At 37.3% G+C, this 224,633-nt stretch overlaps 2 protein-coding genes and 4 long non-coding RNA genes across 10 annotated transcripts; 4 read left to right on the top strand and 2 right to left on the bottom strand.

Annotated features, from left to right (window-relative positions):
• Positions 1–28,919: 28,919 nt before the first annotated feature.
• LOC139970319 (uncharacterized) lies at positions 28,920–34,401 on the top strand. Its single transcript, XR_011794113.1, has 3 exons — positions 28,920–29,385; positions 30,977–31,089; positions 32,022–34,401. It is a non-coding gene; the product is annotated as an uncharacterized lncRNA (long non-coding RNA).
• Positions 34,402–41,211: 6,810 nt separating this feature from the next.
• Positions 41,212–45,489, top strand: LOC139970317 (uncharacterized). The gene is made up of 4 exons (XR_011794112.1): positions 41,212–41,623; positions 43,080–43,189; positions 44,003–44,118; positions 45,316–45,489. It is a non-coding gene; the product is annotated as an uncharacterized lncRNA (long non-coding RNA).
• A 23,461-nt stretch (positions 45,490–68,950) lies between these two features.
• LOC139969975 (myotubularin-related protein 5-like) lies at positions 68,951–96,060 on the top strand. 3 transcript variants are annotated; one of them, XM_071975463.1, is made up of 14 exons: positions 68,951–68,958; positions 77,454–77,725; positions 80,142–80,318; positions 81,468–81,572; positions 82,774–82,959; positions 83,779–83,905; positions 84,430–84,590; positions 85,363–85,581; positions 86,224–86,400; positions 87,000–87,135; positions 87,842–88,015; positions 88,737–88,864; positions 89,163–89,285; positions 90,229–96,060. In XM_071975463.1, the coding sequence occupies exons 2-14, from the start codon at positions 77,471–77,473 to the stop codon at positions 90,319–90,321; spliced, it is 2,061 nt and encodes a 686-aa protein (XP_071831564.1). In that variant the 5' UTR covers positions 68,951–68,958; positions 77,454–77,470; the 3' UTR covers positions 90,322–96,060. The 3 variants fall into 3 exon arrangements, with proteins under 3 accessions (XP_071831564.1, XP_071831565.1, XP_071831563.1); XM_071975462.1 differs by lacking the exon at positions 68,951–68,958 and having other exon boundaries at positions 77,195–77,725; positions 88,740–88,864; XM_071975464.1 differs by lacking the exons at positions 68,951–68,958; positions 88,737–88,864; positions 89,163–89,285; positions 90,229–96,060 and adding an exon at positions 88,527–88,693 and having other exon boundaries at positions 77,193–77,725.
• Positions 96,061–110,289: 14,229 nt separating this feature from the next.
• On the top strand, positions 110,290–202,570 carry LOC139969974 (uncharacterized). 3 transcript variants are annotated; one of them, XM_071975460.1, is made up of 9 exons: positions 110,291–110,488; positions 115,994–116,147; positions 116,510–118,032; positions 152,467–152,672; positions 161,338–161,417; positions 175,490–175,551; positions 193,529–193,564; positions 196,406–196,470; positions 196,963–202,570. In XM_071975460.1, the coding sequence occupies exons 2-8, from the start codon at positions 116,105–116,107 to the stop codon at positions 196,466–196,468; spliced, it is 2,013 nt and encodes a 670-aa protein (XP_071831561.1). In that variant the 5' UTR covers positions 110,291–110,488; positions 115,994–116,104; the 3' UTR covers positions 196,469–196,470; positions 196,963–202,570. The 3 variants fall into 3 exon arrangements, with proteins under 3 accessions (XP_071831559.1, XP_071831561.1, XP_071831562.1); XM_071975458.1 differs by lacking the exons at positions 193,529–193,564; positions 196,406–196,470; positions 196,963–202,570 and adding an exon at positions 185,325–185,637 and having other exon boundaries at positions 110,290–110,488; XM_071975461.1 differs by lacking the exons at positions 175,490–175,551; positions 196,406–196,470; positions 196,963–202,570 and having other exon boundaries at positions 110,293–110,488; positions 193,529–193,551.
• LOC139970140 (uncharacterized) lies at positions 169,414–175,028 on the bottom strand. Its single transcript, XR_011794041.1, has 3 exons — positions 174,428–175,028; positions 173,550–173,614; positions 169,414–171,632 (listed from the first exon to the last, which is right to left on the bottom strand). It is a non-coding gene; the product is annotated as an uncharacterized lncRNA (long non-coding RNA).
• On the bottom strand, positions 176,554–180,183 carry LOC139970316 (uncharacterized). The gene is made up of 2 exons (XR_011794111.1): positions 178,525–180,183; positions 176,554–176,890 (listed from the first exon to the last, which is right to left on the bottom strand). It is a non-coding gene; the product is annotated as an uncharacterized lncRNA (long non-coding RNA).
• Positions 202,571–224,633: the final 22,063 nt, after the last annotated feature.

The following is a 224,633-nucleotide window of genomic DNA, read 5'->3' as shown; positions in this document are numbered from 1 at the left end:
CACTCTTATAACAGAAAAACTGAATTACACAATAACTTTATGAACAGAAAAATAATACAAATGCATTAAAGATTTCAGATGACATAACATGCTGAATCCTAAAAGAACTTGTCATATTGTGTTGTATGATCTTCTGTGATAGAATCGTAAACTGTTGCTAGACATAGTGCAATAGTCAATACCTAGCATTATCCATGGCATATTTAATATGATGGGATATGTGGAACCTGTCATAAATTACATAATATCCACTCAACCTGGAGGCTGTGATAATTGAAAGCCTTCATTAGCATTATATGCTCACACAGTGACAGGAATAAAAGTGCTGCATCATGAAAAAATGGATGCTAATGACCATTAAAAATTGGTCAGATTTGAGAGATTAGAGATGTACTTGGCATCAGAATTTCATCCTCTTGAAACCTACAATTATGATACAATTTGTAGAGATGATGCTACAATTAGAGAAATACTGAACAAAAGAGGTCTCACAGAATCCCTGAGTCTAAGACACAAACTTTAGCAGTATTCTAACTAGATTGTTTATATGTTATGTCTTGTTTTAACAGTGATTTGAATTGAAGGGAGTTGGGGGGGGGGGGGTACTGGATGATAGACTTTCCGGTGGGGAAATTTCCCTTGAGGGATCATCTGATACGTCATGGAGTAAAAATATTAAAATACCACTTTCATTTTCATGGAGGAGGGGAGGAGGGGGGAGGGGTGGGTGGGTAAGAATCAGTTGGTGGACCATACAATCATTACCCTGCTCATGTTAACTGTACACATTTCTTCCAAGAGCTGTAATCCGGATATGGTAAAGCCCTAAAAAGGCTGGTCTCAGGACTGAATAATTCCAGTTTACCTGATGATGAGAAAAAAAAAACTGCATTTGGTGATCAATTATAATGTTATTATTCAGGTAAATTTTCATCATCGGGTCTGCAAGTAGCAGCATTCTACCATGTAGCATTGTCAAACACAGAACACAGCTGATATAAACATATGGTATGCAGCAAAATGCTACTGCAGTTTCAAAATAAATCACTCAGTTATAATTATAATAACAATGTAAAGAAACTAATGCAACTAAAATACAAATCTATAGACTGTACAAGATGAGTTCAAGGTCTCATAATGCTTCCCAAAGTGTGTATACAGCTCACCTAATACCAAGCTAATTGAAATATAAAGAAACATTAACTTGAAATTGAGACAAGCATGGAATCTTCAATACAAACTTTAGGCAATAACACTGGACTGTCTATAGGTTGATGAATTTGTAGGATTTCTGAAATGATGACATTGTACTCTAATTGATTGAGTTAAAGTACATATTTTTCTATCTGCAGACTTTGACATATACTGTTATTTCATAACATGTTGTTCGGTGCAGTCCTGTTGTGAGAGGGTGAGGGTTGGGTGGAGGCTACAGTTGTACGTCAGCTAAGTGCCCAGTGAAATATGTGATAAAGATTGATATACTTTAAACTTTGGATAAACAAAGACTTAAAAAAAGTGGATCTGGTGACACAACTGTGCATGGAACTGTGCCTGGCTCTCAATATCACCGGTTTTGTGTACATCTTACTTGAATAATGCTTCTTTAGCCTCACAAGATGTGATTGTGAATCTAAGAACTGGTGTGTGACAGTTTATCAGGAGTTTGGAGAAAAATATCAAAGAAGTCAATTAGATACAAACCCAACCATAATCTTCAGCTGATATGATAGACATCTTTGAGATGAATATCAAAAGTGGAGGTGATTTGCATTTTACTGTCCAATTACATTTCAAATCATATTTCCAATATGTAAGCAAATGCTTAAAACAGTCATCTCTACTGTACTACAGTAAATAAACATCATAACAAACAAGTACATTAAAGTTCAAGATTATATCCATAGTTGTGTAACCTTTGTATGACCTACCTAAATTAATCAAGGTTTCTTGTTTTTGTTTGATGGAGTGTTCATTACAAATACCTCTAACTCAAAGCTCAGCGATACAGACTGAGTTGACTTCTTTAATGTTTCTACAGCATTATGAAATATCTAAAATGGTATTTCAAGTGTTTGGTTTTAATCTGAAGAAAATAAATATCTAAACAGAAGACTTATATTTGGGTATCCCAAACTAGTTTCATACAAACCAACAAGTTGTCTTCCAGTCTTACCATTCTGGGAGTGTCAGGAGTTCTAGAGGCCTTTATTCATTTGAGTCTGGGAGGCAATTTTATTTCAGTTTGACATATTAAAATGTACCAGAGGGTGTTTAGGCAGTTAATTGTGTAATGGCAAGCTCAGTACAACCATACCAAGTACTGGATTAATCCAGCAAGAATCCGATCATGTTGTTGTCCTTACTAGGGATTAATTCTGTCAGTTGTATTTTGAGTGGATGAGTTAAAACTTTATATAAAATTCTTTTAGTGAGAGTGAATGGAGATTAAAGAGTATTCCTTGATCTGCGAGGCTATTCAAAAAGTCTACCACACATATTTGAAACATTATCATTACTGTTCTACACTTATTATTAATGTGATTACCATCACAAGCAGGAAATATCAGCTGATGAACCATTCATCGTCCTTGTCAGCACAGTATGAACACTTCCATCAAAAACTGGTAACTACAGGTGGAATAGGTGATCCTCTAATAGCTCGCTTCATAATTAACCTAATGAAGAGAAAAGAAAGTGATGTGAATGAGATTTAAGTCCTAATTATAGGAGAAATTGAGAATGTCAGTAAGAAAAAGATGTGTGTATGTCTCTGGCCTGTATACATGGACATTCACAGAAAAAATCCAGAGGTAGGAAAGTACACTTCAGTTGCCAGTAACCAGGTATTAAGTGTAAAAACAATGAACCAGTAAACCATCAAACTTGAACCGGATTGTCCGTTGTTAGTGGAAGTGGCATATAAAGGTGTGGTGCAGTGATATAAATGAGCTCCCAAAGGAGAGTCCAACCTCACACGAACCCAACCATGCATGGTTTTGGCTTGACTAGTAATATGTGAGATTTCGCACCTCTCTTTCCTATTGAGGACAAAATCTCTTTTGAATTTCCACTCATAAGGAGATAATAATATCTAAGTTAGTGTGTAGATGTGGTGGATGGGTGTTTTATATTATTTTTCTTCATTTAATGGCACCAGGCCCCTGGAGACTGCATTGCCTACACTGACCTAGTTACACCACTCTCTGGGGGTCTCTTTCTATAATTTTTGATCACCAAAGGTTTATAAAGTACCCTGTTCAGCTGGTCAATAGCCATACAATATGGCCAGTTCTACAAATTTGGCAGATGAAGACACTTGTAACCTTAAAATATTGAGTTAAGAAAGTTTTGAGATGATGAAGTTAAAATTTTGACTAATGAGGTAATACAAAAATGTCAGAATTTTAACTTTTAAGTCATATCTTGAGATATAAAAGTCAAACTGTTGATATTTGGGACACTTATTTAGTTTTCCTATGTCCCTATTAAGCCACTGTACCAAGTTGGTGAAGTTAGATCAGTTTGAGACCAATTAGATTTTTTTAAAACCAACTGCAGTGTCTGGCAAAGCAATGTTTATAAATTAAACAAGCACAAGTGACAATTATGTATTCACAGCTACATATACTCAGATTAGTAGGAAGTATTTCCAATTGTGTTCTCTGTTTATAGTGGCTAGACTTACAAGGGTACTGTACTGCAAAGCTCTACAAATCTTCAGTATTTTCACATAGTTTCTGGAATCTGCTGGCAATTTTGAGCACTTGAGGACATGTCAGTAATAGAAGTACTTAATCTGATTTTACTCTGTGAAATATATATATCTGAGCCCTAGCCGGGTGCGTCAGAAGAACTCTGTAACATCTCTGAGACTTCTTGTTCTCTTCTACTAAGTTTAAAACATGTAAATACAAGTGACAATTCTTTATTCACAGCTGTACATTCTCAGATTAGTAGGAAGTATTTCCAATTGTGTTTATAGTGTTTATAGTGGCTGGACTTACAAGGGTAATGCAAAGCTCTCCAAATCTTCAGTACAGTGTTTTCACATAGTTTTCTGGAATCTGCATTTTGAGCACATGAGGACATGTCAGTAATAGAAATACTTAATCTGATTTTACTCTGTGGAATATATAGCTGAGCCCTGGCCGGGTGCTGGGGGCTTCAGAAGAGCTCTGTTACATCTCTTCTACTTCATGTCCTCTTGTACTAAGTATGAAGCATGTAAATACATGTTAGAGAGAACAATGTAATTTCTATAAAGTATAAATATAAGCCCTAGTGGGAGTCCCAGGGACTTCAGCTGAGGCATTTTCACTATTCAGATATTTAATGTTCTCTGAAAGAGATTTTGCAGCCCAAGTGAAGCCAATGGGGGGGGGGGGGCGAGGGGGCAAGTTATAACCACCCTTATGGATGCCAGTGCATACATGTTTAAATGCCCTCTAAATGTGTTTATGTTCAACAGTATTTAGCTCTCAAATATGCAAGGAAGACATGTTATCATGACATGATAAATTGACAAATAGTGACAGGGGAATTAAACTTCCTTAACCATGCTTGCTAGCCATCAGTTTGGTGAATCAAGTCACAACAAACCAGATTACTTCATTCTTACCATTCCTATGGAACTATGTGTGTCAAAAAGTGTAGAAAACTGAAAGAAGCTTGATAGGTTCATAGGTCCTGATCTCTTCTATCCAGTACAGTCTCTGTCTTCATATTCACTAGAGGCTTTCTTCCTAAGGTTGAAGTATTACAACATGGAGCTGTTAGAGCCTCAGTGACTTCTAAATCAAAAGTAAAACACTAAAATGAATTCAAATTAGTTTTTCAGATATTTCAGAAGACTTTTGGAAAAAAAGGATACTCGCAACAAAGAAAAACCCATGGTGGCAGTTCATTGATCTTTTTAATTTAGCGGTTATACATTGTTACAGTGTTTGGTTTTCTGAAGCTTCTTGCAAGTTCTTAGGAACTTTTGCATTCAGATAGCAACGTGACACTACAGCAGTCTTTGTGGCAATCAACTCCACAGGCTAGCTATAAAGACCCCTACACTTTTAGTAAGTAAATTTTTTTAAGTGCATATTTGTTTTGTGCTATTGAAGCTGAAGATACAGTACGTCAATAGGAACTGAGCATTACCAGCACAAACCCTTGAAATTCTGGATATGTTCCAAGAGTGGGTTGTCTTGGACCAGTATGGGTGGTGTAAAGTACTGCAGTATTTTGGGTGACACAAACTACAATAATGCTTGCATATGATATTGAATTTCAATCTCTGGAAAACCTTGCGCTTCATTTGACCTTTACTCACTGGCAGGTTATCACGTAAATCCACAATATCCCAGGAGAGGAAAACAACTCCAGAGTACTTTGAGAGTAGGTTTTTATGACTAAATTTGACTAAAACGTTCCAGACAGTTGGATGATCTTGCAAATGTAGAACACATCTTCAATGAAATAATATTATGATCAAATTATTTGAAAAGGAAAACCTCCCCTTCAACTTGTAACCAACTAGTATAACAGGCAAGCATCACCATACTTCAGCTAGTCCTACATTGTGCTGAGCATAGGTCACGCTTTATGCTCTCATTGCGGACTATTGAAAATTGTAACTAAAATCATTAGACTAGGCCTAAATTAGGCTGCACTTAGGTTATATGACTTGAGAAGACCTACTGTAAGCCATAAAGTTGAACGTTATGATGGCCTGTGAGCCTGTCCTTGTACGTGCACAGCCTAACGCTATGAAAGGAACTCAACTGATAGTGATACGTGGGATATCTTCTTTGACAATTGTAATATACTCCGTCTGTTTCTTTCGGTATCATGTCCACCATCTGGAATGTGTTGCATTATCTTCATATTTCGTAAGCCAGTACTGTAGCTTCGGGGATTCACGTCAAACAAACATGGAATTACAACCATACAACCATTCTTCAAACGCTGTTTACACTGTGGCGTTGGTTTGTTTAGATTTTGAAAATGAGACTTGTTCAAGTCGTTTTCCATGCCTACGAGGGAAATTCCCCTATTTTTCGGATAAATGGTCAATCTTTCAATTGAAATAATAGCAATTTACCACAAAATGGCAAATTCCTTAGATCTAATAAGTGAGGACTTCAACAATATGCTGGAAAATGTCATTTTATCATTTGCACCTTGACAGTTTCATGCTAATGTTGCGTTCATAGAATCCTGTGCAGCAGCTTGAAAGTGCCATCAAGACAGCAAGATAAACATGTCTTAGACATTTTTTTTCAGCCCGGATAGGCTATTGATTAACTACCAGCTTGGAAAAAAGGTCAATACTTTATTATTTCTAAAAATTTGAAATGACGGGATGAAAGCATTTGGGTATTTCAACATTAATCAGAAAAGTTATAAGTTGTACACTAGGATATGGAATTCGGAGGGGGAGGGGGGGGGGGGGGCGATGTTACATTCAGCTGAGAAGAAGGCCACTGTTACGGGTGTTCACCCGTCCCAGTCCCCGCCCCCCCCCCCCCGCTCTGACTTTAAAAAAAAAATCTATTGGCAAAAATGGAGCCAATTTAAGACCCTAACTGGTAGTCTAATTATGCCTCAGAGTGCACCATTTAACGTCAGTTTTCAAAACAATTTCAGTGGGCGGATCTACATGGGATTTGCTTACAACAAACCAACCAACACACCGCCACCTTCTTTACATTCTTTCTTTCCATTCTAGCCTTTCCATAACAGTGAAGGCCCTATACCCAAGTCAATTGGGAGGAATTTGGGATTTGCTGCTCCACCCCCCCCCCCACCCTTGAAATCATATATGTATGTATGTATGTATATTAGATCCTCCTGCAAGCAGGAACTCGCGAAGAAGCCTAATTGGCTTATCAAAGCCGCAAGCTGACCGAAGTCAGTCTCTCACATTCATATTTAACGTCCATGATTATGAATTGTTAATTGTCAACAACTCTGTAACTGGACGACATACATTAATCTGGGAGTGACTCGAACCGGGGACCTTATGATTGAAAGGCACCGGTGTTAACCACTGAGCTAACACTCCACTAACACTCCTATATTACAAGTGGGGGTCGAGAAGGGGTCCCATTGTTCGAGTCCTTCGATTCGATTTCATCTAAAGGCCTTATAGGTAGCCTCTCATCAGGTTATGAATGCCCTGTTATATGTAAAGTAGTATATAGCCTATACATCTGCTAATAAGGTACATGGCTACATGTAGGTAACATGCTATAATGTGTACCTCTTTGTCAGGCATTATCGTATATAGGAATAATAACTGGTTGGACAACATGCCCATCCAATGGTTATTTACGGAATAACTGGACGGGCAAGACTGTACTTTCTGATTTTCTATGCAATTTTACGGTTCCCGGACAACTCCCCCCTGGACGATTGCCCCCCGGACGATTACCCCCCGGACGATTCCCCCTCGGACAATTCCCACCCGGATAATTCCCAACCTTGACAATTGCTCCCCGGACAATTCCCACCCGGACAATAGCCAACCCTGAAAATTGCCCCCGGACAATTCCCACTCCGGACAATTCCCACCCATGACAATTTCCCACCGGACAATTCCCCCCCCCCCACGGACAATTTTCCCCGGACAATCCCCCTCCTTGGAAATTTCGACGATTGATTGATAGCCGATGTAGGCGGGGTTTAGGCTATTATTCCAGTAAAAATTGGGGTGTGCAACAAGAGATTTCAGTTTGGGTTTCGATAACAATCATAACCTATGCATTCATGCAGGCTGAGAGTGTGCGTGTGTATGTGTGTATGTGTGTATGTGGTGGGGGGGGGGGTTGACGCCTCGCTTGTAAACACGATATCTCAAGAAGGGAAGCTTGAACCAATCTCATATATTGTGAGTAGGGGGACCACATTTAGGAGCAAACGCCTTTAGTTTATTGTGGAGGTCAAAAGTCATTTGGGGTCACCAGGGGTCAAATTATGTAAACCTTGTAAGCACGATAACTCAAGAAGGGAATGTTGGACGAATCTCATATTTAGTATGTACTTGTTACACGTTCAGTACAACATTTTATTGAGGTCAAAGGTCATTTTGAGTCGCCAGACGCCAAATCGTGGAAACCGTGTTTTATAAGCTACCGTATCTCCCACCGACCAGCCTATCAGGTATCATTTGCGTTACGCCTCATACGAATAGGGGGCTATTGGCAATTGGAAATGAGCTTATGGGCATCCGCAGAAAAACCGAAATTCTCAACATTAAACTAATTTTGCTAAAATTTAAAACCTCTTCAATCGATGTCGACCTCTTTAATTCCCTTCATGTAAACTGTCGTTTTCTTTTTGTTTTAAATTTAAACTTTTAAAATGTCAACTTTTCAACTAAAAATATTAGCGTTTCATCTCAAACTCGTACGTTTCTCTCGAAATTGCCATTGCATTTCTCGAAATCAAGATTTCAACTGTGTTATCTCAAAAAAAATAAACTTTTCTTGATGAGGATGGTAATAAGTAAAAAGAGAGAAAGGGGGGGGGGGCTACATGAAATGACTATTACAATTATTGAGGAAATGTCGACATAGTATTTTGATTTGAGCAATTACGAGGTACGTGAAAAGACAAAACATCGTTTGATTGCCTTAAACTCTCTTTGCTGGTGCAAAGATTTAGCTGCATAATCCAGCACTGACATGGAATTTATTACAAAGGTGGTTTGGTGGGGAGGAATGAAAAAAAGTTGTGTATTTACATTTATTCCAGTAAGTTCATTATGATCAAGTGATTATTTGTAAAAACAAAAATGTAACTTGACACAGACACATTTTTTTCTGCACGATTTGTCTGCAAGATGTGTATGACTGAACAAGGATGTTCAATTTATGTTATTCCATGTAAGTTTTAATATTCATTAAACATGTACTCTTTAAATCATTTGAAACAGACGGTATTCAAACTGTTGTGTGAATTGTTTGTTTATGCATCCACTAGCAAGATAATAAGGTGGGTGAATGAGTACATAAAATGCTTTTTTGCCCAAATTTGAACCGGTGGTGGGGGAGGGGGGTGCACGGGGACTAACACCCTACCGCTTAGGGAGAAATATCAATGATAGCTTGATCTACTTGATATAGGTTGCGTTGTATTATTTACTTCCTCGACCCCTTTTTTACTACATAAGGAATCGACGTCAGTTTACGAACTGTCTGTTTCCACAGGGCATGTATAACGTTACGTACATTTATTTCTATATTGGCGCCAAAACGTCTGTTACAAATCTCGAACATCACCCGCGAACAGCTGGGAAACACCTGTATATGACTATCGGTGACTCGTGCTATTGAATACCTGTTCACATCTAGCTGCAGTATCACCGACAATGAATGGTTTAGTGTTATATCAGTGGAGTTGCAGAGTACGTAGTATGTTCGTGGAGGTTGTTTCTTACCATTGACTTGTTGAGTGGTTATTAAGATGGATTGTTTAATGGAGAGGAACCGCTGTGAATAATTAAGACAGTAATTATTGATCAGAGAAATAATTTGACGGTATGGTATAGAGGCATAGGCTAGGATGTGTACAAAAGCCAGGCCAGACTTAGGTAGGCAATAGGTTAGACTAGTAATGTTAAAAGTCTCAAACATTACCCGCGAAAAGCTAGAATTACTACTTTTAGCAAGAAGACATGCTTACCAAATCTAACTAATAAATAGTATAAATCTTAGCCTATAGTTGTTGACTGATTATCAACAATTTCCAAGTTAAAGCATATCTTAAATATAAAGGAATTGAATAATATACAATCGAGACACTGAGTTTTCTTTAGGGATCTTAAATTAAGCGAAGAATAAAACCAGCGATTAACATTCTAGGTGAGCCGATGCCTATCCTTTACTTCGAAAACAATTACTTAATTCTAGCTGACAAAAAAATATCCATAGACAAACTTTGGAACTTTGTTATCCCTTCAAAAAAATTAAATCACAGAAAATGGTTCAACTCGATTTTACTCGTACATAATATAGCCTTATAGGCGTGAATACAAGTCAATCTATAACATTCCACAATTATTATTGTAATCACCTAACTTACTGAATCTACCAGGTCGGACATATGAGCCACTTGTGTGAGAAACCTGCAGCTTCTTACCGAGCAGGCTAACTGAAATACTGTTATTTAATAACTGATTATTAGTTGAATAACCTAACTCCTGCCAATATACCTGACACTTATTGTGATATATAGTTTTGTCAAATACTGTTTAGGGCCTAGAGCTTTGAGCCTATATAAAACAGTTTTCCAATTAAGTCTAATCATAACCAAATGCAATACATAGTTATTAAACAGGAATCTTCCGTCCATGTCTTTCCAGCAACAACTAGATCGTGATGTTCTACTCACAGCTGGTTTTGTCTTAAATTTGCCCACATAATTATAAGAACTGTGCGTCATTTCCAAGCCAACAGACTTATGGCCACATGATATTTAAAAAGTAAAATGGTTTTGAAATTGAAAGTGCGCCACTTATTTTACCCTGCTGCAACACTCAATAGCAGAAGTTCGCCAGAGCCGTAGCTCTAACGTTAAATGTTCCGCTAACTGTTCACACCCGCTGAACTCCATAGTAAGAGAAGATATTCCAATGAAGACCCATTCAACCCAATTAAACTTAAAAGTAATAATTAATTAGTATGATTAAACCCTCAATGATATGAAGTGTTTCCAGATAACAATATTATTTGTAAAAAAAAGTGTAAAAAGCGGATGGTACTATTTAATTGGAAGAAACGATGCAGTTTAGAAAGTTAAGATCATAAGCAATACCCAATTTAGGGTTATCTACAAACACAAAGAAAGAACAAAGCTACATTTCGAAAAAAATCCACTACAAGTTATGTTACACTCAAACCGTAACTTAGGAATGAATTTAATAACTAAACACAGATGGACATTATCATTTAAACAAATCTTATTAATTAGAAAGATTTATAATTCAAGCAGAATAGTCGGATTTGGATCAATAATTAAATAATTTGTGTATTAAATGTTGAGTTTAAGCCTCATCAATCTTTACCCTTTTAAACTTGACTTTGATCTACATATGCTTCTCTAAATTGCACTTTAATTATAAGAAACAACCTATTGATTTAAATATAATTCTTCCAAATCTCCTTAAGCTTTATAAAAACCTGATATTAGTTAGAGTAGAAGTTTCCTTTTCATGATTCCTATAACATTAAATTACATTTTCCTTCTGAAAATTCTAAATAAAAATACAAATAAATTTGATCAATATTTTTCTTCAAAAGATAGATAATCTCAATTATTATTTACCCATTTCTTATAAAATTCTCAACCCGTCATTGAGATTTGTTTCCTATTAACTAATAAATAAAAATATGCAGCCTCACATTCTTATTTTATTAAACCTTAATAGCTATCAAACTTTAATTAATAATTTAATTGTAAAACAATCAAACTAACCCTTTATTCCTACATCACCACTTTATTTTTCTTTAATCTAATCTAATTATTCCTGTTTATATTTGTCTTCCCTTAAAATCAGCCTCTTTTTTCCGTTCCAATAACTGATTCCTTCTTACAAATAAACACGACCTAAATGTCTTAGTTTATCGCTTTAACTTTCCTTTATTTTTATTTCGTTATTTGTATTATTTATAATATCATAATAATTATTCTAATCCTAACCAAATCCAATATATTTATCTCTATCTAATCTATTATCAGTAACTATATTCTTTCATTCTAGATTCCTATCTCCCGTGTGAATCTAGTTCACTGTTCTCCTAGAGTTGATGAGTCTGGTCTGAACCTTATCCTTCAGTCTGGTCTCTCTCTCTCTATCCTGAGTTCTCTCCAGGAGCTGAATATCTATGACAGCTACAGGAGACTAACTAATGAAGAGTTGGCGGCCATCTTGTCTTACTCCTCACAGTGTACAAGCTTGAAGGAGCTGGAGTAAGTATTCCGGTGTAGATGTTAGAATCATCATAACAGTTAAACAGGGAATTAATTTAATTAATAAAAGTTATCAATATTAAACTAACAATAGAGAATGTAAAGTTTGCTGTATTTTATTGTCAAGGATTGGATTTAACTAGTTTAGTTGGATTTATTTAAATAATTAGGTCATCGTGAAAGGAATTCTGTAGGATGTAATGATAAATAAAACAACTATAAAGGATTTATAGGGAATATTTTAAGAGGATGTTGGTAAGAAAGAGGTAGAATGTGGGTGCAGGGGATGTTTAAAATGTTCTTTGTTTAGTTTATTGTTAACATTTAACTTAGAAATAGGTTTTAAAATAACAGAAATTTTTATTTTGATAAAATAAGAGATATATAGACAAGGTCGTTTAAATTTAATAATTCTAATGAGTTTTAAAATAGGATTTTTGAGTTTATAAATAATAAATGTGACTTCTCAAGCTGAAACCTCCAAAATATTTGTTTTTCAATTATGTTCAGTCTATTTAAGATTTGTTAAGATCGTTATTAATATAAAAGAAGAAAAATGATGGCAAAAAAATAGCAAATACCTATAAATCTATACTTAAAAACCCATAATACTCTACTCTCTAGTAAAACTGAAATTCATACTAAACAAGCAACCAATAAAACATTTTAAGTTGTCGCAGTTTAAAAAATAATTACTCAAAATAAGTTAATAAATGAAAGTTATCAAAAAGGGAAATAAATAATTGTAATGGAGTTAATTCTGAAGTTAAAATTGTATTTTTTACTACCATAAAATCATTAAAGGCAATATGTATCTAACAAATTGCAGAGGTTAAGATTTAATCCATTTAATACATTAATTTCTTCTTTATAGTTTGACATTTGACACCAAATAAGCTAAAGTTATATTTATGCTCATAATTTTAACATGATTATAAACAATACTTTTTAAAGGTCATTGTGAGTTTCAGCTTTTTTATAATTCATAACTTTGAACAAAAACTGTTTAATATTTTAATATTAGTATAGTTATAGTTATAGTATAATTATTACTTCATACTTGATTAGATAATGACATCCCTGGTTTGCCCTTTACAATTTAGTGTAATTGAATCCCCCCCCCCCCTCCACACACCAACCCCTAACTTATAACCCATTCGAACACCGGTTTCACTCATACATTTCCGACACCTCCAATTTACCAATCCATCGTTATCCTACCAAACCCATTCAGCTAAACGTGATTACACTCTATGTTCTTCGCAGTTTCCCTTTTCAAAGTATGTTCACCCCCTCCCACCCTAACCCTATCATCATCCTCTTTGTGAATGTCACGGAGTGGTTTGTTATTACTATCTCCTGCTCCATTATCAATTACTTGTGGAGTTTTTTGTTCATTGTTTTCTTTACATAGGCCTGTTAAGAATATATTGTAGTTTATAGACAGAGACGTAAACCTCGCTAATACTGTACTTTAATATATATCTTTTCTCAGAGTCAATTGGTTACACAACGAATATATTCAGTTTAATATACCGATACTCCTCTCACCTTCATTAGTTCCTCAGATCGACCTTATAACAAGTTTCCCATTTCCATCCTCACACATTCACGTTAATGTTATTCCTTGATATGTTTCACAGTGTATGACGTGTTACTAAAGCAATGACAGAAATATTTTAGTCGCCCAATTCCGCCTCACCCGACACTCCCAAGAAAAAGGGAAAAACTATTGAGAAATACCATAAAAAAATACCATATAAATGAACATTATTCAGCATGTCATATTCTACATGCCATTCCAGGAATAACTGTAACCACGGAAAATGTATCACTGAAACATCTTATACATTAACAGTAATGTTTGGTCGATTTATAAAAATAAATTGTAATACAGATGTATGATTATTCATTTTCTAGACTATCAATGCTCTATCACAATCCCCATGTTCAGTATCGTCTTCAGTAAATTTAGTCTTACCTCCTGCACCCTTCAGACAACCCTAAACCTGTTCCCGCCACTGGCCCTCCCCTTCTCCCTCCCCTTCAGATTGATTCATTTGTATGCCTTTCAGAGACCTCATAAAATCCATTCCATGTTTCTACCCGATAACATCATCACCGTTTTAGTACACACAGTCGTACGGAATGCCAAATGTATCAAAAAGGTCCAAAACTATATAAGCATGTCCAAAATAATATAAGCATGTCCAAAAAAATATAAGCATGTCCAAAAAAATATAAGCATGTCCAAATTTATATAAACATATCGAAACTAATATAAGTATGTCCAAAAATAATATGATCATGCCCAAAATAATATGAGAGTGTCGAAAAATTATATGAACATGTCGAATGTAACTGCTAACTTCAACTTTTTAGTGAACATTTTGGCATCTGAATTCACGCCATCTGTTGCAAAATATCCCAAAAAATATAAGCATGTCCAAATTTATATAAACATGTCGAAACCAATATGAGTATGTCCAAAAATAATGAGAGCATGTCCAAAATAATATAAGAGTGTCGAAAGACTATAAGAGCATGTCCAAAATATAAAAAAGTGTCGAAAAATAATACAAAAGTCTCGAGCGTAACTGCTCGAATCAACTTTGTAATGAACAGTCAGGCGTTTGAATTTTACGCCATATGTTCCAAATATCAAACTTTTTATTTTGGTATGCTGAAAACAAAAACACCATATCCAGCGTAACTTAAGACGATATACAGTTCATCCATTACCGTATTAGTGTGTGTGTTAATATTTTAATGATATTTCGATCAAGAACGATTTTATTTTCGAGGAAATATTAGTTGAGTTGTTTCGTAGCGCGAGTGATCAACCTGGCCCCAAGGTGCTGTAACTATCAGTGAGTTTAATACGAAGAACCACTGTGTCCAACATTCCACGCGGTTTAATCAATAATATGTAGTTGGCGAGTTCTTCCCACGTTTCCATCTTGAAATTAAGTTAAAAGTTGAGAGTGAAGATTAAACGTTGAATACCCCTAACCTAGGCTTATTTTTTTTAAATTCTGGGCTAGTGTCCGACTTCGCCTGGTAACCGTAATTAAGTGTCACAATTTTCCGTTAAAAAAGTAACACAGTATAGTAGTTCATTTTCACTGTCAACGTACGCATGTGTGATAACTACTGTACGTTGTTAGCGCCTGTGCATGTTGTACGTACTTTCGCACGTGAACTTCTTTGCCTTCGCAACAATATATGAATAATCTCAGCACCTCTAGGCAGGGCGAAACCACTCACATTACGTAGGGATGTAAAAAGGAAAAATGTTAGGTGATGGTCTTGTTTTTACATATTTTGAATTATTTGCGTCACAAAAACAGAAGAATGTTTCAATAATATATTGTCATAATGATAACCATTGTGTCAGTTGATACAAATTACCTGTAAAGAAGGTATTGTAAGCTAATTTTTTTTCGACATACCAATATAAAAGTTCGATATTTGAAACATTTGGCGTGACTTCAAACGCCAAAATGTTCATAACAAAGTTGAAGTTAGCAGTTACACTCGAGACTTCTATATTATTATTCGACACTCTCATATAATTTTGGGCGTGCTCATATTATATTTTGACATACTTATATGTGTTTGGACATGCGCGTATTATTTTGGACATGCTCATATAGTTTTGACATGTCTATATAAATTTGGACATGCTCATATAAGTTTGGACATGCTTATATTTTTTGGGATATTTTGCAACATATGGCGTAACTTAAAACGCCAAAATGTTCAATACAAAATTGAATTAGGCAGTTACATTTGTCCCTCTTGTATTATTTTTCGACATTCTTTTAATATGTTGGACATGCTCATATAGTCTTTCGACACTCTCATATTATTTTGGACATGCTCTTATTATTTTTGGACATACTCATATTAGTTTCGACATGTTTATATAAATTTGGACATGCTTATATTATTTTGGACATGCTTATATTGTTTTGGACATTTTTGAAACGTATGGCATGCCGTACAGTCGGCCTATTCTATTCTACTTCTACAATAGTTTTCTGTACAAATATATGCAGCACTTTCATTATACAGACGATTGATTCAAACAATTTATGTTCTAAAGCAAGTCAATGGTAAGAATGCCACAATTGGAACTCCCGTAAATATCTCATTAGCATAATAATAGGTGACAAGAACCAGTTTAACCTAATGAATAGAAATAGGTAAACGAGCCACGTGCCCATTGTACCCCTCAAACATTGTCAGTGAACGTGTCAAAGTAACCATGGAAACATACATTAAGTAGGTCAGTAGGTGTACAGCAGTGACTACGAATCATCCTTTGTGGGAAATAACATATTTTTATTAGATCATACGCCTTGTAATTGTATACGTTGCGTTCTTATTTTTTGGTTATTCTTTGTAAGTTTTACTTTAAATGAGCAAAATTGCTGGCCAGGTCGATAATGCGGAAACCGCGGGAACAGCGGAAATCGATAAACCGAGTTCGGTAATCGAAATACCAGGTACGATATCAGCGGTTTCCGCGTTATCGACCTTGCTATATAGCAAGGTCGAAAACGCGGGAAACGAGAGGAATTTTTCAAGGGCGGGTGACGAAGTCTTTTGGGGGGGGGGGGGATTTCAGCCTATATGCGCCATGAAAGGGTGCGGGTTAAAGCTACTTCACTAAATGTAGGTCGAAAACGCGGAAATCTTTTAAGTTTACAATGGATGAGTTAGATTATTTTGTCAAGGGAGGATGAAGACGTTTTTTGAGCGCATTTCAGCCAATATGCACCAGGAGGGTTGGGAAAGGGCTCAGGTTTTTGTTATTACTAAATGCAGCTCGAAAACGCGGAAATGTGTGTTTAAACAATGAAAAGCGGAGTGTATAGCCTAGTGGTTAACGCCGGCATCTCCCAGTCATGAGATCCCCGGTTCGATTCCCCGCCGACAGCAATGTTTGTCGTCTGGCAAGGGTGTTGTTCAATAACAACTTCCCGACATGGACGTTAAATGGATGTTTGCCGAGATATTGGCTTCGGTCAGCTTAGCGAGTCTATAAGCCTCCATGGCTTCTTTCGCGAGTTCCTGCTTGCGGGAAGATCACATATACATACATACATACACATACATGGCGAAACTAGAGGATTTGTCAAGGGAGGGTGAAAAATTGTTTTCGGCGCATTTCAGCTGTATGTAAAACGCGAAAATGTTTCACAATAGTAAAACTAGCGGATTTTGTCCATTGGGGGTTAAATATTTTCTGAGCGCATTTCAGCCAATATGCGCCAGGAGGGTGTGCGGGAGGGTGAAGGCTCCTTTTTTCTAAATGTTTTTAACGAAGGCGGAACTAGAAGAGTTTAAATAGGGAGAGAAATAAGTGTTTTTGGCTGGCGCATTTCAGCCAATATGCGCCAGCAAAGGTGTGGGTAGATGGGTTGGAGCATTGTGCTAATAAAGTGTTTGCCAATATGCTCAAGTATGCAGTGGGGGTATGAGACTTTTTTTCAGTAAGTGCAGGTCAAAAAGGCTGAAATATATTTTTTACAATGGCGAAACCAGATGATTTTGTCAAGAGAGGGTCAAAAAGTGTTTTGGGCGCATTTCAGCTGAATCCAACCAAAGTAAACTAACGTGTTTCAACTAGGTTTAGCGTTGTTCCCAGTTGAACCTGATATTGTTATCAAACGTCATGAAGGCCAATAAACACTAAGTTAAAGTAGCTAAAGTTTGTTTTAAGAAATATTTCAAAGAAATAATTTTGTTTAATTTTTGAATAGCTAGCATATTTGCAAGAAATATTATTCTACTCGGATTATATCGCAATTTGTTGAACTAGCTATTCCATGTCACAGACTTACAGTATTATATGAAATTACCACGACGACGCAATATTTTCGGAATAAATATGTTATGATTTAAAAACTCATCAATGGGATAGTTTAGTTACAGGTCTAGTTTTAGTCGACATACATAAGTACACCATAACGTTGGCTACTGAGGAATGTTGCCATGAAACTGAAAATACTGTTATGGATGCGTTTGAACTAAAAACCAAGAATTCCTTTAATACCGTACTTATTTCCAATATGTCCAGGGGCGTTTACAGGAATTTCCGCAGGGAGGGGTCCAACAGTCGATGAAACGTAGTGATCGCCGTCCTGTTGGAGGGGTCTAAGGGGAGGGGTTTCCCCATGTATACGCGCCTGATGTCACCATGAAATTAACTTGGTGTTTCAAACGAACCTCTAAAAATGCCAAACGAGATGTTGTGATGTCGAAATTAATTATTCACCATTGCAACAAAAGCAGGCGAAATATTATATCAACTGACGGCATCCTGTTAATAGAAATGGTCATGTAGAGATAAATTATCACAACATCGTTTCCTAAGTAAGATGATTTAACGAGTTAAAATCATATCTTCTTGTTGACCTAAATAAATAAGCATAGTATCACGTTTGCCCTGGTACCTTCAGCCAAATAATTTTGCCTAATAATTGTCAGGTGAAATACGGACACAACGTTGAGCAAACTGGTCATTTTTTCCCAACTGTTTTTAGAGTGTGCCTTGAGTTTAAGAATAAAATTGATTTCTGTACGTCGGGAAAGTGGAAAATAGAGGCTAGTAGAGTAAACTTTAGATTTTGAAGGGAGTGTTGGGGGAGATTGGAATGTCCTGCTACCGAAAACCCACTTAAATAATCCCGAATTGATTTGTTGTGATCGTAAAATTTTAGGCGAAATTTTGTGCCGGTTCCTCCTACGTTATTCCTATTAAATTAGAACAAATATTACAATTATGCATATATATTTATATATATATATATATATATATATATATATATATATATATGTATATATATATATATATATATAATATTAATATATATATATATATATATATATATATATATATATATATATATATATATATATATGATCTGTGTGTATTTTTATATCCGTTTGTGTACTCTTTCTTTTAGTTTTTTATACACCTAGATTCGTTGTGTATGATTTTATCAAGCTCTACTAGTTCTAGCTTAAGAACCGGTATGCTGAGACTTATGCCATGGTGAAATACTTAAGCTCTGATATGAATAGCCTACGTCACATTTTCTTTGATTAATGTCTGGAATAACCACCCCAAAATCCTCTAGTTTCGCCATTGTAAAAAAACATATCTGCGTTTGCGACCTGCACCTAGTGAAAACATCCCTCTCCCACCCCCCCCTTCTCCCACTTCACTGTGCTCTATCCCTTGCTGGCGCAAATTGGCTGAAATGTGCCTAAAACTCTTTTTTATCTCCCTTGATAAAATCCTCTATGGTTTTGCCATTGTAAAAATATATATTTCCGCGTTTTCCGCCTTAAGTAAAAGAAATAAAACCCTTAACCCCCGCCCCTTACTTTCCTGGTACATATTGGCTGAAATGCGCCCAAAACACTTTTTCACCCTCCCTAGACAAAATTCTCCAGTTCCGCCGTTGTAAATGAAAACATTCCCGCGTTTTCGACCTGCATTAGGTGAAAAAAATTCCCAACCCCTTCTTGGCGAATATTGGCTGAAATGCGCCCAAAACCCATCTTCACTTTTCCTCCATAATAGTATTTCCTCCATTGTAAAAAAAAAAACATTTGCGCGTTTTCGACCTACATTTAGTGAACAAATCCCAACACTTCCAGGCTCATATTGGCTGAAATGGGCCCAAAAAAACTTCACCCTCGCTTGACAAATACCTACAGCTTCTCTATTATATAATAAACAACCTTCCGTGTTTTTGGCCTGCATTTAGTGAGAAAAAAAACAACTTCAAACCCAACCAATTATTGTCTAATATTGGCTGAAATGGGCCTAAAACATTTTTTTCATCTTCCCTGCGTTTAGAGAATTTGCGTCATTATAACAAAAAATCTTTCCTTGTTATGACCTGCTTTTAGTGAAAAAAAATCAAACCCAACCACTTATTGGCACATTTTTGTTTAAATGCGTCCAAAACATTCACTTTTCCTGTTTAGATACTATTGCCGCAGTTGACAAAAATATTTCCGCGTTTTCGACATGCATTTAGTGAAAACAGCTTCAACCACCACCCCTTCCTGGCGCATATTAGCTGAAATTCGCCCAAACCCCATCTTCAACTTCTTTTGACAAAATCACCTATAGTTTCGCCATTGTAAAACAAAACAATTCCGCGTTTTCGACCTGCATTTAGTGCAAAAAGTCTCAACCCATCTCCTCACACCTTTGCTGGCGCATATTGGCTGAAATGCGCGTGCTAGAAACACTTTTTCCCCTCCCTTAGCAAAATCCTCTAGTTCCGCCTTTGTTGAAAACTCCTATCCGCGTTTTCGACCTGCATTTAATAAAAACAAAAGCCTACAACCCCTAACCTTCCTGGCGCATATTGACTGAAATGCGCCGAAACTCTCCCCCCCCCCCCCTTGGACAAGGTCTTCTAGTTTCGCCATTGTAAAACACATATTTCCGCGTTTTCGAGCGGCATTTAGTGAAAAAAAAAACCTAAGCCTTTCCCCACCCCTCCTGGCGCCCTTTGGCTGAAATGCGCTCGAAAAAGCTGCTTCACCCTCTTGACAAAATCATCTAACTCATCCATTGTAAACTTTAAGATTTCCGCGTTTTCGACCTACATTTAGTGAAATAGCTTTAAACCCGCACCACTTCCTGGCGCATATAGGCTGAAATTCGCCCAAAAGACTTTGTCACCCTTCTCTTGACAATTTCCTCTCGTTTCCACGGTTTCCGCGTTATCGACCTTGCTACATATAGCAAGGTCAATAACGCGGAAACCGTTGAACCCGGTATCTCGATTACCGAACTCGGTTTATCGATTTCCGCGTTTTCCAAATTCCCGCGTTTTCGACCTGGCTCAAAATTGCTCTCATTGGTTGTTTAATATATCCCCACATGTTCCCATGCAAACCGATCGAAGGAAACTTGAATAGAGAGGGTTTATAGACAACACAAAGTTATGAATACAAATTAAAGAAGGACTGATTCTAGTTATGTTCAGGTTATCTTCTTGAATTTAAGTTGTACTTCTCGTTGATAGGAGTCTGACTAGATAACACATTACTGTGTAGCTCTCAAATTAATTATAGGTAGTAGGGAGTGAATGTAAATTATTTACAAAAATTAAATTATTTACAAAAATGTGTTTTATGATTCCGATTGTTTAGCTCCAGACTTGACAATTACGGTATGTAACACCTTGCATAAACGGACACTGCTGGATCGTCACCATCATGTGTTTCACTGTTGAATTTTATTAAATTTGTTTGACTGTTTAGCAGGAACACAAATGACAGGGTGATAAATTCGTATTGAGAAGAATATTATGCGTGTCAAACAATGAGCTAAACAATAATAACAGGATGGTTAAAAGCCGTATTGATTATTTAATTTGAGTATAAAACATTGTGCGAGCTTGGTAGAAAACTCTACAAATGAAAGATAAATAGCATTTAATCAAATCTGCGATATTAGATATAGTTCCCGAAATCAACATAATACAATAAGCTATTATTGTTATCGCCCTGGGTTTGTCTCCTTCCGAGCCCGAATCGAAATAAAAGAGACTGTACCAAATATGTGTAGCTCGGAAATATCGTAGAACAGCAAGTAACACAAGTATTTGAAAGGCATTATTTAAATATGTACTGTTTGCCACCACAAAGTAATAAATCATTTTATTGTCGGTCATAATGTCCTTATTATTTATAAATTATATTCATTTGATAAGTATTGTTTTTGAAGAACGAAACTAAAATCCTGCAAAGTATCGCAGAACTACTGAACGGAATTGCGCGAAAGCATTCGAAATCCATACCCCATACAAAACTTGTAGGCCTATTGTAAACAGAACATGTTTCGAAGGGATTGTACCATCATTCAAACAATAGTGTTATCAATTTCTACTTTCAAACTTGAAAATATCAAACAAAGATTTTTTTCTGAGCCCCCCCCCCCACCCTCCCCTCATATTTTTTTTAGAAATTTGTTTGTACTCAAATTGTTTGGGACCAAAATCGTTTTGGGCCAAATCATTTTTCGAATAAAATGTCTTTAGATTAAGACAAAAATATGTTGTAGGCCTACCATTTGGGGGTGGGGTGGGGGAGTGGCCTGCGAAAATGGGGGGGGGGGGTGCAATAGTCATGCCCCGCTCAACCTCAATTGGATACTTGGCCCCACCGACCATTAAATCGTACAAACGCCACTGGGCGGAAACCTGAAAATTGTTAGGGCCCTTATTTGTTTCGGACCATCATTTGTAGGGATGTGTTTTTGGTTTATAGTATTGTATCATGGTCGTCGATGTATGTACCTTTTGATTTTCCTTTATATACCTTCTTTGAAAAATTTTACTGGCTTTTTCTCCTACCGTGTGTGTGTACCTTTTGATTTTCAGGTTTATATCTTGTTCGTTCAAATGGGGGGAATGGGGAGGTGGGCGGTGGGCTCTGAATATGACTTGCGTCCGCTGGGAGGGGTCTAAACGGGGAGTCCCCTTTTCTTAAATATAACCTTAAATAAATAGTTTTCAATGCTGTAGCAATATAAATTATTAAAAGTTCAGCAATACTTCCGTTATATTACCTACGCGTGTACATTGAGTTGTTATGACCGCTATAGCCCTTACATTATATAAAATATTAATGAAATGTTCTAAAGCGCATCTTTCAACCAGTCAATTAATAGATACAGAAAACAAACGATTGTAAATTAAAACCATTAACATGAAAGTAAATATTGCAACAGTTTGGTTAATGTACGTGTATTATGCTAATTAGATAAAAGGTACGTAACATATATATTTTCTTTCCATTGGCCGAAGTGGTGTCTTACATAGAGATGTGCAATGCAGGTATATGGTAGGACGATACTGAGCTAGACTTGAACATATTAATTGGTTATTATGCACTATCTGTTACCGGTTAATCCAGATAATTTCATTTCACGCTCGCCAAACTCAAATTGTAGTAAGGAATTTTACAGACAATAGGTTTGTATATTCACATGATCCTTCTCTTATATTTGAAGTGAACAACATATTAGGAGCAGTGGCGTAGCCAAGGGGGTGGGGGTGGGGGAAGACAGCCCCCTTCCCATGAAAGCTTGTCGCCCCTCAGTCGCCCTCCCACTGGGATTTTGGGTCTCGAAGAAAAAGTTAGTTGCGAAAAATATATCATTGGTCTGAATGGTCTCGAATCTCTCATTTGATCTTGAATACTCGTCAGCTCCGTTAACTCGATTATAATCGTAGTAACATTCAGGCCTACAGATGCAGCTACTTACTTAGTTTGGCAGATGCAAGTAGCTAAATTTAGCCTATAGCCTATTACAAGCCTACAGTTGGCCACTGCGTAATAAAATACATATTGCCTACCTAACTGCACTCGATTGAGGGTCACGAACCGTTCGTTCTCATCCTTTATATGATTCGTCCTAAGTTGTTGCACGAACAGCATGTTATGAAGCTAAGCAAGCAATCGTACGTGATACGCGCTTCCTATAAATATTAATTACACTGCTAATACACTGCGATAAAGAGATGTTTTTAGGCCACTGCACTGGCTGTCTTACAAAATATGAAAGTTTATATTGTCCATCAGCTAAGTTCGTCAAATGTATGAAGAAATCCAGACATTGGACAATAAACAAGAATCATCCTACTGGAAACATTGTAAAAGAGCACTATGTTTGTCTTTCTGATATATTATGTAAAAGAACATGAAAAAGAATTCAAACAGGAAGCAAAATCTGCTGATAATATGATATCACATGATAATGATGAAACTGGCAAAACATTGCACCAGATCGCATCTAAGGACCTTCAATTGTTCGAAAAATCTCAAATATGAGGGGACACCCCTCCCCATAAACCCCTCCCCCATATCAATCGCAAAATGTGCTCCCCCTTTCAAATTCCTGGCTACGTCGCTGGCTATAGTTGCTGACATAGTACATAGGCCGGGTTTTTACTTCTGGTGCGTACCCTGGTGCTCTTAAAACCGCTAAAAAAATGCAAGAAAGGAGACAATACTATCGCTGAGAACTACCGGCCAATCAGTCTAGCACCGTAATAATATTTCAGACGCAATCTTTGATGTCAGTTTGACATATAGTTTGGTCATTTCAGTATGTTACTTGGCTGAAAGCCCAGTCGATCATTCCGTATTTTCCACGCGCAATTTGCAGATTTGTCGAAAAATGTCAATGCTGGACAAAAGATATGTCATGATATTTCAAAGTAACTTACCAAACTGGGTTTTTTTTCTATTTGATGACCATATCAAGACATGGGATCTCAAAATAATGGATATTGAGAAAACTTTAGAGCAGCTTATAAGGCCTGGGAAGTGTCATTTCCAACGATCTAGGAGGCCTTTTTAGCTTCGCTTAGATAGTAACAAGACGCCCTCCCAGGATATGGTCAAGCCCCCCAGCGCCCCCACTGAAAAAAATCCTGGCTACGCCACTGATTAGGAGGGCTTTAAAATACTCTTTTCACATAATAAATACTGATTTTAGTATAAAGGTCTCTGCATATGGTTTATTTGAGACGGACTGAAATACTGCTTGGCTTGATGAGTCGCCATATTGTAAGGGGAGGGTGATACTATAACGAATTTCTGCTTAACATCATATATGTATTTCAACAAACTCATAGCAATCATAATAATCATAATAAATAATCTTATGCTACCACAAAGGTTCAAGGTTTCACACCCTCCCTCTACCCCTACCACCAGGCCGGTTATTTCATATCGGCCCATGCAAGATCTGTTTGTGTTCGCTATTTGATGGTTTTGCCAGAAAATAATAACATTTAGGAAGGTATGACAAACAAACCCAACTAGATTGTTGAAAAAGAGGTAAAACCAGAATTGTAAACATCCACATGTCAAAACACGATATATATTTTGGTGTATTTACTTGTAGGTCAAGTTACCAGTATTAAGGCACTATGTGTAGACTTCACTCCAACCGTTTGCGATGAAACCGTCCGTTAACCGTGTCAGGGGCGACGGAGCCGTGAAAGAGGATGGGCGTGGGGTGGTGGGAGGGAGGGGGGGCTGATTGAGCACATGCTCCTCCCATCTTCTGGTTACCCTGAAAAGTGGCTTACATTTGTTAATGGAACGTACCAGTTACTTTGTTATTTAAAGATTGCACAGAGTATTCATTTTGAGAGGTTTCAGATAATTTAACAGTATATTGGTTTCTTGCGTACAATCAAAGTCACATTCTCCCCTGCCTCTCAGTGTTTTTGCACCCATATTCCAATAAAACTTTTCTTTTGCGAATCAACGAAAATCGTATTAGTACACGATGTCTTGTGATGCAATGACCGATGCATGCCTATATGATATGCATATTAACACGTTGAACGCGCGCGAAGCGCAAAGCGTGAACAATATGGTTATATTTTTCGGGCAAGTCGTTACAGCCCCCCGCCCCCCCCCCCCCCCACAAATCAAATTGAGCTCCTACGCCTATGACTATCCATCACATACAATTTACATACAGCAGTTCCAACTATCATCATTATTATCTACATTACTATATCCATTCTAATTTATTTTCTTGGAATCGTTGAAACACAAGACTTGTGATTAGAATTAGTTCTGATCAGATTGATCAATCGGATGTGATTTATTTCCTTGTTAATTGTTGTTTACTTTTTTATCTTCATTGATTTAGTAAACAATAATCCTGACTAGGAGGACATTCCTCTACGTCTTCTACATCTCACACGATGATTACTCTGCTTCTCTCCATAGGTTTGGTTTGTACGTTCTGCCAGACACTTTTCCGGTTGGATCCATTCCATCATCCTTGAAATCAAGAAATGTGAAAGGTATTGTCACAATGACGTCATAATGGACACATTTAACATTTCTTACATTTAATTAAAGGCTTTACAAACTATGTGAATTTCTTTTGACTTGTTGATTTATATGAAGGAGACACCCAGAACAGAGTCTTGTGATAGAAACAACAAACTGAATAATATAAATATAATAACACTTAATATTGCTAAGCTTGGTTGATTTAAGAGGTAAATTATGTTCCTTTCATTTCGCTCCTTCGAGATCACTGCACTATATATAAGATATTTTGTGAGCTGACATAACATCAATTGATGCTTTAAATCTCTTTCCAAAAAGGAGTGGTATCATACACTTTGGGCAACTTAATTACACAATGATTGTGTAAAGTTTTGAAGTCATGTTGTGCCCCTCGGGGTCTGTCAACCCATGCCCCCCCCCTGTTAAACACACACATCCACCTCCTTTTGAACCATTCTTTCAATCTGAATTGTAGAATTAAGCCGCGAAGTTTAACTTAATTATTTTCCAAGTTTTGCAAACGAAGTTTTTGTTTCTCTGAAATTGCTGCATAGTGTATTAAAAAATAAACGAAAACAAAACAGAGACCAAAAATGTATGGGAACTGTAGGTGCTAGATGTATCGTACTTGAAATGTACGAATAGTTAAAATTAGCATAAAGACTTTATAAAGGCAAAGATAAGACACTCGTTCTGCAGTTTTGTACAGGAACAGAGGGTCGTCAAAGCCGACATCATGTATAGGAAGGAGGGAGGGGGGGGGGGGGTCTGTGGTCTTTCCCCAGAAAAGGGGGAAGATTAGACTTCAAATGATACATTCTGAGTCATGGTTTGACTAATATGACTTGACTTATGTCCAATATCTTAATCTAAACGCAAAATTGTGTTTTAACTATTCTAAGTTAGTTTGGTGGTAGGGTTAGGGTTGTGGGGAGGCACCCCATCACCCCCTTGATCGACGCTTGAAAAGCGTACAATCTACACGTATTGGCGAACATAAACATCCATGCACGATTTGTCTTGAAATAAAATATTGTAGAAATAAAATGTGGGTAATGAAATGAGAGAAAGTATGAGAACTATATGTTAATTTAATCAATTTTTTTTTATTTATACACTTACGAAAGTATAAGAGTTATCATACAAAAAACGAAGAAAAAAAGCAGAATCGGTCTGTCTTTTACTCCCTTACGTCTACATTTCCCCAGATTTGGATAATATTTGGCTAATAAAATGAAGCAGCTTCCAGAGGCTTCGCCCCCTGACCCCCCCCCCCCCACCCACCCACCGGTGCCTAACACTACCATTCGCAGAAAATTGAGTTCTTCTCCTAAATAAATTTCTGTGTTTCAAAATTTCTTCAAGAGAACGAAAAACATCTTCAAAGGGTGCAGCTTAGGTCCAGCGGATCCCCTTCAGCCTGCATGGAATACATTATAGATAATTATAATTTATTAATTACATCTGTTCGAATTTTAGTGCTTTAATCTCGCTACGAGAGAACAAGGGATATCACCAAATGCAAAAACTTCAGGTAGCTTCCCCTCCTGGAATTAACCATGCGCTTGAAATATATTCCAGAGAAAGCCCCCGCTTGAGCTCAGGAAACGTTCTGTACAATTTTCTTATCTTTTCTTATCTAAAATTTCTGCAGCTTCCTGGGACTTCGCATCACACTCTTTAATAACATTAAACTATCAAAGAAAAATATATAATTTACAGTTTTGGTCTGTAAATCTGCATACAAAGCGAAATGTGCATAAAACAGGCTTAATGCATATTAGATGAGTACTAGTTTAATTTTCAAGTCATCAATATACATATTGTGTATCGATTCGGTACAGTTTTACATCGATATTATATAATTAATGAGGTAACGATGTATACTTTATTCCATTTAACGCGTGTTATCTGTCGAATTTTTAACTTAATATGTTTGTTTGATTTTCACTGAGATGCTAAACTGTCATAAAGAAAAATTAAATATTAGAGTAACCACTAATCTTGCAAGTAGTAGTTAAGAGAGGGATTCAGATACAATTCAAGTAGTTTTATTCAAAACGCGTAAACAACGCGTAAATACGGTCAACGCGTAAATACAAGAAAAGATATATTGTATGTTTTCAACTGTATGGTCCACCACCTTGTCTACAGACGTCTAAAATTCGTTTGTTAACGTTATTGGATTCATTGTAGTCGTTTAAGCAGGCAGTTGTTCCATAACAACTCCCTGGTTTAAGTGAGTTAAAACAGGGAGTTGTTATGGAATAACAACTCCCTGGTTAAAACTAACTAAATGCATTACTTGGAAGAAACGAATACAGCCGAATGTTCGGGTACAGGAGGGGGGTATACATATTTCACGCCGCGCTTCTTGATCATGTGATATTTACTAGTTGGTTGTTATGGTATCTCTTTTTTATTATGGGAGGAGGGGGGGGGGGGGCATATGGCGGGTCATCAGTCTCAAATCATTGATGATCGACTTATACCGATTTAAATCGACATTTACCAGTTTCATTCTACATATCATCGATTTAAATCGACATATACCAGTTTAATTCGACATATCATCGATTTAAATCGATGATAAGTAAAATAAATCGGTATATGTCAATTTAAATCGGTATAAGTCGATCTTCCATGATTTGAGACTGATGGCCCGCCAGCGAATATTTTTTTTCCCAAACTGAACTGACACTGAAATTATTTCCTCGATTCTGATTGGTTATCAGCGAGCACGTGATATACTTTAATTTTCAACATGGATCCTCCATAATCTGTCGATATCAGTATGATCAACACGAACAAATTCAAGATATTCACATTAGCAACTTTCCAGAACTTTTGGTAGGTATATATGAACGAAAGTATATGGTCAATTCCACGGTGACTCGCGTGACATTTTTACTAAAATTCCTCTCTATTTAATATCATTAAACAAATAAAGAAATTACCTGGGAGAAAAGCAGTCATGTAGTCAGTAAGGTAAGCCTTAATGCTTACAACAGTAGACAAAAAATATTTATACCTCAAGTATTGGGGGTGAAATTGGCGAAAAACTAAACGTGACTCGCGTGACAGTTACTACACTGCAAAAACAAATTGGTTAATTTCATAACCAATTCCATTGTTTGGAATGTAATTGGTCAAGCCAACCATTATATTGTTTACTTGTAACCAACGTACACCAATTTAGTAGGTAGTCCTGAACATTAGCAATAGGTTAACTACACCAACAATAATTGGTTCTAAGTACGTCATTATATGAGTCATATCCGTGACTTTGTTCTCTGCATGCTTTGGCTCGCCACGCGCGGGAAACCGCTCTCCGTTTAATTGTGTGCGTCCACCACTAGCACTGCACTGCAATTTATTGTGTTAACCACCCAGTTACGTACGTACACAACACTGATGAGTGCACTCCAGGCACAACGGCAAGGTGTACCAGGTAAACTAAGCTAATTCCGCTCATTTTAATCGACATGGACCATTACGTGAAGAACATTCTAACAGAATGGAACCTAGAAATGCTTCACGAAGTCTTTGAAGGTAAGAAGATTATGTAAATTGTGCAGTAATAATCAATGTATTGGCATTACTGTAGGCTAAGGTTATACGGCCTAGCCTACCAATGCAACTTTAGTGACATGACAAGCGACGTTCGCCTAGTGTTACCACTAAATGTTAAGCCTAACATTATGATATAATAGCGCTGTAGGCCTAGGCCTCCTACAGTGCTGCGTACACTACTGTACCTGCAGGCTGAGGTCTGTCCTAAGCTAGCACTGGACTAGTGTTATACTTGCTTAGTGCTAGACCTAGGTCCCAGGCTACTTTTTTTTAAATTTTGTTTCTCTGGAACTTGGAGGGTAGCTATCCAGTCAAAATGTCCCCAGACCAAAACATCCCTGCACTTTTAGCAACCAAAATGTCCCCGCTTTTTACCAAAATGTACATGGTATTGTAATGGCCTATTGCCAGTATTGGGTACAAAAATGTCCCAGCAGCTAGGAAATGTGAGAGGAATTTGAAAACTGAGTGTAAGGACGGAATTAGGAATGCTGAATTTTTTTCATCAACACGTTTTTATAATGTTAGGCCTGGGCTACTTGCTCAAGAAGAGGGATCGAATAATGAAGAAAAGTATACTTAGGGCCGTCAACCACTTCAATCCTTCGCATATGGGCTGTATGGTAGTACATTGCACCACGTACTAGCCTATATACTAGCCTAGTCACTCATTGTAGCCTATACTAGATGCACGTAACCCAAGCACTCATTGTGTTGCAAGTACTGCAGTAGGCTAGCACTCTTCAATTTTCCAGAAAACTACTGTGCCTTATCAGTCACACCATCAACTGTGTTTTATTTTAGTTATTTTGCATTAACAAGACTCAGAGATTAAGTAGCATGCTAAATCATGTTTCAAGAGTGGAGTATATCACACAATTTTAGAAAGGAATAGATGAGACAGTTCTTAAAGGGCTGTTTGCTCGGTGAGGGTGGGTTTAGTGGCATGTCACATGTCCCCCTAAAAATTATCGCTGCCCCCAAGTACCCCCAACGTCCACCATATGAGATTGACAGCCCACTTTTGTAAATTGATGTGTGTTATATTGCTGTAATGTACCCTCCTGTAGAACACTGAGTTTACTACTGTTTTTGAGGGTTCGTGGAGTGCCACTATGTAGGCACACAGTGCAAGCTACTCTATTAATATCAACTGTACACTTCAATATTCTCCCTATTAAATTGTGTGATTAACGGTATCAGCTACAGAACAGTATATCCCATATTTAATCGGCAATTGCAAAATGATACAAAAGGCCATAGGTGGAAAGAGTTGGGAAGCTGGGAGGCTCCTCCCTGGGATATTTGTTTACTTGAAGGGAAATTTTAGCAATTGGAGGGAAAGTTTTGTTTTTTACATGAAAACATGGAAGAAATTGTGGACAATTTTAGTTCAACTCCCTTCCTAGGAGATAAACATTTTTTATCCAGCTCCGCAAAAGGATTACAGTTGGCATACTGTACTGTAGCTTTACTTGCTACACTCCGCTGTTCTGTAAATGTTTATTCTATTTGGGGTTAACTACAGATTAGACCAACTTATATACTTGTCTTTTTGCCTTCTGAACAGAAAATGAAATCGACAAAGAAGCATTATTCTTGCTTGGAGAAGAGGATGTAAGGGCATGGATCCCAAAAACTGGCCCTCGCTTGAAATTTTTGAAGCGTCTAGCAGACCTCAAGGTGAGCCTCCTCTTCGTACTGTAGTTTTGATTCTGTGACTAGGGCTGGGCTCATGGGGTACACATGTTATGTATGTAAGAGGGATTTGCCCCTTTCAAGTTTACGGTGGCATCTAAAAGTGTTACATGGTATTAATAGTGATTCCTCAACATACATGTGTTACCAGGATGGATGTATGCGAACTTTCACAAGATACTGTTCCTACAGAAAACATTTGGTTAATGTACATTCTGATAAAATGTCTGAAGAGGAACCACATAGGCCTACCGATGGACCCTGTGAAAACCGTGGGATTGTACCAGCAAATGTAAACCAACAGCAGGACAATGATAGCAAGTCTACATCTGATTATGAACCTGTTTGTGAAGTTTCACCTGAAATATTAGACTTTGATGAACATGGTGTTTGTACAGAAGCTGCTCTTTTTGTTTCAAAATTGAGATCATGTAGTTCTATGACCATGTCAAGCACTTCATTTGTTATTGAAAGTGTGTCCAGTATGGTGAAGAACATTGTAGGAAACTTGAAAGCTTCAACAATTGAAAGTTTTAAGAGGTACGCAGACTCACCAGAGGAACCGTCTGTCATACTTGAGAAACTTGAAGAAAACTTTGATTCACTGAGTGAACCATTTCAAGGTTTAAACTCAGAATATCTGGAGAAGAAGTACTTTTTAGCGACTGGTACACTCGTGCAACCTGAAGATTTGAATCGAGGATGCATGCTGAAACTGGAATTTCTCACCAAGTTCAAATTAAAGATACTTGTTATTACATCCCTCTTAAAGCTATGATGAGGAATTTTCTGCAAGCGCCAGGTGTATGGCAGGCCATGCAGAGTTATAAATCTTACTGTGGAGGGTTTTTAAAAGCTTACTTTATTCTGTTATGGCATGAGAATAACTCTGTGTTTGTTTATGTATTCTTTATCAGGATTACAAGAACTGACTGATGATGAAGTAGGGGAAAGAAAGGCCTGGCTTCGTCATAATCTTGCTCCGTCTGACACTGTACAGCAATATATGAGGGAGACACAAACAGCACGGCTCTCATGGATACACGGGGATGAGCAACCTTCGCTGAATAAAATTTTGGAGGAATATCCAAGATTCAAGGACCCCAGCGGCCACCACTGGGTATGGAATACTGTACTGTAGTCCTATTGTTTCTCTGATTGTGATGACTTTTGCAGGAATGCTCATGACAATTGTATTTAGTTTGCACAAGTTAGTTATTATCATGCATTAAATTGTCAAATTCATTAAAGTGGGTATGACACGGCCAAAGTAAGTTTCTCAGTAAATGATCTTTGGGTACAACTTGAAATAAAGCGAATGTTTTCCCGACTAAACTAGTACGTCCATAAACACAGGAATACGACCTTGTGAATTCCCAATTACAGGCCAGACTCAGCCCGTCTGCAATCTGAAAGCGAAAAAACGTATGTGCGCGTATCAAGCTTGTGACGTCATTGGAGGCACGGTTAGTGACCAGCCTAGTAACACTGTACCAGGCAACTCACCCATCGTTCGACATGTCGAATCATGTGCATGCTAACGCGTGTTAGCGCAGTGAGTACATCATTGCAAACACCTGTGCAAGTCTTTGTATTTTTGAACAACATTGTCTATTCAGTGCCCTCAGTTGTTAAAGGCATAGATGTCTGCTTTAAAACTTTTCAGGTCTTCAATATTGAATATCCATTGGAGTGTAAGTCTCCGTGGACCTTTCTGCAGAGAGGCATTTATAATATTGAAACACAGTATGATTCTGTAACACCACGGGTAAGAGAACTGCTGTCGATCCTGAGACTGGACTCTGACTAAACTATGGTGGACATGTGCAAGGCTTCTGCTTGGCCATTAAAGGGGCTTATTGAGTTGATATTGATTATTTTTTGACAAGTCTGAAAAGAGATCATTGCATGACAATATTTGTAATTAGCCTCCTTATTCATGTATCACTTCCTGTAGTTACTGAAAATGTTGGAAATTGGTGTTTTTGTGGACGGGTTGCATAAGATTAATACTTGCAATACCAGGGAGGGGGGTGTTACATGTCCCTTTTTGTAAATTTTATAAATTTTTATGGAATAAAAAACAGGCAAAGTTAACATGTTACAATGTGACTGAATTTAAGTCTGATGTAATGCATACCATGAAAGTATGTCACCCAACTTTTTATGGCATGCAGTTTTAGAGTATGAATTTCTGACCCTTGATATCTGTTTATTATAACCATGTTTGTACTCCTTAAGTATCATTTGTTTTATTACTTGAAGATACTAAACATCCACCTGAGTTATATGATAAGGTTTCAGTGGAGTAAGGGTTAAATTCTTTCATTCATTTGTCCGTCCACTAATTTTGGTTATGTTGTTACTCAAACTGATGAAGTTTTCTGAATATTAAAGCTTGGGAACGTTTGTTTTTGAAGCTTTTCTTCAAATTGAACAGCTATAGTTTTCCTTATATTTAGCAACATGAATTTTTGGGGAATGTTTTATCTATCCGTCCTATCCAACTTTTATGATACTGTTTTTATGATTTCAAGTGTAAACATTCAACTAAGTGTGCTATAAAACTAAAGCCATTTTACCAAGTGGTTTCTCTGATCAGTATTATGAATTCTACCATTAAAATTGTCTTGACAGCAGTTTCCCTTTTCTGATAGGCTATTGTGCTCATTATAAAACTATGCACAATATTGCTGTTTACTTTCTTCAGAAAGGTTGGAATGGCAAATGTTTTAACAATGCAGATTCCGTCCATAGTGCTTGCCTGCCCTTTATTTAATAAAAGCTCCATTTCCTGTTGTTTTTTCTTTATTTGCACACGCACAGTCGGCACAGAAAATTGTAAAATCTTATATGCATTGTTGCATCGATATTGTTTCTTTGCAAATGAACTAACCTTGACTGTATACCTCATATCATCCTTGCCATATCATTTTATGTAAATTGCATGCTGTTGTAGAGTTCCAAGAGCAATACATGATTGTGTTAAAGCTATAATACCATAAAAAAATGTTGTTCGATTCATTTTTGGCCTACACTGGAGAGCTGCAGTGCTGGACGCTGGAACAGATGAGGGAGAGCTGACTGAAGTCAACAACCAATAACCAATTAATTGGTTAAGGAACAGGATTGGTTATGTCAACCACATAAATTGGTTGCATAATTGGTGGACTTAACCAATTTTATTGGTTAATGTAACCAATTTTCATTGTTTAATGACTTAACCAATTGATGTTGGTTATGGTAGCCAATTTATTGGTGGGACTCACAACAAGTGATCAAATTGGTTGAAATTAACCATTTTTTGGGTTGCATTCAACCAATTTGTTTTTGCAGTGTATTAGCAAAAATCAGAATGCACACACAAATGTTCGATTTCTTATGTCTTATTAAAATATTTCCAATCACTTTTTGTAATCATACTGAAGTTGAAAAACACCTCTACCTCAATTGCTATGCAACTTTGAAAAAAAATGTTGTAACGCATGGAAATAACGATGAAGATGTATTGTGACTCGCGTGACAAGAAAACGTGACTCGCGTGACTAGTTCACTTTTCGGATAGTTCTAGACCAAATGCAGTAGTGAATCAAAGGTATAGATCTTGCATAGTGAAATATAACATTCATTGGTCTAGAAAGTGTCCAAAAGGTACTTCCCTTGGGAATGTCCAGATGATATTATGTCCCCGAGTTACCTTCATGACTGCAGACAGTAGGTAATATACTGTACGGGTAGTACAGTTGTTCAGGCAATATATCTTGTCAATTAATATTTGTAACAACATTTAGTCTGTTGAAGTCATTCATTTGAGAGTTATAGAAGAAAGAGATCTATCAAAATGTGATTCAAATTACCATTCTCATTTGTCATATTTGAATACACCAAAAGTGTAATATTTGAGAAGATACATTCGCTCATAGGATTTTGGGAATGATTGAGCAGTTAAAACCTTAAGGTTGTCAAGTCATAGCACATGGAATTGCCAGATACAAATATAGATTATGTTTTTGTATATTACTTAAAAATCAATGACAAGTGCTAACTTTCCAAATGTGGTGATAAAATAGGCATTATATTGCGAATAAATATTCATGATTTTAAATTCTGATACTTCAAATGAAATTATCATAATTAGTTGCATTATGTGTGCCCATATTGTTCAAGTTGCCTAAGTAAAGGGGAATGCATATATGATATCTTTAATCAGTGATTCAGTCATCAAACTATAACATCCCTGCAAATTTCACACAGTAAATAGGTAGAAACACTATCTTGATTTGACGTGACTCGCGTGACGTGACTCGCGTGACATTCGTAAAGGGTGATTTTCCGCAAAATTTGAATATCTTCTGGGAAGGAAAATTCAGTAATCCTTTTGGTATCTATGTGAAGACTTGATATTCATTATTTGGAGTAAAACTATTGTGCAGGCAAGGAGAAAAAAAACAAAAACAGTAAATTTTGTGACTCGCGTGACAGTAAATCGAGGGTGTTTTCAATTCACCACTATTGTCTAATGCCTTGATGTAGAAAAAAATTGAAGCTATTAAGTGAGCACTATGCTATAGCAAATATAATTAGTCCAAAACACTGATGATACCTATGATTAATATGTACAAATCTGCACAAAATGAAATTTCACTGTATTTTTCATAATTTAGTTACTACGGGAACCATTTGTTATTACCGACCCCATAATCAAACAAATGATGTTTCTGGGGTGAAAAAATTATTTTTAGTAACTACAAGTATTCTATTTATTGGAAACTTATACAATTTTAATGTACAATGATTTTAAATTTTTTGGTATGATGTTGACCTTATCATGGAATTGACCATATAGTGAAGCAACTATTCCCACTGCGCCCATTATAGGCAGTCCTCGATCGTTTGTTTACTCGCTTGACTCCGCTCTACACAGTACATACATGAAGCCTATTGTACTGTGTATAGTATACAAAACAATAAAACACAGTGCATTTGTAATTGTATACATGTAGTAGGCATATATATGTACCGTGGTGTTTGTGTACATTCGGGGTTGCGATACTTTTAGTTTTATAATCATAAATTCAAAATGTATTCAGTAAATGAATCTAGATAGGCCTAGTCGAATATGCATTGGCCATGAAGACGCGCGAGTGAGTGTGTGTCAGCCATTGAGTGTACACAAACATGGCATTCGACGATATGTCTTTGTCGTTTGACTTGTTAACTAGTTGTATATCAGGTGCGTATCCAGGGGGGGCGTTGGGGGCGCGCGCCCCCCGGGTAAGGAAAAGAGGAGAGAAAAAAAAGAGAAGAAAAAAGGGAAAAAAGAGGGGAAAAAAAGAAAAGGAGGAGAGAAAGGAAGGGAAAAGAAAAAGAAAAAAGAGAGAAAAAGGAGAAAAGGAGGGAGTAAAAGAGAGCCAAGACCTCGGGAAGAGAAAGAGGAACAGTCAGAGTTAAAGCGCTGATCCTTATTATATACACAGGGTAGCCAGTGACAGATCAAGGATTACGGAGGGGGTGTGCGCCTCACCCTACCCCTTACACCGACAACTCCATTTTTGACGTTTCCATTTTTCCTCTCTCACTAATGTATCTATATAAATACTATATATGGTCTATCATAACGCGTGTGTGTGTATGGACGCCTTAAACAATTGTATAAATTGTAGTACAATTGTGCTATATGGAACCAACTGTGGCTGGTCTTGAACTCGACCGCGTCGTCGGGGAACATGACGCATTTCGGGAAGGGGGCGACCGCCCCCCCCCCGTGCAAATTTTCTTTATGACATCGCTAGTAATTTCAAAATAGACAATGCTTAGATGCAACTAACAAGGCCTGGGAAGTGTCATTTCCAGCGATCTGGGAGGCTTTTTCGGCCAAAATTTTTCTTGTACGCTTCGCGCCAACCCATGGTGGCGCTTCGCTTAGATAGTTTGCCTACAGGCTTCGCCCCTCCCTTGGCAATTACTCGCTACACGCCTGTTCGAATTTGTAAAGCAAAGAGCAGATATAAGATCATATCAGTGAGCATTGAAATGCATGTTCCACGATGAACAGCCTCAAAAAACTGTTTATGTGTGTAGTCAAAGGCGTAGGAGCCAAATTGGATTTGGGGCTGTAACGACTTGCCCGAAAAAAAACCGAAATTTTTCGCGCGCCTCGCGCGCGTTCAACATATCGATGCCAATATCAGCCCCCGCCTCCTACGGGACCTACGCCTATGTGTGTAGTGTTCGCTTTCGATATACATGATATCGGAAATATCTGTTATTTTTCATTTCCTTCAACCAAGTTTTATAATAGCCATTATAAGAGGTTGCAATATTTCTACACCAAGAAATTAACTGTGTCGGAATTTTCGAAAATTTCCTCACCAACATTCTTCATCATACTTTCTTCTACTCGTGCAATTTTGACCTGTCTATTAGGGGTTCAAGGAGGTTTTTCTATATTGGTTGTCCATAGATTGAATTTTGTGCAACATCATGGGTATGTTTTGAAGTGATTTTTATTCACGAGAAATGGGAATTTTCAGATTCTCAACAAATAATCGGCTTAAAACCTTGAAAAGTGGGGCTTTCGGATATTGTGGGCGGTGACGTAGAATCACCTACAAAAGCAATGATCCATAGGACATGCAATGAGGTCGAACATGATGTGTGACTGGTTACAATCTTCAAAAAGGTTATGGATGGAAAAAAACTTTTGGGATATACTTGGTTCTCAGGCAAAAGTGTACATCTGGTTGCTCATTTTCAAGCCCGAGAAGTGCCATTTCCGGTGATCTGGGGGTATCAAAACCAGAAATTTTCTTGTACGCTCCGCGCCAACCGATGGTGGCGCTCCGCTTAGATGGTAATTCGCGCCCCCCGGGTTAGAAAATCCTGGATACGCGCCTGTATATAGCCTTATAACCTATACGTACTGAAACACATATGTTTACCTGTACAATTAGAAGTTCTTATACATGGTGACATAGTAGGCCTGCATTAACCGTATATATACGTATTCGTACTAGTTCGAGATCTCAAATTCACTAATATAGGGCCTACCGCCCTTACAGTAGCTCTTGATAACTGGAAGCCCCACATTGTATCTACACTTAGGCACACTTAGGCCTACAGACTCTAACTTAATTTTTGACATAATGCGGCACATGAGGATTGGTATGATCAACACTAACAGTGTCACATACATTCATTGATAAACGCAGACTACCATTCCGGTTTTGATCAGCCAATCAGAATCGAGGAAATCATTTCAGTGTCAGTTCAGTTTGGGAAAAAAATATTCGCGGCCCGCCATAGGGGCAGGGGTGATTTGACTAAGGAGCTGCGGCATATGTGCGTCTTTACTGTAATGTTGTATACGTCATTAGCAAAATACAGTGTAACATGTACATAAATGGGGGTCTGCCCGAGATTCATAAGGTCCGCTATTCATAAGGGTCATTGTTCATAAGGTTCGTTATTCATAACGTGCATTTTTTTCGATAAAAAGGTTCGCTATTCATAATGGAATACAGGTTCGTTATTCATAATAAAAAGGGATCATAATTTATAAGGTCCGGTATTCATAATGGAAACAAAGGTTTGATATTCATAAAGGGCAAAACGGTTCGATATCCATAATGGACAAAAAGGTTCGTTATTCAAATGGGACAAAGGGTTCGAAATTCAAAATAGAACAATGGGTTCGTAATCCATAATAGACAAAAAGGTTCATTATTCATAATAGGAAGAAAGATCTGATATTCATAATCGATCAAAGCATTCGTAATCCATAATGTGAAACAAAGGTTCGTTATTCATCATAGGAGAGGAGTGCGTCATACAAGTGCAAAAGACATCCTCCATTTTCCTACCGACTTGTACGGAATCGGCATAAACTTGTACGTTTCCTAAAGGGGGTCCTTTTCCTCATTGTGAATGATACCGAACCTTTTTGGCTAGGCCTATTATGAATAACGGACCCTTTGTTCCATTATGAATATCGAACCTTTCCTCCTATGATGAATAACGAACCTTTTTGTCTATTATGGATTACGAACCCTTCGTCCTATTATGAATAACGAGCCTTCATTCACCATCATGATTATCGAACCCTTTTACCAATTATGAACAACGAACCTTTTTTTTTTAATTGTGAATAACGAACCTTATCAACAATGAACCTTTTGCTCATTATGATAAGCGAACCTTATTAACAATAAACCTTATGGATGATGACCCTTATGAACAATGAACCTTATAAATATAGAACCTTATTAATATCGGGCTGTCACCCATAAATGGAACATCACTATGCCACCTTACATTACATCTCCGAAATATACGTTTTCAATCGATACTCCTGTTGTCATGTACAAATGATTTTCATGTTTTGATGTATAATAAATTATAATGCAAATGCACATAAATAGAGAAACACCTTGCATGAAATTGCGACTGTTTCTTTTGTTACGATCAAGGGTTGCATTAGCCGCGGGATTGCGCGATTCCCACAATTTGATTTCAAATCCCGCATGTCAAAAGTTGCCAAGACGGGATTTCCCGTAAAAAAAGATCTGCTTTCAACTTGAATTAAACAAACATTACGGCTCTGACCGTGTAGCGATACATCGCTAAACTATCGCACTTGGAATAAACGTTTAGTAAAAAGCCAGGATCATTTTTGTTTTGTTATCCCGTCTTTAATCCATCTTAACATCCCATACATTTCCTTGCCGTCTTTCCTTCTATTAACAAATGAATGAAGAACAGGTGCGTATCCAGGGGGGGGGGCGTTGGGGGCGCGCGCCCCCGGGTAAGAGAAAGAGGAGAGAAAAAAAAGAAGAAAAAAGGGAAAAAAGAGGGGAAAAATGGGGAAGAGGAGAGGAAGAAAGGGAAAAGAAAAAGAAGAAAGAGAGAAAAAGGAGAAAAGGAGGGAGTAAAAGAAACACGCCAAGACACCGGGAAGAGAACGAGGAACAGTGACATCATTATAGCGCTGATCCCTATTATATACACAGGGTAGCCAGTGACGAATCGAGGGTTTCGGGAGGGGCGTGCGCCTCACCCTACCCCTTACACCGACAACTCCATTTTTGACGTTTCCATTTTTCCTCTCTCACTAATGTATCTATATATATACGATATATATCATCACGCGTGTGTGTGTATGGACGCCTTAAACAATTGTAGAATTGTGCTTTGAAACCAACTGTGGCTGGTCTCGAACTCGACCGAGTCGTCGGGGAACATGACGCATTTCGGGAAGGGGGCGACCACATGAGCATATTTTTTATGATATCGCTAGTAATTTCAAAATAGAAAATGCTTAGATACAACTAACAAGGCCTGGGAAGTGTCATTTCCAGCGATCTGGGCGGCCTTTTCGGCCAAAATTTTCTTGTACGCTTCGCGCCAACTCATGGTGGCGCTACGCTTAGATAGTTTGCCTACAGACTTCGCCCCTCCCTTGGCAAATTTGTCAAGCAAACAGCAGATACAAAATCATATCAGTGAGCATGAAAATGGCGTTCCAGGATGAACAGCTTCAAAACTGTCTGTGTATGTAGTCAAAGGCGAAGCAGCCCAATTTGATTTGGGAAGCTGAAACGTCTTGCCCGAAAAATATAACCAAAATTTTTCGCGCGCGAAGCGCGCGTTCAACATGTTAATGTCATTATCATGTAAGCAAGCATCGGTTATTACATCGCATGCCATCGTGTACCGTACGATCCGTGAAAGTTGCGCAGTACACCGCGGGATGCTAATGTAAACAACAAAATGTCTTATGCAGATGGAGAAAAAGCATGGAGGTCCAATTATGTCAAAACTCTCTCTTACATTAGTAATGGCTAAGGAGATGATTTTTAATTCATTTCCTTTAGATGTAGCTATGTATTGCAATTTATTTTTCTTTCAGTAGGTGCCCGAAAAATTCTCAGCATATTGCCCGAAATTTCAGAAAAAAATATTGGGGGGGGGGGGTTGCAGCCCCCCGCCTCCTACGCCTATGTGTGTAGTGTTCGGTTTCGGAAATATCTGGCATTTGTTTCATTTCCTCAACGAAGTTTTATAATAGTCGTTATACACTCTTAAAACGTTGGGCAAAAATTTGTTGGGTAGAGATGTTTTACGAAAATGTTGGTTAATTCTTTAACCATTATGGGTAAAGTGGTGTTGGAAACATTTATCCAACGTTTATCCTGTATATATACGAGTCCATTTGCCCAACGTCTGGGCAATGTTCCCGCCAAAATATTGTCGTACAATTCGCACTGCAATGTGATCATTGCGTACGTACATCCGTATACTAACTACGCTGGAGGACTAGTGAAGGCATGTTGCGCGCTGCGACGTGATAACAGCACACTTCTACTAGATACGGCACATACGATAGAATTGCAATAGAATATTCTTGAGTATATTCATGAGTAAATTTTGAATTATGTCTTTCTCGTCGCTGGTTGATGATGGTGATGTGTCGACACTTTAACGAATTTGGAGGGTAGAAGACTTGAAGGAATCATTGAAGGTATAGTATAATGTATTCATACCCCCAAAGGATTGGCTAGTATTACTTGGCCTAGCCTAACGTTAGGCTATGTCCGTCTACAGACTTGGCAATTTCCAAACGTTAGGTTAACAGTATATATTGTGTTCGTAGCCCAGACTAGCCCGTGCGTAGGCTAGGCCTAACTCTGCTGCACAAGATAGAGCGCGCTTTGCGTGTGCGTTAGGCTACGGAGGTATAACGTTATGCTTGTGTTTGGCGTGGGATAAGTAATGTTGATGACACTTGACCAGTCCTAGTCTCACATTTGTCAGTTTTCTGAACAAAGTTAAGAAAACTATTAAGATGTCACTAAGGATAGGCCTAACTTAGTCCACTTCATACTAGCTTGCAGAAAATTGTTTTGGAAAACTTAGTTTGAGTGTCATATATTACTTACTATTACAAATATATTTGTGTCATATATTACAAATATAACTTAAATAAATGCTAGTATTGCCTGGGCCATATTGATCACATTTGTATAAATAAAATAGTTTCTTGTCCTAACTGTTCAGAAAAAGTGAGGGTGCAGAAAATTAACCTACGGAGAGTGCGACCAGAAGGGGAATTTCTGTGGTAAAAATTTGCTTAAATTGGTTGTTCAAATTTGAAAATTAAAAAAGGGAAGGAAATTGACCCAGTGGGCAAAAGGATGCAGGCAGGACAAGAAACTATATACCTCGCCTTAGTATTACAAATGTTGATTTTTATTGGGGCTCACAATATTCATAAATTTGTGGTTTAAGTGTAGATCCTACGTCTGCAAAATTTCCACAAAACTGGTACAGTAGGCGTATCTGTAGGCCCGAGACTGTGATCAGAAAGACAAGATTTTGACATGTAAAAATATGTCTCCTCCTATCATTTTCTTTTTCAGGTATATATAAATTGAGTGATAAAACTTAAAGGGGCCTATGCTAAGGCTAGGTGTATGCATTTATCCAAAATATTAAAACCATAATGAACTTTCGATGACCCTTTGGTTTGGTTAACCAAGTTGTTTGGCATAATAAAAAAAAAATTGGGAAATTTTGCATTGATATATTTTATATATTTCATCACTTTGTTGGCTCACAGCCAAATATCTGACCCGTGGTAATCATGTATCATTGTCAGAAAATGAAAAAAAACATTTCCATTTAGAATGGTGTTATGGAGGGTAATGTAGTTCTTTGAAAAAACATTTTTGGCCCAAACTGTGTCATTTGGGTATCAAAAACGGTTGTAACTTCCTTCGCAATAACCACATACAACCATGTAGATTTTAAGACTCTATCTGCTTACACTGAAAAACATAAAAAATCACTACTTGATGAAGGTACAACAATTTTTTTAATGAATTCTCCCCTCCCTTTATTGCTTTTTGGCACTGTTTTGATTTTAAAGCTTTATGCTATTTTCTTTAAATGTTAGTTTTTTGTTGTTGTTATTTCAGAGAATGAGATAGACAATGCTGCATTGTCCTTGTTGGATGAAGGTACTATAAAGGAGCTCATACCAAAGATTGGCACTAGGATGAAATTTTTGAAGGGTTGGTGACAGAAGGTACTTTAAAGAAACTAAATGGGATATACATTTTCAAGTGTCTCAGGGTTGTAGATGGCAACATTAGGACTTATTTCTTTCACTTGAAACATGTCCATGGCATTAATGCTCAACATAGGTCAAATATTATATGTAGCAAGGAAAACTGTAAATTAAAATTTGACACATGCTATGGTTACAAAAGGCATCTGCTCACAAAACATAGTTTGCCATCTGAACTAACAGTAAATGAAAACAATGTTCATGGAAGAAACTGAGAGTGGCGATGATGCATATTCATGCGGTGACATAGAAGATAGAGATCTTGAAATTGACCAAAGTAATGACCCTGCTGCAATTTTCATTGAGAGATTGAAAGCCTCAAATATACCATCATAACTTGTACAAACCATTATTTGTGACACAAAAGTATCGATAGGCAATTTTGTTGATGATGTGGAGAAACATATATCAGACATTTTATAGTGATGAATGTTCTTACCTAAAAAAAGAGAGTAAATAACCCATTTTATGTGCCAAGGAATTACAAAATTCTAGGTTTTATATTTAATTTTGGCCTCGTTCCCATTACAGGTACTGTGCTCCAATTTATGTACATGCAATGCTCTTTTGAGAAATGTTACATGTTCTTACGTAATACATACTAACTGGAACAGGGAAAAGGAGATAAGTAACAGGGAAACTTATTTTACCACTCCAAAATTGGATGAAAAGCTGTGGATGGCATTATTAAACCTTTGTTCAGAAAATTGACCCATAAAACTTAAGTACCTACATACAAACACTGGTAATGTGATATGCTCTAATTCACAGATCAAAAGAAGAACTTTGCATTCTTCATGCTACCAATAATACTACGAGGTGTGAAGGGTAAAAGGGGCCATAGCTCGGCACAGCAATCCATGAAAAGCTTCATCACTGTTCAGCCGGTAAGTAGTTTATTCAAAAAGGTAAAATTTGTTGGAATCATGCATGAATCAATGGATTTTGTGATCTTAATTTGGAATTGCTTCATGATCTGAATCACATTGCAAATTAGGTATATATAATTTGACAGAGATCATTTAGTCAACTAGTAATAAACTTTATGTTATTTGTGTTTCCCTTTCATGACCAACTTTTAAGAAACTTCTCCAGTTAGAGGGTCTAAAATCTGTACACATCATCCTTTCTTGAGAGGGGAATAAACAGACACAACAATTAAATCATAGTTTCTCAACACTGGGGTCATTGAGACTGATTTTCCTGGGTGTGGGGGGGGGGGTCTGTGAGGGCAGATTGGTTAGCAGGGTTGCCAGCCATCCTGGAAAATGGGAGCAGAACCTTGAAAATTAGTTTCCCTTTTTCCAGTCAGGGAAAGTTAGGGAATTTGAGAAAAATGCCTCAAAAATAAGGGAAAAGCTAGGGAATTTGATTGACCCAAGAGAGCAGTCAGTCTTATATATTGGCTCATGTCCAAACAGTGTGAAGACATATCACACTAGAAATAGGTTGAACTAATCGTCAGGGAATATTGAAAATTCATCAGGGAACTTTGTTGTCATGAAATGCTGGGAAACCTTCCCCTCCCACCCCCACCCCCACCAAAATATTTATCATGTCCCACGCTCACCCAGCAGTGTCATACCAAAACTGTTAGGCATGTTGATGTCTCGCTTGACCTTCACTGCGTGATCACTGCAGAGTCTAAGTATTTGGTTGAGGTAAAACTAGTAAGATTACTGTAATGTATGAATGTTCAAAGTTGCTACATGAAATTACTACTAAAATGGCATCATGACCAAAAGGTTATTCTGAATCTGTTTAAAGTTGCAAGTTCACTTATTTTATGAATGTTAATTTACGGCTATTATGAGAGAAAATATCTCGTGCTTCATGTGACGGAAATTCCACGTTCACATAATTTGTCTATTCTGGAATCTGGTCAGAGGTGCTGTTAGCTGTGTGTGCTCAGCAGTTACATTCTTTCTTGTCCTGTCTAACTAAGGTTAGTACTACTTAGTGAAAAGGTGTCACGGTCAGATTCTGCATTGCATTTTCTTTGATTTGAAATGTCCCTGTCACAGATAGGAATAAATTACAGTCACAATCAGGAATAAATGGTACCTTTTCTTTTATACCTGTAGGAGGAGGTTGACATAGAAGTATACGCAAAGGACTATCGATGTGGACATGACGCCACAGCCCTTTGTAGTGTGCAGAGGCACCCACCTAACACCATCCCAGGCCTATGTTATTCTCGAGAGACATGCTCTGCCACAACCATCCCTACTGAAAGCAATACGTGTTTGCTTTAAAGGGTGTGAAGACTCGCGCAAAAAGAAATGTCTAATGACGGTAATCTGACCTAGTTTCGAATGAGGTGTAACAGAAGTGTTAGACACCACCATCGATCCCAGAAAATACATACACAGCTTGCTACCGGCGGTAATTAGACACTAGTATACAGTCAGTGCATACAGCTGCGGTCAATACCCACAGCAGTGTATAAACGATACGGCGATGGACATCTCAGGTCCAGCTAAAGATAAAAACGTATCACGTTTTATTACTGTACTGTCTGCATTTTGTAGCGACACGAACAACACGTCACTTGCAAGCAACAAAAAGTTAATTTTTCAGATGGCCGCACGCGGTTTGGGGTGAGTCTTCAATGCATAAGGCGGTGTATATTTTCGATATTGAATTCCAGCAACATTGCAAGCTGACATGGAAGTTTCTTCAAACCTTCATATACGAATTCTTGGGCGCAAACATTTCAAGCAGCATCAGAGATCTTATGGCATTTATCTCTTCCAAGCAATGACTTTTTAGTGAACTGGATAGTTTAATCTGTTTGTTACAGGTTTTCTTCAAACAAAAAGTTATGACTTACTTCTTAAATCCGAACCTTGCTGCTTTTACTCATTTCATTGGTTCAATAATTAAGTTGGTTTTTGTAACTTAAAATTCTTTCACTTCTTTGCATGTTATCATTTTTCATAAACATGCACTGACTGTATGTGTCTTTATGTGAAACTTTATTTAAATATGACTTGAAATGTTTGTATACGTTTGCTTATAAAATTCATCTTATCATTTTTTCGATAACATGTACACATTGATGTTGTTTGATTCTACTTATGACAGAGTTGAGGGTCTTTTTTAAGACAAATGTACAGATCTGACTATTCTTGAGAAGGGAAACAGGCAATCAAAAATTTACACTTTAACTACTAGAGCTAGATTTCAAACAGTTTTGTGATTGTCATGCTTTTTCATGCTGTATGCAATGTTTAACATTAAAATACGTTTTATAAAGAGAACTGGTTAGGGATTCATATTTGATATGTGTGAAAATTCCTAGGTGCCTGTGAAATTTACAATCTTTGATATGTTTACTATGTGCATTGGCTTGAAGATTTAGGTAAACCTGCACCATCATTGACCTTTCCTTTTATTTCTGTAAATTTCATATCATTATACTTACAAATTGTGTTCAAATTACAAACAATTGAGACATTAAAGACATATGAGAGGTTTGTATGTGTGATACCATGTGTGTTCCATTCAAGTCAGCTTGCATTGTATAGGTAATCTGTTGAACTTCTTGTTTCTGTGCTCAAATTTCTTAGCACTTAATGGAGTGTCTAGTGAAAACAATCACCTATAACTGCAAAAAAGGCTCAGCTGTAAACAACACTTGTTACAAATTGGTCAGTGGGCAAGAACCAAACAATGTTGTGTATGTTAAGGTTAATTTTATCCATGAAGAGAAAAGATTGTAGTTTAATGATTAACTTGTATGTCAATATTCATGTTCCAAGTCCTAAAGCAAATTTGCAAAGCATACATTGATACATTTTCATGATGAACATATTGACACAATATGATATAAAGTAAGTTAATAGATTACTGCAACCAGCAATACCATGTTGCTAAATTCTGTGAAACCATTTTATGTGTTGTTAGTTCTAGTGAAGCTCTTTGAAGCTGTTTTCATCAATAAAATGAGAATTTAATACTATTTTATGTGTTAATATTTTTAAACCCTAGTGTACATATCATTTCATTCATCGACCAATATTGGGTAACAAATTGCCCAATTTAACTGTATCAATCAACCAACATTGGGTAAAATCACTCAAATATAACTAGATTCATTAACCAATATTGGGTATCAAATTACCCAACTAATTGTAACAATCAACCAACATTGAGTAAAACAATCCAATACAATTTCATTCATTAACCAATCTTGGGCACAAATTGACCAACTAACTTTATGGATTAAACCAATAATGGGTAAAATAATTTACCCAACTACGTGGTAAATGCATTACCCAACTGCTGTTGGGCAAACTTTGCCCATTTTTTGAGCGGTTACATATGTACCCAGTGTTGGTTAAAAGTTGGTCAATATTTTTACCCAACTTTTTAAGAGTGTAAGAGGTTTTAATATTTCTACACCAATAAATTAACTGTGTCTGAATTTTCGAAAATTTCCTCACCAACACTCTTCATCATACTTCCCTCTACTCGTGCAATTTTTGCCGGTCTGTTAGGGGTTCAAGGAGGTTTTTCTATATTGGTTGTCCATAGATGAATTTTTTTGCAACATTATTGGTATGTTTTGAAGTGAGTTTATTCACGAGAAATGTGAATTTTCAAATTCTGAACAAATAATGGGCTTAAAACCTTGAAAAGTGGGGCTGTCGGGTATTGTGGGCCGCGACGTAGAATCACCTACAAAAGCAATGATCCACAGGACGATGAGGTCGAACATGATGTGTGACTAGTGACAATCTTCAAAAAGGTTATGGATGGAGAAAAAAAACTATTGGGAAATACTTGGTTCTCAGGCAAAAAGTGTACATCTGGTTGCTCATTTTCAAGCCCGAAAAGTGCCATTTCCGGTGATCTGGGGGGTATCAAAACCAGACATTTTCTTGTACGCTGCGCGCCAACCGATGGTGGCGCTCCGCTTAGATAGTAATTCGCGCCCCCCGGGTTAGAAAATCCTGGATACGCGCCTGAAGAATTATAGCTATTTTGAGAATTCCAATATTTACGCATGAACGAACATATACCGTAGCTAAAACTATGAGAGGAAATCACTTGCTATGGACTACCGGAGTTAGCTGCTTGATGACAAAGACACGTGCATTCTTCAAACTATGTTTGCGTAAAATCCCCACAAATCTCCGACCACATGGTAGCCTAAAATCATAAAGAGACAACATGAAAATCTAGCCTAACCATCTGCTTTTTCGCTCAAATTGTAAGGCAGTTAGCTGGAACTAAAATATCCATGGAATACTTTCACTACTGCTATCTTCGACCACAAACTAGCCTAACACCACATTAATTCAATGGGAAAAATCTTGCCTTAACCATCGGCTTTTTACACACACACCCACACACAAAAGCGTAGCTTTGTTTGCAACTTTCAATTACCTGGAAATCGGCTATTGCTTGGAATGTATGTGCTATGTTTTGAAGAGTTAGTATAGTATTTTACGTGCAGTACACAGTTGATGTTGTGATGGATTAAATATTTCAGTTTAATTAGTTTTCACCAGTATTTTTTTTTTCTTTCGTTGTTAAGTGATGTTATCCACACAAGGAAAAGAACCATTACAATTGGCTAAAACTAGAAATATTAAGTAATTAAAACAGCCATCTACACTAAAAGAAAGTATAACTAAATTAATCTTCCGTATTCGCGTGTCGTGATTAATGAAATCATGAAAGCACTCGCGTAGCAGTTACGCGACCCCCTGCCTCCTCTCTCACTCCCAGAAAATGGGTACCCGTCTTGTGTGCGTTCGATTCGGGTACCCGGGTATTCGGGTACCCGACTCAGGCCTAGAATGTTCTAACTCATTAATAAAAATAATGCTCAAGAGAAAGGTTTAATCTTTCGCTTGGATGAAGTAAATTATCATGGATGTAACTATGCTGTAGGCTGCAGATACGTATTTCTTGAGTTTAATGGGAATGAGTATTTGTAATATCGTCACCAGTATTGTTACTGAATCATAGGGACGCGCAGTTAGTTGTAGCAGGTGGGTAGATCTGAACCGGTAAAACGGCCGATTATTTAATAGGGTGCGCACTGCAACTATGATATCTTTGAAAGATCGGCTGCAATAGTCTAGGCTCGCATTCAAATTCCGGAATCAGAAAATGAAAACAAACAGCAACAAAGAGATGTTGCAATGGTCTGTTCTATTTGAATTCAAAAAGTATTGTATAATAACTGTAAACAATTGCTGCTGATATTTCTGTTTAGTTCGTGTTGTAGTTTTGTCACGGCCTTATTGATGTTCTAAAAGACAAACCACGACACAAAACATAATTTATATTGAAATTATATCTTCATTCATATTTGCTAACATGTAAGTGTTTTTGTTTTTGTATCCATCAACACTTCTGTCGATAATGTACTTTAATGTAGGTTTCTTGAAACTTCTTCGAAATTTGGACAGTGTTATACAATTGTTCAATGGTAGAATTATGCATGTGAAGTCATAATAACACGATGTTAGATTATTCAAACCTTCCTCCTCCATATTAGGGACAAGCAGAGAAATTAATATATTTAGTCTTAATACAGTTGTAAAGAAAGGGGCTGAAACAAGACATATAAACCTTAGTTTACACAATTGACATACTCTCAGGACATCGGAAATGGGATCACGTGATAATGACGATGATTTGTCTAGTCCTGTAGCGCGATAACTTAACTCAATAAAGTAATTCCAAATACATTTATTTTTTCTATCATCAATATTTAAATTATTAGTTTTCATGGTATTTGACGACGTCACTAATGCGTTGTAATATAAAGCTAAATATCTTGAAACCGGGATAGCTTTACAAACATCACGAGCAATCAAATGTTTCATTTCTCTGTACAATAACACATCTATACTACGATTCTACCTAAATTTATTATTTCAATTAATTAATAGTAATGTATAAATACATGCAAACCCCTCTATCTCCACCCCTCAACATTATTTCTTGGACTCGTACACATTGTACGCTCTTTAATTGTTCTGTGTTTAAAGGACACATCGAGATTCCCATTGTTAATGGTGGAGTGACGTCACTGCTGATGATGTCATCATTCCTCAATCTCATAAACATACGTAATTAACTGTTTAAAAAACACGTTTGCCAAGTTTAGACAGAGGTTTGTTTAATAGCTACTAAATTATCTCGTGATAACAGCTTAGAGAGAGATTCAGAGACGATGTAGTCAAAGTCAGTTTGTGCATTATTTAGAATATTCTAAACCGACGATATTTGAACTTCATTTTCTGACAAGTATGCACTTATCATTAACATATCTCTCTTTTATGTTTTTCATCAGTTTGGAATAGTATCGACTGGAACAAGTATCGTCGTCTGAATCTACAAACTGGTCAATGGCAGGTAAAGAATTTGATCACCTTTCATTCAGCTTTTGCTCATAACGCAAGTCTGGTCAGCTTATTTGCGGTATGCTGCCCTAGCACTGTTTCAGTTCTCAGTAAGTGTAAACAAATCAATGTGGTGATACATTATCTGTAAAGTTTACGTGTTGCTGGTAATATAGGAAGTTCTGACGTAAAGAAAGAACTTTAAGACATCTTCCCGCTCCTACTTCCAAGGGGGGGGGGGCAGGGGGGCAGGGGGGTTATTGGTTGTGGAGAGAGCGGATGGAATCTTGGGTGTGAACATTGTCCTAATGAATCTCATTCAGCGTTCACAACGCTTCAGGTACGTATCCAGGGGGGGGCGTTGGGGGCGCCCCCCCCCGGGTAAGGAAAAGAGGAGATAAAAAAAAAAGAGAAGAAAAAAGGGAAAAGGAGGGAAAAAAGAAAAGGAGGAGAGAAAGGAAGGGAAAAGAAAAAGAAAAAAGAGAGAAAAAGGAGAAAAGGAGGGAGTAGAAGATAGCCAAGACCTCGGGAAGAGAAAGATCCCTATTATATACACAGGGTAGCCAGTGACAGATCAAGGATTACGGAGGGGGTGTGCGCCTCACCTTACACCGACAACTCCATTTTTGACGTTACCATTTTTCCTCCCTGACTAATGTATCTATATAAATACTATATATGGTCTATCATAACGCGTGTGTGTTTATGGACGCCTTAAACAATTGTACAATTGTGCTATATGGAACCAACTGTGGCTTATCTTGAACTCGACCGAGTCATCGGGGAACATGACGCATTTCCCACCCCCGAGCAAATTTTCTTTATGACATTGCTAGTAAATTCAAAATAGACAATGCTTAGATGCAACTTACAAGACCTGGGAAGTGTCATTTCCAGCGATCTGGGAGGCATTTTCGGCCAAAAATTTTCTTGTACGCTTCGCGCCAACTTATGGTGGCGCTTCGCTTAGATAGTTTGCCTACAGGCTTCTCCCCTCTCTTGGCAATAACTCGCTACACGCCTGTTCGAATTTGTAAAGCAAATAACAGATATAACATCATATCAGTGAGCATTGAAATGCATGTTCCACGATGAACAGCCTCAAAAACTATCTATCTGTGTAGTCAAAGACGTAGGAGCCCAATTGGATTTGGGGCTGTAACGACCTGCCCGAAAAAAAGCCAAAATTTTTCGCGCGCGAAGCGCGCGTTCATCATACCGGTGCCAATATCATATAAGCAAGCATCGGCCATTACATTGCATCGTATACCTTACGGTCCGTGAAAGTTCCACAGTATACCGCTGGATGTTAATGTAAACAACCAAATGTCTTATGTAGATGGAGAAAAACCATACAGATCCATTTATGTCAAAACTCTCTTTTACAGTAGTAATGTCGGCCAAGCTTACAACTTTATTTTAATTACCAAGGAGATCATTTTTAAGCTATTCATTGCTATTTATTTTTCTTTCAGTAGGTGCCCGAAAAAATGGGAAAACATTTGGTTTCAGGGGGGGGGGGGCTGCAGCCCCCGCCTCCTACGGGACCTACGCCTATGTGTGTAGTGTTCGCTTTCGATATACATGATATCGGAAATATTTGCTATTTTTCATTTCCTTCAACCAAGTTTTATAATAGCCATTACAAGAGGTTGCAATATTTCTACACCAAGAAATTAACTGTGTCGGAATTTTCGAAAATTTCCTCACCAACATTCTTCATCATACTTTCCTCTACTCGTGCAATTTTGACCTGTCTGTTAGGGGTTCCAGGGGGTTTTTCTATATTGGTTGTCCATAGATTGAATTTTGTGCAACATTATGGGTATGTTTAAAAGTGATTTTATTCACAAGAAATGGGAATTTTCAAATTCTCAACAAATAATGGGCTTAAAACCTTGAAAAGTGGGGCTGTCGGGTATTGTGGGCCGCGACGTAGAATAACCTACAAAAGCAATGATCCATAAGACATGCAATGAGGTCGAACATGATGTGTAACTGGTGACAATCTTCAAAAAGGTTATGGATGGAAAAAAACTTTTGGGAAATACTTGATTCTCAGGCAAAAGTGCACATCTGGTTGCTCATTTTCAAGCCCGAGAAGTGCCATTTCCGGTGATCTGGGGGGTATCAAAACCAGAAATTTTCTTGTACGCTCCGCGCCAACCGATGGTGGCGCTCCGCTTAGATAGTAATTCGCGCCCCCCCCCCGGGTTAGAAAATCCTGGATAGTTCTGTATTGACACACTCGTACAATTTCCATGTCAGTTTGATATTGTAAACATATAGTTATATAGCTAAAAAATTGACTTTTGGACAGGTTTGCTATATATTGTACAATCGTTTTTGACACATGCCGTTTTATTAATATTCGAGGTTGTGAATTTGCATCCAATAAACCTCACGTTTATTCTGAGATGAAACCGGAGAATGTTTTACATCATATTGAACGGGTATGTTTTTGTAATTTATGTCTAACTGTTCATTATAGCACATACCAACAGTCGTAACAGTCCGTTTAACTGACCCTGTATCTTACTGTACCAGCTCCCTGGTTTTAACTGGTCACGTTTAGGTGCTTAGCTGTTTCTGTTGGTGTGAGACGTGGGTCTTCCATGCAACATTATAACACTAAGAGATACATTACTTTAAATTGTTGGTCTTGATGCAAGTAATATCTAATCAAATTAAATTTAACCACTTCTATAGTTCTTTGCGAATTGGTCAAATGCACAGGATGGTGATGGATAAAATTTGGAAGGTAGTAATAGGAACAGATGTATGTGGAATTTGACCCTAAAAACTTATTTTAAGTTGATTTCTATACTGTCTTGGTGTTTAACTCAAATAATGTTGAGAATTAATTCAATGCGTAAAGGTTTTAATACATTTAAATTAAACTGCATGCTACGTAATAGATTATAACGTTGACCAGTCCATATAATATTCACACACAACTGGATACTCCTGCAACTAATTAAGATATCTAGGTATGTTGTTACAACCACATGACTGCTACTTATACTAGTGAGGTATTTATCGTTTCATCAGATTCAGACAATACTGTGTCCCACAAATTAATTGCAATGTTTAATTTGTATGTTTTCAAACCTTTAATATATCTGCCTACTCTCATTTTTCCTGGTTTGATTTTGGTGAAATAAAGTAAAATTATGTTTTTAAGGTCCTTGTCTTTCATTTAACGGCTAAGTTTGTTACCAGCAGATTGTAGCAAAAACAACACAAAATACAGAAGCTAGGAATATCCATATTGGCATTCTTCCATTGTATTAAATCTTGCTAATAAACCAACTATGTTGCTTAAAAAGCTTCAGGGGATTTGCAGGACCACTTGCTTAAATTATTAGTTATCCAGATTAGTGTATACGTGACTGACATAAGTGTGTGGGTCCAAGCAGGCTTAGATATAATGAAAGGACGGGTCTGGTTATGGTAATGCTTGCTATGGTCTTGGTCATTTGTATATATGAAGGGAAGAGGAGCTTTTTTAATTTCTGACATTTCAAGGGTTCCGATCTAATACTCTTTTTTCTTGTGAGGAGGGGAGGGGGGGGTAGGATTATTGAATTCGTGTAAAATTGCAAGAAATTAGAGAACAGAGAGAAACTCTGTAGTATATATGTCTGGCTCTACTAACCCGCTTTGTTGTTATCTTGTACGGATACCATGGTAACCAAAACATTTACAATAACTTGATTAAATATGAAAATGAGACAAATAATCTCATTATTTCCCGCATGTTTGAAACAGAAACAAATTTATATACATTAGACGATTTTGAAGGAGTCAGGATCCGGGGTGGGGTAGGGCTTTGAAGTGGAGTTGTTCCAATTACGTTATAGTCGGTAACTGATAATCTGATTTAAATATTCATAATTTGTCATCCACTAATTGTTTATATTATCTTGATAATTATCTTAAAGTGTATAGGATAGTTTATTGCCACATCCATACCTTCCAGCCTCATTCATTACTCATCATTAGTGTCTAGGATTGGGTGGAAAGTTGAGGGCGCCAAATAATAGAGAACAACTCACGTAAACTTTTGTATAACGTTTATTCTAAACGTAGAAACAAAATTATAAAACTCTGGAAGTGAACAGAAATAAATATCTTTAAAATATATTTTTAAGACAAAAGCCTGTAAGTTAATCACGAGCATGTGTATGGTAATTAACAACTAAGCATATCATTTCAACATTTAGTACACTAGTAGCGTGTATGACTTTAAACAACATAACTGACATAACCGACGCTTCTTAACGTTTCCAACATACCACTATAAATCCTCGTGAAACATTGGTATTATTCTTCTGAACCAAAAGTTAGCTGTAGTAAAAATCAATGGAATAAAAAAATACCTCAATCAAATAATTTCTTCACCTGAATGAATGTACTGAAAATATCCCGCTTTTACGTCACCATCTCGATACATTAAACATGAAACCGTAGAATGTTGTCAATCATGTTGCACCGTTCTTGTTTATGTTCATTTAATTTCGGGGCAAATGCTTATCATAGCACAACAGTCGTAACAGCAGTCCGTTTAGCCGACCTTGTAGCTTACTGTAGCTGCCCTTGCATATTTGTCTTTGTAGCAGGCTCCTTGGATTTCACTGGTTATGTTCATTTTATTCGTTTTCTCTGGTGTTAGGAGAAGTTGGTCTTCCATTAAATAAATGGGGGGGGGGGGGGGCTAGGTCCCCATACTGAAGTAACGAAAATTATATTTAAAGATAAATTTGCAATTGTCCAACGACGAGGAGTCATTTCTCCAGGTTATATAGTACAATATACAATATACGTTAGAAACCTTGTGACGAGTCTGTTACAAATAAATGAAAATAAATGTAGTCTCCCTTCCACGCTCGTACTCCAGCACTTTCGTGCTGTATTTCATAATTATTATTGTCCTTCTTTCTCTGCATGTAGACCCCTATGTGCTCTCCTTAAAGAACTAATTGTCTTGTGAATCAATGGACATTCTCAATTTTAAAATAGAGAATATTCAGACAGATTAAACATATAAAGCGATAATGAATCTATCGTGCCTCTAGTGTCTCTCTTTCACACCGTCTCTGTCAAAAATGTTTTATTGGTAAAAATATCGATGGATAATTTTCATCTCTATAATATTTACGTCTGACGTCACTGCACGCAGCAATACAACAATCATTTAATGTTACTCGGTTCTAGTAGTTTGAGTTGTAATGGGACTTGAGGGATCCCTATTGATTATATTTCATTATTGATTTAGATTAATGTATATATACGTGACTGATATGAATATGTGGGTCCAATCAGGCTTATATATAAAAGGACGTATCTGGGTTTAACTTGATACTAAGAAACAAATGAATTGTTTAGGTAGGTTTCTTCAACTTGATGTACTTTAATATACTAAAAGGAAAATTAAAGGAGAGGTAAATAGTTTAACTATTACAAAGTTTAACTGAAAGATTAAATTGAAGGTTTTTAATTCATTTTCAGGAAACGTCTTTTTATACCATCCTCCTTAAAATATTTGTCTTTTTCCTATCGTCTTTTGAATAACTGCTAAATAAAAGTTAAAAAAAAAGGCAGTATCTCGAAGGAGTTCAGGCCCGAGTGGGAGGAGATGGGGAGGGGGGTGTTCAAAGTACCTAGTAATGTGGTTGATTTTGTAAAATTTACCACCGGGCAAATTGACTTTTGTATCTTCATAATTATATTCAAGTGCTGACGATAATATAATGTTACTTCCGGGCCTTGTATCCTCACATGGTTAATTCCTATTGTTCTTAGTACTTAATTTCTAACAGAACCATTCAATATATATTGGTATGTTATAGTATAAGAAACACTCTGATGTGGTAGAGTCCAAATATTCTTTATTCAGAGCCAAGTTTGAGACCACTTGGTTCGAATATGGCACTCTCGAGTCCGAACAGAGTTCTATAAAGTATATGAGCAATCCAAACCAAGTCCAGCACGTGGTTTCTGCTGATACTAGTCTAATAGACACACATGGCGCATCGGTTACACAAACCCAATTTATTCCTTAATTTACAGACCGTCGCTTCCTGGTCTAAGTTTTCCTTGCCTAACGTTGAACAGAGAGAGTCAACTATTGGAAAATTGATTATGTGCGCATGTAAAAAATACCAATTAAACATACATACACCCAGGGTAAATTTAGAAAGAAAAAATCTGTGCAGGGATTATAAATTTTATGATATTTTTAAAGGTTAACAGATCTACAGTAGTCTATTTAATTCCACCCTTGTGTCTCTTATTTTATGTGTTCATCATACAACTGAATTTCCAAACTGTCATGGATATTACTACACGATCAACAATACGATAGAAACAGAATATCTAAGACGAACGGGGAGGGGGGGGGGTGGCGGGTAGCTAATATGATGCTTTGTGGGCTAACCAATATTTTGCTCTTCTTTTTGTCCATTACATCGATTCAACCACGATGTTCTGGGGTTTATTTTTGAATACTGCTCTCTTTTCCCTTCTCGTGAGAAGTTCATTATGATGACGTCACTCAGTGTTTAATGACGTCGCTCAGTGTATGATGACGTCACTGTCGTCACTCAGTGTTTGATGACGGGTTTAAAAATAACTATGTCTTTCCTGTAAAGCTGATGTTTATACTCATGTTAATAAGTCCGTGCATTTTACAGTGACGAGTCTATCTCCTTTATTGACTTTAGTGTGTTCAATGCAGATGTGCGTTTATCTGTCAGGAATAGTTTACTGTGATATTTGTGAAGATATATCATTCTAACTTATATATTTTTTGCTTCGCAATGCTATATTTTCCCGAAATTCCATTTCAAAATCTCATGAAGTATAATATTTCTCTTCCTTTCAGACCTGTGACAATAAGGGCAATCTACCAGGAGAAGAGGTAAGAGAGACATAGATTCATGTTCCTGTTAATTAGTAACGGTAATTTTAATAACAGACAAAAGGGTATTATTTAACATGGAACAAAGAAATTAAACGAAAGAGTATTAGACTTTGTTTCTCATCAGGGGGGAAAGATTTATAATTGTCGTGTATCGAACATGGCAGCTACAAGTTTATATCTCGTAATGATAATAGCACTGTTCTCAATGTCAAGTTTGGGTGCGGCCTAAATAATCTTCCTTCTGCGCACAGTCAGAGAAATTGTAAACAAAGAAACGGATAGACATTTAAATACTAGAAGGGTGGGTCAGATGTTGTGGTGTGTTACAATCTAAAAACATAATTATTAAAAATTCAGCTGCCAACCACCCCCCCCCCCCACACTGGTTGCTTAGTGATTATTTTCATTTAACTCTGCTGATGTGCATATCATAATTCGTTACTATGTTGAAAACGTACCAAAGAAGCGATTTTTAAATTTCTTATTGTAAATCCTTTGTTTGTTCATTTCTTCGCGATGTTACTCAATTTTTTTTTAAATATTTGATGTTAACATAAACATAACTTGAAATTAACAACATAACACCTCTGAATTGCATACAGTACAATTTGTCATTGTTATGTTTCACACTGAGTTTTGGTTGCATCCAATGAACTAAACTAATGGTCTGTATATTAGACCAGTAGTACAGTCACTTATATTGATGAGCCTCAGCTATTTACTCAGCGCTCGTATTATACGAAGGATGAGATATTATGTTGAGCATTTGAAGTTCATTATGTTATCTCAGTTGACATAACTGTCATAAAATGTGCAATAGAGTTTAATCGATCAATTCATCTTGAGAATGAGATGCATTGCTACCTGAACCTCTGGCGGGAGTCTGTTACAAGTTATGGCCATCACTATTTTTCTGCTAGAGCACTTGTAATAAATTGCATACCCAATAATTGAATATCAAATTAAAAGCACACTTAACAAAATGCTTTTGCTGTGAACGTTTTACATCGACAAGTGTATTGAAATATAACAAAGGTAAAGAACTCCTTACGAACTCTTGTAAGTAAGAAGAAGATCAGACATGAGTTTGATGAAGGAAATGAAGGTAATCAGAAGCTGTCTCTCCAATCATCCTGTTAGAATGGATAAATGGGAATTTCTTTCCTTTTTTTATTGGTCAGGATGCAGCACAGAACCGGACAAGGTCTAGAAAGAAATGCACAGTATCGTGAGGTTAGTAAGATATATCAACCGTTATCAACTTGATTTCTCAACTAAAACCAACACGTAACTAAATGAAGTTTGATGCAAGAATGGGGGAGGCAGGGGAGGGAGTTATTTTCTCACAAAGTAATTTACACTGAGTTCTGAATAATCTGACAGGACTGAAACGTTAGGATGCATCATTGGTAAACTTATAAACATCTTCTATAAGCAGTGCTGACATACATATCACTCAAGACAACTATCTCACGGATAAGGTCTGAACAGGAATATGGAAAGAAAAAGAGAAATATCTCTCCGGGATAAAACTTGTATTAAACCTTAATTGGTTAGTTGGTTTTAAATAATATGACAGCTGATGACTCATATCAGTCTGTGTAGCAAATGATCCCAAATATTTTGTGTAGCAGGGATCTCTGTCAGTATGTTTAGCAGGTGATGCCTGTTATTATGTGTAGCAGGGATATCCAAAAGTGGGAAGAAGGTGATTCTTGTTATTCTGTATAGCATGGATCTCCGTCAGTATGTGTAGCAGTTGATGCCTGTTATTCTGTGTAGCAGGGATCTCGGTAACTGTATGTAGCAGGTGATGCCTGTTATTATGTGTATCAGGGATCTCTGTTAGTATGTGTAGCAGGTGATGCCTGTTATTATGTTTAGCAGGGATCTATGTCAGTATGTGTAGCAGTTGATGCCTGTGATTCTGTGTAGCAGGGATCTTGGTCACTGTATATAGCATTTGATGTCTGTTATTATGTGTATCAGGGATCTCTGTCAGTATGTGTAGTAGGTGATACCTGTTATTATGTGTAGCAGGGATCTATGTCAGTATGTGTAGCAGGTGATGCCTGTTATTATGTGTAGCAGGGATCTATGTCAGTATGTGTAGCAGGTAATGCCTGTCATTCCATGTAGCAGGGATCTATGTCAGTATGTGTAGCAGGTTATGCCTGTTATTCTGTATAGCAGGGATCTCCGTCGCTCTGTGTAGCAGGTGATGCCTGTTCTTCTGTGTAGCAGGGATCTCCGTCAGTGTGTGTAGGTGATGCCTGTGATTCTTTGCAGCAGGGATCTCCGTCAGTATGTGTAGCAGGTGATGCCTTTTATTTCATGTAGCAGGGATCTATGTCAGTATGTGTAGCAGGTAATGCCTGTTATTCTATGTAGCAGGGATCTCCGTCAGTATGTGTATCAGGTGATGCATCTTATTCTGTTTAGCATGCATCTCTGTCAGTATGTGAAGCAGTTTATGCCTGTTATTCTGTATAGCAGGGATCTTCGTCGCTCTGTGTAGCAGGTGATGCCTGTTCTTCTGTGTAGCAGGGATCTCCGTCAGTGTGTGTAGGTGATGCATGTGATTCTGTACAGCAGGGATCTCCGTCAGTATGTGTAGCAGGTGATGCCTGTTGTTCTGTGTAGCAGGGATCTCCGTCAGTGTGTGTAGGTGATGCCTGTTATTATGTGTAGCAGGGAAATCAGTAAGTATATGCAACAAGTTATGCATGTTATTCTGTGTAGCAGGGATCTCTGTCAGTATGTGTAGCAGGTGATGCTGTTGTTCTGTGTAGCAGGGATCTCCGTCAGTGTGTGTAGCAGGTGATGCCTGTTATTCTGTGTAGCAGGGATCTCCGTCAGTCTGTGTATCAGGTGATAGCTGTTATACTGTGTCACAGGTGATACCTGTTATTCTATGTAGCAGGGATCTCTGTCAGTATGTGTAGCAGAGGATGCCTCTTATTGTGTGTAGCAGGCATCTCCGCGATGTGTGTAGCAGGTGATGCATGTTATTCTGTCTAGCATGGCTCCCGTTAGTAGTTGTTGTTTTCTTTCATCCCATCATTAACTATAGCAGTTCGTGGAGGTGATAACACTTTTTAATAGTAATACATTTCTGTCTTTCTAGGTTACACATTTGAACTAGAGTTATCACAACGAGGAACAGCAGATTGTCTAACGTGTACTAGTCCAGAGACACAGACAAAGAGGTGGCGAGAGAGAGCGAGACAACTGGGGTGGGGTTCCAGTGGGGGGTGCCGAGCGAGGCAACTGGACGGAGAGGGTGGGGTGGATAGAGAGCTGGACAGAGATAGAGGGGGGAGTGGAGAGAGCTGAGTGGAGAGAGAGGGAGGGGGTGGAGAAAGAGAGAGAGCAGATAGTCTGACATTCTTCTCAGTAACGTCTCTGGAGATGTCAATGCAGACTATTTGTATTCAGTTAACAGTCTTTTCCTTTCTGTTTAATGATCATATTTTGCGAATAGATATTAATGATCAACGTTGCTCTTCTGTTAGCTTTGAATAAAAACTTTTAAAAATCTTGAGAGAACCTTGCTTTTCCAATTCTACTGAACTTATTATTTTCTATAGACACATGACGTATAGCACGCATTAACTGCGACTTCTTCATGTAGGGATTGTTCAATCACGTGACATATTGAACGGATTTGCTACTGTTTGATAACAAAGAGAATACGTAATCTTGTTCATGATCATATAGATTAAATGTCATTGCGTAAAATCATAGTGAATGTAGGTTATGATCAGGTTATGAATTTGCAATGATTAACTAAAGCGTAATTACATATGGAGTATGTTATTCCTTGTTACATTAACGGATTAACTACTGATACTTAATGTAATGAATGTGTAATTCCTTGTTACATTAAACGGATCAAATACTGATATCTAATATAGTGAATGTATAATTCCTTGTAACATTAAACGGATTAACTAATGATAATTAATGTAGTGAATGTGTAATTGTATTCACATGCTGTACTAAAATGACTATCGGTTGTCACATTGTAATGTATTTTATGATATTTTTACTGCATTTACTCAAAATAAAGTTCAACTGATGTTACGTAATAATAATACCATACTGATGTTACGTAATAGTAACACTAAACAGTTGTGAAATCAGAGACAATGAGTGTTATTCTTGTCTCAGTTCTTTAATGTCTTTTTACGATGAATGTATAGCCAATCGTTAAACCACTCTTTACGCTACCACCAGATAATAGAAATGCCAAGTTGACCCAACATTCAGGAAAGTACAAGATGACCCAAAATAAACAAATGTGTGGTCAAAGCAAATAAAATGACAATTTGTTTATGTATTAGTATTATTAATTATTCATTCTTATATCTTTATTTAATCAAAATCTATTACAAGCTTTTTTTCAGTTTTGAAATGCGTGACTTTCCTTCTATGTCGTTCATTTCTGATATTATGTGAATAAAATTGTGGGAGGAACTAGAAATAAATAAAAGTGGAAAAATTTAATACGGTAGGCATCAGTACAGACAATTTTCTTCAACATTTGGAAGCAGAAAAATCAGAGCCAAGGTCTCCTCCCAGCTAATAAAGTCAAGCTTGTCAAGAGACACTTTGAATTTAAATATCCCAATCGATGGATCCACCTAACTAACTTAAAGTTAGGAAACCCATTTGTCATTCTTTTAAGTTTTCAGCGTCCAAGACGGATCAGAATAATCACGCTGCACTTTGTGAAACTTGGGGTGGGAGGGGGTGAGGGAGGGGTGAGGATTGATGTGTCTTCAGATTAATGTGATATCAATTGTATATCTTTTAGAGAGAATAAGCCAAATGTGAAGATGGTTGTATAATCTACCAATGTAACTTCTCAGTGAAATTATTTCACCTCCTATGCTTACTTCTGTCATTTCGACAATTAAAATGAAACTTATACGTATTTTTGTATTAACTTCGAAACCATTTAAAAATATCTAGTTTTTTACTCTTCGCGTTTTTTCATAAAGTGATCTTATTGGAAATAAATCTTATGTCTTGGAGACACGATGACCTCTATCATAGGTCAGCCATTGCCTATTAATCTATGTGTTATCTGTTATATCGAAGTTGTCTTCCTGAAGAAAACAAAATCGAGGACGATTCGGTGTGTATCGAACTCCAAGACGTTTCCAGTTAACATGACGTCATTTGTTTTCTTTTCTTGTTTTGCTTAAACATTTCCTGTAGCTGTTTGTTGTTACAAATAATACCATTTATGCATCATTTACATTTACTTAGAGCTACTAGTTTTATTTTTTATATTTGTTTTATGTTGGAGTGCTTTGTCCTTTTGTTTTTTGCTTTTGCCTTTGTTCATTGGTCATGGTTAATTCTGTAATCTATGGAATTTAAAGCCCATACTGTAAACAAAATCTTTGAAGTGGCTTATGGTGACGGGTATATTACGTAATATAATGATCATTGCATAACACTAAGATTTTGGGCTAAATCAGTTAATTTAAAGGTAATGATCGGCTTTCTATTGTATTCTCCTGTATCTTATTACTACGCAAGCTAGGCGTTTAGATTCATGTATACTTTAGTTATGTATCTTACCTTAAGTTTCATTTCAGCCGATAAAAGGCAACACAGTGACGTGTCTGTGACGTCATTCGATAATCCTTCCAACAAGGTAATGACAATCTTACCATTTTGCGTACTGAAGCTTGAAATCAATGATCGTATTTCTATATATGATAGGTCTTGTAGTTTACTCATGGCTGAGACCAATAGTAGGTCAGCAATTCAATGGAAACATTTGATCATAGGTTTTAAAATGGCAAACTATTTCAGAATATTTTGAATATTGTAAGAATATCATGAAAATATCGTTATTTTGTTAATTCCATTGTCATTGAGGTTTCTTATGTTTGGCTTTATTTGTCCAAGCTTTAAGACTTTTGCAAGCAAACGAACAGGTCCTATCATTTTATCACCTTATTGTGCACATATTGTTGTAATCATTTCTGGGGTAATCTTCCACTTGCAAATTGCTAAAAAAAGAACATTTTAAATTAACTCTAAATCGCCTTCATGAATATTTGTTTTCTTTGTATATATTATACCCGATATAACACATTGTTTATAAATGTTTCCTTAAATTTCGATTTTTATATTGTTTTTCCTTCTTTTTTTTGTCTTTTCCTTTTTTTTGCTTCTAATATCGTTTTTACCATTCATGTCATTAAACAAAGGTAATTAGAGATATGTTTGTTTAATGAACATAGGTCATGAGAGATAAGTTTGTTTAATGAACAAAGTTAATGAGAGATTTGTTTGTTTAATGAACATATGTAATATAAAAGAATATAGTTGGTCAGCCATTCAGCTCGTATTCGATTATCTGTTTCACGTGATTGACTTGGAAAAGTCAATATTTGCTAATCGTTCCGTCATCTTACTAGGGAGTATTAACACGGACCTACCACTATGTTTTGTTGTTTTCTTTGCAAAACACCTTACATTGTAACAGCCATGCATTACAACTTGTCTTCGTTTTTTCAAAAAATAAATAAACCCATATCTAGTTGTTGCAGTTGGTATCTTATAGTTGTACCAAATTCTTACGTAATTTGCGACTACAATGACCATCAGAGATACATTTGATTTGATCATTTTGTATTACTGTGTGTGTGTTATGAATTGTATTGTAGTTTGAAAGGTACAACCGACATGTAGACCTACTGTGTCAGTACAGCACGACATCAGATTAAATACTGTATATATGTTTGTCGAGTTTCAGACTTTCAGGAAGTTGTCGAGTTGTTGCTTTGTAATAATCTTGAAAGAACGTCAAACATATATGACTTGTCGAGTTGATAAGTCAGGCCAACATGTAAAATCTTGAAAAAAAAGAATGTCAAATTGTCGTGTTGTTTTGTATAGTGTGACAATACTTCAAACACGTAATATTTGTCGCGATGTCAACTAATACGATAACATTATATCTTGACAAAAATGGATAAATTGTCGAGTTGCTGTGTTACCCACATGGAGCTAGGTAACACACGACTTGGAAATATGTCAAAATAATAACATTTGTTGATACGTCAAGTAACAAAACAATTACAACAATATTAAATGATCAAGATGCCGTGCTGTATCTTAACTTTCATAGCACATCAAAACTACGTTAATTTAAGACTTAAACTAATGACACATTGACAATAAATATCAAATATGTTTGAATGTCGTGTAATATACTAAAGCAGCAAGTCTAAAAATCAATAAACACTTCAAATCAAAGATTTTGTGATCCGTTTCCTTTCTTCGTCTGCTTTCTATATTCTACTGCAGTGTTGGTGTTAGCACCAACAATGTATATTTGTTATCTTCATTTGGAGGTTAATGACGACAAGAACGAAATGAAAATATTTGAAATGAAGGTGAATCTAGCGACATGTAGTTTAGTCAGCTATCTTTGAAGAAAAAGTAAAGATTTTGAAACAAGTTCGTCCTACCCCAGGGCCGTATACGATGCCAAACAACGATTGAATTAATAAGTAGCATATTTGAGATCAGGGCCAACTTTGAGAGACATTTAACCACTGATAAATAGCATTTTGCTCGACAGATCTTCCCTCTTCTGGTCACCCCTACATTTTGTTTTTAACATATTTTGGATTTTAGCTGGCTTTTCACAAACAAAGATCAACTTTATTTTAATGCATTCATAGGCGTAGGAGGCGGGTGGGGGGGGGGGGCTGAGGGGCAGCTCCCCCAACCAAAATTCTTGGTGAAAATTCGGGCAATATGCTGAGAATTTTTCGGGCACCTATCTGAAAGCAGAATAATTTGCAATGTGTTTTTCAATTTTTCTTAGTGAAAATTCGGGCAATATGCTGAGAATTTTTCGGGCACCTACTGAAAGAAGAAAAATCTGCAATGTGTTTTCCAATTTTTTGTGAAAATTCGGCCAATATGCTGAGAATTTGTCGGGCACCTACTGAAAGAAGAATAATTTGCAATGTGTTTTTTAATGGTTAAACTGATATTATTATCGTTATTATTGTAACGACTTCCCCAATAATTATAACCATTATGGAAGGGTAAAAACACGGAAAATATTACCAAAGTTTTTCGCGCGCTACGCGCGCGTTCAACATCTTAATGTGCATATCATATAGGCAGTTATCGGTTATTTGCATGTGATGTGATAACCGATGAATGCATATGATATGCACATTATGATGTTGAGCGCTTCTGAAAAAAAATTGTTATATTTTTTGGTTATATTTTTCGGGCAAGTCGTTACAGCCCCCCCCCCCCTCAAATCAAATTAAGCTCATACGCCTATGGATGCATTAAAGGTTTTTTCAGAAGTGGTCTTGTGTATAAAATGCATTTTTTACCAATTTCCGCTGACCTCATATGACCTTCGACAGAAATATCGAAAATCTGGTGGATATTCCGCTGTCACCGAATATGATTCTGGCCAAAGCTATGTAAGTTCAAAATATAGCTTGATGTCATTCAAATCCGCAACATTTTGTTTATGATCTGGATAGTTTCTTCTTTGACTTAGTGAATGGCTTATTTCATCCTTCATGGTGTGATTTTGTGGTCAGCAGTAAAAGAGATATATCTTTGTCGTTAACAGCGCAGTTTATGGTACAGCTGAAATATTGTGGAAATTCATCCTTGGCAAGCGATATTATCAGATTGATACAAAGTTCAATGATGGAGTAATGATTGTTCCTTGTTTCACGTGTTTTATTAGTCAACGTTTTGATAACTAAAACCAATAAACAATTAAACAGAACAATTATTAAAGAGGGGGTGGCTGGAAATCTGGACACACTAGCACATATGATGCTGTGATCAATTGTTGGTGCGTAAGATTTGCATCATCATATATTTCATGGCCAGACTGGACTGGAGGGAGAGGGGAGAGGGGGGGGGGGGGTGCTGAGTTTGGCGCAGATAAGTTACATTATTTAGGTTGCACTGAGTTAACATGTGGTTCAATATCTTACCATGAACATTGCCTTGCCAAAGTCAAATACAAATGAAGCAATTCTGACTTTTATTTTGGCGGAAGTCATTGTTTTCCAAGATGAATATATTACGGAAAACAACAGTCGATCCACTTCAAGAGTGAGCCAAGAACGGGGTAGGTGTGGATGGCTAATGTTACCGGAACGATGTTAAAACCTCAGCATGTTTGTTTAACGTACGTATGATAATAATTTAACATATAACGACACTTTAAGTAGCATTTTTGTGTGCAATATTGTAACTGTTCATCTCCCCGACCAAGCCAGGTAATGTTAACTGATGTTATAATATTATCAATATATCTAACCATGTGAATATGGCCGTACAACTGCCGATAAGAAATAAACTGATTGGACCAATAAAACACGATAAAATACATGCAAGTTATGTAACACACAAATTCAGTTTTATTTTGTCCTTCTTCATTTACAAGGTTTCTATCTACATACATTATTACATCATTGATGAACTCTTAATTTACCTGAACTTACTCTTAAGCAAACATTACTTTACACATCTGTGATGACAAGAAAAATTTTCTCTCTTTGTTAATCTTAAAACAGCCATATTTAAACTTATCAAGAATGTTACCAACACCTTTAGACTATTCAAAATGAGATTGCAATTAATAAAATTAATGCATTTTGTGTTAAGTCGGTTAATGAGAGTAATTAATAAATTACATACAGCTTACAAATTGTAGTCACCCAGATAAGTTTGTATTTAGATCTAGATGTAGAACATCCAAACTTTTACTTACTGTTTATTTGCTTCAATTAAGCCTTACAATATTAACGAACAGTTTTAATACGGTATTCCTGAAGCAAATAACAGATTCATCAAGACCAATCTAAAAATTTGTTTTAAATATACAAATAATAATCTAGTTTTCCTTAAACGAAATAGTACAACTTTACAGACTAGCATCCAATCTAAAAAATACACTTAACAAAACGTTGCATTCAAATTGGCCCATTTCTCTGTACTGACCTTAACGATATCAGCATTGAATGCCGCACAGTTCTCATTTCTCTTTAAATAAAGCGTACGAGCGCCCTCTAAAATAAAAAAAGTTTGCATCAAACGGAGAACACAACTACTGTATCTTCTGATGTTAACAAAGTTACCGTAAGATGAAGACTGGGGAGTACGGTCAGGATAGTCAGAGTGAGGTTGTAGGATTATTTAGATCATCAATGTTTATTTGAGATTGAAAGGGCCGCCCTGACGTTAGTTAGTTGTTGATGTATACAAGAATGAATATTCAAGGAACACAATGATATAGATATAAACATCAGTAAACTGCGTATCCTAGAAAGCCTGTGTAATAGAATGTGTAAAAGTAATTTGGCCTGACGTTCTTCAGAGGCTAAATGACAAGTAACAGTAACAGAAGGGACAAAAACACGCACAGAATACAAACAGGTTAATGAGCACGGTGAACACAATGAGATAGATGAAAGGGGATTATAAGTAGACAAGGAATGGAGAGAAGAAAGCAACAGGGGAAGAGGAGAGGTAGGAGATAAACAGTGGAGGGACACAGAGAGGATTACAGGAACAGGGTGGGGAATAAACTGGAGAGGGACAGAGACAGAAAGGTGCGTAGAAAAAAGGAGAGGAAGAGAGCTATCAGAAGATCAGGTCTTTCACTCAAAATTTCATCCCCACTCTCATCTTGCATTTACTCGCTTTTTTATTAAACAAAGGCAACATTTATGCTGATTGATTTGTTTCAATTGATAAATGATTATGAATTCTTCACTAATAGTTGTTGCATGGTAGGGGGTACTAATGCTTCAGAGATATATATTGATAGTTATTTAGTCACCCTGGCACTATTTAACATGTTTTAAGTGACACATTCTTAGGATTAACATATTAACAGACAGCCCAAACCTTCCACTCAATAGTAGTTAAATGAAAACCTTTGGTTCGATTCTGTTTGACTTTATACCCTGAAATTAAAACAAAATGACCAAATTCAAACAAACCGTTCTAGACATCTGCTAGTTTCGATTGATATAATATGCCTCTGTGTAGGATGCAACTTACACCAACAATAAATTATCAAATTGACTTTTATGGATAACTGAAAGCTAGTTTCATCAGGAGAGTGGAAAGAATTTTGACAGTATTTCCATTTTATAAATATTTCAATGTTCAAAATGTTGACCTTATGTTGTTTAAAGTCGTTGTACTGTACGCTAACTGCCCATTTCCGCACCGCTAAATGACTTGCATATCCTGCCGGTCAACCCCTGGACTCCTAGATCACGCTAAAACATGCGGCTGATTAAACTGATACAGTATCATGTAATCAATTTATCACTTAACGCAATAGCAGTCAGTCTTACACTGAGCTTTTTACTTCAAACCAACAAAACCTCATATTCCAGGTAATACAAAATCATGTTTAACATCAATAGCTTCCTGGAGGATCTGATACATTCATGGGCAACTATGGTAACAACATTTCCATGTGGTGATAACATCATTTCAAGCTTTTAAAGTTTACTATATATCGCAATAACTACTACTTAAAGTAAGGTCCTATTTAGTAACATTGTGTACTAGCATTGAATGTATGTATATCTCAGGCACACAGTACACCTAGAATATTTGATACATTGTAAAATGTAAGAGTTTTTAATTATACAGCTTGTTTCATTGTAATCAGTGTGGAGCAGTATTAGTGGCACACAACACTACACCATGAAAGTTCTTGCATTGTGAAGACTCAATCTTCAACATCCATACCACGTTTGAGAAACCATATCTGAAATATTACATTGTTAAGTTTCCATAGTTCCTTCACCCAATTTATAGTTAACGAAAAAAGTTGAAGAATTTGCTTCAAAGCTACTCTAGCAATAACCACACTCAGTTATATCAGTGCTATAACATGTCCACCGTGTTACGTTTCCATAGTTCTATCACCAAATTCGTAGTTAACCAAACAGTTGAAGAAACTACTTCAAAGCTATTCTAGCAAGAGCCACGCTCAGTTATATCAGTGCTATTACAGTATAACATGAGCATGTTAGATAAATGAACCATAATAAACTATTAAAACTATACAAGTAACAATACAAATCATCAATGCATTGTCATGTTAGAATGGTACAGGACTTGGCTGAGAGTACAAAATAATATCCAAACTGAGCTTACTGTAGCCAATTGACATGATCTAAACCAGTACAGAACAATATTTGCAAGCAAAACCATGGTTATGATATATTGTACTAGCCAAATACAAACCAACATTCCACGACAAAATATGACACTGGTTTGGACAAACATTTCAGACAAGGGTCCAACAATGACAAAGCCATGGCTGAAAACAAAAGTTTAATTTAAAACCATGGTTTTGGTTTTGTGTTAGCATCATACAAAGTACCACTGAAGAACCATGCTAAAAGGGTAAAATAATAACAACGGTGAAACATTTGAAAACGAAACCACGGTTATGCTATAGCATTAGTTTAGTGTAAAGTACAATATCCATACAATATCAATGATACATTTCAAAATGAAACCATGGTTTTCTTAAATATCTCAAATCATGGTTAGTTCACCATATGGACGTATACACTTGCATTCCATGCTTCTTAAAATTAAATTTGGTCAGTTCAGGTTTCTAGATAGTGTGGACTCCCACATGCTTCTAGCACTATAAAGAGAGCAGTATTGTAGTAATGTATTATATGAACTTTAACAAGAAGAAGCATGCAAATAAAATCCATATAGAAGCATATCATATAAAATGCTGATTACAACAATGCTTTTGTTTTATAAAAGAAACCACAAGTCTTATATTTATGCTCCGACAGATCAGTGTGTTCTAATGGCAGCTTTTTATAAAGGGAAGTAAATGCTATGTAGAGAAGGGGAAAGTAAGCACAAAAAGTGAAATGTTGATAATATTATTGAGAAATGAATTGATAATCACAAAGCTATTTGAAATCATTCTCATGTATGTCCATGGGCGTCAACAGGTGGGGGAAGGGGGGGGGGACATGTCCCCCCCACTTTCAAAAGTGGAGGGGAAATCATATCATTTGTCCCCCCCACTTTTCAGAGCAGTTATTAAAAAAATCACATGCATATGCGCGATTTTCTATCACAATTGCTGAGCTGATTCAAGTAGAATCTAACTTAAGAATCATTATCAATAAATTGCACTGGAAATTAGAACAGTGCTTGGCCCTTTATCCCCCTTCCTCTGATATTCACCCTCCCCGCTTCGTCCGAAACCTCTGATAAAAGTTTGTGCGATGTTTGAACGATGTTTTAGAGTGTTTTGTGGAAGCACCCCTTCTCGCCAGAAATGGAATTCCCCTTGCCCTACACTGTGAATCAGAGAAAACGACGCATTTCAACTTGAAAACAAGTCGAAGACCCCACCAGGAAGGTAATATCATATATTTTAGGCCCTACAGACAGTATTCTGCCTGTATGCAGGGTATTATATGATACCAAACTACCGAAAATATTTCGTTTGAGATGGACGCTGTGTAATTCGTCTCCCTTGGTGTCAGAACGGCATTTTTCTACCAGTACTTTCTGTCGGAATTTAGTTTTGTGAGACAAAATTTCTCCTCACAGATCTGGTTCTGATGTAACTAAAAACGACTCAGGAAGGCCGTCTCCTGCGATCTAGGGGGTCTTATGCAGGTGCGTATCCAGGGGGGGGGGGCGTTGGGGGCGCGCGCCCCCCGGGTAAGAAAAAGAGGAGAGAAAAAAAAGAGAAGAAAAAAGGAAAAAAGAGGGGAAAAAGGAAGAAAAAGGGGGAAAAAGAGGAGGAAGAGAGGAAGGAAGGGAAAAGAAAAAGGAGAGAAAAAGGAGGAAGCAGAAGATAAACGCCAAGACACCGCCAGTGACAGCGCTGCGCTGAACCTAGTATTACATACACATGGTCGGGTAGCCAGTGACGGATCGAGGATTTCGGAAGGGCGTACGCCTCACCCTACCCCTTACACCGACAACTCCATTTTGACGTTTCCATCTTGTCTCTCTCACTAATGTATCTATATATGTACTATATATGGTCTACCATAACGCGCGTGTGTGTATGGACGCCTTAAACAATTGTGCTATGAAACCAACTGTGGCTGGTCTCGAACTCGACCGAGGCGTCGGGGAACATGACGCATTTCGGGAATGGGGCGACCGCCGCCCCCCCCCCCCGAGCATATTTTTATTATGATATCGCTAGTCAATTCGAAATAGAAAATGCTTAGATGCAACTTACAAGGCATGGGAAGTGTCATTTCCAGCGATCTGTGAGGCATTTTCGAGTAAAATTTTCTTGTACGCTTCGCGCCAACCATCGTGGCGCTACGCTTAGATAGTTTGCCAACAGGCTTCGCCCCTCCCTTGGCAAATTATTCGCTACGCACCAGTTCGAATTTGTAAAGCAAACAGCAGATATCACATCATATTAGTGAGCATGAAAATGGCTTTCCAGGATGAAGAGCCTCAAAACTGTTTGTGTGTAGTGAAAGGCGAAGGAGCCCAATTTGATTTGGGGAGCTGTAACGACTTCCCCGAAAAATATAACCAACATTTCAACATAATCAACATTGTTAATGTCAATATCATATAAGCAAGCATCGGTTATTACTTCGCATGCCATCATGTACCGTACGGTCACTGAAAGTTGCGCAGTATACCGCTGGATGCTCATATAAACAACGTTTTGTCCTATGTAGATTGAGAAAAAGCATGGAGGTCCAATTATGTCAAAACTCTTTTACATTAGTAATGGCGAATTAGTCGGCCAAGCTTAGAACTTTATTTTAATTACCAAGGAGAAAAAATATATATATGAATATATAAATATGCAGTAGCTTGCCCGAATCTTTTTCAAATTTTGCCCGAAAATTCTGTGGAGAGCGTTTTATGTTATTTGTTTTGTGACATTAATATTAGTATAGGCCTAACGATTTTCTTAATTAGCATCATGTTGCCCGGATATTTCCGTGTAACACCACCGTAAGCGCAGCTCATCTGGGCTACCACGCTTTTTGCACTATCATCCAAAACTTTTTCTAAGTAGTCAACTGTATACCTGGACATCCCCGACATGAGTGTATATAAGAAACGTTTTCTTGTTCATGGATGGTGGGGGGGGGGGGGGTAGTGCCTACAAGCCTAGAAGTACAGGTTTATCATATTCTTTGTTATTTTTTATATTTTTTTTTGTGAGACAAATTGCAGTCTCACCCGACACAGCGATATTATCCCGCCTACAATTGAACAACGTATGTTTTTCTGGAAGTGGCTGAGTACTGTGTTAAAATAATAAATATCGGTAACTAAATAGGAGCCTAAAAAATATACTGTCCTATTTTTCCCCTTCAAAGTGATGTTACCATTTTTTCTTCTTCTAATTTACTAAATTTTTGGGGGAATGTCAATTTCTAAGATGTGAGATTATAAAATAAAGAATGTTTAGATGCAACTTGCAAGGCCTCAGAAGTGCCATTTCCGGCAATCTGAGAGGCATCTTTAGCCCAAAAAATTCTTGTACGCTACGCGCCAACCGATGGTGGCGCTCCGCTTAGATAGTGTCACGGGAACTTTCGGGCACAAAAGTTTCTGACCCACCCCCCACCCAAACTGAAATGGTCCCGTACGCCTATGATCATATTTTCCTCTACTCGTGCCATTTTGACCAGTCTGTTAGGGGTTCAAGGAGGTTTTTCTATATTGGTTGTCCATAGATGAAATTTTTTGCAACAATATGGGTATGTTTTGAAGTGAGTTTAATCACGAGAAATGTGAATTTTGAAATTCTGAACAAAAATTGGGCTTATAACCTGAGGCTGTCGGGTATTGTGGGCCGCGACGTAGAATCATCTACAAAAAGCAATGATCCACAGGAGACGCGATGAGGTCGAACATGATGTGTGACTGGTGAAAATCTTCAAAAAGGTTATGGATGGGAAAAAAAACTATTGGGAAATACTTGGTTCTCAGGCAAAAGTGTACATCTGGATGGTCATTTTCAAGCCCGACAAGTGTCATTTCCGGTGATCTTGGGGGTATCAAAACCAGAAATTTTCTTGTACGCTGCACGCCAACCGATGGTGGCGCTCCGCTTAGATAGTAATTCGCGCCCCCCGGGTTAGAAAATCCTGGATACGCGCCTGTTATGTACCCAAAATTTTCTGGTACGCTACGCGCCAACCAATGGTGGCGCTCCGCTTAGATAGTATAGTGTCCCCCTCACTTTCTGAAACCTGCTGACGCCCATGTGTATGTCAGCAGCAATACTTGAAGAAGCTTGTTTGCCTAAGCACAAAAAAAAAACATAAAACACTGCTATATATCTCACAACATGCAATGTTTCACAGTGTTGTGGACATGAACCCTGAAAGCATTGCCTGCATCTATGAAATATTGCTTCAATGCTTCTACACAACAACATCAGAATTTAAATGTGTTGTACACAAAAATCATTATATCATCATTGGTTTCTTTTTCTTATGTTGTTTAAAACGAATATACCATGGTCAGTATTTGACGAAGCATATATATAGCAGCAATCATAAACATATCAATTGTATCATTGTTTCATGGCAAGAGTATTACACAATGCCTTAGTTTGTATACATGTTTGAATATACAATTCATAGCATCAAATGTTACAAGTGTTACACTGTATACATGTTTTACATAGCAACATGTTATCTATGTCTTTACATTAATTACACCAGTTCACTGTTTTACAATATCTATAGATTGGTAATGGTATAATGTCATAATAAGGATGTCAATGGTATTATGTACTGTATATTTCATGTCACATTGGCAGTTACAAACTCTTTATCATGGACAAGTCAAACTTTAATAGCTCTTAGATTGGAAAAAGCTGGTCAAAGCTGTAGCCATTGAGATCTTTCGCCTACAAAAGATCTAACAGTTATTCTGAAGGTGTTATTGAGATTTTTGATGTGAGTCATAATAATGTTCAAAGTTGAAATGTTTTAGATGTCTTTGTTAGTCCCAACAAGAACTACAGTAGTTGAGAAACTGTTTCAAATTATCCTTTATGGTAATATCTACATATTCTTGGTAGTGCCTTGTTGCAATGAGGAAACATGATATATCCCTGTATGTTGTCTTGAAAGCATGACCTCTGACCTGCCCCTGCTTGAACCCATTGTTGTCATCCCTGCCAACCTTCCAGCTAAAACTAAAGAGGACCACTTTGATAGGCTTGAGATGATCCTAGCACACTCCAGTAGTCTTAACTCATTCATTATTGATGCATCTGTAGATTTGTTTTTTCTTCATCTCGCCTTAATAATAATAATAATAATCAATGCATTGATGCCACAGATCCCTGTAACTGTTGTAATCCTCACTTTGTTCTAAGATCCAACAGGTGAAATCTTTCTACAGGTCAATCTCTTGTGTGGTTTAGTTACCTTTTTACAGGTCAATTTCTTTGATCGTTTAGTGACCTTTTCTTTGTCATTAAAGGTATTACCCTTGGTAATTCGTTGCAGTATTTTTGTACACAAATTTGATGTTTATAGTGTCAACTTTCCTCAGGTTCACTAGTAGACTACCTATTTAAAACCTTGGGCCATCATGTCACGGCTAATTCTTTTACTAAGGAATTTGAATTCCACAGAAATGGCAGGACTGTCTTTAAATTTTGTAGTTAAAAGAGCTCTTCAAAAAGATGTAAATTTCATAGGTTTTAAATACCACTAAAATTAGTAGGACTATCGTTAACTGTGGAAAGCAAAATTTGGAGAACAGAACTCATATATTTGGTAAAAACAAAAAGCGAACCATGTTAACCATAAAATGTGGTCAAAACACATAGGTTCTGGGCTGTGTGGTAGCGAAAACACATACTTCTGTTCTTGGTTCTGGCTGTGTTGTAGCTTAAACACATAATGTTGTCCTTGGTTCTGGGCTGTGTCATAGCTGAAACACATAATTCTGTACTAGGCTTTGGGCTGTGTCGTAGCTACAACACATAATTCTGTTTTAGGTTGTGGGCTGTGTTGAAGCTGAAATGTGGTAATTCTGTTCTAGGTTATGGGCTGTGTTGTAACTAAAACACATCATTCTGTTCTATGTTCTGGGTTGTTTTGTACCTAAAACACATAATTCTGTTCTAGGTTGTGGGCTGTGTCATAGCTAAAACACATTAAATTCTGTTCTAGAATGTGGGCTGTGTCGTTCCTGAAACACATAATTCTGTTCTAGGTTGTAGGCTGTGTCATTCCTGAAACACATAATTCTGTTCTTGGTTCTGGGCTGTGTCGTAGCTAAAACACATAAGTCTGTTCTGGGTTCTGGGCGGTGTTGTTCCTGAAACACATCATTCTGTGCTAGGTTGTGGGATGTGTTGAAGCTGAAATGTTAATTCTGTTCTACAGTAGTTATGGGCTGTGTCGTAGCTAAAACACATAGTTCTGTTCTGGGTACTGGGTTGTGTCATTCCTGAAAGACATAATTCTGTTCCAGGTTGTGGGCTGTTGAAGCTGAAATGTTAATTTTGTTCTAGGCAATGGGCTGTGTCGTAGCTGAAACACTTAATTCTGTTCTAGGTTGTAGGCTGTGTCGTTCCTTAAACACATAATTCTGTTCTAGTTTGTAGGCTGTGTTGAAGCTGAAATGTTAATTCTGTTACCTTCCAGCTCCCCCGTGTTAAGAACATAGTAAATATATTAATCCTAATTCCACCTTGAAAACAGGATATCTTATAATATATTCCATCAGTGTATGCGCACAAGTTCTTACACTGTAGTTCTGACATTTTCTACATGCCATTCGCTATGTGGCTACTTCTAACATTCTTCATTGTCACAAATCATGCAAATGAGAGTCCATAAACTATATGTTAACGTCCCTCACCTCCATCCCCCCTTCCCCTCTCCCCCTCTTCCTCTTCCACTGGCACACATGATATTACCATCAATCCTATTGTACAGTACATAAATATTTAAAAAAAAACATGAATGTGCAATGCAACCTAATCAGGCGAAATTCAGGCAAAGATTCAACATTATTTCAAATGTTGCAAAATATAGCACCATACATTTTTCCAAAATGTCCACCCTGCCTTAGACCCCTCCCCCCATGATATAACACCTTGACCCACCGGTCCAAACATGGTCACTGCACCCCTGGTATAGTCTTGAACTATTTCCAAGATACATGAGCAACTTGATCATTGTATGCCTTTGCAACAATGTGGGCAGTGAGGCCACAAGATCAACTACTGATACATGAGCCAAATCCCACTATTTGAATGTTCATATTGATAGACACATTTAAAGATCTGTAGAAATGGATTTTGACCATCACCATTAGAGGGCCACCTGAACTAATGCCAGTTTCTAATCTAAGGATCCCATTCACTGTAATTACAAGACTCCAAGTACTACATTGTAAGTTTTATTAAACTGGAAATTGCCTATTTAGCTTTTATTATAACTACTTCGGGTCATATTACACTGTAAACCATACTAACTGCAAGGGTTTAATCACACAACTTTGTATTCTTCAATTTAATACTGATCAATGGTATCTGTAAATATAAAGGATGATGAAATGTGCAGTAACATTACAATACTATACAGGTATTTCACATAATTACAAAGGGCAGGACATTATTATATAACCATTTACAATATTGTACACAGTATTCCATATACAGAGCATTTATGGGGCCTCAGTTTATACTGCAGATTTAATCTATATAACCTTCCATGTATGCACATCACTTCTCTCTTGTTAATATTGTATATACTGCACTGATACCATCACTGACAGTAGTAGTCACATCACCACAAACATGCTAACAACATGAGCTTACTTTGATATATGTGACATATGCAAACCCACACATATTACTCCCCAGGCGCTTTTGCTACAAAAATGGGCAGTTTGCGTGCACCAAGGACTTCTGGCCGCTCCCGGGCCGACTTTCTGGATTCGTATGAGGAACCACACGGCCGGAGTGGCCGTGTCGGGGTCCTAAAGACGGCAACTTTAGATAACCGTAGGTTGTCACCTTCATATGCAGCTCACGGAAGGAATGGATCTGTGACAGAGCAGGATCTAGCAGTTACCACAGCCCAGGATCCAAGGAAGGCTGCCCTCTATGTGTTTGGAGAAAAGTCACAACTGAGGGTAAGTGGGGAAGCCATCGATCAATTTCAATTGATATTCTCAAGTATTGGTCTCCAGATGAAAATTAAAACAACCAGTTTAGTCTGCAAAGACTAAGGTGAAGGGTTAGAAGTATCATATTAATATATGTTGAAAGGGTATGTTTCCAACTTTTGTTGTTAAATTTTACAATAACAGCCATGCAGCAGTGCAAGGTTAAAATATAGCATGAGGGATCCTCTTAACATAAAACTATTTATCTTTAAAACAATCAAGATTTTATACAAGATGCCGCAGGCCTCGACAAATACGGTCGCCAACTCGCCAATGGCGAGTAGAATTTTGCGACTGGCGAGAAAAAAATGCATTACGCTCGACATTTTGGCGAGTGGCTCATTCGGTCACTGCCTTTATACGATATGCTTACTATTAACCTGTGAGCCAATCAACTAAAGCCTATTGCCTAATGTTACATATTACAGTAGTATTATCAAGTGCACTGTTACAAGTATGTCCTAATCAACAGCTCTGTTCACCAGCTCGAAACTAAGTTGATACTAATCGCTCAAACCATGGAGGTAACACAGATGATGCACGATAGGTGTAACCAAAATGGAAAACAACAAAATGCGTAACGACAACTCAAACATGGGTACATTGTGTGTACGATCGGTACAAATAAAAACAGTGTTGTCAGTAGGTTAATCGCAATTGCGCGATAAAGCCTACCTGACATATCAATAAGTAAAACATTGTATCCCAAATTCACAAGTCAGTAATATGAGGCATAGCTTCGGCTTGTGTCGACAAACTTTCAGTTATGTTACCAAATTGTTAACCCTTATTATGGCTAGCAACAAAAGACGAAACTTTGAATTCATCGGGGTGTTGATGAACTTGGGAGGATGGCTGACCATTAATAAAAAAAACCCCAGATGGCTTGAAGAAATAAAGGAGGAAATTCAAAATGAGTGGTCTCAACTCAAGTCTCGGGTCAGTGGCAACAATATATCATTTGTTCCCCTTCCCCCAGCTTGTAACCCAGAAAGACTGCAACGAACTATCCTCTGTTGTCTGAATTATTTAAAGTAATGGTGGTTCTGCCAGTGAGTTCTGGATCTTGTGAAAGGTGATTCTCAACCGTCGATAGAAGCAAAAGTTCCCACAGAGCACTTCTCTTGCCCCAGACTCTAAACGATTTAACGCAAATTTCTGAGAATGGCACATCCATGACATTTCAACCCTATCACATCAATTGACCAGAGGTAATTTTCCAGCAAAGGGCGACGTCACACCGACGGGTATCGATCCCCAAAACGCAAATCACCGCCAACGAGCGACTCATCATATGAAGATCTAGATTGCCAATCCACCCCCCCCCCCATCCATATCTTCAAACGATTCAACTTCATTCAATACCATAATTTATTCATTTTCCCAAAGATAAGTAAGCAAGCAGTATTCGCGGAAACCTTAGCAGAAACAGAATGTGTGCTCAAAAAGAAGAAAAAAATCCCGCGTATTTTCACAAAAGTTTTTAAAGTAACACAATGTAACTGCTGTCTGAGCTTTGTGGTTTCTTCCTTCATCAGCAGCAGAAATGTATATATTCCTATGAGAAAGTTTATTGCAGTGAACTTGAAGCAAGTCCAAATCACATTTTTGTTCAACGACCAATGTCAATGGGAGATAACTGTGTGACATCACTCACTATTTTTACGTGAATTATGTACGGAGATTTTTCAGGTGCGGTGACTTTTTACGAAGTGTAGTGATACGAACTGAACTTTCAAAGGAACAAACGTAGAATAATCATTTTGCCGAAATAACATTACATATCTCGAAATGAGTAACAGGAAGTTTATTGGATTAATTTTTAGTAAAAAAAATGATAATTCTCGAAAACTGACCAACGAATGCTGCAAGTCGGACACTCGGTCATCGATCGATCATAATAATAATTGTCAGTACCAAGTGTTATCTTAACTTGTTAACGATACTAACACACGTATACACTGATATAGTAGTCTGGTGTCATATGTCAAGTGAAAATTAAAGCTGGTCAGCCATGCCATTGCTTATTTTTGTGGTCACTTTTACAAAACAAGTCCTAAACACTTGTGACAATATTTCACCTTTTTATATTTTCATATATATCATGTTTTAAACATTTTTGACGAACCGCAATTTAAGTAGATCGCTTTGGCTGAAAACAACTAACAGTTACACTAAACGGCGACATCCTAAGTTAGGCCATGTACTACCTAGGCTTATATTACACAAACAATTAGCGTAAAAAAAGTGAAGGCGAGTAAATTTAACGTTTTGGCGAGTAGAATTTTAGACTGGGTCGCCAGTTGCCGAGTAGTTTTTAAAGCATTTGTCGAGGCCTGCTAGATGGTATCATTTACTTGAAACGACTCTGATTTCTCCTCAGGCATGTAAGACTGATCCATTCAATAAATGGGATTTCATTCCGTATGACTTCCTGGAGACGAGGCACGTCAAGGCGAGCTTCAAGAAACTAGTCAAGGCTTGCCAGCCTAGTGTTAAACATGTGGAACCAGAGTATGGCTTTAGGAGACAAGTGGAAGAATCTGAATGGTTATCACAGGTGAGGAGGAGGAATCACTACTTTTAATAGAAAACATGGAGGCAATCCATGGAGTTACAGATCTCATCACCTACATGACAGAAGTCATTGTTGAGTTACTTCTGAATGCATCAGGTTGCCGTTTTTGTTAATATGCTGGAATTCAAGTTTTAACTTTTAGTTTAGTTTAACATTTAGTAGAAAACAATATGACCTAACCATCAAGTTTGTACCAAATTCACCGCTGACCTACATTGTCCTTTCAGCCTAACCTTCCACATCCAAAACGGAATATTCTAGTATTTGTCTCATCATTCTAGTTTAATGGCATTTTCCTACATGTTGACAAACAGAAAATGGCAAAAACGAATTTAGTTATTTAGAAATTAGTTATTTACCTTTGACCTCTGAATTTGTACTTATGAAGCCTACATTCAAGCAGGTACAAGTTTACATGGTCAGGCAACTACCATGTTTGAACTTGATGGGAAATACGGTCTAGGAGGAGTTTGCGACAAAATGTAATAACATACTGAGATTGCCCTAGCTGAATGAGAGAATCTCTTTACATTTTAGGTTCCATAAACAAGCTTCAACACCCCCCATAGGTTGTGACTTCCAGCTGATGCCTGCCTCAGAGAAATTTTTGATTCAAGAGGCACTGGATTGACTACATTCTTCTGTGCATGTCATATGTTGAAGTCAATGGTGTTCGGCCATACGTATTGAATGGGCATAGTCTAGTCAGCTTTATCACAATTCTAGATATGAAGATTTGATATGCTTAATGCTCAGCCGTTTCTATTCATAAGTTTGAATGTGTTTGATTCTGCTAAAGGATGAAAGTGGTTTGCCCTCTTACTAATTGCATACAGCTACCTACTGTACATAGCTTACACACCATGTGTGTATGTAACAGCTCTGCCTTTCTCATTCTGCACTTGATTTAGTAACGGAGAGAGGTCAGTTAATGTATTTTAATTTGTGGCGCAGTAAATACTTCTATCATAGCGTAATGTTTGGTTTGATCATTCATTCTTCAATATTTAAGGTGTCAGGTCATCATGGCATTCCAACATTATAACCACAGGATAGGCAAACCACCAAAGTAACAAATGTTGGAGGAAATAAATCTTTCAATTAAGATGATGTAACATTTTGATCTCATAGATTCAGAACATCCTCCAATTAGCAGGTGCTGTAGTGGATCTGATGGATCTACAGGGATCATCTGTCATGGTCAGCTTTGAAGAGGGATGGGACTTCACCACTCAGGTAGGTAGATGATACTTAGAGGGGGAGGGGAGGGAGGAGGGGGGCCTTCAACAATCAGGTATTAAGGTGATACTTAGAGGATTGGTGGGACTTCACCACTCAGGTAGGAAGGTGATACTAAGAGGGCGAGAGGGAGGGAGGAGAGGGTCTTCAACAATCAGGTATTAAGGTGATACTTAGATGATTGGTGGGACTTCACCACTCAGGTAGGAAGGTGATACTAAGAGGGGGAGGGGAGGGAGGAGGAGGCCTTCAACAATCATGGATTAAGGTGATACTTAGAGTATGGGTGCGACTTCACCACTCAGGTAGGAAGGTGATACTGTACTTAGAGGGTGGAGGGAGGAGGGGGGCATTCAACAAAGAGGTATTAAGGAGATACTTAGAGGATGGGTTGGACTTCACCACTCAGGTGATACTTAGAGGATGGGTTGGACTTCACCAGTGCTAGGTAGGACGGTGATACTTAGAGAATGGGTGCGACTTCACCACTCAGGTAGGAAGGTGATACTGTACTTAGAGGGTGGAGGGAGGAGGGGGGCATTCAACAAAGAGGTATTAAGGTGATACTTTGAGGATGGGTTGGACTTCACCAGTGCTAAGGTAGGAAGGTGATACTTAGAGAATGGGTGCGACTTCACCACTCAGGTAGGAAGGTGATACTGTACTTAGAGGGTGGAGGGAGGAGGGGGGCATTCAACAAAGAGGTATTAAGGTGATACTTAGAGGATGGGTTGGACTTTACCAGTGCTAAGGTTGGAAGCTGATACTTAGAGGATGGGTGGGACTTCACCACTCAGGTGATACTTAGAGGATGGGTCGAACTTGAACACTCAGGTATTAAGGTGATACTTAGAGGATGGGTGTGACTTCACCACTCAGGTAGGAAGGGTGATGCTTAGAGGATTGGTGGGACTTCACCACTCGGGTCATACATATTCATGGTGTATACTTGATTAGTAATATTCCTGTTATATACTTGATTAGTAATATTCCTGTTATATACTTGATTAGTAATATTCCTGTTATATACTTGATTAGTAATACTCCTGCTATATACTTCATTAATAATATTCATGAGACATATATATGTGCTTAGTAATATTCCTGTTATATACTTGATTAATTGAGTGTTGTGCCTGACTAATGACAGAAGAATTACATTTCTGAATTCTTATTTGTATGTTCTGTCCATGTTCAGGTTGTTTCTCTTGCCCAGCTGTTGATGGATCCTCATTACCGGACTATTGAAGGATTTAAGGTCCTAATAGAGAAGGAGTGGCTTGCTTTTGGACATCGTTTTTCACACAGAAGTAACCATACTGTAACCCACCAAGCTAGTGGATTTGCCCCTGTATTTTTGCAATTCTTAGACTGTGTTTTTCAGGTAATGACAATACATAGCAATGATAAACTGGTTATTAATTGCATTCTGTCTTTCACAGAGTGTATGTACCTACCTGTAGCTGTACAGCCAAGCAGTCACCTATATTAGGAAATCATTCATATTTAGAAGAGTGAACATAGTTTATTATTAACATAAAATTAACAGAAGCAAGCAGGATGTACCTAGCTGTAGTGTACAGCCAAGCAGTCACCTATACCAGGAAATCATTCATATTTAGTACAATAAAGGTAGTTTATTTTTAACATAAAATGAACAGAAGCATACAGCCCAACAGCCACCCATTTCAGTAACACAATTTTCTTATTAGGGGTAGGGTACTAATTATTCAACCTTACTAAATAAGGACTTGTCGTGTCTGTTTTGTTAATGGAGGTTGTAATGGGATAACCTATTAGGTGAAACAGTTGTTGTTTATTTATGGAAGAACACACAAGTAATTATATGACTTGCTCGAGAGGGACAATGATTTACAAATGGGTTCTGAAAACCTAAAACCTAGGGCAATACCAAAGTGAAGTTAACGTTTACAGCTTTGCACTGCAAAGTGTTACTATTTATAAAGCACATTAAATATAAAATGAAAATTGATGGAGTAACAAACAGTCCAGTACAGTGTATTTGTGTAAACATTTGTTTATTGCAGTCAGTATTGTAGAATGAGGTTCATTAGATTACATTCAGGTAAGCTGTTATGTCAGCATATCTGTAAATATGAAGATTCAGTAACCATCATTGTGGAGGTTAACTGTATGTAAAGTATGTAAAGAATGGAATATCTTCTTTCTTTCCTTATGACAGGTTCATGAACAGTTTCCAATGTCTTTTGAGTTTAATCAGTATTATCTGAAAATGCTGGCTTACCACTACATATCCAGCAGGTTCCAGACGTTTATGTTAGACTCAGAATGCGAGAGATTTGAAACAAGTGAGTTATTAACCACTTCTGATCACTTCTAACCAAGCAGGAGAATGTCACATTTGATGAGTTCGTAGGTTCTAAGTTGTACATAAATAAATAGTCTGTGAGCTGCATTCTCACATGTATAATGATGTAAGTAATCAATGGTATGCTGGCCTCTGTTCAAGGCTTGTACCTGCTGAAACTGTTTGCTAAGTTGGTAAATTGTTAGTTAGTCAATTGGTGTCTAATTTGTTAGACTGTTTGGTGCAAATCTTGTTCCCACATGTAATGCTACCAAGACGAACCCTTTTCTCATAAGACATTTGTTGTGAATGAGGGTGTGAGAGGCGGGCTGTACATGAGGATGGGAGAGGGGGCTGCTGTACATGAGGGTGCGAGAGGGGCATCTGCTCTGTCAACTACAATGGGGTGGGGATAGAAGACTTATGTCTTTTGTTTTCCAGTTATATTTATTATATTCTAGTTGGTGTCCAGTGAACAGAACTACTTGCAGAAAGTCAGGTTTACTTAGGCCACTTATTTTGCAGGTATGACGGTGCTAGAGAGGGGTCAGGCCAGAGGGGTTGATTCAGGGGATAGTGACACAGAGCAGGCTCGTATCCCAGTCAGGTCCATTTGGGATTATATGGAGAAGATTCACAAGAAGAGTCAAGTCTTTTTCAACCTCATGTGGACTCCACACTCTACGGTAGGTCAGACACAGAACCTTGTGTTGATTGGTCGTTTTAAAGCTTTTAAATGATTCAGACCAATCCCTTAACCATTCATTGTATCTAATAGGTGTAAGTTCAGATGATAATGAGTAAACCAGTTCGGCTCCAGTTGTGAGATCTATTTGATGTTCTAACATATAATACTTGAACATTCTAAGCTGTGTATGTGTCCCAAACTGATATAGTAGTGTGATATATTGGATGTTCTAACATATAATACTTGAACATTCTCAGCTGTGTATGTGGCCCAAACTGATATAGTTGTGAGATCTATCTGATGTTCCTACATATAATACTTGAACATTCTCAGCTGTGTATGTGTCCCTAACTGATAAAGATCTCATTTAGTGGCGTATGTAAATCATTATAATAGCTTCTTCAAATACAGACTTTTTCATTAGCGTGAATTTTTTTCAATTTAATTACATTTGCATGACATTTTGGGTGTCTTTTATTCTGACTTTTGAAGCCAGAAACAATAACTGATTTACCCATTTCTGTTACCAGCCCTTCGGTGAACTGCATGCTTGTGGGAATTAAAGATCGAATTGCAAAGACAGCCAAAAAATTGCTTTAATGTTTATGTTTTTATGTATATTTAAATATGCTAAGCATTTAGCTATGTCGTAATGTAAAGAAGAAAAATATAGACAAATATGTTTTACTGTCACAATTGAAGTAGTTGTTTTAGTATTTTGTGTTCCTTTGTCTGCTGCTGCTTCACTCTTCTGTTTGTTTCTTATTCAGATATTGAGGCCGTACACCAACTTGTCTAAGTTGAAGATCTGGGATTACTACTTCTCTGATCAGTTATTTGGAGGTCCATCATATGATAGAGAACTCTATGAGAAGTCCATAGCTGAAGATGATGAATCACCCTTGACCCCAGCTGATAGAAGAACAGTTAATGCATGCTATGACAATGTGTTGGAATCACAGCCAGATATGCAGCGATGGCTGCTAGAGGTTAGTGTAACACATCCATGGTGAAGCACAAGACCACCATATGTGTGGTTAGTGAAGGAGAAGCCCGCCATATGTGTGGTTTGTGTAACACATCCATGGTCAAACAGAATACCACCATATGTGTGGTTAGTGAAGCACAAGACCACCATATGTGTGGTTAGTGTAACACATCCAATGTGAAACAGAAGCCCACCATATGTGTGGTTAGTGAAGCAGAAGCCGGCCATACGTTGTGGTTAGTGTAACACATCCATGGTGAAACACAAGACCACCATATGTGTGGTTAGTGTAACTTATCAATGGTGAAACACAACCCCACCATATATGTGGTTAGTGTAACACATCCATGGTGAAACAAGCCCACCATTACAGTGAATGTGGTTAGTGTAACATTTACATGGTGGAACAGAAGCCCACCATGTGTGTTAAGGGTTTTCTTTTACTAGTAAATAAAGTTAAATGCAAACTGAATAAATGTTTGATGCAAAACTTTGCCATAACTATTCTGGCTCTATGTCTACTAACCCATCTTGTCATAAGTTGTTGTCTTTTCAAAAAAAAAATGATCAAATGTTTGTTGTCAAGAATCCTTGATACTGTTCTTTTCAGAAACTGATGTAACATTTTGTTTCCATATTTTAGGAGAAAAGAACCCTGGAGGCAGAACTTGATAAAAGAATGGTTGAATGGAAGAAGTTGCTGGAGAAACTAGACAATCAGTTTCAGACTAAGAGGCGGAATATCTCATCTGATTTAGAGGAGGCCAGAGCCCAGGGGATGTCAGCACACAAGAAGACCACCATTGACATCCTTATTAAGGTACATTGATACATATATATATATATATATATATATATATATATATATATATATATATATATATATATATATATATATATATATATATATATATATATATATATATATATATATATATAACTAGGGCAATCACAATACTGACGTTACTTAGACTTGTGGTAGTGCTTACGCCCCAATAATCTCAAAAAGAACAAGAACACGCTCTAACTCTAACAAGAACACGCTCTAATGTGCCACGAAGCGCTGTAAACACTAAAACCAAAGGAAAAGTTGACAAGGCGACTTTTGGTACATTAGATTTTGCAGAATATGTTTGGTATATTCATAGTATGTGGATGCTCGCTAGTGAGTAGTACATGTTGTGATTAGAGGCCGTCTCTGATAGGTCATCAGCAGTGGTTAGATACGTAAGCATTAATACATGTTCATTATCAATATTATTATTATTTATATCCTTCTACCGGCCAGTTGACCAGGGTGTTAATACGATATGTTAAATATAATGTTTCTTTTCCTTTGTCAACACCCTGGCCCTTCCCTCCCCACCTTTCCCCGGCATTCCTACAATCCACTTATTCTTCTCATTTTACTCTCCATAGGGCAAAAACACAGGAGACATTCAACCCAAAGGATTTACCTACCAACATCGATTTGAACCGCACAACTTCATCAATCCACAAAACTGTGATTACTGCCAGCAATTGCTGTATGGAGTAGTCAAGCAAGGGGTCAAAGGTCAGACTATCCATCTATGTAATAGGGTGTCATTTATATGGGTGTACAATTATTGAAGAAGCTATGAAACATTGTGTAATGGAAACACAGAATCATAGCTATGTAATAGGGTGTAATATATGGGTGTAAGATTATTGAATAAGCTATGAAACATTGTGTAATGGAAACACAGAATCATAGCTATGTAATAGGGTGTAATATATGGGTTTAAGATTATTGATTTAGCTATGAAACATTGTGTAATGGGAACACAGAATCATAGCTATGTAATATGGTGTAATATATGTGGGTGTTACATTATTGAATAAGCTATGAAACATTGTGTTATGGAAACACAGAATCACAGCTATGTAAAAGGGTGTAATATATATGGGTGTAAGATTATTGATTAAGCTATGAAACATTGTGTAATGGGAACACAGAATCATAGCTATGTAATAGGGTGTAATATATATGGGTGTAAGATTATTGATTAAGCTATGAAACATTGTGTAATGGAAACACAGAATCATAACTACGTTCAGGTGGTTTAATATGCCAGGTAATGCAAATTGAGTTTAACAGTCTGGTTGATGAGAATACTGTGTTCTATCATAATACTATGTGTCTCTGGCTGATGAGGATTTGTAATGCTTTATTTAGTGTGACTTATATAACGTCATACAATTCAAGAATATTAATTCTGCTAAAACTTACTTCAACACAGGAATGAAGTGCTCGGATTGCGGCTACAATGCTCATGACACATGCGTTCCCAGTATTCCAAAGCAGTGTCGCCGACAAGGATCAGGTCGTGACCAGGTCAACTCACCTCCATCGAACCACGCTACAGCTGACAAAGAAGAGGAGGAAACACCAGTGGAAAACCTCGAACAAGGAGGTCTGTAAATAATGGGGAGAGGGGGAGCAAGGGGAGGAGGTTTGGGTGACAAAACTTGTGAAAATGTAAAACAAAGTGTAATAAACATTTTTAAGTCAATGTAATTATCAGCAATTGATTGTTGTTCACATCAAGTACACACTACCCAAGTAATCTTTTATGCAAATCAACCTAATGTTGCTCCATGTTATATTTATATCATGAATTCAAAGTGCTTGAAGTAAAGTACAAACTACAAAAGTTTGTGTGGAAGGTTAAGAAGAAAACAGAAAGCAATAAAAATTTCCCGGTGGTTATAGAGAACACACTGTGTATAAGCAAGATGTTCATATTTGTTGCTTAACGTTGATTATTGCCTGTTATTTTCAGACTATGAAGAGTTCCGTGGTTAAGATGTTCATATTTGTTGTTTAACATTGATTATTGCCTGTTATTTTCAGACTTTGAAGAGTTTCGTGGTTAAGATGTTCATATTTGTTGTTTAACATAGATTATTGCCTGTTATTTTCAGATTATGAAGAGTTCCATGGTTAAGATGTTCATATTTGTTGTTAAACATCGATTATTGCCTGTTATTTTCAGACTATAAAGAGTTCCATGGTTGCGATGTTGGTATTTGTTGTTAAACATTGATTATTGCCTGTTATTTTTAGACTATGAAGAGTTCCGTGGTTAAGATGTTCATATTTGTTCTTTAACATTGATTATTGCCTGTTATTAGCAGATTATGAAGAGTTCCATGCAAATATCCCGGACACCATCAGTCATCAAGGTTACCTCTCCAAGAGAGGAGCAAGATTAAAAGGATGGAAGCAACGATGGTTTGTCCTTGACTCACAAAAACACCAGGTGAGAAAATTATGTTATGTTATATTCAGGTGATTCAAAGATATATTTGAAAGGAAATATGTTTTCATCTAGTAGGTACTTCATCAGAGCCCCCCACACAGCTGATTTCTTGTCCAAGCACAATCCATCAAACTGAAAGTCAGAAATATCTCAATTAGATTAAGGAAATATAAAATAGGATGCTGCTCAAGATTCCACTTTTGTTTTGTGCACATGTGGGTTCTTATCATAGCAATATTCAAAGTTCTCTCTGGAATTCTTGAATAAACCCGGTTGAATGTTTATGTTCTTTTTTTAGTTGAGGTATTATGAAACAGAAAACGATTCTCAGATGAAGGGCTACATCGACCTGAAGGAAGTGGAGTCTGTTCAAACAGTGTTTATACTACCCGGCAACTCTAAGGAAATGGGAGCCTTTGATGTAAGTAAATTGAGTACACGTTATTGTGTGTCACAGGGAAGGAGGAGATTGGAGGGGGTTGGTTAGAATTAGGGGATGAGGGGGTAGGGTTGCACTAACAGGAAAGAATGAAGTCAGTAAATGGTGACTCTAAAGCCCGGGTCACATCTGCGCTATTCAACACGCGATTCAACTCGCAACTAAATCGCACGAATCAGAAAAGTTGTTTCTGAGAAGTTGCGCTGATTAGGACATTGCTCTATTGCAAATCAACCCAAATCGACGGCGCAACTTTTATTGCGCAACAAGTTGATACCCGTGTCTAACTACGCGATTCAACTTTCAATTGTATTGCGAGTTGAATCGCGTGTTGAATCGCGCAGATGTGACCCGGGTCACTTAAACCATGTATGTATTTGAGACGGAGAGGCACAAGTAGGTGATAGGGTTTATAAGCTGTTATGGTAATATCTTTAACTCTTGTTAGATGAATATGCACTGCTACTAATCCTTTAAGGATAAACATATAACAAGTCCCAATTCATCTGAATGCTAATTAGCTTTGGATTACAAGGCAAAGAAGGGTTGTTGCAACTGTGGATGATTCCACGCAAGTTGGTATTAGATGTGCTGTTTCATGACTATGTGTTCCAAGTCTGTTTACAGGACATGTTACACATTTTCTTATGTAGGAATTGGACAGATACATCTGCAATTTATACTTAAGATCTTGCTAGTAGCTCACAGATTGTTAACACCATACATTTCCACAGACAATGCGGATATCTTCTAGGAAACTCAAAGATTGACACCATAAACTTCCACAGAAATGTGGATATCAGGGAACTCAAAGATTGTAAACGCCATATATCCACATAAATATCTTCTAGGGAAATCTTAAGCTGGTTACAAAGTTTCTGAGAGTCATTTGATCCTTGTAATGTGATTATATCTCTATATATAGATGAAGACAACCAAGCGAGTCTACAATTTTGCAGCTGACACCAAGAGTGCATCAGAGGAGTGGATGAGCAAGATACAGGATTGCCTCTCGTAGTAACTGGTGGATGAAACACCAATACATCTCAGGGATTGACTGATGATGAGAGAATCGTTAACAGAAGGGATAGTTAAGCTGCAGTAAACATGGCTGGCAACGTGTACTCAATGTCCCATGGACCAGAAACTGATAGGACACCCATATCAATCATTGGCTATCCCTCTATTCAACTAAGGGGACAACCATATGGACTATAATACCAGTGATTGACTGATAGGACACCCATATCAACCACTGGCTATCCCTCTATTCAACTAGGGGCACAACCATATGGACTATAATACAAGTGATTGGCTGATAGGACACCCATATCAACCATTGACTATCCCTCTATTCAACCAAGGGCACAACCATATGGACTATAATACCAGTGATTGGCTGATTGGACACCCATATCAACCACTGGCTATCCCTCTATTCAACTAAGGGCACAACCATATGGACTATAATACAAGTGATTGGCTGATAGGACACCCATATCAACCATTGGCTATCCCTCTATTCAACCAAGGGCACAACCATATGGACTATAATACCAGTGATTGGCTGATTGGACACCATATGAATCATTGGCTATCCCTCTATTCAACCAAGGGCACAACCATATGGACTACAATACCAGTGATTGGCTGATTGGACACCCATATGAATCATTGGCTATCCCTCTATCCAACTAAGGGCACAACCATATGGACTATAATACCAGTGATTGGACACCCATATGAATCATTGGCTATCCCTCTATCCAACTAAGGGCACAACCATATGGACTATAATACCAGTGATTGGCTGATTGGACACCCATATGAATCATTGGCTATCCCTCTATCCAACTAAGGGCACAACCATATGGACTATAATACTAGTGATTGGTTCCAGGATACACAACTGTTCAACAGTAGAAACAGCCATACCAGTCATTGGGAGATAAGAGTACTCCTGTTAGTCCTGTAGAGGTAGAGATAATGATATCACTCTAGGGGGCTGGCCGACATCTATATCAGTCATTGAGAACCACACCTATCTTGGGCAAAGAGAGTTTACCTGTGAGATTGAGAAGGATGACCTGAAGGTGTAGCTCTGATGGTAAAGCCCTGATGACCTTATGGTAAAGCCCTGATTACCTCATGGTGTAGCCCTTGATGGTGATGACCTCATGGTGTAGCCCGATGACCTCATTGTGTAGAGCTGATGGTGAAGCCCTGATGACCTCATGGTGCAGCCCTGATGACCTGATAGTGTAGCCCTGATGACCTTATGGTGTAGCTCTAATGGTGTAGACATGATGGTGTAGCCCTGATGACCTGATGGTGTATTCCTGATGACCTTATGGTGTTGCTCTGATGGTCTTTTTGGCAGACAGACATGTAGGGTTCAGTAGGAGACATTAAAACCATTAGGCCTATTGTAGAAGCTATGATTGATAATTATTGTGATCAACAAGTATGGGCTTTCAAATCAATGTAAAACATTGTAGTCATTATTATAGATTAGATAGTATTGTTAAGTTTGTTAGCATGCTCTTGTACCAGTAAGTGACTTTGATATATTTTATGGGTCATGTAACCATGACAATGATGCTTACTACATTTTCTTCTTGTAAAGTGTTCTTCAAACTTCTCCTAGATAATTTATTGGTTTTTATTGATTCTTCTCTAAGCTATGACTCTTTGTATGAAGTGTGATACTGTTAGTAGTGATTTTAAAGGTGATGTGTGTTTGTATCCTAGTTTATAAAGGAAATAATACATCACCAAAACTATGAGGGATAAATTGTAATTGCTAAAATTGAATATGCTCCATCTTGAAATAAGAAAGTGATTTCTAGAGATCTGTTTCCCGTTTGCTGCTTTTATCCATCTGGCAAAATCAGAGATGGATATTTCCAGAAGGAAAGATTGATAAAACTATCAAAACCTTGATCTTGATAGTTATTCAGAGATAAAGACTCAAGAAGTTATGAAATGTTGTAAGAGTGCGGAAAGGCTTGTTGTTGACAGGTTATGAATGTATGACAGACGTACAATATATTGGAACCATGAAGCAGTGGTAGTAAGTCATTTCCTGATTGCCTGTAAAGATGACTGCTAAATGTGTGATAGCCGTTGACGATGAGGCTACACAAGATAAATATTTGATGTATGTAACCCGTGATGTAGGCATGGAGTTGACATACGGCATTCCCATCAATATTTCACATCTCCTTAAAAGGGTGTACAGTGCAGCTACTCAGAATTTCAAGTTGAAACACGTCCCATTTTGCCCTAAAGTATCCAGCAGTATACTGTAAAGTCATCTTACAAGACTAATATATTGCTTATTCTTGCTTGGTAGTCATGTTGGAAAATGGTTGACTTTGTGTGATGTGATCCTGTAATGCTAGATGTGTTGTATGCTTTCCTACCTTGAACCATGTATTGGACAGTCCATTCCAGCTATAATCTGCACAATGTCATGTAATAGGAATAGAGTAGCAGAAAACAGAGACTACTCACTAGTAACCCAATGCCATGTAGTAAACCTGTACAGCATTACAAATCTTAAAATCAAAATTGTTCTGTTTCTAGAAATAAGGACAAATGTTGGTATTTAAAGTGCAAAATTGTTTGTTGTTTTGAATCATTTAGAGGGAAATATTAGTTGGATGTGATTTATAATTAAAAGATATGCTTCACTTGCCTGTTGTATAGAATAAAGAGGTTTAAGACATGATATATATTTACAGGGTACCTATATTATCCACTAATAACTAATCACCATTGTGGAATCAATTTCTTAAACTATCAATATATTTTAGTACTTGGCTGAAAATATGTACTTTTAGCTTCACCATCAAGCTCTAGTTTTAGCTTGACACATCAAGCTCTAGCTTTAGCTTGACCATCAACTCTAGCTTTAGCTTGACCATCAAGCTCTAGATTTTAGGAATTTGCCTAAAATGTTTCTTTTTTTTTTCTTTTATGATTGTTGGTTGCCCTCACAGACTACTGAATAATATAAACTGGTAACAGCAGATCCAGCATAACTAATAAGATCACAAATTGCAGAAACCTAGCATATGTGTTCTGTAAGTGGACAAGGGGGGGGGGGGAATGAAGAAACGAGTCACTATTGTTAACATGATAACATGTACAGCTGCTACTAGCATAGACCTGTTTATTTCTTAAGCTAGGTATTGCTTATGTATAGTTTATATTTCTTGGGTTAAATAAAGTACTTCATGCAATCAGGTATTTACTGTATTACAAGCTCCCCCTAATTATGTGGTTGACATAGTAATATTTAATATATATTTTCAAGCACCAATCTTCATAAGTCTTGGATTCAATCTGCGTATTGTTACTGTTTGTATTCTGTTGTCAGAATACAAACAATGAAGTCACTCTATGTGAGGTAGTAGTTACAAAATGCTGGTCAAATTACTTAAGATTGTGTTTTTAAGCTTTATCTAGGTCAATAGGAATTAAAGCTATCCATATGCTTGACCTCCTGCAATAACTTTTGGAACAAAATGTTGCTTGCAACCTTGCACATACTGCTCAACGTGAGTACTTTCTTAACTGAGTGGTGAAATTAACATGCAAAACATATAATTAGTTATGCAATCAATATTTTGTGCTATCTAACACAGCAGAATTTGCATATGTGTAAATATAAGTATTACTCAAATTTAAATTGGGATTGCATTATTTTCTCATTTGTGGGTGTTAGACCATTTGAGAAAGTCTAATACTTACTAAAGATTAGATTTCAGTCAAGTTGAAACAGGTGATTTGAAGTGGAGATAAGTAAGTTTTGATAACAGCTGATTTATTTGGGTATGTAGACAGGTTATATTATAGAGTGTATAACCAATGTAAAGCTGTGAGTCTTGTAACTTGGTATTTAAAAAGATTGACTTGTTTTTGGCTTTCTATGATCCTAAGTTAGTGTATTTTTCTTTATTTGTATCTCAAGCAGTCTTGTAAAGCAATAATAAGGGTAATTCTAGATTTGGCCATGATTAGCAGATTCAAATCTGCCTGTACTATTTAGTAAAACTTTTGATAAAACAAAGAGGATTGATGCTTGGAGTCGCAGCAGATGTAGATTTGGGAAGCAAAGCTAGTTTTATTAAGTTAGTAAAGTGGTGGAAAATTAACATTTAGAAGGTGTGATTTTACAATTTCTGTAGAAGATCAAGTTTGGTTGCTGCCTTAGCTTTAAGCCGACCTATAATGTTAAGTTTGGTGGTTGGTTCAGATTTTTGCGAGATGGGTGGATAATTTAATTCATCCTTTTGTGCCTAACATTGTAGTTTACAACAGATTGGTAATATTAAAACAAATGTTGGCTCCATGTAACATGTTTTTCTGACCCTCCCTACACCATATTATCTGAATTTCATTGTAGATTCCAGTTTGTGATTTATCTTAGCATGCTATTGGGAAACAGTAAACCATACAGTAATATGATGTAAACAATGCTTGTTGGGTGGACCTTACTCTGTAAATAATTGGATAAATGCTGTTACGTTTACTAGTCAGTATAAAGTATACTCTTGTTATTTTATTGTTGATGTAGCTCTTGGAGAAGTCTGTAAATATTATGAATAACTCCAAACCCAATGGGAAGATTATGCATGGAGATGTATAGCTGTACATAGATATGTGTGTAATAATTACCTGCTACCAACAAACTCTTGGAGAATCAATAATTTCTGGAAAAATTAAAAGGTGCTACAACAATTTGATTTAGCAAACAGAAAACACGGTCAAGGCTTTGGGTTTCTGGTTTCTGGTAAGACATTTTGTCCCGTTTCATATTTCTTAGAAAGGAAGTAGGCAGCACCATACTTCAAATATTACTTTGTAACTGAAATTTGCTGTTGTTCACTGAGAGACTTCGCAATTTGGACATTTTCCCTAGACTTTGATAAAAAAAAAAGCTATTTATTAAACTGTGTCTGAAGGAAACATTTATGAGGTCACAAACAGGGAAGGTCAGGGAAGCTAATTTGAGCTTTCATATAATGTTGTTTTTTTATGAATTGATTATAAGTGCTTTCGTTAGATTTGATTGTCGGTGAGGGCTTGTATATTAGTTCCTTTGGGTGGGTTGTTGGTACACTCCTGGTTGTGGCTGTTTGGTAAACACCCCAGCAGCTGCAGTGGTTTACTAAACTGCTGTCATAAAGTTCATTAATATCTCAAATGTTGAAGTTGATATTGAAATTAATTAAAAATACAACAAGTGTCACATTTGCAACTCACAGCCCCACATAAGTCATTCAGTATATTTTGAAGGGATTGCAAAGTACATAAGAGATATGCCAAAGTGAGCTTTTGAATCTAGAAACATTGCATTCGTAATAAATTGAAAACCACATGGTATAATTGCTAATGGAAAGACTAAGCTATGGAGTCAAGTTATTGTCAGCTTCACAGATTAACTAACATTTTTATACCAGATATTATTCTTCCCTATTTAAAATTCCACCTAATGTGTAAGAATAGTGTTTCTTTCATGAATATTCATATTCTAACTGAGTACTTTTTTTAAGTCTAGAAATGCTAATGTTAAGCCTTTTTTTTCAGTCATGTGCAATGCTTGCTCTTTTCTATAATGTCTTGCTCAATTGTTTTTGTTTTTGGCGTACATCAATTTTTCATTGTTGTCAAATAAAATTTATCTAACCATGTATACAAATATCAGGATGTGTTATTATTCAAAATAAAAGGAAGTATGACATTTCAATCATTATCATTCTACATTCTCTATAATCTTCATGTTTGAAGAAATGGATCGCTTTTCGGCCTTTTGGCTAAGATCATGTGTAGTATATGTTCCTCTTCTTGAGGAATCGTGAATGTATCAACCCATTTGATCCAAGCTTAAGTTCAGGACAGTTGTACAATCTCAGCTCTGGAACACCTGTCAAGAAAGATCCAGCAGATGAAATCTGGATGTTATGTCAGTTGAAAAGGTGCACATGAAAGATTTGTGAAAGACAGACTTGAGTCTACTGAAACCAAGTTCCTATGATCATATTAAACGCAACAAACTTTCCCCTAACAACGGTAAGAAGATTTAAATTAAGGCGAAGTGAAAAGTGACGGTATTAGAAGCTAATCGAGATGTCTTATAGGGCCGCTTCTAGCTACATCAACAAACCATGGTAGAATCATTGATTTCAAGAAAGCCCTACATTACCCTTTAACTCGTGTTCCGTTGAGCTTGGCAAATGCAGATGGTACAATAAGAAAAAAATGAGAAAAGTGCCCTGATGAAAATTCTATTCGAAAACAGTACACTGGATCCTACCAACACATTAGACTCTACCAGCAGACTAGCAGCAAATGAAAGTGTTGCTGCTCATGTGATTGACTTGATGGCGTTGATTGGAACATTTAAAACGTATCCCGACACATTTGAGGCTCTTGCCTTAAAGGTGTATGCAAGCATCCCTAAAGGCTACAGGAGACGTGATATTGTTGCTGATGCTTACCTACTACAGAGCATCAAATCAGTTGAGAGAGAGATAGACGTGGAACGGCACCAAAAATAATAGTGCGGTCAGCCCAATCAAAGTTTCCCCGTGACTTCACAGCTTTCCTCTCCAATGATGAGAACAAAACGAGACTGATTGACCTGATCATGAGTGTCCAAGAGAGAAAGTATCCTGGGAAGTCTTTAGAGTGAAGTGGTTTACTTCTCTTCAAACCAGAAATGCACACTCGTAACCAAAGAGGATACTACAGAGGTCCCAGAAATTAATACAAAACAAGAGGAAGCTGATACAAAGGTCATATTGCCCGCACACCACGCCTTGAGAAATAATGACAGTGGTACAACCATAATTCGCTCTCATTCTGGTGACATAGATATTATAGTCCTATGTGTAACACGCTTCATTGGCGATGGTGCAAGAGTTGTACTAGATAAAACACATGCACATATCGCAAGGTCTTCAAAATGAGCGATATTGACCTAACACCATCACAGAAAACATCACTTATTGGCTCTCACGCCTTCACAGGTATCGACTACAACTCTTCCTTCTTTTGCAAAGGAAATCAAACCTGCTAGAAGCTGCTGGAATGTTAGCCCAAATTCATCGATACTTTTTTCCAATATTGGGGTATCTTCTGCTGAAGAACGTGAGTCAGATCTTGAGGAATATGTGGCATTGCTATATAGCATAAAGGGGAAAAAAGGTCAATGAAACCAGATATACAATCTTTGATCGCAAATTTACCAAGCAGAACAAGACCATTGATATGTCATTGCCAACACCATGCCAGCAGACTCTAAAGCTTCACATTCTTAGATCAAACTTCATTGCTAGAGAATGGCCCTTAGCGATCGTAAGTAGTCATGAGCTGGAATCATTGTTGACAATGGATAGACAGAATCACTAGAGCTGAGATGGCCCGAGAAGGTTATGCCTGACGTTGTGCAAGAACTGTTTCTAGGTAAAGTTTGTGAAGACTCTCTAGGCGACAGTGATGATAGCAATTCAGAAAATTAGGTAAGCATAATTGTTATGTACTTAGAGTATTTGTATCTTATTTAAATTAACGTTTTTGCACATAAGTCAATGTAAAACTTGAAAACATGTCTGTGACGTCATCACAAATTGGTACATAACTCACCCTACAGGGGTCCTATATGGACTGGGGTTAAGAGCAGATCAGCCCTTTCTAGGGGAATCGTGATATACACCTGACGATGATCACTCAGTCAAAGTATCGATGCAAGGGGACTGGGGTTTAGAGCGTAACAGCTCTTTCTAGGGGAATCTTTATATACATCTGACGATGATCACACAGTCACAGTATCGTTGCAAGGGGACTGGGGTTGAGAGCGGATCAGCCCTTTCTAGGGGAATCGTTATATAAATCTGACGATGTTCACACAGTCACAGTGTCGATGCAAAGGCAATGGGTTAAGCGCTGATCTAGGGGACTGGGGGGTGTGTGCGCCAACAACGGCGGATTACACTCTCGAATAGGATCCATTGTTCACTGCATTCCACAGGCGTCAAACTAGACAGCTCCTCATTCGACCAGCTGCAGATTTTGGGCTCCTACTGGATATTTCGAGCTGGCATGCGAAGCGGAAGGTAGGTAGATCCGAATCGAATCCCTCGCGAATTAAAGGGTTGAAGTGTCACAACACTACACATTTCATGTGATAAACTGGTGCCGATGATTTATTATGAATTCTTCATTTTGTGTAATTGCAGGTGTTGGATCTACTCTTCGACTAGACAACTGAATGAACGGATCTTAGAAATGTTTAAACAGAAGGGGAAGTCGCTCAACAGGACGATCTTTGATTTTTAAAGAAAAACCTAGCCATAGTAGCAAGGATACAACACCTTCAGATTCTACAGATAACACTGCTGCGTCATCTTCCATGACTCTGGACGATGCAGGTGAAAACCAAAATCCAAGTAGAGGTGATATTCCTATAGTGACAGAACCTCCGGTTCCTCCTACGGTTTCGGATACACCTTCAACTTATATAGATAACACTGCTATCCCATCTTCTACGATTTTGGACGATATAGGTGAAAAACAAAATCCAAGTAGTGATGATGCTCTAATAGTGACAAAACCTCCGGTTAGACCTACCGTTTCCGATGCCAGCGAAGATGTTTCAGGAAAGGTAATGCCAGCTTTTCCATAACCAGGGACAGATCAGCCTTATCAACCAAGTGATTTGACTTTAATGCTCACACACACCGCAAAAATGGGCAGCAAAGCTGGTAACAGGACCAAGACTTTAACTTTCCAGTGCGACTGGTTTACCGACTTTCCATGGATCCACTGTGACTCTAACGTGAACAAGGTACTATGTTTTATATGTTGCAAAGCAGTCCAGGACAAGCTAGTGGATGCAAATTATCATCGCAGTGAAGTGCATTCCTCATTGAGGGATTTTCAACCTGGACGCGAGCCCGAGACGCTTTCAAGTCCCATGAAAAAAAAGTGGTTTACATCGCTCAACTAAAGAAAAATAAGTGAACTTACGAAAAAAGGAAATTATTACACAGTTGGATGATCAACGTCTTAGTGACCAAGAAAAGGTAAGGGGTGCTCTAATGAAGATTGTTACATTGATCAGATACTTGGCGTCAGGGAGCTCTGCTTTGCAAGGGAAAGAAAATGACAACGGAATGTTCAAGAAACTGGTGCGTTTGCATAGTGAAGAAGATAGAAACCTAGCTACTTGGTTGGCAAGAAACACTAATTATACAATCAGCGAAATTTTCAACGAGATTCTTGAGATCATAGGCCGTGATATAGTGCGGGGTATTGTTAGACAAGTCAATGAAGAATCTGTTTAGTGTGGTATTATTTGTGATGGGAAAAGAACAAGAGGCAATATGCATTCGTTATGTCAAATCGAACTATGAGATAAAAGAGGATTTATTGGGTTATACTATAAGAAGGTAACAACGGGTGCAGCACTCGCTGCCATGTTACATGATGTAATGATTCGAGTTCAGATATCGATAGCAAATTTAAGCGCACAAACATTCAACGGAGCCGGTAATATGGCCGGGGAATACAAAGGCTGTCAAGCCAATATTAAGAACCTCTTTGCCTGTACATACATTATGGTGCTCATGTTTCACACTTGGTCATATTAAAGTTCATCCAAGTGTCTGTCGTCATGCTCGATGCTCTAGATTGCGTGCAAGAACTCTGAGAGTTCTCTGATCAGTCGGGTAAATTCAAAGAATTATATTTGAACTTGCACTCGGATGAAACCACTATGCAATCTCCCACTTCACTGAAGCCTATGTGCCCTACAAGATGGCTCACTCGCACGCCGGCCGTCACATGTGTGTTGGCAAATTACGAAGCGGCACTAAGTGCGTTGACAAAGGCTGCGGGTATGTTTGATTCGACTGCGGGTACACGTGCTAGTGGATTAAACAATAATCTAATGAATGTCAAAACTATGTTGGGCTTGAAAGTAGCATTACCTATCCGTCGAATGATGGAGTCCTTCAATAAATGACTACAGGGAAAGAATAAAACTGTGGCTGTAATGCTTATTGTGGTGGAGTCCTTCAAAAGAGAACTCCAATCGTTACGATCAGAAGCTATCTTCTACCAATTGTTTAAAGAGGCAGAGGAAATGGCTGAAATTCTTGGTTTATAAGAGTTGTTGTTGATTCCAATGCGAATTAAAGGCTGAATTACAGCACACAATTTTGACAGTATAGAAGAACTGTATCGACCTCAATATTTCAAAGTCTTGGACAGTGTACTCGCAAATTTGGATACATATTTCACATCAACGGATCTTACGGAATATGGGAAACTGACCGCTATGCGAATTACTGGAGAGTACAATGCAGTTGTTGCTGGACGTTACCCGGAACTGACTACTGATCTATAACACGAACTTGCATTTCTTCACAGGAACTTCACAGGTACGTACATCAGTGACTTGCATAAAATATTTGAATCAATGAGCTCAGATGTTCGAAAAATGTTTCAACAAGCTGAACGATTACTCAGACTCATTCTCGTAAATCCAGCAAGTTCCTGCACTGCTGAAAGATCATCCAGTTTCTTGAGGAGACTGAAGACGTGGTTACTAAAGTACCATTAAACAATCAAGGTCTAACAATTTCCTGCTATACGATGTCCATAGTGAGATTCTGGACAAAATCGAACTACGCGTTATCGCGGAGAAATTCATCGACAACAAGCCAGAATCGCGGAGGAAAGTATTTGGATGTTTCTAATTATATGTCTCTGAAGTAAGAATAAACTGGGCCTTACAACCTGTTACACTATAGTACACTTTTCATCGTACTGCGAGACGTATGAGCTAAGATGAATATACGAGCATGCAGGAGCAGCATTCATATAAGTCGATGTAACTTAAATTATCACCAGTTCTCATGTTATTATATATATCCACAGTTGTTAAATATAGGACGGAAATCGCATTTGCGGCAGTCCATTATTGTTATCTGGGAGAGGACCCCAGACTCATCGTATACAAAAGTCTACTTGGATTATTTGTCCCCTGATTTTTTTTTTTCTGCAGACGCCCATGTATTTTCCCAAATTAAATTTCTAAGCCATGAGATCTAAAACTTAAGGAGATTTGGGTGCATCATTGGGTCTGGGAAGTGGTATTTCCGGCGATCTGGGAGGAATATTTGCCAAAAACAATCTTGCACGCCACGCAAGAACCCATGGTCGCGCTCCACTTAGATAGTATCATTCTGGTTTCCTGATGTATCTATCGATTAGCATCGATAAAATGATATTATTCAACGCAAGCAGCTTCTTTAAATGCAAATGAATAACCGTTGTATCAAAAATTAAGATAGAGCCTCATATGAATTGTGAAGCCCACCATCTAAAATGATGAGCTGTAGGTGACATTCTAAAATGATATCGTGCATATTTAAAACAAAACAGAAATTTGAATTTTCAGAGTGGATTAATATTAGATAACCTCAAAGGTCGGTGTTTTGTATAAACAATAACTAGTAAATAAGAGATAAGGAGAGATTCACTTTGATGTAATCTTTGTCGAGCCAGAGACCTGTTGGTAAAGTGCATGGATCTGTTGACTTATATAATTATACATTGATTTATGATAATTGTGTTAAGTTAGATTCATCCATGCCTACATTCAACAGATCATCACTGTGAAAGATCATCATGGATAATATCACTCACAGCTCAAAGGAAAAAAAAAGGTGAAGACCCAAGTTTAACCCAACCAGTCACGAAATTTGTTGTGACGTCATAACGTCACAACGGTGCCTTCTAATCATAAGGTGCCCAGTTCGAGTCACTCCAAGATTAATGTATGTCGTCCAGTTACAGAGTTGTTGACAATTGACAATTCATAATCATGGACGTTAAATACGAATCTGAAAGACTGATTTCGGTCAGTTTGCGGCTTTGATAAGCCAATGAGGCTTCTTCGCGAGTTCCTGCTTGCAGTAGGGATCTAAAATACATACAATACATACATACATAATCGATAGAGCGCCTTACAGGAATTACATAGTTTTGGATTAGTAACTTAATCATAAGAAGGCTGATGTTAAAATAAAAGGTTGATGAAGATTTAATCCTCAGCATTCTAATTACTCTTACAGTGTTTGATCGAGAGTTCAACATAATTTTTTGTATTGTTTTTAAATAAAAAAGCTAGATTTGTGTTATCAAACTGATTGAGTGAGTTCTGTAACACGGTGTAACAATACAGAGAGCCCTGTCTATATTATTAAGTTTTATACACTGGAAAGTCCAGAGAAAGGATATTTTCTCGATGATGTTGAAGATTGAGGTTGTGTCACAATCTTCAATTGAGGTTAGTAGCCTACTGTAGAACAGAGCTGTGGTTATAACAACTTACTTGATGTAGTCTCTGGTAGTCAATGATCCTGTTGTTACACAACAGTGTTGTACCAGGAACTTGCACACAGAGTTCCAGGGCTTCTTAGAGCTTGGTCGCTGGAGCATGCAGTCACTTAAGATTGAGTGAGAGTGCTATGCTGCTTGAGTTAGGGTTATTGTCAGTCATGTGAATGTCACTGTCACTACAGATGATAGAATATAAATGACGTTAGACTTCAATTCTTTGAGGCATCGTATCACCGTTTTTCAACATAAAAACACGAACGGTTGATTCGTTTTTGCATGTTTCAGGTTTGCTCCGAGGAAGTCGTCTCGATTATAACCACCGCTTCTTGTCTGTCTATTGTGCTCTTAAAGCAACATGTTTTTTTTATTTTTTATATATATATATATTAAGCACACACTGAATCAGGGACGTAGCCAGGGGGAGCAGGGGGAGCGCTGCTCCCCCTTTCAGTGTCGAAAAAATGTTAAAAACTGTTATTTTATTAGCATGGTATCTTGCCAGTGCTCTTTTGATCTTGAATACTCGTCAGCTCCGTTAGCTCGATTATAATCGTAGTAACGTTCACGCCTACTGATTCAGCTCCTTACTTAGTTTGGCAGTTGCAATTAGCTAACTTTAACCTATAGCGTATTACAAGCCCACAGTTGGCCACTGCGTATAAAATACATATTGCCTACCTAACCGCACTCGATGGTGTGTCACGAACTGTATGCACAACGACGTCGACTACGTGCGTTCTCTATGATTCGTCTTACGTTGTTGCACAAACAGCATGTTATGAAGCTAAGCTAGCAATCGTACGTGATGCGCGCTTCCTATAAATAATTATTACCCTGCTAATACACTGTGATAACGATATTTGTTTTTAGGCCACTGCACATCTGGCTGTCTTAAAAAATATGAAAGTTTATATTGCCTATCAGTTAAGTTCATCAAATGTATGAAAGTCCAGACATTGGACAATAAACAAGAATCATTCTACTGGAAACATTGTAAAGAGCACTATGTGTGTTTTTCTGATACAATATGTAAAAGAACATGTAAAATAATTCAAACAGGAAACAAAATCTGCTGATAATATGATATCATATGATAATGATGAAACTGGCAAAACATTGCACCAGATCGCATCTAAGGACCTCCATGACCTTAGACCCCTCCCCCATGTCAATCGCAAAATGTGCCCCCCCCCCTTTCAAATTCCTGGCTACGTCGCTGCACTGATGGACTTGCGTGGTTCGTTTTTATGTTCCATCTTATTCAATTAACAATCCTTGCACACTGTCATTCATATATTTTATATTATCAATTTTTCGCCGGTAAAACCACCTCCAAAAGTAGCTGTATGTGCATGCACTCGTGATATCCCTGGTTGGGGTTGTTGATAAGTAAATGGCAGAACAAAGTTCACAAAGCTCGTTATTGCAATCAAATTATATCTTAATTGGTTAATATTAAAAGAGAAGATATGGTGAGCAGGTTATTAAGTAGTCAGCTGACAGAGATCAGCCAATCAGCGACGAGCAGAGTATATATAGTCGTTGACGATATCTACTTGAGAGATTGATCGAACATTCACCTTTGGCACGGTTATTCGAACGATTGGAAACTAAACCACTATTTGGTACCTGGACCCAGGCACGGATTCGGGAGATTGGGTGATGAGTGGGTTTACATAAGAAGTTATAGTACAGCTTTGCACGTAGAAATATATATAAATATATATATATATATAAACCTCATTTATATTAGCATAAATATGCCTCAGAATGCAACATTTATGTGAATGTTTTCTTTTGAGGAGCCTTTTCCAATCCTGAATTCCTCACTGCCTGGGCCGATTGACTAATCATTACGCCAGACAAATTTAGATATTTCTGATCTATTCTTTACATATATGAGTTAAATTACTACAAAGGTGATCAGTATATTGACTCTTAACATGCTAGAAAAGTCGAATAATGGTCAACCATGTCCATTTCCACTTGCATTCCACTGCTACCCTCAAATAATTTCCCTCTTTATCACATCATATCGTCTATAGTTTGTCCATTCTCATTGTATTGAAATGATTGGGGTTCTTTGGAAAAACATTGAGTGACTTTAACTTTTGGCGTTCTTCCGTTCAATCAAAATTCTGTTCACTTCAAGTTGAAATGAGCAAACAGTTCCGGAGGATGGAACTGAACTCGACCCATAATCCTTTGCAATATGGATTTTACTGGTGCAACCTGAATTAGTCCCAAATTTCTTTGAGTTTTTCAATTGTTTATCATGTCTTCTTCTTCTTCACCTGAAAGGATTCTCATAAGAGAATCTAGCCTTTTGTTGTCAAGATATTATTTAACTATCGCCTCTAGTCTCACCCACAACTCATATCATTGCTGTGTACATCTTTTATCATTCTATTGATATACAGGCATATTACGTGCATAGAATAGCATTCATCGATTCCAATCTTAATAGATCCACATCTAGTTAATAGTAAACGCAGCGCTCGAGTACTTTTGAACGGCTGATATGACAAAATAAACACATTAAGGCATAAATATCAGATATGAATTGTATTATCAAATAAAGTTGTTTGACTGTGTAAACTATAAACCACGGACTTAGGTGAACCAGTTACAACTATAGACTGACTCCTATGCCTACCGATAGCTATTTAGCGTCCAGGTTTGCATATTAGACATACACGGCACCATCTACTGTAGTCAATTGGATTTCTTTATTCCCGTTTTTATATGCTTTCATTTCGTGATTTTCATTTGTTATTTAAGATTAAAAGGACTCTAGACTTAAATTCTACTCTGGATTATAAAACTACAAGGCAATGATAGCAGGCGTTTATACATACAGGGGAAGGTAACGGTGTAAAGGACTAAATTCAGAAGAAAAAAAATTAATAGTATGACTGACATGACAAAATAAACACAACAAGGCAGAAATATCAGATATGAATTGTATTATCGAATAAAGTGTTTGATTATGTCAACTATTAATCATAAACTTTAGAACCAGTTACAACTATAGACTGATTCCAACAGTTGTCTGTTTAGCGTCCAGGTTCGTGCATCAGAACGTCACATGACCTACATGACGCCATCTTATCAATTGCATGTTCTTCATTACCGTTTCCGTGTGGTTTTTTCGTGATTTTCGTCAGTTTTTTTAGAGGATTATAGGATTCCAGACTCAAATTCTACTCTGCATGATAAACCCACAAAGTGATGATCGTACTGGTAAGTAACGTACAGGAGGCAATACTGGCGTGAAGCTATATATGTACTGATATACTAAACACGTCATGAATAAGGCAGGCTGTGTACTGATATGCTAAACACGCCATTAATAACATAGACTATGTTCTGACATACTCAGCACGTCATTAATTAATTAATTAATTTATTTGTTTTGCCATAAAAATACAAAGTGGAGGGAAGTCTTCCATTAAGCTTAACAATGTGGAAGGCTCCCTGAAGGAAGAAAAGGTAGGAATATATATATATATATATATATATATATATATATATATATATATATATATATATATATATATATATATATATATATGTATAAATACATATACATAAATAAAAATAAAAATTAAATGTTCAATATATATATAGTAATTACATACAGGTATACTTTGGTAGTAGTCAGTAACTAGCTATTATTTCCTTACAGAGCCAGCTTCTTAAAGGATGTGACTGACTTTTTACTCTTTAAATCGTTCGTTAGAAGATTACATGTTTTTGTTGCACGGTTCTGTAGGCTTACAGTTCCAATGGTGGTATTGTAGAGGTTATAGTGGGCATGATTAGCATGCCTCGTGTTACGAATATGTACATTTCTGTTACTGGTTAAAAAATAGTCAAAGGCAGCTGGTGGGTAATCCATTCCAGGTCTTGTAGGCAAATAATGCAAGCTTAACTTTAATGAGATCGTACAATTTTAGTAAGTTGAGTTTCTTAAATAGGGGGCTGGTGTGCTCACGTGGGGCTGAGTGTGTTATGTGGCCATTTGCTGCCTTTTGGAGTAATATAAGATTGTTTAGCTTGGTGTTGTATGTACCAGACCAAATAATGGAACAATTAGTGAGATGCGGGACAATCATGGTCTGGTATAGTGTTCTGAGTATGTTTGCGATAGATAATATATCAAATTAGATAATATGTCAACATTCTGTGCAATTATACTGCATTTAGTTGATATGTGGTTGCGCCAGCTAAGTTTACAACCAATATTAACACATTAGAAACACGAAGAAAATACTGGTGTCATCAGCAAAGAGAATGATTTTGGCTAGTTTGGAGACATGACAAATATCGTTAATATATAGAATAAATAATAATGAAGTACCTAAGACTGAACCCTGTGGAACGCCGCAACGAATTTTAGCAAGATCGGATCTACAGTTTTAACACAAGGTATACTGATATCTGTTCGAAATTGTTGAGAGTAGTAATAACACAGAAAATGTACTGATATACTTAACACGTCATTAAAAACACAGCCAATGTACTGATATATTAAACACGTCATTAATAACACAGGCTATGTACTGATATATTAAACACGTCATTAATGACACAGGCTATGTACTGATATACTAAATGCGTCTTTAATAACGCAGGCTATGTTAAATGTATGACAACCGCTTACTATATGAACAAGGTGTCTTCAAGACTATTTCAATTTATAAGAATTATGATCCATGTCTGACTGATAACATTTCAATGTCGATTTAAATATTTCATTAATTTAAAGTGAATAATTTTTTAAGCTCTTGTTAGTTTAACTATTATTATTTAAATCCTTGTTATATAAAAGTTCATTCATGCAGCTACAACATATCTCTTCCAACCAGAACATGTTCTATCCTTTCACTTTCTTGCTGTCAGACCAGATCATAAATATACTTCCAGTGAGTGCTGTCGAAACAGACATTTAGAATTGTAATACTTTTATAGTAAGCGTTGGTATAAGTTAGGCCTATATGTGGAAAGTTTGTACAAAGAGAACATTGAATAAGTTAGAATAGGCTTACCCGGTTGGAATGTGATTCTATTAGCTCTGTGAAACCACGGTGAAACATTACAGTATTTGTAAACTCTACAAACTTTCAGATAATCCGGAATAATATAAACAGATTCAGTTTCTGAAGTGAACTGTTCTTTAGGAATTGTTGTCTTTGTATGTAAGTTATCACGTGACTGAAGAATTTTGCTTTATCAAGGTGACCAAAACGATGCATCGTACATGTTATATTTTGCAATTATTGGAAAATATAATCATTTGAGATTCAACTTATTAGGCTTATTAAGGAACCGTAAAACTATTTTCCTCTGACAAAATGCAGGCGTACACCGCTTAAAGCAGCAATTTAACTTAGGCTAGCAATTTTACAAAGATAGGCTAATATTAAACCCAAGTGATAACATTGGGTCATCTTACTCATTAATTTCATCAAATGAAGGTTACCGAGAGGTGAGGGGGGGGGGGAGGGGAAATTCGATTCGATCTTCAACGTTAACACTTCGTCACGTGCACGATTTGTATCGCTGTATTAAACACATTAAAGACCAAAATGGAAAATTTTGAGAAACGAAAGCATCACGTTTTGAAATGAACCTTAACTATAGTCAAACTAATGAGCTATCGATTAGCATCGATAAAATGATAATAATCAACTCAAACAGCTTCTTTAAATGCACATGAATAACTATTGTAGCTACAATTAAGAAAGAGCCTCATATTCACTGTGGAGCCCGCCATCTAAAATGATGAGCTGTAGGTGATATTCTAAAAGGATATCGTGAATATTGATAACAAAACAGAAAGTTCAATTTTCAGAGTAGATTAATATTAGATTACTTCAAAGGTCGATGTTGTATGTAAACAATAATTAGTAAATAAGAGATAAGGAGAGATTCACCTTGATGTAATCTTTGTCGAGCCAGAGACCTGTTAGTAAAGTGGCTGGTTCTGTTTACATTATACATTGATTTATGATAAGGTTGTTAAGTTAGTTTCATCCATGCATACTGCATCTATATATTCAACAGATCATCGCTTTGAAAGATAATAATGGATAATAAAATTCAATTGACGTCATTCTATTATGACGTCATTGTGACATCATAATCAATAGAGAGCCTTTCAGTAACTACATAGTTTTGGATTAGTAACTTTACCATAAGAAGGCTGATCTTAAAATAAACGTTGATAAAGATTTAGCATCAGCATTCTAATTACTTTTACTGTGTATGATCAAGAGTTCAACATGATTTTTTTTTATTGTTTTTTACCTAAAAAGCCAGATTTGTGTTATCAAACTGATTGAATGACTTCTATAGCATGGTGTAACATTACAGAGATCTCTGTCTATATTATTAATTTCTTATACACTGGAGAGTCCAGAGGATATATTTTAAAGGATATTTTCTCGATGATGAACTATAGATGACGTTAGACTCGAATTATGTGAGGCATCGTTTCACAGTCTTCAACATAAAACGACTTTGCACACATAACCCAGAAAGCCAGTGAGCTTTTTGTGATTCATTTCCAATTGAGATTATAATCCCAAGCTTTTGTCATTGTTGATTAAATTGATCAGCAATATTATGCCACTGAATGTGGACCTACCTACTTAATATATTAACTTACCATGTTTACAAGCTATTAGTAGCTTACAAGCTTGTAGTAAAAATCAACTCAAGCCCTGCCACCTAATAAATGTGCATAATATCAATTTGAACATACATTATCATGTACCCGCTATCTACCAACACCTTCACACAAAGTATGATTCAATTCTGAAAATCTTTACATTTGGCCATGTGATCTCATTAACATTATTAAGATGAGCACCAAAATCAATAGGGCTCTTCTTCTCACTATGGCGCATACATTTACCAAGTATGACTCCAATCCAACTTGTCGCTGTTCAGTTACCGTGTTTACAAGCTATTTTAGTGAAAATCAACTTAAGCCCCGCCCCCTTATAAATATGCATAATATCAACTTGAACATATATTACCATGTACCCATTACCTACGAACACAGTAATACCAAGTATGAATAAATTCTGACTTTTGGTTGCGGAGTTATAAGCATTTGGAGATTTTCACTTTTGACCCCGTGACCTCATTATTATTCATGGTGTGAGTTTTTTTGCACTTTCAACTTGTTTATACTTTCTTCGCTCTTTTTTTCGTCATAATAAAGGATTCTCGTAAAAGAATCTAGCGTTTTCTTGTCAAGATATATTATGTAACCATCGCCTACAGTCTCATGCAAAACTTATATCGTTCCCGTGATATACAGGCATCTTACGTACGTAGGATAATATACATCAAACCAACTTAAATCTTAATAGATCCACGGATAGTTAGCAGTAAACATGTATGCAGCAAGTACCTTGAACGGCTGATATGACAAAATAAACACAAGGCATAAATATTAGATATGATATATATTATCAAATAAAGTCTTTAATTCTGTCAACTATTAACAACAACCTTTGAAACCAGTTACAACTATAGATTGATTGCTATCGATATCTATTTAGCGTCCAGGGTCGTATGTTACAACATCACATGACATACACGACGCCATCTTGTCAATTGGATGTTCTTCATTCCCGCTTCCATATGTTCTTCTTTCGTGATTTTCACGTGTTTTTTTTTTTAAGGATTAAAGGATTCTAGACTAAAATTCTACTTTGGGATGATAAACCCGCAACGTGATGATCGTACTGGTAAGTAACGTACATGAGACAGTAATGGTGTGAAGCTGTATTTTGATATACTAAACACGTCGTTAATAACACAGGCTATGTACTGATATACTGAACACGTCACTAATAATACAGGCTATGTACTCATATATAATTCACGTCATTAATAACACGGGCTATGTACTGATATACTGAACACGTCACTAATAACACAGGCTATGTACTCATATATTATTCACGTCATTAATAACACGGGCTATGTACTGATATACTAAACACGTCATTAATAACACAGGATATGTACTGATATACTAAACACGTCAATAATAACACAGGCTATTACTGATATACTAAACACGTCATTAATAACACAGGCTATGTACTTATATAATAAACACGTCATTAATAATACAGGATAAGTACTAATATACTAAACACGTCAATAATAACACAGGCTATTACTGAAATACTAAACACGTCATTAATAACACAGGCTATGTACTTATATACTAAACACGTCATTAATAATACAGGATACGTACTGATATACTACAAACGTCATTAATAACACAGGATATGTACTTATATACTAAACACGTCATTAATAATACAGGCTATGTACTTATATTCTCAACATGTCATTATTAGCACAAGCTATGTACTGATATACTTAACACTTCATTAATAACACAGGTTATGTACTGATATACTAAACACGCCATTAATAACACAGGCAATGTACTTGTATACTAAACACGTCATTAACAAAACAGGCTATGTACTGATATATACTAAACACGTCATTAATAACACAGGTTATGTACTGATATTCTAAACACGTCATTAATAACACAGGCTGTGAACTGATTTACTAAACACGTCATTAATAACTCAGGCTATGTACTGATATACTAAGAAAACTGATATAGTAAACAAGTCATAAATAACACAGGCTATGTTAAATTTATGACAACTGCTTACTATATGAACTTGGCGTCTTCAAGGCTATTTCAATTGTTAAGAATTATTGAATGTCTGTATGATCATATTATAATTTCGATTAAATATTTCAATAATTTGAAAGGAATAATTTTAAGCTGATGTTAATCAAACTATTATTATGTAAATCCTAGAATTTTAATAGTTCATTCATGCAGCTACAACATATCTCTTCCAATCAGATCATGTGCTAGCCTTTCAGATTATTGCTGTCAGACAGACCAGATCATAAATATACTAACAATGAGTCCTGTCGAAACAGACATTTAGAATTGTAATACTTTCATTTCAGGTATTGAGCTTTTAAGCTTAGGTCTAAATTAAATGTATGAATCAGGATGGAAACGATTTAAAACATTCCTCAAGGTAAAGGTTTAATTTGCAACTATATGCATGAGAGACATGCAGTTATCTTACTTTCTATCCGTATGGAACAGGGATTATATTATATGGTAAGAATATGGACAATTGAATAAGTTTTACTATAAATCTAGTGGGAAGTTCATGAAACATGATATACGTTAGGCCTATATGTGGGAAGTAAAGAGAACATTGAATAAGTTAAAATAGGCTAACCCGGTGTTAATGTGGTTCTCTCAGCTCAGTAAAACCATTGTGAGCATTACATTAGTTTTAAACGCTACAAACTTCCTGATAATCAGGAAGAAAATTAATATTAAATAATATATTGAACAGATTAAGTTTATTAATATACTGATATTTATGGATTTTTGTCTTTGTATGTAAGCAATCACGTGACTGATGTCTTTTGCTTTATCATAGTGACCAGAACAAAGAATCGTAAATGTTATTTTCTGAAATTATTGGACAAATATAAATAATTTGAGATTAAACCTAATTGGCTTATCAAGGAACCGCAACAATTAATTTCCTCGCCCGAAGTTCAGTCGTACCGCTTGAAGCAGCAGTTTAACTTAGGTTTGCAAATTTACCCTGGTAGGCTAATACTATACACAAGTATGTGTATTAATAACGGGTCATTTTTTTCTTTAATTTCATCAAATACTGGTTTCTGAGGGTATGATGAACAAATTTGATTTGATCATCAAAGTTAAAAATTTCGTCACGTGCGCGCTTTGTATAACACACATTTAAAGACCATGTTTAAAATGTTTAAAAAAGAAAACAGATTTTTACCAAACTTTTTGCAATAAACCTTTATTACAGTTTGATCTGATGTCATTAGCGATTAGTATCGATAAAATAGTAAAAATCAACCCAAACAGCTTCTTTAACATGCAAATGAATAAACGTTGTATCTACAATTCAAACAGCCTCGCAATATTGTGAAGCCCGCCATCTAAAATAATGAGCAGTAGGTGACATTCTAAAAGGATATCGTGAATATTGATAACAAAACAGAAAGTTGAGTTTTTCAGGGTGGGTTGATATGAGATTACTGCAAAGGTCGATGTTTTGTGTAAACTATAAATAGTAAATAAGAGATAAGGAGAGATTCACTTTAATGTAAACTTTGTCGAGCCAGAGACCTGTTGGTAAAATGACTGGTTCTGTTAACTTATATAATTCTACATTGATGTATGATAATTTTGTTGGTTTGATTCATCTATGCATACTGTATCTATATATTCATTTTATCGTCGCTTTGAAAAATACTCATGGGAAAAAAAAAGTGAAGACCAAGGTAAACGCAATCAGTCACGAAAGTTGTTGTGACGTCATAATCGATAGAGAGCCTTACAGTAATTACATAGTTTTGGATTAGTAACTTAAACATAAGAAGGCTGATTTTAAAATAAACGTTGATAAAGACTTAATACTCAGCATTCAAATAACTCTAACAATGTATGATCGACAGTTCAACAGGAATTGTTGTACTGTTTTTAAATATAAGCTAGATTTGCGTTATCAAACTGATTGAGTGACTTCTGTAACATGGTGTAACTTTACTGAAAGCCCTGTCGATATTATGAACTTGTTTTACACTGGAAAGGCCAGAGAAATGTTATTTTCTTGATGACAAAATATAAATGACGTTAGACTCGAATTCTTTGAGTCATCATATGACCGTCTTCAACATAAAAACACAAACGATAGATATGAAACTGTGTTTTACTTCTGCTTTTGCATGTTTGGGGTCTCGTTTAGAACCACCGGTCCTTGTCTGTCTATTGTGCTCTTAAAGCAACATGAAGTGTATTTGGATACTAAACACACACGGAAGGACTGACGTGGCTCTTTGTTATGTTCCATCTTATTCAATTAACAATCGTTGCACAATATCCTTCATATATTTTATATGATCAATTTGTCGCCGGTAAAACCACCTCCAACAGTAGCGCCATGTAAGTGCACTCGTGACAATCCTGGTTAGTGTTGTTGATAATTAAATGGCAGTACAAAGTTCACAAAGCTCGTTACTGCAGTCAAATTATATCTTAATTGTTTAATATTGAAAAAGAAGATATGGTGAGTAGGTAATTAAGTAGTCAGCTGACAGAGATTAGCCAATCAGCGACAATCAGAGTATATATAGTCGCTGAAAAATCTACTTGAGAGATTGATCGAATATTCCCCTTTGGCACGGTTATTTGAACGAAAGGAAACTGAACACATTTAGTAGTACCAGGGCCCATGCAGGCACGGATCCTGGAGATTAGGTAATGAGTGGGTGTACATAAGAAGTTATTAGTACAGCCTTGCACGTAGAACACGTCATTAGTAACACAGGATATGTACTGATATACTAAACACGTCATTAATAACACAGACTATGTACAGATATACTAAACACGTCATTAATAACACAGACTATGTACTGATATACTGAACACGTCATTAGTAACACAGGATATGTACTGATATACTAAACATGTCATAATTAACACAGGCAATGGTAAATGTATGACAACAGCTTGCTATATGAAAATGGCGTCTTGAAGGCTGTTTGAATTTATCAGAATTATAATCCATGTCTCAATGATGCTTTTCAATGTCGATTTAAATATTTCTTTAATTTGAGGGTAATAATTTAGGCTCATGTTAGTTAAACTATTATTATGTAAATCCTAGTTATTTTAAAGTTCATTCATGCAGCTACAACATATCTCTTCCAACCAGAACATGTGCTATCCTTTCACTTTATTGCTGTCAGACCAGATCATGCATATACTTACAGTGAGTTCTGACGAAACAGACATTTAGAATTGTAATACTTACATTGCAGGTTTTGAGCTTTTAAGCTTAGGTCTAAATTAAATGTATGAATCGGGATGGAAATAATTTAAAAGATTCCTCAAGTAAAGGTTTAATTTGCAACTATATGCATGAGAGACATGCAGTTATCTTACTTTCTATCCGTATGGAACAGGGTATTAACTATGTGGGCAGTATATGAACAATTTTGATACGTTTCACTAAGATAAATATAGTAGAAAGTTCATGGAACATGATATAAGTTAGGCCTATATATGGAAAGTAAAGGGAACATTGAATACGTTAAAACAGGCTAACCCGGTGGGAAGGTAGTTCTATTAGCTCAGTCTTTAAACTCAACAATCTTCCCGATAACCCGGAAAATGTTAATGTTGAAACAATAGAATAAACATATTAAGTTTATGAACTTTACTGAGTTTTAGGATTTTTTCTTTGTAACTTAATTATCACGTGACTGATATTTTTTACTTTATCAGGGTGACCAGAGCGATTAATCGTAAATGTTATTTTACTGAAATTATTAGAAAAATATAAATCTTTTGAAAATCAACCTAATCGGCTTATCAAGGAACCGTAAAAATTATATTCCTCTGCCCGAAATTCAGTCGTACCGCTTGAAGCAGCAGTTTAACTTAGGCTTGCAATTTTACCCTGGTATAGGCTATTATACACAAGTCTTGTGTTGATAATAGTGGGTCATCAATCTATTTAATTTCATGAAATAAAGGTATCTGAGGGAAAAATTAATACATTTGATTTGATCCTAAACGTTAACACGTAGTCACGTGCACGTTTAGTATTGCCGTATTATACACATTAACGACCAAATTGGAATTATGTTCATAAAAGAAAATCAGACTTTTACCTCACATTTGAAATGAACCTTGGCCATAGTCAAACTAATGACCTACATTTTGATCTGATTTCACTATCTATTAGTATCGATAAAATCATAAAAATCATCTCAAACAGCTTATTTAATATGCATATGAATAACCGTTGTATCTACAATTAAGAGAGAAGCCCGTCATGAAAAATGATGAGCTGTAGGTGATATTCTAAAAGTATATGGAAAACACTGATAACAAAATAGAAAGTTGAATTTTTCAGGGTGGGTAAATATTAGATTACTTCAAAGGTCGATGTGTTGTGCAAACAATAAACAGTCAATAAGAGATAAGGAGAGATTCACCTTGATGTAATCTTTGTCGAGCCAGAGACCTGTTGGCAAAGTGACTGGTTCTGTTGACTTATAGAATTATACATTGATTTATGATACTTTTGTTAAGTTAGTTTCATTCATGCATACTGTATCTATATATTCAACAGATCATCGCTTTGAATTATAATTATGGATAATATCACTCAAAGGAAAAGAAAAGTGAAGATCTAAGTTTATCCTGCCAACCAGTCACGAACGTTGTTGTGACGTCATAATCGATGGAGCGCCTTACAGTGTCGATGGAGCGCCTTACAGTGCAAGGTTTGTTGTAATTACATAGTTTTGGATTAGTAACTTAGCATAAGAAGACTGATGTTTATAATGAACATTGATAAGGATTTAAACCTCAGCATTCTAAATACTCTTACATTTTATGAACGAGATTTCAACGTGATTTTTTTTTAATTTTCATTGTTTTGTTTCTACCTTATTAAGTTGAACTAACCGAATGGAAATTTTGCATATTACTCCGATTGAACTGGTATACTTTGATCGTTCAGAGTGACATCCAACAGATTGCCCGCAATAATTGTTTCCAGTTTATATATAAGCACTGACACGCCCCAATTTTATTCACCAAAAATAATGTTTACAAATCAAACTATTGCCATTTTCTTTCGCAGACAAAAAAGCCATACTAATCGATTCTCTGAAGAGCAGGTATAAACTACAATATGACGCAATCCAGCCCATACCGTACATCAAGGACAGACTATATTGTGTTGACAAGGTATTTGTTGAGGGCGGTACAGAGGTCCATATTGTTAAAGGAGCGACGAAGAAGAAAGAAGGACCATGGGTACGTGTGGGCTCGTACAAAGATATCTTCACAGACCCTCGAATGAAAGCCAAACGGCGCATCATAGAAGCAGAAGCCGGGTATGGTAAGTCAACAGTGGCTCTACAGCTCGCCTATGATTGGTGCAATTGTGTAAAGGATTCACCTTTTAAAGACGTAGAGATTCTAATTCTTCTCCGGTTGAGGCAGCTGAACAGCAAGATATCTATCTATCAAGCAATTAAGCTGTTCTTAGGACCAAAAGATCCTCGTATCAAATCAACTGATATTAAAGATATCATTGAAAGCTGTTCTTCTGTTAAGGTACTCCTGGACGGATATGATGAGTTTCCTGATAGAGACGGAGCCACCGGAAGTGACGTAGGACGCATCATTACGAGGAATCTGTTTGGGAATATCGATGTTACCCTGACAACCAGATATCTTCCGAAGGACTATGACAAAGCAAATACAAAGCGAGTGCGGTTAGTTGGTTTTGACGAAAAAGCACGTGACCAGTACATTCGCAAGGCTGTTACCGGGGAGAACGAAGAAAGCGTTGCTAAAATTAAGCACGCTTTAAAATCCAACCCGATCCTTGATGCCCTATGTCAGGTGCCTCTTTTCTTTGTTATGTTTTCTCACATGACTCATGAAAAAGTACTTTTTATGAGATTTAATTCAGTTACAGAGTTTTTCCGCTACATGATGAAGTGTTTCCATAGTCACAAGAGCAATAAATCAATGGATAGGAACACGAGACCACACAATGTTACATATGAGCTGAAATTTACTGAACTGAGTAAGGTAGCATTTGAAGGTCTCTGCGGTGAAAACCAACAGTTATCATGGCATAAGGATGGACTCTGCACACGACTAGGTCAAGGGTTTTGTCAACATTATATTGCAGTTGGTATCTTGGTAGAGGAAGAAGTGTCTAATGTGACAAACGAACAGACTTCTACTACAGACATACAGACAAGGACTGACATAAGGTTCTACCATAAACTATTCTGTGAATGGTTTGCGTCTTTTAGACTGGTAGAAATTGTAGCTGCTACAAGAGGTGCATCTGAGCTGAAGAATGTTCTTGATACAGTGGATCCATTTAATCTTCAGTACCTCTATCGGTTCGCCTGTGGGATTAACCCAGCAGTTGGAAAGAGAATCATAGAATACTTGAAGAGCAGGAAAGACGGTGAGAAGTTTGCCATCCTCTGCATCCTGGAACAAACTGGTGAGGTAGATGGAATCAAGGACACCGTCAGGGATCTGTGTGCAAAGATGATGGAAATCAATGGAGACTCACACAGTAGACTACTACAGAGGTCTACCATACAGCTACTGGAGATTGCTGCCAGATATGACGTAAGTATTAATAATAAAGTACTATTTTACTCGCTGCATGGATTGAATTGGTAGACATATTTAGCTGAATGCCTATATGTAACCGTGACACAATTCAATTTATAGTAAACACACTCTGACAAATTTAAACCCAAAGTAAGATTCCTGATAGCATCTTTCATGCTCTCTTCACGTGATGGAATCATGGTGGAAATGTATGCTGAATGTATACTGTATAGTACAGTTAAAAGAAATATAAACATAACATTAACAACAAGACCATAGACTTCATTTAACCAGCAGGGCGTTGTCACTTAGTAAAGTACAGATCATTGGTTTAAAAACAAAAGGAAAACTTCTTTAAAAAAAAACGTCTAAAACGAAAGATACACACTGATAGAGTTTTACAAGGGAGGGTGGGGTGCCTGATTCAGATATATAGAGAAGACCACCAAGACTATGAGTAAAACCCCGTTTGAATATGGCATCTGAGAGAAAGTTCATGGGCAACCTAACAATCCCTACGGTAGTACGACCCAGACAAAGTGGCATTTGAGGTTGAGGTGGGGTTGCCGAAGGAGTTAATAATATTTATTGGTATATTTCTGCTTTTACGATCAATTGGATCATTTCGAAACGCAGATTTATAATTTAGTGTTGATGCGATTAGGATCCATTGAATTTAACTTCGGATTGAGCTCGATAGGGGAGGGGAAGGTAATGTTTCATTTAGAATTTACAACCGTTCTTTTAAGCTCGTTATTATAAACTGATGTGGAGAAGTCAATTCATTTTCAGGTTGGCAAGAAACACGTGTTTTAATATTCTGTATTCACTTTCCAGTCAGCATTTCACTTGTTAAATTAAAGAAGGCCTACATGACGTCATTCGATCGTACCGCGTAGTATAGTTGGGTAAGGCATAACTAAACATGGTTCCTTGCAAGGAAACTTACTTCGAACGTTATAGGTCCATTATTATCAACTATGTAATAACGGCATTGACAGTCAGTACTAATCTGATATGTAAAGTCACCACAGTAAGGAATTCCCTTTTATGGTTTATACCAAACAACCCTTACAGGGAGTGTAGTGTATGCTCATTGAACCATACTAATGTAGTAACAACCCTTGCAGGGAGTGTAGTGTGTGGTCATCGAACCATAATAATGTAGTAACTTACAGGAAGTGTAGTGTCATTGAACCATACTAATGCAGTGACAACCCTTGCAGGGGGTTAATTTTATATAGTCATTGAACCTTACTAATGTAGTAACAACCCTTACAAGAAGTGTAGTGTGTGGTCATCGAACCATAATAATGTAGTAACAACACTTGCAGGAAGTGTAGTATGTGTCATTGAACCATACTAATGTAGTGACAACCCTTGCAGGGGGTTAATTGTATATTGTCATTGAACCTTACTAATGTAGTAACAACCCTTACAAGAAGTGTAGTGTGTGGTCATCGAACCATACTAAGGTAGTAACAACCCTTTCAGGGGGTTAATTGTATATGGTCATTAAACCTTGCTATTATAGTAACAACCCTTACAGGGAGTGTAGTGTATGGTCATTGAACCATACTAATATAGTAAAACGCCTTACAGGGGGTTAATTGTATATGGTCATTGAACCATACTAATGTAGTAACAACACTTGCAGGAAGTGTAGTATGTGTCATTGAACCATACTAATGTAGTGACAACCCTTGCAGGGGGTTAATTGTATATGGTCATTGAACCTTACTAATGTAGTAACAACCCTTACATGAAGTGTAGTGAGTGGTCATCGAACCATACTAAGGTAGTAACAACCCTTGCAGGGGATTAATTGTATATGGTCATTGAACCATACTAATGTAGTGACAACTCTTACAGGGAGTTGGTCATCGAACCATAATAATGTAGTAACAACACTTGCAGGAAGTGTAGTATGTGTCATTGAACCATACTAATGTAGTGACAACCCTTGCAGGGGGTTAATTGTATATGGTCATTGAACCTTTCTAATGTAGTAACAACCCTTACATGAAGTGTAGTGAGTGGTCATCGAACCATACTAAGGTAGTAACAACCCTTGCAGGGGATTAATTGTATATGGTCATTGAACCATACTAATGTAGTGACAACTCTTACAGGGAGTTGGTCATCGAACCATAATAATGTAGTAACAACACTTACAGGAAGTGTAGTATGTGTCATTGAACCATACTAATGTAGTGACAACCCTTGCAGGGGGTTAATTGTATATGGTCATTGAACCTTACTAATGTAGTAACAACCCTTACATGAAGTGTAGTGAGTGGTCATCGAACCATACTAAGGTAGTGACAACCCTTGCAGGGGGTTAATTGTATATGGTCATTGAACCTTACTAATGTAGTAACAACCCTTACATGAAGTGTAGTGAGTGGTCATCGAACCATACTAAGGTAGTAACAACCCTTGCAGGGGGTTAATTGTATATGGTCATACAACCATACTAATGTAGTGTCAGTGTAGCCTCAAGCCATGCAAGGAGCCAACATTCGCCGTTCTTAAACGAATACGTTACAACCGTGAAATCAAAAAGTTAGAGTTAATTCTGTAAAGGAATAAGTTCTCTTCTATAAACGAATCCTTATTTATCAGGTTACATTTTGTCTAATTGTTTACTTCAGTATTGCAATGAACTCATAAGTGGCCAACCCATTTAGTGTAAATTATAACCGACACGCTTCAATGTGTGTATTTTGCTAAGAAAAGTCACCAAGGTAAAAACCTGACGAAAACCAAACTATCGAACGACTGATCCGCATAGAGACTGTGACCTTCGTCGGGTGTGTATCACTGTTCCCCTCGAAAGGGAACACCTAATTTGTATACGTTTAGGTTTAGTAAATGCTTCAGCATTAAGTCAACTATATATACCGACTTTGTGTATTTGAGAAAATAGTTAACACTGTGACGTTAATTTTAGCCCCAACAACAACAGTTTTGTAACCAGTAAACACATGCTTTTATATCAAAAGAAGTAAATCTACCAACCTTCAACATTAATTAGAGACATGAGGCGTATAATTAAGCAAAGAAATTACCTAACGAGAATATATCCCACATAATTTTAGGTAGCACCTTTATTATCGATATGCAAATTGAACAGTGTCCGATGTTTGTGAATTGATACAGAACGTTGATAACGTGTAATTGTGCATACACGCAAAGGTGTCATAATACCCACTAAGACAACTTGTGCATTATAACATAACAATGCATTCAACTGTTATTCTATATACAACGAATGGTGAACGTTAATTTACAATATACAGGTACTGTTGTTTGTCCATAACGTTTTGTTATTTTCAAAATTTCACTATTAATTTACAGGGTCTGTTTTGTCTCGAGAGAGCTCCCTGCTATAATTAGACAGCTGTCACAGAGAGAGAGCTTCCTGGTATTGCTAGGGAGCGGTCACAGAGAGGGTTACCTAGTATAATTAGGAAGCTGTCGCGGAGGTAACTCCCTGGTATTATAAGGGAGCTGTAACAAACAGAGCTCTCTAGAATTAATATGAGCTGTCAAAAAGAGAGAGCTCCCTGGTATCAGGGAGTTGTTATGGAATTAGAGAGCAGTCACAGAGAGAACTCACTGGTATCAGGGAGTTGTTATGGAACTCCCTGCTGGTATTATTAGGGAGCTATAACAAACCAGGGAGTTGTTATGGAACAAACATAGCTCCCTGGTATTGGTATAATAAGGGGGCTGTCACAGAGAGGTCCTTGGTATAATTAGGGAGCTGTTACAGAGAGGCCCTTGGTATTTTTAGGAAGCTATCACAAACAGAGCTCTCTAGAATAAATATGAGCTGTCAAAAACTCACTGGTATTATTAGGGAGCTATAACAAACATAGCTCCCTGGTATTGGTATAATAAGGGGGCTGTCACAGAGAGGTCCTTGGTATAATTAGGGAGCTGTTACAGAGAGGCCCTTGGTATTTTTAGGAAGCTATCACAAACAGAGCTCTCTAGAATTAATATGAGCTGTCAAAAAGAGAGAGCTCCCTGGTATAATTAGAGAGCAGTCACAGAGAGAACTCACTGGTATTATTAGGGAGCTATAACAAACATAGCTCCCTGGTATTAATATAGTAGCTGTCACAAAGGGTTCTCTTGTATAATTAAGCAGTTGTCACAAAGTGTGCACCCTATTACAAGTAGGGAGTTGTCACGCAGAGAGGTCCTTGGTGTAACACAACCCCCCCCCCCCTCCCCCGTCATTATCAATGTTTAGTTTCTGCTGCGTAGAAGTATAGAAGACGCGAATATAGCATTGTACAGGGTCAAAGTATTAATAGATAACAATATCAGCTGATCAGTGATATGGTTAACTGTTTGTTATGTAAATATCGAGTGATGGTTTCTGGAAGGCTAAATACATACTATGATATAAGTGACTTTTAGTGCGCGATGATTGATGTGATGTTTGAGTTTTACATCAATATTCTCATTTTTGTTGCCGTTTCAAGGGAAATATGAAAATAATTTCACCCCTTTCCCTCTCCCTTGAACGTAACATATCGTTTTGCATTGACTCATGTGTACAGATTGCAGATCACCAAAGTGGTTGTCTGGTTTCAACATTCTTAGTGTAATTGAAGTGGACAATTGTGACACTTTATGTTATATATTTTTGCTATAACGGGTGGAGGATGATAACACCGGATTGTTAGAAATAGCCGAAGAAGGTTCATTACACTTTGTAATCACTTCAGAGTCTTAATCTATATATAGGCAGAGTGGTATTGGAGGTTGGGTGGGGTTGCACAAAGACCCCTGTTAACAAATCTCTCTTTTATAAGATAAATGCAATTTGAAATGTATGAAGAATGAGACTTAACATTATCATTTCATGTTAGATACAATGTGAATGCACGTCATAACACATGAGACTAGATGCATAAAATAGCATACATACTTTACTATATTATTATTACTATGAAGTATAAATAAGTTTTGAAAGTAGACTCGATATTTCATATTAGGAACAAAGTTTAAGACGAAGCGTTTAAACAAAAAGGAAAATTTAATACCTTTATCTACATAGTCATGTAAACTTTGTTATTAACCATGAACAAATTAAAATTCAACCATGACAGTACCAGATATGTAGAAGACAAACATACCTATTGAAATCGAATGATGGCATTGGTAAGAAGGTCCATTACACCCTAGAAATCCCTGCCTAGACAGGGGAGGAGAATGTGATATTTTATTCAGAATTTACATCCGTTCTAGGTATTGTAGTGCGCATGCACGCTACAATATTTGGAAAACTAACCCGCTCCATCATCCGTATCCGCAGGGCTGGTGAATGACAGCTGAACATACACTCTTCATAACAATCTCAAATTCACTGGTTGGCTACGCAGGAAAATATCCAGACCCAGATTTGCAAAGAACTGTTGCGACGAACAGTTAATTCTGCACACCTAAAGAGAAAAAGATCCCATTGAGTAGACTACTTCTTCAAAACAATACGTAAAATTCTCTACTTTGGTTCTTTATTCTCAAATTGAACAAGACAGGTAACAATTGAAAGCATTTGAGATAAAAACATCCTGCAAAAAGTTGCAAGCAACAAATGTTCATAGTATTTATCCTCAACAACTCGGTATTATTTGGTTATTTGCTGCTCGAACAGCTAGCCCATAACGGCATGACATTATATACTACACAGTCATGGTTAGTTTCCACAGCTAGCTCCTCTGAACGTGTTTTGGATGATGATGAACCAGGGCCAGGATATCGACCGAAGATTTATTAATACACCGGAGGGTGTTACATTTGTTTAATGATAGAGTAGTTGTACATTGTATTCGTTAGATTAATGGTGAATCGAGCCTTCGGTGTTAATCACTGTTTGTTTGTAAAATTTCGCTAACTAGGCGAGGAATATAGAAATTGAAGTAGGAAGAATGACGTCATGCGACATATACTGGAGCCACCCATCCAACTGGTGGCGCTTTGCTTGTACGGCAAGAAAATACCGGCGCGTAATACAAGGACTATACGTCTTTAACATAACTAAAGTGATAAAGTTAACATAATTCACTCGAATGGTGATACCGTGTGCAGCATTTGGGTGCCAAAAAAAGTAGCATTGGTCTGTAGTTTCATGGGTAATTCTTAGGAAGCATATAGGTATATAATTACTTTACTATTGTCGTCTGCTCAGCTGCTGTATTGCTATTCACTGGACCCTGGATGTAGTTAGCCTAGGCCCTAGACCGGCTACGGCTGTCCTTTTGGATGCGATATGACTAAAGCTTAATGAAAAAAAAATGTTAACACCTCATTTTACGTAAAACTGTATCCCTAACGATATATCCACATGCCAGAATAACATGGGATGACGATTATGATGTCATGGGTTTATCACTAACAATTTAATACTAGGAAGATAGGCTACTACCCACTGTGCAACATTAAACTGAGAAACTACATGCACAGACTAATATGGAAGTATTACACAAAGGTAGGTGTGTGTGAGAAGGAGGTGGGGAGGACGGAGGAATGCTTTTTCACGACATTTTTCAGGGACAATGATGTCACTATTGAGTGGAGCACTAAATAAAACAAGCAAGGAAAATCTTTGTCATATGCCTCTCAGATACCGGAAATGACCCTTTCCAGATTAAAAGTTGCACAAACACTCCACTAAGAGGTGAGGGAAAACAGTTTCCAAAGTTGGTTCTTAAGTATAGTACTAACCACTCTGGGAGCCATTACATGTCTCTGTTGTGCAAAGTACACCTATACTCTTTCGAAAATAGGGTAAAACCAAATTCAGGACAATTACCCTCCCGGACAATTTCCCCCGGACAATTGGCCCACAGATAATTGTCAATCGGGACCACCTAATTGGCACGATTAAACAACGCTAGATACCAATAAAAACTGTGCGTGTGTACTATATTCTTTTATATTAGCATAACCACCAGGCTCAACTCACCTGAGAAAAAAAATAATCGCTAAGTTAAAGATACGAACAACGAGTATCTCTGTGCGAGATTCTCGTGCATTAGTGATATATTTATTTATTTATTTTATTTTTCTGTTGGTAAACCATGTCTGCCCTGTAGAGAGTGACTTTCGCTTAATTTTTCCACATAAAGATGTGAGATATTGGATAACTTTGGTCTACTTACATAGATATCCACACTAATACTTTTGCAATGTTGTAAAACGTATGAATACCGTTGAATTGAAAAGCTTAAATAGCAAAACGATTGTATTTTAGGAGACAAAGTACCAAAAAACTTGTTTGTTTCGCGTGCATTATGTATACTATAGCTACACTGACACAAGGGTAATATTTTGGGCGTTAATTCAGTAAATTTGCAGTTTGCGCTTGGGCCCATATAAACTGTACTAAACATTTTGACAGGGGGGGGGGGCGCCAAAAGCGAAATTTGCCCCTCACTGCCCCGATCGACAATAATGCCCAATACGCTACTGCAAGGAATTGAAGTTAAACTACTACTTCGCGTTCTCAAAGTACATCACTGAAGCTGCATAAAGAACTAACATACTACAGTATATTAAAGAGTTAATGACAGAAAACATAATCGCGCGTATATGGATTTGACTACTGACCACACTAAATAGAAAATGATATCGTCTCTGCTTAAAGCCTCCATGTTTAGTTCTGATGACTTCACATAGAGGCATATCTAGGTTATGACGTTACAAGTACGTCAATGTGTATATTCAATAAGCTAGTTCGATTTTGGGGGTCATGTTTCTCTCCTCTTGTAATATATGTTGATAGTATAAAACCAATCGTTAATGAGCTTTTACAGAGCCTCAAAATTATCGTTGGCGTCCATTTTGAATTTATGTTAATTGGATATAATATTCAGTGGGGACACAAGAACAATATGAAAAAATTAAATCTCCTGAAGCAGTTTGTTCTAGGTTCACCCCCATTTTTAATGGACTAAGCCTACATAGGCTGTCAATCAATCGTCGAAATTTCCGAGGAGGGGGATTGTCCCGGGGGGGGGGGGGCGATTGTCCGGGTGGAAATTGTCATGGTTGGGAATTGTCCGGAGTAGGAATTCTCCGGGAGGCACTTTTCAGGGTTGGCAATTGTCCTGGTGGGAATTGTCCCGGGAGGAAGGGGTTGTTGGGGGGGGGGGTTATCGTCCGGGAGGATTATTCCAGGGGTGGGGATTTCCGGGAACGCTGTCAAGTATGTATCATATGCCGTTTAGATGACCAGAATGAAACTAAACGGTGCTGTTAGCTCTAGAATATTATTTTGTTATCTGTTTTAGTAAAGGACAATTATTAGGGACAATATATTTGTATCTTGATTGCCCTTTTCAGGTACCTTAAAAAGTTCATCGGGACGCATCTAAAATATGTCCCTCTTTTCCCAGTGAGAACAAAATTACATCTTCGTTATCCATCTTTTTAAAGCCAGAATATTTAATACATTATGGAACTGAAACATCTTATCTTCAATCTAAACAAGATATCTAGTCATATATCGTAATAATGATAATATCAACTAACTATGAAGCAATTATACGATACCACAGGGCAAACTTCTTATGATCTTTATATTTGTTTGTTGTGTAAACAGTGACTGTCAAACAACGGTAGTAAAGTACGTTATAAATTTAGCCTCTGGCACATGATAAGTATAGCGATGACAATAGGCAAGCAAGTTCCTGGTTAGAAAAGTATATGTTAGATGTGAAAAAACATGTTAATATTAATATAGTTATTTTATGTTTAAGAAAGATAGATACGAGAATAAGTATATTCATATTAAGAAGCAACAACACACAACATTAAAAGAACGGGAAGCCCTGTTATTTGAAAATTCCCCTTTTCTCATGTTCTGATATGTAACAAGTGAAACACGTTTCGTTTTCTATATGGAAATTACTGGATTACATCTGTTGCTTTAATAATTTATCATCAAATCACAATGAATGACACGTTACTGATCTAAATTTTACTGTTAGCTGAACTTTGAGCCGAGTTTATCACAGTGTCTTTATACTAAGCCAATGTTTGTCAAGTCAAGTCACAAGTCTTTCGCCCAAGTCAAGCGTAATTGTTGCGGGTCCTGTGAATGAAATGTTTAAGTGAGCTCTTGTTTCAATGCTATGGAGGCAACTCTTTTCTACAAGAGTAGCCATATACACTGGGGAGCAACTGAACTAATATTTTGCCATAATGCAGGGCAGGGGAGGAGCAGAGGGGTAGCTAGGGGAGGGGATAGGGCCTCAAGTATTTGTCTGCCACCCCCAGTAATATACACTGGGCAGCAACTGAACTTCAGTGTATAACAGGTATACTTATACTCTCTCTCTCAGTAGGCAAATGTGACGTTAATACAAAATCATAAGATTTACTTATTCTGTACAGAGACTAAACTTTTACCATAATGGAGGGCATGGAGGAGCAGGAGGGTAGCTACGGGAGGGCAATAGGGCCTCAAATATTTGTCTGCCACCCCTTGAAAAATCAAAACTGGAATGATAGTTATATACATAAAAGTATGAAACATTATTTTCTAGGTTTCCTTTATTCTGTTCTCTGCTGGTTAAGCTGTACCAGGTGGCAGCATCTGCTCAGACTGTTATTACAAAGTACGCAATATAATGTTTCAGGGTATTACGGTGGCTCAGAAGGAACATTGATCACAGAAAATTATGTTAACAAATTCTTGGTCCAATTTACTTTGCTTACCTCGACGTTCAACTATTATTTTCAAAAACAAAAACGATTTTACATATTGACATTTGGTGGTTTCATTTGATTTTTCTTACAGAACAATTTAGACTGATTTCGCAAACTTTCGACGCTTTATAGAAATTGTAACGTTGCTCATGAAGTTTTGACGTTTATCTAGAAATGTCGACACCAGACGTAAACTGAAAATATGAATTTAAGCAAAAATCGATCATTTGATTACCTCGTATTGATTGCTAACAAAGGATCCAGCCGAATGACTCAGCAATATCTTAAAGTACAATCGCAGATGAGTGGAGCTGGTGTCCTCGACACTGAAGAATGTCTTCATCTAACAAGTAAACTAAGGAAGATGTGATAATGTACTCCCCCCCCCCTTCCCCCTTCCCTACAGCCTCCCTCGCTTTGAAACTCCAGGTATTCAGTCATTCGGTACAACGAATACCATCTTTAATTGGGTTATAACTAATTAACGTCTCATGAACACTCCGTCTTCCACGCCACCCAATTCCATGATAATAAACTACTGCGTGTACAGGCTATGCGCTGAATGTTAGGAAAGATAGAACAAACACCGTCTTTAACCATCACGCCACCATCCCCCTCCCAACCCTAGTTATTCCATTTGACTTGAAGACAACCCAGGTGACAATCATCTCCCATTTAAGTGATATACAGCTGTGATATTAAAGAGCACGTGACATGTCTGCATGCAGTGGGACACGTTTTTCATCGTATATCGAGTGAAATGTAGGCTTACTTTGTACTATGGAAATTGTGTACAATTATCGCATATTGTATGTAAATACTACAACAACATCAAACAAACAGACAAGTCGTTCCAGACCTAAGGGAGGGGGGGGGGTGGCTCTTATTTAACTTTTGAATAACATACACTGCACTGTTTTTTGAGACATTTGGGAGCAAAACACTGCTACTTTTTTAAGAAAAAGTCGCCCAGGAAAGAACCTGGGCACGAAAACCAAACTACCGAACGACTGATCCGCTCTGAACCCCAGTGTCCTTGCATCGGGACTGTGACAGTGTGATCATCGTCAGGTGTGAATCACCATTCCCCTCGAAAGGGAACAGATACTACACATGATCTTATCCAAAAGGCCGAGGAGCAAAACACTGTTTGATGATAAAATGTACCGAGATACCAAACTCATAGGTAGCGTGGTTTATATTTTAATTCTAACCAATACTTTACATACGGATTAGTTGTACACAGTGGCGTCACCAGACTTTTCAGTCTGGGGGCACAGGGGGGGCACCAGCATTTGATGGGGGGTGCCCCTCCTGGCAAGGCGGAACGGGAAAATTATTGGAGGGGGGCTAATGTGTAGAGACTATCTAAGCGGAGCGCCACCATCGGTTGGCGCGGAGCGTACAAGAAAATTTTGCGTTTTTCAAACCATTTGGAATCGGCACTTCCCGAGTGTTTTATGCTGCGAATACCTAGCCCTAAACTATAGGTCTCAAGCCTGCAATTTCTCAGATTGCACGTACAAGTCTGTAACAACATAGAAATTTGTATATTCGATGGTGTTTTAAGAGAGTAGCTATTACTCGTAGTTTACTCGCAAAGACGTTTTTGAGTGTAGTAAGGGGATGTTGGAGAACTGGCTGAAATGAAGCAAGTCATTGGCCTAAGACGAAGTTATGTTGCGCTTACCGGTACTCACACTCACTGCTTCCACTTTTCAAGGGACGTGAAGACGCGGTTGGGGTGACAATGTGGTCTATAGCCAGGGGACGGGCCGAGGGTCCCCCCAGCATTTACTAAAATTATTACACCTATATAGTATACGTGTGCATCGGACAGATCGACAAGTATGCATTGAAAAATGGGCAGATCCACGTTTCGGAGCCTTGGTAAATATTGGGGGGGGGCTTATCGTGCATTTGCCCCCTCAATTTTTTCATTGTCTTGTCCTTCTTGTCCTTCTCGTTTTCTCCCATTATCTATTAAGATGTAATAGGTTCCAGCATCGTTATTGGCTCCTATCAGGGATCTCACCATGCAATCCAAAGTTTGATCACACATCGAGTATGGGTCGTATGCAGGTGTGAACATTCGCCATTTGTTCCTACAAGCATCTGACCTCAAATGACCTCTGCACCCCCTACACAACAGGGTTAATATATGGGTCCACAAATATAGGCAAGTATGGTGCCTGCGGACCCTCACATTCTCACATTTCGTCAGCTCCTAACCTGTCAACCTCAGACCAAGGCAACATATTGCAGTACCCTCCCTTCTCACAGTCATGTAGCTCGCGAAGCGGGCGTGTATATCCGCTGGTATGGCGTGAGTACTGACACATTCAATGTAAATATCGACACATGTTGTGATGGCGCAGGTTACGACTTCGATTCCCGACGTTCAAGGATAAACTTTTTCATTTTTTCGCAGCTCATTTGAAGAAAATACGAATTACTGTGCTTCTTTGTCCTTATGAAAAACCAACTCAGATGATGGGAGTTGAATATAACAAAATATATATATAATTTTTTACCAATCCAAATCTCAGATGGGGGGCACTCGGTTTTCCAGGGGGGGGGGGGGGGGGGGGGGCACGTGCCCCCTGGCCCCCCTTGGCGACGCCACTGGTGTTACACCTATATGACCTACTGACCACCCACCCCCCTTGTAAACATTTCAGCAGACGCTCTTGCTTTGACCTCCTGGTAGGGGGCCCGGGCCCCAGGATCATCGTTACGCCACTGGTAGGGCAATGCACAATAAACAGATAAAAATTATTTATTTCAGTCTCATTTCAACTATTCGAATTTGTAAAGCAAACAGCAGATATCACACCATATCAGTGAGCATGAAAAGGATGAACAGCCTCCAAACTGTCTGTTTGTGTAGTGTTCGGTTTCGGAAATATCTGTTATTTTTCCTTCAACCAAGTTTTATAGTAGCCGTTATAAGAGGGGTTTTCATATTTGTACACCAATAAATTAACTGTGTCTGAATTTTTCAAAAATTCCCTGACCAACATTCTTCATCATACTTTCCTCTACTCGTGCAATTTTGACTGGTCGGTTAGGGGTTGAAGGAGGTTTTTCTATATCGGTTGTCCAATAGATGAAATTTTTTGCAACATTATGGGTATGTTTTGAAGTGAATTTATTCACGAGAATTGTCAAATTTCAAATTCTGAACAAATAATGGGCTTAAAATCTTGAGAAAAAAAAACTATTGGGAAATTCTTGGTTCTCAGGCAAAAGTGTACATCTGGTTGGTCCTTTTTAATCCCGAGAAGTGCCATTTCCGGTGATCTGGGGGTATCAAAACCATAAATTTTCTCGTATGACGCTGCGCGCCAACCGATGGTGGCACTCCGCTTAGATAGTAATTCGCGCCCCCGGGTTAGAAAATCCTGGATACGCCCCTGAATACTAGTAACACTCATCTGGGCATGTCTTCGTATGCAAGCTTACTTCACATCACGAGAATATCCTCGCTGTTCGCGAGTCAGGAGAGGAATTAAAATAAATCGAAGCAGATAAAGCAAGATAAAGGTGCTCATTTATACATTGTGTACCTCTGTTTCATGCTGAGACCAAGTCATGAAATATTGCATATCATAACAAACACCTCAATCGTGTCTCCGCTCTTAATTATATTAATGTAATGCTTTAATCTCTCATTTGCAAATCCTCCCAACTTCTTGTATAATTTCAACATTCCTAGTGGACAAAACTCACATCTCATTTTAACCCCCCCCCCCTCCCCCCTAAACGGTAGAGGATGGTAACACCGGATTGTTAGATAATACTGCTTTGAGATGTGACAGACTCGAGTTTTGCGAACATATTGTTTCACTAATCAGTTATTACTACAAATTAACAGCAGACAGTGTTAGTTTACCACTATATAGGCGTAGGAGATAAAGCTACAAACACAACCAGCTGCTTTAAGCTAAAATAGAAAATGCTCTGTTCAGGAGCGTCAATCCGAATTGAGAGTTGGGTGGGGAGGGGGGCATAAATAAGGGTACATGAATAAAACTGAAGGAGTCGGCGAGCAAAGCCTTTTGGGGTGGGGTCCAGGGGCGAATCCCCGCCAGGGTCCAGGGTCGGAATCTACAAATCTTCAGGTTTACTTCTGTTTGGTGCCTGAATTGATAAGTCATTCATAAATGTATTTAATAAAAGTCACATTTGACAAGATTAGACTTGAATTAAAAAGACTTATATATTTCACCTCCTGATGTAACTTATGGCATTAATCATGATTATTCAGATTGAAACTTAACCCAAAAGGAAGCATCTAAACTTTGCACACAAGAATATCTTGTTATCCAGACATCTACAACATGCACACATATAGTATTATAAGTACATTTGAAAAGCACTATTTGGTATTTAGGCACATTCACTTTATCGGAAACAACAAATCATAAAAGTAAAGATAAACATCAGGGCCGTAGCCTGGGTAGAATTCCTAGCAGCAGTTAAGGAACATCGGGAAAAAATGTATCCTCCAAATGTTACATAGCGATGCTTTGATGTGCGGATATACGGTACCAGGTGCTTTTTCAAGAAATTTGAGTGGGTTGGTCATTTCCAAAAAGGGACCGTCATGACACTATCTAAGGACCTACTGCAGGTAGGGGAGGGGAAATGAGCTGAGTGAGTGGACCGTGTATTCTTAGTAAAACATTGTGTCACTAATATAGGGGATAACAGTGAAACATACGTAATAAGTATATTTATGAACCGTAGTTTCACGTAAGACTGCAGGTTAAATCTTTGGAGCTCTCTACCTTCATTGTTATTCTAATCCCCCTATGCTCCCAGCCCGCCCCCCCCCCCTCTGAAAACCACCAGAAACAGTAGTCGCATCAGAGATCTTGCATATACCTGATGAGCAGTTAAAGTAAACCTTATGTTACTTGACCGCCATTCCTACAATACGTGCCTAGAATCTCAGAGTTTGCACACTACAGACTAATTAAATCAGAAGAAATGATATGAACATTTATCGTAGGCCTACTTTCATTTAGAAAGTGTAAATCTCAAAGGGCAGCTACCCATGCGCAGGCTACGGCCCTGAATACTAAACTACTGCGTGTAAAGAGCAATGCACTGACCCTGTTAGGAAAGATAAAAAAAATTCCGTTTATAACCATCGTCCCCTCCATCCCCCAAACCCCTTCCATCTCCTCAACCCCCTCTATCTCCCCAACCCCACCATATCTCTCAAACCCCTCCATCTCCCCAACCCACTCCATCTCCTAAACCCCTCCATCTCCCTCAAACCCCTCCTACCCCACAAGACCCCTCCATCCCCACCTCATTCATCTCCCCAACCCCTTCCATCTCCCTCACACCCCTCCATCCCCCACCCTCTCCAACTCCCCAACCCCCTCCATCTCCCTCACACCCCTCCATCCCCCCACCCTCTCCAACTCCCCAACCCCTCCATCCCCACCCTCTCCAACTCCCCAACCCGCTCCATCTCCCTCACACCCCTCCATCCCCCCACCCTCTCCAACTCCCTAACCCGCTCCATCAAACCCCTCCATCTCCCTCACACCCCACAATCCCCCACCCTCTCCAACTCCCCAACCCGCTCCATCTCCCTCACACCCCTCCATCCCCCACCCTCTCCAACTCCCCAACCCCTCCCTCAAACCCCTCCATCTCCCTCCATCCCCACCCTCTCAAACCCCTCCCTCAAACCCCTCCATCTCCCTCCATCCCCACCCTCTCCAACTCCCCAACCCTCTCAATCTCCCTCACACCCCTCCATCCCCCACCCTCTCCAACGCCCTAACCCGCTCCATCTCCATCAAACCCATTCATCTTCCCTCCATCCCCACCCTCTCCAACTCCCCAACCCCTCCATCTCCCTCCATCCCCACCCTCTCCAACTTCCCAACCCGCTCCATCTCCCTCACACCCCTCCATTCCCCACCCTCTCCAACTCCCCAACCCCTCCCTCAAACCCCTCCATCTCCCTCCATCCCCACCCTCTCCAACCCCCTCCATCAAACCCCTACATCTCCATCAAACCCCTCCATCTCCCTCAAACCCCTCCATCCCCACCCTCTCCAACTCCCCAACCCGTTCAATCTCCCTCACACCACTCCATCCCCCACCCTCTCCAACTCCCCAACCCCTCCCTCAAACCCCTCCATCTCCCTCCATCCCCACCCTCTCCAACTTCCCAACCCGCTCAATCTCCCTCACACCCCTCCATTCCCCACCCTCTCCAACTCCCCAACCCCCTCCATCAAACCCCTCCATCTCCATGAAACCCCTCCCTCTCCCTCAAACCCCTCCATCCCCACCCTCTCCAACTCCCCAACCCGCTCCATCTCCCTCACACCACTCCATCCCCCACCCTCTCCAACTCCCCAACCCCTCCCTCAAACCCCTCCATCTCCCTCCATCCCCACCCTCTCCAACTCCCCAACCCCCTCCATCTCCATCAAACCCCTACATCTCCATCAAACCTCTCCATCTCCCTCAAACCCCTCCATCCCCCACCCTCTCCATCCCCACCCTTTCCATCCCCACCCTCTCCATCTCCCCTCTCTTTCTCCACTCCTCTAACAATTTATTATATTATACGTAAAGTATAATTATACAAGTATAAATGAACAACGGAAAACTTTCTGGGAATAATAAACAAGAAAAGAGGAATTAAAGTTCAACAGTAAACACAATAATCAGCATCTCATGAATAATCATCAACCATATACATAAACATGAGAGGGTTTTATTACATCATTAGCCTTAACTAACCATCATTGGAATTCATTACATTCTTATTAATTAGGTGTAACATTACCTTTCAAGCTAATGTTCGGTCCACATAGAGGCGAACATGAATTATGAATGGTTGGGCCTACATCATGGAGAGAAGCGAAGTATACAGTCTCTGGCCTTATACACCATATGAAAGTATGTTAAAATATTTATCACTCAGCAGCTTGAGGAAGTATTGTTTATAACACAACCTCCATTCTTTCTATTTATAACGAAGACCAACATTGTACTACAGCAGTATTGATAGAATAAAAAATATGACCATATATAGTAATCAAGAAACATGAACGTGGAATGTGACCAGAAAAGAACATAGAACAGAATAAACAGATACATAGAATATATAATAATATATGTAGGGTTAACAGAAATAAATGGCTAAGATTCAACGCATAAGAATTCTCTTAAGTTTGTAAAGTGATGCCGGTCTGGTGTATGGCAAGCATCAGAGAGCTTCAGTTACAATAATATTTAAGGATTGTTTCACAAGAGTAATCTTGTGGATTGGACAGCAACTGAACAGGTTCTGCTACTCCTCTCTCTCTCGACACTGAAAACATAACATAAATTAATGTTAAAACATGGCACAACAATATTGTGACTGACCACAGCTTACTTAAAGTTTGTGGACAGCAATTAGAATCCTTAGATAGACGTATGGCAACATATATTTATTTATTAGAAATGATAGCCTGCATATTTAAAGCTATGGGTATCCGATGAATGTCAAATTGCTGCCTACTCTACACAATGTTTGTCACATATGAACTCACTACATGTATAACACAGTTCTATGTAACTGATTGATCTCAACAAGAGTATTTCATTTTTGAAATTTGGAATTCAGCATTCAACAATTTAGTCCTGGGTACCCAACAAACTGTGACTTTCTATGTACCTGCATGGTAACTCAACATGCTGATAATAAGTTGGGGTTGATTTGTTACAGCGTGCCAGAAAATATTGGGAGTAACCCACAGGTGGCAATGCACATATAACTTCAAAGACTTGATACTTCATAGTTTCTCAATTTCAAACACATCCCTGATCAGACCAAGGTACATACTACAAAAACTTAGCTTGCTTGGAATGTCGGCAATCTTTGTTTTCTACAGAAGTAGAAGTTTTCTTATGAACTGTTAATTTAGGTATCTATTAGTAGCTGTCCCCACTTTAGAGAAATCTTCAATCCACCACTGCATACTACAATATAGTAGTTATGTTTAGTCAAGTTTGTTAGCTCTACACAATTAAACAAGTGGAATCTTAGAAATGTCATTTGATGTTATTTATAGTGCTAATTAGGCAAGCTGTCTTCACCTACATATAGCCTGTAGATTTCATCAAAGGAGCCCAACACAGCCCATTACCATTTCACAAACTGACTCTTGAGAAGTAGTATGTAAAGTCTCACCAGACTCACATCCACAAAGGAAGTTATGTCAGCAGTGATGTGTTCCTACTTGACTTTTTCTTTCACTTTCTTGGAGGAAATGCACAGAAGAAATGTTGAAAACCGTATCACCTGGAGGTTAAAGAGAAAATACACAATAACTCAACTTTCCATTCACTAGATTTATCAAGGTGAAAATTCATCAGGTCTGTGATCATTTTTGTAACATACATCAACATCTTCCCTTGTGTCTTATTAATAAGTATATATGAATAGTATAGAGCTGTAATCTCAGGGCAGCAAATATATTGTTTTTAGGAATATGTTTTGCATCTGATGTAAGCAATTACAACACTTGTAGTGGTAACTGATCAACTCCATGTTACCTCCCAAGAATTGTGTAGCCCCCCACCCCCCCTCCCCCCGATAAAAGACATCTTTTGACAATTGCTGGAAATTTTCTACCAGATTTGTGAGCTATCTTCCATAATATTGCAACAGAAAATAAATGTAGAAAGCACATGTGCTGGAGTTTCCTGGAATTATCTCTTAAATGGCCAGTATTATAACTGAAGTGCAAATAATGTACATCTTATACAGAACACATTAAGAGAATCCTTCAACACTGTTGACCAATGGCTAAGAATGGAATTCTGAATTACTTTGGTTTTTACTCTGAGGACATGCATATGGTCCAGAAGCTACATGCATGTCTTGTATTACTGACTGACAACAACATATCCACACATTACAGTAAACCCACTAAAGACTTCCATTTGTAATCCCTTAGTATATAGCTCATTGACAAATGACATAAAACCTAGATTATCTTCAGATTTAAATTTGACATCAATTTTATTGGGTTTTAGATGTACTGAGAGGGGAAGGGTAGGAAAGGTAAGGATGGAAACAGAGATTTTATGGTTCCTGTTAGTCATTCTACATGGTTCTAACCTACTGTGGGTATGGTTCTAACTTAGTGTGTGTATGGGTCTCATTTTGTGTGCAGTGACTCTATTTAATTGTTAGGGCACATGCACTTATGAATTAAATTGATTGTTTATGAGCCTGCCATACATTTTACTGGATATTATTTGCGGCAATTAGGCTGACAATCCAGAGGAGTCTGGCTGCGCTGTTAAGACTGATTACTACCATTACCTGCCATCCAACACTATGACACACTGATAAATTAGAAGGGATCAAGTCATCTGAATATTTTGTTCCTTAATTTATGATGGCTACACAAAACAAAAAATGGACCCAGTATACTAAACACATACACCTCTTTGTGTACTTTTACACAATGGTAAGCAATACAATGTATGACATGTATTGCCTAATATATGGTGTATGTATGTTAGACTGAAGCCATTATCTTCTTCCCTAGGCCCTTAGGGAGTTTGCTGATCAAGCAAGATTCAAAACAATTACTGTTCCACCAGGATTAGGCAGTAACAAAATCACTTTCTACTTCAGAATCAAATCTAATTATAACTACAACCCAGCTTACCAGTCCTGCTATACACTAATTATACACTAATCATTACCATCAGCATATTGTAAGCCATTCTGTGCAAGATCCACATCATGTGACCCCCAAAGATCGTCTCAAGAAAGATTAATCCACATTTACCTAATGAGGAGATAAAGACAAAGACAATAAGAATCATATCTGAACTAGATGTTTTAATGCAAACGATAAAATCCCTTGTTTTTGAGTTTGCCTTTTTAATATTTACTCAACAGTTATTCCATTGCTCACAGATATACAAGCTTATGCTAAAATGACTCAATAATTGCAAGTTCATTCATTTTATTGCAAGGCGCTTTCATTTTAAAGTTGAATAATTTTTGGAAATTTATCCATAAAGAAAACAAAAGGCAAAACTTGGTAACATGTTTGCAATCCTATGGTTTAGACTAATTTGGTCAGCACACTTTCTAATTGACCACTTTTAACGTTGTTTGGTGCAGCAGGCCAATAAAGTTGTTCCCAAATTTCTAACTCTATTACTTTGAAGTCAAGCAAAGTTAGGCAATATTACTGGTCTAGATTGCTTTTTTTTTTCAAACTATCTGTATACCAGTGTGAAGCAAAGGCTGCTCTATTACATAAATGTTAGTGTTTTTGCTTTCACAACTTTCCAAGTAACTTAATTTCCAACTTTGCCAATATGCAGCAACATGATGCACCCCCCACCCCCCCCCCACCCAAACACACTCTTATAACAGAAAAACTGAATTACACAATAACTTTAAGAACAGAAAAATAATACAAATGCATTAAAGATTTCAGATGACATAACATGCTGAATCCTAAAAGAACTTGTCATATTGTGTTGTATGATCTTCTGTGATAGAATCATAAACTGTTGCTAGTCATAGTGCAATACTCCATACCTATCATCATCCTTGACAACTATTTAATATGATGGGATGGGTGGACCTTGCCATAAATTACACAATATCCACTCAACCTGGAGACGTGACAATAGGAAGCCTTTATTAGCATTATATGCTCACACAGGAATGAAACTGTTACATTATGAAACAATGTGTGTCTAATGACCATTAAAATTGGTCAGATTTGAAAGATTAGAGATGTACTTCGCATCAGAATGTCATCCTCTTGAAACCTACAATTATGATACAATTTGTAGAGATGATGCTACAATTAGAGAAGCACTGAACAAAAGAGGTCTCACAGAATCCCTAAGACACAACTTTTAGCAGTGTTCTAACTAGATTGTTCATATTTTAGGTCTTGTTTGGCAGTGATTGGGGGTTGGGGGGGGGGGGGTCCTGGATGATAGACTTTTCGGTGGGGAAATTTCCCTTGAGGGATCATCTGATATGTCATGGAGTAAATATATCCAATTAAAAACTTGCATTCTCATGGAGAAAGGGGATGGGTGGGAGGTGTAAGAATCAGGTGGTGGACCATACAATCATTACCCTGATAATGTAAACTGTACGCATGTCTTCAAAGAGCTGTAATCCGGATATGAAACTGGTAAATCCCTAAACAGGCTGATCTCAGGACTGAATAATTCCAGTTTACCTGATGATGAGAAAAAACAAAATACATTTGGTCATCACTTATAATGTTATTATTCATGTAAATTGTCATCACCCGGTCTGCAAGTAGCTGCATTCTATCATGTAACATTGTCAAACACAGAACACAGCTATTATAAACATAAGGTATGCTACTGTAGTTTCAAAATAAATTACTCAGTTATTATTATAATAACAATGTAAAGAAACTAAAGCAACTAGAATACAAACCTATTGACTGTACAAGATGTGTTCAAGGTCTCATAATGCTCCCCACAGTGTATATACAGCTCACCTAAAACCAAACTAATTGAAATATAAAGAAACATTAATTTGAAATTGAGACAAGCATTGAATCTTCAATACAAACTTTAAGCAATACCACTAGCAATCCAGTCTGGTTTATATTCAATTGAGAAACACAAGTAATAACAATGTAACCCTGAAATAGAATGGAGCCTGAAGAAAACATGATGACCGTTTCGGTCACATAATTTAGGAACCATTGGTTCACTGTACTGTCTAGAGGTTGATGAATTTGTAGGATTTATGAAATGATGACATTGTACTATAACTGATGAGTTAAAGTACATATTTTTCTATCTGCAGACTTTGACATATACTGTTATTTCATAAAGTGTTGTTCGGTGCAGTCCTGTTGTGAGAGGGTGAGGGTTGGGTGGAGGATACAGTTGTACGTCAGCTAAGTGCCCAGTGAAATATGTGATAAAGAATGATATACTTTTAACTTTGGATAAACAAAGACCTAAAAAAAGTGGATCTGGTGACACAACTGTGCATGGAACTGTGCCTGGCTCTCTATGTTACTGGTTTTGTGTACACCTTATTTGAATGATGCTTCTTTAGCCTCACAAGATGTGATTGTGAATCTTAGAACTGGTGTGCGACAGTTTATCAGGAGTTTGGCTAAAAATAACAAAGAAGAAAAGGAGATCTACAAACCCAACCATAATCTTCAGCTGATATGATAGACATCTTTGAGATGAATATCAAAGGTGGAGTTGATTTGCATTCTACTGTCCAATTTTATAGTTCAAATCATATTTCCAATATTTAAGCAAATGCTAAAAACAGTAATCTCTACTGTACTACAGTCAATAAATATCATAACAAACATAACACATTAAATTTCAAGATTATATCCATAGTTGTGTGACCTTTGTGTGATATACCTAAATTAATCAAGGTGTTCTTGTTTTGTTTGATGGAGTGTTCATTACAAATACTTCTAACACAAAGCTCAGCAATACAGACTGAGTTGACTTCTTTATATCTAAAATGGTATTTCAAGTTTTTTTATTTTAATCTGAAGAAAATAAGTACCTAAACAGAAGACATATTTGTAGGTAACCCAAGCTACTTTCATATAAACCAACAAGTTGTCTTCCAGTTTTACCATTCTGGGAGTGTCAGGAGTTCTAGAAGACTTTATTCATATGAGTCTAAAAGGCAAGTTTTATTTCAGTTTGGCAATGGTAAAATGTACCAGAGGGTGTTGAGGTAGCTATTGTGTCATACTGTAGCAAGGTCATTACAAACATACCAAGTACTGGATTAATCCAGCAAGAATCCGATCGTTTTAATGTCCTTACTAGGGCGTAATTCTGTCAGTTGTATTTTGAGAAGATGAGTTAAAACTTTATATACATTATTTTAGTGAGAGTGAATGGGGATAAAAGAGTATTCCTCGATCTGCGACGCTATCCATAAAATCTACCACACATCTTTGAAACGTTATCAATACTGTTCAACACTTACCATTAATGTGATTACCATCACATGGAGGAAATATCAGATGATGAACCATTCATTGTCCTTGTCAGCACAGTATGAACGTGACTTCCATCGACAACTGGTAACTACAGGTAGAATAGGTGATGCCCTAATAGCTCGCTTCATATTTAACCTAATGAAGAGAAAAGAAAGTGATGTGAATGAGATTTGAGTCCTAATTATAGGAGACATTGAGAATGTCAATCAGCAATAGATACGTGAATGTCTCTGGCTAACTACCCTGTATACATGAACAATCACAGAGAAAAAAATACAGAGGAAGGAGTACACTTCAGTTTCCAATAACCAGGTATTAAGTGTAAAAACAATTAGCCAGTTAAGCATCAAACTTGAACCGGATTGTCCGTTGTTTAGTGGAAGTGGCATATAAAGGTGTGGTGCAGTGATATAAATGAGCTCCCAAAGGAGAGTCCAACCTCACACAAACCCAACCATGCATGGTTTGGGCCTGACTGAGAAATGTGTGAGATTTCGCACCACTCTTTCGTATTGAGGACAGAATGTCTTTTGAATTTCCACTCATTAGGAGATACTGTAATTGTATCTAATTTAGTGTGTCTGCTTTTGTGGATGTGTTTTCATATTATTTTTCTTTATTTAATGGCACCAGGCCCCTGGAGACTGCATTGGCTATATTGACCTAGTTACACCACTCTCGGGGGGGGGTCTCTTTCTAGATTTTAGATCACCAAAGGTTTATAAAGTACCTTGTTCAGCTGGTCAATAGCCATACAATATGGTCAGTTCTTTCTACAAATTTGGCAGATGAAGACACTTATAACCTCAAAATTTTGAGTTAAAAGTTTTGAGAGATGAAAAAGTCAAAATTTTGACTTTGGGGTGAAAATCTTGAGATAAAAATTCCAAATATTGAGAAAGCAAATTCAAAATTTTGAAATTTGGGGACACTTATATATTTTTTTCAAGCCACCATACTTATTCGCCGAAATAAGATCAGTTTTGAGACCAATTAGATTTCTTAAATCCAACTGCAGTGACTGGCTCAGCAATGTTTAAAAATTAAACAAGCATAAGTGACAATTCTTTATTCACAGCTGTACATTCTCAGATTAGTAGGAAGTATTTCCAATTGTGTTTATAGTGTTTATAGTGGCTGGACTTACAAGGGTACTGCAAAGCTCTCCAAATCTTCAATACAGTATTTTCACATACTGTAGTTTCTGGAATCTGCATTTTGAGCACATGAGGACATGTCAGTAATAGAAATACTTAATGTGATTTTACTCTGTGGAATATATAGCTGAGCCCTGGCCGGGTGCTGGGGGCTTCAGAAGAGCTCTGTAACATCTCTTCTACTTCATGTCCTCTTGTACTAAGTATAAAGCATGTAAATACATGTTAGAGAGAAAAATGTAATTTCTATGAAGTATAAATCTAAGCCCTGGTGGGAGTCCCTGGGGACTTTAGCTGCTCAAGGCATTTTCACTTTTCAGATATTTAATGTTCTCTGATAGTGATTTTTCAGACCAAGTGGAGCCTATGGGGGAGGGGGGGGGGCAAGTGCTCACCACCCTAATAGATGCCAGTGCTTGTATATGTTTGAATATGTTTATGTTAAACGGTAGTTAGCTCTCAAATATGCAAGGAAGACATGTTATCATGACATGATATTGATAAAGAGTGGCAGGGGAATTTAAATTCCTTAACCATGCTTGCTAGCCAGCAGTTTGGTGAATCAAGTCATGTGCAACAAACCAGATTTACTTCATTCTTACCATTCCTATGGAACTCTGTGCATCAAGAAGTGTAGGATACTGGAAGAAGCTTGATAGGTTCATAGGTCCTGATCTCCTCTATCCAGTACAGTCTGTCTTCATATTCACTAGAGGGTTTCTTCCTACGGTTGAATTATTACATCATGGAGCCGTCAGACTGAGCCTCAGTGACTTCTAAATCAAAAGTGAAACACTAAACATGAAATCAAATTAGTTATTCAGATATTTTTAGATTTCAGAAACAAAAGTATACTCACTTACAACGAAAAACCCATGGTAGCAGTTCCACTTTGATCCAATCATTGATCATTTTAATTTAGTGATTATACAGTATTAGTGTTTGATTTCTGAAGCTTTTTGAAAGTTCTTAGGAACTTTTGCATTCAGATAGCAACGTGACACTACAGCAGTCTTTGTGGGCAATCAACTTTACATGTTAGTTGTAAAAGACCCCTACATGCTAGCTATAAAGACCCCTTTACTTTCAGTTAGTAAATTATATAAAAGTGCATATTTGATTTGTGATATTGAAGCTAAAGATACGTCAATAGGAACTGAGCATTACTGTACCAGCACAAACCCTGGAAATTCTGGATATGTTCCAATAATGGGTTGTCTTTGACCAGCAAGGGCGGTGTAAAGCATTGCAGTATTATGGGTGACAAACTACAATAATGTTTGTATATGATATGGGATATTGAATCTCAATCTCTGGAAAACCTTGCACTTCATTTGACCTTTACTCACTGGCAGGTTAGTACTTAAATCTACAATATACCAGGAGAGGAAACAACTCCAGAGTACTTTAAGAGTAGGTTTTAATGACTACATAGTTTGAATAAAACCTTTCAGATACAGTAGTTGGATGATCTCGCAAATGTAGAACACTTCTTCAATAAACTAATGTGATCAGTATTCTGAGGGAGGAAACCCTCTCCTTCAACTTGCAACCAACTAACAGGCTAGCATCACCATATTTCAGCTAGTCCTACATTGTGCTGATCCTAGGACATGCTTTATGCTGGCATTGCGGACTTTTGAATGTTGTCATTAAAACCATTGGACTAGGCCACCGTTAGGCTGCACTTTTCTTATATGACTAAAGAAGAAGTAGGCCTAAGCCATAACTTCAACGTTATGATGTCCCTGTCTTTGTAGGTACATAGCCTAACAATATGAAAGGAAAACAAGACATACGTGGGATTTCTTCTATGACAATTGCAATATACTTAGTCTGTTTCTTTCAGTATCACCATCTGAAATATATTGCAATATCTTCATATTAGTAAGCCAGTGCTGTAGCTTCAGGGAATCACGTTAAACAAACAGTGAAGTACAACCATACAACCGTTCTTCAAACGCTGCTTTACACTGTGTCGTTGGTTTGTTTAGATTTTGAAGATGAGACTTGTTCAAGTCGTTTCATTGGCCACGAGGGAAATACCCCTCTTTTTCATATAAATGATCAATCTTAGTAGTAGTAGTAGTAAGTTGAGCCTCGTCTATCCGACATGCTCAGTGATTAACCTCCGCCACGTATCACGATCTTGCGCAAGGTTTATTGCTTCTTCGAAATTGTTAATATTAATGTCCTTGAATTGCGATTTTATTTTTCCAAGCAATGTAGTCACGGGCCTTCCAATTGGTTTAGCAGTATGTATCAGTGCTTCTCTTAAAGCAACCTTTGCTGGAGCGTCCTCTTGGAGTCTTGCTACATGACCGAAAAATCTCAATCTTCTATGTGCGACTATCAATGACCAAGGTGTTTGGTTGGTTTCGTTGTAGAGCTCATCATTTGATAACCAATTATTATTGGTCCATCTAATGTTGAGAATATTTCGAAGTAGTCTCCTTTGAAAAGTGTCAATTTTGCGATCAAGATCCTTCGTTGTGCCCCACAGTTCGCAATTGTACAAAAAAAAAAATACACTTTAATAAAGTCTCAAAGATCCTAAGCTTAATTTTCCGGCTTATGTTTTTGCTTTTAAAAATGCTTGGCAATCTTCCAATTCAAATAATAGCAATCAGTGGCGTAGCTACGGGGGGCGTGGGGGGCGACAGCCCCCATGAAAGCTCGTCGCCCCCCCCCCCCCCGTCGCCCCCCACTGGGATTTTGGGTGTCGAAAAAAAATTACATGTGCGAAAAAAAATATATCATTGGTCTGAATGGTCTCGAATCTCCATGATGACCAGTGGCGTAGCTAGGATTTTTTGAGTGGGGGTGCCATGGGGGGGCTGTTCTTTCTTGTGGGGGCCGGAGGTTACTATCTGAGCGGAGCGCCACCTTGGTTGGTGCGGAGCGTACAGAGAAAATTTGAGATTTCAGCACCCCCCCCCCCCCAGATCGCAGGAGATGGCACCTGTGAGGCAAAATAGCATCCAAAAAGATGTGCAACTTTGGTGACAGAAATGCAAAAAAAAAATTCTCTTTCATGCTGACTGGCCTTGCCAACTCAGCCAGACTTTTAACTTGAGTGAAGTTGACATCAAAGGCGTACGGGACCATTTCAGTTTGGGGGGCAGAACTTTTTGTGCCCGAAAGTTCCCGTGACACTATCTAAGCGGAGCGCCACCATCGGTTGGCGCGTAGCGAACAAGAACATTTTTGGCACACAATGCCTCTCAGATTGCCGGAAACGGCACTTCTGAGGCCTTGCAAGTTGCATCTAAACATTCTTTATTTATAATCTCACGTTTTAGAAATTTACAGTTCCCCAAAAATTTGGTAAATTAGAAGAAGAAAAAAATGTAACATCACTTTGAAGGGGAAAAATGGGACAGTATATTTTTTAAGCTGCTATATTTAGTTACCTTATTTATTATTTTAAAACAGTACTCAGCTACCTCCAGAAAAACATTGTTCAACGACACGTAGGCGGGATAATGTCGCTGTGTCGGGTGAGACTGCAATTTGTCTCACAAAAAAGCATAAAATATAACAAAGAATATGATAAACCTGTACTTCTAGGCTTGTAGACACTCCCCCCCCCCCACCATCCATGAAAAAGAAAATGTTTCTTTTATACACTCATGTCGGGGATATCCAGGTCAAGGGCGGCGGGAGCACTTTTAATCTGGGGGGGGGGGGCACCGACATCAAAGGGCACTTTGCAGAAATTCGATTGGAATGATGCAGCGTTATAATGAGTACCCTTTATAACTCTTATTGTATTATCTTATTTGTGTATACACATCACTCCATCAACGCCCCTCCTCCCCCCCCCCCCCCCTCAAGCAAAATATGCATACTAGCATTGCAATATCCAATGCGCAAATTGGGAAACAAGGAACAAGTTTTCTTTTGAGACAAAATGAGGTGAAATCATGCTAGTTGCTAATGTAGGAATCTTCCGAATTAGAGTTTTTTTCTTGTTAATATCTTAACAAATTTTTTCCATTCGAAAATGCTTTGAGTTTGACTTACAGAAATTCGTTAAAAGTCACGGGCTTAGCCAGGATTTGCAAAGTTGTATGCACGGCTATCTGAGCGGAGCGCCACCATCGGTTGGCGCGGAGCGTGCTTTTAGAAAATTGTTGGTTTTACAAACCCCTCAGATGGCCGGAAACGGCCCTTCCCGAGTGTTCATTCAGGTTCCCTGGCCTCTTGCTAACTTGAGGCACCTCAATTTTTATGTAGAAAAAAGGCACATTTCTAACCTGAGGAAAAGTGGGGGAGGGGCACGTGCCCCCTGTGCCCCCCCGGTTCCGCCGCCCTTGGTCCAGGTATACAATTGACTAGTTAGAAGAAGAAAAAAATTGATCGTGCAAAAAGCGTGGTAGCCCAGATGAACTGCGCTTACGGTGGTGTTACACGGAAATATTCGGGCATCATGATGCTAAATAAAGAAAATCATGGAAATGTCGGGCAAATATTTGAAAAAGATTCGGGCAAGCTACTGCATATTATATATATATATATATATATATATATATATATATATATATATATATATATATATATATATATATTTCTCCTCTTAGGCTGCCCGAATTTTTCAAGACTTTTGCCCGAATTTCTTGTCCTCTGGAAATTTAGGGGGCAGTCTGCCCCCTGCACCCCCCGCCTCGTACGCCTATGGTTGGCATCATTTGTTGTTTCAAGGTGTCAAAGCCTTTCTCCCAACTCAAACCCCTGTGGGCTACCGGTAGGTTTGCAGGAAATGCCCACATGTGGACTTAAATAGCATTAGAGGAAGGGGATGGAAGACTAACACGCATCGATGTTTCGGTAATGGTCCACATTGGTGGCTCGGTGCTAATTAGGCCATTTATTGGGTTTCTTGAGGCAGCTGTCATCAGAATCTGGGGTTTTGTGCCAATCGATGACCGATAACATGTATTGGTAGATATCGATATCGCGCAGCACATGCACAAGGTTCGTGGTGTATGGTCGCAACCGTCGCATCGACCATTGCCATGCCATGCTGTATGACCATTCTCATGATTACTACAGATATTGTATTATTCTTATTCTGCCAGATGCAGACGAGAAAATTGTGTAACTCTATTTCCCAAATTATTGAACAAAAAATATTAGTGAATCCCACTGATGAGTTTTTTTTTTTTTTTTTTTTACAATTTTTTTTACCCCATTCCCAGTGGGGGCCAGTGGGGGGGGCCAGCAGATTTCATGGGGGGCCCGGCCCCCCAGGCCCCCCCCCCCCCGTAGCTACGCCACTGATGATGACCACTCATGAACGACCCTTCGACCGCGGACCGGCAGTAGGCTATAGTTGCTGAAAACCTGACGTGACATAGCGCATAGGCCGAGAAGTCTACAGTAGTCGCACTGTACTGAAAACGCATGTTAACGACCGTCGAATAATATAATTCTTGCTCTACAAGACTACAACACACATAATGTTTACTACTGAGTCTGCGTGTTCGACTGTTCGGGCAAACTTTGCCTTTGTCACTCTTTTTTTTTTAAATATCCATAATCCCTAACATACAAATAAATACTAATACAAACAGCCTATCATTATCTTGTAACCAGTGCGCATTAACTGAGCAAACAAGCTAGTGAGCAATACTATACCCTTATAGAACGGTGGTCTCCAGGTACTTGAATGCCAAAGAAGATGTTAATAGGCAAAAAATGCTGACATCATACACATGTTTCTCACGTCATTGCTCGCGTCATTGCCTCAATACCCTGTTACATTTTCAATCTGGTTTTCGCTTCTGGGACGTACCCTGATTCTCTTAAAACCGCTAAAAACCAAATTTTCAAGAAAGGAGACAACACTATCGCTGAGAACTACCGGCCAACAGTGGCGGAGCGTCCAAACAGTCAGGGGGCGGATGCCCCCCCCCCCGACGGACTCGACATGTCACAAATGACTACATGAATTGACTATTACAATTATTGATGAAATGTCGTATTTAGATTTGAGCAATTACGAGGTACGTGAAAAGACAAAACATCGTTTGATTGCCTTACACTCTCTTTGCTGGTGCAAAGATTTAGCTGCATAATGCAGCAATGACTTGGAATGGAATTAATTACAACGGTGGTTGGGTGGAGAGGGATGAAAAACAGTTGTGTAGTTACATTTATTCCAATAATTTCATGATGATGAAGTGATTATTTGTAAAAACAAAAGTTTAACTTGACACAGACACGTTTTGTCTGCACGATGTGTCTGCAAGATGTGTATGACTGAACAAGAGTGTTCAATTTATGTTATTCCATGTAGGTTTTAATATTCATTAAACATGTACTCCTTCAAATCATTTGAAACAGACGGTATTCCAGGCGCGGATCCAGGGGGGTCCAGGGGGTCCGGACCCCCCCTACTCTTGGCCAAAAAAAAAAGAAAAAAAAAGAGAGAGAAAAAAAATAATTAAATTAAACGCCAATTTTAAACACGTAGGACGTCAGAAGGGCGGTTATCCTTACAAGTCAGCCAGGTGTGTCTTTTCCGTCAAATGAACTATAGTGTGCACGCGTGCTACACGTGCAAAAAATGCCTAAAAATCTCAATTTTCAGACCGAAAAGTTTCAAAATTGAGGTGGTGTTCGAATTGTTTTGGGCAGTGAGGTGGCAGAGCGGTAGGCTGCATAGGATGCGCCGACGAATTCTTCACGAGAGATCGTTTTCTGCGGTGAGAAGGCATAAAACTGTTCTCCGATCAACAATGGGCAAGGAACGTCTCACAGCTCTTGTTCTCATGAACACGTATTATAACACTCCTATCGACACTGACGAAGTGGTCCGAAAGTTCATTGAGAAACATCCAAGGCGTTTGTTCTCTCCAATCTACCATGAATAGATCATCAATAAAACTAGCTAGCTCGTACTGATGCAGATACATTTCGAGTGAGTTTTTGCAGTGGCGGAGCGTCCATACAGTCAGGGGGGCGGATGCCCCCCCCCTGACGGACTCAAATGGACTGCTGGCGCCCTTTTCAGCTCTTTACCACTTTTTACTTATTCGCGATTATTGACTTTTTTATTGCGCTCTCATCTACTTATTGACATTTGTCACATTTTGTTGGTGTAATTTGGCGATGACACCTATTTATTCTTCGTTTATCTGCAAATTAGCCAGGCCCGGAAAGGGTCATTTCCGGCGATCTAGGGAGTATCTTTACTCAAAAAATTTCTGTACGCTACGCGCCAACCAATGGTGGCGCTCCGCTTAGATAGTTTCGAAAGCGCCCCTACAGACCATTCTTGCCCCTCCTGACCAATACCCCTAGCTAAGCCATGTGCACTGCATCAAACAGTGGTGACGGAACGGGAGGGGGATTGGTGGCTAAAGGCATTATGATTTTTGTATCATCTCAACTCATCTGATATGTATTACCATATTTCATAGATTGTTTTTTCTCATCAATTGAGAAATTGCAGACATGAGATCCATTTTTTCAGGCTAGGTACATGCAGCTTAGAATACTCGGGAAGTGCCGTTTCCGGCCATCTGGGGGGTTTGTAAAGCCACAAATTTTAAGGTACGCTCCGCGCCAACCGATGGTGGCGCTCCGCTTAGATAGTCTTTCGATCAGGCGCGGCTGGACCAGTCAGACCCCCCCCCCCCTGTCAAAAATCCTGCATCCGCCCCTGTATTCAAACTGCTGTGTGAATTGTTTGTTTATGCATCCACTAGCAGATAATAAGGTGGGTGAATGAGTACATAACATGTTTTTTGCCCAAATTTTAACCGGTGGTGGGGGGAGGGGGGTGCACGGGGACTAACACCCTACCGCTTAGGGAGAAATGTCAATGATAGCTTGATCTACTTGATATAAGTTGTGTTGTATTATTTACTTCCTCGACCCCTTCCTTAATACATACCCAATCGACGTCAGTTTATAAACTGTCTGTTTTCACCGGGTATGTATAACGTTACGTCTCTCGTACATTTATTTCTATTGGCGCCAAAATGTCTGTTACAAATTTCAAACATCACCCGCGAACAGCTGGAAAACACCTGTATATGCTATTGAATACCTGTTCACATCTAGTATCTCTCACTGACAACGAATGTTTTAGTGTTACATTAGTGGAGCTGCAGAGTACGTATTATATTCGTGGGAGTTGTTTGTTACCATTGACTTGTTGCGTGGTTATTAAGATGGAATATTTAACGGAGAGGGACCACTGTTAATATAGTTAAGACATTGATCAGAGAGATGATTTGACGGTATGGTGTAGAGGCATAGGCTAGGATGTGTACAAAGGCCAGGCTAAACTTAGGTAGGCTATAGGCTAGAGTAGTAAGACAGTTAGGCTATGTTAAAAATCTCACACATCACCTGCGAAAAACTAGAATTATGCTTTTAGCGAGAGGACATGCTTAGCAAATCTAACTCATAAATAATAGAGATCTTAGCCTAGTTGTTGACTGAATATCAGAAAAGTCCAAGTTAAAAAATATCTTAACTCTAAAGGAATTGAATAATGTACAATCGAGATAGTGAGTCTTCTTTAGGGATCTTAAATTAAGCGAAGAATAAAACCAGCGATTAACATTCTAGGTGAGCTGATGCCTAAGGTCCTTTTACTTCGAAAACGATTACTTCATTCTAGCTAACAAAAGGTATCCATAGACAAACTGTAGAAACTTTGTGATCCCTTCAAAAAATTTAAATCACAGAAAATGGTTCAACTCGATTTTACTCGTACATAATATAGCCTTATAGACGTGAATACAAGTCAATCTATAACATTCCACAATTATTATTGTAATCACCTAACTTACTAAATCTACCTGGTCGGACATATGAGCCACTTGTGTGAGAAACCTGCAGATTTTACCGAGCAGGCTGACTGAAATAATGTTATTTAATAACTGATTATTAGTTGAATAACCTAACTCCTGCCAATATACCTGACACTTAATGTGTAATAGGCTATAGCTTTGTTATATACTGTATAGGGCCTAGAGCTATATGAGTCTCTAGTATTAAACAGTTTTCCAATTTAAGTCTAATAATAATAATAATAAAATGAAATACATAGTTATTAAAAAGACATCTTTTGTCCATGTCTTTCCAGCAGCAACTAGATCGTGGTGTTCTACTCACAGCTGGTTTTGTCTTAATTTTACCCACTTAATTATAAAAACCGTACGTCATTTCCAAGCCAACAGACCTATGGCCACATGATATTTAAAAAGTAAAATGGTTTTGAAATTGAAAGTGCGCCACTTATTTTACCCTGCTGCAACACTCAATAGTAGAAGTTTGCCAGAGCCGTAGCTCTAACGTTAAATGTTCCGCTAACTGTTCACACCCGATGAACTCCATGTAACAGAAGATATTTCAATGAAGACCCATTCAACCCGATTAAACTTAAACGTAATGATTAATTAGTATACCTAAACCCCCAAGGATATGAAGTGTTTCCAGATAACAATTTTATTTGTAGAAAAAAAAATGTAAAAAGCGGATGGTACTATTTAATTGGAAGAAACGATAAAGTTCAGAAAGTTAAAATCATAAGCAATACCCAATTTAGGAATATCTACAAACACAAAGAAAGAACAAAGCTACATTTCGAAAAAATCCACTAGAAGTTATAATACAACCAAACCGTAACTTAGGAATGAAATAATAACTAAACACAGATGGACATCATCATTTAAACAAATCGTATTAATTAGAAATACTTATTATTCAAGCAGAATAGTCGGATTTGGATCAATAATTAAATAATTTGTATATTAAATTTTGAGTTTAAGCCTCGTCAACCTTCTCTCATGAAACTTGAATATGATCTACCGTACATCTGCTCCTCTAAATTGCATTTTAATTATAAGAAACAACCTATTGATTTAAATATAATTCTTCCAAATCTCCTTAAACATTATAAAACCTGATATTAGTTAGAGCAGAAGTTTCCTTTTCATGATTCCTTTAACATTAAATTACATTTTCCTTCTGAAAGTTCTAAATTAAAATAAAAATAAATTTGATCAATATTTTTCTTCAAAAGATAGATAGCCTAATATCAATTAGTATTTACCCATTTCTAATAAAATTCTCAACCCGTCATTGAGATTTGTTTCCTATTAACTAATAAATAAAAATATGCAGCATCACATTCTTATTTTATTAAACCTTACTAGCTATAAAAACTTTAATTAATAATTTAATTGTAAAACAATTAAACTAACCCTTTATTCCTACATTACCACGTTATTTTTCTCTAATCAAATCTAATTATTTCTGTTAATATTTGTCTCCCCTTGAAATCAGCCCCTTATTTCCGTTCCAATAACTGATTCATTTTTACAAATAAACACGACCTAAATGTCTTAGTTTATCGCTTTATTTTCCTTTATCTTTATTTCGTTATTTTAATTATTTATAATATTATAATAATTATTCTAATTCTAACCAAATCCAATCTATTTATCTCTATCTACTTTATTATCAGTAACTCTATTCTTTCATTCTAGATTCCTATCTCCTGTGTGTATCTATGGTCCTGCTCTCCTAGAGTTGATGAGTCTGGTCTGAACCTAATCCTTCAGTCTGGTCTCTCTCTCTCTATCCTGAGTTCTCTCCAGAAGCTGGTGATCTGGGACAACAGGAGACTAACTAATGAAGAGTTGGCGGCCATCTTGTCTTACTCCTCACAGTGTACAAGCTTGAAGAAGCTGAGGTAAGTATTCCTGTGTAGATGTTAGAATTAACATAACAGTTAAACAGGGAATTAATTGAATTAATAAAAGTTATCAATATTAAACTAACAAAAGGGAATGTAAAGTCTGCTATATTTTAATACCAAGGATTGGATTTAATTAGTTTAGTTGAATTTATTTCAATAATTAGGTCATCGTGGAAGGTGTTATGTAGAATGCTATGATAAATAAAACAAAATATAATGGATTATTAGGGAATATTTTAAGAGGGTGCTGTTAAGAGAGGGGTAAATGGGTCGGTGGTGGTTGTTAAAAATGTTCTCTGTTTAGTTTAACAATTTAACTAAGTATTAGGTTTGATAATGACAGGAATGTTTATTAGGATACAATAAGAGATATATAGACAAGGAAATTGGATTTTAATAATTCTAGCGAGTAAAATTAATATTCTAAAGTAAAGTTTTACAAGGAATAGCTGTTAATTTTGACTGAAACCTCCGAAATAGTTGATGTACAATTATGGCAATTAATTTAAGAAACAAAAGAGATTGAAAATCGTTATTAATTTTAAAGTAGTAAAATGATGGCAATAATAATAGCATAAACTCCTCAAAATTTTGATCAGATTATGATACTCTAGCAAAACTGAAATGCATACAAAAGAAGCAACCAATAAAATAGTTTTAGTTGTCAAAATTTGAAAAATAGTTACTCAAAATAAGTTAACTAATTAAAACAAAATAAAAGTTAACTAGAAGGAAATATATAATTGCAATTGAGTTAACTATAAAGTTAAAAAACAATTATTACATTAAATATAATTAAAGGCAAATCTGTATCTGATAAATTTCAGAGGTTCAAATTTAATCCATTTAAAACTACATTAATTTCTTCTTTATAGTTTGAAACACGATGTTATACAAAATAAGCTTAATTATGATTTATGCTTATATTTTATCCTAATTTTTAAACAATAATTACACAATTAACCAAGAGCTTTAACTTTGTATAATTGATAAATTTATACAAAAAACTGTTTAATATTTTAATATTCCTCGTATCAATGTTACTGTATACTTGATTCGATCATGACGTCCCTGCTTGGTCCGTTCCAATGTAGTGTTATTTTAGTCCCCCCCCCCCACCCAACCCCTCCTCTCGCCTCCTCTCGCCTTCTTTGCTCTCACAGATCAAACCTCGTAAAAGTTTCTCCTTTCCGTCTTTACCATTCACAACATAATCAGTAACATCTTCAACTTACAGCTGACGTGTTACTAAAAAAAGAAAATATTTAAGTCGCACCCGTCACATCCCCCCCCCCCCAACCGCGCCTCACCCAAATCTTGAAAGAAAAGACAAAAGCTATTGAGTAGTTACATAAATGAAATATATGATAACGAACGATGCTTAACGTATGTTATATGTGAAACAACGCCATTCCGGGAATAACTGTGACCGCGGAGAAAAATATTACTGGAATTAACACACTTCGGGGGTTTTGTTTGGTCTGACTATAAACAAAATGTAACAGAGAATGTTGATTCCCTATCTAGACTAAATACTTTACCCCAATCCCAGTGTGCTCTTGGGTAATTTTAGTCTCGTCTCCTCTGCATAACTCCCCTTCAGACATCTTACCTGTACCCACCACCACCCCTTCCTTCGCCCACCCCCCTTCGCACATCATCCTTTTTAGGGAGCCATTCAAATCAATTCCGTTTCTACCCGATAACATCATAACCGTTTTAGTACACACAGTAGGCCTACTCTACTTCTACAATAGTTTTCTGCACAGACGATTGATTCAAACAATTTATTTCTAAAGTAAAATAAGTTAACACACCTGGATCTCCCGTAAATACCTAATTAGCATAACAAAAGATGACACGAGCCAGGGTTAAAGATAATGAATAGAAAAATGGGACACGCGTCTAGTGTACACCTGGAATGTTGTAACTGTCATACAACGTAACCATAGAAACCGACGATAAGTAGGTCAGTCCGTGTCTAGCAGTGGCTGGGAATAATGCATATTTTTATTCAATACGGGTTACGTATATATCTAACAGCCATTCAGTAATACTGTATGTCATATGCCATGATATTACGACGTGTTCTCATTATTATTCTTTGTATACATATTTTAAATGAGTAAACTTGATTTCCTTGGTTGTTTAATAGATCCCTCACTTGCTCCTCTCCCTAATTTGATAGAAGGATTGTTTTATTTCCCTTTCTTCGTTTTTCCCTTTATGTACTTCTCGTTGGTATATGGAAGTCTACCTAATTAGCACACAATTAAATAGCCCTTAATATAATTCACATATCTAATATGTGACTACAAACATTGCGGGTTCTTAATTGCCTAGTTTTATGGAGAACAGTTTTGTTCTGTGAAGTTGATTAAACGGTTAAACGGTGGAGATAAAATATTGCTCGTGTTTAGCAGGGAGAAAGTAATTCGAAGGTTCATGTCGCAGTATAACAAATCTGAAATATAGTAATAATAACCAAGTTAATTTATTTCTCAGCCATAAATCATTAACAAGCAAACAACAACACGAGCAAGAAAACAAAGCACTTGAGATCTTTTAAGATTCGTTTCATGAGATCTTTTATCTCTTTAAATATCTAATTATATACTGCACTAGTTCTTTTTATCTACACAGAACAGACGAAAGTGATTAAATTATTCCATCGAAGTTTAAAATGTATAATGGATAATGACAACTAGAAATCGATTTCAAATTTGCAACTTAACTGTTTTTAGCGAATATAGAAAGGCTTAGAAGGCTGTCATCATCGCCTTCAGACTTTTTTTCCAAATGGTTTACAGTATTGTTATAACACACGCTAACAAAATGAAGTACAGATTTCTATCCCGGTACACAATGAATGAACCTACAACTTAACAATCACAATAAACACTTATACAACTGCCAGGGTCATATCCAGGTCGTAAATATGGCCACGGTTCGTATAGTTTTGTTGCTGAGAAGGAAAAAAAAAGAAAGAAGAAGCAGTTATTCACTTGTTGAAATGAATTCATTGCGTCATAATTTGCGATGTTTTACATGAATCATGGTGGTATGCTTATTAAAACTGAACATAAGTATATTGTGATAGTAACATGGTCGACAACTAAAAAGAAAAAGAAAGGAACATAAAACAGAAAAGAAACCGAAGGAGAGGTGTTATGTTCCTGGAAATACAGTTAGTAGAGATCTGTAGGTTATTGTATTCCGTCGGTCGCACATCCGGGGTTTTCCTCCCGTCAAATCGCAGCGAATAGGGTGAAAACATGTAAAGTAATTGTGTCTAAATATCGCGAGTCTACGCTTTTAGAACGCATAAAGAGAAAGATGAATGCTCTACGCATAGACCTCTAGGCATAAGAGTGTAAGATGAAGTTGTGCACACTTCGTGACGGGTGGGTAGGTGTTTCAGCGTTTACATAACGCGTTGCCAATTTTTCAACAATGTTGTTTGCTCTCAATAAATCAACGATTACGTAAGACATGATCTAAGTTTTGAACTGTTGAAGAACCATAAACCCGAATTTCAAACCTAATTAAAGTTAGTCACTATCTTCTCTTAACTTTGTTGACCGATTTCGTATGTATACATACGCTCAGTTATCTCAACACTACACATTGTTTTGACCCCAGCCACATGTACACATTATACACATTATACACATTATACAGGATGACAAACTCGGCGATACATAGTTTTCTAGTTTTATAAATAAATTTTATCAATAAAACCAAGGTGAAGAGTGTTTGACCTGTAAATTTAAGCAAGTTTGAACACTTCACTGTTCATCAATCTGACTTCAAGCATTAACGTTGTTTTGGTTTCGATGATAATCGTAACGTATGCATTCATGCAGACGGAGAGTGTGTGTGTATGCGTGTGTCTGTGTGGGTGTGTTTGTATTATCGGACCTCCAAGGACGATGACTTGACTACACACCTTTTGTCTGAGGACGTACTGGTATGTATGTGTGTGTGTGTGTGTGTGTGACGCCTCGCTTGTAAAAACGATATCTGAAGTAGGAAAGCTTGGTCCAATCTAAAATTTGGTGTATATAGGAACCACATTGAGTAGAAGAACCCTATTTTTTGTGGGGAGGTCATTTGGGGTCACAAGGGCAAAATACTGAAAATCTTGTAAACATGATATCTCAAGGAGGTAAACTTGGCTCAATCTAATATTTCGTGAATAGGAGGACCACATTGAGGAGCAACAGCCTATGTTTTTTGTGGAGATCAAAGGTCATTTGGGGTCACCGGGAGTCAAAGTTTGGAAACCTTGTTTTATAAGCTACCGTATCTCCCACCAACCAGCCTATCAGATAACGTGCTCGTTACGCCTCATACGAATATGAGGCTATTGGCAATTGGTAATGAGTTTATGGGCATCCGTAGAATCTAAAACTGAAAATACGAACATATTTGCATTGGCTTCAACGTGCCGCTCGGAAGCCTTATTTTGCGTGCAGAAAGGTGTATTTTGTAATACAGCGGTTCTGTTAGACGTTTACGTCTTATTTATGTCAGGTTGGATGTAGTTTCGTTGTGACCAGTCAGCGTTTATGAAACTTAACCAGTGGCGTAGGAAGGTACTTTTGAGTGGGGGGGGGGCTGAAGACTGATGGCCGGCCTGGAGGAGGGGTGTAAGGGGAGGGGTCTCCCCCTCCCCTTTGGAACTTTTTGCATTTCCAGGTGGCCTCAGATGCAATTTGGTGCAATATAGCACACTTCAACACCCACTCCATTTTGTAAACTTAATTTTGTATTTTCACCTGGCCTAAGATGCAATTTGGTGCTCATTTGGAAATGAAAAAGGGGTTTTCTGACTTGCGAACCGGGGGGGGGGGGGGGGGGGGGGGCGGAATGATACTTCCGCCCCTCCACATTTTTCACTGGGGGGCTGGCGCCCCCCCCCCCCAGCCCCCGGTTCCTACGCCCTTGAACTTAACAGTTCGTCTAGTTAGATTTTTTACTATGACCAATCTCAATGCGAAATAATTGTGTAAAATGGTCTTAGTTTGGCAGTGAGTTTCACAAGCTTTTGTCTGGATCGGTTATTAATCCAAATTTGTGTAGTCTCTTCCACCAGTTTCAGCATAGCTAGGCCTTAAAAGTAACGTTCGACTTTCATCACGTCTATGATTATGGGACAACTTGAACGAACCTGGCTAGGCCTGTGAGCAATTTTATGTTGTGTAGGCCAGCAACGGTTGGGTAGAATAGGGTTCGTTAACACAACAACGTGAAGAATACCAGTCAGAATACCAATACACTTAAGATGGCGAAACATCTCCTGCAATTTTCCTACAGGCTATCAGGCTATCAGTCATAATTCGTTTTGAGACAAGTTTTCTGGAGAGATCTTACAGCCTCAGATTATCATTGCGTAAGAGATCGCTTTGATTTAGGCAGTGAAATGGAGTAAGAGCGATATTTTTCGCGCATCAATCTGCAGCTTAAAGACAGATAATTAATTGGGAAATTGTACGAGTCGCCGCTCTAATTGAACAGCGATTCAAAGTAGCAGTGAGGTACTGTATATATGCTTAGGACTCCCGCACACCTAGTTTCTGTATAGTGTATGCCTAGTTAAGTAGAGGAGCCCTATAATGTAAGAGAAGCTAAGCTATCTTCGTAGATATTTTACAGATGTTGTGTTTTTAATTGTTTGAGACACTACAGTAGGCCTACCTGCTTATTTACGATTCTGCGTCATGTTTTACTTTGTTCAACACTTCCTTTTGCTGGAAAAAGGTTGAATTTCGTACTGCAAAGAAACATGACTTTGTCATGCGCAATTAAGTAGCACCATGTATCTGCCTAACTGCCTAACCTTTGTTCATAGAAAGTATTTATGTTGCAGATCTGTACTTTGGAGACTTGGCCAACAATCATAGGCCTAGTGGCGAGTACTTTCAACAATATTTGTCGAGGCCTGAAAACCTTCACAATATGATTTCTCATGGTAGAAATCACGGATACTTTTCATACATGGTATATGGATTTAACATATTTAATCTGGGTCAATGCTATGCTAATGGGCATTTGGGCCATATTTGGGGGCGTCTGGCGGGCCCTTAGCAGTAGAAAATTTGTCTGGCATAGGCCATTCAGTACTTTGTGCATTCATGCATTAAGTTGACATTGGTTTCAAGTGGTACCTCGTTCGTTTGATCAAATGCATTTTTATTGGCCCTTTTGGGGCGTCTGGCGGGCCCTTTGTAGCAGAAAATTTGTCTGGCATGATGATTTCCATAGTCTGTAAGATCAACCCGAGCATTCCAAACCGGTTTTGAGTGGTACCTTGTATATTTAATCTGGGTCAATGCTACGATAATGGGCATTTGGGCCATATTTTGGGGCGTCTGGCGGGCCCTTAGCAGCAGAAAATTTGTCTGGCATGAGCCATTCAGTACTTTGTGGCATTCATGCATTAAGTTGACATTGGTTTCAAGTGGTACCTCGTTCGTTTGATCAGATGCATTTTTTTAGGGGCCCTTCTTGGGCGTCTGGCGGGCCCTTTGCAGCAGAACATTTGTCTGGCATGGGCCATTCAGTACTATGTGGCATTCATGCATTAAGTTGACATTGGTTTCAAGTGGTACCTCGTTCGTTTGATCAGATGCATTTTTGGGCCCCCTTTAACCGGCCCCAGGGGCCACATGCAGCAGAGCGACCACGGCAGACATCCACTTTTGGATATACTGGGTTTTTCCACAAATGTTCCAATACTCAGATATTGGTACCTCGTTCGTTTGATCAAAGTGCACTGGGCTGCCGGTCTATATTGCTTGTGAGGTCAAATCTCCTATAGGTCACCAGAGGTCGAACTCTAAAAAACCTTTTACATGATATGTAACGATGGAAATCGTGGATACCTCTAATACTTGGTATGTGTATTTATATCATAAGCCCCTATTTTTTTTGGATGGAGGCATATATAGCCACGTACAGTAGACTGACCTGTGTTTATCATGCTATAGTGTAATTGTAACAGCTCGTTCTGGTTATATATACTAACAAGAAGAAGTCTACTGCATTGAAGTCATCGAAACCTCAATGCATTTTGCATTCTGGTTATCTTTGAAAGGAGGGGTGGGTGTGGGCTCCAAATATGATTTGCGTCCGTTGGGAGGGGTTTAAACGGGGAGAACCCTTTTATTAAAATATAACCTTTAATAAATAGTTTTCAATGCTGTAGCAATATAAATTATTAGTTCAACAATTATTTCCAGTATTTTGCCTACATGTGTACATTGAGTTGTTATGTCCGCTATAGCCCTTACAGTATATATAACATTAATGAAATATTCGAAAGCGCCTGTGTAACCAGTCAATGGATAGAGACAGAAAACTAACGATTGTAAGAAAAAGTTTTACATAAGAAATATCAGTATCTATGCGTTAATTATGCTAATTAGATACAAGGAACGTAACCTATATATTTTCTTTACATTGTCCGGAGCAGTGTTTTACATAGAACTGGGCAATTCAGGTATGAGGTAGAATGATACTGAGCTAGACTTTAACATATTTATTGGATATTATGCACTATCTGGTACCGATTAATTCCAGATAATTTCATTTCAGCTTATAAACTCAAGTGCCCTCTTGTTGTGTGTTTGTAACAAGTGCCTTCATGTCTAAAAATTTGCTATTTGTCTTCAAAATATTAATAATGATAAAATATGCAGTTCAAAAGTACCGGTATAAAGAAAATTTTGCTAAAAACTTTTGTCTCCCCTCAGTGTTTGTTCCTCCACCTTCCAATAAAACTTTTCTTTTGTGAATCAACGACGATGGCATTAGTGTATTCTTAACAAAGTATGACCAGGAAGTCTTCATAACTCCTCGGTATGAAGGGGTCGGATATTTTGGACACATGCAGCTCTTCATTGAGAACATAGTTGAATAAGAAGATTCGATAGTGTAATGGTTAAGGTCATTATTATCAACTCCACAAAAATGTTATAATTTTGTACGATTTGATTTAGATCAATGACAGAAAACAATGCGTGCAATGTCATAAAATTATTGAATGTTGCTATTGAATAAATACTTAAATAACGTTGGTATATCATATAATAGTAACAATTTGTGTAGTAACTTCAACCCGAGATGACAAATTGTTGCTCCCAGTAAAGAATGTTGCTATGTCCTCGACCCGCCTATCCCTCTACCTTCTATTTCTCCTCCGTTTTAGTGCAAGATTGTGCAGGTTTCTCATTCCAAAATTACGTTGAAAAATGTAATCTGTAGCATCTTAAACTATTCTGAGATTAAGAAACAGTTTCAGCTTTAAGATTCATAATTTCTAGATGTTATATTTTACCACTGCACTCTAACAATCTCAGACATTTTAGTTCTCATTTAAAAGTGAGAAGGGTTCACGAAAACGATCTCTATTATCAATCAATTTACTGAAAATAACATACGATAAAAATCACGTGATCCGAGCTGAAAATGGCAAGCGGTTGTTACAAAGATTCGCTCCGTTTACTTAGTTTATTGTGTACAATGTTGTATTTCTACATGTTTGTTGTTTACTTTGTTTACCTTCAATGATTTAGTAAACAATTAACCTGACTAGGAGGACATTCCTCTACGTCTTCTACATCTTACACGATCATTATTCTATTTCTCTCCATAGGTTTAGTTCGGGCTACAGTATGCCAGACATTATTCCGGTCGGATCCATTCCTTCATCCTTGAAATCAAGAAATGTGAAAGGTATTGTCACAATGACGTCATAGTGGACACGCTTAAAATTTCTTACATTTAATTAAAGGTTTTACCAACAATATGAATTTCTTTTGACTTGTTGATTGTTGTTGATTCACATACAAGAGAGTAATGAATCAGCAACACATGATTGCCATTGTATATGAAGGAGACACCCAGAACAGAGTCTTGTGATAGTAAACAACAAACTGAATCATATAAATGTAACAACACTTAATATTGCTAAGCTTGGTTGATTTAAGAGATAAGTCATATTCCTTTCATTTCGCTCATTCGATATCCCTGTCTTATAAAATGTTTGGTGAGTAGCCATCACATCAATTGATGCTTTAAATCTCTTTCCGAAAAGTAGTGGTATCATACACTTTGGGAAACTTAATTACAGAGCGACAATGATTATGTAAGGTTTGAAGTAATGTTCTGCCCCTCGGAGGCTGTCAACCCGCCCACCCCCCCCCCCCATAAAACCACATTTAAACATATCCACACCTCCGCTTAAACCATTCTTTCAATCTGAATTGCAGAATAAAGCCGCAAAGTTTTAATGAACTTCTTTTCCAAGTTCTGCAAACGAAGTTCTTGTTTCTCTGAAATTGCTGCAAAGTGTATTAAAAAATAAACGAAAACAAAACAGAGACCAAAAATGTATCGGAACTGCTGGTGCTACATGTATCGTATTCAAAATATACTAATAGGTAACATCAGCATCATGACTTCATAAAGGCAAAGATAAGACACTCGTTCTGCAGTTTTTGCAGGAACAGAGCGTCGTCAAAGCCGACATCATGTATAGGAAGGAGGGAGGGTGGGGGGGGGGGGTCTGTGGTCTTTCCCCAGAAAATGGAAGTTGAGGCTTCAAATGATACATTCTGAGTCATAGTTTGACTTATATGACTTGACTTATGTCCAATATATAAGTCTAAACGCAACATTGTGTTTTAACTATTCTTAGTTAGTTTGAAATGCGTGGTGGTGGGGTGGGGGGTTTGGGGTAACACCACATCATCACTTTGATCGACGCTTGAAAAGAGTACAATTTACATGTATTGGCGAACATTAACATCCATGCATGATTTGCCTTGAAAAAATTATAGTAGAAATAAAATATCGGTAATGATATGAGGGAAAGCATTTAGAACTATATGTGAATTTAAACCATATTTTTATTTTATTTTATTAATACACTTACGAAAGTAAAGTACTCCCTTACGTCTACATTTCCTCACGGATAATATTTGGATAATAAATGATGCAGCTTCCAGAGGCTTCGCCCCTGAACCCCCCCCCCCCCCTCCCCCTTTAACGATACTATCCGCTGAAAATTGAGTTCTTCTCTTAGATAGATTTCTGTGTTTCAAAATGTCTTCAAGAGAACGAAAAATATCTTCAAAGGGTGCAGCTTAAGTCCAGCGGATCCCCACCAACGTACTTGGAATACGTTATAGATAACTATAATTTATTTATTACATTTGTTTGTGTTTTAGTGCTTTAAACTCGCTACGAGAGAACAAGGGATATCACCAATGCAAAAACTTCAGGGGGCTTCCCCTCGTGGAGCCAACCAGGGCTTGATATATATTTCAGAGAAAGCCCCTCAACCCCGCTTGAGCTCTCAGAAACGTTCTATAGTTGAGCTTCTTCCTGACAACCCTAAATATGCAGCTTCCGGGGACTTCGCATCACACCCTTTAACAACATTAATAAACTATCAAAGAAAATATCAAATTTACATTTTTGGTCTGTAAATCTGCATACAGAGCGAAAAGTGCATAAAACAGGATTAATGAGAGTACTAGTTTAATTTTGTAGCCATCAGTATACATATTTTGTATCGATTCGGTACAGCTTTACATCGGTATTATATACTTAATGAGGTAACGATGTATTCTGTATTCAATTTAACGCGTGTTATCTGTCAAAGTTTTAACTTAATATTTTTTTTAATTTTCGCTGAGATGCTAAACTGTCAGAAAGAAAAATTAAATAATAGAGTAACCACTAATCTTGCAAGTAGTAGTGAAGAGATGGATTCTGATACAATTCAAGTAGTTTTATTCATCGGTCAACCAGGGACGTAGCTAAGGCCTGATGATTGGGGGGGGGGGGGGGTAGTGGCTGAAATTCCACTGGATGGGTTTTGAAGCCAGAAAATTCCGACTGCTGCCTTTTAACCCCCCCCCCCCACCCACCCCGCGCTATTCGTCAACGATACGGTAAGTGTCAGTTCAGACACCCCATCTTTCGCGACTGCACTGTTCCGAACTTTTTTTCGATACATTTGTACCACTGGCACTCACTTCACAAACTTATTAATCACTCTGGTTGAGCAAGTAAGCAACTGAGTATAAGTTATCTGCTTGAAGGCTACATAGGCTACACAAACTACAAAAGCTATGTTAATGTAACAAAGGGAAAAACTTTTTTTCTTCAACAAATTATATTCGACAACGATTACCAAAAACACCGGGGTTTTTCCTAGCGCGCTTAATATTATTATTTATTTTTTTAAGGGGGGGGGGGGGTTGGGCAGCGGGGCTATTTATCACTCACATGAACAATCTGCCTATCATCTTCGTCAAGGACCAAGATGATAGGAGTTCTTAAAATAAGTATAAAAACATACTGTCAAAACATACAGTTTTCAGTGGTTGCAGTTCTCATATAGTCCTTTATATCAATTCGATATGCACCTATTCGGTGGCGATATACGCCAACCCTTACTAACTAGTAATAACCTGATAGTTGACTCTTCTCTAAGATGAATAAACAAAGTTTGCAGATAAACAAGTACAACCGTGACTAAAACTAGTAGTGTTTTTGTGGCAGCCATATGCATATAAAATAGCTTTAAAGGGCGCTAGTATTCAATTTTAGTCAGTCTGACTCTGCCAATGCGAAACGTTAGCCGGGAAATATCCCTGGGGCGGGGAGGATGCAGTTAAGGAACATACTAAGTATCGCCCACATGTTACATATAACAAATTAATCGAGATTTTTCTCAACATCATGGGTTTTTCGGCCACTGTGCAATTGAGATAATCAGTTGTAACTAGTTAAACCAAGCCTAGGGCCCAATGGAAGTTGGAAAAGCCGATACTTTGAATATCACTTGTACAACAAAATATGAAGGAAATCATCAAGTTGAATATTAGGCAAATCCCCGAACACTCTTTTCACTGCTCAAACTTTAGTTATTTGATGTAAACCTCATACCTTTGTTTAGGTCATTAGTACTGAGGAAGATAACTGTCTACTCTTCCGCGAACAAAAATAACAACTGAACTATTTCTATAAAATATATTCCAGTCTAAATTTGGCCAAAATAGTCTTGCACCTATCTTCTACAACCGTATAAGATGTAATTGTCTGAAATATACAATGCGAACCAATTTTGGCAACGATTCAAGAGTTTGGTGAGACGTACCAAGTTACGTACTGTAACGGTTACAACTAGTACTGACTAGCATTGGGTGTTGTAATTGTATACAATATATATTATATATATATATATATATATACCAGCGACGTAGCCAGGAATTTGCAAGGGGTAGCATATTTTGCGATTGATATGGGAGAGGGGTCTAAGGGGAGGGGGCGTCCTGTTTTGAACAATTGAAGGTCTTTAGATGGGATCTGGAGCAATGTTTTGCCAGTTTCATCATAATCATATGATATCATATTATCAGCAGATTTTGTTCCCGTTTTGAAATATTCCTTCAGAAAGACATAGTGCTAATTTACATTTTTTCCAGTAGGATGATTCTTTTTTATTGTCCAATGTCTGGGCTTTAATACAATTGCCGAACTTAACTGAAACACAATATAAACTCTCGTATTTAGCAGTGTAATAATTATTTATAGGAAGTGCGTATAACGTACGATTGCTAGCTTAACTTCATAACATGCTTTTCGTGCAACAACCGATGACGAATCATAGAAAGGATGCGTTGTCGTCGTCGTTGTGCATATACGGTTCGTGACTCTCCACCGAGTGCGGTTATTTATGCTTTATGTATTTTATTACGCAGTGGCCAATTGTAGGCTGGTAATAGGTAATAGGCTACTGGCTAAATTTAACAAATTGCATCTGCCAAACTAAGTAGCTGAAGCAGTAGGCCTAAATGTTACTACGATTATAATTGAGTTAACGGAGCTGACGAGTATTCAAGATCAAAAGAGCAATGACAAAATACCATGCCAAAAAACAAACAGTATTTATCTTTTTTTCGACACTGAAGGGGGGAGCAGTTGCTCCCGCTGCTCCCACTGGTTACGTCTCTGATATATACTCAACTTACTTGAAGCTAGCGAACAGGGTCAACCCACCCAATAACAAAATTAGTACATAAATAAACCGAATTGAAGCTGGCGAACGTTGTACGGTAGTTCTTTGGGCATTAATTTTAATATATTCAAATTCATACGAAGATTTGTATGGTGGAGTATAAGGATCGCGAGATACAATTTCTCAAAGTGGCAAGGAAGACGTGGTAAATATGACTGATTAAAGGTCAATTTTGACCTAACTTTTTCAAATTTTAGGTCATTCACAATCACAGGAATATATGAATAGGCCTAGGTGAATTAGAGTGCGACAGTCGGAAATTCCGACAGTCGTACTCCAAATTTCCAACTATCGTCATTTTTACTAAGCTTGGGTGGTGAGACATCCCCACCCCTTCTCTTTAGCGACGTCCCTGCGGTCAACGCGTAAATACAAGAAAAGATCATTATTATTTTTTATTGAATGTTTTCAACTGTATGGTTCACCATCTTGTCTACAGACGTCTAAAAAAATTGTAGATGTTATAATCAGGCGCGTATCCAGGATTTTCTAACACGGGGGCGCGACTTACTATCCATGGCAAGCGGAGCGCCACTTTCGGTTGGAGCGCAGCGTACAAGAACATTTCTGGTTTTGATACCCCCCCCCCCAGATCACCGGAAATGGTATTTCACGGGCTTGAAAATGACCAACCAGATGTACACCTTTGTCTGAGAACCAGGTATTTCCCAATAGTTTTTGTTTTCATCCATAACCTATTTGAAGATTGTCACCAATCACACATCATGTTCGACATCACCGCATCTCCTGTGGATCTTTAATAATGTAGGTGATTCTACGTCGCGGCCCACAATACCCGTCAGCCCCACTTGTCAAGGTTTACGCCCATTATTTATTCAGGATTTGAAAATATTTCTCGTGAATAAATTCACTTCAAAATATACCCATAATGTTGCACAACATTTCATCTATGGACAACCAATATAGAAGAACCTTCTTCAACCCCTAAGTAACAGACCGGTCAAATTGCACGAGTAGGGGAAAGTATGATGAAGAATGTTGGTCAGGGAATTTTGAAAATTCAGACAGTTAATTTATGTAATTAAATTAATTGGTCTACAAATATTAAAACCTCTAATCACGGCTACTATAAAACTTCGGGGGGGGGGGGGGCGCTGCAAATATTTTTGTGGAAATTCGGGCAATATGCTGAGAATTTTTCGGGCACCTACTGAAAGAAAAATAAATTGCAATAATGTAGCTAAAAGAAAATCAATAGTTTAAATAAATCACCTTGGTTATTAAAATAAAGTTCTTAGCTTGCCCGACAAATTCGCCATTTCGGTAATAACACGGCAAATGATTGCATGTAATTGGCATGCGATGTAATAACCGATGCATGCCTATATGATATGTAAATTAACATGTTGAACGCAAAAAAATGTGGTTATATTTTTCGGGCAAGTCGTAACAGCCCCCCCCCCAAAAAAAAAAAAAAAAGTGAAATTAGGCTCATATGACTACAAACATAAACAATTGGAGGCTGTTTATCCTGGAACGCCATTTTCTGTTCATGCTCACTGATATGATGTGATATCTGCTGTGTGCTTTAAAATTTTGAATAATTTAAATGAGACTGAAATAAATAACTTTTATATGTTTATTGTGCGATGCCCCACATTCTTTTCATTTCGAAAGACGCACAGTTTCAAGTTCATTACACACTGAAGGCTTCGATTCTCTATCTGCCTTCGGTTTATGGAAGATCTTGCGAATTTCATCCCTATAAATATCGCTAGATATTGCTAGATATCGCTATATATTGCTAGATATACATACAGTACAGTGTCCTTGGGATTTTTCGGGGCCTGATCTTGGGAAATTGCAAAATATAGCTTAAAGAAAATCAATAGTTTAAATAAATCTCCTTGGTTATTAAAATAAAGTTCTGCTATCTTGGACCACATGCTAGCCTATATACCACATTAATTCAATGGGAAAAATCACATCGGTTTCTTACACACACACATACAAAGCTTAGCCTTGTTAACAACTTTTAATTACCTGGAAATCGGCAATTGTTTGGAAGGTATGTGCTATGTTTTGAAGAGGTATTATAGTATTGTACGTACACAGCTGCTGTTGCGATGGGTTAAAGATTTCCCTTTTGAGTAGTGTTTACCGGTATAATGTTTTCGTTTTCTGTGTTGAGTGATTTTATCCACACAGGAAAAAGAACCATTACGAATGGCTAAAGCTAGAAATAGTAAGCAATTAAAACAGCCAGCTACATTTACAAGAAAGTTTTTTCATTAAATTAATCTTCCGTATTCGCGTGTCTTGATTAATCAAAACATGAAATCATGAAAGCAATCGCGTAGCACTTACGCGCACCCCTCTCAGAAAACGGGTACCCGTTTTGTGTGTTTTTGATTCGGGTACACGAATGTTAGGTCGTGTACCCGGGTATTCGGGTACCCGACTCAGACCTAGACTCATTACTCATTAAATAAAACTAATGCTCAAGAGAAATTTTTCATCCTTTGAATGGATCAAGTAAATTATCATGGCTGTAACTATGCTGTAGGCTATGGTAGTCTCTGATGAATAAGGAATTATCATGGTTATTCAAAATATTTACGTGTTTCTTGAGTTTAATGGAAACGAGCATTTGTCATTACGTCACAAGTAATGTAAGTGAATCATAACAGTGAAACTATGGACGTGCAGTTAGTTACAGATGATTTGTCCAGTCTTGTAGCTCCGTAATTTAACTCAATTAAGTAATTACAAATACATTTAGTCTTTTTCTATCATCAATATTTAAATTATTAGTTTTCATGGTATTTGATGACATCACTAATGCGTTGTTATATAAAGCTGAATATCTTGAAATCGGGTAGCTTTACAAACATCACGAGCAATCAAATGTTTCATTTCTCTGTACAATACCACATCTATAATAAGATTCTACCTAAATTCAGTATTTAAATTAATTAATAGTAATGTAAATACATACAAAGCTCCCTATCTACATCCCTCAACATTATTTCTCAGACTCGTACACAGTGTACACTCTTTATTTGTTCTGTGTTTAAAGGACACATCGAGATTCCCATTGTAATGGTGGAGTGACGTCACTGCTGATAATGTCATCATTGATCAATCTCAAAAGTAGTTAGTGTAAACAACACGTTTGCCCCATCAATTAAATGTTTGACTATTTTCGACAGATGTGTGTATAATAGCTACTAAATTATCCCGTGATAACAGCTTAGAGAGAGATTCGGAGACGATGTAGTCGAAGTCAAAGTCACTTTGTGCATTATTTAGAATATTCTAAACCGTCGATATTTGGACTTCATTTTCTGACACTCTTATAACGTATTCCTGCCCGCCCCCCCCCCCACACTCCTGATTCCTATCCACTTTGCAAAGCGAGGCATCATATGTTACCTGCACCGTGTTCCTACACCAACGATTTATTTTTAGTACAGTTTGAAGAACATTAAACAAAGGAACCCTGAGTGTAAAACCAAAATAACATTCCTTTACTGAACTGGAATGCTCTTATATCCAGCAGTCCTCTTACATGGAGACTGGTTGCGTTGTTATGAAAATGTTTTGTTTATTCTTTTACTTACATATATTAACCTTAAATGTGTTATTTAACAAATCCCTTATCGAATACATTAGGCTGTGGGCCGAAGTAGGAAAAGTGATCTAAAAATTAACTTTCGTTGCAAAGTCACGGGGTCTACATGAAACCCATTTTATTTTATTAGCAATATGTATTATTTTCCAAAATCAGTTGTTCCCAGGCGTCAATGTTGCACATTAATGTTTTTTAGGCCAAAATGGCGGCAATTTCCCCATACATATCCTGCACAAAATAGAATAGACCACAAATACCATAAAATTGATCAGAAGGGGAATCTACCTTCATGTAGAGGTTCCGCCGGCTATTTTTAACATATGTGGAATGATAATTTGTTTAGTGGGGGGAGGGGGGTTTACTAAAAGGTCATAAAGCACTAAAAACAGAAATAGAGGGCGCTGTCCATTTCAGTATATCAGAGCATTGCATACTGCTATGCGAAAAATTATAATTAAAATTACTTCGCGATGCTTTTCATTGTAATTACATGGAAAATCTGTCATAACTTCTGATCATGTGCCAAACATCATTCTCCCTAGCCCAATCCTATGCACTGCAATTCCCATACCTATGTTTGGTAGCTGGACATGGATATATTAAATGGTGCTTAAAAGCCTACCCCTCTCCAAAATTTCAGAGATTGAAGCCTTTCTTGAATTGAAAATATTGAGGCAAAGTTAAGGGATTGGGAAGGTGTGGGGAAGGGTGAGGTGGTGTAAGGAGGGGATATGTATAAATCTAGTTTATAAATGAGGGAAGCATATGGGAGTGAGGCTCCAATGTAACCATAAAGTGTTATGTAAAGAAGGCGAGAAAGGTGTATTAGTTTCAGTTCTGAGTTATATTATTATTGCAAAAGATCTTTCTTCATAATTTTTTTTGAAGTATTTCTTTTTACAGTTACTTTGTAAAGGGCCAAAACATTATGAATAAAGAAGTGTAACTAAAAAGAAGCATTTAGCATATTTGGTCAACAGCATATATGAACAGTGACAGTATTCTAGTTATTGTTACACTTTTTGAACAAGACATTCAACATGCACTGAGTGAGGACATTATGTGGTACAATGATAATTACATTTATATAACCATTCTGAGAGTCAACTGAGTTGGAGATTCCTTGGAAAACAAGATTTTCAAAGCTCACGACACTTTTGACCAAAAGAGATGTAGTTGGTGTGCCTACATGCAAGTTTGAAAATGTACTTCAAATATTATGTGTACAATCCAAGACATCACAGGCACACACCATCACCAGTGCATAAATTCCTTAAATTTACAAATATTGTTAAACTGAAGTAACAATTGAAAATATTTACTTTATCTAGTAGCTACAGTATGTATATATTTTCATAGAACAGGACCTGTAACTGTAGCCGTCAAAAATTAGGGCCGAGTCTTCTACGGAAGGTTGCTCTTTATTTATTCATCTGGTTTTCTTTGTTTACCTACGTGAAAACTACAAATACAAATAATAATTATACAAACAACTACAATATGCACATTCGATCGAAGACATATACAATAACAAGTGAATATATCATCTATGGTAGTAAGGCTAGTCCATTCAGTGATATAGTCCCATCAAAACTGTCGCTAAGTTCTTAAGAAAATAATATTTACTATCTCTGTAATTGATGTATATACATATTACAATTGGACAGGAAGAAGCCTTTAGGTCCGGGGTAAACTTACATCTAAACCATAACATAAATTAACGTACCTCTTTGGACTCTTTAAAAATTTTGGCTCAGTTAAGCACTCTGATATGGTGTGGCAAACATAAATTGTGTCTTAACAACATGCATGGTCGGCCTATCTGCACAAGGCTGTGCACCCTCTCTCGAATAATGTCGAGTGAGAGACATCTCATACACAAAACAATTTAAACTAACCATTGTGCGGTACTGTAATGTGAAGAATTCCACATCTAGGGATTCTTGCCATGCAGGACAGAACGAGATTGCTTCCGACCTCACAAATTATGAATACGAACATGTTTAAATAACAATGAATAGATTTTACGTATAGAAATTGTGAATCAACTGATACAGGACCTATGAAGTACATTGTACATTTTCATGAAAATTTGCAGGAATTTAGACATGGCAACTTTCCATCATGTCGTCTCTCATGCAGAATTGCATATTTGAAGGTCTTGAATAATATACTGTAACTACTGGAGACAGAATGTGGCCACTGTGTAGTGTGTGGACTGACTGTCTCAGCAGCTCTGGGGCAGGTCCTTGATCCATTGATTCTGTTGACAGAGCAGATGAAGATTTATTTTTATCTATTTGTGATACACAAAAGGGCTTCTTTACTTCACCTCAAGTCATGGGCGGGATTACGGGGGGGGGGGGGCAAGAGGGGGCATTTGCCCCCCACTTTTTTTCCAAATCTTAGTTAACTTTTTTGTCGTTTTTGCAGACAAATGTGCACAACCCTAATCGAAATTATTCCCCCACAACAGCTCTATCAAATAGGCCTATTTGTTTCGAATCTAAGTCGAATTTGTGTTTAAGATCGTAACATGTAGCATGCAGAATAACTGGAGCTGGAGCTAGCACATGGTTCGCAGCACAGGTTACGAATCCTGGAGCTAACACACTAGCGATTCAATTCTGCATGTGATGAATCCGCGGCATGTGCTAAAGTGCTAGCTTCAAGAATTGATTTTCAACGTTGCTGCTCTACTGAATGCGTTGAATAACTAAATCCAGAGAAACGATTTACGAAAGCCAGATTTGCATATTGGGTATATCAATAATTAAATTCAATAACCTGACACATGACACCCCCCCCCCCCCGTGTAATTCAACAATATGCAATGGCAATACCGATGTAATTTCTTTACTGCTCGAAATCACCCCTCCTCGACTTCAGTGGCGACGGAACCGGTGGACTTGAGGGGCTTATCCCCCATGGGGGGGGGGGGGTAAAGGTATGTTCAGCCCCAATATTTGCCAAGTGCTCCAAGAAGTGGGGACCGCGGGGAGAATTTCGAAGTGGGTGCTGAACATATTCTTGATCGGTCCAAATGCACAATATACTAATAATTTTAGGGGGAAAGAACTGTCTAGATGCGATTTATGGTGTCATTTTTTATGATCTAGGATTTCCTTTTTGCTTAAATTTCGATGCGCCGCGCCAACTGATGGTGGTGCACCGCCTAAATAGTGACGTATAAGCTTCAGTTGTACATCACCATATAAGTTCTTCTATCTGTCCTCCCTTAATTTAAACACGTTCATTAACTGTTTAGATGCAATTTAAAGCCTCTATGGGTGTTAATTTTACCGATCTAATAAGGGTACCTTTCATCGAAAATTTCGACGCTCCTTGCCAACCGATGATGGCGCTCCGCTTAGATAGTGACGTATAACAAAAGTTGTACATGACCATCTGACCATATTTTCTACTATCAATCCTCTTCAAATTTTTAAACAATAATTAACTATCTAGATACAAATTGCGGACATGAGACCCATATTTCAAGGATGGGTACATGCAGCTTAGAGCACTCGGGAAGTGCCGTTTCCGGCCATCTGGAGGGTTTATAAAGCAAAAAAATTTCTTGTACGCTTCGCGCCAACCGATGGTGGCGCTCCGCTTAGATAGTCTTGCTGGCAGGTTTGCGCCCCCCCCCCACTTTCACAACTCAAATCCCGCCCCTGCCTCAAGTAATTAAAAGTTGCTTTCGATTACTTCAATGTTGCATAGCTGATGGATAGTTTAAAAAGAGGTATGCAACATTACAATAAATTTCCACATTAATAAAAGCAGTGACTGATAAAGCTCAATTAAAATATGCTTATTAACTTATGCTGCATACCATGAGTTTTGCAAAATTGATTATTCTACATTAATTTTTTACTTTACAATTCAATTATTTCCTCCCTCAGGACTCCTCCCTCACTTATTTACTTTTAAACAAAACATGGACCTGAATTTCCATTGAAATACATTTAAGTAGGAAAATAGTATGCATGTCTGTTCACTTACCGAACCATGTTGTCATTTTTTTTTCAATGATATGTTCACACATGGAAAGGGACTACAAGCAAAAGAGCAACGTTTTGCATCATAACAGTATCATAAGTATTTGTATTAGGCCTATATTCCAAAACACACACAAAATTGCACTCTATTTGAAGGCAACAGATGGAAATCTTACCTGATTGATCATTGTGTGAGAAGTCTCCAAAATCTGTGCAGTATCAGTTTTAGGTGGTAAATCCTCTGCAAGACAGAAAATAAAGAAAGAGATTTCAACAACAGTTTTGTTGAAATGAGACTAGGATGACGTTCATATATTTATTTTGTGATTATTTTTTAGGCCGTGGCTATTCTTACAACTAGTCGTAACAATTATTTATAAACTATTCTTACAACAAAGGCAAATTCAAGCGCAGTAAAGTAAATAAAGCAACTGCGCATGTAGTAGGGGTAACCCTAAACATAGCCCTAAACCTCAATCCTAACCCTTACCCTAACCCTAACCGGAAATTATTGGTACTCCTCGTCGTAAAAATAGTACTCCTGGTCATGAAAATAGCAACTGCGCATGCGTAGTCGGAAATTATAATTACGACTAGTCGTAAGAATAGCCACTTTGTATTTTTTTACTTCAAGGCCTGTATCCAAGAGACAGGTTGTAACTGTTCAGTTGGTTTAACTCACATTAGTTCATAAAATATATAAACAAGGCATCTTCAACAAGAAATACAGCATATTTGAAAGACCATACCAAGGAAAAAAACTTTGAATTCATTGCAAAGTTTTACCAGCACCAACAACCCACTTTGTTCCTGTGACAAATTGTACACAGAACGTTCCTTCAGCCAACCTTTTTGTTTCAGCATAGCCTGGGCTATTGAATAACACTGGTTTAGTCAACGTTAGAACTTAGCTAGAGCTGTCTACATGATTTTACCGCGTAGGCCTACGCTAGTTGAAAACGACTGTGGTTACTGTAACTATACGGGCTCGAATGACACAGTTTCCAGTCGAATAGTCAATGTAATATTTCAAGAATACTTTAATACAACTCACCAACTGATTGTGTAAGGTTAGATATAGCCCTGGAGATTTTGGATACGTCGGTAAACTTCATATAACATTGCCGATGATACCCGCACGTTGTGTCCAACGCCAAGTTGAGTTCTGCATTGTCAGACAAAATAGTATTGGCAAAATCCCCTAATTCTCCACCTAAAGCCTTCCATTCCTTAGCACATCTGGTTACTTTGGCTTAGGAGATATTGGTAAATGCAGTCACTTTCCCTGAGGCTGTCTTTGAAACATGGATAATGCATTATAATTTCATTTTCGTTCGGCAGGCCGCCTTATCACTAGTTGACGCCATGTTCAAATGTTGCCAGATGTTAAAAAGTATTGCGCAATCCTGTAGACGCGATTGTGATTGGTTACTCGTGACATCATACGCTGTATTTTCGCCTTATAAACTCTCTCCAAATTTGATTAAAATGGTAACGGTTATTAATAACAACTGCAAAAATGTGCACGTTAGACAACTGGGAACAATCGATAATGGTGATTTCATATTATTTTCATAAATGTAATGGTATTTGTTGGTAGTCCTCTCTCTGTTGCAACGAACTAAAACGATTTTGGACTTCGGCCCACGGTCTACATCGAATACTCGACTATCATGATTTGGTTTCTTAATTTAGTCCAAGATTCGTTACTGCTTGAATTGGAGCATATGCTTTCATTTAGGGTAATTGTTTAATTGATCAGATATGTTAATGAGATGATAACAATTCTAACCTGATTGGTTATATAACTAATTGCATAATAGTTGTAAACTGATCAGGTGTAAAATCGAGATGATCATGATAGTAAACTGATCGGTAATCTTACTGAGATATAAGGATTGTAAACTGATCAGCTATATTACTGATATGATCATGATAGCAAACTAATAAGATCAAACTAAAGGAATCAACTAGATTGATTACTCAGCTAATATGAAATTATCATCGAGAGCCAACATAAATCTCGTGATTATAATATTTATGATTTCATTCCAGACCAACAAAGATTAAGTATGCACTTATCATTTACATATCTCTCTGTTATGTTTTTCATCAGTTTGGAATTATATCGGCTATGACAAGTATCGTCGTCTGAATCTACAAACCGGTCAATGGCAGGTAAAGAGTTTGATCACCTTTCATTCAGCTAATGCTCATAATGCAAGTCTGGTCAGCTTGTTTGTATTATGCTGCCCTAGCACTGTTTTTAGTTCCCAATAAGTGTAAATAAATCAATATATTGATACATTATCTGTGAAGTTTACGTGTTGCTGGTAATAATAGAAGTTCTGACGTAAAGAAAGAACTTTCAAATACCTTCCCGCTCCTACTTCCAATGGGGGAGGAGGGGGGGGGGTGTTGTTGTGGAGAGAGCGAATGGAATCTCGCGTGCGAACATTGTCTAAATGAATCTCATTCAGCGCTCACAACGCTTAGTTCTATATTGACACACCCGTACAATTTCCACTTCAGTTTGATATTGCAACATAGTTATAGCTTAAAGATTGACGTTTGGATAGGTTTGCCAATATTGTATAATCGTTTTTGACACATGTTGTTTTATTAATATTCGAGGTTGTGAGTTTGCATCCAATAAACTTCACGTTAATTCTGAGATGAAACCGTAGAATGTTATAAATCATATTGAACAGGTATGTTCTTGTAATTTATGTGTAATTGTTCATCATAACACACACTGAAAACTTAAATTGGTTCACCGACTAACAAAACGTTAGTCCATCTGGTGCCTCTCCCGACTAACATAGCCTTAGTCAGTTGCTATACCGACTAATTTATTCCTTAGTCAGTTGGATTTCTTAGTCGGTCATCTTAGTCCGTCAGCTTAGTCGATCAACAATTTCTCAGTCGGTAAATGTATATTAGTCAGTTACATTAGTTGGTGACATTAGTCGGTCTTTACCGACTAATTTATATGAGCCACCGACTAGTTTATAGCAGGTTTTACATTAGTCAGGATGGTGCCTCTCCCGACTAACCTTTCTTAGTCGGTATCGACTGACTAGTTGCACTGACTAGATTCACTGAAAGAATTAAACCCGACTAGTTTCACTGACTAGTATCACTGAAAGAAAAGAGAGCAGAAGAAACACAAATAATGTGTACGTTGGCAGTATTTATTTCTGATAAAACTTCTGATGTCTACAAAAGGCTGACTTTCGACAGATAGAGAAGAAATCACTGTAAATAAAATCTGAAAATCTGATTTTTTTTTCCAACAAAGTTAAGACAAGTTAATAGATCAAACATGAATCGCAAAAGTATAGCACTGCACAATAATGCAAAGTTTAATCTTGGGCAAGGGTTCCTCATGACTTTCGTTTTAAAGTGGTACCCCAAATCGACACCAGTTAAGTCTTCACGAACAAAGAGTGTTTCTCTTAACTACAAATGGCCTCCCACTTGTCTTCAGGAAGCCAAAATCTGCACCATTATTGACCTGTGAACAGAAAATATGATATACATGTAAGCACAGATACAGATATAGCACATGATAACTCACATTATCATAAACATACATTTACATTAAAATTTTATAACATATTGGGAGGTATACATTTAAATCTAGGTCCCTCAAATTATAAGCCAGGAATAGCAGCTTTTACCAAATTATTATTAGCTTTGCACAGCATAACACCAAGTTATTTCTCAAAGCTTAATAATTATGTTAATCATGTTAATAATGATCCCAATAGACCGGGATCCCAGAGGGTTTGGTTAGCTGGGAAGGTAACCAATTGCCTTGTACATCACAATGTTCACAGTGCATTCCTGTATATGAAACCAGACGACTGGCAAACCGACTGTGGTGGGTGTGGCTGGGAGAGCAATTTTAAAGTCACCTGATAGCTAACCTAGATCAGTTTTCATGGTAACACATCAAAGTAAGTACAATATGTCAGGTATGGCCCCAAGAGCAACAAATGGCCATTGCCAGTAATTGTTGGTGGTGCGGTACCCCTGTCAGTGATCTATAATTGACTTCTCAAGGCTGACCTAGGTCAGCTCATGAGGTAACCACTTGAAACCTACTGGAAAATGTTGGTTAGGGCTTCAGATACAACTGATGGGCATTGCCAGTAATTTTTATTGGTGGGGTACCCCTGCCAGTAGACCCCCAAAATGCCCATCCCCCATTGACCTAGATTAGCTCATGAGGTAACCAGTTGAAAACTACTGTAAAATGATTGGCAGGATTCTATATATATGTAAGGGATGGGCATTTCCAGTAATTTATATTAGTGGGGTACCCCTGCCAGTAGACCCCCAAAAAGCCCCCCCCCCCCCTCATTGATCTAGGTCAGCTCATGATTTAACCAGTTGAAAACTACTGGAAAATTATTGACAGGATTCTATATGTAAGGGATGGGCGGACTCTGGCAGTGGTGGCCCACCAATATAAAATACTGGAAATGCCCATCCTTACATATGAAGTGATACCTATCATTTTCCTGTAGGTTTCAACTGGTCAAATCATGAGCTCACCTAGGTCAATGAGGGGATGGGCATATTGGGGGTCTACTAGCAGGGGTACCCCACCAATAAAAATTACTGGCAATGCCCATCCCTTGTATCTGAAGTCCTAACCAACATTTTCCAGTAGGTTTCAAGTGGTTACCTCATGAGCTGACCTAGGTCAGCCGTGAGGGGTCAATTATAGATCACTGGCAGGGGTACCCCACCACCAATAATTACTGGCAATGGCCATTTGTTGCTCTTGGGGCCATACCTGACACATTGTTCTTACTTTGATGTGGTTACCATGAAAGCTGCTCTAGGTTAGCTATTAGGTGACTTTAAAATTGCTCTCCCAGCCACATCCACCACAGTCGGTTTGCCAGTCATCAGGTTTCATATACAGGAATGCATTGTGAACATTGTGATGTACCAGGCAATTGGTTACCTTCCCAGCTAACCAAACCCTCTGGACTCCCGCTCTACAGATCAGTGAAAATTTGACCAAACTTATGAAGCTTGCACGTAAATGATATACTAGACTGGTTTTTTTTTAAAACAGGTTATGAAAAGTATCTTAAATATCATTAAACAGTTGGGTACAATAGTTAAACTCACTCTTCCATCTTTTTTCTCTATGGTACTTGTTCCTTTGCTTTTTGGACTCTTGGATAAACTCTTTTGTTCTGCGAAGGGTACCAATATATCATCTTAAAACATGTCTTTAAGCCATATATAACACAGTTCTCCTCTTCTGTTGTTGCCTCCACACTGGTGTCGTACATCACAGGAAAGCTCACCCTTGACTTAGATATTTGGCTTTTCAATTCCTGCTGGAAGAAAGAAACAGCAAAGTATTCATCATTTAAAAAAAAAAAATAAATAAAGTTGTCACCACAAAGTTATGTGAGATTTGCTTCCACTATAGTCTCAAAAAACAATCCCAAAGTTTGAAGCAGACTGTATAAAGCTGAAAATTTGAACGAGAGTGTCATCACCATTGCAACCAGAATCAAATGCCCAGAATACAGAGATAATAAAACATGGGCTAAATCTTTGTTTGTTTTTATGATCTTTAAAAATATAAAATTTTAGAAACAGAAATGCACTGAGCCAACTTATTTATAGGCCTAATCGTTTTTAGTTGTTATTTTGCTTGCTCACATAACAAGCCTGTTTAGACCTAGGCTAGAGGAGAATCAGTACTTTGTTACACTAAGTTTGTCTTCGGTCGTTTTGATATAGTCTTACTAGTAGTACTACAGTATATAATGGACCGGCGAAGACTAGAGAATACCCAGAGTTTTAGCAACTGCGTTAACCTGTATCATCTGATCTATTATTTACGCCATGAGTTTCATTCAATCTAGTATCAAAAAGAGAAAACTAATTAATCTTAACCTTTAAACTTTGCTACTAAACAGATATGCTTGAATTACAAATAAATGTCAAAAAAACATCATAATCTAAGAATCGATGCATATACATATACATAAACAGAATAATTTGAATTCGCGCAAGTGAACCCTGCACTACATTGGACAGAAAAAAAAAACGTGCAATTAGACCAAACTAAACATACTAAATTTTCCGTTACTTCTACATAAAATATCAATACAAATACAACAACTTACTCTTTTGGCAGTATACTAAAAGCACATGTTATAATAACTTCAGACTATCAAGCTTTCCTGAGAAAAAACGGTTAATACTTCTTACAGTAAGCAAGTCGACCGTTAAGGAATGTCGCAATTGTTTCCTGGGCGTGACCGGAAATTAAATACTAAAAAATGATAAATGAAAAGGTTAAATAGAACTGAAGCGTGCATCCTGACTGCTCGCAACATATAATACCGTTGACTAGCCAACATAATTTGTTCAGCCTACTGTGACTGTACGTTTGAAGGTCTAGCCTTGCTTATTCAATATCACAAAGCCTACCCATTTAGATTCACATGGGAAATTACAGGAAATCTTTACCAAATAAGTGTAGACTTCAAATAAACTATTGAGCCATATAGTTCCAGCATTTGTTTGGGAATAAATAAGAAGATTATGTGCCACTGTTCAATCTAGCCCAATACACACATAACACATTGTTAATTCGTGTTTAGGATGCACACTTTAGTGTTGAGAATGCACTGCAGTACCCAGTAGAAGCATATAGGCTACTCACTGTCATTGCACTTGTGTATTGCGAAACGCCAACGTGACAACGGTAGCGTTACACTAACCATAATACAGTACTAGTGCCAGTGGCCTAACAATTAACTTTAATTTTACCTTCAAGTTAAATGAATAACAGGTAGGCCGATGATGCAGTTAATACCTCCATTCTTCTAAAGACCTTCTTGGGTGATTTACGGTTGAAAGTTGCTTAGAGTGATCGTATGAAACTATGCCAAGCCCAGCAAGCTGCCGTTGCCTCTCGGTTTCCAAATTGAAGTGAATCGAATTGGGTTAAAATACATTAGTCCGTCGACACCGACTAAGCTACGATTATGGCGTAAATCGGGTGTCCGTATCGTTCTTAGTCCATGGGTTAAAATACCTTAGTCCGTCGCCACCGACTAAGCTGCGATTATATTTTCCTTAGTCAGTGTAAACTAACTAAGAAGCAGCGATGATACGAAGATTTTTGCTAGTCCGTGTGCATTGACTAACGTTACAGACTAATTTAACGTTAGTCCGTGGCAATATTGACTAGATTATTTTTTCAGTGCATAACAACAGTGGTAACAGTCCGTTTAACTAAACTGACCCTGTATCTAGCTTACTGTAGCAGCTCCCTGGTTTAAACTGGTCATGTTGAGGTCTTTAGTTGTTTCTGTTGGTCTGAGACGTGGGTCTTCCATACATCATTTTAACACTAACAGATATATTAACTATAAAATGTTTGTCTTGATCCAGGTAATTACTAATCAAATTAAATTTAACAATTTCTGTGGTACTTTTACGAATTGGTCAAATGCACAGGATGGTGATGTGGAAAATTTGGAGTTAGTTATAGGAACAGATGTATATGGAATTTGACTCTAAAAACTTATTTTAAGTTGATTTCTATACTGTCTTAGTGTTTAACTCAAATAATGTTGAGAATTAAGTCAATGCGTAAAGGGTTTAATAATATTAAATACAGCTGCATGCTACGTAATAGGTTATAACGTTGACCAATCCATATAATATTCACACATAACTGGACACGCCTGCAACTATTTAAGAGATCTAAATATGTTGTTTCAATCACATGACTGCTACTTATGCTAGTGAGGTATTTATCGTTTAATCAGATGCAGACAATAGTTTGTCCCACAAATTTATTGTCATGTTTTATTTGTTGGTTTCCAAACCTTTAATATCTCTGCCTACTCTCATCTCTCCTGGTGTGATTTTGGTGAAATAAAGTAACTTTTAGTTTTCAAAGTCCTTATCGTTCCTTTAACGGTCAAGTTTGTTACCAGCAGATTGTAGCAAACACAACACAAAATACAGAACCTAGATATATCCAATAAAGTATTCTTCCATTGTATTAAATCTCGATAATAAATTAACTGTGTTGCTTAGAATGCTTCAGGGGATTTGAAGGATCACTTGCTTAAATTATTATCCAGATTAGTGTATACGTGACTGGCATAAGTGTGTGGGTCCAGCAGGCCTAGATATAATGAAAAGATGGATCTGGTTTCATTTGAAACCAATAAACTCTGGTATATTCTTCTGAATGGTAATGCTTGCCATGGTCTTGGTCATATGAAGGGAAGAGGAGCTATTTTAATTACCTGACATTTCAAGGGTTCCGATATAATACTCTTTTATGTTGAAAGGGTGGGGGGGGGTATAATAATTGTATTCGTGTAAAATGGGAATAAATTAGAAAACAGAAAGAAACTCTGTAGTATTATGTGTAGCTCTACTTACCCGCTTAGTTGTTTTCTTGTACGGATACCATGGTTACAAAACATATACAATCACTTGATTAAATATGAATATAAGACAAACATTCGTATTAATTCCCGCGTGTACATACATAAGACGATTTTGAAGGAGTCAGGATCCGGGGTGGGGACTTGGAGTGGAGTTGTCCCAATTACGGTATAGTCGGTAACTGGTAATCTGATTTAAATATTCCAAATTTGTCACCCGCTAATTGTTTATTTTATCTTGATAACTATCTTCAAGTGCTAAGGATAGTTTATTGCCACACCCGGACCTTCCAGCCTCTTGCATTACTTTTTGTTAGTCTCTAGGATTGGGGGGATGTTTGAGGGCGCCAAATAATAGAGGAACAACTTACGGAAACTTTTGTATCACGTTTATTCCAAACGTAGAAACAAACTTATAAAACTCTGGATGTTAACAGAAATACATATCTTTAAAATATATCTTTGTCATAAAATCTGTAAGTTAATCATGAAAATTTGTATGATAATTTACAACCGAGCATAGCATTTCAACATTTAGTAGAACACTAGTAGCGTGTATGACTTTAAGCAACATAATTGACATAACCGACGCTGCTTAACGTTTCCAGCATACGCTATAAATCCTTGTGAACATCGATATTATTCTTCTGAACCAAAACTTAATTGTAATAAAAATTAATGACATTAACAAATATCTTAATCAAAAAATGTCTTCACCTAAAGGAATGTACTGAACATATCCCGCTTTTACGTCACCATCTCGATGTTCATTAAATATGAAACCGTAGAATGTTGTCAATCATGTTGCACTGTTCTTGTTTATGTTCATTTAATTTCGGGGCAATCGTTCATCATAGAACATACATCAGTCCTAACAACAGTCCGTTTAGCCGACCCTGTACTTTACTGTGGCTGCCCTTGCATATTTGTCTTTGTAGCAGGCTCCCTGGTTTTCTCTGGTTATGCTCATTTTCTTCGTTTTCTCCGGTGTTAGGAGAAGTTGGTCTCCATTAAATAAAGCTGCCTATTACGTCATAAGTTGTAAATTGAGCAAAAATTATTGGATACCCTGCAACTAACTACGATATCTGGATATGTTGTCACAGTTACGTGACTGTTCATGATTAGTGAATTATTTGTCGTTTAACCAGATTAAGACAATGTGCGTCCCACAAAGTTAGTGTCATAGATATTTGTTTGTTAAAAAACTTACCTTAATCTTCCATGGTGGACTGAAGTAACATAATGTGGTCAAGTCCTACTCATTCCTTTAACGGCCACGTTTGCTTCCAGTAAAAGGTAAAGTAAAGAAGTCCACTTTTGCGACTCTTTCTTCTAAGTTCAATCTTACTCAATTATTACCTCAAATTTATCAGGTAAATGTTTTTTGTAGTTTATGATCAGAAATGAGGATGAACTGGCAGTGTAACGGATGGTTACCGATGCGAAGCAGCGCGATTCAACATTGTTGTTCTTTGTATGGTTTTAAAATCATACCAGAAACTGGTTTTTATAGCCAAGTATTTGTGTGTGGAGTGCATAGATAAACTAAATTGCTTGTGAATATCAGACTCACCGTTTTCCAGAGTGCAATGCTGGATAGTTTGCACTGAAAAAATAAACTAGTCAATATTGCCACGGACTAACGTTAAATTAGTCTGTAACGTTAGTCAATGCACACGGACTAGCAAAACTCTTCGTTTCATCGCTGCTTCTTAGTTAGTTTACACTGACTAAGGAAAATATAATCGCAGCTTAGTCGGTGGCGACGGACTAAGGTATTTTAACCCATGGACTAAGAACGATACGGACACCCGATTTACGCCATAATCGTAGCTTAGTCGGTGTCGACAGACTAATGTATTTTAACCCAATTCGATTCACTTCAATTTGGAAACCGAGAGGCAACGGCAGCTTGCTGGGCTTGGCATAGTTTCATACGATCACTCTAAGCAACTTTCAACCGTAAATCACCCAAGAAGGTCTTTAGAAGAATGGAGGTATTAACTGCATCATCGGCCTACCTGTTATTCCTTTAATTTGAAGGTAAAATTAAAGTTAATTGTTAGGCCACTGGCACTAGTACTGTATTATGGTTAGTGTAACGCTACCGTTGTCACGTTGGCGTTTCGCAATACACAAGTGCAATGACAGTGAGTAGCCTATAGGCTTCTACTGGGTACTGCAGTGCATTCTCAACACTAAAGTGTGCATCCTAAACACCAATTAACAATGCGTTATGTGTGTATTGGGCTAGATTGAACAGTGGCACATAATCTTCTTATTTATTCCCAAACAAATGCTGGAACTATAAGGCTCAATAGTTTATTTGAAGTCTACACTCATTTGGTAAAGATTTCCTGTAATTTCCCATGTGAATCTAAATGGGTAGGCTTTGTGATATTGAATAAGCAAGGCTAGACCTTCAAACGTACAGTCACAGTAGGCTGAACAAATTATGTTGGCTAGTCAACGGTATTATATGTTGCGAGCAGTCAGGATGCACGCTTCAGTTCTATTTAACCTTTTCATTTATCATTTTTTAGTATTTAATTTCCGGTCACGCCCAGGAAACAATTGCGACATTCCTTCACGGTCGACTTGCTTACTGTAAGAAGTATTAACCGTTTTTTCTCAGGAAAGCTTGATAGTCTGAAGTTATTATAACATGTGCTTTTAGTATACTGCCAAAAGAGTAGGTTGTTGTATTTGCATTGATATTTTATGTAGAAGTAACGGAAAATTGAGTATGTTTAGTTTGGTCTAATTGCACGTTTTTTTTTTCTGTCCAATGTAGTGCAGGGTTCACTTGCGCGAATTCAAATTATTCTGTTTATGTATATGTATATGCATCGATTCTTAGATTATGATGTTTTTTTGACATTTATTTGTAATTCAAGCATATCTGTTTAGTAGCAAAGTTTAAAGGTTAAGATTAATTAGTTTTCTCTTTTTGATCCTAGATTGAATGAAACTCATTGGCGTAAATAATAGATCAGATGATACAGTTTAACGCAGTTGCTAAAACTCTGGGTATTCTCTAGTCTTCGCCGGTCCATTATATACTTTAGTACTACTAGTAAGACTATATCAAAACGACCGAAGACAAACTTAGTGTAACAAAGTACTGATTCTCCTCTAGCCTAGGTCTAAACAGGCTTGTTATATGAGCAAGCAAAATAACAACTAAAAACGATTAGGCCTATAAATAAGTTGGCTCAGTGCATTTCTGTTTCTAAAATTTTATATTTTTAAAGATCATAAAAACAAACAAAGATTTAGCCCATGTTTTATTATCTCTGTATTCTGGGCATTTGATTCTGGTTGCAATGGTGATGACACTCTCGTTCAAATTTTCAGCTTTATACAGTCTGCTTCAAACTTTGGGATTGTTTTTTGAGACTATAGTGGAAGCAAATCTCACATAACTTTGTGGTGACAACTTTATTTTTTTTTTTTTCAAATGATGAATACTTTGCTATTTCTTTCTTCCAGCAGGAATTGAAAAGCCAAATATCTAAGTCAAGGGTGAGCTTTCCTGTGATGTACGACACCAGTGTGGAGGCAACAACAGAAGAGGAGAACTGTGTTATATATGGCTTAAAGACATGTTTTAAGATGATATATTGGTACCCTTCGCAGAACAAAAGAGTTTATCCAAGAGTCCAAAAAGCAAAGGAACAAGTACCATAGAGAAAAAAGATGGAAGAGTGAGTTTAACTATTGTACCCAACTGTTTAATGATATTTAAGATACTTTTCATAACCTGTTTTAAAAAAAAAACCAGTCTAGTATATCATTTACCTGCAAGCTTCATAAGTTTGGTCAAATTTTCACTGATCTGTAGAGCGGGAGTCCAGAGGGTTTGGTTAGCTGGGAAGGTAACCAATTGCCTGGTACATCACAATGTTCACAATGCATTCCTGTATATGAAACCTGACGACTGGCAAACCGACTGTGGTGGATGTGGCTGGGAGAGCAATTTTAAAGTCACCTAATAGCTAACCTAGAGCAGCTTTCATGGTAACCACATCAAAGTAAGAACAATGTGTCAGGTACAGTATGGCCCCAAGAGCAACAAATGGCCATTGCCAGTAATTATTGGTTGTGGGGTACCCCTGCCAGTGATCTATAATTGACCCCTCACGGCTGACCTAGGTCAGCTCATGAGGTAACCACTTGAAACCTACTGGAAAATGTTGGTTAGGACTTCAGATACAAGGGATGGGCATTGCCAGTAATTTTTATTGGTGGGGTACCCCTGCTAGTAGACCCCCAATATGCCCATCCCCTCATTGACCTAGGTGAGCTCATGATTTGACCAGTTGAAACCTACAGGAAAATGATAGGTATCACTTCATATGTAAGGATGGGCATTTCCAGTATTTTATATTGGTGGGCCACCACTGCCAGAGTCCGCCCATCCCTTACATATAGAATCCTGTCAATAATTTTCCAGTAGTTTTCAACTGGTTAAATCATGAGCTGACCTAGATCAATGAGGGGGGGGGGGCTTTTTGGGGGTCTACTGGCAGGGGTACCCCACTAATATAAATTACTGGAAATGCCCATCCCTTACATATATGAGTCCTGCCAATCATTTTACAGTAGTTTTCAACTGGTTACCTCATGAGCTAATCTAGGTCAATGGGGGATGGGCATTTTGGGGGTCTACTGACAGGGTTACCCCACCAATGTAAATGACTGGAAATGCCCATCCCTTACATATGAAGTGATACCTATCATATTCCAGTAATTTTTCAACTGGTTATCTCATGAGCTGACCTAAGTCAATGAGGGAATGGGCATTTTGGGGGTCTACTGGCAGGGGTACCCCCCCCCCAATATAAATTACTGGAAATTCCCATCCCTTACATATGAAGTGATACCATTTTCCAGTAGTTTTCAACTGGTTACATCATGAGCTCATCTAGGTCAATGGGGGATGGGCATTTTGGGGGTCTACTGGCAGGGGTACCCCACCAATAAAAATTACTGGCAATGCCCATCAGTTGTATCTGAAGCCCTAACCAACATTTTCCAGTAGGTTTCAAGTGGTTACCTCATGAGCTGACCTAGGTCAGCCTTGAGGGGTCAATTATAGATCACTGGCAGGGGTACCCCACCACCAATAATTACTGGCAATGGCCATTTGTTGCTCTTGGGGCCATACCTGACATATTGTACTTACTTTGATGTGTTACCATGAAAACTGATCTAGGTTAGCTATCAGGTGACTTTAAAATTGCTCTCCCAGCCACACCCACCACAGTCGGTTTGCCAGTCGTCTGGTTTCATATACTGTACAGGAATGCACTGTGAACATTGTGATGTACAAGGCAATTGGTTACATTCCCAGCTAACCAAACCCTCTGGGATCCCGGTCTATTGGGATCATTATTAACATGATTAACATAATTATTACGCTTTGAGAAATAACTAATTGGTGTTATGCTGTGCAAAGCTAATAATAATTTGGTAAAGCTGCTATTCCTGGCTTATAATTTGAGGGACCTAGATTTAAATGTATACCTCCCAATATGTTATAAAATTTTAATGTAAATGTATGTTTATGATAATGTGAGTTATCATGTGCTATATCTGTATCTGTGCTTACACGTATATCATATTTTCTGTTCACAGGTCAATAATGGTGCAGATTTTGGCTTCCTGAAGACAATAGGGAGGCCATTTGTAGTTAAGAGAAACACTCTTTGTTCGTGAAGACTTAACTGGTGTCGATTTGGGGTACCACTTTAAAACGAAAGTCATGAGGAACCCTTGCCCAAGACTCAACTTTGCATTATTGTGCAGTGCTATACTTTTGCGATTCATGTTTGATCCATTAACTTGTCTTAACTTTGTTGGAAAAAAAATCAGATTTTCAGATTTTATTTACAGTGATTTCTTCTCTGTCTGTCGAAAGTCAGCCTTTTGTAGACATCAGAAGTTTTATCAGAAATAAATACTGCCAACGTACACATTATTTGTGTTTCTTCTGCTCTCTTTTCTTTCAGTGATACTAGTCAGTGAAACTAGTCGGGTTTAATTCTTTCAGTGAATCTAGTCAGTGCAACTAGTCAGTCGATACCGACTAAGAAAGGTTAGTCGGGAGAGGCACCATCCTGACTAATGTAAAACCTGCTATAAACTAGTCGGTGGCTCATATAAATTAGTCGGTAAAGACCGACTAATGTCACCAACTAATGTAACTGACTAATAAACATTTACCGACTAAAAAATTGTTGATCGACTAAGCTGACGGACTAAGATGACCGACTAAGAAATCCAACTGACTAAGGAATAAATTAGTCGGTATAGCAACTGACTAAGGCTATGTTAGTCGGGAGAGGCACCAGATGGACTAACGTTTTGTTAGTCGGTGAACCAATTTAAGTTTTCAGTGTGGCGATTGATGTAAATGAAGGAAAAGGCTATACGTTTATTGATAAAATGAAAGAAAATTGAAGACTATTTTGTAATATGTGAAAATATAATATTCGTGATTTGGAATAAACTGTATAGAAGAAGATCTTGCTAATATTTTTGTTTTAGTGGCACCAGATTCGCTCTGTGGTGTAAATAATTACTGATGAATCGGTGGAGCTGTGATTAAATCACCTTCCACGCACATTAACATAACAATACCATAATACCAGTCAGTGTGTGAGGGCAATTATACTACTGCTTCGTTCTGTTGTCTAGCTACCATGGTAACCAAATAACTGGACACGTATTTTGTGACGCTGTATACAAACACAATGTTGAAAAAAGATCACGCTTCACCTTCGTATACATATAGTAACTGGGGCTGAAGTTGTTTCTATTTTAAAATCCTGCTGATGCTAATTACAAGCAGTCAGATTCATAGTTCCTACTATAAAATTGCTATACAGTTTTTCAAATAACATGTACACTTTTAGTTTCCGTAAGAAATATATAACTCGAACCGATAACAAAAAGTCCGGCGCATATATTGTACATTTTATTTCCTTTATCACCATTATAAACTAAGAGAACCAAAGACTAGGAAATATAAAAATATGTAAATCAATATGAACATAAATATCAGAAAGTAAAGGGTTAAAAATTAGTTTAAAACTTTTGTAACTAAAAATAATCTACAAAAAGGATTCAATTCATTCTGTTTGAACAAACTTTACAGCAAAGCAAAGAAAAAAATGAAGGGCTTTATTCCATTTTTTGGGGCAGGATATTAAGATTGTGTACATTTCTGTTGGCTTTTACTAAGACCCCGGTCACACGTATAAAATTGCATCTTCCGACCATCGTTTCTTAACTATAGTCCGACCATATTAAGCTGTATACGGTACTTTGTGCCATATTCTTATTCGCGGACACAGTGCATCAGTGAGTTAGTTATGCTTTTGCAAAGCTATCATGCGCAGTTGCGATGGGTCGATCAAGGGTCACGGTTTTGACGATTTTTCGCGGGTTTTTTAGATGTAAGTAGTATATGATGGCGATGGAAGCTCAACTTTTTTTGCAGTAGCGATTCATTGGTTCTTAGATTTGTATAGGATTTGAATTACTAAGGAGGCGTCACATATTGGAAGAAGCATGCCTGCAAAGACAAGAAGCTGCTGTTCGCCGACAGAGAGCGTGTAGACGCATGTTCATTCGTAATACACAGCGAAATATTATGGATATGCAAGCCCAGCACGCACTGCTCACGCTAATGGGAACGCGTATGTTCGTATCCCTATTTCGCCATCATCTCCGCACACTTCCTAAACACCTCCTTGTTCCTGACGGGGTTTTCCACCATACTCTGTATCTACTCCCCCAAAAGTATATCAATTAGTGTCAGGACTTCTTGTTCCTCCCAGGTTTTACCGTGAGTAGTGGCCGCCATTGCAAGTTGTCTTAACGAATTGTTTGGAGTGTTGATTGTTGTGTTGTTTTGTGGTAGAAACCGTACGTGTGCATGTACAGTACATGTATTAGTGTACAGTATGCAGTGCAATGAAGGTTTACTTTGTTTACATCGTATGTATCTAGGCACGCGTCGCTATGTCAAGGGATTGAAATCGGGGATTTCCGGCCGAGGTCAGTGTTTATGCTAAAATGTGTAGTCGGACAACGCAATTGCGGTCACACGCATGGTTATTCCTGCTAACGATGGTCGGACCATGGTTAATTCGGGGCTAATGGCTAATTACCATCTTTAGTGGACGATGGTCGGACGATCGTCAGACCATAGTAGAGAGCGGTCACACGCAAATCGTACCATGGTCGGACGTTGGTCGGACCATTGTTATGTCTGAGAAAATGTACGTGTGACAGGGGTCTAAAATACCTTAAGTGCAGGATACAGTGGGTGTTCCATACGAATAGTTCATGTCTTCTCAATCAATAGGAATTGTCCAATCAAAACGTTCAAAGGAATAATTAGTTAACGGAAGAGATGTAAATGTTGCAGATTATAATTATGGGGATTTTTAATCTGATTTCTTTTTTGATACACCGTTATTGATGTAAGAATTATCCCTCGCGACCAAAATGGTATAATTAATGCTATATATATATATATATATATGAAACATCACCTTTGACGATGCCATAAGAGGGGTTTGTCTTAGGTACAGACTAAGCTGATTTACAGATACGACTGTCTGGTATAACAGACAGCACATACAGTCATATATAGTATATTGCTATAGGTATTATGTTGCAGTCGCTACGGACTAAGACATGTTTGGTTACATGGATGAAAGATGCTACAGTATGCATAGCTATAGAGACTTCAAACTAGTCTTGGTGATTTTCCAACTTTAAGATATTGACATAAAATATATATTTTTTTTTATTAGATTTGTTTTAAACTGTTACAGATCAGTGAAGTATATGGGACATATGTAATACAGGTCACGGTAGGACAGAGCGTTAATCTAGGATATGATCTTCATTTCGCCCGACATTGCAATGTTACATGTTGTCAAGTGTCTACTTCCTGTCGGGCTCACAGTATACTTTAGAAACCCTCGTGATGATATTACAAAGTTTTCATCGCCCTTTTAACACCCTAAGCTTTGTATTTTGCTCAACTTTCTGTTTGTGCTAGAAAACTACTTTCTATATTTTATTATACACTGTCCTATACTCCTCTCTTGCAACGCCCTTTCATCTGATTTGGAAACATATTCATGTGTTCCTAAAGCAGCCATATCCGTTGTTGTATTATATTATTAATTTAACATGAAACGAAACCTTATACAACTTTAAATGTTTAGATAGGTGTGTTTGCTTTAATGAAGTGGTAATTCATGTAATCACATGTTGCACGTTAGAACATTATTCTAATTCAGTAAACTTTAACCAAAATAAAGACAATTGGTCATAAAAATATTCGTATTGCCTAATTATCGTAATGGCATACTTTCTCTGGTTTGATTGTTATTTTTAATTAATACATCAAATATGAAAAAAAAAGCTTCCTTAGAGATTCTAATTGGAAGGGGGGGGGGGTCTAGGTCCCCATACTGAAGTAACTACAATTATATTTAAAGATACATTTGCAATTGTCCAACGACGAGGAGTTATTTCTCCAGGATGTATATATATCGTACAATACACAATATACGTTAGACACCTTGTGACGAGGTTAGTACAAATAAAGGAAAATAAATGAAGTCTCCCTTCCACGCTCGTACTCCATCGCTTTCATCCTATTTCCTTATTATTATTGTTCTTCTTTCTCTGCATGTTGACCCCTATATGCTCTCCATATAGATGTAATTGTCTTGTGAATGAATGAACCTTCTCAATTTTAAAATAGAGAATATTCAGACAGATAAAAACATATAAAGCGAAACGAATCTACCGTGCTTCCAGTGTCTCTCCCACACCGTATCAGTCAAAAATGTTTTATTGGTGTAAATATAGATGGATAATTTAATCTCTAGAATCTTTACGTCTGACGTCACTGTAAGCAGCGATACAACAATCATTAAATGTTACCTAGTAGTTTGAGTTGTAATGGGATTTGAGGGATCCATATTGATTATATTTCTTTATCAATTTAGATTAATGTGTATATACGTGACTGATATGAATGTGTGGGTCCAAGCAGGCGTATATATGAAAGGACGTATCTGGGTTTAACTTGAACCTAAGAAACAAATATATTTTTAGGTAGGTTTCATCAACTTGATGTACTTTAACATACTAGGAAAATTAAATGGGGAGGTGACAACTTAAAAGTGTAACTAAAAGATTAAATTTAAGGTTTTTATTTAATTTTCAAGAAACGTACCATCCTCTTTGTACCATCCTCTTTATGTACAGTAATATGAATAAACAGCAGCATTATGATACAAAAAAAAAGGCAACGGTGAATCTGAAATAATAGTGTTTTTAAAATATTTGTATTATTTCTTTCGTCTTTTCGAATAACTGATAAATAAAATTTAAAACAAAAATAGTGTTTCGAAAGAGCTAAGGCCCGAGTGGGATGACAAGGGGGGGGGGGGTGTTCAAATTACCTGGTAATGTGGCTGATTTTGTAAAATTTACCACCCGGCAAATTAACTATTGTATCTTCATAATTATATTCAAGTGCTGACGATAATATAATGTTACTTCCGGGCCTTGTATCCTCACATGGTTCCTATTGTTCTTAGTACTTAATTTCTAACAGAACCATTCAATATATATTGGTATGTTATAGTATAAGAAACACTCTGATGTGGTAGAGTCCAAATATTCGTTATTCAGAGCCAAGTTTGAGACCACTTGGTTCGAATATGGCACTCTCGAGTCCGAACAGAGTTCTATGAAGTATATGAGCAATCCAAACCAAGTCCAGCAGGTGGATTCTGCCAATACTAGTCTAATAGACACACAGGTCGCATCGGTTACACAAACCCAATATATTCCTTAATTTACAGACCGTCGCTTCCTGGTCTAAATTTTCCTTGTCTAACGTTGAGCAGAGAGAGTCAACTATTGGAAAACTGATTATGTGCGCATGTAAAAACTACCAATTAAACATAAACACCCAGGGTAAATTTAGAAAGAAAAAATCTGTGCAGGGATAATATATTTTATGATATTTTTAAAGGTTAACAGATCTACAGTAGTCTATTTAATTCTCCCCTTGTGTCTCTTATTTGATTTGTTCATCATACAACTACATTTCCCAAACTTTATGGATAACTCTTCACGATCAACCAATACGATAAAAACAGAATATCTAAGACGGAGGGGGAAGGGGCTACTCAATATTTTGCTTTATTTTTGCATCATTACATCGATCCAATAACGATATTCTGGGGTCTATCTTTGAATACTGTCATCTTTTTCCCTCCTTGTCATCTTCTCTGTCGTTCATGGTATTTATCTGATCATCTTAGTGAGAAGCTCATCATTATGACGTCACTCAGTGTTTGATGACGTCACTCAGTCTTTATGGGCGGGTTTAAAACTAACTATGTCTTCCCTGTAAAGCTGATGTTTACTCATGTTATTAAGTCCGTGCATCTTACATGGACGAGTCTATCTCCTTTATTGACTTTAATGTTTTCAATGAAGATGTGCGTTTACCTGTCAGGAATAGTTTACTGTGATATTTGTGAAGATATATCATTCTAATTTATAAATTTTTTGCTTCGCCATGTTATATTTTCCTGAAATTCATTTTCAAAATCTCATGAATATAATATTTCTCTTCCTTTCAGGCTTGTGACAAAAGTGGCAATATACCAGGAGAAGAGGTAAGAGAGACATAGATTAATGTTCCTGTTCATTAGTAACGGTAATTTTAATAACAGACAATTAGGTATAAATTAATGTTGAACAAAGAAATAAGACAAAAGAGTATTAAACTTTGTTTTTCATCAGGAGGAAAAGATTTATAACTGTCGTGTATCGAACAGGGAATTCAGATAGGCCAGTTACAAGTTTATATCTCGTAATGGTGATAGCACTGTTCTCAAAGTCAAAGTTAGATGCGTCCTAAATAATCTTACTTCCGCACACACAAAGAAATGATAAACAAAGAAACGGATAGACTTTAAAATAAGTTTAGTCCGGTGTTATGGTGTGTTACAAGCCTCACACAATATTGGAAAATAACGTTTAAAATGTCAATCCCCCTCCCGCTGGTAGATGCTTCATGATTATTTCATTTCACTCTGCTGATGTGCATATTATAATTCGTGAGCAATTCAAAAAGTATCAAGAAGATAGTTTAAATTTCTTGTAGAAAATCCTTTGTTCATTAATTTCTCCGTGAAATTTTTTTCACAGATTATTAACCGTGAAAGTAACTGATAAAAAAAAAACATTTTGAATCTCACTTTTATAGGGTAACAGTTTTCTCTACACACAAAGTGCTAACTGTAGAAGTCTATACTCAAATCTACCATAAATCTCTACTCCGGTATTATTTGATATAATGACATCATAAGAATCATTCCCTGTGATCGCGGAGGGGTTGGTGATGGTTTAGGATTGTATCCGTTGGGTAATAGCATCATGAAGTATTGTTAAACGAGAGCATACACTTTGTCATAAAATCACTAACTCAGAGCGAACTGTTGTTATATGACATATAAGGAAACTAGTAGAAATGAACGGTTGATGTTTTAGTGACTGAGTGATGACGTCATACCGTAATCCCTTACAGAGTGGATTAAATGGAGGAGGGGTGAATCAAGTAAGCTCCAGTTTAGGTCCGTTTATATAAAAGACATGAACACAACGGTGTAAGTAGCTAACGACACTAACGTGATTTGAGATGAAGCTGCGTGCATGAGAGTCGACTGTCTTCCAACATAAACTTGAAATATATATTTATATATATTGAGCAATATACTTCACAAATGTGTGTCAGTTCAAAGTCTCAAGTTAGATTTGAGATTATTTACGCTGGTTCTTATCTCAATTAATTGATTATTTGTTAGCACAACCTATTAGAGTCAATTTTTCTATACGGTCACCGTTGTTTTTAGTCTGCATTTATTTTTGCAATATGAAAGCCAATTTCTTTATAATTTGTCAAACCTTTCTAAAGTTAGTCAAAATGAGCTAGCAATGAATTATTGTCACGGATTATTTTAAGAAAGCAGCCGTCAACGGCGTAAAGACGGACAGAAAGCGTATATGAGTTTCAAATGTTCAGTGAATTACAATTTATTATACTTATTTTTTACACCGGTCTGAGTCCGCCCCGCCCCTTTTCCTCCGTTCATCTGTAAACTGGTGTTATTGGGCCGGTTAATTAGACTGGTGATAAATCTGAACGATGTGTCGATGATTAAACTATAGTTTGGGAAATAAGGTAGCTAGCAAGAAAGACTCTGTTTTCGCATTTAACGCTTAAACTGTTAATATTCTTTCGCACTATAATATGCATTAATAATTAACACCTAAACTGTTCATATATGTAATTTATATCCTCCTGCAAGCAGGAACTCGAAAAAAGCCATCATTGGCTAATCAAAGCCGCAAGCTGACCGAAGTCAGTCTCTTAGATTCATATTTAACGTCCATTATTATGAATTGTCTGTAACTGGACGCATTCATTAATCTTCTATCCCGTTACATTTAAATAATGGTCAATTCAGGGAATTTCTGTATTAAAGGTACACCAGTAGTGACATGGCCTACCCAACATTTCATTTAAGTTTTAGACGAAATGATCCGATTGGTTTCAAAGTTCTACAGGAAGAAGGGATGAGTCAATGTCCAATTTGATTTGTCTCCTACATTTGTGAATTCTTATAAAAAAAAAAAAAAACATAATGAGAGCTGAGTGACCTGGATATGGTTCTGTGACCATTAAATTAATGTTTGAAAGGGATTGTCAAATTTCCAAAATAATGAGAATGTTAAACTTTGCAATTTAATTGAAAATGGCTACTCAGCTAGACGGGATCAACTTATAAACAGAACGGAACATTTCCCTGCATCGCACCAATGTGTGATAGTACATTGGGTTGCATTGATTGAGTCATCGTGATATCAAGGGGAAATTCCCTGAATAGGTCATTTGATGGTTACCGGCAGGGAAGAGGATGGGGTGTGGAGATAAGTGAACTGATTCTTGTACAGTAATCCTGTTTTACACATAAACCTTTCATATAGATTGGGAAAGGATTATATCCTCGTGCTGTGAGTCAATATGTGTTGACATATGCTATTCATTTTGTTATTTATATACTTATTTGGAATATTTCAAGCAAACAGTAGAACATTTTTATAGAATTCAATCTTCACAAATCCTTTCGAGCATGGAATCAGAGCGACCACATCATAGGTGACCATGGTTTCATGGATTAAGCTTTCATGTGTATATCATGTTCAGTACTACAATATTCATACTCGTTAGGAATCCCTAAAATAATAACTGAAATAATAATAATGAACAGGACAACAATTTCCAAGACATTTGAAACATGCAAAGTTTTATGTTACATGACTCGATTTATCTGAAATAACACTTTTAATATGGATGCATATGATGATTTACAACATTTAACTATATACTGCTTTGTCTTTGTTTCTGTGTTATCTTATACATATTCATTACTTATATTTTTCCTCTTGTTTAGGAATTCGATGAGGAGAGTTATCAGAAAAGCCTGGCGAACTTCAAACGGGCAAGGCGCATGTAACTGTAAGTCAATACAGCTGACTACTCTCTACCTTAGTATTTAACATTATATTTGTTAACAGTGATTGTCTGCTATTTTTTATGGTAAAATTTTAATATATTAAAATGAATCTCCATCCTTAACCATAATTTGTATTCCTATGTTTGTGATTATCTATTTTTTTTTCTGGTCACTAATATCATTTGCTTCAACTTTAATTGATTTTATCATATATTTCATTAACATAACTGATCCCTGATTATTTGTATAGAAATGAGTGATAAGTTACTTCCATTAACATAAACATCGTTCGTTTGTTTCCCGTGTGGCGGTATTTTGTTTAGCTGGTGAGTTAAATTACTTGTTGGCTCATGGTATCGTTGGCGCTTTCTCGGGGTGGGGGGGGGGGGTTGCCTAGGATCACTTTCCCATTATTCTTCTAATAAATATGCTATTCGACCCATTTATTATGATAACAATATGACCTAATATATATCATTTTATTTTTATATTAGAGCTCAATGCAAGATGCTTGTTCATCTGGCGTTGCCAATTATCAGCAGGACTGTGACGTCATTCACTCAATCCTAAAAACGATGGCAGTAATTTCAGTGAGAAAGAATCTAAGAAAGAGTCTAGGTTGTAAACTGTCAATATTTCCAAAATACTACAAACAGTGCCAGATAGAACTCCAGTGAAATACACATGCAACTAGTCCATTATGATTGTGACGTCATCAAATGCCTATATTCTCAAGACAATGGAATGGTGACTTCATGAAACTGTAACTTTGACATTCATTGTAAATGGATATTGTAGAGAGGTATGGTTGTACAAATAATATTAATAATTCCATATACAATAAAGAAGTGAAATTGGAAAGAGTTCTGTTTAATTTAAATTTGTTTTAATGGATTACTTAAGGCAGAATTTCAGTCTTTAATTGTTATAATCCAAAAAGGAGTGTTATTAATGTTTCTTCAACTTTTATGGTTCATCGACGTCATCCATCAACCACTGCGTCATGAGTATTGGAGACTATATTTTCTTGGATGTCAACTATTGAGAGAGGAAAGAAAGAGAGCACAATCCCTATCTTACTCTCTGTGTGTACGTGGAGGGGCGAGTAACGTGTGCAGGGGAGGGTGTTGGAGGGGTAAGGTTAGACCAACCACATTGGTGATCAAGTAGATGTTATAGTAGTTGTTTGCACCACCATCAAAACGCTAACTTGTAGAACGGGAATTAAACGGTAATGTGCATGTATTATTTTCTAATTTTGTTTTTTCCTAATATGTAACAAAGCTATCGTTACTTTTGTAAATTAAGAGAAAGGTTTGTTTACCTACTCGTGTGTCCCCTTTGCTACTCAGAAAATTAATTACAGGTCTGATTATGTTAATATTTCTAAACTTATTTTTTTTAAGCAGACATGTTTGGAATGCTTTGGTTAAAATATGTACATACTGTATCCACATACACTCGGTAACTAGGAGTGCATGATAAAACTTTTTCTTCGTTCTTCCTTCTACTAAATGTTGATGTAAACTGTGACGTATAGGTTACGTATTGTCTTAAATCTAACACAGAGTAGAGCCACATTAATTGTGCCAACGTTAGGACTAAGTGACATTCATTGGTTATCTACAATACCATTGTGTCATTAAAATCGATCTACAAGAACTTAGAGGTGATATTAATTGATATCTGTGGAATGTTTCTTCTATGTCAGCATTTCTTCATTTCTTTATATTCCTATGAATTATCGTTCTTAACATGGAGACAATAAGATGACGTCATATCATATGATTTAAAATAACAAATGTATATTCTGTATATAACGTCATCTATCATTATTTTCGTTTTCTTATTCTATTATTATGTTCATTTATTATTATATTATTATGTTAAGCTTCGCTTTATGATTGTTTTGATTGATTTATGATCTGTTTGTTTCAAATCAGCATTTTAATAATTTACTTTATTATCAATTTTACGGCATATCCTATTTTTTGTATAACTGATCCCATTAGCGCACGAAGAATATAACATGAAGGCTCAAAATAGTTCACCGACAAACAAACATACAAACGTCTCTATTTAGTATTAACGCTATCTCTTAGAAATTTGCAGTCAAGTTAAGGGCGCTTTGATCATGCGCAATTAGTTCAATCTCTCTAGGTATGATGATATGACGTCAAAATAAGATTGATAACATAACTACAGGCATTCATGAGATAGACAGGTTCTCATTATAGTGAGCTCTTTTCGTTATGTTTTGAATCAAAACTGACCATGTATAACGTCGATAATTTTAAAAATGAAAGTCAAGAGGAAATTTTACTTTTGACTTATTAAAGAGAATCATATACTAATCATCCTGGTAAAATTTGTATCCAATTCCTACATTGCGTTTTGGACATATCGATAACTGAAATTTTAACAGTTTGTACTACAAGTGAACTTGAAGCAAACGGGTGTGATGTCATAGCAGGTGTGATGTCAAGTGTGATGTCACTGACAGCAAAATGTTTTTTTTTCTTTTTTTTCATGTTTTACACTTACTTGGTTTGACTTTGGTTTGGAAAAGATCCCGACTTTGTTTTAGGGTATGTGATAATAGCTATACCCATAATTCAGTGCATACCAAGTTTGCAAAAGAAAAATAGACACCCCTCTCCCCATTTTTAATTCCTTGTCGAAGGCAAAAGAAACCTATATGCGATGATGATGTTGTGTGTCTGTGTGTGCTTCTCTGACACTTGCCTGGATCCGCGATAACTAAACAACGGAGTGATGGATATTTGTCATACTTGCTAAATGTAGATGTATTTTAGTAAGAGGTGTGCCCTATTTGTAAGCGCTGACTTTATGAATATTAATGAGGTGACCCGAACTTGTGGGCCCCAATATTTTTGGGACCATTTGAGCGCAAAGTTTTATTGGGCCTAATTTTTGGGAAGGGCCAACATTGTATATTGCAATAACTCCACAACGTTCAAGTACAGTAGGTTGTATCCAAACTTGGAATACAGTTGTTGGTTTATAGCTGGTACATGTGGGCATAAATAGTATAATACCGTATTGGGTGATGACGTAAAACACTTTAATATTCCACTAATCAAGTAACCATAGCGACCGTTGGACTCTTCTTAATATTGTATCGTCTATATTTACCTTCCGTTGATATTATAGTACTAAATATTAGTTTAGTTTAGTTTTGAAATATTACATTTTGCGTTCATTAATTGCTTCATATACAGTCTTGTTTTGTTACATAATTTTTACTCTTAATTTTATTCTTTCATTGTTATTTTAATGCGCTTTATAAATGATTCTACTGGTTTCGTTTTAATTCAGATCTTTATTATCTTTATACTCAGACATTTTCATTCGATTTAGAACAGTTCTAAGACTATATATAATACTTGCTCTAAGTATTGTTATATTTAGTCATTAATTATTAGATTGCTTTCTACTTCATCCGTTTATTAATTATACTTTTTTCAAGATTTAGTTGCTTTATTTCGTTCCTCCTATTTCTATGTTATGAATTAATCTTTGATAGTACTCACGCGTAAAACAGTGAATATTAGAAGAATATTGTTAAATGTTATAATAATAACAATGACTGGCTGTCTATCGTTATACCATTGGTTGTGTTACTTAAAATCATACCAAAACATTGTCTTAGACATTAATTAATAACAATAACATGTTTTGATTTTAAATCCAGTTCTTTTTTACATTATTATGATCTCTAATGATGTTTCTTTGAAAACAATTGGAACACGTGACTGACGTATTATAGTAAGCTTTTAACATGATAGCAACGAAGATAATGTTCTGTATATTTAACATGAACCTTAAATGCAATGATCGGCTCTCCATTCATATCTTTCATTCTTCTTGTATCGTTTTTTGCCACTTCTTTATTTATGATGCTGGTTGATGATTAATAAATATTCATGATCTCTTCATTTTAATTCAGTTTTTGTCGTATTTGCTTTATCATAATTGGATATTATGAAGCCATAAAGTTTACCAATATTAACTCAAGCCCTGTCACGCAAAACTGAATATATTTACATAACTACAAACACAGATTAACAGATAAATATGGAAGAAATCACTGCGTTGCGGTATATGTTTATGACATTACATATTTCCAAGGAAATAATTATCCCTTTATTTTGTAATTGTTCTTGGTATTTCCGTATTTCTTCATGTAAGTACACATATACAATTTTGGCAACCAAACACACTTGTTCCCTTTGAGGCGATCCCGGTCTCTCATTGTGATACAATTACAACCGATTAATCCCGTTTATCTGTTACAATATCATAAAATTCATCTCCAAGAATTTTATAATGCAATGACTGATATGTATTGATGTTGTAATGTCAATGGAAACAATAAAACAAAAGTAATCAGAGAAATTGTCCACAGTGTTATTCCTATGTAACATGTAGTATATGTACTAACTTGTAATATTAACCTCTTACTCTGTTTTGTCCTGCATCAGAAAGGTATGGCCATACAGTAACTCTCAAAGCAGGTGAGGCTGGTATGTTTTGGTCGAGGTAAAGAAATTCTTCTTCTCCTAATAAACGTGTCGCTTTCGCTATGTGTGCCGTATATTTAAACTTTCTCTTCAAGTTGATCCCAAACTTTTCTAGAAAAAAGTGTTGGTCCCGCCTGACCTCATATGACCTTCGACAGAAATTTAGTGAAACGATAGATAAAATATGTATAAACTAGGTATGATTTTTGCCAAGTTACGTAAGTTCAAATATAAATTGATTGCATTCAAACCAAACTAGAATCTGGTAAGAACTCTTTAGCTGCTCCAAAGACTTGTTTTTATCTGTAATTCAAAGACAGAATATTTTGTGTCTCACAATTTAATGTATTATTCTGTATCGTTTTATTTCTATGACTGAGTAAATGGCTTATCATTTTATCCTTCATTGTGTGACTTGTGGTATGAAGTAAAGAGATATATATTCTCGTTAACATCGCGGCATATAGTATACCGCCAGCTGACATGTTGTGGCAATTCATCCCAGGAAAGCGACAGTATCAGTTTGACATAAAGTTCAATGATGGATTAATGATTTTTCCTAGTTAATTGTGTATGTGTTTAATCAGTCAACGTACTGATAATGATCATTAAATTAATAAATAAATACAACAGAACACACATCAGAGTTCAAGATTGACAACACGAAAGTCTCTCTCTATTTGCACGACGTTAGGAGTATTTGGTTGTATAACGAGAACATTTGACTGGAAAACTTGCTGATCTTATTTTACGTCAGTGTCTAATAAGACCACCTCCTGATAATAATGACGTAAAGGAATAACACGAACTTGAGTTCAAGTTTAGCACAAGTGAAATTTAGTTGATTTGCTCGGAAGTGGATGGGGTTGGGAATGTTGAATCATTTACATATATGACGTCATGATCAACTGTTGATGTGTGAGATATGCAGCACCACATATAATTCACGGGAAGATTAGAGTGGAGGGAAGGGGAATGGAGGGGGGTGGATGTATCGGTGTGGTTAAGTTCCATAATTTACATATAATACTGGGCTAAATTCGGTCCAATACCTTACTACAAACAAACATAAAACAATGTTGACGTATGTGAAGTATATTTTTACCCCTCTTTTGGGAGTTGGCGGGAAACATTGTTTAACAAGAATAAATTATAATGCAAAAAGTTAGTTGATCCATTTCGAGGGTGTAGCAGGAACGGTATGGATGTGAAAACCGGAAAGATGTTAAAACCTGATCACGTTTGGTTAGGTTATGGGTGAAAATAATTTAACGTTTAACGACGCTTTAAATTGTACTTTTGTGTTTATGTGTAACATTGTGTTCGTCTCCCTAGCCAAGCCATGTAAGGTTAACTACTATGATAATATTATCAACCTATCTAACCATGTGGCTGTGGCCGTAAACCGGCTGCTATGAAATAAACTGTTTGAACTAATAATACAGGATAAAACACATTTGTGTTATCTGAAACAAATTTAGTGTAAGTTTTCACTGCTTCATTTACAAGCATTTTATCTGCATGTATTATTACATCGTGTAATGCTATTTTAATTTACATGAAGTTACTCTTAAGAAAACGTAACTTAACACATCAGTGATGGAAAGAAAGTGTTCCTCTCTTTGTAAACCATAAAGCAGCCGTATTACGACTTAGCAAGAATGTTACCAAACTCTTCAGAGTATTCAAAATTAGATTGTAGTTAATCAAATTATGGTATCTTGTTTTAAGCCGGTTAATGAAAAAATTAATAAGTACATAAAGCTTGTAACCCGTCGTCACCCAGCTATTTCTTTTCTAGATTAAATCCTTTGAAGAACTAAAGGTGAACTGGTAACATCCAAACTTTAGTTTACTGTTTGTTTGAATTACGCATAACAATTTTAACGAACAACTTTTCTACGGTATTCCTGAAGCGAATAACAGATCCATCAAAATCAACCTAAATATTTGCTTTAAATATACAAAGAATAATCTACTTAAACTAAAACGAAATAGTCCAACGTAACAGACTAGTATCCAATCTAAAAAATACACTTAAAAAATGTTGCATTCGAAGTGAAACCATTTATCTGTACTAGTTTTAAAAGGATTGTCTGGTGGCCCAAAGAAGTTACCTTAAAAAATAGTAAATAATTTTCCAAACATGTTGTCAAAGTATGAGAACGCTAATGTTGCGTTTGACAGAGAAACGATTTTTTAATCGTTATGGATAGACATTTCAAATATGATTTGAACAGTACAATACGTGACGTCAGCTCTGCCATAGCAGATTGCGTCATAACCCACCCTCCGCACAGTACCTATACGGTAACCACAACAAAAACAGCGTTTGTATACAGATAAATTTCTTCCTTAATTTCCGGTGAAATTTCTTAAAAATTAGATATGTTTTCAAAAACTCCTTAAGCCGCCATGTACTTGAGCGGTGGTTCCGTGGTCTTTGTGTAACACAAGGTAAATTTTAACAGCAGACTCTGAGTTGTTCAGGCTATACATCGCGCTATCCAGCTCCAACGCGAAAAATGTTCGCATGTAGGCTATACTCAAACGTTGACAATCGGACAGTTCTGCGAAGCCTAAGCTTCTCAGTGCTATATTCTGCTCTGACAACGATTCGATCAATTTCTTCAATAATTTCCGGTGAAATTTCTTATAAATTAGATATGATTTAAAAAACTCCTTAAGCCGCAATATATGTAGTAGATCGGTGGTTTCGTGGTCTTTGTGTAACACAAGATAAGTTTTCGTTGTTTATACATCGCGGTATCCAGCTCCAGCGCGAAGAATGTTCGCGTGTATAGGCTACTGTAACGTTTACAATCGGACAGTTCTGCGATGACATCGATCCCGCCAAGTTTCATCTTTCGGTTTAACGAATACTTTATAAGTTTCCTTTTACTGTTAATTTGATCCGTGAATTTTATTTCAGCGATTTCGAAGAACAGTTAATGAACTGTGGTTTGAGTGTGAGTGTACTATGTGTAACGCTATACAAGTACACCAACTGAGCATCGTAGTATATACGTTCGCGAGTATGTACGTTATATATATGAGGCAATTCAATGTGCTTACACGTGAGTTAATTTGCTGCGGAATTGGGAGTGCTAACTTCAAGTCGCCTGTTTTGCAAATCTGCAAGCACTACGTCAATCACCATATTGAAGCGTTCGAACAAACGGTACTTTTGGTGAGAAACTGGTGAATTTGAAAACCAGATTTCTACAAGAAGAAAACGTCGAATGGGGACAATTTTTACATGGTTAGAAAGAGAAAAATAATAACTACAAGGACAATGTATCAAAATCTTCCACCAGACAATTCCTTTAACAATATCAGCATTGATCGCCGCACAGTTCTCATTTCTCTTTGAATAAAGCGTACGACCGCCCTCTAAAATAACAAAGTTTGCATCACGCGGGGGACACAACTATCTTCTAATTGTAATAAAGGTATCGTAAGATGAAGACTGTGGAGTACGGTCAGGATAGTCAGAGTGAGGTTGTAGGATTGTTTCGATCATCCATGTTTCTTTGAGATTAGAAGGGCCGCCCTGACATAAGTTAGTTGTTGATGTTCACAAGAATGAATATTCAAATAACATAATGATATAGATATAAACATCAAGAGAAACAAAGGTGGAACCATAATAATGTACAGCTTACTACCGTAAAAGCTGTGTTTATTTATTAGGGGAAGATTGTGATCGTTTCATAACCAATTTGGTTTCGCTTAGGTTGTGAATACAACTATACATTCACAGGCTACATGTACGTATAGCTAATAAATCAGTTTGAATGATATAGTCATGCCATAGGAGTACAAAGACAAAGTTGTGTTTATTTACAGAATTTAAAGCCTGCACGACGATAGAGATATTGCTTGTTATGTATATATAGCGTATATGAATACAAACGATTATCCAGGTTAATCGGCCTATAAATCTGAATTATTCGGTCGAAAAACCTGGATTAACAATGATAAACTCCGATAATTAAGCGGATTATCGATCTGATTTGTAATCCAATATCCAATGTTATTGCCGATAAGCTTTCATGTTTACTTGAATAACCTGAAGTACTGGTTCAAAACAAGACTTGCATCGACCGATAATCCAACTTTTTTTCAGGATAAAACTGAAATATATAATGTCGTATTTTGCTTTGTCGAAATGAAAAAAATACCAGATATTTCCGAAACCGAACACTACACACATAGGTCAAGGAGGCGGAGGGGGGGGGGGGGGGGGGCTAACGACATATTTCTTTCTGAAAATTCGGGCCTAGATGAGCTGCGCTAACGGTGGTGCTACACGAAAATATTCGGGCATCATGATGCTAAATAAAGAAAATCATTAGGCCTATATTAATATTAATGTCACAAAACAAATAACACAAAAACGCTCTCCACGGAACTGTCGGGCAAAAATTTGAAAAAGATTCGGCAACCTACTGCAAATTTATATATATATTTCTCCTCTCCTCTTAGGCTGCCCGGGGGGCAATCTGCCCCCTGCCCCCCCCCCGCCTCGTATGCCTATGCACGCAGGCAAGAACAAATTAACGTTTTTCAGAAAAAGTTCCGATGGGGTTCCTGCATTTGCAGGTGCTTGCGCGCGTGTATGTGTGATGTTAATTTTCCATTCACGGAGATGAAAGCACCACTGTAGCCTAACTTAAACATACCTCTACTGCCTGTCCTTCTTTTGTTCTCGAAATGTATTGGAACATAACATTTAATTCTCAGTACTGCACGAGTATGCCATTGTTTATTATTCTAATTACTACTTTCAGCAAATAAAAATAATGCCTTCTAACCATGTTTGGTTTAAATCTTAAGACATGGCTTATTATAACAGGTGATTACTGTATATAGTCGACGTAAAGCTCATATATGTATGGGTTGTGTATGCATGGATTGTATAGTGCATATTGGTCCATATTTAAATGCTAGTGCATTACCTATATTTTTTTTTTATTTGAACTCCATTTTACATATTCAAATTGACAATTTAGTTCCGTGGTGATCCAATTGCTGATATGTATTTGGTGTGATTTGAAATTTGGAGAACATCATTAACTGTATTGTTTAGTAGGTTGGAAATAATTGTGCTCATGGTGCAAAGATATGTCGGCCGTATTTTCGCAGCGTTGTAAATCCACAAAAAGTTCGCTCGAAGTCTTCTCGCTGGTACCTCGGTTATATTTCTTTAAGTTACTCAATATAATGGCGGCTATTGCTAGCTCATCACCACGACTCAATAGAGGTGCAGAGCTTTATGGAGCTTTATGAGAACGTCACTGCTGGTGGAAGAGGATTGTCTAGCTATCAATGGTATTAGTTTGACGTCATATTATCCGCTCATACTTTATAGTCTTCGCTTCCGAATTCTTATTTCGTACGTATTTTGGAAATTTTTGGAAATTTCTTGATAAATTCATGACACTATAGAAGGGTCGTCAAACCACTGTCCCATTGACCTCCTCCTTATGTAAGTACACTCGTTTACTAAATTACTTTAAACCAGTAAGTCATTAACTACAGGCTTCATACTGCGTTTATTAAAATACTATTTTATGTATGTTTATTCCGAAATGATTCTGCTAACATGCATGATCACGAATCGATCATGCCCCCCCCCCCCCCTTAGCCACATGACACATTTATTATGTTCATTCGTTTCCTGAATAATAACAAAATTCGGTAGACGATCACTGAAATCCGTACATTAGTTACCAGATAACATTTTGTTGCCAAGTAAATAATTCGGTATTTTAAAGAAACTATTGCCAATGAGACTATAGCTTTGATCATTAATTCTGGTTAGACGAGTAATAGAGTACAGTCGGATTCGTCCAACCCGGCAACATATGGAAACGTTGTACTCAAAGCCGAAATCCTCTTTGTACAAACCCTTTGGCCAGCAACGGCAGATTCGGTATTTCTCAAAATGGTTGCTATCCCTAACATCGTAGAGCCTGTATCGTTTGTCAATTTTATCGAAAGCAACCAACAGGAAAATTAAAATTATCAAATGAACATTAAAATTTCGCTTGGTAATATGAGATTAGTAAATGTTAATATTGTAGTTAACATGTCGTCATATGTTGTATAAATCACTGCTGGTACCACAGAAGACGTATGAAGGAACACACGTACTTGTTATGTATTATAAATAAGGTTCTCATTCGACTACTAACAATTATATTACATGCCAAGCGTACGCATTACCAGTTGAATTCCTCTACCAAATCTAACAATGTCCTCTGTGAATTAATAACGTCACACATCAGGATATTGTGCAAGCTAAGTTCTTCAATACCGCCCTCACTTCCATTTGGTAAACATTTCCTACCGATTGCTCAGCAGTCAGCAATATCAAAACCACAGGGTCCACATTGTAAGGAAAGGTGCACGTCACAGAAAACAGTGTATCTTTTTATAAGAAAGAGACCCTCCTCTTTACGTAATTACAATTGTAAGAAACTTTGGAGTAAATGTGTTGCACTCAAGTCAATCTCACATTTCCCACTATCCATAAAGTTTGCCCCTCCTACCCCCCCCCCCCCTTCCCCGATACCGCCTTCTTACGTCATTGCTTACAAGTGTAGTACTACAAAGCCTGAAAGTCCATGACATTTTAACATAACATATCGAGAGTAGTTACACCTATATATGATGTTAGAAATCTTCCTCTATCTCTCTCGACGCTACTCAACTTGATAATTTTGGCCAAATGAATAGAGCGTATACTTGAAAACTCGATACAAAATCATATATGACTTGTTGCCAAGTTACGTAAAACACACCAAACTTGATTTGTGTTATCATTTTCGTCAAGCGGTAAGGTTAGCGTAACTCGTAAGCTCAATAAAAATATACAACTTTAAAATGTTTTGAAGAACTTGACTGTCCCTTCAGAACCACCGTAGATTGTCACCAGTGTCGTAAATATATAAGATAAGATGCGGCGGATATTGTATATTGTCATAGCATTCCTACACACACGCTACGATAACGTGATAAGTATTTTTGAAAATCTACTAACATTTTTTGACCGAAGTCTCTGACGAGAAAGTATGTTTGTCATGACGAGTAATTCCAGGAATCACCCGCTGTTTATTGAATTTCCAAAAAGTCTGAAAAGTTCTATTGCGGGGCCGGGCGCGATATTTTTCCCAAACAGGTTTGCAAATACTGAGTTTCCATCTAATCAGATTGCTCGTGACGTCAGCATCAATAATGACCATCACTAGATCAAAAGGTGGAAGACATAAACTGAATCATAAGAATTATACCTGTATGTAATTACAATATATATATTGAACATTTAATTTGTACTTATATTTATGTATATGTATTTATACACATAGGCCCCTATATATTTTTTTTCTTTCCTTTCTTCAGGGAGTCTTCCACATTGTTAAGCTTTTAAGCTTTATGGAAGACTTCCCTCCACTTTGTACTTTTGTGGCAAAACAAATAAATAAATAAATTGTCTGAAATGTTTCATTGCGGGGCCAGGGCGCAATTTTTGTTCCCAAACAGGTTTGCAATTACGGAGTTTTCATCTTATCAGATTGCTCGTGACATCAGCATCAATAATGACCATCACTTGATAGAAAGTTGGAAGACATACACTGAATCAGAAGAATGATTAGGTCCATGGGTCTTAAATGTCAAAACATGAATGAGTTCATTGACGTCACTGAAACATGATGCTTAATCTGAACAGATACAAATTTGTTGTTGATTGTCCTGTGACACTTAGTTAAATCTACTTACGGGGTTGCCTATTAAACGTCCTAACTTTACCTTTAATGCTTGGATCACTTGTTGACCTTACTTATGATACATACGCTACATTGCAATATTCGTGAGTCGTTCTATTGAAATCGAATTCGATTCGTGGAATGGATACACTAAAATAACAAGTCTTAAATGAATATACGCAAACATGGCAGCAGCAGTAGTTTGAATCGGTACAATACGTGGGTGTATTTGCGCGACTAGATTAGGACTACGGTAAGTCTGCAATTTTCCTGTCTAAAATTTTGGAAATGGTTGCGAATAATCAAGGCTTAATTTATTCAACTTTTCTGTTGAATCATTAGTATCTCCATTTGGGTAAGATCATATATAGAGGAAACTATTGAATATACACAGTATACATATAGGAATCAGGCGCGTATCCAGGATTTTTCTAACCCGGGGCGCGAATTACTATCTAAGCGGAGCGCCACCATCGGTTGGCGCGCAGCGTACAAGAAAATTTCTGGTTTTGATACCCCCCAGATCACCGGAAATAGCACTTCTCGGGCTTGAAAATGACCAACCAGATGTACACTTTTGCCTGAGAAACAAGTATTTCCCAAAAGTTTTTTCCATCCATAACCTTTTTGAAGATTTTCACCAGTTACACATGATGTTCGACCTGATTGCATGTCCTATGGATCATTGCTTTTGTAGGTGATTGTACGTCACGGCTCACAATATCCGAAAGCCCCACTTTTGAAGGTTTTAAGCCCATTATTTGTTCAGAATTTGAAAATTCACATTTCTCGTGAATAAAATCACTTCAAAGCATACCTATAATGTTGCACAAAATTCAATCTATGGACAAGCAATATAGAAAAACCTCCTTGAACCCCTAACAGACAGGTCAAAGTTGCACGAGTAGAGGAAAGTATGATGAAGAATGTTGGTGAGGAAGTTTTCGAAAATTCAGACACAGTTAATTTCTTGGTGTAGAAATATTGCAACCTCTTATAATGGCTATTATAAAACTTTGTTGAAGGAAATGAAAAATAGCAGATATTTCCGATATCAGGTATATCGAAACCGAACACTACACACATAGGCGTAGGTCCCGTAGGAGGCAGTGGCTGCAGCCCCCTCCCCCCCCCCCCCCCCCCCGCAACCAAATTTTCCCCATCTTTTTCGGGCACCTACTGAAAGAAAAATAAATAGCAATGAATAGCTTAAAAATGATCTCCTTGGTAATTAAAATAAAGTTGTAAGCTTGGCCGACTATACTGTAAAAGAGAGTTTTGACATAAATGGATCTGTATGATTTTTCTCCATCTACATAAGACATTTGCTTGTTTACATAGCATTTGGCGGTATACTGTGCAACTTTCACGGACCGTAAGGTACACGATGCCATGCACTGTAATGACCGATGCTTGCTTATATGATATTGGCATTGATATGTTGAACGCGCTTGGGGCGCGAAAAAATTTGGCTTTTTTTCGGGCAAGTCATTACAGCCCCCAAATCCAATTGGGCTCCTACGCCTTTAACTACACCCATAGACAGTTTTTGAGGCTGTTCATTGTGGAACATGCATTTCAATGCTTACTGATATAATGTTATATCTGCTCTTTGCTTTACAAATTCGAACAGGAGTGTAGCGAGTAATTGCCAAGGAAGGGGCGAAGCCTGTAGGCAAACTATCTAAGCGAAGCGCCACCATAAGTTGGCGCGAAGCGTACAAGAAAAATTTTAGCCGAAAATTCCTCCCAGATCGCTGGAAATGACACTTCCCAGGCCTTGTAAGTTGCATCTAAGCATTGTCTATTTTGAAATTACTAGCGATGTCATAAAGAAAATTTGCTCGGGGGGGGGGCGGTCGCCCCCTCACCGAAATGCGTCATGTACCCCGACGACTCGGTCGAGTTCAAGACCAGCCACAGTTGGTTCCATATAGCACAATTGTATAATTGTTTAAGGCGTCCATAAACACACACACGCGTTATGTTAGACCATATATAGTATTTATGTAGATACATTAGTGAGAGAGGAAAAATGGAAACGTCAAAAATGGAGTTGTCGGTGTAAGGGGTAGGGTGAGGCGCACACCCCCTCCGTAATCCTTGATCTGTCACTGGCTACCCTGTGTATATTATAGGGATCAGCGCTTTAACTATGACTGTTCCTCTTTCTCTTCCCGAGGTCTTGGCTATCTTCTACTCCCTCCTTGTTTCCTTTTTCTCTCTTTTTTCTTTTTCTTTTCCCTTCCTTCCTCTCCTCCTTTTCTTTCCCCCCCCCCCTCCTTTTCCCTTTTTTCTTCACTTTTTTTTCTCCTCTTTTCCTTACCCGGAGGGCGCGCGCCCCCAACGCCCCCCTGGATACCCACCTGGGAATGAACAGGATAGGCCGAAGCTCAAGTGAGGGTGAAGAATGCTGGGTATCCGTCATCAATGACTGCTATCCTTGGAAGAATTGATTTTGGTGGAGAGGAAGTTGGTCCTTTTTGTTGAGTCAAAGTATAGACACAAGCTACTTAATAAGCAATCCTGCCATCTCGACAAAAGTTCTGACCGATATTAAGAAGTGGTTCCAGAATGGGGAAGGGAGTTGGGTGGGGGAGGGGGTATTTAGAGCTGAACTGTTTTTGCATCACAACACAGTTCTTAAATGTCCATACTGTATAGTGTACAGTATGGTATACTTCCGTCGCTGCACTGTGTACACAGTTTTAATACACATAGGCCTACAGCGTATGTGTGATGCACCCTGTACAAAACTGTTACGTGCATTGTGCTATGTTATCGATAAATGCCTTCACAGAAAACTTCGATCAAACATGGATATAGTAGATCATACAATCTAACAAACTAGTGTGCTAAATATGTCTAAACCAATTCCAAAGATATCTACATATACTTACGAAAAGATTCGGGATATTTTGAACGGTTAAACCTTCGTTGCAACGAACTGATTCAGACATTTTGCTTACCGCGAAGTACCAGGTTTCTATGGTGATGACAAAACTTCCGACCAATCATGAGCGACTATTTACACACAATTGCAAACCTGTTTGGGACAAAAAAAACTCAACCTTGGTACGTTCCCATCCAGTTTTTTGGAAACTGGTTAAGAAAAAGCCTGAACCTTTACATGTTTGTAATGTCGTTTCATTGTTAAATTTAGAAATATGTCATTCGAAAGTACCTCTTTTGTATACCCCCCCCCCCTTCGCAATCCCTGCCAAAAAATAGATTATCGTAAATGAATGATGTTTGTATTTGGGTATACGTGGTAAAATGACACACTATTTTAAGAAATTCATGCATTTCACTACGATATAAAGGAAACAGATACATCTATCGGAAACCTATTTATTCTTGTATGAGAAATGATATATAAGAGATGTATTAGGGTTTGAATGTATCTATTTGAGTTCCTCGTTAAAATGGTTTGGTTTGTTACATCACGATTGTAAGTCCATGATCCCGTCCGGATCGAATTACGATGGAGGTTGTTATATTAAAATATCGACTTCTGAAATCAACTGCTGCTGTTACTATGGAAACATTGGACGTGGTTTATAACCAGGAGCATACTATTTTCATGACAGTTCGGTGGAAAGGGTGTTGTGTAGATTGGAAGTAGATCTTGGTGGGAACATTTGTGTGAAGGTGATATAAAATGTTATCATTGTCGGTTTTTGAATACATAAATAAAGACACACAAAAAATCGTGAATTATAGTACACTATCACATACGATACGTCAAAGAAGAGGCTTATGAAAGTCTTGAATTGTTTTGTTCGAATTGAATTTTATTCACCATCACGGGACCATGTTGAAGTTATCAGCTCTTTACATCTGTTTGTTAAGTTAGTATAGTAGGAGGTCTTAATGAGATTCCTCAATGCGGTCTGATATTACGCTACATACACTTCTTCTTTTTTTGACCAAACTGAGCAGACGGAATCTGGTTGAGAGGAAAAACGATAAAGTATTGTTTAGCAGTAAGTGATCATCAAATGACGTATAAAAGTGGAAAGGCGCAGAGCATGACAATATATCAATAAACAAATCAAATGTAGTGTAACGACTGAGGCGCTTCAGGTAACAAATGTATACGATTTTAACCCGTTTCTTAAGGTTGTCATTTGAAATCGGTCACGTGATATATCCTCTGTACATTGAATGAGGAATTATCCCTGACTAACTATCATAGTCAGTTATCAGCGTGATAACTTCTTTTACCATTTTCATCAGAAGATGCCAGCATGACGTAAAAATACACGACCGTTTGCAATCTTCGTGGAAGGGTTGTTTAATAAATAACGTACAGTATATACAACACTGTTATTGTTGGATTAATTACCGAAATCATCAAGAAGATCTCTAACATGTCACACAGTCCTGTATTATACAAAAAGTAACACAAGAAACGTTTTAAAGGCGAATATTGATCACATTAATGACATATGGGCATGAGCAAGAATTAACATGTTTCAATAAAATAATTAACCGGTTAACCGTCAAAATTTAACTGGTCCGGTCTTATTTTACCTCGTAGTTGCAGACTTAGGAAAGATTGAAAACAGGTAAGAGGCTAAGATAATAAAAAAAGTTATCGTGATCCGGAACAAGGTAGAAAACAAAACATTTCAATATTACGGAGTTCTATATTTCTGTCTCTATTCTCGTAAAACCGTATATTGTTCACGCGTCTTCTGTGTTTGGATATTTGAGAAGGTCGACGAAATTTCAAATTCGAATAGAATCTTTCAAAGTTCTCGCAAACTGCCGTTAACTTATGAAAAATCTGGAAGATTGTGTCAGTTGTAACGAAATTTTAATTGAATTGCATTATTCATAATGTGATCGTGGAGCAAACTCTGACATTTCAGAATTAATAGCGTGACCATTCCGCAAAAAAAGGTCTAGCGCCCTCGAAAACAAAAGTTTTCGACAGCCTCTTCCCTTCAATTTAGTCGGACTTTCATCATAATTATTTGGAAGTAGCTTAGTGATCTACTCAAACCACTCACGGTCTGTTTTTTCATTGATAATAATATATCAAAGAAGCGTTAAAATATCATTCATTATTACTAACTGATCAGTTCTACGTAGCGGTTTGCAAATAAGATGATCCTAACAAGAACATAAAATGTGTTCAATTAATTGCTGATCAGTTTTGTCTTGGTTTGTCTAATAAATCCGATTGAAAAACAAGATATTTTACTTTAAAATTACATTTATCAGTTCCTCAATAGTAAGTACGACTTAAAGAAGTTTGACCGTATCGGTATCAGTGTTTTTTAATTTCGGGAGAGATTTGGCGTTTCCAAGGTCCTTTTGTTTGTGTCTGTAATTAAAATTTGTGCCAAGCATTAGTAAACTAAAAATAATTACAAAAACTGGTAAAGTATTGTCAAGAAGCTATTTTCTAGTGTTGTAGTACTCAAAAAGCACCCGACACTCGAGTGGCATTCAAACATCTTTTTTTTTCAAATGATCGGTACTCGCACTAGGTGAACAGTACTTGGTATTCATTCGTTCGCTCCCGCACTCTGATGCTTAAGTACTCGATTCAAAGTGCTGGTAATCGTTCGTGACGAGTTATGTAAAACAAACAGTTTCGAAATACTGACGTTACAGCAGGTAGTTATTATAAGTGATCGATGATTTTTATTACTCTGTTATGTCACCGTACTCCTGTGTTTCTACTGCAGCAGAATAGCCGACTATATTACCAAGTACAGTACATATAGCATAAACAATGGAAGCATAAGTGATGTATATATGTTTCTAACATATACCAATTTATAGCATGTTTGTAGTATTAATATGGCACTTGCACCCATATTAACCCATCATTTTAAGACATTTTACATTTGAAAATGTGTCAAACAATAACAAGACACGAGCATTGTCTTCATATTCGACTGGTAAATATCATTTACTAATAATTAACACCGGAAACAGTTATAAATATTAGGTTCTTGTATATTTAACATACCAAATACTTGTATGAAATAGTATAATTCGTACTCGGTACTGTATACTTTATATAGAATACTGTATTCGAAAAATGGTACTCGGTGCACGGATCCTAAAAAGTCAGTCATCGGGCTAGGATACCTGGGTTCTCGGGAACCTCAAGTACTTAAAAGTTCTTGGTACTCGGATAAATGTACCTGGCTACAACTGTTACTACTCTTTTCAGTTTTGTTTGACATCATTGTATTTGGTCAAATCTTCAACAACCAGAACAACTTACTTCTTACAAGCCTACACAGTAAAAACAATGTGTAAAAGTTAACGGGGTATAAAAGTGAGGGGTAAAGAGTTGTGCAATTTTTACACAACGCTGAGTAAAACATGTATATCAGGCGACACAGACACAGGTGTAATGATTTACAAATGCGTATTGTGTAAAAAAAAGGACCAGTTTGCCCCTTTCTACCGGTAAAACAAAATACCGGTGTAATTTGTTGCACTGCACTGGGTAAAATACATTTATGTTACAACTTTGATGTGTAAACACGCTTTCATACCGGGCGCTGCTTGCAGAACGACAACATGGAAGCCACTAAAAGTTCGATGGTCGTTTCACAATTTCTGGAAAACATTGGCCTAGCGGAACTGAAGCCACAATTAGAAGGTAGGATGGTGTATTTCGGGCATCAGTACTAACCTTTTATGCGGAAAGAATAATATTTCAATAAGTCTTGAACTACAATTTCACCGTTGAATACTGAACGAAAACTGTTTTAAACGGCATATACTCGTCGCCTAGGCCTCACTCTTGTTTAACGTTACGACTAAATGTTAGTGCAAGGTCCAACGTTAGGCTAAGCTATTTCTAATAGTAAGCGCCAAGCATACATATATAGCCTTTCGTTCCTCTCTAGATTCTCTTTTCATGCCCATAGAGACTAGGTAGTGCACATAACCATCTTGTTCGTACTAAAGATATTACTCACGTATGAGAGTAACTTAGGTTACGTATAACGTTGGCCTACGTTTAACCATCCTAGCTTTGGCTTATGCTTAAGGCCCAAGCCAATTCTACATTTATATACTGATAGGTCTCCTTAACCAACACTACAAATAGGCAAGCGATACAGCCTAGGCTAACATTACCAGTTGAATATTAGGTTTAAGGCCAGGCAATGACCCATTATGACTAGCATATCCATTAAAATAAGCCTCACTATGATCCTGCAGTAGTCAACCAAGACCCTGGCTCTCATACGTTAGGGCCAAATGGTAACACAAGCTTTGTTAGTTGTGATGAAAATAGTATGCTTTGCAATCATAATGGCGTATGTGTGTGTTTGTGCTGCCAAGCTTGTAAACACAGTATTTCAAGAAGGGAATTTTGGACTTCTCATGTTTGGTGTGTACGTGACCACATTAGGGACAAGAAGCGCACTGATTTTTGGGGAGGTCAATGGTCATTTGGGGTCATCAGAGGTTAAATTGTGAAAACTACTAAACCTGATATCTCAAGAAGGGAAGCTTGGACAGATCTGATATTTGATATGTGGGTTTGTAACATGAAGGTAGCCTACAAGAAGCCTACATTCCAACCAAGACCTTGGTCCATGGTGGCTTAATAAAATAATGATGTTAGTGTTTAACCTTTGAACGCAGTTGACTTTTACCTGAAGAAAATAAGTTATGTTAATGAGTGGGCTAAGCAGTAAGCACATTAATATCTCTGCATTTTTTTTTATTTCACAATAAAATGTTTACATTCTCTGGTTGTTTTTTATGTCTAGAATAATATGTGCTGATTGCAATATCCATGAATGTTCATTTTACGGAAGCAATTTCCTAATATGCAACATGTCCTTTGTCATTACTGTTATTAAGCTTTGTAACAGTGTTATATGGAAAATATTTTCCCTCTAATTTCCACAGCTCACAGGATTGATGATGAAGTATTTGAGTTACTGGATGACGAGAGCATAACACAGATAATCCCCAAACTCGGTCTTCGTTTAAAGTTTAAACATCACTACAACCTAAGGTGCAACTCTCTTTCAGAAGGTAATAATATCATTGTTCAACACAGGTTCGATTCCTTGCTGCACACGGAATAGTATATGTGTTCAGGTCCATGTGCATATGTACGTGTACTGTGTATGCATGAGTGAGTGTGATGCTTGGCTTTGTTACGTGATAACTCAACAATGGGTGATCGCCCTTTGTTACTTAAAGATATTATTGTGTATGGTGTTCATCGATCTCATCGTAAATATCAGTTAACGTATTGGGTCAGAGGTCAAAATATTTCAATAACAATGATTCTGCACCCAAAGGTCACATTATATCCAAACTTTGTATGATCTTTTTGGTTATCATGTTTGTCAATGTTATTGTGACATAATTCTGAGTGGTGGGCCTCATTTCAGAAGATGGCATGATATATCATGCTAGTAGATGGCCCGTAGTAACTTGTAATCAATTGTTTTTGGTGTACATAGCATTGATGTTGTCACAGATTGAGGTCAATATGTAAATGTTGCAATATTACTCAAGTAATGGTTCTGATGCCACAGGCAATCATCAAAGGTATTACTGTACTACAGTATAAATGCCCTGAAATACTGCATTTATGCTCATAGTAATCAGTTCCACTAAATAAAATAGACTGTTAACCCTGGAGCACCTGCATGGTTGTCAAATGGGGTGGGTGCGGAATATGCCTCTTCCTCAAAAGGAAATACCATCACAAAAATGAACTAGTAGTAACCATGGGTGAGGGTTGCATGGGGATACCCTCTTTTAAGGGAAATTTCCTGATAGTTTCAGTGCCCCTTTGACTCATACCCCATAACTCGCCCATTGTCAGAACCTGGCTATGTTACTGTAATATACTACCAAAATAAGTTGCCCTTAATTTGGCCAGAACTAACATATCATTTCCATGGTACCTCTAGACTTTGATAATTTATTATACCAGGAATCTTCATAGGACTGGAAAAGAAGATATTAAATAATATTTCAAATCCTTTTGGTGTCGAGACAAGTATGACCTGTGTGTTGTAGAAGTTCCCCCTGAAGAAACCTGTTTCTTTTTTACTAGCATTGGTCTTAAAACTACACAACTGGAAGGTTACCTATACATATTTCCCAGATTGTGGTCAATATATATAAATTTTATATAATAACTTGTCTTTTCAGAAAGGTGTAAACTTAGCGCAATACTTGACTCAATTTAATGGACGTACACAGCCATTCGTTTTGATCTTGGGAGGCAACTACTGCCAGCCACAGCAGCTCTTCGTCATCATTGAGCGAAAGGCAATGGTGGTAGACACACTTATTGCAGCAATTGACCTCTGCTACAAGGCTTACCAGATTTTAGACCTCTGCTATCCACCTCAGGCTACAGTATGGGGGTATGAACTGCTTTAGACACTCTCATTTATGCTATTCAAGTACCGAATGAACCAGGGTCTATCAGGGCATTCAGGGCATACTATCATTTCAAATCAATTATGTAAGACCACTGTCAGCAACATGGCATTATTTTCGTCATTGTTAACAAGGAATCCGCTCTAGAAGCTCTTCGTCATCATTGAGGAGAAGGCACTGGAAGTGGGCCCGCTCTTTGTATCCATTGGCCTGTGTTATGTAAAGCTAAACAGATGTTAGACCTCTAGCTGCTATTTACTTCAGGTTACAAGGGTATGTAAAACTTTACCCAGTTTAACATATAAGTGATGATTTGAGTCTGTTCCTATATAGATATTTTCTGTTGTTTTCAAAGTTGTGTTGTGTTCTTTCTATTATACGTGATCACTGCGTATAGATAATTTTGCAGGGCTTTAGTTCTCCAGCATGTTTTATTGAACAACTGTGATAACAGATAAGTGATGATTTTACTTTCATTCCATATAGATATTTTTCTGGTGTTTTTAAACTTGTGTTGAGTTCTTTCTATTATATGTTAGATTTTTGTGAAATATCACAGCTTATAGGTGATTTTAAAGGACTTGAGGTCTCCACTATGGTTTATTCAACAACTGTGAAAGCATATAAGGGATGGTTAAGTTTCTTCAAAGTTCTGTTTTAGTACCTCAACTATATGATACATTGTAACATTTGTCGATGTAAATATGTTAGAATTTTGAGAAATATGACAGCTTAGTAAAGTTGAGTTTCATAGGGTTTTAAGCATCTAGCATGGTTATCCAACATATATAGTAATTATACACTTTACATTAATTCTAAATAATATTGCCCGAATGTTGGAAAACTTTCTGAATAACTCGTTGATGAGGTCAACATTAGGCACAAACAAATTAAAAAAATGTAGATTTTGTTGGCTATATAATTGCTATGTGAGATTGATATCCAGGAAATACCCCAGGAATAAAATATCACAAGGATTTAAAAGTCATGTGTATGTTTCACCTGTTTGATATGTAGCTTAACTCGTCTTTCACCTAAACTTGGGTTGATATTATGCAAGCCCATAGCAAGTGGTGTCAAAAAAAGCCCCCTCCCCCCCCCCCCCACACACACACACCAACCTGATTAGAAAAACAATTAAGAATAAGAAAAGTACATTATGCAATGGCTCCCCTACAAAAAATATTTTAGCCTACTATGAACAATATTATTAACCTATATATGTGGCTGCATTGCTGCTAATACTGTAATGGTATTCACTTCTATGATTTTCATGTTCTGTTTTATGCAAGAGAGAAAAATTCATTTTTCCTGATAAGCTGAAAGTTATTTACAGAAGTCTTAATAAATTTTATCAGTTCATTTTGATGTTACAAGTGTTTTATTTTCTTGCACTGAGATCATAGGCTTCCTTGCCATAGAGCCAATGTTTGTTCCCATGTTTGTTCATATATACTAAAGTCTTAAAATTATTGCAACCTTACTTAACACGCAAGCATATGCAAGTATGGAAGTTATATCAAATTGTTCAAAGGTATATGTTTTTGACACGATTTTGAAACATTTACAGTATATATAAAATTATATTATTTACACAAGTGTGTGTGTAAAAGTAACCCCAAAAGGTGTGCTTATATTACACAACTGTTTTGTAAAAAAAAAGGAACCCCGAAAGGTGTGCTAATATTACACAACTGTTTTGCAAAAAAACTACACAACTGTAGGGTAAAACCAGTGCCCTGCTTGACATGGGTAAAATGTACACAAAATGGGGTACAAAAGGGAACATGGTCATTGTTGTGCAAATTTTACACAATGCTCAGTTGGTAAAATAATTTACACATTGTGTGGTAAAATATTACCCCACAGTAAGGTAAAACTTTGCCAAAGCATTAATGTGTAAAGTTTACACATCTGTTGACCATGTTCCCTTTTTACACCATAGAGGTGGTCCATTTTACCCCATGTTGAGCAATTATTTTTAAGTGTGTATAGACTACTTTAACATCAATAACATAGTACAACCCATCAGTAATTGACTTGGACTGGCCCATGATTTTTCTTCAATAAAGGTAACTTACAGCCTATTAACCATTATTATAAAAATGACTTATAAAATAAATACTGGTGTAAACAGTTGAATAGCATTTGTTTGAAATCACTCAGATCATGGAAAACAGGAACTTTGTGCAGCTGCTGATTGAATATTAATACGGAATAATTATGCTAAATTTCAAACTTTTGCGGTAAACATCGAGAAATGTACCACTAAGCTAGATTCCATTGTTCAGGTATAGCTTCACAAGGACCGTGGTAGCTATAAGATCATGCCCTCAGTTGTTGTGGAATCATATAAATTCAAGGCGAACCACTAGAGTTGAGTGTCAAAAGGGACAAGGGGTAACAATGGTTAGTATACGTTGTTATGCGCGATTCCGCATTGACATATACGATCGAGGTTAAATGTACACGCCGATTGTTGAGTAATTGTCGTGTGCCTCGTCGACAAGAGGTAAGATTATTTTCGGGGTACAAATTAGAAACTAGAACTTAATCCAAGTTACAACTTAGCTAGGCAAGGACTTCACAGTAGGGTGAAATGTGAATATCTTCTAAATAGAAAACGTAATAAGTTTGATGTAGCGAATTTTCATTTGAACAGTCCCGTATTCAAAATGCGTGTCATAACCAATGAACGTTACTTAAAACAGGCGCATTCGTAAAAAATCGTTACAAACGCTTTCACGCCATCAGTGAATACATTTAGTAACTGGTGTTTCCCTGATATTGTATAAAGTATGACCTCTACCTCGGTTGGATACATATGAATAGATTTGTTATGTTACTGCGTTACCTGCAGAAATGACGCATATTTTAGTAAAGCTTTCAAATACAGGTAAACGATAGAAACTGTGATACAATTGCTCAAATCAGAACGTATGGCACATCAGTTGTACGACAGGTTTAACACGGCGATCACGGTAATACACGAAGTAGTGGATGTGTTCCTCCAAATATCTTTGTATATCGGATTGATGTCTGCACAATTTGGATATACTTACTGGTTTTGTATAATGGAATGTCGATACTGTCACATTGACCTTAGATTTAGAAAGACTTGATCTATTGCTATGGCGTTGTATGTTCATCAACACTTCCTCAACCAAACAGTTGGACATCACCACCCATTCCAGGACCATTCGATACTGGAACCAATTATCAAGGATTGAATATAACAATGAAGGATTTCCATATTATTGAAACTAAAAGTGATTGAGTCAACGATATTTACTCCAGAACAAAGGACATCCCATTAAACCCTGATTAGGTAAGTAAGTAAGGTTAATAGATTGTACTTATAAATGGAGGAATTAAGGGAGGGAGGTATAGTGCAGGACCTGCTGAAAAAGGGGGAATCCACCACTCCCCCCTTCCCCCTACACACACGTACACGCTAGACTGTATTAGGTGTCGATTTGTATTCAAGTTATTCCATTTTGGAGTGAGTTTGTGTATGTGTGATATCCCTTTGTTGTTGATTTGGAACTCACCTATGTGGTTCACTTTCTTCTTTGATTTTCGTTAACTACATGCACTAATTTGAGCATTTATTGCTCTACACGTAGTCCGTTTGCATTCCCGTCGCGAAATAGAGATATTTTATTTGGGCGATTGTGTCTAGGAACTTAGGTAAAAGAGTTTCACAGGTCCCTTCGAGAGTTAACTTTACCCCCCCCCCCCCCACTCATCCGCCATACATTATATATGTCACGTGCATTTTGCTTGGTAAGGCACGTATTAACAACTAACACACCCTGTACAACAAACCCTGTACTTGTACAAGTACCTTGGAATTTTATAAAGTTATTATATTGTACTAATCAATGAAGGAATTAAGGAAGGTACGGATAGTGCAAGACCTGATAGCCAAGCAAAAGACTTGTACCCCAGTCCCCCCCCCCATCCAAAAAAAAAAACATGTCATGGATTATGGCATGTTCAAGAAAATCTACTTTTCATCGAAGCGTATATTAAAACAGCAAGAACAACTATAAAGTGCTTAATCTCCGTAACGGTTGCCATTATACAATTATTCCATCTGACGTCACTGTGTCTATACTTCTCTATTACAAGTATTGTCTCTTTGTGGCCACAAATTCGCATCAGTGGTTTCAATTGTTCAAGTTTATAAAGTATTTTCTGCATACGAAACTTACCCGACTACTAAGTTTATAAAAGTACCCTGTCTTCGCTATGTCAGATATTGTAGACTGCTATATGTAAATGTCTTTAATGTGAATACAGGTATTGTAACATTAGTTTCTGCAAGCTTTAAATCCAAACCTACATGGCGAGGTCTTCTCAATTACTGGTCATGTTCCCTACACTGAACTACGTTAATCCACACTGAAGACCATGGCTTACAATATATAGGTGTACACTTTCAGGGAGGACTGTTTCCACTGATATGCTATCACTCTTGTCATAGACTAGTCATTAATCGAATTTTACGAAGATTATTTTTGTATCAGGAACGTAAATTCATGGTGTGGTTAGGATCAAAAACGAAAGAAAACCGCTGCGAGAAAACACGAAATACCTGATAGTACTGTAGTCTGTGGTCAATGGATCCCCACCACGGTTCATGGGGTACAAACAAAAGTCATTGCATTCGTCGTTCCTGAGTTTTTTTTTTTATTGAACTAGAAATCTAAGGAAGCAAGCAGTTGGGGAGGGACTAAAAGAACGAATTCTTTTGAAATTGAAATTGAATGTCTGTCACGCAAATTATGTTTACTTATAGATTCTTTGCACAGTCGAACCAAACGTTAAAAAATATCATTTTGTGTTGGCTATCAGGAGAATGATCGAGGTCTACTTTTCTAAATCTTAAAGCAGCTTTTTGCGTCCTTTCTATGATTTTCTCAACCGCATTGACCCCACGGTGCCATAACGACATGCACACCTGGCTTATCTATTCAAATCTAACCTCAAATGGTGGTATAAAGTCGAACGATTTACAAATTTGAACGTTGTTTCTCTCGATGATGTTTTCCGTTAGGTTCGCAATAAGCCCCGCCTATAACATATTTAAATTATTTGAACGTCATGGAATAATGAGGTAAATAATTTCACTTTGCCGGCGTCGTAAGCAATCCAGTACACCAATATGTACAACACCATGCTTTATTTGTGTACTCTGAGTATGGCTGTGATAACGACTCAGCTTTTTCGGATTGCTGTGAATAAATCTATTTTAAGCAACTGCTTATAAATAAACTTGTCAGTTATTCACCCGTTGTTTGGATTCAAACTAGTGGATTTGGGGAACAGCGATTGCTTTTTAAATGAGGAATTTGTCGGAAGACTCTTAACTTACATCTGCAGAAGTCCTTAATTACTAGACAATTGGTGCTCTAGGTAGGGAAGAACTTGGCTAATATTTTAGTTTGCTGTTTTGTGATGAATGCATGTAAAAACCCCGACGGGCATGTCAAAAGGGTGGCAAAACGGCGACAAAACGCAAAACGCTGCTTTGAGAAGTTAAAACAACTTGCAAGCAAAATACCGATAACAGTAGTATCCCACCCGCTGAAGAAGGCTAAATGGGGTGGGGGCTGGGAATGAGAGAAACATCTTTTCTGTTGCTGACATAAAAATGTTTGAGTTTAGTCATAAAAACGAAAAGTACTGAATGTGTAATAACCTATAACGTCACAACATTATGCACCTTAAATTGTCTTTGTTTTCTGTTATAATTGAAAGCGGCTTACTTAACCTTTAGTAGGGCCCTATCATTTAGTAATGTGCAAAAGTCGTACCTATCGACCAACTATTTTTACGTTCCATACGCATATGTTGCCATATTAGTACCATACTGTGCATGTGATAAATAACTGAATTATGAGACAGACACAGGCTGTTATGCGTATTATAGTAAAATAATGACTCAGATCGTGTCTCGAAAAGTTGGGGGGTCGTGGACAACTCTGACATCCACATGCAGGGGGTTCGTGGGGGAATAAAGTTAGTTAAACCCTGGGTAAATGTTTAAGCAGGGGTGTCCCTGGTATGTGTGATAGTCTGTGTATCTAGGGGTATCAATGTATTGCTGGCTGGAAGAGAGTTGGTTCTTGCTGCCGGGTTTATGTTAACAGTCTGGTGGACGTGTTCGTCTCTGAACTTAGTATACGGGGAAGTAACAAGAGGCGGATATACCATGTGGAAGGGGTCAGCTCATATATGTAGCAGGGTAGAAGGCGGTGCGGCTTGTTATTGGGTTCGGGTGCTTGCCAATGTTATTGGATATGTCGTAATTGGTCAGTTTCTCGTGAAGGCTTCTACACAGTTACGGGGTCATTTATATTGCTATAAGAGTACCGTTTTTATACATTAATTTGGTATATATTCTGAACAAGTTGCCAGGCAGAATCCTTGCCGGATTTTATT

The sequence above is a fragment of the Apostichopus japonicus genome, chromosome 7 (assembly GCF_037975245.1).
Source record: "Apostichopus japonicus isolate 1M-3 chromosome 7, ASM3797524v1, whole genome shotgun sequence".
Lineage (NCBI taxonomy): Eukaryota > Metazoa > Echinodermata > Holothuroidea > Aspidochirotida > Stichopodidae > Apostichopus > Apostichopus japonicus.
This window is presented reverse-complemented; position numbering and strand designations above follow the sequence as displayed.

Excerpts from the sequence above, each read along its gene's own strand:
- LOC139969974 (XM_071975458.1), top strand. The coding sequence starts at position 116,105 with ATGGAGCGCCTTACAGTGTCGATGGAGCGCCTTACAGTGCAAG. Across the intron at positions 152,673-161,337 it reads ACAAGCTTGAAGAAGCTGAG|GTTTAGTTCGGGCTACAGTA; the intron begins GTAAGTATTCCT and ends TTCTCTCCATAG. Across the intron at positions 161,418-175,489 it reads GAAATCAAGAAATGTGAAAG|TTTGGAATTATATCGGCTAT; the intron begins GTATTGTCACAA and ends GTTTTTCATCAG.
- LOC139969975 (XM_071975462.1), top strand. The coding sequence starts at position 77,426 with ATGCAAACCCACACATATTACTCCCCAGGCGCTTTTGCTACAAAAATG. Across the intron at positions 87,136-87,841 it reads AGTCAAGCAAGGGGTCAAAG|GAATGAAGTGCTCGGATTGC; the intron begins GTCAGACTATCC and ends ACTTCAACACAG. Across the intron at positions 88,865-89,162 it reads TTGACTCACAAAAACACCAG|TTGAGGTATTATGAAACAGA; the intron begins GTGAGAAAATTA and ends TTCTTTTTTTAG.